Source organism: Cupressus sempervirens, chromosome 2 (genome assembly GCF_028749045.1).
Source record: "Cupressus sempervirens isolate cs-2001-9-10 chromosome 2, ASM2874904v1, whole genome shotgun sequence".
NCBI classification, from domain to species: domain Eukaryota; kingdom Viridiplantae; phylum Streptophyta; class Pinopsida; order Cupressales; family Cupressaceae; genus Cupressus; species Cupressus sempervirens.
This window is the reverse complement of record NC_143119.1, coordinates 721,568,842-721,857,199: the sequence shown is the minus strand read 5'-3', so window position 1 is coordinate 721,857,199 and position 288,358 is coordinate 721,568,842. Positions and strand designations below refer to the sequence as shown.

The 288,358-nt window shown below is 36.5% G+C and overlaps 1 protein-coding gene across 2 annotated transcripts; it reads left to right on the top strand.

Annotated features, from left to right (window-relative positions):
- The first annotated feature begins 107,736 nt into the window (after positions 1-107,736).
- LOC149575414 (kinesin-like protein KIN-7E, chloroplastic) lies at positions 107,737-247,007 on the top strand. 2 transcript variants are annotated; one of them, XM_089815146.1, is made up of 26 exons: positions 107,737-108,719; positions 109,900-109,997; positions 126,495-126,584; positions 144,089-144,141; positions 145,014-145,079; positions 145,167-145,220; positions 146,166-146,225; positions 154,976-155,054; positions 176,610-176,677; positions 181,285-181,347; positions 181,643-181,747; positions 182,796-182,900; positions 183,282-183,389; positions 183,470-183,616; positions 184,857-185,039; positions 185,481-185,648; positions 188,517-188,756; positions 211,913-212,053; positions 212,148-212,273; positions 212,906-212,956; positions 213,125-213,172; positions 213,283-213,549; positions 213,783-214,538; positions 234,981-235,070; positions 245,807-245,948; positions 246,218-247,007. In XM_089815146.1, exons 1-26 carry the CDS (start codon positions 108,415-108,417, stop codon positions 246,301-246,303), a joined length of 3,699 nt encoding a protein of 1,232 aa, XP_089671272.1. In that variant the 5' UTR covers positions 107,737-108,414; the 3' UTR covers positions 246,304-247,007. The 2 variants fall into 2 exon arrangements, with proteins under 2 accessions (XP_089671272.1, XP_089671273.1); XM_089815147.1 differs by having other exon boundaries at positions 108,288-108,719; positions 144,076-144,141.
- The last annotated feature ends 41,351 nt before the right edge of the window (positions 247,008-288,358 follow it).

Here is a 288,358-nt window from a genome sequence, read left to right as displayed (position 1 = left end):
CTTCTGAGATACCCAAGTGACAAACTGGTACTGTTGGAGATCTCCCAGCAAATTGAGTCAACCTATGAGAAGATAAAGAGGCAACGAAGACCTTGGTGGGCATGGCCATTGGTCATTGGACCATATCAGGTGAAGAGGAAATAGGATATTTCATCCTTCAAGTGGGAGTGGGAGAACTATCCTCTTGAAGAATACAACTCTATCCGGCCATATTTTGACAATGTTAGGAAAGTGGAGAGTTTAGCAAGAAGAGACTTCCATCATGAGGATGTTTTTTAAGATCACTGGATGAATGCCACAAATGACTATGATGTTTGCATTAGGGACTATTGTAGGATGACTTTATATCTAGCAGAAAAGGCTCTCTAGTTGAACTTCCCTAATGAGATAAGGAAACAAGATTCTAAGGAGCTATTGGACCCCTTGTTCAAGGCAGATAAAATTGGTGAAAGGCCTATTTTGAATGTTGAGGTTGACAAGGAGGAGGCTGATGATATTAATCATCGAGCGAGGCATGTTATCTAAATGATGAAGGATTGGATCAAGAAACCTTTTCCACTTGATCCAATTCTTAACACAGTGATCTTCCATGCACATGCTCACCTAGAAAGAGGTAAAGGAAGGAAAGTAACAATTCCTACCTTCGTAGTCTCCTATCAGGCCAGAAATAGTGTACCATCTTGATCACCCAGTTGGATATTATCACCCTCCTAAAAGGAAGGGAAAGAAAAAAAGAAAGAGGACCTCTCCTCAGAGGATTCAGACAGAATAGGCCCCTCCCCAGTAGTAGGAACAAAGTCCACAAGGGTCCCAAGATATTGGAGCTACCCAAGTCCAGGATTAACTGTAGTTGCCTCCCATTGTGTCTAGCCAACTAGAAGAGGGAGAGATTCCATAAATATCCATTCCTCCTATGCAAGATGAGCTAGCTTCTCCTTCTATCTCTAAGAAATTGAAGAAAAGACATAAGATTTGGATGAAGAAAAGGAAAAGGATCAATAGAAGATTAGTGCCTAATCCATCTATTCCTAAAAGCATTCTAGAAGGAGAAGAAGAGGAGGAGGAAGAAGAATCAAAAGAGGAAGAGGAACAAGTACCCCTATAGGGAAGAACTTGGCTAGCTAGAGCCATAGAGTTGCAAAGGAGAAAGAGTGTCATGGGTACCCTGCCATCCACTCAGGCAGAACCATTAGAGCTCTCTTCTTTGAAAGATGAAGTACAATAGTGGGTAGATGAGTAGAGCGAAGAGAGTGATAATGTTTTCTCAATGTTAGATTTTGATTTCATGCCTGTAGGTATAGAGTTGATTGGGGATAAGATCAAAGAACACCCCTATAGGTGAACTTCAACAGGAAGACTGGATGCAAATACTGCCAGATACACAGGGTCCTAATCTTACTCCTCCATCTCTACCATGAGTTACAGTGGTAGAACAGGGCTCGGTGACCCCTCCACCTCAGAGTTCAAAGGAAGAGCATGTTCAAAAGGAACTATTATCAAAGGAGAGACTGAAACAAATAGCGATTGGTGAAGTGTCAGAAGGACAAATGGTGGAATATTCTCAACCACTTTTCCAAGACACTGAGGTTCAAGCTACAAGGTCTACTGAGACTGAGGCTACACAAGGAGAGCCCTCCCAATAGGATACAACTCCCAGCAAGAGGAACAAAGGGAAGGAAGTTGCAAAACATACTCCTTTGTCATCAAGAGCCAGGTCTTCAACAAGATGAATATGTAGATGGATTCAAAAGGAAATAATGAGGAGTACTAAGCCTCAATTCCTTGCTTTAGAGGAAGACATTTGTGACGTTGCAGTGATCTTGAACAAACCTAATTCTTCATTACATGATGCAGCACCATTGGCATTTGTCACCACCATATGGAACCAAGATTTATTTGCACAAGTGGTTCTCCCTCCTAAAGGCACAGATGTGAAAAGCCTTAGCCTCAAAGATTATGAGTTTAAGGATGTTATGTTGGGAAGACCCACACGAGATTTTGCCTAACAAATGATGACTATGGGAGTCAAAGAGGTCCTCAAGTACATGGAACAAGAGGAGATTGAACTCCAAGCACTTCAAATGTAGGTTGAGATCCTAAAGGGATATCTAGCTGAGGTTGTTGGTCCTCTTGATCTTGAACACCCTGAGCATACTTTGAACACTGTACTTAGAGAAGGGGGAGGTGTACAATTAGACCCATTTTTGAGAGCTTATCCCATTTTTGAGAGCTTATCCCATTTTTGAGAGCTTTTCAAGAGTGGCGAGAAAGTTTTGAGGAGAAAGGTGTTACCATTATCATAGGGAATTTGAAGTTACTACATGCAACATAGGAGAACATGAATAAGATCGTAGCAATTTTGAAGTAGGACTTCAGTATAATGGATGAGGTATGCACCTAGAGTAAGGATTTGTAGACTCTACAAGCCATAAAGGGCCAAAGATATCAGGTTTTGATTGATGTATATACCAGAGAAGAATTAGACATGATTGATGATTGGATAGAGAAAATAATGGATAGCAAGAAAGTAATGGAGACATTAAAGAAGGAGATTCATCAACTCAAGGACTAAGCCTGAGAGAGAATTTTGGAAGCAAAGAGACAATACAGTGATGCATGCTTGGATATTTTTTAAGATGAGGAACGAGAAAAGTTGTTACCTATAAAGACAGTAGTGGAGAATTTCAGGAAGATTTTTGTGGAGGTTTTTGATGATGGGGACATCCAACAAGCCTTTAGGACAAAAAAAGCCATGTTAGAGCTAGATACCAAACTCAAAGATTTTGCAAAGAGTCTAATTGAGGTGGACGACTACAGATAGAAGGTAAAAGATAAATATAAGGCTTTAGATCTTCTAAATGCAGCTAAGATTACTGAGATGATAGAGAAATTTAAGGGCAAACATCCAAACATAGCTTTGGGATGAAGAAGAACAAAACCCAGATGCCAGAATTTCAATTTTGACACTCAATAAAATTTTGAGATTTTGACCCTATTGAGGTCCACAGCTCCAGAGGTGCACAGGTCCACAAGTACATAGGTCCGCAGCTTTGCAATTCAGAGGTACATTGATAGTTAATTTCTAGTTCCAAAAATAGTGCTTTCCATGTAACAAGAATGCATTCTAATGACAGTTTAACTTTGACATATGCCTAGTGAAGGACCAACTTCTATTTTTGGCACCTTCAGATGCTCCTACTTTTACTAAAGGCTTCCTCCTACTTTCTCTCTCACGCTTTCCTTTTTTTTTGACATGTAAAGGGCTCATGCATCCAATTAATGAATAAAATATGGATGGAGTCCCTCTAAGCACCAGATTAATGGTTAGTTTGTATATATTTAGTTTGTTTAATGTTTTAGAAGCATTTTATTGCATGAATAATATCTCTCGCTCTCAATGCAAATTGAGGAGATGATTTCTTATAAATACCCCATTGTAAAATGTAACAAGGGCCGCCATTATTATGCAATAAAATTATGCTTTTGCTGCTTGTATTTGGAGTGTAGTCATTCTTGCCTGAATGTGTCATTGTTTTATGAATTTTATTCATGAGATTGTGATTGAGCTAAAGGTTTATTGCATTTTTTCTGGTTGTGTGATCTTTTAGTTCTGGTGTTTGCTACAGATTTACGAATTCTGTTGATGTATCAAGCTTTTGAAGAGATCATTAAATTGTGTCTACATAACCTTTTGTCTTGCATGACCGCACTTTCCATGGCCTTGCGATTTGATGAAAGGTGAAATATCATATGATTATTAAAGTTTCTCACTGATGATTGCATCATTGGATTCTAGGAAGCGTTGCTCCTATTTTTATTGGTTTCCTACCCATTTATTCGAAAGCTTAACTCATAGTATGTTGTTTTCTGTAGCATATGTTCATTTAGGATTTCAATTTCAAGTTATATCAATTTCATGTTATTTGCTTTCAGTTTTGTTATTTGTTTTGCTAACCCCTTGCTAGAATAGGAACTCATTTTAGTTGCACTGTTAGAATTGCATTCATTAAAAAACTAGAAAATACAAAAAAATATTGTTCTTTTGTGTGTGATTTTGAGACAGCAAACAGATTTACTTCATCCCAAGATCATAATAGAACCAGCAAAAGCCTCCTCATGAACAATCACATTCATCTTCAACTGAGTGGATTTTGGTACGTGGCAAGACAAATACTAAACCTTGGAGTTGATCCCAAAAGGATTAGCTTTTCAAGAGAGGAATTGCGCAATGGATTCCTACCATTGACCTCATGCAAAATGACCGCCCAACACCTATGCAATAAAAATATAACTAAAGTGCATGTCCAAATAGGCTCCCTCATGGTGCAAAATAATTTTATGGCTCAGCGAAATGTGAAACAAGAGGCCCAAGCTCAAACAAACCAGTCCATTGTCCCAAGTGACCGAGGTATAGTCAATATTGCTCTTATGAATTGGATTGAGGAGGAATTTTGTGAGGCGAACTCAGAACTTGTGAATAATTTGAACAAGACCCTTGTTTTAGCCAATACAAGGTCAAAGAAGAGGGCCCTTAAAGTAAAACAACTAGCTTCTACAAGCCCACAAGCCCCTATTATGGTCTTAAAGTCTAAAAATGTTGAAACTTTTCCTAAGGATCAATGTGTTGGAAATATAAGAGGAGTAACTGAGAGGGGAGGGGTGAATCAGTTACTAAAAAATTAATCCTAGATCCCTTAGATGCTAATGCAAAATAAACTCTAAAAATTGAACTCTGCTGAAGCTCGGTAAACACATAGAAAATGTTGTAACTCAATAAACATTGAAAATGCTCAGCAAACGCTTAACATGAGAATCTTAAGATGTTATTTGAGATTAATATTACTTTAACTTAGTTGCAAACTCATAAGAGAAATAGCAAAAACACATTTAACACCAAGATTTAATGTGGAAACCCAATTTGGGAAAAACCACCAATTGCAACTAGTTACTGATTTTTACTCTTCTAAAGTTAGCCTCGTTAGGAGCTAACCTTGTTAAAGGTCACAAAAACATTGTTAGGTGTGACCCTATTAGAGGATTTAATTAGAGGATTTAATCACCTTGTTAGGAGTGGCCTTGTTAGAGGTCTTTAAACAATTCAATAGAAATGCCACCTTGGTAGAGGATTTACAAAATGGTTGTTATGCCAACTCTGTTAAGAGATTTAGATCATTGCTACAATGGTTAAAGAGTAACAATGAGATGACCTGATTTTGAATGTAACTAATTTTCTAATTACAGATCTAAATTTTGGCTTGTATACTTGATCCTTCTTGATCGAATGTATCTTTTCAGCTTTCTAAGGATATTTTGCTTATCCTTCTTATTCACTTCCTCTTAGCATCATCAAATCTTCAATTATCATCCATGCATTCACTCTTTCTAAATCTCAACTTGACCTTATATATATCTTTCATATTGTCAAGTCAACTAGAATATAACATAGAATAACTAATATTCATCTCCTCAGTTGGCTAGAACCAACAGACAATTCAATTGAACTTAATATGCCAAAACAAGAAAATCCTTTGTCAGTCAACCCTGCTTGGTAGACATTAACTCAGAAACTATTTTTTTATGTTAATCAAGTGAACTCAGTTAACACTGCATATACGCAAAGTTCCTTTGGTAACTAAGTGAGCTCAATTAACACTGGTTCGATCCAAATTTTCCTTTATTAATCGAGTGAGTTCGGTTAACACTCAACTTTTGCAAGCCTTTTCTTTGACACAATAGAGAACTCGATAGATACTATCTTCTAAACTTGGAAAACTCTAGAATGCTCAGCAGACATAGAAAATTGTCTTCAATTCTTGAGTGAGCTCGGCATACACTGACTAAGAGATACAATTATGTTTCTTGCTTGTCCAAGACACTAGTCTTTTACCAAGAAAGAATGCTCCACCATTGGTACTTTTTCTGTCATCAATACTTCCTACCCAATCAGCATCTATGAATACTCTTAAATCCAAATTGCCTCCTATTTTGTACCATAAACCATAGTCTTCAGTACCTTTCAGATATTTCATGATTCTTTTGATTGCCATCATGTGATTTTCTTTGGGATTTTCTAGGAATCTTGCCACCATACCAACTGTTAATGCAATATTAGGCCTTGTGTGCACTACATACTATAATTTTCCAATCATTAATTTCTATTTGATCTGATCTACCTCTTTGGAATCATCATTTTTGGAAAGCTTATGTCCAGTAGACATAGGGATTCCAACTGGTCTTGAATCTTCTATTCCAAATTTCTTTAGTATTTCCTCGATATATTTAGATTGAGTAATTTAGATACCATATTTCTTCTATTGGATCTATAATCCAACAAAGAATTTTATCTCTCCAAACATAGACATCTCAAATTCTTTACTCATTTCTTCTAAAAATGCCTTTCACAAATCATCATTTCCAATGAATAAACTGTCATCCACAAATATTTCTACCAATACAATATTCTTGTCTAGTCCTTCTTTGATATACAGGCTACTATTATCATTTGTTCTTTGAAAACTAATATGTACCAAGTAGTTATGGAGTCTTTCATACCAAGCTTTGGGAGCTTGCTTGAAACCATATAATGCTTTGTGTAATTTGTAGACCATGTCTCTTTTGATAGGATCTACAAAACCTTTAGGTTGTTCAATGTAGACTTCCTCATCAAGAATTCCATTTAAGAATACAAATTTAACATCCATTTGATAAACTTTAAATCCTCTGTGAGCTGCATATGGTAGTAAAGTTCTAACACCTTCTAATCTTGCAATAAGAGGAAAAATTTCACCATAATCAATACCTTCTTCTTGAGAATAGCCTTTACATACCAACCTTGCTTTATTTCTAGAAACTTTTCCATTTTCATCTAGCTTATTCTGAATACCCATTTTGTGCCAATTACAATTTTATTCTTGGGTCTAGGAATAAGAGTCCAAGTCTTATTCTTCTCTATTTTTTCCTATTTCCTCATTCATTGCTTCAATCCAACTTTCATTATTCAAAGAATCTTTAACATTTCTAGGTTAAAATTCAGCAAGTAAACATGTACCTTTCAATTTGTTTATTGTCATTGTTCCATTTGATTTGTCTCCAATGATCTAGTCAAGTGCATGATGCCTTCTGACATATTTTGCTAGCACAGATTCTTTGGATTTAGATTTTGTTTTATTGACTTCTTCATGAACTTTAGTATTAAGCTCGTTTCCCACTGTCTATGACTCGGATCCATCAAACTCAGTTTGCTCTAGTAATAGCTTGATAGCCTCTGATTGTGACTCAGGTCCTTCATACTATGACTCGGGTTGTAGTATCTACAACTTGATAACTGTTGGAGATTTTGGGGACTCAGGAGGTGAACCCTCCTATCTACCAGTTACATTTGGTAGGGCATCAGGTTCATAGTAAACAAATCTTCTATAATCCTCAAGCTCTTTGTTGCTTTCTTCTTCACTCCTTTCTGTAAGCTTATCAATTCTCACATGTGTGCTTTCTATGATTTTATGAGTAGAAAAATTCAAACATTTGTATGCTTTACTTCTATAGGAGTACCCTAGGAATATGCCTTCATCACCTTTGACATCAAATTTACCTTTCCTAGATTCTTTCAATATATAACATTTTTTGCCAAATACTTTCAAGTAACTTACATTAGGTTTTTAGCCACACCATAGTTCATGCGGAGTTTCATTTGAGTATTTCTTCATCTGTACTCTATTCAAGGTATGTATTATAGTGTTAATAGCTTCCTTCCAGTATTTGATTACAACATTTTTTTCTATCATCAATGTTCTTGCACAATCCATGATAGATTAGTTTCTTCTTTCAGCTATACCATTCTACTAAGGTGTACCAGGGGTTGATACTTGTCTTTTAATTCATTTTTCAATGTAGAATTCATTGAATTCATTGGAAATGAATTCACCACCTTTGTCTGATCTCAAACATTTCAAATTCTTTCTGGTTTCTTTTTCTACTCTTGTCAGATACTACTTGAATTTTTGAAAAGCTTATAATTTTTCTTTTAGATACATTACAGTCATCATTCTAAAATAGTCATCAACAAAAAGAATGAAAAACTTATCTCCACTATAACTCTCTATTCCAATAGGTCCACATAAATCTGTATGAACAAGCTCTAAGACTTCTTCACAATGATAGTTCTTGCTTTTGAAACTAGTCTTTCTCATCTTACCAATTTGACATTTTTTGCATGGACCCATATAAAGTTTCCTCAAGCTAGGAATACCTCTTACTCTTTTGTTTTTTCTTATTTTAACCACACTATCAAAGTTCACATGACATAATCTTTTGTGCCATAACCAACTTTCTTCTGCTTGAGTAATAAAACATGAACTTTTACTAAGATCTAGATCGGATAGGTTATCTTTTGTTTGTTTGCCAAATCCAACCAAATTTCCTTTTCCATCCAACAATTTGGCCTTCCCATTCATAAATTCTACCTTGAATCCAATGTTATTCAACTATGCCACACTTAATAGATTGTACTTTAGTCCTTCAACCCAGTAAGCGTTATCACATGTAATTTCATTGTTCAATGAGATACATCTTTTTCCTTTTACGCAACAAGGTTTATTGTTTCCAAATCTCACACTACCACCATCATAATATTCCATGTGTTCAAACTTTGTTTTGTCTCTAGTCATATGATGTGATTATCAATAATCCATATATCATTTTTTCTAACATGAGAGATAAATGTCATCTTATCTTCTTCATCATTAGATTCATCTTTTATATCAATATATACCATTTTATCCTCACTGTTATCAGAATCTTTAGCTATAAAACAAGATTTCTTAGCTTTGTCCTTGTAGTTCTTGTAGTTTTTGAATTCATTTTTGTCTTTGCACTTATTACTTTTCTTTTCATCCTTGTTTTCTCTGTTTGGGCACCTTGCAACAATGTGACCAACTTCTTCACAAGAAAGAACATATTAGAGGAATCTTACCTTTGTACTTTCCTCTTCCTTTGGAATATTTACTTGCAAGTAGGGCTTCAAAAACTTCAAGATCATTGTCTGAGCTTTCTTCTTCTTCTTCACTTCTTGATTGATTGACCTTTGATTTCTTACTCTTTTTCTTGAGTGAGATTTTGGCTTCAAATGCAAACTCAATACCTTTGGAACTAGGAACATAGTTATCATAGTTATCCGACTCAAAAGTTGTCAATCTTCCAACTAGAGCATCCAAAGTTATATTTCTATTTGGACCACCTCTCATTTCTTGAATAGTAGAAATTCTAATTTCATAGAAAGGAAGAAGGGTTTTGAGTACTTTTCTTATAACTGTTTTTTCATCAATGTCTCCTCCAGATGCTTTGATTGCACTCACACTTGCTTTGATTCTCTCCACATATTTTGCAATGTTTTCATCTCTCATTTTCATCTGATCAAATTGTCCTCTGAGACTTTATTCTTTAGCTCTTCTTAAATTTCCATCTCCTCCATAGGATGTCTTTCAATTTAACCCACATATCATAAGTTGTAGTACAGTCTTTGACTTCGTCAAATTTAGCATAATTAAGAGCAAATGCAATGTCGATCATCATGATCTTATGATTTTTCTTTTCAAAAATATCTTCAACTGATAATGTTCCAATAGGAGTCTTGTATTTAGTATCAAGATACTTACAACCCAGATCATTGATAGTTGCCAGATGTAACCTCATAAGTCCTTACCATGCTAGAAAGTTGTCTCGGTTCAACTTGGAAATCTCTCTTCTGTAAGACATCCTAATCTTTAGCTTAGGTCCTTGAAACCTTTTTTGTGAGTACCAAAGGCTCTAATACTAATTGTTGGAAATATAAGAGGATTAACTGAGAGGGGAGGGGAAAATTAGTTACTACAAAATAAATCCTTGATCCCTTAACTATTAGTAGAAAATAAACTCTAAAAATTGAACTCTACTAAATCTCGGTAAACACATAGAAAATGTTGTAACTCGATAAACACTGAAAATGCTCAGCAAATACTTAACATGAAAATCTTAAGATTTTATCTAATATTACTATTATTTTAACTTAGTTTCAAACACATAAGATAAATAACATGAACACATTTGACACCAAGATTTAACGTGGAAACTCAATTTGGGAAAAACCACCAATTGCATTTAGTTATTGATTTTTCACTCTTCTGAAGTGAGCCCTATTAGGAGCCAACCCTGTTAAAGGTTACAAAACATGTTGTTAGGTGTGACCCTATTAGAGGATTCAATCACCCTATTAGGAGTGACCTTGTCAAAGGTCTTTGGACAATTCAATAAAAATATCACCTTGTTAGAGGATTTACAAAATAGTTGCCAAGCCAACTCTATTAAGAGATTTAGATCATTGATACAATGGTTAGAGAGTAACAATGAGATGGCCTAATTTTGAATGCAACTGATTTGCTGATTACAAATCTCAATTCTAGCTTTTATACTTGATCCTTCTTGATCAAATGTATCTTTTCAGCTTCTCAATGATATTCTACTTATCCTTCTGATCGCTTCCTCTTAACATCATCAAATCTTCTATTATCATCCACACATTCACTCTTTCTAAATCTCAACTTGACCTTATGTATATCTTTCATATTGTTAAGTCAGCTAGAATATAACTTAGAATAATTAATATTCATCTCTTCAGTTGGCTAGAACCAATAGGCCACTCAATTGAACTTAATATGCCAAAACAAGAAAATCCTTTGTCAGCCAACCCTACTCGGTAGACACTAACTCAGAAATGATTTTCCTATATTAGCCAAGTGAACTCGGTTAACATTGTATATACGCAAAGTTCCTTTCATAATTGAGTGAGCTCAGTTAACGCTAGTTCCATCCAACATTTCCTTTATTAACCAAGTGAGCTCGATTAACACTCAACTTTTGCAAGTCTTTTCTTTGATGCCCGAGTGAACTCGGTAGATACTATCTTCTAAACGAGGCAAACTCTGGAATGCTTTGCAGACACTAGGAAACTATCTTCAATGCCTGAGTGAGCTTGGCATACACTGACTAGTAATGACATGATATTTTGTGTAACATCAAAGACAATACACAATTAATCAATTTTTCCAACACAACATTTATAATCTAAGGAGCCTGTAAAAACAACAACAATATATTTGCCAACTCAAGCAGATGTTGATGTTAACAAGGGATGGCCAAGGGCGAGTTTGAGTTCTTTCAATATTATGGATCAAATGAAGAAAAATCTTGTAAGGATTTATATGTTGGATACATTAACTATTCCTTGATAAAAGGAGCTAATGATGGATGCATTGTCAAGAGTTTCAATAGCTAGTGTGTCTACCCAAGAGCAATCTAAAGTTTTGGTTGCTAGTGCACCTCAGTCACAAACTAACCCATAGGCCCAAAAGGTGAGACCACTACCCTTCTATTTCACACTAATCAGTGGTAATTTTTTAGTTCATAATTGGATGATAGACTCAGGTGTTAGTAGTTCAATCACGCTTAGGCTAGTAGTTGATAAGCTAGGTTTGTCCTATGATCCTCTTGAAAAGGGCATTATTTAGTTATATAGTTCAATTGTTAGCACTATTGGGATGGTTAAGAATTTGAGTCTTGCCTTGTATTAGTTTCCTAATTTATCAATCCCACAAGATATCAATGTTATTGATTTATCTCCTATCTTTTTCACGTGCCTAAGTAGGAATTTTATGACTAAGTTGGGTGGGTATCTTTATGTAGATTGGTCCCATTTATTTTTTAGAACTATGTATGGCACTAGATTCCAAATCAAATGTGAAGCACTTGCTAAAGACCATCTTGAGCCTAATACATCCAACCCCATCAATGCTAACTTCACATTTCATGAGCAAAATCTCATTGTCCTAAATCCTAATACCTCTACTAAGAATATACCAGAAATTATTTTGGATGAGTGAGTAGTTGAGAGTCTAGAAGAAGACCCCTTTGAGCAGATGGAAGTGGATGGAATTGGTATTTACATCATGCATGAACAACTTGATGTCATTCAAAACTTGGTCAAAGGAGAGATGCAAGAGCCTAAAAACCAACATGGTGGCCTATGACAACTATTCTTTGATGGTGCAATAAGCAAGGTAGGTTCCAGTGGGTGGTACTATGCTAATTTTATTTGAAGGGAAAAGGTATTACTCTATTATTTGCTTTACTTTCAGCTATATGAATGATACCATCAAAGTATGAGTTACTCATTCATGGTTTAGAGTGGGCTAGAAAGAAAGGTATAAAGTGTTTACAAGTTTTGGGGGGATAGTGAGTTGATTTTTAATTAGGTCCATGATAAAAATAGTGGTGAAAATGACATGCTTAAGATGTACAAGCATAGGGTATGGGACTTGATATAGCCTTTTATGCTTTTAACCTTATTCTTGTGCCTATAAATCAAAACAAGCATGTAGATAAGTTGACTATAATGGGATATGTGTTTGAAATCCAAAAGGAGATAAAAAAAATTGTGGAGACACAATATTATGTGAAGGTGGTCTTGAGGCCTTCAATTCTAGACAACCAGGTTAGTTGGCAAGTTTTTAAGAATGATGAGCAAATCCTAAATTTCTTAGTGGAAGAAGTTGAATTTTCTAAAGTAAATTAGAGGAAATTAGAACAACAATATGATGATAAAATTTGCAATTAAAAACTAACAAGTTGTCCAAGAGGTTGGCCATCCTTGATTCTATTTTTAATGATGATGACCAACTTAGGAGAGACAAGGAAAACATGATAGTAAAGTAAGAATCTATCAATTAGTCAAGGTTACTCCAAGACAAGTTTCTGAAGCTTGGCAAGGTATTCTGAAAAGATAAACAACAAGCATTTGTTTCCTTATCCCAAGACTTTGGTGATTGCATGGGAATATCATGATTTGAAAGGGTTTGACCCCTAGTTAACCCAACATAGTATTGAATTATTACCTAATGAAAAACCAATATGGTAGAAGAAAAGACCCATCAATCCTAAGGTGGAAGCACACATCAAGGGTGAACTAAACAAGATGATTGAAGGTAACATTATATTCCCAATCAAGCACACTTCTTGGGTATCTAACTTAGTGTCTGTTAGGAAGAAAATTTCTGAGATAAGGCTTTGTGTATATTTTAGAGACCTTAATAGGACCCCTATTAAGGATCATCATCCAATCCCCTCTATGGAGAAAATTTACAAATAGTTTCAGGATCATATAGGTTTTCTCTACTTGATGGCTTTTATGGGTATTATCATATCCTAGTGAAGAAGGGAGACCGATACAAGACTACATTCACCACTAAGTGGGGAACAATGGCATACAAAAATATGCCTTTTGGGTTGTTCAATGTTGGAACAACTTTCCAAAAGGCAATGGAGATGCCCTTTCATGGTTTGATAACCAAGTTTGCACTTGTTTACTTGGATGACATAATAGTTTTCTTTAAGGATACTAGTGAGAATTTTGTGCATTTGAGGCATATTTTTGAAAGGTGTAGGTATTATGGAGTATATTTAAATCCTAAAATGTGCATTTTTTTTATTCATGAAGGTTGGATATGTCATTTCCAAACATGACTACTATTGACCCTAAAAGGGTAGATGCTATCCTAGCCTTACCGTTTCCATAACACAAGAAAGAATTACAAATTTTACTAGGTAGGATTAATTTTGTCAAAAGGTTCATTCCTAAAGTTGCAACATTACTTAGACCCATGACTCATATGCTCAAGAAGAATGCAACCTTCACTTGGACTAAGGAAGGAAATCATTGTTTTGAAGAGGTAAAAGAAGCTATTACTACAACACCTACTCTTATCAATCCTAATTTTTCTAAGGATTTTATCTTGTATGCCTTTGGAAGCACAAATTCTATTCTTGTAATATTGATATAAAATAATGATGACAATTAGGAGCAGCCACTAGGCTTCTACAACCAAGGCTTGGATGGGTATGACCAAAGGTATACTTTTGTTGAAAAACATGTTTTGGCTATCATTAGCAATCTGAAAAAATATCAGACATTTGATTTTACATAACACCATTCATCTTATGGTTCTACACCCTAGTATTAAATACTTTCTATTGAAAAAGGATCTAAACCATGAGATTTTGGCTAGATCACAAAAATTATTGAGTATGACATTCAAATTAAGATCACTAAACTAGTTAGAGGAAAAGGCTTATATGAACTATTGGAAAAAATTTCAATGCTCCCCTTGAGATTTGTGAAGAGGACTTAACTACCTCCTGTGTACTATAATTTGGGTGGTCGTATCAAGAAATGATAGATTGGTCTTTTGGTGCAATGGTAACCCCATTCTAACAAGTGGTATCAAAGCTTGGTCACATGTTCAAATCCTTAGACCCTCGAGTAAAATTGAGGGGGAGATTGTTGGAAATTTTTTCATCACTCTCCTCGAGATTCGTGACAAGGGCTTAACTGCCTCCTATGTACTATAACTTGGGAAATTCCATTGGATATTGATAGATCGGTCCATTGGTGCAACGGCAACCCCACTCTAACATGAACAACTAATTGGAAAACCATTTGATGTTGAATCAAAAGATGTAGATATTCTCCTAATTAATGATGATGCAAAATAGAGTGAGGAGGAAGCAAATACCTCTAGTTGGGTAGCAGAAATGAAGCATTATCTATTAACTAGTCAATCCCCTGAAGGTTTGAACAATACAAAGAGAAGGTACTACCAATTACAAGTAATTCCATTTGTAGTGATTGACAATTTTTTGTACAGAAAGGATTTTCATGGATTGTTTTTGAGATGTGTAGAACCAAAACAAATTGACAAGATTTTGGAGGAATTCCATGATGGATCAGTCGGTGGGCACTTTTCTCCTATTACCACAACTCTCAAAGTTATAAGAGTTGGATACTATTAACCTAAGAGCTAGATACTAGTAAGAAAAAACTAGAAACCCTTCCCTTGCATCTTATTTGGGTTAAACATGACACAAGGAGGGAATGAATAGCTAGGTCCAAAGGCACACCTAACCATCCAAACACCTTGTTGAGTAAACACAATGGAAGCAAACACACAAAGAGCAACACTAAGGAGAGAGAGGATAAAACACTTTTATTAATTCATCAAATTATTAGCATACATGCCCAGCTATAAGATCTTCTAGGTTATGACAAGATACAAAATACAACTCAAGATCTATGATCCAACTTCAAATTCACAATTCCAAAAACATCTACCCCAAACTCTCTAAATCTTCTAAACTAAAGCAAATACCTCTACTTATACTTTCCAAAATGACTTACAGAAGATTCTAGATTATTACATAATAGAAAGGTCGACATTAAAATGGCATGCACTCATCCCAAGAAAAGATCCTATCATTAGATTCATGATCAAAATTACATATGCAAGTCATCTTGAACTAAGAACCAATCATTGAAAAACTCAATCAAATAAGGAAAGCAAGACACGACTGACTGTCAGAAGGATCAGTCAACTACTCAACACATGAAAGAGCTCAGTAATCAAAGAAACTTGGTTAATACTAAACTTGGTCATAAATACAACTCGACAAACACTTAACTCATCCCAAAATGCAACTCAGTCAAAACTATCACTCAGCCAACATAGTTACTTGGTAACTACTGCAACTTGGTAAGCACTATTAGAACTTAGTTAACATACTGAAACTCGATTAACACTGTTGGAACTTGATTAAAGTTACCAAAATGAAAAAATGAGCAGGATTACAAGGCAACTATCGATGGTCTTCCATCAAACAACCAGTGTTGAAAGTAATGATTCTCCCAAATCATGCAAGTATCACAAACTGACCTAAATCCAACTCAGATTGAGAAATTCATGTAGCATCTTCAACTAGTATATTCTTCCACTTCACCATATACTCATAGTAATACTTTCCTCTTTTTATTTTACCAACTCTCTGATCCAATACCTATTCAACCTCTTCAATCTACTTCTTAGGATAATCATCTAATATAAAAAATTCATCATCTTACTCATGATACTTATTCATATCATCAACATTGAATATAGGAGATATATCCATGTCATCAGGTAACTCAACTTCATTAGCATTACCACTATCAAACTTCCTCAAGATCTCACAAGGTCCAAACTTCTTCATCTTTAGCTTACTATATGTTCCAATAGGAAATATTTCTTTCTTCAAATGAACCATCACCTCATCGTTAACTTCAAAAATATGATGTCTCCTAGACTTAGTAGCATTCTCTTTATACTTTTGATTACTTTGTGACTTCTGAGATTCTTGAGAGTACACAGTTGGCTTTCAAGGAGTCACAGTTTCATTTGGCTAAGGTGACCATGGAGTTAGAGCGACTACAGTCTTCACCTGATTCTATACAGTCACAAGCAGTGGTGTTTGGTGATCCGAGGATGTCCATGGCCGAGATTGTCAGAGACAGTGGAGATGGGGATGCATCCATTCTTGATACTAACATTGGAATATCAGGTTCATTCCCACTAGAGTTAGGTTCAATTGAGTTGGGTGTTGTAGCAGATTGTTGTATGCCTGACATGGTGGTGACCTCTAGTACTAATGGCACGAAGACTAGAGATGTTGTATCAAAGACCATGTGTGACATTGGTGAGCTGATAGTTGGCATGGTTCCTACTAGTAATACTACTCCCTTCGCAATGTCTTCAGAGGTAGTAGTCAGTTCCAATTTGGTTAATGATCGATTGCAGTTAGTTACATCTGGATTGCAGTCTGAGCCACTGACTGAGATTGGTGCATTCTATCGGCATTACACTGTGAGGTATGCTCATCTGTCTACCTTTGATGACCATGTTGATGAGATGATGATACAGAGATGTACTTTGGTTCCTAGTGCTTATCATCAGTTATGGGACAATTTGATGCCTCAAGATGAGAGTTGTGATGGGCATGACATGGCGATAGGTTCTACAGTTGACAGCTTGATAATACATGACTTAGAGCAGGAGTTTCAGAGTGATGCTTCAGCAGGTGTTGTTATTGATTCTACTCCTTTGGCTATGACATCTCTTGACTTAGCTGGTGATCAGTCACAGTGGGTTGTATCACTTCTTCATGGTGAGCTGTTGACTGAGGTTGGTTTTTTTTATCAACATTATATTGCAGGGTATGTACATCAGTTAGCATTTGATCCTTGTGCTGAGGAGTTGATGGTAGACAAATTTGGTTTGGATTCCATTTCTTACTCTTTATCTTGTAATGTCTTTTCACCATCAGCAGTGTATGGGAGTTATGGTTATGAGATAGTGGCCGATGATTTGCAGAGTTGTGTTGACTGCAGGAGTTGTACAGTGTGTGGATTCTCCATACTTGGTACAGTTTCATTCAAGAGGGTTCACCATTGTTTCAGAGTTGGATTGTACATTCCATATAGGCCAGTGGGATGCGTTGATGGTATTTACTGTGTTGGTAGTTTGATTTGTCCACTTTACTTGGGTTCTGATGTTCTAAGAGTTTGTGCCTCATGGGTTTTTGTTTGTGGTAGTGGTGATTTCGGAGTTTGGTTGAGCTATAATTGTCAATTTGATTATGGATTCCTCTTGGTCATATTGCAAAGGATATTGCAGGAGCCTATGTTAATTGGTAGTAGTATAGTTCATGACTACATTTGGGATCCAGGTGGATTGATTGGTTTATTGTTCAGCCATTGCTTGAGGACAAGCAATGATTGGGAGGGGAGGACTTGTCATGTCCCCTTTTCAAATAATTTAAAAAAAAGAAAATCTTTGCTAAGGCAGGCAGGCCCAAGAAAGTGAAGTTTCGGAAAAAGGGAGTTAATCTTTGGAAACCGTTGGACTAATAAATGATAATTATTATTAAAATATGTTTCATTAACCTCTCTTGGATGTGAGTTACAGTTATGCCCTTTTTAAAGAGGTTTGGAGGCATTTTGGGGGGATTCCAGACTTGATTTTCGCTCATTCTTTGTTATTCTTCAGAGGCTGCCAAACCTGTGGAGAAGGAGACCCAAGAACGGGAGTTTGCAGGTTTCCAGGGAGACCCAAGAACGGGAGTTTGCAGGTTTCCAGGAAGGCTAAGGACGGGAGTTTGAAGCCATTCCATGTGCATGCTCATACAGAGTTTGCCTTTGTGCTGAACAGTGCAGATTTGTGAGTTTTCGGGTGTATTTTTGTAAGAGTTTGGTGTTTCCGGTTGAGTATTTCATATCAGTTTTGGTTGCTGCTGTATTTTATACTTTAAGCTGTTAAAATAGATCTAAATATATATATTGGGACGTGATTAAACTTCTGAGATAGATTATTAGTGTTCTTGTGGTGTTTCCGGGCATATTTTGTGCTATTTCGGGAGCCCGATGAGCATAGTTTTGGTCCTACATTTTCGAGCTGTTGTGTAAAGGCTATACGGATCTGGAAATGTCAATTTGTAGGCTGTTATGCTGCTGAAAGTTCTGTAAAAATTTCCATTTTCAGATTTATTAATAATTGGTGAAGCTGTGAAGCTTTTGGCACAATTTCTGGCATACCCGATTTGGGGGTTTCTTGAGAAATTTGGAGGATCTTTGTGATATCAGTTGTTTGATTTTAAAAATCTGATTAGAGGTGTGAAATACCATATCAAATCAGAAAAGGGGACATTTCAGTGGTATCAGAGCCATGATCTTGCCAGCCTGAGGGTTTGTAGAAGTTGCAGGTCAGTTTTGACAACTACCCAGATCTTGCATTTCAGTTTTGAGAACTACCCAAATCTTGCATGTCATAATTTATGATTGCATGTTGCTTCTAATCAGTTGCATGTCAAAATTTATGGTTGCATGCTACTTCTAATCATTTTCATGTTAGTTCTTGGTGAATTTGGTGGTTGTAGAAGTTTGCATTTCAGTTTTGACAAGTACCCAGATCTTGCATATCAGTTTTGACAACTACCCAGATCTTGCATGTCATAATTTGGTGGTTGCATGCTTCTAATCAGTTGCATGTCCAAATCTATAGTTTCATGCTACTTATAATCATTTGCATGTTAGTTCTTGGTGAATTTGGTGGTTGTAGAAGTTTGCATTTCAGTTTTGACAACTACCCAGATCTTGCATGTCATAATTTGGTGGTTGCATGTTGCTTCTAATCAGTTGCATGTCCAAATCTATGGTTGCATGCTACTTCTAATCATTTGCATGTTAGTTCTTGGTATTTGAAGAAGTTATATCCTATTGGGGTTACACTCTACTTTATCCAGAATGGACAGGTATAGTACAGAGTCTCAGAGGGAACAATCTTGGACAATTGATAGCCAGAGTCAAAATAATAGAAAGGATGGTTATTTAGACATTCGAGATAAACTTATGAAAATAAGCCATGACATGTCTAAACAGTTGGTTGAGCACCACCGTATAAATGACATGTTATCTGACCCAGCTAAGGTGGATAAGTTGACTGGATTTCTATTTGGCAGATTTTCTCACAGGACAGATGACACAATTTCCAAGAACTTGCATGAGGAGTTTGAGAAACTAGCTGATAGCCAGGTAGAGGTCTCAGATTCTACTCTGCCACAGGAGGTGGTGGGAAAGGATATTACACAGATTGATAGTAACGGTCAACTTGATACTCAAATTGAGACAATTGTTTACAGGTTGTCAAAGGGTGATGCCACAGGTATTCAGGATGGTATAGTTACAACAGGCAGTGACAACAGTGTAGTGGGTTCAGATGATGATTATGAGGATGTTGTTGTGCAGGATGGTGAGATACCTAGTAGAGATGAGCAGACATTGAGCATTCATGACTTTGCTGAGAAAGAGTACCAGGCACAGTTAGATGCTTCATCACATGAGGTTGAGGCTGGTAGTACTTCACATGATTTGTCCAGCCAGCTGAAGGTGAACCAAGATAGTATTGTGACTTCATTATCTCATCATGACAGGTATGTGGAGTTAGTTGGTATTGGTCATATTACTCAGGTGAGGAGTTTGCTTGAGTTACCAGTTGATTCTAGTTTACGGATATGGACTCGAGATTGTTATATTGGCATTTGGGATTCAGTTGACTGGATATCTTTAACACTTTTTGGTAGCAGTGTTTGTTTGGGTGCTATCATGGATTTGATTAGCAGATTACATGGTGTTGTCTTTTCTTGTGCCAGTATCTTGTCTGATGTTGGTATTAGTTTTTATACACCAATGTTGGGCCTTGTTCATATATCCAGTCGGCCATACTTGTTGGAATGTGTTGATGATATTTCATATTTGGCAGTGTGTATAGATGAGTCCCAGGATCATATTGGCATTGATGACATCCAGAAGGATGCAATGGGCAATTTTGAAGACTTAGTTTCCTTGGGTATAGAGGAGTTGGACAGAAATGCTAATGTTTTTGATACTCTGTATGTTGATATGAGTTTTAGATTTGATTCACAGGATATGGATGGTAATACTCTAGAGACTAGTAACTTTGAGGATACTCCTTTAGACAGTGCATCAGAGGAGGTTTGTAGGAGACAGTCAAGCCAGTGCCATCATGTGTCTAATCAGTTGAGAGTTAGTGACCAAGACATTGCTATCACTTGCCAGCATTTCGATGCTGCTCGTCAGTTGTTAGCAGTTTATGGATGGGGTTCTCCTACTAGTGATGAGCAGGGAGGCAGTTATCTTTCCTTGACAGAGTTCCACTCTTTATGGGAGGCTATCCAGATTCTGAGACAGGATTATATGCAGTTGGTAGCCGACAGAGATTATCTTATGAAGTGGGGCAGTACAGCATATGATGCATTGTTGGCCAAGGAAGATGAGGTGAGTGAGATTACTGAGCAGCTTGTGGTGACTTCTGAGATTCTTGAGAGTACACAGTTGGCTTTCAAGGAGTCACAGTTTCATTTGGCTAAGGTGACCATGGAGTTAGAGCGACTACAGTCTTCACCTGATTCTATACAGTCACAAGCAGTGGTGTTTGGTGATCCGAGGATGTCCATGGCCGAGATTGTCAGAGACAGTGGAGATGGGGATGCATCCATTCTTGATACTAACATTGGAATATCAGGTTCATTCCCACTAGAGTTAGGTTCAATTGAGTTGGGTGTTGTAGCAGATTGTTGTATGCCTGACATGGTGGTGACCTCTAGTACTAATGGCACGAAGACTAGAGATGTTGTATCAAAGACCATGTGTGACATTGGTGAGCTGATAGTTGGCATGGTTCCTACTAGTAATACTACTCCCTTCGCAATGTCTTCAAAGGTAGTAGTCAGTTCCAATTTGGTTAATGATCGATTGCAGTTAGTTACATCTGGATTGCAGTCTGAGCCACTGACTGAGATTGGTGCATTCTATCGGCATTACACTGTGAGGTATGCTCATCTGTCTACCTTTGATGACCATGTTGATGAGATGATGATACAGAGATGTACTTTGGTTCCTAGTGCTTATCATCAGTTATGGGACAATTTGATGCCTCAAGATGAGAGTTGTGATGGGCATGACATGGCGATAGGTTCTACAGTTGACAGCTTGATAATACATGACTTAGAGCAGGAGTTTCAGAGTGATGCTTCAGCAGGTGTTGTTATTGATTCTACTCCTTTGGCTATGACATCTCTTGACTTAGCTGGTGATCAGTCACAGTGGGTTGTATCACTTCTTCATGGTGAGCTGTTGACTGAGGTTGGTTTTTTTTATCAACATTATATTGCAGGGTATGTACATCAGTTAGCATTTGATCCTTGTGCTGAGGAGTTGATGGTAGACAAATTTGGTTTGGATTCCATTTCTTACTCTTTATCTTGTAATGTCTTTTCACCATCAGCAGTGTATGGGAGTTATGGTTATGAGATAGTGGCCGATGATTTGCAGAGTTGTGTTGACTGCAGGAGTTGTACAGTGTGTGGATTCTCCATACTTGGTACAGTTTCATTCAAGAGGGTTCACCATTGTTTCAGAGTTGGATTGTACATTCCATATAGGCCAGTGGGATGCGTTGATGGTATTTACTGTGTTGGTAGTTTGATTTGTCCACTTTACTTGGGTTCTGATGTTCTAAGAGTTTGTGCCTCATGGGTTTTTGTTTGTGGTAGTGGTGATTTCGGAGTTTGGTTGAGCTATAATTGTCAATTTGATTATGGATTCCTCTTGGTCATATTGCAAAGGATATTGCAGGAGCCTATGTTAATTGGTAGTAGTATAGTTCATGACTACATTTGGGATCCAGGTGGATTGATTGGTTTATTGTTCAGCCATTGCTTGAGGACAAGCAATGATTGGGAGGGGAGGACTTGTCATGTCCCCTTTTCAAATAATTTAAAAAAAAGAAAATCTTTGCTAAGGCAGGCAGGCCCAAGAAAGTGAAGTTTCGGAAAAAGGGAGTTAATCTTTGGAAACCGTTGGACTAATAAATGATAATTATTATTAAAATATGTTTCATTAACCTCTCTTGGACGTGAGTTACAGTTATGCCCTTTTTAAAGAGGTTTGGAGGCATTTTGGGGGGATTCCAGACTTGATTTTCGCTCATTCTTTGTTATTCTTCAGAGGCTGCCAAACCTGTGGAGAAGGAGACCCAAGAACGGGAGTTTGCAGGTTTCCAGGGAGACCCAAGAACGAGAGTTTGCAGGTTTCCAGGAAGGCTAAGGATGGGAGTTTGAAGCCATTCCATGTGCATGCTCATACAGAGTTTGCCTTTGTGCTGAACAGTGCAGATTTGTGAGTTTCCGGGTGTATTTTTGTAAGAGTTTGGTGTTTCCGGTTGAGTATTTCATATCAGTTTTGGTTGCTGCTGTATTTTATACTTTAAGCTGTTAAAATAGATCTAAATATATATATTGGGACGTGATTAAACTTCTGAGATAGATTATTAGTGTTCTTGTGGTGTTTCTGGGCATATTTTGTGCTATTTCGGGAGCCCGATGAGCATAGTTTTGGTCCTACATTTTCGAGCTGTTGTGTAAAGGCTATACGGATCTGGAAATGTCAATTTGTAGGATGTTATGCTGCTGAAAGTTCTGTAAAAATTTCCATTTTCAGATTTATTAATAATTGGTGAAGCTGTGAAGCTTTTGGCACAATTTCTGGCATACCCGATTTGGGGGTTTCTTGAGAAATTTGGAGGATCTTTGTGATATCAGTTGTTTGATTTTAAAAATCTGATTAGAGGTGTGAAATACCATATCAAATCAGAAAAGGGGACATTTCAGTTGAGTCACCAATTGCCACATAATCTACTTGAATGTGATGCATTGCTATGTGTCCATTTTGTCTAGCTAGCTTACCTTAGGATCCATGTTAGGTCTCAAAGTGCATGCTAGGTGTCATCTTGCCATTGGCTGCTTGGTATCCACATCTCATGTGCTTATTGTTGGTCAATTTCCACATCATCTATAACTCATCTATACTTGGGTTCAAAATTTCATACTTGTCTACTAAGCCAGTTGGTCATGGGCCCCACACAAGCCTTCTTCCTATGTCTAAAAGCATGTTTCTTTTAACACTTCTTATTTGTTTGGGTATAAATATATTGTAAAGACCTACCACATCATCACCCTCCAACACATAACACAGTCATCACGACATAGTGATGTTGTGACATGTGGCACCTTGATCCACCTCAAAATATGTGATTTGTCACCTACACTACCTCAACACCCCTACCACATGATGGCTTGTCGCAATCTCGCATGTTGAGTCATTGATTGCCACATAATCTACTTGAATGTAGCGCATTTCTATGTGTCCATTTTTTCTAATCACCTTGCCTCAGGATCCATGTCAGGTTTTAAAGTGCATGCTAGGTGTCTTCTTTCCATTGATCGATTGGTATCCACATGTCATGTGCTCATTTATTAGTTAGTTTCCACATCATTTACAACTTGTCTATACTTAGGTTCAAGTCACATTCTTGCATACACAATTATCATTTTTCCACATCATCGTGACATATTTGACATCGTGACATTGGGCACCTTGATCCATCGCATTCTTGCATACACAATTAGCATTTTGCCACGTCATCATGACATAGTTGATTTTGTGACATGGGGCACCTTGATCCACCTCAACACCTAAAAATCTGCGATATGCTACCTATGCTACCTCAACACCCCTGCCACATGGCAGCCTATCACATTCTCACATATTGAGTCACCGATTTCCACATAATCTAATTGAATGTGATGCATTGCTATGTGTCCCTTTTTTCTAGTTAGCTTGCCTCAGGATCCCTGCTAGGTCTTGAAGTGCATGCTAGGTGTCATCTCGCCATTGGTCACTTGGTATCCACATGTCATGTTCTCATTTGTTGGTCAATTTCCACATCATCTACAAATAGTCTATACTAGGGTTCAAAATTTCATACTTGTCCCCTGAGCTAGTTGATTATGAGCCCCATGCAAGCATGCTTCCTATGTCTAAAAGGAAGGCTTTTTTGACACTTCTTATTGGTTTGGGTATAAATATATTGTAAAGACATGCCACATCATCACCCTCTACCATGTAACACATAGTCACATTCTCTCATACATAATTAGCATTTCACCATGTCATCACAACATAGTGTTGTCGTGACATGTGACACCTTGATCTACATCAAAATCTATGATATGTCACCTACGTTACCTACATCAAAATCTATGATATGTCACCTACATTACTTCAACATCATGCAACATGATGACTTGTCGCATTCTCATGTGTTGAGTCACTATTCACCACATACTCTACATGATGACCTTTCGCATTATTGTGTGTTGAGTCACCAGTTGCCACACAAGTCACTGATTGCCACATAATCTATATGATGTCCTTTCACATTATCATGTTTTGAGTCACCAATTGCCACACAATCTACTTGAATGCAACCTTTCACATTATTATGTTTTGAGTCACCGGTTGCCATACAAGTCACCAATTTCCACATAATCTACATGATGTCCTTTCACATTATCGTGTTTTGAGTGACCAATTGCCACACAATCTACTTGAATGTGAGACATCACTATGTGTCCCTTTTGTACAGTCAACTTACCTCGAGATCCATGTCAAGTCTCGAAGTGCATGCTAGGTGTCATCTTTGCCATTGGTCACTTGGTATCCACACGTCATGTGCTCATTTTTTGGCTAGTTTCCACATCATCTAAAACTCTAGGTGTCATCTTGCCATTGGTCACTTGGTACCCACATGTCATGTGCTGATTTTTTGGCCAGTTTCCACATCATCTACAACTTTTCTATACTTGGGTTCGAAGTTATGTACTTGTTTGTTGAGCTAGTTGGTCACGGGCCCTACACAAGCTTGCCTCCTATGTCTTAAAACACATTGCTTTTGACACTTACTTCTTATTTGTTTTCGTATAAATATATTGTAAAGACCTTTGACATGGGAAATATGGAACAAAAGCTCCTATATCCCTCTTTGTTGTCTGCAGCTTCTATGGAAGCAATGAATCTTCAATCTCCAATATTTAAAACTCTCTGCACTTTTCCATTATCATAACTGTGAAATCACATTCAAAGGTTCAGTTGGCTTTGGCAAATCATGTATGGTCCCCAAGGCTCTATTGTTTTTAGATGCAATTCCATTGCACATTTTCAGCCCTATGCAACATTTCCATAGAAGACACATCAAATATCATAGAGGAAGTAAGCAAAATTAAGTTATGGCTATTTGCCTTAGATCCTCAGTAAACATAGTAGAGAACAAAATTAACGATTTCCCTTTGGTTGATAAGCTTCCACTTAATTTCTACTCTCCACACATCTTGTTCACATGCCTCAATTCACCAAATTACAAGTGTTATGCAATTATGGTGAGGCCCAAATTAGAATTTTGGAAGGGGAAGCGATCTCAAAAGAAAAGCCTCCTTGTACACGCACAAGTTGATTGATAGAGAAAATTAAAAAGAAGTTTTCAAAACATCATCATTTTGTCTTGTGCATGGTGAGCAGCTTGGGACTGAATCAATAACATAATTACATAGGACTGAACTCATGGATCAGTAATTTATTGTTGTGCCTTTTCACATATATGTTGCCCTAAAAACAATGTTATGCTCAATTATAATCCACTTGGCATTTGTAAATTGGAAATATCTTTGATTTATCCTCCCTATTGATACTATCCATTGTATTCTCACAAACTTTACAAATGAACATGCAGGCTGCTAGAAGAATTGCATTGGGTTGTCATGGCTCTTGGTTGCAGTCATGAAATGAGTGATACACAATTTCTTCATGGGTTTAGATTTAATCAGCTATTTCTCCCATTTTCTTCAGTCATGATGAGGTCGGTGCAATGGTTGACTCAAAACCTCAAGCTTTGTTTCAGCTCACCGCTAGTCTAGCAACTCTATTTTACATCTATGGATATATCAATATAGCAATGTCTTTCCAAATTACATGGTGTGGACTCCCATCATCAATTTTCTTTTGGAGATCCAAGCACATCATATGCACAAGTTAGATAGAATTTTTTACAAGGCTACTCACTCTATTTGGATCATCTTCTCATTGAAAACTAAAATAGATCAATTTCATGTTCCATAGCTACTTTGGCATACCTTTGAAAGGTTGAAATTCTACAATCATGAAAGAATCATTTGAAGGTTGTCATTTTGATAATTTTTTATTCGAAGAACATATGAAAACAATGCCCTAAATTTTCTCTTGCATAATACTCTTTATGAAACTTCATGGATTTCTGCAAATCTAATATCCAATCACCATTCACATGATCATACTTATTTATAAACTATTGGTGTTCCAACAATGTTTTCTCTATTTTAAATTAAACTCATCTCCAGCTATGTTCCTCTATTTTTCATAGATAACAATCACTTCCATCTATAATTTACTTTTGGTTAGATAAAGTGCTCAGCTAAGAAAAATTTTCATGTTCATAATCACTTTATCGACCCCTTGTTAATATTGATGCTTTCTTTGACCATATATTCACCATGCTAAAAGCAAAATGCCTTTCTATTCATTTATAATCATGAGATGGATATACATTATTGCATCAATTTAGATTCTTCCACTAATGAAGAGTTTCAAACAACATCTTATGGAAAAGGTTAGGAATTAGCTTCATGAGAATGACCACTACCCAAATGGATCCCAATAAATGTGGACATTGGGACTTCTAACAATGTTTAATTCTACACTTGATTGTTTACTTCACATATGATTGGCATATCAAATTGATCCCAAATGAGAATACGTGCATAATGAATGCCATTATTAATGATCAAAATATTATAGCTTCCTTAGACATAACCAACTCCCATGATGTCATGTTAGCCTAAAAAGCTTAGTTGGACCCCAAAGTGGGCTAATTTTTTTTTGCATTTCAAACAACTGGTTGCATGAAATGATTTACTAAGACTATCGCACTGGCTAGATTTGAAATCAAGCACTGACTGATGAACTAAAGCTCACATTCAATGCTTTTGCAGACTATGACCTTTGTGCCAAGAGACCTATAAAACTGGCTTTAAAAACTAACTAAAACATTTGACCAAGCCTTAAAAATTTTGCATTCATACCCTCTATCATCCACACTATCATCTTGCAAATTTATGCCTCATGAAAACAAATAGGTCCAAAGATATTGACTGTCAAAGTTGTTGATTTGAAACTTTCTTGCAAACAACCAAGTTAGAAGCATAAAAATGCATTCGGTTTTGGCTTTGAAAATAGGTCAAATGGACACTTAGGGAAACAAGATCTGGAGCATTGGTTTACTACCACATTAAGAATATAAGTCTATTATTTAGGCTCATGATGAATAACTGGGAAAATTTGGAAAGCGTTCAAAGTTGGGTGCTTGGAACTACATAACTAGGAACACTAGCAGAATAAAGCTTTTTGCAAACATAATGGACCTGGGAAATTGTGCAGACGGATTCGTCAAGACTTGAAAAATAGAATACTTGAAGTATTTTTATAGTATAACACAATGGTATAATCTATTTGGCTCAATATATTATGGTTTCAAAATTATAACATCTGGAATAGGGCTACCAATCAATTTGCACATTCATTTACCAGTAAAACTTTAGAAATTACATTTGGAATCGAATTTGAAAACTAGTAAAATATATTCTTCATAGGCTCAAATCTAGAACATATCATGTCTCTAACCCCTAAAATGTAACTCAAAAAGAAACTTTACATTTTTTTCAAATGGGTCAAAGTTATAACTGGTCAAATAGGGCTTCTCGAAATTCTAAACAATATGCATCAACATGACTACATTAAATAACCAACTTTGAGGGATTCAAAACCTGGTCAAAAAAAATCAAAATGACTTGAAATATGAAATTTAGGTTCTCTAATATGCATACTAAATACTCCCAAAGTGGTAAGTCATGAAACTTAACCGAGTGCAAGATATCCAGTTGCAAACTAGGCTTCCTGGCATTTTTGTTACCTTGTTCATTCTTGCCAAAGGATCTACACTCAAAGGATCTATGCCCTTCTTTACCACATCTAAAATAATTACCATGAACCACCTCTAGAATAAGAACTACCTCTTCCTCGGTAAGAACTAGTACCTCCTCAATAAGAATTACCATCTTTCCATTCAGTCTTGCCTTTGTCATCATTTTCAATTTAGATTTTCCCTTATCTTGCACATAATTTTCAGATTTGCTAACTTATCTAGAAGATCTACCTATGCCTCTCTAAAATCTACCACCTCTACCTCTTTGTCTTTTTTCGTGCTTCTTTGTCAAGATCTTCTCAACTTTCAAGGCATATTGGTATGCTTCTTCCACACTTTCCAATTTCACAAAACTTATCTCATCTTGAATTCCATATCTCAATCCATTTAGATACCTTGCAATTTTCTCAACCTCATCATCCACATGTCTAGATCTGTTGTCCAATCTATAGAATTCCTTGGTATACTCTTTCACAGTCATTTCCTTTTGTCTCAAATTTGGTATCTTTCTCAATAAGCTAACTTGGTAATCGACAGGAAGGAACTTATTCTTCACCTTGTTCACCTTTTTTAGCCAAGGCCTAATTTTCTCCTTGCCTCTCCTTTGTCCATCAATTTAAAAATGCTCCCACCATAGTGAGGCATGACCTTTCAACTTAGTGACTGCAATTTTTACCTTCCTATTATCATGAGTGCCTTCAAACTCAAAGAACTTCTCCATATTAGAGATTCACTCCAACATAATATTAGTGTCTAATTTTCCATCATAAGGAACAACTTCTTCAATAGGCTTTGAATGTGCCCTAGACAACACTCTCAACAATCTTTCCTTGTCTTGATCCTCCTTAGGTTCTGGATTAGGGTTTGGTGTCATTGTTTCATCATCACTTACATCATCAATATGTGCTCCTCTCCTCTATTTTGTCTCCACAACATCTAATCTAACTGCAATTTTTCTCAACATGTTTGTAATAGCAGTGTCAACATTTCCTCTACCATGTCCCATCTTTACAAATGGGTTCCTACAAGAATATAATCCTCTACAAGTTATAAGTCAAATCTATAGATCTACCACCCTAAAACCAAATTCAACTTAGGGTTCTACACAATCCAATACCCACAAGGATAGACCTCAAGATCTGATACCACCTAACACAAGGAGGGTATGAATAGCTAGGGCCAAAGGCACGCCTAACCATCCAAACACATTGTTGAGTAAACACAACAAACACACAGAGAACAACACCAAGGAGAGAGAGGAAAAAATACTTTTATAGATTCATCAAATTATTAGCATACATGCCTAGCTATAAGCTCTTTTGAGTTATGACCAAATAAAAAATACAACTTCAAGATCTACAATCCAGCTTCAAATTTGTAATTCCAGAAACATCTACCTTGAACTCTTTAAGTCTTCTAAACTAAACCAAATACCTCTACTTGCCAAAATTTCTTATAGAAGATTCTAGATCATTACATAATAGAAATGTCAGCCTTAAAATGGTTTTCACTCATCCCAAAACAAGATGTTGTCATTAAATTCATGATCCAAATTAAATATGCAAGTTAGCTTGAACTAAGAACCAATCACAGACAAACTCAGTGAAAGAAGGAAAGCAAGAAATGACTGACCATCAAAAGGATCACCCGACTACTCAACACATGAAAGAGCTTGGTCATCAAAGGAACTTGGTTAATACTAAATTCGGTCATAATTGTAACTTGGTGAACATTGAACTCGACCCAAAATGCAACTTGGTCAAAACTATCACTCAACCAACATAGCCACTCAATAACTATTGCGACTTGGTAAAAATTGTTAGAACTTGGATAACACTGATGGAACTCAATTAACATTGCTAGAACTTGGTTAAAACTACTAGAATGAACAAATGAGTAGGATTACAAGGTAACTCAGGATGCTCCTGCATAAAAACAACCACTCCTTAAATGGGGACTAGATTTAATTGGTCCTATTAACCCTTCTTGCAATTCTGATTATAAATGGATTCTAATATCCACTGATTATTTTAATAAGTGGATAGAAGTTGTACCTATAAAGGATTCTAATGAAACTCCAATCCTAAATTTCTATCATGATATTGTGGCTAGGTTTGGTGTTCCAAATTCTATTATCTCTAATAATGTATTAGCCTTTGTTGGTGTACAGGATGTGAACATGTATTCATAAAACTTTAGTGTAGAATGCAAATGGACTGACGATGAACTATACTAAACCAAAGATATCATCATCAAAATGTAATCTCTACAAGTGTCTAATGGTTCCCTAACTACAACTGCTAAAATAGCTCTCAAACCAGCATCTTAGTGACAGTTCTAGAATGGGATTATGCTAAAAATGCAGATCTACAATGAAAACATGTAAGATTTATGACTAAAATGTAGACTATATGTGAAATACAACTCCTAGAAATGCTCTTGAAATGATCATGCCATGAACTAATATGAAATAAATGATGCTAAATGATACAAAATGATGCTAAAATGCTATGAACGTGCTACAATGGAAATGCTAAAATGATGAGTCTAAATATGCCTATAGTGTAGATGCATAAAAACTTGGGTCCCTTGCCTCTTAGATTTCCCTCCTATTTATAGGATTTTGGAAGGGGTTGGGGTAAGAATCAGGATTTTGACCTTTGATTAGGGGTAAAAGTGAAACTAAAAATATCTCATAAGAGACTAGGAGGAAGAGTTCAACTGACTTGATTTTGAGGATAATTGAGGATATTTATAATTCTTTTTAAATGAAAAAGGGAGATTTTCAATCTTGTGAGGATAAAAGATTTTATTGATTTAATAAATGTCTTATTTATTTTCAACACTTTTGTCTTTTTCCTCCTCCTTTTTTGAATTTCATTTTATGAATTTGAATTGTTTTCTTCCTCTTTTAAAGTTCATTTAGGTCTTGTCGATTTCATGGGTGATTAATGACCTAATGTGATTTTTGATTTGAAAGTTTGTTGTGTTTCTTCTAATTTTCTCTTTAATTCAGACTTGATTGATCAGAATTGCATGATTTAGGTCTTTGCCAATTTTTTGGGTGTCTATAGTTGGTATGAAGATTTTAGAATGGTCTTTGAGCAATAACATCTAACTATTACTCATAGGGTAATGGTCAAGTTGAACTAACTATCAAAAATCTGATTTTGATTATAAGAAGGTGTTGGAATAAGTATATGGGAAACAAGATACTAAGAGGGGGGGTGAATCAGGGTCTTAAATTTTTATCTTCAAAACCAATAACACAAATCCACACCTAATTCATCTCATAGATCTACCACTAAAACTAAAATGTTGAAACATAAATGAAATATATCACATCTATAAATAGTTCAACACATAACACAATGATTTGGTTACCCAAAAATACTTCAAGATGAAGGTAAAACTAGGGTGGGGATGAAAATACAAATCTTCATTATTGCAATAATAAAGTCAACTCGTTAGGGTTACAATGTTTGATCATAAAATATGATCTACCCTGTGAGGGGTCTACTCTGTTAAAAGTTTAAGAGATTATTAAGTCTCACCTTATTAAGGGATTTTACACTCGTAATGAAGTAAGGACTTTGTTAGGAGGTTTACATAGATCTATTAAGACCACTCTATTAAGAGATTTACCCTATCTCGATTAATAATAATTGATTCAATACCTGATCCTCGATTTTCTCTACAAGCTAATCTGGGGTCTCATCCTTGCTATATCTCTAATCTGATCTTCTTATCTGATAACTTAGTTCAGTCCTTCACTACTCTGATTGCTCTTTGTTTTCTTTATCTTCAAACTTCATATTTACTCCTTCACGTGCACATAAAGATACTTGTCCTTCTCTCTTCCTTTTTCTTCATACACACATATGTATGATTCTAGGGTTACAATCCTCCTTAAATAGATGTCTTGTGAAGGTTCTAGATATTGATCGATGACTTACACTTTATCACCTTTTATCGTTTCAATCCCATTTTTTGATTGATTGAGTTGGACTCCTTGGGATCATTACCTTTTGTAATGATGTGTAATCAACTCCTTAGCTGGCTCATCAAATAATAAATATTATAGAAAAGTCGGCCAAAATGGTTTACATATGTGTTTGTCCCATTACAAACTTGTATGTCAAAACCTAACTGCTCTGCACTTGAATTCTCTGACACTCAGTCATGTAAACATTTGCATGTTGTTACTCAACTTCTATAATCTTGTTTTCTTGGCACTTAGTAACTTGTCAAAATGTTCAGTCTCTACTATATTGCTTGGTTTGTTCATCTTCTCAGTCACTATTAAATACTTGACAATTACTATCCTTCTTAGTATAAGCATCGTATGCTCAACCTTTACTAAATAACTCGGTCACAATGATGACCTTGTAATCTTGCCTAGTAAATGACTAAGTGTTTGGACACTAATCGACAACATAGGCTTAGAGATCAACAATCTCCCCCTTTGAAATTAGTGGCAAAAACACTTTGTCATGAAATCATTTCATTCAAAAATGTATACTCCCACTAAGATTTATATCCCCTTTTGTTTCTAATCAACCTCTCTCTCCTTGTCTTTCTTTATTTCATATCCCCTATTACGTTGTCTTATCCCCCTTGTTTTTTCCATAATGAAACTTAGAGTTGCATGGGATAACCGGTACTTATCAAAAAATTGTTGGTGACTTGCCACAATATTGGCATAGCATTTATTCCATTATTCATGTAATTACTCCAAAATATGAAATTAAATCTCTAGCTCAATAGCTAGATCAATGAATCCTGTAATATGTGAGAAATGTCTCTCTTTCTACAAAATGTCCTTAGAAACAGAGACCACCTTTTGTATAATCTCTATATGTGGCACTAGCTAAAGTTGAATTAGCATCAACTTGTGCCTAATCTCTGTGTCTCTAGTCGTGAGCTTGGTTAACCTCCTTTGACTAAATTTTAGTTCACTATAAGAGGATGAGCTTAAACTTGTGTTCTTGCCCAATGTAAGAGCATTTACTCTTATGTTTCCATACAATAGCTCTAATGAGCATGTGGTATCTTCTGTAGTTGTGTAATAGAATTAAAAATCTTAGCTTGTCTCTCTATAAGTTCTTGTGAGACTTTTTGTAATATGTTATGCTCCATTCTTCTCTCAAACCATTGTAATAACTTTTCATTTGTCTCTATGTCATATGTTTGGATCTTATCAACTAAATACACTAGTTGATCCACAATTGTATGATGATTGTTCACATCTATGATTCCAAATGCATCTATAAAAATATCTTTGGCAATATGAAGTACATGTCTTCTCTTCTGCTCTATTCTTAGCTAATCTTTTTTTTATTTACGACTCAACAATATTTGCAATTCTTGCATCTACTCTAGTGTAAGATTTTTCAAATCATACTAAGGTAATGTAATTACCTCATCAAGGCTCACTGACTCATTATCTTCCTCACCTGCATGACTCATATCTTAAGATCGTGAGGGTGTATCACTAAGTAGTGATAATTGAAAATGTTTCCCCTTTTCACTTGATCTTAGCCTTGGTTTTTGTACTTGTGTAGAACTCACATGTTGCATAGGTGTCACATTTGGTTGTTTTGCAGCCTTTTTACTTGATAGTTGAATAAGAGCTTGAGTAGCCTCTTTCTCTTTTTGTGTGACTTCATCCTCTACCGATTTAGTGCAAGAATCATTCTCAAAAATTTCTTCCTTTTTCAAAATTTTCATATAAGTTGGTGGTGTAAATACAATTAATGCCTTGCCAAGTTGCTCAACACTTGTATCCTCTATAGTTGATGTAACTTTAACACCATTAGTCTTCTTATTTTCAAGCTTTGGATATTCAACTATCTATAACAAAATTGGGTTAGTATAGAGTTTGCTTGAATCATTTATAAAGCCTTGAATTGCTTGAATCATTGATAAAGCCTTGAATCATTGATTAAGTTGAGGAGTGTTAGTTTCATATTCAATTATGACTTACTCTTTCTGTTCACAATGATTGACAATTTGTTGAATCTCTTTTATCAGCTTGGTCATTTCTTGTTTGTATTCATCTTCAAATTCTATGGTGTCTCAGCCTTCCCTCACTTCCACAGATCAAGTAAGCACTCCAAATGCTTCCTTCCATATCCTAGTACTATCTTACTCAACTTTATGAGTTTTATTTTTCAAAAATTTATATGCCCTGTCCCTTGACATAAACTTCTTGACAAAATCTTTAAGGGCTATAAACATATGAGTCTTCCCTAAATCTGACATAGCTTGTACCAATGTTGTCTCTCTGATTTGCTTCTCAATGGACAATGCCAATTTCCACTTAGCATCCACTCTTTTGTATAAACCCACTGGGAATCTAGTTTACAATTCTAGGGGTGTGCACCTAAACTTGATCATCATGCCAAGCATTGTGCCTTCAAGCTTATCTTGATCATCAATATCCATAGAATCATACTGAATGTCTTTGAATCCCATAATACTTTCTAATTCTATTAGGTTTGCACATACCTAATGTATAGTAATTGGAGGGAGTCCATTCATAATTTTTAATTTGCTAGGTTCATCAAACTCTGTCTTTTCATCATCTTCGTCCTCCTCTTGTGCAACGATCAACTTTATCTTCAGCTTTCCTTGGACTTCAATTAGATTCCTCTTCTTGGATCGACTTCTAGTCAATAGCTCAGTAGGGGGTTGTGCAATCCTATTTCTAGTGATTATCACCTTTCATTTTGGCCTCTGAGGTGTTACTATTTGTTGCATGTCCTTCTTTAGGTCTTCCTGCACCTTAGTGTAGTGCACCAATATTACAGTCAAAGGAACCAGCAAATATAAACATATTTTTCTTTTTCAATGAAAGCATTTTTATTTTATTTTATTTGTTTATATTTATTTTCCTTGATCTACAATATTGATGTACATTACTACAATACATTTAACTAACTTCACTAACCACTTTAGTTCCTTCCAACCAGAACATTATTTGAAATTCTAACAAAATGTCTTTATAACCAAATGTATCAATTTCAAATGGAGACACACATTTTCTCTTAGAATCATTTTAGAAACAAAAACATAACAACTTTACTCATTTCTATATACTATAGGATAGTGCATGATATATAAATTTCTTTAATCACTGAATGTAGCAACATATCAACAAGTACAGTCCACTTATACAGTCCACTTATACAATTTTCCAGCTTACAAGCTATCATAAAACACAAGATTGGGAGTTACCCAAGGGTGACTCTCCCTAATACAATAAGAATTCACTTGGAAGTATGTTTTTGTTGCACATGAAAATAAGACAACATCCTTCTTCTCTTCAAGTCTTCAATCCATAGATCACAACCTGCAGTACAACACACACAAACAAGCCCATGGTACTCTCCTCCCAACCTTAGGCCTTTTAAAGGCCACCCCCGAGCAGGGAGAACCTTGACTAGGTGGACATACATTACTAACAACCATTTACAACACAATGCTCACATTACAAAACTATTCACACATTTTACAGTTGACAAATAAAACTACAAAAATTCCCAACCAAGGTAGACCACTTAGGATCATGCATGTAGATCCATCTCAAGGGGTAAGGGTGGAAAATGAATGTTGAGGAGACTCCACCTGCAACTATTCCTTCATTAGGCTATACACTTTATACACATGCCTTCACAAGGCAACCCAACACCACATACATGCCCTCACATGGCATCTTTACAATACTTATAACTCTAGCAAGGTGGCATATGGGGCCCATAACACCCATATGGCATCCCTCTCCTACTCTAGGAGAGACTCTCACCCAACACATTCCATATGCACCCCTTACCCTCACAAGGCTCTCTTTCCCTCCCAAGAGATGAGACTCACCTTGTCACACCCAAAACAAAAAACTGCAACAAGAACACATGAATTCACAACACAAAGTAAATCACAATACACACATACACCAAAACTGAAACATGATCCCTCAACCTTACACAACACAACATTACAACACACCATATTACAACTACATTACAGAAAACTCACATGCATAACACAATAAAAATAATCTACTTAACAACAAACTTTCATAGCAAGGGTACATAAGGTTACCAACCTGGATTCCAAGCAAATTTGATCTCCCTCTCTTTTTTTTACCAACAATCCTCCTCCTAAGCTATCTTCTTCTCCTTGTTTTTTTTTCTTTTCCAAAATTTACCCCACTTAGATTCTTTTTCCAAATCTATCCAAAAATTCTCCCCCCAAGAACTCTCCAACCAACTCTCCCTAAAGAATGTTTTCTTTTGATGCTTAAGTTTCCAAATTCGGCCAACTTGGGAATCCACAATTTTTGGTGCTCTTTTCAATGCCTAGGGAAGCTTATAATACTTAAAAATGCCCCTACCCCCTAGGTATATCATATGGGCTTTAAAATAAGACCTCAAACTACCCCTAGGGATGGTGTAAACCTCCTAGAAATTCACAAAAGGTGTGCATTCGACCTAGCATGGAAAGAATACCTCTTGGACCCATAAATACACCTAGGGAAAAAAAATCCTACCAAACCACTCCTTGGTTCACTCAACCACCTACCATCCCACTAAGCATGCTACAAAGGAGAACATGTGTCAAGTGACACCACAATACACACAACACACTTGGCAAGCCATCAAGAAAAACAAATTTACTTTTATAGAATCACAATAATACACACAAATTGGTTTTACAAATAAGATACAAGGGTAAAAAGGTTATACCCTCCTTAGGGTTAACCTTGGTTTTTCCAAACACCTAGCAAGGTTCTCCATAAATCCATGGGCTTCTTTCCTGCACACTTATTGCAAATATCAGTAGTCCAAGAATAAGGTGATAAAATGATAACGTAAATATAAATCACATAGATTCTATCATCAATGAATAACATAACTAATATGAAATATGTATTTCCATTCATATCACATTACACACTTCACATTTGTAGCAATTCTCTAATCTATATAGTAAAACATTATGATCATTTATTCTTACAGAAAATTATGGAATTAATCTACCTTAAGCAATGCATCAAAAATAATATAAGTATACAATTCTAGTTTATTCAAATGATACATGAATTCTTAATGTTACTCTAAATATGCTAAGACATGATAATCTAGCACCATATGGAGACCACAATTCAAAAATCAAACATTCACTTGACTATAACATAAGCTTTAATCATGACATATGGATCATCAAGAAGGTAAGTAAGCATATCTAAATAACATCATAAAAACTACTTAGAATATTAGTGTCCTAGTAACATCATAAGGAATCATCATATAGCCTAATGATATAGGTATCAATGTCCCAATAACATAACATGAAATCAAATAGTCTAAGGATCAAAATATCAATGTCCATAGTGGGTAATAATGTGTCATCTAGAGTCTAACTATCAAAGTCCAAAAGAAACAAAATGTCAATAGTGCTATGATGGTCGGGGCGGGACATGACACTTAGGTTCTACCACAACAACCTTTTTCTATTTAGTGGCCCTTATCTTGACAACTACAAGCTCTTTACCTTTTCCTTCCTCAACCTTTGTGGGTTATCCAAACCCTTCTCCTTGTTCCTTAATACCAACCTTAGCAACTTTTCTCTTTCTTTGCTTTCCTACCTTATGTTTGTGAGTCTCAGCAATCAGCTCAGTAATTATAGTCTCATATGTGCCAAATTTCTTGAAACTAGCATCTATGTCCTCTGCCAAAAGTATAGTAACTATTGTAGTTACCTCATCTACATTTACTTCATAGGGAAATGGCCTTAGACATGATACCCCTGGTAACACTTCCTATACATACACAAAATCTGTGTCTACAATGAAACATACTTCATTATAATATTTACCTACAACTGACTTTGGAATTCTCATTCTATTTTTCATCTTAACTTTGAATTCTTCAAAGTAGTTGTCCATTATTGCTTCAAAATTCTCTTCCAATTTTCTTATTAAATCACTTAGTTACTCCATAGTAGTTCTATTCCTATCCCATACAACTATACCAATGGTAGGGAAATGGTTGTGTACATAGAAAAATATACAAACTTATAATAGAGTTCCAAACTTACAAGAGGTGTTCTTTGCTTTTCTTACTACTTCTAGGTTCTCTATAAGCTGGTGAAGTTATCGCTTGGCAAGATCATATGAGTGATCCTTCTTCAATAATTTGTAGCCCAAATCTACTGCTACACATGGAATGTTTAATCTACTCGATTGATAGAACTTGTGTGTAATTACACAAAAAAAATTCCAATTAATGGGTCTTCAATTCCATCAATTGACATTCCACAACCATTCCACTTTTCCTTGGTCATATTTTTAATTTCATTCTTCGTTCTGCTCCCTATGCTCTTTGGTCGGTCCAATGTAGGGTACCCAGTTACCCTATGAATGATTTTCTTATTGATCTTGATAGAGCCACCTTCTAACCATATTTTCATATCATGTACTCGGCTGAGCACGACCTTAATCCATTTGACTTTAAAAACTTTCAAAAATCCTAGGGCACAAATAAGCCCTTTCTTCGCAATGATCTTATATTCTTCCTTTAGGTTTCCATCAACACATAGCTTCTCATAAGTTGTACTCATCTTGAAATCTCTAATTTCTCCATCTTTGTATTAATAACATGATCTTGAATATTGGATGGTAAAGACTCTAGGTGGAATTGATGATAAAGCTCTGATATCATCAACAGTATTTTCAATATTAACTAAATTTCTGAAATTGGGTGGAGGAATTTGATATTCATTCCTAATGATTTGTGCACAATCATCTTTCATTATTTCACTTCCAGATGCCATCTTCAAACTATGGTTTAAAAAAAAAACTTTTCACAAATATCTTCACTGAATATCTAACTCAACACTGAGAATGATACTTACTACTTTCCATAAATTCACTGATAAAATTTGATGATGTTTTTTCTCTGTTCTTGAATCTCTCTTTTATCACCTTGAAATCTTCTCCTGAGCTCTTTGATCATTTGGTGAATGCAAATAAATCACCAAATTTGATAAACACCTTCAATCTTTTATTTTAGGTTTGTAATTAATGTCTTTGTACTTAGTTGGTGTATGACAACTAGCTCGGTCTTCATTTAGGTCGGTCAAGGTTGGTCATAACCAATTCATTTGGTCAGTGTGATATCTTCATTGATCACTCAGTTTATACTACAAAGCTTGATCAATATAGACTGTACCACTAATGCTTGATACTTTATGAATTATTTTTTCTAACAATTCTTAATGCATCTTTACTTATGTAGATATAAACCTTTATCAGTTTTAAGCTAGGAACTGATGTAAAATAGAACATTGAGTATACAGTTCCTACATACCTTCTTTCTTTATTGAGATGTGGTGTGATCACCTAATCCATTAGATTGGGTGATCATAGTTTCCTCTGCTCTACTACTTCCAACTCTTACTACCTCTATCCATGTTTTCTTTTATTTAGGTTTTTTACTTCTGTTACCTAGTGCTGGTGTTGCTGTTGGTGTTCTAGTTTTGCAATTTCCACTGATGTGTCTAACTTTGAGACAACTGAAACATATTATCTCTCCACTTAACCATTTCTTGTAATTTCCTCTTAAATGTTCTTTGATGCAATTCTCTTGGATGTGCCCATATTCTCCATAATAGTGATAATTGTACCATGTATTTTTCTTAACTCTACACTCATGGGCTCTATGTCCACACTTTTTACAATTGTAGCAATGACCTTGGAATTTATATGTCTTTCTGATTGAGTCATTATTCTTTGATCTACATTCATGTGCTTGATGTCCTACTTTCTTGCAATCAAAACAATAACCACTTGTATTATGTTTAGGAGTTTTCTTATCATTTATGCTCTTGCAAATGTTGGTTGTATGACCAATTTTCCCATAGTAATGACATGTAGGTTTTCCTTTTGATTTTGCATTCCTTTTCTCTCCACGCTTGTATGATTCTCCTTCTTCAATAGATGAAGATTGCTTGTTGTATCCAAGTCTAGAGGAGTCTTTTATTCTAGGTGACTTCATCATGTCTTAAAAGTGCTTGATTGCTTCATTAGATTTGTTCAATCTCTCCATGAGTTCCTTTTCATGCCTTAGCTCACCTTCTAATTGCCCATTTTGTAGTCTTAGATTTGTGATCTTCAAATCTTTTTTGTTTGCTTCCTGATTTGCAATTACTAACTAATTTATCACATCAAGTTGGTTATTTGTAACCTTTTTAACCTTAGATGATCTTTCTTCAAGTCTATTAGCCATCTGTCTTTTGTCTTCTTTAGCCATGAGCTTGTCTTTCATTACTTTCTTCTTTTGTTCAATTTCTTCACAAAGTGTAACTAATTGAATTTCTTGTTATGTCCTGAGGTCTTTTACTTATTTTACCAAGGCACTATTCTTTCCTAGAAATTTTTTCATTTCTTCATCCTTGTTCCCAATCTTTCCACTGTCTAGCATTCCTTCTATGTCAAATTCTTTGATTGAGTGTCATTTAATTGAATAGTTATCTCTTTTCTTCTTTTTAGGGTTTTCCTTAACTCCTCTTTTTTTGCTTATAATTGTTGCAATATGATCTAGATTTCAATCATCTAATTCTCAATAATCTTTCACATCTTATCCACTTCCATCTCCATGATCTTATCCTCTCAAGTTGTTAGCCTTCCTGACAAAATAATTGAGCTCTGATACCAATTATTGGAATAAGTATATGGGAAACAAGATATTGAGAAGAGGGTGAATCACGATCTTAAAATTTTATCTTCAAATCCACACCTAATTCATCTCATAGATCTACCATTAAAACTTAAATTCTAAAACATAAATGAAATACATCACATCCATAAATAGTTCACACATAACACAATGATTTGGATACCCAAAAATACTTTAAGATGAAGGAAAAACTATGGTCGGGATGAAACCCACAAATATTCACTATTGCAATAATAAAGTTAACATGTAGGGCTATAGTGTTTGATCATAAAATATGATCTACCCTATGAGGCGTCTACCCTGTTAAAAACTGAAGACTGCTCACCTTATTAAGAATTTTACACTCACAATAAGTAAGGACTCTGTTAGGAGGTTTACATAGATTTGTTAAGACCACTCTCTTAAGAGATTTACCTTGTCTCAATTAAAAATAACTAATTGAGTACATAACCATTAGTTTTCTCTACAAGATGACATTGGTTCTCCTCCTTATTGTATCTCTGATTTGATCTTATGATTTGATAACTTTGTTTAGTCCTTTACTGTTCTGATTTCTCTTTGATTGCTCTGTCTTCAAACTTTGTCTTTACTCCTTCACATGCGCATTAGGATACTTATCCTTCTCTCTTCCTTCTTCTTCATACACATCCATTGTTAGTTTTTATGACTAATCAGGGAAGTATTACACATACTTAATAAATTATTTGGAGTTCGAGCTACTATTCACCAATGGCTAATATTTGCCAATTGGCTATTATTTATTTGCCAATTTATGGCCGACATGATGTAAATAATTTTAACCCTAAAGCGGAAAAAATACTTGTATAAAAGGGCTTAGGGTTAGGGATTGTTTCATAAGGTGATGCAATAATTGCTTCTTGTAGTAGTATTGAGTTGTAAGGGATTACAGATTGTAATCAGGTTGTAATCATTGGATCATAATAATATTGGACTTGTTGTTTGGTGGACGTAGCACATGGATTGGGTGAACCATGTTAAACCTTGGTTTCTTGTGTTCTCTTCTGTGTGATCTATTATTTTTTGATATTGTTTATATTTGCATGTAATTGTTATTTCTATGTAAGGTTAAATCCTAACACACATACATGATTCTAGCATTAGAATCCTCCTTAAATAGATTCTTGTGATGGTTTTAGATCTTGATTGACGACTTACACTTCATCATATTTTTTCATTTCAATCCCATTTTTTGATTGGTTAAGTTGCACACCTTGGGATCATTACCTTGTGTAATGATGCATAATCAACTCCTTAGCCAACTCGTCAAAAATTAAATATCATTGAAAAGTCAGCCAAAATGGTTTACATATGTGTTTGTGACATTACAAACTTATATGTCAAAACTAAACTACTCAACACTTGAATGCTCTATCACTTGGTCATGTAAACATCTTCATGTTGTTACTCAACTTTTGTAATCCTATTTTCTTGGCACTTAATGACTTTAGCATGCTTGGTCTCTACTATATTACTCAATTCGCTCATCTGCTTGGTTGCTATTGAATACTCGACAATCATTATCCTGCTCGGTATAAGCATTGTATGCTCAGCCTTTACTAGATAACTTGACCATAGTGATGACCTTGTAATATTTCCTAGTAAATGACTAAGTGTTTGGACATTAATCAACAGACATAGGCTTAGATATCAACAGAAGGACCATTGAAGATAATTAGAGGGCTTGACACAACAAGCTGAAGTCTTCTCTTTCAGTTGATGGAATAACCCCTAAGATATCAATATGTAACTCACCTTATACTCTCATGTATGGTAGAGAAGCAAAACTACCTACTTTTAGTTTGATTAAAGACTAATATTAAATAGAGGAAGGACTAATGGATCTTATACTTACTAAGCTAATTAAATTAGAAGAATCCAAAGGACAAAGATTGTAGAATCTTGAAGGTCACCAAGCACAAATAAAGAAAACATTTGACAAAAGGGTAGTACCTAAGACCTTCAATGTGGGTGACTTAATACTCAAGAGGGATGAACTTAAGAGAAGGCCTTGAAAACACACCAAGTTTGACACTATGGAGTAGCCCTTTTGTGATTTTAGCATGTAAAACACATTTTCTTTTCAACTCTCTAATCTAGAAGGAGAGAAGCTACCTATCCCAATTAATGGGATTCACCTCAAACCTTGCTATTAAGGTTAAATTTTCCCCTTGTTCAATAGTAGTTAGTTGTTGTTTTCAATACGTGTGAAGCATTGTTTTAGTTTTTAGTTCATTTCATGGTTTAGTTCAGTTTTCAGTTTTTCCCTAGTGTTAAAGCACACTTTTAGTTAGAGTTATGTTTCAGTTGTTCTTAGTTGGTTAGTAATAAGTTTGGGATTTATTGATTCCATTCTTCAAAACACACCTAAATAAATTCTAGTCATTGGTATTAGTAGGAAGGGTGCCCACTCATACAAATCATTAGCACCTACTTAAGAGGACTCTTCAAATCACGTAAATAAATCTCATATAGTTAGTTGTTTCAGTCTAGTTTGTTGTTATTCTTATTATTTGTTGCCAATTTTAAGGCCTTTCCATTTTAGTCATTTCCAGTAAAGCATTTCTACATCAATCAACATGTTATGATCAAATGAGAATTAGTAAGGCATGGTTCCTATTTTGAGTTTCATTTTTTAAGTTATCAAGACTCCATGCTCAATGGGAAATATAAGGCATATGGTCATGATGTTTAGCACATAATCATTAATTAAAAGTCATTAGAAATATTATCATTTTTCATGTTCATTCAATTGGTGACAATTAGAGGCCCAATTACTAGGTAAATTTGTTGTCTACAATACCCTATTTTGTGGTTATTATGTGGTCATGATTAAGTTTTGTGTTCATTTTACATGAAATGGAAAAGTCAAGGTACATATGTACATATAATCAGCTAAAATAAAGGATCATACTAAAGAGAAAGGAAGAACAATATGTATAACTAGAGCATTGTGTACATATTTAATGGAATATCAAATGTACATAATGAGAAGTGCATGTAATAATGATCGAGAAAAATGTATGGGCTCACATAGACCATGAGAAAAGCTACCGCATACCAAATTCCATGTAAATGAGTACTTTCATACATAATAATAAGAGAAGTGCAAGGTACCAAACATTGCCTGAGAGAAATATGCAGATGTTGGTCCCTTGCTTTGACTCCTACATCCTTCTAGTATCTACCTTATTGTAGAACCTGCATGGGTTTCAAAAGAGAAGAAGGGGGGGGGGGGGGGGGGGGGGTGTGGGGGGGGGGGGGGGGGATTAGATCCATAAAATATCTAAGCAATGCCCTAATATCCTACAAGTTATCTTACAATCATGAGCACATTTATTCATCCCTAAAACATCAAAATATCCAACTAACTATACTCAAGACAAGTGCAAAGAAATCAATGAGCCAAGTAGAAGAAGGAAATAAGTATCATGTTTTATCTAACATTGTTTGTTTTATGTGCAGATATAGATGATGTTGACTATTTATTTCCAAAGAAATAAATTTTCTCAGCCAACAAATCCAAAAATCGTGAAGGGGAGCTCTTTGAGCACCTTTTGGGATAGAGGATCTGCTAGAAAAGAACACCTTTGAGGAAGAAAAAAAAGTCTCTCTTGGTGCTACACATCAGTGTTGTGAGGGAGACTAGTAGCTCCCTCATCAAGAGTTGCCAGGATCACTCCAACACCAAGGAGTTTCACTATTGCAGTTTGGGACAATCATAGTGGAGGCATAACACACCTAAGGTAGAGGATCACACTATAAAACCAAGCAATGGATCAAGCAAGACATTCAGAAAAAACTGCATTACCTAAGCTATGTGCCAAGGATGAATCAGAGATCAATTTGGAATAGGAAATAGAAGGTGACATCAAGAGGGGATGCATCTCACAGACAAGGTACATAATAAAAAAGTGTGAACATTTTACCATATGGCTGAAATGTGTTCTAATAGAAATGGATCAGCCAATATGATGCAACATTTTTCAGCGTAAAATAAGTGGATCGACCACCATGGTGCATAGAAAGCATGAATAGAGTGCATAGTCAAAGATTAGCAATAAATTCATAAATGTATGAAACCATAGCAAGGAGGAAAATGCATGCATGTGCATGTTTAAGAAAAGGCACAACATCAAAGTAAAAGCACATGACTCAATAGGCATGTGAACAAATGAAAACCTCCAAAGCACTATTAGAGAAGGATGTGTCAAGAAGCATAATGCATGGTGTCACCGTGGGTCTTATGGCTTAGAAGAGAAACCCCCCTCCTTTTATGAATTTGAAGAGAAAGAAGTACATGGACAACTTTATACGCTTAAAAATAATCAAGTAAAATAATTAAATAATTTAATATTTAATTAATATTATTCTTTTATTGGCTTTGATAAATTATCCAATTTATTAAGTTAATTCACCTAGATTATTTGCATTATCTTTAGTCCATTAAATAGTCATATTAAGTGATTTATTAAAATTACTTAATTACACATTCATCCAAAAGACTAATAGTCTACCTAGCTAGTCTATGCCATGTGACATATCATCTTTGCACAAATAATTAATTTTAATTAATTAATTAATTAAATTTATTTACCCTAATCTATGTGTCCTATTTTTATGGGTAAAAAATGGGTATGTGTCCTCAAAGAATGAGTTACAGGAACACTTGTCCTCGTGTGTTGGGACACATGTCTCTTTGTGACAAAGTCCTCCCCATATTCCCTATCCAATAGGAGTTAGTCAATCCACCTCATATGGTCAAAGATGACTCATGAGACACTTGTCTAGGAGTCCTCCTTGAGGCTAGGGTTTTCTCAAGGATCTTAGTGAGATGTGTGCCATATGTCTCTCCTTCTCCTAGTATATATATCACATTCTAAATAAGTCCTTTTTTCTCTCAACCTACTTAACTGATTCTATCTCATTCGCCCACTTCTCCCACATTTTCTCTCCATCGTCGGATGTTTCCACCTAGGCTAGGGTCCTCCCAAACTCTATAAAGGGAACCCTCATTCCCTCACACAAGCTACTAATCAATCTTAGTAATAGGCATTCTTAGTATTCAAAAAATTGATATTTATAGCATTTAAGTAATCATCATACATTTCATATTGTAAGAATTTTCCTAAGGGAAAAATTCACCCAAGAACTAAGAACTCAAACACAAGCACACAGTAGACCAAAAATAAAGAGAGCATGACCAGAATAACAAAGTATTCAATAACTTGATACATTAAGAGTACACTAGGAGTGCCTGAAGATAAAGGCCTCAGGAGAGCTTCTAGAATGCATAGAAGTTAGCATCATGATGTGTCATACAACCGAGCACATGTCCACCAGATATGGATTATCCTCCATTAAGCACGAAAGTAAGTGCGGTGATGAGAGGATAAGCCTAGAAGGGTGGGACACACAAAACAGTGTTGTAGACACCATGTGCTCAAATAGAGGTGCGTACTCCTATGTTGTCAACATGACAAATCACAAGGTGTGCAAACTCCGAAGTGTCTCATAAATAAAAATAATAAAATAATGCAATATAATTAAATAATGCATTAACCTAAGTAAACTTAAGTAAGTGTAAATAGTAAAGTACTTATTTACACCAACACCCCCCCTTAAGTGCAAGTTAGGAGAATGTGCTTAAGCTTACAAACTAGGATGAAGATGCATAATGGGTCTCGGCTACTAGGCCATGTTAGGTACCCATGTACATAATGAACATGCAATCTCCCATAAAGCGGGGAAAGAGGGAAAATCTCATGGGAAAAACCCTCCCCCAAAAAGAGAGATAAAAGAGGATGCGTTGATGGATGGAGTAATCAAGACCCCCCCAGTACGACATACATCTAGTATATACAAAAGAGAATAAGAGAAGGAAGAGAGACAAAATAAGCTCCCCCCCCCCCCCCCCAAAAAGAAGAATGCCAACAAGTGAAAACTCCTCCGATGAAGAAGCTGGTCCAAGAATGCAGAATAGTGTTCCTCCCCTTAGGAAGAAACAATGCCCAAGGTACAGTCCTAAAGATGTATGGTGGCCCTGAAACCTACTCAAGTATCCTTGTACTGATGCTGAAGTTCACCCCTTCCAACTGTGCTAAAAAGAATGAATGCAGATCTGTCAAGGATGTCTGGTTAACCTGTTCCACTGAACCATCGGTCTCCTCTACTGACAAAGAGACGTCCACTAATTATTGTTCATAAGGATCCACAATCACGCCAACCTGTTCAAATTGATCATGTAGAGAATGGACATGAGGGTCAGAGTGAGCCCTCGCAACAACTGTAGAAGAATCATCATCAATCTATCTCCACAAGTCTATCTCCCAAGTCAAGTGAAGCTGGAGCTGGAAGACGAGATGTACCATGTTGAAATTAACCTTTCACTGTGGCAATGTAAGCTCGTGGACTGGACTGATGTGACCTCTCACTGCAACTATCGATAGAACCCCACATATCTGAACCTATTGAAGCACTATCACTGGTGTCACTATCAGTTTCCACTGTGTATGAAGTGCAGATAGGAGTAGAGGACAAGCTTGGAGAACTTTCCTCAAAGTGAACATCCTTCTCCACAAAAATCTCATGTGTCTCTGGATCCATCAATCTGTAAGCCTTTGCATTGTCTTCATAACCAATAAAGGTACAAGGCCTACGTGACGGTGCCTTGCAACTCCTGGAAGAAAGGTTTTCCCATGTTGGACAACCAAAGACTCTAAGGTGACTCATAACTGGTTTTCTGCCTCAAAAGGAGTCTTTCCATCTAAGGTTGGATGAGGAGACCTATTAAGTATGTGAGTAGCACTACTAATGGCTTCAACTTCAAGTGTAGGATCGAGAGACTTGGCCTTTATCATGCAACTTGCCATGGTCTTGAGAGTCCTAATCCTCATAGCTGCAACATCTGTCTTGTGCGGACTAAATGCTGGTGAGTTTTGAAGATCAATCCCCTCAATTCTACAAAAGTTCTTAAGTCTCCTATCTACATATCTGTTCTCATTGTCCACTCTTAGTACTTTGATGGCTTTCCTTGACTTGTGTTCAACATGAGCCTTGAAGTATTGAAGCTTGTGAAGTACTTCATTCTTATGATGAAGGAAGAAGACCCAAGTGAATCTTGAAAAGTCATCAACAAATGCAAGTATGTAGTGGCCTTGGCTGACTGAAGTCACTGCAAATGGTCCTGCTAATACCATGTGAACTAGCTGAAGAACAACTGGAGCTCGAGAAGACTTCCCTTTATCATACTTCTCCTTGAGAGTCATATCCACTGAACAAGATGAACACTCCCCCTTAGAAAAGTTGATATTGGTTAGACCTTTGACCATGTGTTTTGAGCAAAGTTGCTAAAGAGAGTAGAAGTCAAGGTGACCAAATCGCTCATGCCATAAGTTGTTGTTTGAATTAGAGTGAGTTAACAAGGCTTGAGAAGAGCTCTTAGGCACAAAATGGGAGAAGGAGTAAAGCCTCCTGTCATCATTGAATTTCCCAATTGCTACCAATGAATCATCTTTGAGACTTCGCACCATTACTGAATCAGGAAGGAACTCAACCTTATGACAATCTCCAAGGTGAGTGATTTGGTAAACTGATAGGAGATTGGAGCTTAGATTTGGAACGTAGAGAACATCTTTGAATTCCCCATCTTCAATTTCTACATGTCCTTTCCCTTCAACTTCCATTTTAGCATCATCTCCCATGAAGATGTATGGTACCTTTGACTGCTTCAATGAAGAAAACTCTTGCTTTGAAGAACCCATGTGGTAAGAGGCACCTGAGTCAATTATCCATTCCGAAGAAGAACTTGAGTTTGTCATAAGTGCTTGACCTTTACCCTTTGAAGAGGTTGGAGTAGAATCCTTGGAAGTACTTGGCACTTGAATCTTATTCTTCTTGAGTAGATTTTCTAACTCATCAATTCGTTTTGTTTTGCAATGATGCTCATCATGATTTGGCTTTTTGCAGTATGCACAAAAGAGTTTGTCCTTCTTTTCATTACTTCCCTACTTGTTTGAAGAAGAACCGCCGTGTTGAGAGGAGTCATGTTGTGTCTCAGATTGTGTTTTCTGCTTCCACTACTTCTTCTTCTTCTTGCTTTTTCCCCCTTGATTAGATTTCTGACCATCACTAGCCACTAAGGCTTTGGTCTTAGATAACTTGAGAAGTCCAAAATCCACCAAGTGAGATTGTTCAACAATCAACATGTCTGCAAATCCATCAAAAGATGGCTTCTGGTAAGCAGATCCCATGGTCAACTTGTGAGTATTAAAACTCGAAACAAAGTTAGCGTACTCTTGAGGTAGCCTCTTCAGGATGTGATGTATCAACCTATCATCCTTAATGGGATTTTCACAATCATTTAGAAGTGCCCTATACTCATTGACTTTGATGATATAATCCTGAATTGTGTCATAATTCTTAGGATCTAAGAGAAGTAGATCATCCTCAATCTGAAATCCCTTTTCTTCATCCACTTTACCATACAACTATTCAAGTTTATCCCAAGCTTCCTTAGATTCTGAACAATTTTTAATGTGAAAGAGAAGATCCCCATGTATACAACTCCTAATTACACCTAAAGCCTGTCGGTCTTGACATCTCCAATCAATGAGTTTTTTAGCATCAGTAGGTTTGGTAATTGTACCATCAACATATAAACTAAATCCTTTTTCCATTAATCTACTCCATGCAATATCTTTCCATGTAGAATAGTTGCGTGAAGTTAGAGGAGGACATTTAAAACCCATGATGTAGAAATGAAAATAGCACAAAATAGAGACACAAGAACACAATGCACACCCCCCCCCCCCCCCACTTTTCACTCAATTAAAAGACCCCCCCAAAAGAGATGCTTTGACACTTTATAAGTAGTGCGTTTACAATGAGCCACTTGTCAAAATGAACAAAGTGAACTTTCTAATTTGGCTTTTACAACTACCTTATAAGGCTGAAATCTATCACTTAAGCACTGTAGCTCATATTTACAACAATTCTAAAAAAGAATCAAAGCATTACAATGCCAAAGAAGGCCTAATTCTAAAAGCGAGAAATTTGTCCACACAACCCTAGAATCTAAATTTAGATCTAGAAAGTAGACGAAAAATTATGTAGTTTCAAAAAAAAGGGAACCTAAAAAGGTGATCAGATGTGCCCGTACAGAGCTTTTGATGTTTCAAAAGGCAGGATTATGCAAGTATAGTAAAAAAATGCAATTTTTGCAAAATTTGTGCACCAAAACCTAAAAAAAAACACCACCACTAAAAAATTCAATAAATTCTACCTGATCTCAAAAAAAATTGCACCTGAATCGGAGTTCGGATGTCCAAGTTAGGAGCTTGCAAAGTCAGGCTGCCAAACTGAAAAGCAATCTGGAGAGGGGTCTGGAGGAGAAATTGCTAGTCTAAATTTGATAATCAAACGGCTATCAACACAGTTTAAAAATGCCTATGAATGACATTCAGATGGGCATCAAATTTACAGATGATGTTAGCAAAAAAACTGTTGTTGGGGCTGACGTGGCAGATGAGTCACATTCGTACTGTACGGAATGATGACGTGGAAAAAGCGTTGTACCAGTTTTCACTAGATTATGTGGTAGTACAAGATTGTCCTATGTGTCTGTGACATGGTAGGCTGAGTTGGAGAGCTGCATGTTCAAAGTTGTTGGCACATGTTAGGCCAGATTTTATTTGTCTGGAAATCGACCACCGCAGCCAGATAACTGCGAACGATGGGAGTTGCTAACCCTACACGGTCGAAAAAACTATAATGCAAGCCATGAATAGACTGCGAGCACGAGAAAATGCAGTTCATCACCGAGATTCTCTTTACATTGCTGGAGTTCACTGATATTTAATCCCACATTTGTGGGGAGGTAGAACTCTGCATTGTTCATATATAGCATTCCGCAATTTGAAAGCAAATGGCGAGCCTCGCCCGCCGGTGATAGCCACACTGAAGGTGGTGGATACTGTCGGCCAGTGAAATATTTGGCTATCGATTTGGAAATAGCTCTTGTCAAAATTAGCAGGGGTTCACAGAGTTAATGATAATACCCTGCAAAAAATAAATATATATCCGCCAAAAATAGCAGGCCAGGGTTGATGGCCCAGTTCTGCAACAAAATTTTCTCTGTCTAACCGAAAAAATAAATTTTGAAAATTGAGAAAATTGACAAAGAATTTAGATTCGAAAATTAACTTATCAAATCAACAAAAATAATCATACCCAATTGCAAATCAATACTTTCAGGTGTCAGTTTGCAAAAAAAAATTGCCTCACGATCGACTATAGGCCAAAGTAGGCGTGCTTATAGTTGATTTTCACCGGTTCAGTGTTCTAGACATAATGGTGAGGTCAGATTTGGTGCTGGATGCTCCCAATTTTTGCAGCACTCTGGATTTGGGCTAAGGTGATGAAGCAACAAGAGGTCTTGAATGACTTGTGAAGAGAAAGTCTCCAAGCTCTGATACCATGTAAGAATTTTCCTAAGGGAAAAATTCACCCAAGAACTAATAACTCAAACACAAGCACACAGTAGACCAAAAATGAAGAGAGTATGATCAGAATAACAATGTATTCAATAACTTGATACATTAAGAGTACACTAGGAGTGCCTGAATATAAAGGCCTCAGGAGAGCTTCTAGAATGCATAGAAGTTAGCATCATGATGTGTCATACAACCAAGCACATGCCCACTAGATATGGATTATCCTCCATTAAGCACGAAAGTAAGTGTGATGATGAGAGGATAAGCCTAGAAGGGTGGGACACGCAAAACAATGTTGTAGACAACATGTGCTCAAATAGAGGTGCGTACTCCTATGTTGTCAACATGACAAATCACAAGGTGTGCAAACTCCTAAGTGTCTCATAAATAAAAATAATAAAATAATGCAATATAATTAAATAATGCATTAACCTAAGTAAACTTAAGTAAGTGTAAATAGTAAAGTACTTATTTACACCAACACATATCATTATCATGGTCTCATTATGATCATAGTTTTCATCCATCTACATCCATCACTTCATCTAGTTCATAGAGAATTCTAGGTTCCTTTTGCATTAGAATTGTATTAGATAATTCTCCACCACCTTGAAGCATCTTGAAGGAAGGAGATGATTCAAATCTGAGAGTTCACAAATCCAAGAACTCAAAGTTTAGGAGGACAATGGAGGCACATTGCAATTGATAAGTAAAGGCAAGAGTCACATTTTTAGCTTAGCTTTGTAATCCTTCATTGGATGTGCATAATTAGATTAGATTAGTTCTTTTATAATTGTTTTTGTATTGTTAGTAGTTTTTGCATACAAAAGCACCCCTGATAATTTCAGATTTCAAGTTCATTTCTAAGTCTAGAGTATGGCATGGAGATTGAAACACAATATGCAGCCTCTATTTCTTCCAACATAGAAGAAGGCAATAATAATGTCATGAATATCATAATCAAATGAATATTGACATGATCCATGTAAATAATGATCATATGCATATTGGACCCATGGCTTGATAAAGTAAGTAGCATAATCATCCATTTTAGTGTTGAAATTTCAATCATGTTTGTTATTAGTGACATACACTTATTCAAATTGTATCTACTGATAATATTGTATAGTTAATAGTGTTAACCAAACATTTTAGTTGCTATCAAGTTCTATAGTTGCTACCAACTCCTTTGGACAGTATTCAGTTTGCGTCAAGTAGTTACTACAAAGTTGTTGATTAGTAGTGTAAACTAAGCATCACAGTGTCTGCCAAGTTTATCAATACTTACAGAGTTCGCAGTTGATCTAATGTGATTCTAGTGTTAATTGAGCTACTAAGTTTTAACCAAGTGACTTAGTTTATACCAAGCTCATAGTGATAGCATTGATCAAGCTATGCAGTGTGAATCAAGTGATTCATCCTATATGTTGAGTTTTACAATATTCACCGAGTCACCAGCGCAAATCGAGTTCAAGACTACTTAGAAGTGATCAATATGGACCGAGCTTCTACGTCTATCAAGTGCATGACAATGTTGAGCATTAACAATGGATGTTGAGTATTAGAACCTCACCGAGCTAGTCCTCAGAACTCAAGTTTCTTCATTATGGCCAACTTCGTGTATTTTGTGTAAACTTGTATTGTGGCCATCTTTGTAGTTTGTATATTAGATTTGTATATATGTAACATATTGTATCACATCTAATATGATGATGAGATGGAATAATGTAATATAAAAATTAGATAAGAGAGAAGAGCGAATTAAGAAGGATATAACATCATAAGGAGCAACAAAGATTTATTTATCACAACAAGGTGATTTCTACACTCAGAGGAATCTCATTTAGCAGACCAAGTTGTAGATCAGAGATCAACTACTATTTCATCCTAGTAGGTGGATCAGTCAAATCCTTTAACAAGGTTGACCTAAAAAATTTATGTAAACCTCTTTACTGAGTGCATACTTCATTGTATATTTGTAAATCCTTTTGCAAGGTGGACCTAGCAATCCTTATTGCTCCTAGCAGGGCAAATCATCAGAAGTATTCATTATAAGCCTTAACAAGCCAACTTTATACTACAATACTAAAGCTTGTGGGTATCATCCCCACTCTAGTTTCACTTTCTATTTGGAAGGTTTTCAAGTCACCAAATTGTGTGTTAAAAGTGTTATGTATGCTTTAATGTTTTCAGTTTCTCATGCATACAATTAGATCAGAATACACATGAAGGATTATCAATTAAGGATTAAGTTTTATAAGTTACTAATTCACCCCTCCACTCTCAGTAACTTAGCATGTCATAGTATTTCCAATAATTGGTATCAGAGCTTTATAGTTCTTAGGAATGAAGTTTAACAGCTTGAGCAAAGATCAAAGGCTATGGAGGTATTTAGACTTGACAAGGCTATTAAAAATGAGAAGCTAGATTTGGAATTGGGTATTGGACAACTCAAGAAAGCAAAAGAGAAACTCTCTCAATCTCTGAAAAGAAGAAAAAAACTTGCAATCTAGATGAATGATCAACTCTACATTGAAGAAAGAATTGAAGACATCCATTCAAGCAATTTAGATGATGTTGATGAAGTAATCAAAGAACTACTTGAAAAGAATTGTACTCTACAAGAAGAGGTAATAAAACTAAGAAGAAAGCAAGAAATTTAGTCAGTAAGATTATGTGAAGTCATGGAAGAGAAAAACAAGATAGAACAAAAGAACAATGAAATTCAACACCTATCCCTTCAGTAGATAGACTTCATTGATTAGCTCACCAATGCAAATAAAGAAATCATGAATCTAAGATCAAAGAATGAAAGATTGTAGAATGATCTAAACACTGAAAGGAAAACCAATGAGAATGATAAAATCTCAAGCACACATGAATCAGTTGAATGAGCAAAGTAATTACAGAAAAAAGGGAAAAGTAAGAATTGAATATATAGAAGAAGGTGAATCATCTAAGCAAGGAGCTCAAAAGAATCAAAGACCTACTTGCAGTCACTATGGTAAGATAGGTTATACATCAAACAAATGTTGGAGTAATGGGAAAGAAAAATTCAATGGAAAATGCTACTATTGTAATCAGCATGGACACAGGGCTAATGAATGCAAAGAGAGACCTAAATTTGAAGGCAAATGTCACAAATGTAAGAAACAAGGGCACAAGTCATTAGAATGCAAAATTAAGATATTGAATCTAGCAAAGTAAATTGTAAAAGCTATATTTGGTTGGGACTATAACATTAGGTGGAGATGTCATTACTGTGGAGAATTTGGATGACACATTGGAATGAATTGTGTAAAACATAATATGAGAACAAGAGATACTACCAAAAGATGTTTCATTTGTACAGAACTTGGTCATCTTGCCAAGAATTGTATGAATACTAGAAGAATTGAAGATGAAAAGAAGGCAAAATTTGACAACATCAAAAAGAAGATGAGATAGCAATGGGTTTCAAAGTCTTTTGAAAATACAAGTTCAAGCACTAATGAAGATGTCACTCAAGAATTGGGTGACTCCACCATTTCCACTTGATCTCGCATGAAGAACTGGAACTAGGATTCTAAAGGAAACATCTTGCAATAGTTCTAGTTAGTAGGTTGAATGATCCAAATCAACATTCAAGATGCAAATGGATCACTGAGTAAAAGATGCTAGTCATTACCAAGTGAGATCGGGTTACTGTCTTATCAAGTGAGGTCGGGTTGCAGACCCTATCAAGCAAGGTTGAGAGTAACTAAGTTATCTGTGGTTTCTAAGCATTCAATACAAGTGTAGTGGATAACAGTGCGTCATTTGAGCTAACAATCGTACCAGGCATTTATGGAAAATTTTGATGAAAAAGGGTAAAATCAAAGTCATTTCTCACCATGAATTTTTGAGAGCTATCTGTGCAGAGCGATTTTAAGAGCATTTAAGCTATTTGAGTGAATTGGTATTAAAGATTCATGTATTCTCTCAAACCCTATCGAGAAAAGATGGCATCCACTAGTAGCAAATCAAAGAAAGGTTCAGACATGTTAGTTCGAGGCATGGAATGGAGGGCACCAAACTTTAAGTTAACTCCTATCATTGCAGAAGCCCTAGATCTTAGCAGAGCACAATCACAAATTCCACCAAAGGTACTGTTAATCAATGATATTCACTCACATTTCAAATGTGCTATTCAAGACATTGGAACATTGGAGATGGATGAATTATTGAAAGATTTATGCATTAATTGTGTGTTGAAACCTAAGCACCAACATCTTGAAACCAAATGTTTGACTCACATTTTGCATATGCCATGGGAATTCCAAGTAAAATGGATAAGACATGTTCTCAATCATGTGCATAATGGTCAGCTATGGTTGGAAAAACTTGTTTTGATAAACAAGAAGATGATCTATAGGAGCACTAGTCTTCTCGTGTTAACAAAAGAAAAAATGACTAAAACCCTAAGTAGGGTTGAATCAGAGAAGAAAGCCCTTGTTGAAAGGGATGGAAGGGGAATGAAGATTCACTATGTTACTGACATGGAACTCAAGTTTGGGATACATGTCATTGCTCACAAGATATATAGTTTGAGCAGATTAAACAGTGTATCATGTGAAGCAGTGGACTTGGCTTACAAGGTAGTCAAGAATAACCTGTCACTTGACCTTGCCGAGTTGATGCTAAGCCAGTTCAACAAGAATATGGAAAGTATAAGAACTTCCAAGAACAATCCATTAACAAAGTATACATTTAGGTAGTAAGACCAAGGATAGTATGGGTAAAACCTCTAGGTTATGAGGTAAACATAGACAAAACCAAGAATATTATTGAGGCATTAATTAATGAACCTATTGACCCTAAAGTTGCATACTTTGGCACTTATGATGAGGCAAAGGCTAGAATTGAATTAGAAATCAAACTCCCTTAGGCAGTCAACAAAGGAAAGAAGAGAATTGCCAAACTAAAAACTAGTTGCACTCTTCTGTTAATTGAAGGCAAAGGAGAAGATTGTAATGTCCCCATTTTAGCAGTTGACCAAATGTGTGTGCGTTAGCCTTGTTCTACATGTTCCTAAGGGCTAACGAAGGGTTTAATGGGATCCTGGAGTGTTTTGGCCTAGTCATTTCCAGTTTGGGCCAAAACGAAGTTGATTTACTCAGTTTCAGGCATACTTACTATTTTTAGTAAGTCGGCAGGACACGGTGCAGGTCAAATTTGGTGATTGGATTCGATACTCCTCGGTGAGAGCTTTCCGATGAGCTACCACTCGCATTATTCGAAGTCCGATTGCTAATACATTTTAATGCCTGAAGTTTTATTAAAGTAACGTCTAATTTAATTGTAAAATATTAAAGTGTTACTTTAATATTTATTTTATAGTGATGTGTACCCAAGGGAGACATAAGGGGTATTTTAATATATGTTTTATATATTACACATCTTTTATCCCACATTGCCCATATGAGTTGAGCGGACCCTTGGAAATAGAATAAAAGGAAGCATTTGTGGCTTCATTAGGCAGGTTGAATATGAGAAGAAATTGGTGTGTGAGTTGCAGCTTTGTTCTTGGCATTTGAGGATGTCTATCCTCTCTTGTAACATTCTAGACGTCATTCCCTTGGGGTTTGGCCTTTGGAATTCTTTGTTATTGGCTTTATTATCAGGCAGTTTGGTTGCATTTCCGGCTACAGGCAGATTTGGTATTTTGCTCATATCTTCTTCACTACTTGTTTGACGCTTATGCCGCTTTGAGGGAATGGTATTATGAAGGTAGTGGACTGATTGAAGGACAAAGTATTGTAGCAGCAAGTTCGAAAGCATGGGATGGAGTATTATGTCAATACTGCTGAAGTAATTAGTGAGTTGATAAATCTACCATGTATTTGGTTTTATGAATTCTGAAAATAACATTTTATTAGCAGCAGTTCATTTCCACTTTGCATATTATTGTAATTTCTTTCTTGTTTATGTTGTATGATACCAATTCCATGCACGAAACACAACAAACAAATAAACATTTGATTTACGGAGTTATAAGGGGTTTAAAACATTAAACGGAAAAATAAGAAGTTGAATGCAAACTATTTGACATAATTCCTTTCAGCAATTTGGTTTAGTTTTTTTGGGACATCCAGGGGTGCCCATTACAGTGGTATCAAAGCTATAAGTCTTTCCATCCTGTGGAGGTCGTATAGGGAATTTGGAACAGCCAGATAGAGGGAAAAAGTGTTTGATGAAATGTCAAAACACTAAAATCAGAAATAAGTAAAAAACACAGGCTAAGCATTTATGTTTGAGCATGCGACAGGGGTCTTATAATTTTCGCGATACCAGAGCAAGACAAAATAGGATTTCAGACTTGCAAAGCAAACAGTCTAGTACATCTGTGCAAGTGGACATTGAATCCAACCATACAGACACAGAGCAGATATTCTTTGATCAGGACAATAATATGGGTGATCGAGATGACAGGAATACAGGATTAGGCAGAGGCAGAAATGCTGGTCCAGATCAGGGGGAGGTACTATTCAGACAGTTACTGGATACATTAGAGTAGGGGCAGCGTATACAATAGGAGCAGAATAGGCGAATGGACATGATGTTGTAGCTCATGGCTAGACAGATGGGTGTCAATATTAATCCAGGTGATGCCAACAACAGAAACAATAACAATGAGGGAAACAATAACAACGGGGGAAACGATAACCACGAAGGCCAAGGCAACAACAATGGTCCTGAGAATAACATTAATGGTAATAATGGACATGGCAACAATGGGAATGAGGCTGATAACTTTAGACACGTTGCACGCCCAGCACGGACTGCGAGCTCGAGACCTCTTCTACCCACTTTCCCACCCAAAGATCCGGTTCAACCAGTAAACGAACCACAGAAAAACTGAGTTACAGGATCAATTCAGGAGGGACTGGGAGGCTAGTGGACCAGAGTTTCAGGCAGATATTTCCCTTAGAGATTATATGGACTTGAGGATGAGACACATGCCTAAAGCAGGAGGGAGGAATCAAAACTTTGAGCTGAGGAAGAAAGTTGGAAAACTTTCTTTACCTTATTATGATGCTTCAGGGAAGATGACTGCACGAGCTTGGGTGCAAAAGGTAGATACATACTTGCAGCTAAATCTTATGCCTAAGGAGGAGGCTATCAAGTATGCGGCTATGCAATTGGATGGCGTTGCACATGACTGGTGGCATCATGGCATGGTGACTTTGGGGCATAATCAGATTACATCCTATGAGGAATTCACTGAAACATTGACTGAGAGATTTGACACTAAGGATCCCGAGTTACATTTCAAGGAGCTGGCACAGTTAAAACAGTCAGGTTCTGTGGATGCTTACATTGCCGAGTTTCAGCGCTTGTCTGTACTTGTTACTGATATCTCTCCTAGGAGATTGGTGGTGTTATTTTGTGATGGTCTTGCTGATCCATTATGAGGTTGGGTGAAGGGACATGATCCACTCACCTTAGCTGAAGCAACTAAAAAGGCACGAGATTTAGCCCCTTCAATATACAAAGGAAAAAACCATTCAACAGATTCTTCCTACCGCAAGGACAAAGACAAAAAACCATTTCAGAAAGAGTATAGCAAACCCAAAGAAGGATCAAAAGGACTAGACAATGAAACCTTGAATGAACTTCGAAAGAAGAAGCTGTGCTTCCATTGTAGAGAGCCTTGGGACTTATCTCATAAATGTTCTCTCAAGGCTAAGGCAAATCAAATGGAGTATTTTTCAGCAGAAGAGTCAGAGTCAGAAGGGGAGGATCAGCACTCCGATTCAGATGAGGGTAACACTATAGAGGAGAGCAACATTCCTAAGGATGATAGATCGTTGGCACGCTTGACAGGGGCCCAAAAGGTAATCACATTTAAGGTCAAGGGTACTATCCAGGGGCAGAAAGTGATATCTCTTATTGACACTGGGGCTACACATAACTTCATAGATGCACAGTTCGTAGCCAGGAGAGGGTTACAGACAGAGGAGCATGATGGGTTTAGAGTCATGGTGGCTAACGGTGATAAGTTATTATGCACTCGAAAGATATCTAATCTTCGCATCAAGTTTGGAGATGGCTACGAGTTGGAGGATGAGTTCTATGTTGTGGACATGGGAGATTATGATGTCATCCTCGGCATGACATGGATGGCTTCACTAGTTGAGTTCACACTCAATCTAGCAAAATTGGAGATGAGATTCCAGCATGAGGGCAGAACTGTGGTACTAAGAGGACTTTCAGATGGAGGTTGCAGAGTAGTGTCCTTCAGGAGAATGCAGAGACTTTTTCATCATGATGACATAGAGTGGGCGGCAAAGTGCTACATTATGCCAACTTCACCAGAGCCACAAGAAAAGAGTCATCCACCAAATATCCAGAAGATACTTGATAGACACGCTAAAGTATTTAGCGATATTCCTCATGGGGTTCCTCCTGACAAAGGGATGGAACATGTTATTGAGCTCGAGGAGGGAGCCAAACCAGTTATGATTACTCCCTATCGTCATCCTAAGAAACACAAGGATGAGATAGAGAAGGCGATTAAGGATTTGTTGGAGATGGGGCATATCAGGCCCAATAAGAGCCCCTTTGCTTCAGCAGTAGTATTGGTAAAGAAGAAGGATGGGATGATGCGCATGTGCATCGATTACAGGGCACTGAATAAGAAAACAACTAAAAATAGGTATCCCATTCCTAGGATTGATGAGCTGATTGATGAGTTGCATGGGGCATGCTTCTTCACCAAAATTGATTTGCGATCCGGATACCATCAGATCAGGATGAGAGCAAAGTACATTGAGAAAACAGCCTTCCGGTGTCACTATGGCCACTTTGAGTTCATGGTTATGCCATTTGGTCTAACCAATGCACCTGCTACATTTCAAAGTTGTATGAACCAGGTATTCAGGAAGCAGCTGAGGAGATTTGTCTTGATCTTCTTTGATGACATCTTGGTCTTCAGTAAGACCTAGGAGGAGCACTTACATCATCTAGAGGAGGTGTTATCTATTCTGGAGAGAGAGTCATTGTATGCCAAGGAATCTAAATGTGAGTTTGGCATGACTGAGCTCCTTTACCTTGGGCATATCATTAGTGCAGATGGCGTTTGGGTTGATCCCGAAAAGATTAGAGCTATTGTAGAGTGGCCTACTCCCACAAACCTTACATAGCTTAAGGGATTCTTTGGTTTATGTGGTTTTTATAGGAGGTTTGTTAAGGGATTCTCACAGATTGCTACACCCTTGACAGATCTTACCAGGAAAGGAGCCTTCATGTGGACAGGGGCAGCACAGAGGTGTTTTGAGCATTTCAAGCAGGTAATGTCTTCATGTCCAGTTCTAGCTCTACCGAATTTCATGAAGCCTTTTGAGCTTCATTGTGATGCATCAGGTGATGGGATTGGAGCAGTATTGATGCAGGAGAAGCATCCCATTGCATTCGAGAGTAGGAAGCTTCGGGGAGTTGAGAAAAGTTATTCTATCTATGACCGGGAGATGTTGGCCATAATGCATGCATTGGCCAAATTTTGATCATATTTGGTAGGTGGATGTTTTGTGATCAAGACTGATCACAATAGTATTAAATACTTCATGAGCCAGTGTGATCTTAATGACCGGCAACAAAAATGGGTGACTAAATTGCAAGCTTATGACTTTGACATAGAGTTTGTCAAAGGTAAGAAAAATGTGGTGGTTGATGCCTTATCTCGGAGACCTCACTTATGTGCTCTGGCAGAGATTTTAGGAGATTGGAGAGATTGGATTATAGCGGAGTATGTCGGAGATGCTTGGGCTTCTGGATTGATTTCAGGTACCATACAGGATGATCGCTATGAAGTGATAGATGGATTGATTAGAGTTCAGGATAGGGTTTATTTGATTCCGTCATCACATTTGAGAGAGGCGATACTGAAGGCATTTGATGATGCACCCACAGCTGGACATTCGGGGGTCTTCAAGATCTACAGGCAGATCCGAGAGTGGTTTTCATGGAAAGGGCTCAAGGATGATGTTCAGAGGTATGTCAGGGAGTGTGTGGTTTGTCAACAGAATAAGGGAGAGCACACATCTCCTGTAGGTTTATTACAGCCCTTGCCCATTCCTGATAGGAAATGGGAAATTATTTCGATGGACTTCATCACTATTTTACCATGAGTGCAGGGAAGGGATTGCATCTATGTGGTGGTGGACCGCTTGATGAAGTTTTCTCACTTCTTTGCTATTCCGTCCACTTACACAGCATCACAGGTGGCAGATCTTTTCTTTAGAGAGATATTCAGGTTACATGGGCTGCCCAGATTCATTGTCAATGATCGGGATAGTAAGTTTATGAGTATTTTTTGGCAAGATTTGTTTAGGTTGTGTGGTACAAATCTTACACCTAGCACTAGTTATCATCCGCAAACAGATGGGCAAACAGAGATTGTGAATAAATGGGTAGAAGGATATTTGAGGAACTATGTAACTACACAACAAAAGGATTGGATCAGATGGTTGCATATGGGAGAGTATTGTTATAACACCACTTATCATATGTCCATCAAGATGACTCCTTTCATGGAACTCTATGGTTATGAAGCACCTAGCTTCATGGATTTAGTTTTGGGGGACAGTAGAGTGCCCAAAGACAAAAACTTAATGTAGGATAGTCAAGACATCCTGAAAGTTCTCAAAGAGAATATACAACATGCCCAGAATCAATAGAAATTGTATGTTGATCAGCACCGAATAGAGCGTAGCTTTGAGGTAGGGGATATGGTTTACTTGAGGCTACAACCATATAGACAGTCATCGCTCAAGAAGAGCAGAGCTGAAAAGTTGAAACCTAGATTTTATGGTCCCTATAGGGTGATTCGCAAAGTGGGCAAAGTCACCTATGAGCTTGAGCTTCCAGAGGGCAATCGAGTGCACAATGTGTTTCATGTTTCTAGGCTTAAGAAAGCCATTGGTCAAAGTGTAGTGCCTTCTGCAGATTTACCCCCTTTGGATGAGGAGGGGAAGCTTGTGTTAGTACCCGAGGCTATTCTAGACACCAGAGAGAGGAAGCTTAGAAACAGGATAGTGAAGGAGTATTTGGTCAGATGGAAAGACCTGCCGGAGGAAGATTCTACATGGGAGAGTGAGCAAGTTATTCAGCAGGCTGGACTGAGATTGCTTTAGGACAAGCAATTTCAAGGGGGGCAGACTGTAATGTCCCCATTTTAGTAGTTGACCAAGTGTGTGTGCGTTAGCCTTGTTCTACATGGTCCCAAGGGCTAAGGAAGGGTTTAATGGGATCCTGGAGTGTTTTGGCCTAGTCATTTCCAGTTTGGGCCAAAACGAAGTTGATTTACTCAGTTTCAAGCATACTTACTATTTTTAGTAAGTCGGCAGGACACAGTGCAGGTCAATTTTGATGATTGGATTTGATACTCCTCGGTGAGAGCTTTCCGATGAGCTATCACTCACATTATTTGGAGTCTGATTGCTAATACATTTTAATGCCTAAAATTTTATTAAAGTAACGTCTAATTTAATTGTAAAATATTAAAGTGTTACTTTAATATTTATTTTATGGTGATGTGTACCCAAGGGAGACATAAGGGGTATTTTAATATATGTTTTATATATTACACATCTTTTATTCCACATTGCCCATATGAGTTGAGCGGACCCTTGGAAATAGAATAAAAGGAAGCATTTGTGGCTTCATTAGGCAGGTTGAATATGAGAAGAAATTGGTGTGTGAGTTGCAGCTCCGTTCTTGGCATTTGAGGATGGCTATCCTCTCTTGTAACATTCTAGATGTCATTCCCTTAGGGTTTGGCCTTTGGAATTCTTTTTTATTCACTTTATTATTAAGCAGTTTAGTTGCATTTTCGGCTACAGGCAGATTTGGTATTTTTCTCATATCTTCTTCACTACTTATCCGACGCTTATGCCGCTTTGAGGGAATGGTATTATGAAGGTAGTGGACTGATTGAAGGACAAAGTATTGTAGCAGCAAGTTCGAAAGCATGGGCTGGAGTATTATGTCAATACTGCTGAAGTAATTAGTGAGTTGATAAATCTACCATGTATTTGGTTTTATGAATTCTGAAAATAACATTTTATTAGCAGTAGTTCATTTCCACTTTGCATATTATTATAGTTTCTTTCTTGTTTATGTTGTATGATACCAATTCCATGCAGGAAACACAAAAAACAAATAAACATTTGATTTACAGAGTTATAAGGGGTTTAAAACATTAAACGAAGAAATAAGAAGTTGAATGCAAACTATTTGACATAATTCCTTTCAACAATTTGGTTTAGTTTTTTTGGGACATCCAGGGGTGCCCATTACAAAGATGAAGAAGTAGGAAGATGAAGAGAAATTAGAGGATGAAGAGCCACTGAAGAAGAAAGGTAAGGTAATTATTACCAAGCCTGCCAAGACAACTGTTGATGTGTTTACCAGAAGGTCATCTAGGAAGAAAGCGGATAAAGAAGGAGGAGATGTAATCTTCAAGAGGCCTCCACCTACTTTTGAGGAAAGGATGAAAGAATTAGAATCAAGATCTAGTATAACAAATTTTAAGGCACTTAAATATGAATTTAGGACTATGGAAGAGAAAAAGAAAATAGAAGATATGTTAATAACTAAAATGGGTAAGTGGAAATACTCCCCAAACTAGCGTGCTTAGTAGATTCTAAACGTTCTAATGGAGAAGGTGAAGCCAAGATGGGAGAATGCTATCAAGACAACAGAGGACATATATGAGCATACCCTGAGGCAACTCATGCCAAATTTAGATGACAAGGAGGTAAAGGAATCTCTAAAGAAAAATGAAGAAAAGCTCACTTTGAGATTTAACACTTGTCTTGTACTATTGAATGACATTGAGCAGTAGTGAAGAATACTACAAACACATAGAAGAATGTTTATCTTCTTCACAAATTGAGTGATTTTGTAGTTAGTGTTAGTGATAAAGAACTAGAAAAGGGTGAAGAGATTGATGCTGAAGAAGTTACATATTTTGATAATGTAGACGATAAGGAAGAGGACCAAAGGCAGGAAGCTACCGAGGAAGATGCACAAGATACTGAGGAGATTGACCCAATGAAAATTGGTATTGTAGTCATAGCATCACTTCTTCATTCTCCAAGAAAAACATTGAAAACATCAAGCTTGGAGAAAGCTTCAATAGGATTGATTGTGACAAACATAGTTCGCACAAGCACTCAATCAATTTCTACACCCATCCAGCTCAGCACCACATTGATAGAAGTGACAAGCACTTCATCTACCGAGTAGCCATCACTTCCCTCTACATCAATTTTTGTAACTCCGGGTGCTTCTACTATTAATATTTCAGTAATAAGTGCAATATCTACATTTTTAGTGAGTCCTACTACTTCTACAATTATTTGCATTCCAAGCATGCAATTAATAAGTGCAAAGACAGTTGAAACCAAGCCTCAACCGAGCATAAGATTTTTGGGTAAAGGAAAACAAAAGGAAGAAGACATAGATCTTGATGAGGATATTGTTATTCCTAATTGGGACATCTCAAATCTCAATCTTGATCAGATGCATATTTTTGGAGAAATTCTTCAGAAGAAAGCCAAGCAACAAAGGCTTAAAGAATAAAGGAATAAGGAATTCCAAATAATTGAGGATGCTAAGAATATCCTAACATAGGCTCTAAGCACGGAGGTTGATACTTCTCAACCAATTTTGAATCAGTTAGCAGAGGCAGTCCAAAAGTTCAATAATGATCTAAATGGACAAGACAAATTGTTGCAAAGAGCTGAGAAGAAGTTTGAGAATAAAGTTTTAGAACTTATCACTCAAAAAATTGTTATTCATCAAGTAGAATCATCTACTATTCTAGGCTCACTAGAGACCTCTTGTAGTAATGTATCTTTACTATTCGGTAAACTATGTGATACGTCAATTTTCACTAAGGAAATAAAGGATAAATTATTAAAGATTGATGAGGATCTAAAGGCAAGTGCACAATAGTTGCAACTTGACCCAAGCTACAACTCTGCCCATTACACCAAGATCAGATTCCTGATTGATATGCAGGTAGAATTGCTGAGAGAAGAGGCAAGAATAAGAGCTACATTGATATATATACAAAATATGATTCTTCCAAACATAGATGCATTGTAGAAACACATTGCACATGCAAAAATGCTCATTCATGACAACAACTTCTCCATTGTAGACCATATGATAGAACTATCAATAGAAGTGTAGATAGTAGTGCACACATCCAAGATCCTGCAAGAAAATTGGGACAAGACTTTGGCACTTATCTTGAAGGTACACTCAGATTTCTTGTCACATTTTGGCATTACTGTGTAATATATATACTATAAATCTTTGGCATTAATGTCAAAAAGGGGGAGAAGATAGAAGATTGTAGAAAAGATGTATATTATATAAAGGGAGAGAAGATGTATATAGATGTATTGTGAAAAGGACAAAATGTATAGAAAGATGTAAATTATACTGTATATTATGTATTGGGGAGCATCACTATATTATTCATATACAGAAATACATCCCTTACAAAACCAATTTTGAAAAATCTCAAAAATAGTATACTCTATCGAGTTGGAGACATAAGGTGATGAATAAAGGTGTTCTTGAACATTCTTGAATTCAATTTTGACTAATAAGTGTTTTTGTCCCTAATGCCAAAGGGGGAGATTGTGACATTTCAGTCATGTTTGTTATTAGTTACATACACTTATTTAGATCGTAAGTATCTACTGAACATATTGTACAATTAATAGTGTTAACCAAGCATTTCAGTTGCTACCAAGTTCTATAGTTTCTACCAAGTCCTTTGGACAGTATTCAGTTTGTGTTGAGCAATTACTACAAAGTTGTTGATTAGTAGTGTAAATCGAGCATCATAATGTATGCTGAGTTTATCAGTGCTTACCGAGTTTGAAGTTGATGTGATGCAAGTCTAGTGTTAACTGAGCTACTCAGTGTTAACCAAGTGACTCAGTTTATATCGAGCTCATAGTGATAGCATTAATCGAGCTTTGCAGTGTGAATCGAGTGATTCAATTTATATGTTGAGCTTCACAGTATTCACCAAGTCACCAGTGCAGAATGAGTTTAAGACTACTTAGAAGTTATCAGTATGGACTGAGCTTCTATATCTACTAAATGCATGACAATGTCAAGCATTGACAGTGGACGTCGAGTATCAAAACTTCACCGAGCTAGTCTTCAAAACCTGAGTTTCTTCATTATGGCCAACTTTGTGTATTTTGTGTAAACTTGTATTGTGGCAAACTTTGTAATTTGTAAATTGGATTGGTATATATGTAACATATTGTATCACATCCAATATGATGATGAGATGGAATAATGTAATATAAAAAGCATATAAGAGAGAAGAGCGAATTACAAAGGCTACAACAGCATAAGGAGCAACTAAGATTTATCTATCACATCAAGGTGATTTCTAGACTTAGAGGAATCTCATTCAGCAAACCAAGTTGTAGATCAGAGATCAACTACTATTTCATCCTATTCAGTGGATCAGTCAAATCCTTTAACAAGGTAGACCTAACAATCTTATGTAAATATTTTTACAGAGTACATACTTCACTGTATCTTTGTAAATCCTTTTGCAAGGCGGACCTAGTAGTCCTTATTGCTCCTAACAGGGTAGATCATCAGAAGTGATCATTGTAAGCCTTAATAGGCCAACTTTATACTGCAATACTAAAGCTTGTGGGTATTATCCCCACTCCAGTTTTACTTTCTATTTGGAAGGTTTTTGGGTCACCAAATTGTGTGTTAAAAGTGCTATGTATGCTTTAATGTTTTCAATTTCTCATGCATACAATTAGATTAGAATACACATGAAGGATTATTTGATAATTAAGGATTAAGTTTTATAAGTTACCGATTCACCCCTCCCCTCTCAATAACTTAGCCTGTCATAATATTTCCAACATTTAGTACATGGATATTCATAGCATCAACAAATCAAATAAATAAATGATGTCACCCAAACCATTCATGCACCACAACCCTACAATCAAGTGACTCTCATGGATGGAAGATACAGGCAATGGCATGGTTAGATACCATGCAATGGAGTTGTAGAAGCACATATAGAAGAGAAAGGAAAAAAACTTGGTCATCCCTTCATAAAGCCACTATATGCTTGGAAGTAAGTAATAGTGTTAAAAGTAAGAGAGATGCATTTTTAAGACATGGATTCATGTAAGAGCAAGCGAAAAATTGGTCATAAAGCTTATGTACAATGTCATTTCTTTGTCAAATTGAATCATTTAGTTTAAATTCAAATGTTGACTAGGGTGTGTACAAGGTTATTTGCTATAAGGATCATTTGACAAGACTCAATGATTGGGGGGGTTTGCACTCAAATTATTGACTGACTTGGTACTTTGAAGTTATCTAGAGCAATCAAATACTCCCTTGATCCAATCTAAACTCTACCAAAACTTCTAAAGATCTTATTTATCCTTAATTCTGACCCTAGAATGGACTTTTACTTACATTCCCTTTAGTTTCAACAATTTAAGAATAAAAGTAAGGATTCTTCGAACTATATCTAAATTAACCTATTTGAAACAAAACTTATTGAAAACTTCGTAATTTAATATGTAAACAAAGAAAAGTACTTCTAATTCTTTAACAAATTCATAAGGGTAATTTGATCTAAATAATATATTTAACATCTAGAATTCAATTCTTAACTACAATTCCAACTCTATAAGTTGTACGAATAAGCATTATTCCTACCTTAACCCATTTAGAATTAACAAGAAGTGAGATAATTCCTATGATATTGAATTGAGATTGATAAACTTCAAGGAATACAGCCATAGAAAGTACCTCAACATCCAAATCCAGATAGGTACACAATATTTCCAATTGTGAATGAATTCATGACACATGAATAAGATCCAAATAATTCCTTCAATTATCCAGGCTTCACTCTTGAAGTCAAAATAACAATTTGTTGATGACAAAATGGACAATAAAAATTACAAACTAATTTCCTAAATTGACGTTACCTAAACTGACATTCTTAACGAGCTTTCTACTGCTAAAAAAAAACTACTACAGTCGCCCCCAGCAACGATGAAATATTTATACTGAATATGTTATAGACAATAGTCCACCAAGATAATTGGGGGGAATCAGTTATCTAACAATTAAAAGATTTATCTTCTTTTAAAAAACTTAAACATTTAACCAAAGTAAATAAAAACCATACAAAGATGCACATAGACAATTACACCAAATTTGTTGACTAGGGAAACCCTTGATCAGAGGGAAAACCTCAATGGGAATAATGCCCACAAGATGATGAACTAATATAAATATTCCTTATTAGAGGATGGACCGCATTGGGAGTCTATTACAACATTTAGTACATAGAGTCCATATTAGGAGACTTTCAATCCTTGTTAGGAGATTCCAACCCTGTTAGGAGTTGTAGTACAATGTATGCAAGATGAGCCCACTTCCCAAACATGCAATTTCAACTAAAAGAAGAGCTCATTGCTCAAACATGAAATTTACTGTTATGTTCTTCTTTCCTTTGTTCTGTCAACCAAACCAATCACTAGCAAACCCTGTAGACCAGGTCACAAACCTTAGATCCAATTATCAAACCTTGGATCTGTTGAGCTATCATTTTACACAATGCTAGATGGCAGGAATTCTTGCGAACTCCTCTCTTGAAAAGCTAATTTTGTGAATCGACTCCAAGGTTTTGAGTGATTTTGTGACCTACTAGAACCCACTCAATTGAAGATAAATGTGAATGTTCATGAGGAGGCCTTTGCTGGTTCATTTTGATTTTAGATGGAATGTAGAATCTGCACATTATTTCAAAAATAACACTAAAAGAAAACTATAGTTTTGTATTTAAATGTTTTTTATGAATGTAATCTAACAATGCAACTAAAATGAATTCCTATTATAACAAGGGGGTTAGCAAAGCAAAAAAACTTTAAAACAAATAACATGGAATTGAAATCCTAACAAACATAAGCTGTAGAAAACAACACCCCTATGAGTTAAGCTTTTGAAGAAATCGGTGCTTAACCAATGAAAACAAGAGCATCGCTTCCTAGATTCTATTGATGCAATCGTCGATGGGAAATTTCAATAACCAAATGGTGTCTCACTCATCATCAAATCGCAAAGCCACAAAAAAGTGGGCTCTTGCAAGACAAAGAGTTATGTAGGCACAATTTAGTCATTTCTTCTCGAGCTCATTATGTCAGCAGAATTCATAAATTTGTAGCAAACACTAGAACTAAAAGATCGCACAACCAGAAACAATGCAATAAACCTTTGGCTCAATCACAATTCCATGAACAAAATTCACAAAAATATGACACATTCAAGCAAGAATCACTACACTCCAAATGTGAGCACCAAAAGCATAATTTTATTGCATAATAACGGTGGCCCTGATTACATATTACAATGGGGTATTTATAAGAAATCGTCTCCTCAATTTGTGTTGAGAGTGAGAGATATCTTCATGCAATAAAATATTTTTAAAATAATAAAACAAACTAATTATATACAAACTTACGATCTAATTGGTGCTTGGTAGGACTTCATCCATATTTTATTCATTAATTAGATGCATGAGCCTTTACATGTCAAAAACAAAGAAATTATGAGAGAAGAAAGAGGAGGAAAGCCTTCATTCGAAGTAGGAGTATCTGGGAGTGCCAAAATTGGAAGTTGGCCCTTTACTAGACATGTGTCAAAGTTAAACTACCATCAGATTGCATTCTCGATGGATGGAAAGTATTATTTTTGGAACTAGCAGCTGACTACCAGCGCACCTCTAAAATTGTGGAGCTGCGAACCTCAACAGGGTCAAAATCTCAAAATTTTACTAAGTGTCCAAATTGCAATTCTGGCATCTAGGTTTTGTTCTTCTTCATCCCAAAGCTATGTTTGGATGTTTTCCCTTGAATTTCTCTATAATCTCAGTAATTTTGGTGGCATCTGGTAAATCTAAAGCCTCATATTTATCTTTGATCTTCTGTCTGTAATTGTCTACATCAATTCGGGTGTTAGCAAAATCCTTGAGTTTGGTATCTAATTCTAACAAGGCTTCTTCTATCCTAAAGGCTTGCCAGATATCTTCATCACTTGATGCTTCCTCAAAAGTCTTCTTAAAATTCTCTACTACTACCTCAATAGACAATAACTTCTCTCGTTCCTCATCTTCAAAAATATCCAAGCATGCATCGTTGTAGTGTCTCTCTACTTCCAAAATTTGTTGTTGGGCTTGGTCCTTGAGCTGATGGATCTCCTCATGTAATGCTTCCATTGCTTTATTGCTATCCACTATCTTTTCTATCCAATCATTGATCATATCTAACTCTTCTCCTGTATATACATCAATCAAAACTCGGTACCTTTACCCCTTTATGGCTTGTAGAGTTTTTAAATCCTTACTCCAGGCGCATACTTCATCCATAATCCTGAGCCCTACTTCAAAATTGCTACGATCTTATTTATGTTCTCCTGCGTAGCATGCAGTAACTTCAAATTCCCTATGATGATTAGAACACCTTTCTCCTCAAAAATTTCCCACCACTGCTAACAGGCTTTCAAAAATGGATCCAGTTGTACACCTCCCCCCTCTCTAAGTATAGTGTTCAAAGTCTGCTCGGGGCGCTCAATATCCAAAGGACTAACTACTTCGGCTAGATATCCCTTTAGGATCTCGACCTACCTTCGAAGTGTTTAGAGTTCGACCTCGTCATGTTCCATGTTCTTGAGGACCTCTTTGACTCCCATGGTCATCATTAATTGGGTCGAATCCCATATAGGCCTCCCCAACATAACACCTTCAATTCATAATCCTTGAGACCAAGGCTTTTCGCATCTATGTCTTCAGGAGGGACAACCACTTGTGCAAACAATTCCTGGTTCTGTGTGTTGGTGACAAATGCCAATGGCATTGACTTAGGTTTATTCAAAATCTTTGCAATGCAACAAATGTCTTCATCTGAAGCACAAAATTGAGGTTTAGTACTCCTCATTATTTCCTTTTGGATCCATCTAGGGATGTGTTCTATTGAGGACCTGGCTCTTGGTGATGAAGGGGTGTGTTCTGCTACCTCCTTCCCCTTATTGCTCCTACTTGGAGTCATCTCCTATTGTGAGGGCTCCCCTTCTATAGCCTCAATCTCCGTGGATTCTGTAGCTTGCACCTCAATGTCTTGGGAAGGTGGTTGAGAATATTCCACCATTTGTCCCCCCTTCGACACTTCATCAGTTGCCATTTGTTCTGGTCTCTCCTCCTATGATATTTCCTTTTGAACCTATTCTTCTTCTAAATTATAAGGTGGAGGAGTAACTGAGCCCTTATCTACCACCATAATTTGTGGTGGAGATGGGGGAATAAGATCAGGACCCTATGTATCTGGTGGCAATTTGTGTCCAGTCTTCTTGTTGAGGTTCACCTATAGGGGTGTCCCTGATCTTATCCCCAATCAACTCTGTACCCATGGGCATAAAATCAATATCTAACATTGGACAAATGTCATCGCCCTCTTCACTCTGCTCATCTGCCCACTATTGTACTTTATCTTCTAAGGAAGAGAGTTCTAAAGGTTCTGATTGGGTGGATGGCGAGGTACCCGTGGCACTCTTTCTCCTTTGTAGCTTAGTGGCTATTGCTAGCCAAGTTCTTCCCTATAGGGGCACTTGTTCCTCTTCCTCTCCTGATTCTTCTTCTTCCTCCTCTTTTTCCCCTTCCAGAATGGTTTTGGGAATAGATGGGGAAGGCACCAATCTTCTATTGATCCTTTGCCTCTTTTTCATTTGGAACTTAATCCTCTTCTCTTGTTTCTTGGAGGCAAAAGGAGAAGCTAGCTCTTCTTGTGTAGGAGGAATGGAGACTTTTGGAATCTCTCCTTCTTCTGGTTGGCTGGGCACAACAGGAGGCAATTGAGGTTCATCCTAGACTTGAGTAGCTTCAATATCTTGGGACCCTTATGCACTCTCTTCCTGTTGCTGGGGAGGCACCTATTCTTCAGCCTATTCTGTTTGAATTCTTTGAGGGGAGGTCCTCTTTCTTTTGTTCTTTCCCTTCCTTTCTAGAGGGTGATAGTATCCAACCAGGCAATCAAGCTAGTATACCATCTCTGGCCTAATAGGAGACTGGGCCGCAAAGGTAGGAATTGTTACTTTGTTCCCTCTACCTCTGTATTGGAGGGCATGAGCATGAAAGATCACTATATCAGTTATTGGATCAAGTGGAAAGGGTTTCTTGATCCAATCCTTCATCATTTTGATGACATGCCTCGCCCAATGATTAATATCATCAGCCTCTTCCCTATCAACCTCAACATTCATAATGGGCCTTTCTCCTATTTTGTCTGAGTTGAACAGGGGGTCCAATAACTCCTTAGAATCCTGTTGCCTTATTTCCTTCAGGATGTTCAACTAGAGAGCCTTATCTGCTAGATAAAAATTCATCCTACAATAATCCCTTGTGTGGACATCATAGTCTTTTGTTGTGTTCATCGAGTGATCTTCAATAGCATCCTCATGGTGAAATTCCTTTCCTGCTAGACTCTCCACTCTCATGATATTATCAAAATAGGGCCGAGGAGAGTTGTACTTCTTAAGGGGATAAGTCTCCCACTCCCACTAGAATGACAAAATATCTTATTTTTATTTCACGTGGTATGGTCCAATGACCAAGGGCCATGCCCAACAAGGTCTCCATTGTCTCTTTATCTTCTCATATGCCAACTCAATTTGCCAGGCAATTTTCAATAGCACCAATTTGTCACTTGGATATCTTGGGAGCTTCTTAGGATTGATGGAGGCACCAGCTACCTACAGATATAATGGAGGCACCAGCTACCTGTAGATACGTGAATGTTTTGAACTGGATGAAGAAGGCTCTGAGAACTATAATCTGTGCTTTGGCTTCATCACATAACCTCTTCCCATAATCTCCCTCAATGAATCGAATGATCACAAAAATGAACGTGTCATTCATGATTCTATATTCTTTCCTCTGTGTCGAGAGCTTCTTCTTTACTACCTGAGGGTAGACGATGTATGGCCAGGCATTAGGATCCTGCATATTGCCTCTCCTGTACAAACCAGTGTAGTTTTTTGCCCTTGCTACAAGTAGGTATACCATGTAAGAATTCATATAGAACTTCTACTTGTATTTTATTGCCCTCAATTGCTCACACAAGTTTTCACTTAGTGTGGTGGCCTAGTCTAGTGGTATCTTCATTGCTCTGATGGTCTCAATGAAGTTGACCGTGAAAGTGCTGAGATGGCCTCCTACAGGTAAGCCCATGACTCTACTCAAAAGGATGATGGAATATCCAATGTTCTCCTTCATGTATCCCCGAGTCATATCCACTTTTCCTATTATGAGGATTGTATGATGTCTATCGCCTCCTATCAGTGCTCCTTGTACCATCTCTCTGTTGCTTCATAGGATAGTCTAATGAATTGATCTGCTCTTGAGAGATGGAAGACCCTCTCAATGTTGTCGGGTCATAGGTCCAACACAACTTCTCCTATGATGCTCTTGACCACTCTCTCTTCAAAAACAAAATGTTACGTTAGTGTCATGATTAGTTCTGCTGATTGGACCGACACTGGATGTGAAGCTGCGCTTACCAACCCATAATGAATTTGTGAGGATACTAATGCAGATCTCTCCATTGGTTTGTTGCAGATTCTAAGGAAGTCACCCAAGTCTATATGTCCCATCTGAGTATCTCTAATTTTTGCATGATCATCATGGAATCTTGCTTTCGAGGGTAAGCCCTAAAACTTGAATGCAACGGACTTGGGTGTCATTCCAGATGTAGATGCCAATTAATCTCCTACACATCATGAGAAAAAAAAATGTTTGTTAGCTCAAGAATAAAAAATAATCGCAAAAGAAAAACATTTAATTTGCGTCTAATTGAGCGTTGAATTTAAAAAATTTGTCCTTTTTAGTTTATTTTAATTTAATTATTTTTTATTATTTTTAAATTTTATTATTTTTTATTTTCCCTTTTATTATTATTATTTTTTAATTTGATTTTTCTTTTTTAATTTTTTTTTTTTAAATTGGGTTTATTAAATTCCTAATCAAAATTTATGCGCGACACGACTTGGTAGCACGTGCGGTAGAGGGCAAAAGTGAGCAGCGTGGGGGTTGTGTGTATGAAGTGGGAGTGGCGTGTGCGAGCATGATGCAAGGCATGATTAGGGTTTCAAATGGTGCATGACACTAGACATTCAAGGACCGTGACAGTCGCGCAAAGCCAATGTTGGAAGCGGGCGCACAGCGCCAAGGTTACATGCGTAGCGCCAAGGTTATATGCGTGTAGGGCGCCAAGGGTATATGCACGATGCCAAGGTTATAGGCACGTGGAGCGCCAAGGGTTTATGCACACAGCGTCACTCATGGGTCATGTGAGCGCAGGGTGACTCATAAAATCTATGGGCGGAATGATTTGAGTGCAACGCGTGATTAGCACGGTCTACTTACCTTGCACAACAAATGAGTGATGGAAATGACCAAAATAGACAATGAGTTTTTAAAAAAATGTGGTGAGGGTTGCCCCCACTCACCCGTGACCTTGCGCGGGTGCACAGGCGCGTGGCATGCACCTCTCGTGGGTGTGCACGTGCAAAATTTTATATTTAATTTTTTTTTTTACTTTTATAATTTATTTATTTATTTTTTCAATTTTTCAATTTTTTTGTCTCTTTGATATTTTTAATTTTTTTTATTTTAAAATTTTCAACTCTAACATTTTCTTGAATCTCAAATTGTGAGTTCGGGAGTCAAAAAATGTAGGGGGGGTTCTACGTACGTTGTGGGACCACAATAGGATCACTCAGCAAAACCTCAGCAATGAAGCTTCCTTCACTTTCGTACTGCCTTGCTTAATTTTGAATTCAACTCTCTCTCTTCTTACAATCACTTCACATCAATATAATTCATGTCATACTTTATAAAGGAAAATTTCCTTCCTTTATACTGAATCCTCAAAACAATTCCCTAAGTCAGCTATTAGACCTTCTCAATTAATTATTATAGGACCACATTAAGAACATGTTATACATAGCGATAACATTAATCTTCCACCTTGCAACTTGAAAACCTTTCCATACAAGCAATATTATGAGAAGAAATCTTAGCCACGCCATCACCAATATGTCTTCTCCATATCCTCAACCTCAATTCTTAGAATAACAACTCTACTAAGAGATGTAACAAGTTTACCAAAACATGCCTCTATAAACTCTATCTCAGAACAGATATCATCGAAAACTTACATAACTTCTTTTAGACTTATCATTTCTTTTTCTAACATTAATTGCATATACTAGATACTCAGAAGTATCTCCCATAACTTCAGATAGTTAGAATACTCAACTAGTCATTCGTACCAACTTGATCTTTCTGTTGTTCTTTTGTCAGATACCACAGAAAACTGCTATGTTGACATCAATGACAAACTCAGTCATGAATGTAACATATCATCATGGTAACGTATCTACAATACTCCCCCATAGGAATATCATCAGTATTCATGCTTCCAATAATCTAGCAACAATCTCCCCCTTTGGCATTGATGGCAACATAGATGAAAAACATCTAGTTTTAAGAATACCAACAAAAAGATTGTTCATCTTATTTTTCAAATCCTCTTTTTCAATCATTCTCCCCCACTGATATACCTCAATGTGCTTTCTGTCAAAGTGTCATTCCATGTTGTGCTTCTCTTGAACATACTGTACTCATGCCAAACATTTCCAATTGTCATGTTGTTTTCCTGTGTTGTTTTTTATGTCGAACATCTCCCCCATTGACATCAATGTTAAAGGTTTCAACAACTAACTTTATTGCATCAAACTCTGCAACAATGGATTCTTACTAGCTCAAGTGTCAAAAGACATTGTTCAAAATAATATCCAACAAGAGTCGTAGATGACTCTATCGATCATAGATCCTCCCTCATACAGGAAGCATCAGCATTGAATCCAAAAAATAATGGTGCTCTGTTACACTAGACTGATGCACTCTTGCATCTTCTACTCTGATGTAGGAAGGGGCATAACCCCAAGCATACCACGTAAATACTCAAAAGTCTCTTTGGGAAGAGGCTTAGTGAATATATCTACAATCTACTCTTTACTTGTCACATACTCCAATCTGATTTCTTTTGCTGCAACTCTCTCTCTCAACATATGATACTTAATAGAAATGTGTTTGGTCTTAGAATGCAACACTGGATTCTTAGACATATTTATTGTGCTTGTGTTGTCACAATGTATAACAACATGTTCATTGATTTCTATCCTTATATTCTTCAACATTTGCTTCGTCCAAACAACTTGATTACAATTGTTTGCTACCACAACATTTTCTACTTCTGCTATACTTTGTGATGTGCAGTCCTACTTCTTGCTTAACCATAAAATCAATCTTCTTCCAATAAAGAAGGCTCCACCATTGGTGCTCTTTTTGTCATCTATACTACCTGCCCAATCAACATCAATATAAGCACTCAGAGTAAAATCATTAGATCTTTCATACCACAATCTAAACTCATATGTTCCCTTCACATATCTAAAAATCCTTTAATTGTTGCATAATGTGCTTCTCTAGGATCATCTTGGAATCTTGCAACAATTCCAACTGCATTCGCTATATCTGGCCTTGTGTGAGTCAGATATTGCAATCCTCCAATCATAGATCTGTACATCTTTTGCTCAATAGTAGGTGTCTCATCTTTTGTAGTTAACTTGTGTCCAATTACCATAAGTGTTCCAATGGGTTTGCATGTTTCCAAACCAAACCTTTTTAGTAAATCCTTCAAGTACTTAGTCTGAGAAATAAAGATTCCTTCTTTATTTTGTACAATCTATAATCCTAGAAAATATTTCATCTCTCCTATCATACTCATTTCAAATTCTTTCTTCATCTCTTCTATAAACTTCTCACTTTCCTCATCATTTCCTCCAAATATGATATCATCAACAAATATTACCAAAATCATCAAACCATCGTTAATTTTTTTCCAATAGAGATTACTATCTATCATACCTTTTCTATATACAAGCTTTGTCAAATGCTTGTCCAACCTTGCATACCAGGTTGTGGGTGCCTGCTTCAAGCCATACAATGCTTTTCTCAATCTGCATACTATGTCCTTGTCATTAGTCAATGGATAACCTTTTGGCTGCTCAATGTACACTTCTTCTTCAATTTCTCCATTAATAAATGTTGACTTGACGTCCATTTGATACACTTTAAATTTCTTATGTGCTGCATAGGCTAAGAATGATCTTATTTCTTCTATTCTAGCCATTGGAGCATAGGTCTCCTCATAGTCTATTCATTCTTGCTGCAAGTGACCTTTACACACCAATCTTGCTTCATTCCTTACAATTTCACCTTGTTCATTCATCTTGTTCCTGAATACTCATTAAGTTCCTATCACATTCTTGTCTGTTGGTTTGGGGGCAATCTCCCATGTCTCATTCTTTACTATCTAACCCAATTCCTTTTTCATAGCTTGTTTCCAATAATCATCTTTACATGCTTCATTTGCATTCTTAAGTTCAACTTAAGATATCAAACATAGTTCTTCATTGACTCTGCTTCTTCTCATCACACGTTTATCTTTGCTTCCAACGATATGCTTAGATGGGTGATTCTTTATCATGTTCTTTCCTAAAGTAGGAGTTGCTATCTCAAATCTCATTTCTATTGAAGGTTTTGAGCTTTGTTCTTGCCTTGTCTCTTCTTCATTCTATAAATCATTGTTAGTCTCAACAAATATATCATCATTCCTTGGCTTAGTAACAACATCATCATTTGAATTGTAATAAACTATTCTCTCTTGTATCCTAAATTTCTTATTAATTCTTACATTTGCACTTTCTATAATAGCCTTAGTTCTCTAATTATAACATCTATAAGCCTTGCTTTTCAACGAATAACCAAGAAACATACCTTCATCACTTCTAGCATCAAACTTACCAATATCATCATCTCTTTTGATATAACACTTACTCTCAAAAAAATTGAAATACTTAATTGTAGGTGAGTGACCAAACCACAGCTCATAAGGTGTCTTGTTTGTGTCTTTCCTGACTTGCACTCTATTCATAGTGTAGACTATTGTATTCATAGCTTCTCTCCAAAAAGTCTTGGATACCTCATTCTTAGCTAACATAGCTCTTGCAGCTTCTATAACTGACTTGTTCCTTCTTTCTGCAACGTCATTCTGTTTATGGGTATTTGGAGTTGATAACAGTCTTTTGATTCCATTTAATTCACAAAACATGTTAAACTCATTTGAAGTAAATTCTCCTCTTCTATCTAATCTTAAACATTTAATCTTCATACCAGATTCATTCTCAACTCTATTCTTGAATATCTTAAACTTATCAAATGCCTCAAATTTCTCTTTAAGAAATGCAACCCACATCATTCTAGAAAAGTCATCAACTAGAATCATAAAATATCTTTCACCATCAAATTCTTTAGTCTTTGTAGAACCACTAAGATCTATGTGTACAATCTCCAACTTTTTTGTAGTAGTAAACTTCTTGTAGGGGAAAGAAGTTCTATTATACTTTGCCAACACACATTTCTTGCAAATTCTATTAGTAGGCTTTACAATCTTTGGCAAATCTCTAACTACAAACATACTACTAGTCTTCACAATAATGTCAAAGTTTATATGACAAAATCTCTTATGCCATAACCAACTGTCATCTACCTTTGCAACCAAACATGTCATTTTAGTAGGATTCAACTAAAATACATTACCTCTAGATCTAGTTCCTATTCCAATTACCTTTCCATCTTTATCTCTGATCATGCATATTTTCTTTGTGAACTACAATTGATAACCTTTTCCCACTAGTTGTTCAACACTCAAAAGATTGTACTTTAAACCATCAACAAAGTATGCATCCTCAATGTTAGTTTTACCATGAAGAGTTATAGATTCAATGCCTTTAACTTGGTATGCTGCATTATTTCCAACTCTGACAATGCCTCCATCTTGACTTTTGAAGTCAACAAACTTTTTTATATCACCAGTCATATGATGTGAAAAACCATTGTCAATTATCCAATCAGATTTCTTCTCAACTTGTGACACCAAATCTACTTTCTTTGGATTTTCTTCTTCAATTGCCACAAATCGTATTTCATCATCACTAGCATTCACTTCTTGTTCATCAGAATCATTTTTTTCATTTGCATACAAACACTCTCTATCTTTCCTAGATTTGAAATTTCCCTGATATCTTTTCTCTCTTTTAGGACACTTAGATGCATTATGACCATATTCATCACAAATCTAACATTTAAGATTTTCTTGCCTCCTTTTTCTCTTTTTACTAGAAGGGATACTCCTTCTTCAATCTTTCTGTCCTCCTCAGATCTATTGCTGCTAGCAAAATATCCTCTAGCACTTGTGCTCCTTGATAAACTAGGTCAAATGTTCAAGGCACTAAAAGTTGTCTCAGTTCTAGTCAACTCTCCAGAGTGTCTAAGTTCATTCTCAACTGCTTCAAGTCTTCCACGCAATGACTCTTTTGTGAAATCTTTGGTACAAGTTATCAAAAACTGTATCATCCAAGCTGCAGACTTAAATAGTGGTGTTAGAGTCTTGAATATCTTCCATATAACCTCATCATCTTCTTTGGTTCCTCCTTGAGATTTAATACTTGCAGTAATTTATGATATCCTACCTACATATATTCTTACAAATTCATCTTCCATCATTTTAGCATCTTGAAATGCACAAATCCAACTTTGTAGCCTCAACTTCTTAGAATGTGCATCACCTTCAAAACTAGTTTCCAAAGCTTTCCAAATCAAATGTGAAGTAGCAAGTGATTTTACCTGATTGTATTCAATTTTAGGAAGTGCAATCAATATTGCTTTTCTAGCTCTCATGTTGCATATAAAAAGATTTCTTTCATCCTCGGTACAATTTTCCAAATCCTTTTCAGCAATGATTGCGTTCGTTGATTTTGTCAAGATCCAATATCTTGAACCCATACACAACATATGTGTCTTCATCTTTTCCTTCCAACTATCATAATTTATTCCATTGAACTTCAGACTATCTTTCCTAAACATGCTTGCCATAGATCTCCCAAAGTTGTTAGACTTTATCTTCAAGGACCTAGCACTCTAATACCTATTGTTAAAAATAATAATCCACCAAGATAATTGAAGGGGGTGGGGGGGGGGGGGGGGGGGGGGGGGGTGAATCAGTTATCCAACAATTAAAACATTTGTCTTCTTTAAACAAACTTAACCATTTAACCAAAGTAAACAACAACCATACAAAGATGCACATAGATAATTACACTAGATTTGTTGACTAGGGAAACAATTGATCAGAGGGCAAACCCTAGTGGGAATGATGCCCACAAGATGGTGTAATAATATAAATATTTCTTGTTAGAGCATGGACCCTATTAGAAGTCTATTACAACATTTATTACATAGAGTCCCTATTAGGAGACTTTTAATCCCTGTTAGGAGTTGAAGTACAATGTATGCAAGATGAGCCCACTGCTCAAACATGCAATTTAACTACAAGAAGAGCTCACTACTCAAACATGCAATTTATTGTTATGTTTTTCTTTCCTTTGTTTTGTACACTGAACCAATCACTGTCATACCTTATAGACCAGGTCACATACCTTAGATCCAAATATCAAACCTTAGATCACTTAGCAAAACCTTGGCAATGAAGTTTCCTTCACTTCTGCACTATTATGCTCAACTTCGCATTCAAATCTCTCTCTTCTTACAATCACTTCGCATCAATACAATTCACGTCATACTTGATAAAGGAAAATATCCTTCCTGTATACTAAGTCCTCAAAACAATTCCTTGAGTCAACTATTAGACCTTCTCAATTAATCATTAAAGGACCACATTAAGAACACGTTGCACATAGCGATAACATTAATCTTCCGCCTTGCAACTTGAATAATTTTCTGTACACATAATATTATAATGAGCGATCTTAGCCACATCATCACCAATATGTCTTCTTCATATCCTCAACCTCTATTCTCAGAATAACAACTCTGCTAAGAGATATAACAAGTTTACCAGAACATGCGTCTGTAAACTCTATCTCATAACAAACATCACCAAAAACTTACATAACTTCTTCCATACTTATCATTTCTTCTTTCGACATTGACTACATATACTAGATACTTAGAAGTATCTTCCATAACCTTGGATAGTTAGAATACTCAACTAGTCGTCTGTACCAACTTGATCTTTCTATTGTTCTTCTATCAACTACCACAAAAAATTGCTATGTTGACATCAATGACAAACTCAGTCATGAATGTAACATATCATCACATTCAATTATCAACATTAATTCATTAGTTCAAAATCAACTTAAAATATCAATAATCTATTTATAAGTGCATATAAGTCTTATCAATTACACATTAACATTCAAAAGATGTCTTTTAGGTGATTAAAAAGAAAAATAAAAGATGTATTAATTAATTCTCATCAAAAGCATCATAAAGTGTGCGAACATTCAAATCCTACTACATGTGTTTGTAATATAAAGTATTATACATACAAGATGAAATGATAAAAACCCTCTCAATGCCAAATAACAAGAGATCATATGTAACACCCTGCCAGGGAACCCAAAAGAAATTAACCTAATTATGTCACGAAGTTTTTTAAACATTTTTTTAAAAGATTAAACAACAAGTGATACAATAGTGGAAGCAATAACACACATACATACATAAGCAATACAATAATAATTACATCTCTCAAGGGTTCGATGATGTTGAATCACATACATAAGTTTTATCAAGATTAAATATGATACATAACAAAGTCCACATCATAGAATAAATATAAGTCCAAAATCAAATGAATTAATGTACAAGTACATAAGATGCCACAAGACATAACCAAAATGCATAATCATCCTCTGTACAAGTCACAAGGTATGAAATGCTAAAAGAATATACATCATGATAAGACAGAATATCTCAAATGATCTCAAAATTGAAGTACGATAAATCAGAATATGATCATAGAAAATAATCACAAGATCAAAAGGGTAGAACAACTGCAAAGAATATATAGTAGAATGACATCTAGTTGTCATAATCTCAATGGTATAAGAAACACTACCACCTGGCCTCATGGACCCTAAATGACCCACTCCCATTGTGTTGAGGAGATAATCCCAAGTCCCAAATGGATAACAATCCAAAAGTCAAACAAGAATCTACATCAAGGAATCCTAATAGCAATCTATCTCAAAGGTACCAAGTACACAAGTAACATCTAAGCCCAGAGGCAACAAAGACATGTAGGAAGCCTAATATGCATGTGGGCAAGTGTCATCACATAAGTCAACTCTAAGATTACCCTAACAGTCTCTCTGGACTCCAACCCCTTAGTGACTCTATGTGGCATTAATATCCTTTCTTACAAAGTATACTAACAAGACAAGGTCACAACCAAGTATCCTTTCTACTCCCATCTTAGCCTGTACTAGCACTCAAGGCATGGACGAGATAAAACATTAACTCTTGTTAATTCATATTAATCCATTTAATGAAATGTTATCACTTATTAATACAACTTACAATGGGTTACCCAAGAAACCTCTTTAGGGTTTCGATCTCTATTGCAAGCCACTTCCTAGCATACACAAATAACCTACCCTAAGCTCATTGAAGTATATCTCGATAAAATCACAATATTTACCTTAGTCTTTTACAAGAAAATAAAAAACACCAATAGATAAATCACAATATTCACCTCAAACCTATACAAGCAACTGGAAAGCACCAATAGATAACTGTTTGAAACCCTCATATGTTACACCAAGAAAATCACAATACACGAGCTTACAAAAAAGAACTTGACCTCATCACAGAAACACATTAATATAGCACATTGGCTAGAAATGAAATAATCTTGACAAAATAACATTACATAGCAGCATCATAAAACCATCACTTCCCAAGCCTTTGGTAAACAATCCTATTTGGCTTAACTACTAGGTTTCCCCAAAAAAACTGATCACAAGATAAAACACAAAACCTTAATAGGTATATAAAACAAGTGTATAAATAGAATAGGTATATTTAGTCATTTTAGTTTTTTTTTTAAATTGTTCTTTTTTTTTTAATTTTAAAAAAATAAAATAAATATATAATTCCATAAAAATTGATTTACGACAAATTCAATTTTTCATTTCATAATTGTATATAGTTGGATAAAGGCTATCAATCATGTAATATTATCATGTTATTAATTTAAATAATCTTAAATCATGAATGACTTAAATAATAACATAAATGTATATTATTAGATTAAATCTTAATATCAATTTCATTTCTAAAATATTAATTTTTCTATTTAAGTTACTATTAATATTTACATTTCTTTTAATTCATAATGCAAATTGAGATAACTCAAATTTGGAATTATAATTATAATTAAACTATTTACAATTTCTCTCATAATATTTTAATATTCATTACTAGATGATTATAAAGTTAACTCAACTATAACTCTTCTTAAAATATTACTATGTCAAAAAAATATTATACATGGTGGAATCGCATATTCATGAGACCTTAGTGCAGAGCGCAATCAAAATAACAATGAACTAATCTAGACCCAAGAAATCATTGTTAAATAAAGACTTCACAAACATCTCATGTTTCCCTAACTACAACTGCTAAAATTGCTCTCAGACCAGCATCTTAGTGACAATTCTAGAACGAGAATATGCTATGAATACAGATCTACAAAAGTCTATGCAAGATCTATATGAAAATGCAGATTATATGAAGATAATAACACTAAAATGCTAGAATATGTTCATGCATAAGACTAAAAAATGCTAAATGATGCTAGATAGATGTTGTAATGGTGCTAAAATGAGACTAAAATGACATCAATTCTCTATACTAACGATGCTAGATAAATGCTAAATGGTGTTAAAATGACACTAAAATGACATCAATTCTCTATTATAATGATACTAGATAAATGATAGCTCTATATATGTCTATGGTGCATATGCATAAAACTTGGGTCCCTTTGCTCTTGATTTTTCCTCCTATTTATAGGATTTTAGGAGGGGGTTGGCGTAAGGATAGGATTTTACTTTTCACTAGAGGGTAGTGGTGAAATTGGAAATATCTCATAAGGCACCAAGAGGAAAAGCCCAAGAGACTTAGTTTGTGAGGATAAAAGAGGATTTTTCAATTCTTCTAATTTCAAAAAGGAAGATTTTTACTTTTGAGAGGATAAATGAGTTTTGTTGATTTATTAAATGTTGCATTTACTTTCAACTTTTGTCTTTACCTTTTTCCTTTTTTCATTTCATTTTATGAATTGTTTTTACTCTTTTTAAAGTGATTTTGGTCATTTTAGATTTGATAGGTGATTGATTGATTTAATCACTCGAATGATTTGATGTTACCATTGATTTGAAAGTATGTTATTTTCCTCCTTAATTTTCATTGCTTGATCGAAATTCTCATTGCTTCAAGTCTTGCCAATTTTAGAGTGTCTACATATATATATATATTAACTTATAACTCCACTTGCATTAATAAATGTCTAACAAGTTATAACTCACTCTGATTTTTTTTTTAAGAATTAATATTAAAATCCACTTATAACAAAATAAGTAGTATTTATTTATTTAATTTTTAAAATAAAAAATATTATATATATTTTTAATAAATAAATTTTCAAAAAAAACTATTTATTTATTTATTTTAATATTTTTTAATTAAATAAATCTAAAAACTAAATTATTATTTTATTTTTAAAAAAACATTCAATTAGTATTTTTGCATGCCTTTCATATATCAAATCATGCAACCATAATATATTTAGTATGTTTGTTTTCACATGCATGTATAAGTTTAGCTACAACATGCTTTTTCTCTCCATTAGTCTTTTGCTTTTCCAATAAATTTTGCAATTAAATTATTTTAGATATAAAAAGAATATTTATCTTTATTCAGAAAACTCTTGATAATTGCATAACAAATTTAAAGTTCAAACCCTAGTTGTTCAATTTGTTATTTTTTTCTAATTTTTTGTAATCGAATTAGAAAGGGTTTTAAGAGAATACAATCATAATAATTTTCAAAAAAAATCTACAATTTTCCTCAGTCACGTTTTCTTGATTAATAAGTTTTCCTTTTCAAAATCTACAACATAATTCTTTATCCAAAAGATAATACAATAAAATAATAAGCATTATGCAAGCACTCACGAAGACACTAAGTAGATAGATCTTTCAATAAAATTCTACAATGGGTTTTCAAACACTACCTCAAAACAATAGCTAAAATCTGAGACAACACATGAATGCATGCAAATCTAAACCCTTTAAAACTTTCAAAAATCTTTTTGCTCCAATTCCAAATATTGCTCCCCAAAACCTATGTGTGGAGAAATGAGCTCCAATATCTTAAAAAAGAGTTTAACTCTACCTAGGGTTTCCGATTTTCAAACATGCAAAGGCCTCTCCTTAAAATAAACTTTTATTATTTTAATTAATTTAATTCTTTGGCCATACTTTTTGCATTTTAATTATAATAAAATTTATTTAAATTATTCTCATTTGTTGTTATTAAATAATAAGACGTATTTAGAAAGTATATTTATTAAATTTAACTAATAATATTATTTAGAGGTCGTTATTAAAATAAAACTTCTAAATTAATTATTATTAAATTATATTAATATAATATCATTCAATAAACTGCAAATATAATATTGAAAAAAAAATGGCGAATCATAGCTTCCAAGCGAAAAAAGCAGAGCAAGCTATCAGAAAACAAAACAATAACCCTAGATCATGGCAAGGCATAGGCAGAAACCCTTCGATGAAGCCAAATAATCACAGAAAATCAAGGTTCTCAGGCAAACAATGGAGGAATTTCAACTGCAGAATCCAAACTAAGAACAACTTCGCAATTTTAGAGAGGCTAGAGGATCCCGAAGAACACGTTCGACCAAGATCTTCGGGCAACGACCAAGCCAAAACACATCTCAGAAGTCTAGGCAGTGTGCGAGGTCAGAATGATTTCACGGTTGAAAAATTAGACAACCAATATAAGGTCTTTTATCTAACAAAGTATGCTCAACCATCTAAATTTCAAACACCTCCCTCGATAACAAGATCAGAACTGGTAGCGACTCTCATGCCTCGACACTCCAGTAGGGATAAATAATTTGAATCCCCTGTGAAATCAATTAAGAGATCTTATGTTCCCCCCCCACCAGCGATCTGTGGCCAAAACTGCCAAAATCCCGTTAAACCCTGATGATGCCCTAGGTCCACAAGAGAGCCCCATAATTGTTGAGTCACCCACCTACATTTCCAATAGGGAAATTGAAGAATTATGAGATAAATGCCAAAAAGTTAGAATTCTTGCGATTTGGAATGGCCCAAAGGAAGACATTGCTCTAATTGCTTATTGGTTGGAAGACATTTACGAAGAACAGGTAAGTATTTATAGCTTTTCTGATGGAATCTTTTACTTGAAATGTTTGGATGAATCCATTAAAGAAGAGTTCGTATCTATTTTTGAATGTTTTTTCAATGGGTTTGTGGTTAACTTTGTTAAACAGAGTCCAAATTTTAGTTTAGAAGGGTTAGATATTACAAGTCCCAGGTGGTATAGTTTTCAATCCTTAACACCAGAGCTGGTTCAAATTGAGATCCTTAGGTCTATAGGGTATGCAATGGGAGATTTGATAGGCATTGATTCATCATATCATTACTGTAATAGTGTGAAAATGCTCATCAGAACCAAGCTTAACCAACCAGTTCAATCTCATAAGAAGTTCATAACCAACAAAGCATCCTATGATATAAATCTACAAATTTATGAAGGAGAAATATCAAAAATCATCAAATTTGATGATATTAGGAAAATTAGATTCAAAACACTGCCACTTACATCTGATTTCCTCAACATATTCCCGTGGATCAGAATTAAGAAAAAGAAATTGAGGTTAAGTTTGGCTATTCAAGAGACTTTGCTATAGCATTTTCAGGAAGACGAAAATTTAAATGAGCATCTGCAGAATGAAAGGAATAGCATGGAAAATTTTAAGATGAATCCAACAGCTAAATCAAGACTCAAGTCAATTATAGTGGGAGAATCTAATAAGAATTTGGATAGGACCCAAAAGCATAAGTCAAAAGCAAAACATAGGTCAAAAAGTAGAAGAGAGGATAAAAAGAATAATACAACACAGAATAGTTCTCCAAAAGAGACTAATTGTCTAGAAGGATATGATATGCTAAAGGCTTCAAATCCATCTGAAGCGGGCAAGAGGGAAGAAAATGGGGCTAAACTGAAGTAACAAGACTTAGAAAGTCTCATATGCAGGTCATCAATGGATAATGTACCTAAGGATACAAACAAGGGAACCTCAAAATCTATGGAAACATCTATTCATCATTTTATAGAAATAGAGAGGAGTGGTCAAAAGAATATAGAAGAAGTTGAGAATTCTTTATTATTTTAACCAAACCCAAATAATGGAGAGACTCTCAAGGATACAGAGATAGATCTCAAAGGGGAGCAATGTCAGGATATAGATCTAAAAGAAAGAGACATAACCCTAGTCAAAGAAACATGCAAGAGATCTAAGTTTTGGCAGACCCCAACAGAAGATGGTCGATCTCCTTTTACCCCAACGGTCAATCAAAATGAGAAGGATTATAGCTCAAAGACAAAAGTTAGATCCTTGGCAAATGAGCTCCAAAACTTCCTAAACAAGAATAGTGCCTTGGACCTAGAACTGGCAATTCAAAGATCTGAAGATGAGTTTCTTGAGCAGCTTACTAAGGAACTAGTTCAAGTTTTTTGTCCTGAGAACACAAACTACAACATGGAGGCTTAGAAGGAGGAATTGTTACAGAGGATACTTAAAATTGGAGGCAACAACTATACTTATGAAGATCTAAAGCAGGATTTAAAGAAGATTGAGGATGAGGATTACAAGCAAGGGACGATCTAGTCAAAAGAAGATATAAGGGATGCAGAACAAGAAGGCAAAGGTACTATTAAGATTAATAAAAAAGAATTGTATTTAGAAGAAGAAGATCAACCAAGCATAATAGACCAAATAATTAAAGAACTAGAAGGTGAGGAAATAGAAAGAAAGGCATGTGAGGAAAATTCTAGTGCTTAGAAGTACTTGGAACATTTAGGGATACAGATGAACCAAGTAGGACTAAGTTCACCAAAATATGGGAGAGCGAAAGGGAAGAGAGGTAGAAAGTCCTTGAAGGAACTCAAGGAAGTAGATGGACTCAGTAGGGAACAACAAAAGATATATCAGTTAATTAATAATGGGAAGGGGAAGAGCCTTCCCAATGAGCCATGAGGATCACCACATGGAATGCTAGGGGCTTAAATTCCCCTAGCAAGAAAAGGTTACTAAAGAAAAATCTTAAATTATTTGATTCAAATATTATTTTAGTACAGGAAACAAAATTAAGTGAGGTAGAGGGATTGAACTTTAAAAATAAGCTTGGTTTCTAGAGCTCCACATTTCGTGAATCAATAGGAGCCTCTGGGGGTCTAGGAATTTTGTGGAACCCTAGGAAAGTGTCTATAGATCTCCTCAACTACAGTAATAATTGGATCAATATAAAGGTACAGAGCCTAAACTCTAACCTTCATTTTATGTTAATTAATGTGTATGGACCAATAAGTACTCTAGGAAAGAAGAGATTCTGGGATGAAATTAGTATGGTTATGTATAATCATTTAGATGATCCATGTTTAGTAGGTGGTGACTTTAATACTATCTTAGATTTATCTGAGAAAGATGGTGGCATCTGCTAGCTTTCACAATCCTCCCTATTCTTCAAAGAATGGTGTGATGAGCATAATTTGATTGATATCCCAATCAATAATGGGAAATATACTTGGAACAACAGGAGGAAAGATTTTACATATATAGCAGAAAAGCTAGATAGGTTTTTCCTAAAAGGCGATTTGGATGGAAATAATTTTGACATTTATTCCACCATTCTACTAATTATTGGGTCAGACCACTACCCAGTTAGGCTGGAACTCGCAGAACTGTTAAAACCATCAAGGAACTCATTTAAATGCAAAAAAAATGTGGTTTCTAGATCCAACATTCATCAAAATATTCAAGAATGGTGGGATCAAGATAACTTCGAAGGATCCAAGATGTTCGTTTTTTTTTCAACAATGAAGATGTTAAAGAATAGAATCCTTAAATGGAACAAAGAACATTTTAATAATATTTTCAAAGAAAAATTAGACATAGAAGAAAAACTAAAAGAACTAAATATGGTAGCAATTAAGGAAGGCATGAATAATGAACGATATATGTTAGAAAAAGAATTACTCGCCAAATAGAAGGATATATTAACCAAAGAAGAAATATTCTAGAGATAGAAATCTAGGGAGAATTGGTTAGATGAAGGGGATCGGAATACGAAATTCTTTCACAATTCTACCAAATAACTAGTATTAGAAATAAGATGGGATCCATTACTGAGAATCCAGGTGAAATAGCAAGCACCTTTGTTGATCATTTTTAGGAGATCCTAAATAACCTTGAAGGATCCAATAGGGAAGCACAAGCTAAATTACTCAAATTTGTCCCAAAAGTAATTACTCCCGAGGATAACAAACTCATCAATAAACCAATTACTTTGGAAGAAGTTAGAGAGGTGGTTTTTAATATGAACCCTGAAAAATTGCCAAGTTCGGATAGTTTTTAGGCCTTTTTCTATCAAAAATTTTGGGACATTATTGGAGAAGACTTATAGAGAGCCATTGAAGCCTCAAGGAATGGTGGAGCTCTATTGTTAGAAATTAATTACTCCTTCCTAACCTTGATCCCCAAAAAATTTGATCCTGAATCAGCTGGGGACTATAGGCCCATTGCTCTTTGCAATGCTATTTATAAGATATTCTCTAAAATTTTAGCAAATAGACTCAAGGTATTGCTTCCAAAGATTATCTTAGAGGAGCAAACAAGTTTTGTTCCAGGCAGGTCTATTCTGGATGGTATCCTCACTATTCAAGAAACTATCCATTTTGCTTCCAAGAGTAAAGAGCCGAGTATGTTCATGAATTTCGATATTCAAAAGGCTTATGACATGATGGATTGGAGATTCTTGTGTAAGGTGCTTGAAATGTTTGGTTTCTCGCATCAATGGATCAACCTCATTTTTAAATTCATCTCGACTCCCAAAATTTGTGTCCTCATTAATGGAACGCCTGAGGGGTTCTTCAAAATTTCTAGTGGCATCAAACAAGGGGATCCTCTATCCCACTCCCTCTTCATTATTAGGATAGAAGCATTTGGAAGAGTGGTAATAGATGCATATAATAATTAGGTAATCTTCGGTATCATGGTGGCAAGCAATATGCCTAATATTACACATCAACAATATGTTGATGATACTATTCTGCCTGATAAAAGTACTATCAAAGAAGCCTTAAATTTAAATTCCATAATTAATTCATACATGGCAACATCTGGATAGAAAGTAAATAAGGAAAAATCAGAGATATTTTTCTTAAACACTAATAAAGAAGTTGAAGATCAGATTGCAAGGCGATGGGATTCATAAAAGGTTAGTTTCCTTGTAAATATTTGGGCATAGCGCTAGAAAAGGGTTCTAAATCTAGCAAGGTCTGGTAAAATACCATTGAAAAAGTTGACGCCAGGATTGGAAGCTGGAAAAATAAATGGCTCTCTAAGGCCAGGAAGAGTACTAAAATTAAATTGGTTCTATCAGCCATTCCTACTCTTCCTCTTTCATGTCTACCCCTCTCTAAGAGTTCTTTAGGCAAACTGGAATCAAAGCTTAGAAACTTCCTATGGAAGGATTGCGAAGGGGATAAGAGACTAGCACTTGTTAAGTGGGAGAGCATTTGCAAACCTAAGGAGTTGGGTGGTCTTGGGATAAAGAATTTACAATGGCAAAATGAAGCCTTCGGTGCTAAACTGATTTGGCATTTGTATAAAGAAAGAAACCAAAAATGGGCCAAGATATTATATAATAAATACCTTAACACGGATGATCCTCTTTCAATTTTTAGAATGAGGAATCTCCCTAAGGGATCTGAAAGTTGGAATTTTATGACAAAGTGTCGCCACATTATCAACAATTTTCTATCATGGGATGTGGGATTGGGGGATGAGGCCTTATTTTGGGAGGATTCTTCGGATGGTCTCCCCCCAATTGTGTCCAGACCCTTCCCCTTGACCCTCAAAGAGAAATTAGTATCTACTTGGGGTGATAAAGTTAAGGACGATAAGTTGAAAATCTCTTTTGAAGGTTTGGTCAAATGGGTGTGGAAATCTTTGGATGGAGTTGGATTTGACCTCGAAGAAAGACAGGCTTATGAAAAGATTCTTTTTGACATAAGAGTTAAGCAATCTGAGAAGAAAGATGAACTCATTTGGGCAGCCTTGAAGGATAGAAAATACAATGTTATGAGTGGATATAACTTCTTGATTCACTCACAAAGATGGGAACAAATAGAAATTCCACTCAATCTATGTTGGGATGCAACTTACGTGTCCAAGTTTGGTTTCTTTCTATGGTTGGCCTCCCAAAATAGGATCCTTCTAGAAGATAGGCTGCATAGATTTGGCTTCTAAGGCCCATGTGTGCTTTGTAAACATTATGTAGAGGATGTAGAGCATTTATTATATAGCTGCCCATTCTCCCAATCTTGTTGGGAATGGCTTAGGCTAAAGTTGGGATGGTCATCCCCCTTACCGAGATCCTTCTCTCAGCTCCTAAAAGGATGGCCTGTTAAAATGATTAAGGGGATCTATAGCAAATTATGGAACATTTTCTCAAGGATTATGTCTTGGGAGATCTAGAAGGAGAGAAATAGATGTATATTCTAAAATACAAAAATGGAGTTGGAAGGTTTACTGCATAAGATAGAAGCTAGCATAGTGGAAGTCACTAAATCTCACCTTAGGAAGGTTCAGAAAGAGTAAGGTTCCTTTTTTGCGTGGGATGGTCTCATGAAGAAGAACTAGAGTAAGTTGATCAACCTGCCCCTAGTATATACCAAGAGCAGTAAGAAGGCTAGGGAGGATTGTAAATGGTGTCCTTCCCTGTATGGATGGCATAAACTCAATTTCGATGGAGTAGCTAGAGGCAACCCTGGAATGGCAGGTATTGGTTGCATTATAAATGATGTACAGGCAATTGGATTGCCAAAAAGGCATTGTCGATTTGACCTACAACCAACCTAGCAGAGTTAGAAGCCTTGGAAAAAGGCCTCCTACTTTATCTCGAACTAGATTTGTCAAAAGTCATTATAGAGGGTGATTCTCAAATCATCCTCAATGCAATCAGGAAACAAGCTACACCGAATTGGGTTCTAAACTCTAGACTTAGTGATGTCCTTATACTAATTGATCAGTTAGTTGATTCTAGGATTTGTCATATATTCTAAGAAGGGAATAAGAAGGTAGATACTTTAGCAAACAAAGGAGAACCCCGTATAAATCTTCAAATTATTAAAGGTTCATTGAGTATGTTCATTATAGCTTCATTGGTCTTAAGATAATTGTTTCCCCTCCTCAATTGGTTAACTTATATATTATAGATTTATTTCTCTGAGATTATAATATAGAGATCCACCTTCACTCGGGAAGTGGCCCTTCGTTTGTCATTAGTAGCCTTAGACCACCCTTAGTTTTTGATTGTCTGCCACCTTGGATAATCATTGAAATAGATGGGAACTTGCCTATCAGATATCTAGGTGGATGATCGTTATTTTTTGGACTAACTCCCTACCTCATCTAATGCATTCAACCCATGCTTTGAGATGTTGGTGTCACCATAGCATGAGGTCAGGTTTGGAGGTTTCTAGATCTTGTGATCTAGTTATTTATAAACTGTCGTTGTCGATGCCCTAGGGTAGCCCTGCCTTTTTAGTAATAGATTTAAATATTTATGTCTTCTACACGTCAGAGGTTCGCACCATGGCTTTCTGCAGAAATGTCAAGCCAGAGTGGTGGAGTAGAATACTGAACCCACTGGATGACATGGCTAGGATAGCCGTGAGTAGGGCCATTGGAGAATGTGTTTTCGACTATAGCTATATGTGGAGGACAAACAACAACAATATTGACTTTATAGGATGCATGGCCAAAGCAAGAATTGAACCAAGAACAATTATCCAACTCTGCAGCAACATCTTCAACCCTACAATAGGCAGTTAGAAGCATTGGTGGAAAATTATGAATTTCGCTGCCCAAAAGATACATGGAGCTTCTACCTAGTTCTCCAGAGCTGGAGGTTGCTTTTTGTCACCCCTCACTGGTTGTCCGGGAAAATTATGCTTTCTACAAAGAATGGCCTAGGATGGAGGCCAACATCCATTTCCTACTTGGATGGATGGGAATAGTGGCAGATGAGGACAAAATATGGTTGACGAATTATCTCAATGCCTAAAATGTATACATTGAACCAGGGGTTACCTTTGAGGATTTGGATGCCCTCAACTTCATTACACCCAACATGGAGAAGTCAAGCAAGGCAAAGTTCAACTTTGAATTTCCCCCAATTTTTTAAGCAAAAAACCCCAATGAAGTCACTGAAGTCATTATGGTACATTGAAGATAAGTGGTCTCATGTCAGTTTATACATATTATGGATAGGGTAGGGCAGGCTGTTTATATTAGTAATAGGTTCTGGTTTAGCAATTATAGTTATGCATTTTGTGTACTCAGGACTATGAGTAGTATATTTTGTTATGTAAAGCTATACAACTTTTTTGGTGTATGTATACGTTTTTGTCATTTAAGGAGATTTTACAGCTCCTTTATTTTGTATCTGCCATCAGAAAGCATGTCAATAATATAATGATATATCGTTTCTATAGATATTTCTCCAATGTCTACTAGTTTTAAATTTCTATGTATTAAGGTTTGAGAATTTGCATGAATTTTTTTGGCTTATGGTTCACCTCCATGAAGTGCCATATGGTTTAAATGGTAAATAGATTAACTTGATTAGCGAGACTCGGATAGCTTCAAACTAATTAGATTATGAGAATATAGATATGGTTAATTTCACGCGGCTTTGTTTCAGTTTGAAGTGAGCCGAAGGTAGGTCTAGATTGGAGAATTTTTTTGGCTCTTCGACACTCCTTGTGTATTTTTAGACATGGATGTTAGGACTAGATAGATTATTAAAGGAATGGGTGTCCCTTCCCTTTCGGGGCATGAATTTTATTAATTGTATATGGATTGCAAAAGACTCTGACAGTGTTGGCTCTGCCTTTTGGGTACTACCCATAGTATATAATGATACATGTTTTGCAGTAATTTTTCCTCACCCATTTAGCATTTTCATTACTAATATGATAAGTGTCAGATGTGCTAAATAGTGTAGAATCATCATTTTAGTCGAAGGGTAGCTTCAGAGGTGGAAAGTCACTCTGAATAAGTATTTATGTTATCGTTGATGATCATTTTGGTTCAAGAGATCAAGCTTTTATTGAAGACATGTTCCTGGTATCTAAGTTTATAGAATGTTGTTTTATTAAATTTTGAACATAGCTTTCTTTTTATATAAGTATATTTTGTTAACCTTCTATCTTTCCTTCTATGATTATGATTGTGCTAATGTTTGAAGGATAGAATGATTCTATTTTTGGATTCTTCCTTAATGTCCCATAAAGGATTCTGCCAACATTATTTAGAACTTAAAGGTTTTTTAATATGTTGTAGGTTTGTTAACGGTTTATTGGAGTGTTAAGACATGGACACTATTCAGATTCTAGATTGATAAGAGAAACTCTAATACCTCGTGAAGAGGTGAAAAAGAATATTAAGGACTATAATCTTCGTAATGTTCATCATCACTTGATTTTATTTGTATTGTAATTTGGATATTTGGATTGGGGTATGCCCCTTTTAGTTTGTAATAATAAAGGACTATGGTCTCGGGCTAGACTGGAATTTTTCTTTCCCTGTTCTTTCCTACCAGTGCCCGTTTGAATGGTGGAATGCTATTGTATCTTATTAATTATAATTGATTATTATGGGCTTAGCCATTTACCGATCAATTTTTTTTTATATTAACATAATTATGCCAAATTTGAAATTTTATTAAGTCTTTTAAATTTAATTCCTCTACCTAATTAATTTCTCAATTAATTAAATATAATAATAAAAAATATTCTTCATAAGTTTTTTGTTTAATTAAATCATTAAATATATCTTTGTTTGATTTAATAAAAATAAAAAATCACAGTAGATCCATAGACTGAAACATGAAAACTCATCTAAAAGATGAAGTACGAATTCAAAATTAAGGGTCAAAATCTCAAATTCACATCACTTGATGAATCTAAAAGGGTAAATAAATTAGATACTTGTTCTATACTTTAGGACAATTGGCCCAAGTTTAGGATTTGGACTGGAGAACTATCTCCCCTCATTACCATTAAGATACTGTGATAAGGCACGTTCATCCTGGCAATTCAGGAAAGTCAATGCCTGGTACTTGCAATTTGCATAAAATTCAAACATGTACATATGCATATATATCTAAACTAAATAGGAAATGGTGGGGAGTGGTACATCATGTAGATCCCGACTACTATGTGACCATGACTCCCTCCCTCAACCACATCAAAAACATCAAACATAAAGTAAAACATATGTGTACACCATACACATGCAAGTATGGGGTAAGTAACCATAAAAATCATATATATATCATTTATCTATTTGTCATCATGAAACAACTGAAATCACTATATGAAACATACAAAGCATCATCATTGAAAAGACCACCATGAACACATGAAATAATCAAGTATCAAGTAGCTCATTAAATAAATAAGTATGAAATAACATTAATCAATTAGGTAACCAAGTATCACTAAATCATAACACATAACCATAAAAGTTGGTCCAAAAGAATTCGACAATATAATAAAAAGAAAACTTGGGGTAGGCACTACATCATATCCATGCATTTCAATAAACAATAGAATCAAGTCATGTGCATGGATCAATAATGAGCACATGCCACACATATGTGAATGGAAGGAAGCATCATATAGATATAAGCAAACAATGGATCACCATGTAGCCTGCGGTTAGCAAGGAGATTGATCATCCAATACAATGATGCTAAAAGTAAACATTAAATGATCATGATATAAGTGCAAAGGTACAAAGCAAAGAGAGTCATCCAAGAAAAGAGAATGAAGCATCTAATCAAAGGCACAAGCTATGGGTATCACTCCTTGTTTCCAACACAAAAGAGTTTGCACAATGTTATAGATACTTAAGTGAAAAGATAGGTTTTAACATGTATGAAAACAAGATACAGTACTGATATCTTTTCACATGTATGAAAACAAGATACAATACTGAAAGTAATGGATTTTCATTAAACATGGAACCATACATGAAGCAAGCTGAAAATGTAACCTTATGAAGCTGCAACTCTATTCTCAGCCATGGAGACTTTGAAATCAAAGAAACAACATCAGATGGAACATGAAGAATGATCTCCAAATACAATCAAGAAAACATGTTATAACCATTATTCTCAAACAACAATGACATGATTTGGAGCCTTGGAGCATATAAAATCAATGCGAGAGAGTGTCAGATGGATACATAGAAACAAGGAGGAAGCCCATGACCTTTCACTCTTTCAAACATCATGTGAGAAAACCCTCATACATACAAAGGAAAAATAAAACAACCATCATAGTTTCTAGCAAAGAAAAGAAATCCTACAATGCATATTAAAATAATAAAACATGTCTATCTATAGAGCCAAGATTCATGTCAAGGCATAAAAAGCAAACAAGCTAGCAATATAAACATCAAATACATAAACCTAGCAATATGTCCACGGCTGTAAAAATAGTCCATGAGCTCATATATGTATTGGAGTCATGGATAAATGTAAATACATATTGAAATACAGTAGCAAGCAACAACCTTAAGGCCATGATCATTCCCAATAAAAACCATCATAATGGAGGCAAAATTAGGTAAACTTACCTTATATATATTGTCATCTTGTTTTTTCCCAATCCATTTCCATAGAAAGGTAGATTATCTCCTCTTCTTGATAGCAACTTTCCCAAAAGTAAACCAGGTCTTCATTCATCTCCAAGTTTAAGCTTGAGCCATGTTAGAGCATGACTTTTGCCCAAAATTTTGATTTTCAAAACAAAAGGCTTCTTATATCTCATGAATTGGATTTTGGTTTGAAAAGTCTTAATATTTGGGCGGGGGGGTTTAATAAAGTGAGGTTTATTTTTGAGAGGAGGAATTAATGTGTCAAGTGGGATGTTTTTGTAATACATAAGGAAAGTGCATTAATATATTATAAGGGGGAAATATTTTAAAATTATCGAATACCTAAGTTGTTAGGTGGGGTTGTGCCACCTTCATGGAATTATAGGTTTTAGTAATTCAAATGTAATTGAAATATGTATGCATAAATCCCTAAAGAGGGGAAGTTTTTATTTTTGCATCTCTTTAAATGTATTTTTTGAAACACAAATGAGGGGATGGTGATATTTGATTATGCCAAATTCATGGGTTTGGTATATGATAGATGGAAAGTTTTCAAAAGGTAAATTATATGCTTCTTTATTGTCCACACTTACCAACAATTTTTAAGAAGGTTGTCAGCATTCAACATGATCCTTGGAGCCAAGATTCCATGTGCAAACTTCCATATTTCAATAGATGTGAGTTGCCTTTTCCATTCCTAGATTTGATGGAGGTCATGGATATGTTCCCAGTTTGAGAGAAAAATGCAGATTTGGGGTTGGAATCTATTTATACCATTATTCTTGGCACTGTTTTAGTTAGTTCTTGTATTCTACCTCCTTGAAGTTGGTTCTTTTCCTCCTTGTAAAGTTAGTAGTATTTGTAGTTATGGTTCTACTTTGTGATGCAGTTTTGAGCATTTTCTCCTTCTAAATATATTATGATAGTGATCCTCTTTGGTCATACTTTGACTTGTAACTATTTTCAATTCTAAGTTAGTATGATTTTTGTGATCCTTGGCGTAAATTTTAAGGTTTAAGAAAGCATGTGTGAGTTAGTTTCATGAAATAAGATATGGTGATTTGTGTCTAACCAAGTTGAAAAGTTGTGAACAAGTTTCCTTATTTTAAACCTTTTACCTTATTACATTTTATGCATCTAAATTTATTAGGATCATCCCATGTTCAAGCTATTGTGTTCATTAGAGTTGTGGGTTTTCCCTTCAAAGCTGCACCATCTTCATAATTTTGGTGAATCACCTTTCTTTCAAATTAAGTTTACATTATTTGTTTTCTCTCTTTCCCTTTTCATACAAAGTTTAAGTCTATTTTCAATAGGTGGTTCAAGAGAGGTTGACCCTTTATACCGAAGGATGATCCTTAAAATGACATATTAGTAAGAGTTACTATGAAGAAGTAAGAGTTAAAATCAAGAATTCAGAAGGCATTGTAGAATGTTTTAGGAGTGATATTGGGGTCAAGCAGAGTTGCCCACTTTCACCAACTCTGTTCAACATATACATTGATAAACTTAGAGAATGGTTAGACACGTAAAGTGGTGAGTGTATCCAATTAGGCTAGTTTGTGATAAGGTTGCTCTTTTATGCAGACGATCACATTTTGGTTGCCAATTTTGTATGTGGTTTGCAAGTGTATGCACCCTAAAATGGTCACCTAGACTATGGGCCCCCAATATTGAATTTATCAATTTCCATTCTTCAATTTATCAATTTCCTAAATCAATGGTTTGCAATATTTTATTAAATCAATTCAAATCAATTTATTTGATCAAATTGTAATCAATTCAACATTTCCTAAGGTTTGATCATTTTATCTTAAGTCTTATTTAATTAAAAGAAAACCTCTCTTTTAATAAAAAAATTAATCCACATTTAATTAATTCAGAGAAAACCCCCTCTTTTAATTTAATTAAATATTTTCTATTTAATTAAAATTACTTGCTCCCTTTTAATTAAATAAAATCCCACTTAAAAAAAGGAAATAAAATAAATAAAATTTATATAATTTTTTTTTCCCTCTACACTTAAATGCACATATCTCTAAGTGGGATTCCTCTTTTTCCTCTTTCCACTTTCTTCTCAAACACTCCTCTTTTCTCATTGGTGAAATTTTATCTCACATGGATCAAACTCTATTATCCCATATTGGTTGTGAGAAGTCTCCCACCTCCACATTTTCTTTTATAAGGAGCCCCCTCCTTCTCATTTTGATATAGAGAGAGACATAGAGAGAAATATAGAGAGGCATATAGAGAAATATATAGAGAGAGATATAGAGAAAATAGTTTGTTGCTATAATATTGTCATGTTACAGGTTTAGAGAGTAATTTTGGAGAAGGAGTTTGAGCCTTAGGGTTTGGACATTGGAGCTTCATTGCAACTTCTCTCTTCTTGTCTTATTCTTTCTTGCATATATGGCTTCCATCATGAGGTTTCATCCTTGCATTTTTATATTATCTTAGAGTCATATTTGTTTTCATAAATTAATATTGCATCATTATTTCCTTTCATAGATTAGATTTCCTTTCTTGCATTGTTATCATTTAGATTAACTTGCATCTTCATTTGCATTCATATTTTAATCCTTAAATCTCTCGTTCTATGGTGTACTTGCATGGGTACAAATTAGGTCAAATTGAGTGCCTCCCTTACAAACCCTTGCACTCCATGAATAGAGAGCTCTAAGTCGTCATTTGAGACCTCATTCTTGAGCAATTTTGGATATAATGACTCATAGAAGTGTGTCAACATTTTAGCACACAACAAGAACATTTACTTTTTCTTCAGCAATTTTGCAAAATGGTTGCTATGCAAGTCGATATCAATAAAACTAAAGTTATGATCTTTTCTAAAAGAAAAAAACAACATCAGCAATTTTTTTTTTGAGGGCAGCATTCTTGAGGAGCTAATAGAGTAAAAATACTTTGGGATTGACTTCAACAAAAATCTAAGTTGGGATGGTCGTAGAAAGAAAAGGGTTTTGGGAGGTTGGAAGGAAATTTATGCTTTGTAAAATAGGTGTCGTAATGCTAAGGTTTGGGATTGGAAAACCAATCAAACTTTGTTCGGGCTTCTTGTGCTACTAATTGTTCTTTATGGCTGTAAAATATGGACCAACAACATTTTAGCTTTACAATGGAGACAAATCGAGATGATTCAAAATCAATATATTACTGGAAAGTTTAAAATCAAAAGCACGATCCCTTATGAATCATGCTTTGTAAAGTGGGAGCTATATCTATTGAGGCTCATTCTATGGCCTACGTCATTAGCTATCTTAAGAAAATTGAAAAGATGAAGACAAGTAGATGGCCTAGAGTGGTCTTTAATGATGTTTTTTGTAAAAGTAAAAAGACTTGGATGCAACAAAACATCAAGTAGACAACCCAATGGGATATCCATTTCAATAGGTGTCCCACCAGCAATAAAGAAATAAAAGTGTTTGTTATGGAGAAATGTCATAAGAGAAATTGGGGAAAGGGGCTTGGTAGGAAAAAGACTTATTACATCAGTCAGTTCAACCCCACATGTGATCAATGCCAAAAGGAGTATATAGAGGCTAACATACCTTGGAGAGATAAAGCTCTTATTGCAAAGCTAAGGACCAACTCTCATCAACTCTGATTGTGAGACCAAATGGTGGAAGGGACTGAAAGAGCTTTGGGAAGAGAGAATTTGCTCGTTTTGTAATTATGATAAGGTAGAAATCGAGCAACACTTTATTTTGAAATGTGAGGCATACAAGGACAACATGGTCAAATTCACGAATATCCTATTCAATAACTCATGGTACCATGTATTCAATAAGGAGAACATTGAGAAGTTTGGGGAACTCATCATTAGCCTTCACAAAAAGTGATCTGAATTAACTATGTCGGTATAGTGGGGATAATGTCCCATAGCATAGACCAACCTCTTGGATATTAAAATCTTATCTATCTATCTGCCCACAAGCTGATGATCATCCCATATTTCACTAAATTATTGAAAGTTCATTTCAACATAAGGGTGCAATCTAAGCGACAACAATATGCATTTGTTCTATTTATTTTTTACTAAAAGTTTCATCTTCCATATAATATTCAAAGTTCATGATCTGATTTCTAAAATTACCAATAAAATAAATTATTTGGATTTTAGTAACCTTTGATAAGGTCATTAGTTAATACATGAAGTTTTATTACATTCATATTGTATTTCAACTTGAACAATTATATAAGTTTAAATTTAGCTTCTCAAGTGAGTAACATATCAATTTTTCCACTAATAGACAAAAGACACATAATAAAAACTTAAAACTAACAAAAAATCAACTTCACAACTTCAGTTGCAATTTTTGCTAGAGTTGTGTGTTGTAGTGCGAGGTTTTGAAAATTTGCACTAGAGAGATTGCAACCATAATCTCTCAACTAAAATTCATAAGCCAATTTTGAATATGAACCTAATAAGACAAGTGAATGAAGAGATCAAAAAGAGTTTACCTATGAACAAGACGAGCTTAAACCAGTTAGGCAGGTTGACAAATTTTTTCAAAATAAATAATAAAATCATTTTTGTATTACGGTTGTTACCTGTGCTTGTTGAACGGTGGAGATTGCTCTTGTCACTATTTTTAATTTATCTCCATCATTTTAAAAGAAACAAGGCTTTAGGAATAAATAATTTTGTAGGAACTATCTACCTAAGAAAACTCATCAGTCAATTGTCGCAAAAGGGAATAGGGAAAGATAAGACAAATCTTTTTATTGCCCACCCGCTATTACTCTCCAAGTTCTGCCTAGTAAGAAGATTAAACAATGTTCTAGATGCATGGTGCTTTAGTAGCACAATGCCATAACTTGCCATTGACCTAGAAGAAGTAGATCAATTTACATAATTGTCAAAGGGCCCTTGGTCTACTGGTGAAATTTAAAGGTTCACAAAGAGCCCACTAGGGATCAAGTCTTGTTGAGTGCAAGGCCCCCGACATCTAAAAGGGATGACATCAAGATCGTGCCCTGGGTAAGTTTGGTAGAATGGATATCCCTTAGTCCTTGGTTCTTAACCAAAGAGGCTAGAATCAACTAAGACCAATAAAAAAAGATTGCTAAGAGAAAATCAACACCCAAACTCTTAGAGTACTGAATCTGTATTGGCAATTCAAACCCCAAAAATGAAAAACAAGTAAAATCCTATAAGCAAGTTTGACAAAAAGAAATACACAATCTCTTCTTGACATAAAACAAAGAACCATTTTTTTCGCATAAAATAAGGATTCAATTGAAAATGCATCAAGAAGACCAAGAAGGAAATAAAACAAATCACCCACCTAAAACACATATTTTAGTGGTATTATTTCTAGAAAGGAAAGTCATAGTACAACACATGTTTGCAAAAAGATATACATACCTAAAGTACATGAACATATATATAACACTCTCTCAACCTAATGAATAAAAAAATTCACAACCTTCATGGAATAGAAAGAGGCATGACAAATGGTGGAAGGTGAGGTTAAAAACATGCATGGTGCATTGCACAATGTCACGTGGCCATCCATCTTTAAGAAATTGACAACACAACATCTGCATATTTTTCTTCCATAATTTTTTGAAGAAAAACTGAAAAGTACCATAGTAAAAAATGAGAACATCCAATAAGAAAAAAGAAACAAAAATATTGAAAATTTATTTTAATAGGAAAACTCCTAAACATTATAGATTAAGTATAGTTTGCACAATCTCCAAAATCTAATTTCATTATAAAGAGAGGTGAAAACTATAAGACAAGGACTAATAATAAAAGTAAAAACATTATATTTATTTACTATTTAACTTAATAAAATTATTTATTTACTATTTAATTTAATAAATTATTTATTTCATATTTAATTTAGTAAAATTATAATTAACATTTTATTTGCTACCTTTTATACTAGAATACTTCACTTCTACATTAACAATCACTTTAAAAATAAAATAATAAAAATAAATCTAAAATAAAAATAAAATATCAATTTTACTACTATACAATTGCAATCACTATCACTAATTATTAAGTATTTACATAAAATAAAACAAATGATCAAGAATAAATTAAAACAAACAAGAGCTTTGAGAGAGCTTCAGTTCCTGTCTTGTGGTAATTAATACTTAGATAAAGAATTTTTGTGAAAAACCATATATTGAACTTGATGGACAAGTTTAAAATAATTTGATTAACTAATTCTTGTGTAATTATAAAATTTAATAAATAAATAATTTTTAATTTTATAAGAAAATAACAATGCTAACTAAAATTCTCTAGACTATGTTTTAGTAACTAAAAGTTGTTGAAATATAACCATCAACCCAAAAAATGTTTTCTCTTTGTTGTTATTAATCGATATAGTTTATGAGGTTGTTATCTAGAATATTTTATGATTATATAAAAATTAATATTTTATAAATCTTTTGTCGTTGTATATTTATGGAAATTAAAAATTTAATCCTATATATTATGAAAATTTGAAGACATTGTCTACTAGTTCCAAATTTAAAGAGACTTAATGAAAATTTAATTACATTGAGAATATCTATATTTCTAAACCTATTTTTTAAAAATTTAATTATAAAAAATCTTTTACATTAAATAAAATCTTTATTACAATCAAGAAATATCATGCTTCAAATTAAATTTTATATTTCAAAAATAAAAATAAAATAATTTAATCTTTTTTAATAATACTTTTAAGTGAAAAATAATATTTTTTAAAAAAATAATAAAATTTAAAATTATTTTCAAATATTTCATTTAAAACCTAACATAAAAAATCAAGCAACAATGCAAGTTTTTTTGAAGTCCTATGGAAACTTTGCATAGTTGGATTACACATTGATTACAAAAACCTTTCATAGCTGACTTTAATGAAGAAAAAATTGTTAAAGAAAAACAAAAAGAGCTTTCTCCATTTGTGGGAAATTGTTGTGCTAAGATTTCATTTCTTTATTTTTTGGCCTTTAAATAAGAGATTAGTTCTCAAATAGCAAGGTCCATAGCTTATTGATTTGTTGAATGAAATTGAATTAGAAGTTCACCAAGCATTCAGAAAAATTTACAAATAAAAGTAAACACAAGAATAAGAAGTGATAGAATCATTTACTTCCCAAAACACTTTTTAGAAAGTAAAGCAATGATAAGTCAAAATAAATTAAACAAATGTATGGAGACGCATCTAAAAGGTTTTTTTTTCACCTTAAGCTCAAAGCTATTAAGCCATCAAGCATCTATGAAATAGGTTTGAGACTCAAAAGAAAAGAGACCATTAATCTTAATAACAGAAAACATGAAATTTAGTTCAAATTATCTATTCTCTGACTCAAAAGAAAAGAGACCATTAATCTTAATAACAGAAAACATGAAATTTAGTTCAAATTATCTATTCTCTAGTAACATTCTAATTGAGACAATTATACTAAAAAAATTGTTTGATTAATACATATACCTCGTCCACACAAATTAAATAAAGAAAGAAAGAAACAAGACATGAATATGTTATTATGTACTCATAATATGGTAATGTTGAAGAGGATATTTGCAGTAGCAGAAAGTATTGCTGATTCTTTTCCTCGAATGTGAATCTTATGGCTGTTGAACTCTGTATTTTTAGAAAAAAAATAGTAAAGAAAAAGGTATAAGGAGGATTCATGGATTGAAATGCAAACAAGATGAAAAAATAGATGTAGAACTTAATATTATAGAGGAATTTGAAGAATTTGTAAATTGCAATAGAGAAAAACTGAAATAAAGATGAAGCATTTGATAAAAACTCTAAATAAAAACTAAGATTTACTCAAACAAGATGGAAATAATTGAGGTGTTAAATATATTGAAACAACTTTTTTTTGGTAAAGTGAATGGATTAATTGCTTATGGTAGTAGACGTTTTAACACTTATTTCATCACCCATTTCAATAACATCCCTTCTTGCTGGAAAAGCAACATAACCCCGCTCAATATCTCTAGGCCAAGTAGATCCAATCCAAGGAAAAATACTCATTTACCCTAAACCTGTTCCACTTGCATCTACGAAGCTATTTGATCAAAATTGAGTATATTCAGATACAATTGAACTAGAATAGGACGTCCATTTCTAGTTATTGTACATGCACAGGTAGGCTCTCTATTATTTCCACGTGTGTCTCTTATGTGCCAAAAGTGGAAGCACAATCTATCCATGTGAATTGTTTTTACAATGCCATCTAAAACATCATACAATATTCATTTGATTTTTTGATAGATAAAATGAAAGGACCATTGGAAAAAATAGCTTCCACCAATCATAAATTAAAAATAATATTAATTTTTTTACTTAATATCATTAACTGAACAAGACTATATGGTAAATGCTTTTAGTGCACTATTTTTGAAGTAGATTAATTAGAAAGAAGAAGATGAAAACTATAGTCTCCCCTTAAAGGCAAGGACTAACAATCTTTAATTAGTACGATCATTTGTTTCTTTCTTCCTAAAAATGAGATAAAGATCATGTATCCCTTAGAAATAAAATAAGGAAAATTTGCCTTTTAAGTAATTAATAGAATAATAAATATAAAAACTAATTATTATTATTTTTTAAATAACTTTTGCAATGCAATTTTTTTAAAAATGTTTCTACATTCTTGGAAAAATATAATAGAGATAAAATCTTCTCAAATCTATTTAATATAGGTAAATGCATTTTTGAAATAACTGTCTAAGAGATAGTGATTTGAAAATGATGATAAAAAATATTTATATAAAAATATTATATATATATATATATATATATATATATATATATATATATAATATTGTGTAGTTTTTGTAGAGTCAAATTTATTCATATATGTTCGTGTTTGTATTTGTACTGTTTCTATTGAACGTTTCTCTCGTAAGAATATATAGAACACTTAATACTTATAACATATCGAGGCAAACCCATAATAACTATTCATCCTTAGGAAAGAGATGTTCATTTGAACCACTATTCCTTAGGTGTAAGCCGAAGGTGGGCCCATATCGGGTTCCTAAATCATTTTTGTGGGCCTTCACTTGTTGGTAGCTCACGAGCCTTGTGCCTTTGTTGGTCGATTCCTAGGTCTAAACCCTCCATAAAAAAATAAATAAAAAAATGATGAAACATTTTGTTTAAATGCATCTAAATGATGTTTATAAAAAGTGAAACACTTAGACTTCTCAAAGAGACCCACTCCCTATTTATTTCTTCAAAGCCCTTACCATCATACACTTAGCATTCCAATTATTATATTTTCGTTGTGGAGTTTTTTTGGAGTCAAACTTATTGATATATGTTCATATGTAGTGGCTCTAATGAATGTTTCTCTCATAAGAATAAATGGAACACTTAATACTTATAGAGGTGATGCTCATAAAAGTGAAGCATTAGAAATGTAACCCATCATTTCTCTACTACTTCACGTTGAATAAACCCATAATAACCCACAACTTATTTCTTAAGACCTCTTGTCATCATACACTTATCATTGCAATTATTAAAATACTCAAACACTGGTAGAAAGAAATCTAACTCTAGTTAGACTTATAGACATATATTTATGATAGTGGTTCAAATGAATGTCTCTCTCCTAAGAATGAATGGAACACTTCGTTTGGATGTGTCTAAATAAAATTTATTAAAATGAACACCTAGACCATTCAACCAGATCCAAATGAAACACCTAGACTTCTCAAATAGACCCACTCCCTATTTATTTCTTCCTTACCATCATACACATATCATTTCAATTATTCAAAAAATTCTAATATGGTCAGAAATTAATCCAAATATAGTTTGAACAGAAAAGGAAATAAAACATCTAATAGGAAGTTAGTAAGATGTCTTGTCGTAACAGAAAACACAAGCATACGTTATAAAAAACAGAGCGCGAATAACAAATTACAAATATAGAGAACAGAAAACGCATCCGACGTTGCAAGAGGCCAATGACAAGAGGCATCGCATCGATGAAGTAAGCATAATTGGTTTTAACTTCCAGTCCACATGGAATCCATCGTGCGCAGACAGAGACGGTGGACGTACGAGAATGATAGCATAATTCTTTGGGGTCCCCAAATGTTTGCCTTGATATTGACGGTAAATGTAGCTCAAAGCATTTAGGTTAAACTGTCTGGGCATTTGACCTCAAAAACCTCTTTAGCGCTTCTTCACGGGAAGGACGTTTGCGTTAGAGGTGATTTTGCGTGTTTAACACGGGCGTAGGTAAAAGAGGGCCATCGTTTTGTGAATAGGCGGATTAGGTGGAGAAGAGTGGCAGTCGCTACAGTTGGGCGGGACAAAGGAGCATACGCCATTAAAGCTTATGGGAAGTTTAGGCGGTCAATTGGCGTAGCATAGAGAGTAATGTGACCGATTGGGGTAAAGGGGTGAGATGGGACAGTTTTGTAGTTGTTGAGGAGCAGTCGCGGGTTACGGTTAGGATTTCACATCCGCAGCTCAAATGGAAGACGGATCGGGCCCAATCTCTGTCCCTCTTTCGCATTTTTCATGCCGCATTGGTGCCCATCTTTTCCATCTTCTAAGCTAAGCAAACCAATGCCTTTCCATTTATCCCCATTTTTCAGCCTGGGTTCAGTCTGTTCTGTGAGTGCGCAATGGCGTCCAAGGGGAATAATGGCAGTAAGTACAGGAAGGCGTCGCCCCTGATTCCCAAGTCGCCCACATCGCCGGCTTCTTCGATAGCGTCGTCTTATTTGTCGAGCAGCATGGGCTTTGGCTCCACGTCCAAGTCGGCCGGGCGGAGCACGCCCACAACGCCAGGGAGCGCACGGAACTTGCCGTCATTTGCGATACAGAGCAAGTCCCTTCAGCCGTATGCTTATGCCGATAGCCTCGCCTCGGCAGACTTTCAGAAGTCCAAGGAGAATGTTACGGTTACTGTCAGATTTCGTCCTCTCAAGTAATTTAGTCTTCCTCACAGTTTTCTTGTTAATGCCTAGCTTAAGTATGATGTGTTTTTCTCAGTAATGTCTGTTGTTATTGATCAATTGCTCAGAATTTAAAACTAACAGACAATCAAGACGAATTGAAGCGGGACAAAGTGTCTGAAATGTAAGGCAAATTTGTCTTACCTTTCGGATCACATTACACATCGAAATAAATTTGTACTTGTTCAAGTTAAATCTTGAATTCGAAGGAATTTTGTTTTTTCCTTCTTCCCTTTTTAAATGGCGAGAGTCATTATCAAAGTCCCAGCTCATCATCCTACAGAATTGAATATCTTGTAAATATGGTATGAATAACACGTACACGATCAGATCTGGAACAACCACAAGCTAAGATTGGATCGCAGTGGAAATTTAAAGTCTAAGCATGACAATCTACTTGGAAAAATTAAATGAGGATTGATTTTTGGGTGCAAGTACCCAGGCTGATGTTTTAGCATTCTTTTCTCTGGTACCTTCATTTTTGCTCGTGTCTTTTGTGGAACCGCTACTTTTGATAATGCCAATGAGAGTATTCTAAAACTTCCAAACTCTTTTCCCAAACAAGGTGGCATAGACCTCTAGTCGAGGATTTTGTTTCCCCGTAATATGTAACGGAAACTCAGAGATTTGCACTTCAAAGCGCTGCTTTCAAATGTCAAAGTTCCACATGATATTTACGTATTGATCATGTTTGTTTTTTTCTATGCGCTTAACCTTAATTTTTAAATGCTTGCTGATCCAAATGTTTATGTTTACCATATTTTTAAATGCACGTCTACCCAAATAATATTATGTACACCATTTTCTATCTTTTTCAGAATGCAAATTCACCAATTATAGAAGTATAGATGTTTTTGCGTTTTGAAAATTTATATCTCGACTATCATCAGTATGCTGAATTAACACATCAGTTGATGTTTAGTACATAAAGATGTTTGTAGCACATTTACAATCCGCAACTGCTGTTTCTGAATCGTGTCAATGGCTAATTTAACCTATTTAGGGTGTTTTATCTAACACAATCTTCTTCGTCTCGTATTTTGAAATGGTGGCTAAGTGCACACTGTGATGAGATTTAACGGTTTTGGTTTTGGATAGTAATTTGAACCATGATTTTATTAAATTGTGAATATCTAAATTAATGTGGCGCAGTTCACGAGAAATTCAGAAGGGAGATGAAATAGCGTGGTATGCAGATGGAGATACAACTGTTCGAAATGAATACAATCCAATGACAGCTTATGCATTTGGTAAACAGTTCCTTCCATATGATAATAATTATACTGCATCGTAAGTTCTGCATTTATTTGCTATCTTCTTTTATTTTAACAAAGAAATCCAAAACTTACAAGACATCTTCGAACCATGTGAACCCATTGTTTCCTTTCATCATTTACAACGTAGAGAACAAATTACTGATATATTTAAAAAAAAAATGAACTGGTATATAAAGCAGAGGAAAAGGCATTTCATACATGATTTCTATAATGAGTTTCTGCCAGTTAACAGAAAGTTAAATTTGGTTGCTTTTGTGTTAAGAGGATGTGAATGTTAATAATTTAGTTGAAACCCTACATGAATGCAGAATTTATCAACTGCAAGAAGCAGAGATGCCGGATGAGAACATTTATGGGATGCATTTTGTTATTTCAAAATTGTAGTTCTGTAATTAGGCTCTATGTCAATTTGATACTGGTATTGGGCTCCTATTCAAGCTACGAATGTTTAAGAGGAAAAAAATAGTGACTTTTTAAATTTGGATCACATAAAATAACAAATTTTGCATAGCCATTAACCCCCAAGACCATCAACAAACAAATTCAACAACGAAGTGTTTTAATGCAGCAACAACCAAGGGTTTTAATGCAGCAACAAACAAGGGTCTTGAGTTTTCATGTGACAACATGTTTGCAGGCATGAAGTGTTTTGAGTAACAAGAAATGTTGGAAGGATTTGTTGAACTTGTTGCTTTTTTTTCTCTGATAGCTACTTTAAAAAAAAAAAGTATATCTGAATTAATATTCTGTTACAAACTTCAATTACACTTGCACAAACCTCTTCTTCATTGTTATGTGACCATCATCCTGATGATGATTTAATCTGATTATTGAAACAGAATAAGATTCTCTTCTCAAGTCTGTGGGAACCCTTAGGAAAATCCATCGTGAATATTCTGAGAATCAGCTAGAATCTAGGGAAGTGAAATCTAAGGTTGATATTTCTTTCTAAATTTATGTGAAATCATCCTTCTTTCTATTAGTGATATCTAAATTTTGGTACTTTTACTTAGGAACTTAAGACTCTTTTTATTTTTAATTTTTTAAACTTTTAAATGTTACAAATTTTATATTATTTTTATTAATGATCTTTAACCTTTTAATGTTTTTTTCATGGTAAAAGTAGACTAAGTAGTCTGCACCCATTTTATTAAGGTCGGAATTTTGGACTTGTCCAATCTTAAATATTGCAAATTTATATTATTTTTATTAATAAGTGTAACCTTTTAATATTTTTTATGGTAAAAGTAGACTAAACTAAGTGGTCTGCACACATTTTATTAAGGTCAGGATTTTGGACGTGGCTCAAACTTGGAGTGGCTGTAGGCAGAGAGCCAACTCCCTAAATAAGCAATGCACCCAAGTGCAAACACCCATTAATGGGTTGATGTCAAGCATTCCTCTTTTCTGCCATCTTGTATCTGTGGCTGGAGGAGCATTTGGAAAGTTTCTTCCTTCTTTGTTCTTTTATCTTTTTTCCCTTTCACCACTCTCCATCCTTCCTCCATCACTACAACCTCTTGCTGCTTCTTTGTAGAATCAATAGAAGGCCTTACACCCTCATCCATGCATGTGAACCCCCCATGCCATCCTTTTTTTTCCTGACAAAACAATACCCAATATTAACATTGTTTGTTCAAAGAAAACCTTTTTCCGTGACCTTTGAAGTTGAAAGATCCTTTTCTTGCAACTCCTTCACAACTTCCTCATTTTTTACTTTGGGATGTCATTCTGAGCTCCTTGTGAGATATCTTCCTGGCCTTTTCGGCCAAGTAATGTTATGATGAAACCTCCTTCCACCATGTTGCCTGTTTGATCAATCTTTGTTTAGCAAGACTCCGTGTTTGAAAACATCTTCAACATTTGAATGGGATTCCTTCATAATCTTAAAATTGCAGCCAATATCCGTTTGTAGATTCAGCAATAAATCCATGGGAAGACCTTTGTTCATGTCAATTTCAACCAGTATACGGGCTTAGGTGGTGTTGAAAAAGCCTAAAGAACCCTCATCCACCCCTAGGATTCCTTCCGATGAATTCCCAACAGATTTAAGACAAGATTAAAAAGTATTTAAACTTTTAAAAATACGAAACCACATAAAACATAGAGAGAGCAAACTTCCAGAAGCAAACACCAAACGTGGGAAAGAAAACCCTTTCGGGTAAATACTAAAAACCCATGGTACACAATAGCTTTCATTGACACCATGGGAACCAATCCTGATTACATAAGTGAGTTGAAATATCCTGAACTAGGATATTGTCTCAAATCTGATTTGGATATTTCGATTTCTGACAGGATTTACTTCATTTCATTACAAGATAGCAACATGCAAAGCAAACGATATAGATTTCCCTAGAAATAGGTGATTACAAAGACAAATCTATTGGAAATGATTTTGATATAAAATATGCATAACTGAACATCAAATATACTAATATTACAATGCTAAAACATGCCTGAAATTTACATGCAGCATACCCATATGATTTCTCTGCAATATTATTAAGCCCCTGTCAATATCATCTTTTAATCACAACCATGAGTGGGATAGCCGTCCACAAACTGAGTGATGTAATACACCTGTGAATATTGAAGCAAATCAACCAAGGGGGCTGATCTGGGTTGTCATGGTTATTGTTGGGTTATCATGGTTATTGTTTAAAATTTTAAATCATCAAACCATCTAGGGTTTTCATGCAGGGTTTTGTTCGACCTTCAAGCAAAGCTTTAAGCTCACACAGAAAAAATTCAAAATAAAAATAACAATCTCCAGATTGCTTTCACAATTTTGTTTTCCCTCCTTTTATAATAGCCTTTCCCCTAATTTGTGAGAAATACTTCGTTTACTTTGCCTCCAAAATGCAGCTTTGTGTTATAATTTAAAGCTGACAGTAATATAATTCTAATTCATTTCATTTATGGGCTCGAGTAATCCCATTGATGACCAAAAGTTTGCTAAATATTGTGCTTTCTTTTCACTTCCAATATCTTGCTTAAACCTGCTGTGATACCATGTTAATTTTTATACCAAAAATGAAATGATCAGCAAAAAACAAAATAATTAACAGAAGACACAACAAATACCTTGGGAAAGCCCGCCAACTTGAGGGAGGAAAATCCAGCCACAAATCTATACGTATATACATAATGAAAGAGCAGAAAACTAGGTTACAACTTAGCCAAACACTAGGCCAAACTGAATCAAACTAATAGCACCTCTCTCTCAATGTGAATCTGCAGATTATAATCAATTCTCCTTGAGATCGATCTCTCTAAAGCAATATCTCAATCCATCTCACTGTGCGAATACATCCTTGAAGAATGTTAACCATGTCTTGACCCTTTGTTTTCTTGACAACGAAGGCTTGGCCTTCTTACACAACCGATGGTGTTAGAGAAAATGAAGCGAACTTTATGAGTTGAAATGACTTTAGTAGAATATAGATAATTATTTATTATTGATCATGATATGAATTGGATTCGGTAGAATATGATTCAGAAACACATCATAGAGATGGTGAATCAGCAATACATCACAGAGATGACTATATCAGTTATTTATTTAATTTGAATTTTGGGGACTAAGATAATTTCTGCAGCTATAACATGAACACAATGCAAGGAGGAAAAGGCATTATTTGTATTGTACGGCTGGGAGGATCAACTTGAGAGAGGCATACGAGATAAAATGACAAAGCTTAAGGTTAAAAACAACATATATCTTAGGTGGATTAAATTGTATGATAGTCCTTTTCAGGCTAACATAAGATGTGAGGGAAAAAATGATGGTTAGAATTTTTCTAAGATACTGGTGCGTGCATGTTTTACCCGGATGCTGGTGCGGATGCATGGGGGAGGTGGGCAGGAAGCATGGAGTCTGCCTGCGGGTTCTCGTAGGATGCTTGGGAAAGCATCCATGAAGCATCCACGAGAATCCATGGACCATTCGCGATTTTTAGGTGCCAAGTCACTTAAGTGACACAATATAACATGTGTTTTTTAGTTCTTTAAAATTATATTTTGTCTCCTTTTTGCCCCAAATTGTCTCCTTTGATATTGTAATTTGAATTGCATTGGAATCTTGAACTTGAGTAATTTACTAATTAGACATTATTGTTATTTTAATTTGAATATGCTAATTGCTACGGAATGGTTTATTTTTGTATATTTCTTGCATTTCTTTGCATACATAAATTATTGTATATATATATTTAAAAAAAAAAAAACAAAAAAAATTTATATATGGACGCACCCAAATGCATTCAAAATCCTCCCCCACCAAAAAAATCCGCGCTGTTAGTTCTGTAACTCTAAAATATACTGATCTGATGAAGCAGATTGTACAGATCCGATTATAGTTATGATGCCTTTGAAAGGCCTATAAATATGATATACTGTCCTCTAGATAACCGGCGTCTATCTTAGGTTAAGTCTTGTTTGTTTAAACACTAACAAGATTAGTTAACTTAATTGTTATTTTGTCTAACTCGTAAACGGGTCATGTTCCTTAGTTGCCATATGTATAGAGGTATGTTTGTGGATAAAGAGCACACAAAACATTTCAAGTCTGCCTCTTTATCATTCATTCCCTTAGCGATTTATATCAGGATATAAAATATTACTTGCAGAACTGTTATCAGCAAAGGAAGATCTCATATTCAATAAGAAATTGAACAAGACAATCTCCATCAAGGAAAAGGTATTAGATCAGAGATAGTTGCATAATATTACTAAATATTTTCCATCAGAATTTGCAGAAACTTTACATCGTATCAGAGTTCTGGTAGTCAAACCTAGGCTCTGCAAAATTCAGTAATCAGATTTTAATTTATCTAACATCTATCTCCTATCTTCAAATGGCATACACAATTAGACTCGAGGACAGATTTGATGGGAAAGAACACTTTGATGCCTGGAAATTCAGAATCATGATGATTCTTGAAGAGAATGATGTAAAACAATTTGTTGATAAAGCATCCAAATCTCCAGTTGAACCTCATAAATCTATCTGGACCAAAGGAAATAGGAAAGCAATTCAAATCATATTAGATGGAGTAAAAAATGATATTGTACCCATGCTTACAAAACATCAGACAACATTTGATATGATGAATGCATTACTAAATGCATGAGGTAAATAATGCAACTAGGGTTCTTGCATTGAAAAAACAACTAAGTCACATTCAAATAAAGAAAGGAGAATAACTATAATTATAATTGTCAGCGATTCAATGAAAATAACTATAATGTCTGGAAAGAGAGAATGATGACTGTTGTCTTGCATTTTGTCACCACAAAATGTTGGTAATAACATGAAACTTTTTCAAGCTAGTTTCGCATTTCTCTAAGCTTAAATTTGATATTCAATTGTTTAATGTTGATCAATCAATCAATTTCAATTCGTATATCAAATTGTTTTATTAAAAGCTTTCGTCAAATCTTTTTTGTTTTGCATTTTGTCGAGCCTTCACTTGATTTTTGAGGCCTTGATCGTTTGTTTTTTGCTTTTGAGTTTGTGTTTGTTGGTTTTTAGTCTTTTGGTTATGCTCATGTCATGGCTTTCATTTTTCCCTTCGATTTGGTCTAACCTAGAGCTCAATCGGAGTTGTCAGTCAAGAGATATGCCCATTTTAGTGCTCCAAAAGTGGACCTTTTTGATACAACAGCACAAATTAAAAATATGATGTTATATTTCTAATTTTGACTTTCACTTTTTGATAAATATGACTTAATTCACTTTTTGTTATGTTTTTAAGTTAAAGTGACTATAGTGCACTATACTTTTTGTTATCTTTAAATTTTTAACTTAAAGTGACTATAGTGCACTTTACGTTATAATTTTAAGTTACTTTTTAATTTTTCACTTAAAGTGACTATATAGCTATATAGTTTCAATTTAATTTTTGATTTTAAAAACAAATGCTCATTTAAATGTTACTTTTTAAATGATATTTATGTATTGTATTTTCTAACATTGAAAATGGATTTATCTCGCTAAAAAACAATTTTTCAAACTCCTTCAAGGGCACGCTTTGGAAAAATCTTCAAATAAATCCATTTTGAGTGATTTAAATCACGTTTTTGCAAGAAAAAGAGGAGTTTTGGCATCTTCAATCATTTGCAATATATCTTGGTTCACATTTTTGCACTTAAAAGCCAAAAACGAATTAATTTCATGCTTTTTATGAATCATGCTTTTGCTAAAAACCGAAAATTGGGGGTTTTTATCCACTTTTTTGGCATTTTGGAGTCATGTTTTTGCATTTTGATCCATGTATATGCATTTGGGGAAGTTGTTTTTGCATTCAAAAATCAAAGATGACTCAAAAAATGCATTTTTTGGCTACGTCTTTGCAAAAATGGCCCAAATTTTTGCATAAAAAAGTCATGTTTTTGTTCAAAAAACTCAAAAAAGAGGCATTTCAGCCCATACATTTGGATCGAGTGGGATCGTTTTTGAGTTTAAATGTGTGCTCTTGTCTTTGGAGACCACGTTTTTGGCCATCTCATGTCAAATTCAACTATTGAATGCCCATTACATGCAAGTGCGGAAAAAGTCAAAAAGTTGTTTGAAAATCCGGATTTTAGGGAGAATTGGTCTTCAAGTAAACTTGCTATTTTGGCTCCGTAATCTTTATGTAAGTGGACTCTTTCTTTTTTGTTATTTAATTTGTGCTTATCTTGCTGATTTTATGCACATTATTGCTTGATGATTCCACTTGTTGATTTTGTTGCCATGGAAAGTGCATTTTTCCTTTAAAAATGAAGAATTTGTTCTTTTTTATGTTTTTAGTTTGAAATAACCCCGACAGGATGATTGCTTCTTTATAACCAAAAATACTAAAACTTCAATGATTAGGCATTTCGTCAAACAGTTAGCACCCAAGGTTGCTTAACGAACTAGTTACAAACTGATGTCAAGTTCTATTCTTGTAATCAGAGTTGCACTAATACACTATGAGATTTGTCATGAATGGAGTAATTCCTCACATAATTCACCAAGACATTTCAAATGCAAAATATAATCATACCTTCATTGTTCAGGGAGAAATTCCTATTACAATCAAATGTTTCATTGCTTAGCCATGATTCAATAATGGACCTGGACCGTAGCATCATTGTACCTTGCTCCAGAATTTAGCAATTGTTGACATTTCTCAAGCTGCGTTGTCAACTCATTTACCTTATTACAATATCATTTGAAAACTCTCATAGCCAGTATTGTTTGTGGTATTACATAAGGCCCCTCATGATACCATGTCACATCAACCACTGAGCTTATTCCCAGTCAAGAACAGCATATCTGAATGTTGATCTCGAACTCCCCCTTCCACTGCATCTGCCAAGTTCTCAATCAGATGAAGCAGGAGTTGATTCAAAGCCGTCACAGACTGGACGGAATGGGTGCCGACTCTCCTTTAGTGCAATCTGCCGCAGGAAGATCGGAATACGGGTTTCCTCCAGCTATTCAATGGATTATTGTCTCTACCGCCTGGTCAACTTGTGGTGTGGTTGGAACTCGACTAAATCCATTCAAATCGCTACTTACTGCCATTTATATTATTCATGTCCTCTGTTTGCGGTAATACTGAGTCGGAATTCGGAAAGCAGACCCTACAAATATTTCGACCCAGAGTAATCACAATAGTTTCTTCAAATATCAATGTGCAAAAGAAGTCGGAACCTGGATCACCAAGAGTCGCCAAACTATTGCTGAGTAGATAGTAGATATTGGCTCCAAACAACGCTCAGTCTCTACCACAGAATTAACAGACGCATTTCAAATGCGTATGCTTGTTGTTGGGAACGTCAGGACTGGAGTGGGCGGCTAAAACTCTGTAAGCGAGCAGTTGCAACTCGATTATAATATCATCTAAGACTAACTCGGAGCTTGGAAGTCCGCCCCTCGCTAGAATGCCCTCTGATACCCGTCGGTAAAGTCCCAACTGTGGTTGGAAAGAATGATGGCGGGAATGTCGGCTTAAACAATCCAATCGCATAAGTTATTACTCAAGTCGCGTGACAGGTTAATTCTCGTTCTGGCCCTAAATCTCCTTTGATCCTCCGCAAGGAACGATACATACACTTTTTTTTAATCCCTGCAATAGTCTCTGACCTTCGATCAATGACTGAAGTGTATGAGAAGTAAGGCGCCTGAATTATACATGGCAAGAATGCTCTTCCGCCCGTTTTCTCTCAATCTCGTGTGATGCAGATTGATGGATACGAGTTACCTCTATCTGCTCCCTTTCCCAAGACCGCCCTCTAGCGTTGATACCTGTTGCCGACTGTAGGAGATAACTTAATTCAAGTCTGCTGTAGTCAGAGCCGTCTAGGTTCAGGAATGACCTTGCAACAAATTGGCTGCCACTCCAACCGGATATGGAAATTAGTGATCACCAACGTATTCCTAATTCCCTTCGAGTTTTTCCCCAATTCGACGATAGTTAGCTGCCTCCTCCAATGTGAACAAATCATATAATTCGGCTTTAAGCCACAGATCGCCCCGGATGAAATGACTGAATGTCACCTCCAATCAGCAATAATTCAGATGATATTTCACACCCTCAAAATTGTGTACCTATTGAGAGTTATTGTTCTCAATGGCCAACTGTGACAATTGCGAAAACCCTAGGTTCCACAATGCACCTATGATTGAATCACAATCTGAAATCAAAAGGAAGATTAACTAACTGCCTCCTTCGAATGGAGCCCCGGGGTGCCTATTTATTCTTTTCTCTCCATCTTCTCCAGAGACTTCTAGAACATTTTTGATCTTATCTCTTAAGTGACTTTATTAAATATTTTATAATCCAAGTCACTTTATTAAATTAATTAAATATAAAGTTATCTTTTAATATTTATTTATTTGATAACTTTATAAGTAATTAACTTAATATCATTTATTTATTTAATTAAAATGATTAATTAGTCGTCCTCATAAAATATTCATTATTTTGGACAACCAAGTTAATCAAATTAATTAATCAGACTGCCACCGAAAATTGGGGACATGACAGTCCGCCCTTCCTGAAATTGCTTGTCCCCAAGCAATGGCTGAACCATGAACCAATCAGTCTGCCTGGATCCCAAATGTAAATCTGTGTATCATCCCAATCTGCACCATACTCTCGTGGAGAAAACATTATTACCAACAACTGAAAAACTGTACTCAATCCCCAAACAACTGACAATTCTGATGAAATCATCTGAGAACCAACTGTAGATGTCGGTAGAAGAAACCATTCTGCGGAACTCAAGCCAACTGAAACATCAACTCTATCAAAACTCAAGCCCCTGTCAAAATGACTCCTGCACCCAACTGCACTGTAGATATGACAACAGCCATAGGTGCCTGAATCACTGCCATCAAATCCAACCTCTGAAAAATTGCCCTGGGTGTGTCGACGCTGCAGGCTGAGTAACTTGCTACTACCAATTTTATTTTCAAAAGATGGTGCCAATCCATCCCATAATGGATGGTAAGAAACTGGAGCCAAACTGCACCTGTGTGAAAACAAATCTTCCAACTCTAGGTCAATAGAAAAATGATGAGCGTACCTCACCGTATAATGCCGGTAAGAACCCCCAAACTCTGCTACTGGCTCTCCATCGCTGGACTGAGAATCAATGGATGGTTCCAATTTCAGACTCCGAGTAGCTGTAGGCTCATTAGGATCCTGTGCACTTTTCTCAACAAACCTCTCCTCGAGATCCCTGTGAGGTAGCATAGTAGAGTGGACCATTATAATCTTCTCAACCAATCTGCAAATAATACTAATGTCTTGGATGAGAACACCTTCTGTCACTTTATGCGAATCCCAATGAACACGTGCACTATCCAGCAAATATCCCATGAATGATTCAATGCAGTAAAAATTATACGAGGAAGCATCAACATACTCCCCTGCACACCACAACTGATCTTCCTGTAAGGATGGCATACTCAACTGGACCATACTGTCGTCTATCTGAGAAGAATTAATCTGGAGTCTCGATTCTACTGGTGTCTCAAACTCATTAAGACCAGCTACTTCTAAATCCTGAACATGTGTGTCAGTTCCAACCTTATGCTCCTTAGTAGCAATTGTAGGAGTGTACTCACCACCACATACCTCAATAGACAAATGAGCTGGGTCTAGGGCTGGTTTTGACCACAAATGCTCCAACTCCACGGTCACCTCCTTCAACTGAAACTGCGACTTCTGTAGATCCCGCCGTGTGTCCTCTAAAGCTTCAGTAGTCGCTATGAGCTCCTGGGAAAGCTCACTCACCTCCTCTTCACGATCCAAGAGTGCCTCATATGCTGTACTTCCCCACTCAACCAGGTGATCACGGTCGGCTACCAATCGTAAATAATCTTGCTTCAAAATCCGAACAACTTCACGCAAGGCAAGAATCTCTGCCAAAGAAAAGTAACCACCGCTGGACTCATCTGTCATAGAAGAACCCCAACCAGTAACAGCCAACAACTGACGAGCAGTATCAAAATGCTCACAAGCGATAGCAATGTCTCGCTCACTAACTTTCAACTGGCTAATCACATGATGGCTCTGGCTGAACTGTCTCCTACAAGCCTCTTCTAGTGCCCTGTCTAAAAAAGTATCCTCAAGGTTACTGGTTTCTAGACTATTACCATCCATAACTAGCGAATCATCTCCAAGATCCATATCAACATCCAGGGTGTCAAAATCTGTAGTACTGCTGTCTAATTCCTCTGTACCCAAAGAATTTGTCAAAGAAGCTGAATCTTCAAAATTGTCCATTTCATCCTCCTGGATGTCAGCAAGGCCAAAATGATCCTGGGACTCATCTGTACATTCTGCCAAATATGAAAAATCTTCAACACCTTCCAGCAAGAACGGTCGTCTGCATATATGAACCAAACCCAACAACGGTGCATAAAAACTAATACCAATATCGGATGAGCTGCTGGCACAAGGAAAAACAACACTGTGTATTTTGCTAATCAAATCCATGATAATACTCAAACAATCATGGCTATCATAAAGTGCTAAAGATCTTCGGTTGACTGAATCCCAAATGCTGCTCAAACATTCCCGAATCCATATACAAGAAACAGCTGGTAACTCAAGCAAACTACTTACCTGAGTAATGTGACCAATACCAGCTAACTTCTCATATTTGTCTGACATTGTCCTTGTATCCTGGATGTGAATGCAAGATGAACTCGTATCATTATCAGGGACCACATATGAACAGCCTAATGCAGAAAACTGAGTGCCAGATGAAACTAAGCTTAGCTCCATGCCATGCTCACTCCCATGTTTCTCCCAGTCCAGTAATGCCAAAGTTGTTCGAGTGTCCTCAAGCTCGCAAGAAAGCTTGACAACTTCCTCCGCCTTCCTCCTCAAGGCATCTGAATAGTCTTTGGCAAGGCTTAGAAGATGGTCACGATTTGATAGAAGATGTAAATAGCTTGACTTCAAGGTTCCCATTCCTTCACTAATTGCCTGTAAGTCAAACCAAGAAGATTTTGCTTGGACTCCCTTATGTCTTCCTTGTAACTGAATCATTCGGATGTGCTCTTCTATCATCTCCCGCATCCTGTCATGATGAGATAAAGAAGTCACAACACTATCTTTGCTCACCTTCAGCTGGCTGGACCAATTATGTGAAGTACTACCAATTTCATCCTCATGTGACGAAGCATCTAACTGAGCCTGGTACTCTCTCTCAGCAAAATCATGAATACTCAGTGTTTGCTCATCTCTACCTGGTATCTTATCATCAACATCCCTATCATCATCTGAACTCACTTCACTGTAATCATTGACTGTCGGAACCAAACCACCTTGAGTATCTGAGACATCACCCTTGGGAAACCTGTATACAACTGTCTCAATTGAAGTATCAAGTTGACAGTTACTATCCATCAGCGTAATATCCTTCACCACTTCTTCCTGTGACCGAACTGAAGCCTCTGACCGGTTGCACACTTGTTTCTCGAACTCCTCATTAAGGTTCCTAGTAACATCGCCCACTGTATCAGCTAGTGCTTTGCGAGAAGATTTTCCGAATCGAAAACCAGTTGACTTATTCACCTTAGTTGGGTCGGACAGCCTGTCAATCATACGGTGGTGCTTAACCATCAGTTCAGACATGTTATGTCTGATTTTTCTGAGCTCATCCTGAATGCCTGAATAGTCCTCCTTTCCACAATTCCGACTCTGAATACTATGTCTATTACTGGTCCAAGATTGTGTCCTTGGAGACTTTGTGTTGTACCTGTCCATCTTGGTTGAAGTAGAGTGCTGATCACTCATGTAATTTGGTTCTCACCCCACAGGATGGCAAGAAAACCGCTCTGATACCACTGAAATAACCTCGACAGGATGATTGCTTCTTTAAAACCAAAAATACTAAAACTTCAATGATTAGGCATTTCGTCAAACAGTTAGCACCCAAGGTTGCTTAACGAACTAGTTACAAACTGATGTCAAGTTCTATTCTTGTAATCAGAGTTGCACTAATACACTATGAGATTTGTCATGAATGGAGTAATTCCTCACATAATTCACCAAGACATTTCAAATGCAAAATATAATCATACCTTCATTGTTCAGGGAGAAATTCCTATTACAATCAAATGTTTCATTGCTTAGCCATGATTCAATAATGGACCTGGACCGTAGCATCATTGTACCTTGCTCCAGAAAATTAATTAATCAGACTGCCACCGAAAATTGGGGACATGACATAGTTCTTCCCCAAGTTACAACTTCAAATTTGTGTGTTGCTTTTGTGTTGCATGCTTTGTGCTTGTTTGTCGGTTTTCTCCACTTGAAGAAATTGCAAGTTCTTTCCCAAGAACTTGTTTTTGCTCCACTTCATGTGAAAGCATCATCACATTCCACATTCTGTTTCCATGTCATGACATCTCACATTTCCCCCTCCGACAAATGCGATTACATTTTTTTTCTCATTCACCATACGCACATGCATGTAATCCCATTTTTCGCTTCCATTTTCACCCATCTCACTTTCTGCATCCACTCGCACAATATGATTACACGAAAGGCATCCAAAAGGTCCAATTTTGATTACAAGTCATTTTTTGAAAAGTCAAAAAGATGTCATTTTCATCTTCCATGTACTTTGACTTCTCATTTTCACCAAAGATGACTATAAAGTTCATCATCCCTTTTCTATTTTCCATTTCCATCCCTCCATATGCATTCGCGCCTTCATGAGCAATTATATGTTTTTGAAGCTTTCTATGATGCTTTGCATCTCATCCTCCATTCGCATATACATGTAAAGTGCATCCACCATCCCCATTCGCAATCCATCTCACTTTTCATTCCTCATTACATGTTGCATATGCATGTAATCCATTTTCCATGTAATGACGTCTTGAAGATCCTAAGTCACGTTTGAGAATCAACAATCTTCATTCGCACACATTCTCATACGCTAAGCACTTTACTTCAAAAAAAGAAGATTTAAAGATGCTGATGGAAAGTTATTCCGAGTTTACATTTAGACATCGTCAAGAAGGCTTTCAAAGTGTCAGAGAATCCAGAATGTGTCAATATACAAAAGGAGAATTTACTGGAACTTGAGCTAGAAAAGTTTGATCACATCAAGCTATCAAAAGACGCAACAGTGTGATTATTGAGGTGAATGTAATGGCACAAAGTACAAGAACTTCTGATCATGTGATCATTTGAGATCGCATTGTCAAGTACAAGGGCCTTTAGAACAATCCTTAGGATTGTTTCCTTCTTTTCTGTCTTCTTCTTCTTTCATGTTTGTAATTGAAGAGGATGTATTACATGAAGATGTGTAATTACATGTAATGCGAGTTGCATGTACATGAAAAGATGTAATGTGAGTTGCATGTGCAATTGCATGTAGCCCTTTATTTTCTTTTGTAGTTAGACTAGGTCAAAGTTGGTTGAGTTGCTCATACTTTTTTCTCCATCTTTTTCTCAACTCTTGTGCCTATATAAAGGAGTGCCCTCTCATTGTAAAAATCATCTTTTGTTGTATGCAAGAAAGCTCTGTCACATTTGTGCGAGGATAACTTTGATTGTGTAGTATGAATTTGGGAGAAAAGTGAATAAAAGAAGCAATTGGATTCGAATCTTTGACTGAAAGCAATTGTGATAGAGCAAATTAGAAGCTTTGACTATAATTTGTGCCTATTTTCTTGATTCATGTTATTATTGTGTGTTTAATAAAAGAGCATAGTGATTTAAGAAGCAATCAGAGCCGAAGTTTTGATTGGGAGTGGTTGTGGAAATATATAGCTAGAAGCTTTGTCTGTAGCTCATACTTCTTTCTTAATTCGCAAAATAGTTAAGTATTCTTACTTTTAGGAGTCTATGTGCCCTAATTGTAAAGCTTGTCATATAGAAGTATGATCGGACTTAGAGCCAAACCGGTACATTTTCAGCTAGCCTTTGAGTTAGTGAAGGTTTATCAGTATCACTATTTCCAGCTCTTGATAGAAGTGTAGTTAGAGATTCACCTTGGCCATTACTCGCTCCATGAGTAAGTGGATTCTTTCTTGAAAGTTTAAAAGAAAGGATATTGGTAACACCCATTTTATAAAATCTCTCAATTTCTTGCTTACCTTGAGTTGATCCAAGGAACGGTGAGAAGTGGGAGCCTTCCCTTTAAGGTAGGAGAGATTTTGTCTCACACATTGTGGCTGGTCATCCTATTTTGCGATTGGAATTTTACCCAAAATTATCGGTTGCAAAATATCCACCCAACAATAACAAACTTCGAGTACTGTCCTCTTGAGGCACTTGTTCTGGGTAGCGACGCTTGTCCTACCACAAACTAATATTGCAGAACATATAGATTGGATTCCCTTGTAATATTTTTTTGTTGTTTTAAAGTTAGATTGACCATTAAGGGAGGGTATTAGAGTTGAATCTCTCTATTTTTGTTTCTCTCTCTTTCATAGATTTACTTCTATTTCTAATGGTCACTCTTCTTGTATATTTCCATTTTCTCCCTATGTTCAATATGGAGACTTTCTCTTTCTCTCTTAAGAATGTTTCTATTTCTCTCTCTTTGTTTGTTGTAAAAACATTCTTGTGTATACTTATATATATATAGATCATTTATGATCTCTGTTTAATAACACACTCATTATTTTACCATATTTATCAATTGCATGTTTTCTGTGTACAAAATCAATTGAAATGCCATATTAAATTACTTTCCTTGCACTATTTTTTGACTTTGTTATTTTAAGACTAGTATGCAACATAATTTATCATGCAGGGCTACAGTACAAAATCAAATTTTCGTAGAAATCAACTAATAATACAATGTGCAATGCAATCAAGTTCTTTTAGGCATCAATGGTCTAGCTGGTTTGGTCAGTCAATCAGCCTCAGTAGCTACCAGAATACCAGAGTCTAACAACCAATCCAAGGCTTATTTATCTGCTTGTGTTACAGCATTTCAGCACCTCTGTCTCTGCTATTACAATGTCACCAACACTCTCTATTTGATTTTTTCATATTTGCTCATGTTGAAAATTTTGAAATCCCAGCTGATGAAAGGATTCTTTTGTGTTTGATATTCTTTTTTATTTCCTGAAATGCTCCATTGATCCTTTTCTTTTGTTAACCTCTTTCATGCCAAACTCTTCAAGATATGCTTCTGGAAATTCTCTTTTGGGTTGATGGTACTTTCTGTATCATATCTGAGCAACTTTTTTGTTTGCTACTTCTTGTCCTCAACTGTCTGGTTCTGCTTTTTGTCATTTGATAACTTCTGGTTTTCTGTAACTTGTGGTAACTGTAAGTATTATTGACCTTCTTTCGGCATTCATTAATGTTTATAATAAATATGACTCTGTCCTTTTAGTTTTCTTTTATACATTAACTAAATGTGGGTTAAAACACACACTAGGGTTGTTTAGAATTTACTGCAGTTTATGAGGAGAAACAAATAATTTGCATGTTCTTCTGATGGACACTATGCTTCATACATATGTGCAGTATAAAATAAACTGATTCCTTAACTCTCCTTAGATTCAGAGTGTTCTCGTGTTGTTTTGTATTGAATTTGTTATCCAGGATGCTCAATTCTTGAAACGCTACCAAGATTTCAAAATGTTGTAAGGAGAATCATGTGTCAGAAAGATTTGTGCTTGTAGTATAATGTAGCAAGTATAAGTGTGAGGATATATTTCCTTCTGTTTTTAATAAGCTTAGATTTAAGTATTAATTTTGTAAAATATGATCAGTTTAAAGCAACTTAGATCAAAAAGCTTTTGAATCATCTGATCAAGCTAAATAACATGTCCAGAATTTAACAAATGAGAATTTCACATATTCTTCTTGGGAATTGAAATTCTATGATCTGTGAAAGGCATAAGATAGAGTTACTGTCATGTTTACGCTAGCTTTCTTCTTGACTTTTTATTGAAATAAATTGTGTTGGACAGCTATTTAACTGTGTATTTGATGTTTTCAGATAGAGTGTTTGGGCCTGCAACTACCACACGGCATGTCTATGATGTAGCTGCACAACATGTAGTTGGTGGTGCAATGGAGGGTGTAAATGGTAAGGGACAATGCGTTCTCTTTTTATTAGCATCCAAAATTTTGAAAGCAAACTCTAAAAGCTTCTAAAAAATTTATAACGTTGAGTGTCTTGCACATTAAGTGCATATAACTTGATCTAACTATATACTAAAATAAATGAAAGTTAAGTATTTTGTACATGACAATACAATTGCATTTAGTATGCGACAAGAAATCATTATAATTATTTCAAAAAAGAAAGAAGGAGATTATATTGCTGTTCTTGGATTACCAAAAATAGGTCAATGAGATTTTTTTTAGAAGTAACAATAATAGCTGTGAAAGGATAAGGGTTTTCTTTCTTTCTTTGGTTGCGTCACTAGTTGAGTCTCATTTTTTTCTACCTGATTGATTTATGCCCCAAGTTTTGAACTGAATCTAATAAATTGCATCCAATTGTTAATGGAGGGCATTAATCACTTGTCTTATCTAGTGTATTCACGATTCTTACTCCCCTGAATGATTTTGTTTGAACTTTATCCTGAGAACAATGCTCTCTAACAGATCCAAAGGTCACTTTGGCATTTATCATTCAAGTATTCCATTGTAGCTTGTCATCTGATTTTGTATTACAAATGATCAAACTTACTATATTTTTTTTACAATGATTAAACACATCTTACTCAGACCTGCCTCTTCCCATTACTCAATAGGGACTTTTGCAACTTGGGTTCCTACCTCACAAAAATTAATGTTTGTCATTCAACTTTATGATGTCATTACACAAGTTAGGATACAGACATAATCATTGGCGACTTTGTGAAATCTGGGTATTATACTGCAGAATTTTGTGCAAGTAGAGTTTCTATTTAATATGAATAAAAAATTTACCAAGTACGAGAAAATAGGTATAACAAGAACTCTCGTAAGTGCTAGAGATGTTTCTGAAAAAATTACGAAATAAAATTATAAATGAATAAAGCTGTGATATCCCCTTCTCCGCGCTAGACCTAATGGCACCTAGTTGGTCTATTTTTTCATCCGGATAGGCTAACTACATTTGTTTTAGGATACCAACCAGTCACAAAAGTCTTTTGGTTTCAGTAGAGGAGATGTTTAAGTGGGAAATTCTAAAGTTACATTGCTTTATTAAGTTGATTTATAAAGTACTTTATTATTTAAAGTCACTTTATGACAAAATGACTTAAGTGACTAAAAGACAAAACATGATTTTATCCCACATTGCTAAGTTGTGTGCATCTCCCCACTTCGAGGTTATAAAAGAAAGCAGTTGCATTGGAATTGACACCATGAATATATGTTAGTTTCTCAAATCCCAAGAGTTGCATAAATGTGATTGGATATTTCTTAAGGACGAAACCCCTTAAGGAAAATAGTGAGGCTGGATACAAACCTAGTGCTCACATTGCACTTTCAGAACTGAGGTTCGAATTGATACATTGATTTACAGGAAGTTGGAGCTTCATGGTAGAAAGAAGAATTGGTGATTGAAATCAATATAGAGTATTGGCACGTACAGGTTATTATCTCGTAGATTGGTGCTTGAACGATAGACAGAGTGGATAGTCTTTCCATAGCCAAGATAGTGTTGGAGAACCTTGCGTGAGTCGAGTTCCATGCTATACAAGACCTTACACTATCAGCGTTCCTCCTAGCATTGAGTCGACAGTAGCAGAGCTCATGTGAGAGTGGGAAGTAGCTGGCTGACACCCCAAACTATTCCATGAGGTACACTCTGCGCGGGGTCACCTTCATTGCAGTGGTAATGGATAGGAGTTGACGGTGAGAATAGTAGGTAGGATTGATGGAGATTGCAGGGGACATATAAGGGTCTAAACAATGATTCCATACGAAAGCTGCATGGGTAGTCCATCCTCCAACTGTTGGTAAATCTACAACCATTGGAAGTCGGGTATGTATTTCCTTATCTAACTGCATGTGCAGTGTTGTTTGTCTATGTAAATCTTCGCATATTGGAGTCCAATCAATGGTGTTTTACGCACAAAACTTAATTTGTTGTTATTTTCATGAATTGATATTACATTTTGTGTTATTGTGCCATTATTGATGTCTATCTTGAAGTCACCGTTTCATTGATAATATAATTATTCTCTGGTGTACAAGTTCAAAATAAGTAAAGTGATATTAAAATAGTTCTTGCTTAAGATTTTTTGATTATACACCAACTGTATAACAAAAAGTCAGTTAGTTCAGTTTAAGTTTTGCTGATTAAACCAAGCAAGGATTATTACAGTGGTATTAGAGCTATAGATCTTGCCAACTTTTGGGGAAAATTTATTACGTAACAGGCTAGATTAATCAGGAAAAATGACAGCCAGGTATGAGGAGGAAACCTTATAAATTTAGTTACCTCCAACCTGAACAGGCAGAATCTTCAGATCGGATTGACATTGAGGATAGTTATTTGGTTGACAAGGAGTTAACTTTTGGGACAGGTGAATAGGTTGAATAGATTGAGCAGATTGAATAGGTTGAACAGGTTGAATAGGGTGAACAAGTACAGGACACTCGCATGGCTCGTGTTGAGAATGAACAAGAATAGGAAGTGAGGGAAGCCTTGAGGGCTATTAGAGATGGACAAAACAATATAGCTTTTGCACTTCAGTAGCTTGCAGGTGCTATGCAGTAGTTAGCTCTGCCTCATAGGGTAGCCCCAAGTCATCACAGTGGAGGTGGTAGTGTAGCAGCATCACTTTGAGCTGCTAGGGCCTCCACATGGAACACAGACAGGCCTTTGATGCCTGTTTTTAATGCAGAGGAAGAGGTAGCACCACTTGCAACACCAAACTTACTAGCGGATAACGTTATGGCAATGTACAATGAATGAGATTTATTCCTTGATCCGATTAAGCAGAATTTGTCTTTTGTTCAATACTTAAATCAAAGAAGGGACAAAAAGAGACCACAATAGGATAGGAGACCTAGAGCACAGAACAGGGACTTGAAGAATGCCATGAACAAACTATCTCTCTCTACTTTTTGATGGTAGCAGTAAGACATCCGCGAGAGCTTGGATTCACAAGCTAGATACATACTTGACACTTAAGCCCATGTTAGAGACAAAAGCCATCAGATTCGTGACGATGCATTTAGCGGAAGCGACATATGATTGGTGGCATCATGGGCTGGTCACCCAAGATCATGGTCTCATTACGTCTTATGAGACTTTTAGCTCTAAGTTGATCACTCGCTTTGACGGGAAGGATGTAGAGTTCTATTACAGGGATTTGGCGTAGTTGCGACAGGTTGGATCTTTAGATGATTTCATTGATGAGTTTCAGCAGATTTCGGTGATGGTTTCGAATATGTTAGAACAACGTAAGGTAATGTTGTTTACTGAGAGTCTACAAGACATATATAGAGGTTTGGTTAAGGTGCTTAAGCCAAACACCTTGGATGATGCTATTAAGATCGCACATGATCTAGATTCACCCTCTTCGATATTACAACCTCCTAAGAAACCTTACAAGGGGTCCACTTTGTTCCAAAAGAACAAGAACCAACATAAGGCTACACCTAACAAGATGGACTTTGAGACATGAAATGAACTTAGGAGGAAGAAGATATGTTTCACTTGCAGAGAGCCATGGACACTGGATCATAGATGCCTTGGCAAAGGCAAAATACATTATGTCGAGGTACTTTCAGAGGAGGAGGATGAGCAGCAGAAGGGCAACGATGAGGAGAAGGTGAGGAATGACCACCTAAAGAGAGAAAGAAGGAATCCATTCAGGGACAGCCTGCTATCATAGCTTCCCTTTCCAACGATTCCATAGGGCATCCCTTTCATTTGAAGGGAATAGCTAGGGGATAGTGTATCGTGTGTCTGCTAGATACAAGGGCATCGCATAACTTCATAAGCACATGCTGTGTTGCAAAGAGGAAGTTATAGATTGATGACATACCTGAGTTTGAGATTAGACTGGTAGGAGGTGAGAGATTGAGATGCACAGGGAGAGTGTCAGAACTTTTGATTCATTTTGATGATTTCCTTCTTGAGGCAGATTTTTATGTGGTCGATTTGGATGGACTAGATGCCATGTTGGGAAGACAGTGGTTACAGACTATTGGCAGATACATAGTTGATCATGATAAGATGCAGCTGGAGTTCTTACAAGATGGTCGACATGTGACCCTCAAGGCTGTGTCAGAGGGTGAACCCAGGTTGATTTCAGCCCATAGGATGGAGGCTATTATGAGGCATGATGACATGGAGTGGGTAGCACGTTGTTTCATTTCCTCTAAGGCTACCTTAGACTCAGGACAATAGTTTCATATCGACATTCAACCAGTGCTTGATAAGAACAAGAGGAAGCACAAGAGGGTTTTTGAGGACATACCTTTGGGCATTCCCCTAGATAGGGTTTGAGCATATCATTGAGTTAGAGGAGGACGCGAAACTTGTCATTACTACACCTTGTCGTCATCCCAAGCACTATAAAGAGGAGATAGAAAAGACGATTAAGGAACTTTTAGACATAGGACACATTAGACCTAGCTCCAGTCCCTTCGCTTCTTCAGTCGTATTGGTGAAGAAGAAGTATGACACTCTTTGCATGTGTATTGATTAATGTGCTCTCAACAAGAGGACCATCAAGAACAGGTACCCTATCCCTTGCATTGATGAGTTATTGGATGAGCTACATGGGGCAGTTTACTTCTCGAAGATTGACCTCAGATCGGGATACTATCAGATACGGGTTCGCGAGGTGGATGTGCATAAAACAACTTCCCGATGTCACTATGGACACTACGAGTTCCTGGTTATGCCATTTGGACTCACTAATGCGCTAACTACATTTCGGTCATGCATGAATCATATTTTTAGAAAACAACTGTGAAAGAGCGTGTTAGTATTTTTTGATTACATCTTGGTTTTCAACAGAACTTGGGAGGAACACTTGCAACATTTAGATGAGGTACTTAGTATTATGGAGGAGCACTCATTATTTGCGAAGGAGTCGAAATGTTAGTTCGGATTAGCCGAGATTTTGTACCTAGGTCACATGATTGGTGTAGACAGGGTGAAGGTACACCATAAAAGATTCAGGCAATCGTAGATTGGTCACTATCGAGGAACGTATTAGATTTGAGGGGTTTCCTAGGTCTTTGCTCTTATTATAGGAGGTTCACTAGAGGTTTTTCATAGACAACAACTCACCTCATTGATCTCACATGGAAAGGGGCTTTCAGGTGGACAGTTGATGCAAAGGAAACCTTTGATAAGCTCAAGTAGGTGATGAGCACATGCCCAGTCTTGGCATTGCCCGATTTCTCTCAACCGTTTGTACTAGAGTGTGATGCTTTAGGGAGCAGGATTGACATAGTTCTAATGTAGGACAAGCATCCGATCGCTTATGAGAGTAGGAAGCTCAAGGATGGTGAGAGATTGTACTCTACAGACGACAAGGAAATGTTGGCCATTATGCATGCTTTCGCCAAGTTTAGACAGTACTTGGTGGGTGGTAGATTCACAATTAGGAGGGATCACAACAGTTTGCGCTACTTCTTAGAACAAAAGGATCTAAATGAAAGGCAACAAAAGTGGGCTAGCAAGATTCAGGCCTATTATTTTGACATCGAATATGTCAAGGGTAAGAACAATGTAGTGGCTTATGTGCTTTCCAACAGACCTTTAGTGGTAGAATGTTGTGCTATTTCCGAGATATCAACAGATTGGAACTCCCAGTTGTTGGTTGAGTATTCTAAGCATACTCAAGCATGTCAGATTATGGATAGACAACTTTAGGACAACAGGTACAAGGTAATCGATGATGTGATTTTTTATAAAGATAGGTTCTACCTTGTACTAGGATCTAGACTCAAGGGTAAGATTATGGAAACTCTTCATGATGCACCATCAGCAAGACACCTAGGTTTTTTCAAAACCTATAGACAAATCAGGGAAGGGTTTTCATGGAAGGGCCTCAAGGATGATGTCCTCAAGCATATCAGAGGCTGCCAGACTTGTCAGTAGAACAAGTCAGAGCATGAGTTTTCAGCCGGGTAATTACAGCCTCTTCCTATTCCAACGTAGAAATGGGAGAGTATCTCCATGGACTTTACACATAATTGCCAAGGGTGCAGGGCAAAGATTCCTTTTTTGTGGTGGTGGACAGATTGAGAAATTCGCTCATTTCTTTGCCATAGCAGCAGATTGGTTGGTCTCTCGGGTAGCTGAGTTATTCTTTCGAGAGGTTTTTCGTCTACATGGTCTTCCTCGCACCATTGTGAGCGACAGGGATAGCAAGTTCCTCAACACTTTTTGGCAGGAATTATTCAGATTGATAGGTATGGAATTGACACCCAACACGAGTTACCATCCTCAGACGGATGGGTAGACAAAGATAGTAAACAAATGGGTGGAGGCTTATCTCCGGACCTATGTAGCAGGGTAGCAGAGGGCTTGGGTTGAGTGATTATACCTAGAGGAGTATTGCTACAACTCTTCCTACCACATGTCCATCCAGATGACTCCATTTCGAGCTCTCTATGGTAGTGAACCTCTATCATCCGTAGGTTTGGTGTTGGAGGACAATAGGGCACCTCTAGTCGGGGATTGGATATAGGATCAACAGGACATTCTCAGATCCCTTCGGGAGAACATTCTACAGGCTCAGAATTAGCAGAAGATGTACGTTGATCATTGTCGAACAAATAAGATTTTTGAGTTGGGTGACATGGTTTATCTTCGACTCCAACCGTACAGACAGTTCCTAGAAGCAAAGTGGGTCTCAAAAGCTCCAACCTAAATTTTTTTGTCCCTATTGCATTACTCAGAGAGTTGGGGAGGTTGCTTATGAGCTGGACTTGCCAGATGATAGTAGAATTCATAATGTTTTCCACATTTCTTGCCTCAAGAAAGCGATTGGTCAACATGTAGCACCCTCCATTGGATTGCCTCCACTTGACGAGGAAGGGAAGCTAGTATTAGTTCCAGTAGAGGTGATAGAGGTTTGAGAAAGGAAGCTGCGTAACAGGTCCATCAAGGAATATATGATTTGTTGGAAGGATTTGCCATATGAAGATGCCACTTGGGAAAGCTAGTCAATCCTACAGCATCAAGCATTGACATTGCTTGAGGGCAAGTAATCTCGAGAAGGGAGGACTATAATGTCCCCTTCTCTGCACTAGACCTAATGGTGCCTAGTTGGTCTATCTTCCCATCCGGATAGGCTAATGACATTTGTTTTAGGATGCCAGCCAATCACAGAAGTCTTTTGGTTTCAATATAGGAGATATTTAAGTGGGAAATTCTAAGGTTAAAGTCACATTGCTTTATTAAGCTGATTTATAAAGTACTTTATTATTTAAAGTCACTTTATGACAAAATGACTTAAGTGACTAAAAGACAAAACATGCTTTTATCTCACATTGTTAAGTTGTACGCATCTCCCCTCACTTCAAGGTTATAAAAGAAAGCAGTTGCATTGGGATTGACACCACGAATATATGTTATTTTGTCAAATCCTAAGAGTTGCTTAAATTTGACTGCATATTTCTTAAGGACGAATCCCCTTAAGGAAAATAGTGAGGTTGGATGCAAACCTAGTACTCACATTGCACTTTCAGAACTGAGGTTCGAATTGATACATTGATTTACAGTAAGTTAGAGCTTCACGATAGAAAGAAGAATAGGTGATTGAAATCAGTATAGAGTATTGGCACATACAGGTCATTATCTGTCAAATTGGTGCTTGGACGACAGATAGAGCGGACAGTCTTTCCATAGTCGAGATAGTGTTGGAGAACCTTGTGCGAGTTGAGTTCCATGCTATATGAGACCTTACACTGTCAGTGTTCCTCCTAGCATTGAGCCAATAGTAGCAGAGCTCACGTGAGAGTGGGAAGTAGCTGGCCAACACCCCAAGCTATTCCACGAGGTACACTCCGCATGGGGTCACCTTCATTGCAGTGGTAACGGATAGGAGTTGATGGTGAGAACAACAGGTGACATTGATGGAGATTGCATGGGACATATAAGGGTCTAAATAGTGACTCCATACGGAAGCCGCACGGGTAGTCCATCCTCCAACCGTTGGTAAATCTGCAACCATTTGAAGTCGGCTCTGTATTCCCTTATCTAACTGCATGTGCAGTGTTGTTTGTCTATATAAATCTTCACATATTGGAGTCCAGTCAATAGTGTTTTACACACACAACTTAATTTGCTGTTACTTTCATGAACCGATATTACACTGAGTTATTGTGCCATTATTGATGTCTATCTTGAAGTCACTGTTTCATTGATAATATAATTATTCTCTGGTATACAAGTTCAAAATCAGTAAAGTGATATTAAAATAGTTCTTGCTTAAGATCCATTGATTACACGCCAACTGTTTGACAAAAAGTCAATTAGTTCAGTTTATGTTTTGGCAATCAAACCAAGCAGGGATTATTACAAAAGCTATAATTAATAAGGTTGGTGGAATATACTATTTCATAACATAAAAATAATTAGCTCAGAACTTAAAGGCTTTTGCTCTGTTGGCCTATGTCTCTGAAAAAATTACAAAATAAAATTATAAATGAATACAAGTATAATTTATGAGGTGGGTGGAATATACTATTTCATAACATAAAAATAATTAGCTCAGGACTTAAAGGCTTTTTCTCCGTTGGCCTATGTTGTATGCTTGGCAGACCATTTTCTAATTTTTATCAATGAAATAAAACGTCAATGTTGGAATAGTTAGTGGTAAAGATGTTTCATCATTGTTGAATGTTGGCATGGTCATGTTTGAACTTTCGCATGATGAGGATTTAAAGGATATGTATTGTTTGAAAAAATATCTGTTTATGGATGTTGTTCATTTCAATGGTTTTATTTCTTCTTGGATCACACTCTTGTGTTGTTATGCAGTAAAGCAGAAGTAAATTGGATGCGACATTTTTGTAGTTTAATCTCCTACACTTAAATGTACTGAGCATTTCTAGAAAATGATTTGTGCTGCTGCTACAGTCTCTCTTTAGACAAAGATATTCAGGTGAAGATGGTGGTAGATACACATCAAATATATTAGTTTGATGAATGACTGAGTAAGATACCCATCTGAAAAGAAACATAGTATTTTATTTAATTTGTAGAAGGTGATGTGTACTTATTTCAACTACCATGCCAACTTGAGCTAAAATAAATGGATAAAGTAGGAAAGCAAATGTTGGAACTTTTGGAGCATACACTTGCTCAATCTTTCAGATTTTCTATTGTATCTCTAATTTTTCGAGAGCATAACAAGATTACTGAGAATGCTTCATCAAAGAAACACTTGATTCTGTGATCATGAAGTAGACAGATCCTATTCCTTGGATTAGTGGCCTTTATATCCTGAATGGTGGCACTGACTTCTTGGAATTAGATTTAAGGGGGCTATTAGATATTCATATATTGTAGAACTTGTGATAGTTATGTTTAGCTCTGTAGTAATGATGAGGACATGAACATGCATTCTAACCATGTTTTTTTTGAAAATTATGAATAACATGTTCAACTTTCATCTCGGTGAGGCTCTCCTGAAAAAATATGGTTGATTTTTAATTTTAAACTATAATGGAAAGGGTGACAGTAAATGACATTAATGAACCTCAGATGACAGAAACTATATTCAAATGATTAAAATACCACTTCAAGGAGGTAGATTTTTTTTACATATTTCTAATAAAATTAAGGGACAAAATTATATACTACTTGGTATTTAAAATCTTCTAGTGAAAGTTGTTTTATTTATTTATAGGATTGCAGATTATTTTCTAGTGTGTGTGTGTGTTCTTATCCAAGAGATTGGAAGTGAAAGAAAACACAATATTGGGTAAACCTTTGGTCGTCAATGGGATAAATTGAGCCCATAAATGAAATGAATTAAAATTTAATATTAATGTCCACAAATGACCAAAAGTAGGTCTAGAGGATACAATACTTTATAATTGAAATATCTATGAAAAGAGAACAGTAGAAGCAAAATAATAAAAGTTCAATTGACAAAATAAACTATTTTGCTACTGACAAATAGTGATGGAGGGTGAAAGATAGCCTCAAAAGCATGTGCATATGATGGTTGCAAAGGAATGTAATTGAAAATCTTTCTCTATGCCTATGTATGAAGTTTTAGAGTTTGTTTGATAATTTTCCTTGAGCATCTAAGGTTAGAGAGGCCAAGTTGGTGGGAGGTTCTAGGTGGAAGCAAAGCTCATCATGTAGAAACATCCCTAACATCCAAGGTTGGTGTAGCTCATGTAGTAGAAATCAAATTCACATGTGTCCTTTTTGTTTGGGGTTGCAAATGTTCTCTATGATAGCTTTACTGATTTCATCCTTTGTGGGAAGTTGGAGGGGCTGGCATCTAGAATGCACATGAAACAGGTGCCTACAAATGTTAATGCCAATAGAAAGCGGTAACCTTTCTTGGTGTACCGACATTGTTGGCATCTAGCGAGGACAAATAATGCAATCCTTTTTGAAGAGAACATGGCTAAGTATTGATATCTCCCATGACTAGAAGCTGAGGTCCCCATGAATCCGAGTCTATGAATGTAGAAATTAAGCTTGAAGATAGACCAAATGTGTATCAGTTGGGTTGCAAATTCAGCTTGTATGATGCTGAAAGATATATTTGTCATGTAAAAGCATAAGGAATTTTCTTGAAATAGAACACTTCCTTGAAGAATTAAAGGAAGTTTGTCATGGAGGTAAGCGAGAACCACAATCTCTAATTTTAGGTTTTGTGTTGAGTGTATGATAATCCTTTGCAAGGTCATCTTGGATGGAGCCACATTTACAATTAAACAAATTGTCTATTGGATTGACATGAGGTTTTGAATGGCCAAATATATGGAGTCTTGTGAAGGTTGTTAAGTGAATAAACCAATGTATTTAGGGGTACTTAGGAATGTCGAAAGGGGTTCTTAGTTTAATAATTTATAAAATTATCATTACATTGAACTTTCAACGAAAGGACAATGATAAAGTTGAATGTTAACTATAAATTTTATTTGCACAAATGATAAATGCCATAATTTCAAAGAGTTCACAATGTACATAACATATTTGATATATATATTTGATTGGTAAAAGGTTTTTTATTGTATTTATTTTCAAAAAGACGATATTGTCTAATTGTGGCTTGACCGTTGATACTTGCATTGCAACAATTTACACCTTATATTGCATTATTTAAAAAAATGATCATTCAACATATTCTATCTCTGAAAATACACCTTATAATACATTAAGGTTTTCAATATTATTGCTTTATCCTTTCTTCATATCAAACTCATAGTTGAAATTGCTATCAAAAGATAGAAAAATACTGAAAGGCAATATAGAGTTTTAGACAAAATTTACCAAAAAAACCTGTAAACTCATTTTTTCCCACTTCCATTTGTTGCTGCTGTTCCCATTAATCTTCTTTTCAAAACTACCATTTCTTTTTGCTCTAAATCTGCTCATGAGATCCCCTAATATGATGCGCTTGTTCCCATTCTTGTACATAAGTTTCGATGAATTCCCAACCTTATTGTGTTTGAGCCCGTCTTTGTTTCTTCTCCTTGTCTTTGCTACACAAGAGAAGACAAGGTGAACTATATGGATGTAAACCAGGCTCTCTTCTTTTTTTTGATCCTAATCGTTTCCTCTTTAGTGAATGAATACAATTACAAGTATTTGAATTTATCTCAGAAGATGAACAGATCGCTCTTGTGAGAGCAATCTTATTGCATATTCTGCCACCACTGTATAGCGTCTTCCTTTTTCTACATATCATATATCATCACAAAAGAAATATTATCATGCCTACATGTAAAACATTCCATTGACTTCTTATAATTCAAGCATTGTCACCTCGACCATAAATCTTTTTTATTGCAGTCCAAAATACCTTCATGTAATGTCCCCTCTTTAGTTCGACATGGCATTGATCATGGATTTGCCTATTCCAGACTCTCGTAGGCAAATGGTGTGGAAAGAGAGTCAATTCTGCGGATCAAATAGTCATATCTTGCTCTTGAAGAAGTGTTAAGAGGTTATATTTTATCATTATGTGATATTGGGGCCCACATGTTATAATTTTAATTTGAGTTGCACTTTTTATTTTATAAAATTACTTTATTATAAAAAAGTGCATTATAATGAGAAATTATAAAGGATGTTTCTAGAAGTTCTAGCAACTTCTTAGAAAAGTGAATAAATAGAGGGCTGGGCCTCTCATTTGGACATGCTTGGATTGGAGAACTCTTCTACTTCTTTATTGTGAAGACATTTGTGGACTTTGGATCTGCAAATTATTCGATCTTTGGGAACGAATCACTCCCTTGGATTGGCGACTTTGAGGGTGTGAAATATCACCTGAATTGTTGCATAATTGGAGTTGGTATTCAGCCATCTCATTGGAGCTTATTGAGAATTCGTTGTTAGGGTTTGTTTTTGGTTGGAATAAGGATTTCAGATTTGCCCTATCATTGGAGAAGCATTTGACAAGAGTTTGAAGACAGAATAAGTGCATTTTCAGAATTGGCAAAGCAGGGTTCGGAACCACATAATTGCTCATATCTCCTCAACCCCTTGGAGTTATTGTTTATGGTTTTACAGGGTTACTACCTAACCCTAGGCGCCCATTTTCCTTGCATTTGGGGGTCCCAAAACCCTAATATTATTTTATTTCAGCAGCCGTACAGGTACGGCCTGGTACGGCCCTGCTAGTTTGGACAGCAGCAGCAAATTAAAGACAGTTTGGGGGTGCGGTTGGAGGTCTTCATCAACGATCTGCAGCAAAACGTGGTGTTCTTCCATAGTTCTTCAAACTAGGTTCTTGCATTCTGAAATATATGTCAATTTTTGGGTAAATTTGCTGTCATACAGACATTGTAATAATCAGTCCAGAATTGGTAATAAAATAATTTCAGAATTTATTGCATTGTAATTGAAATATCGTTCAAAGGCTTTATATATATTGTAATTCTGCGATTATATTCTGAAAGTATCAAATCTGAAATAGCCATATTCAGAATATTGTTACTGTTATTATTCATTACATGCCAAGTGTTTGACAAAATTCCTAAGTTCAGTTTGAGGGTTTCAGTGGCCTTTATAGAGAGGGTCATTACACTTCATTATTTCTCTCATAGTTGGAAAACTTGCCAAATCCAAAAACTCGTCGAGCCCCCCAAAAGTTTAATCGGGAAAAACTCGGCCATTTAAAAAAAAAAAACTCGGGAAAACTCGAGAACCTAAAAAAACCGCTAAAATTTAATTCAAAATACACTTTTTTGCAAATTTCAATGAGAAGATGCATCTAATGAGTTCATTATAGAGAACACGAAAGAAAGAAGCAGGAGTTTAGATATATATAAATGCATAGTGGGTACAAAATCACATTCTCATGCTGAATGCTGATGGTGAGAAGCATAATAGTAAATAATTTGTGTCAAACTAGAAGTAAAAACATCATTACAATCACATTTTCCTCTTCCTAGCTCTACTAGCATATTGTAACTCTCTATCTTACATAATATATATAGGCTTTTTGCCTTTTGTTTTTAACAATTATTATTATTATTTTTAAATTAAAAAAAAAAAATTAAAAACAAAAATTTAAAAAAGAGTTTTTCTGAAAAACTCGCTGATTTTTTGCAAAAACTCGGCGATTAGTCGGTGATTTTTTCACAAAAACTCGGCGATTTTTTCTTGCAATTAAATTTGGGAAAAACTCGCCAGTCCCAAAAACTCGGCGATTAGTAGAAACTCGCTGATTATTTGGCGATTATGCCAACTATGATTTCTCTATCCTCATTTGGAGCCCTTTTGTTGGTCATTGTATATCAGACATTTTCGGATTTAAGGCATAGGCAACACAATGTAGGAGTATGTGAAGTATGTTCTTATTCCACGTAACTTTTCTTCTATCAAAGGTTACAAAGAAATATGTTTTGAATCTGTTATTTTCCTAATTCCTTTGACATGTGTAATCTATTAAACATGGCTTGTCTGAATCTGAAAATTGGATCACATCATATATGGGCTTAATAAGTCCACAACAAATGTAGCATCAGCCTAATAAAGATCATCAAGTACCATATCTCTCACCTTAAGTGAAGCATTTGATGTACATTATCAACAAGTTGCCCATCCATCGCTAACTTCTGTGGAACACAAAGTTCCTTTGACTTAACAAATATAGGCAAAAATAATAAAATAAGAAGCAAGTCTTGTATCAACAGATTTAAGAAGTTCCACCTTAGCAAAATTTTCGATGAATGACTGTGTTGGATGATAGTTACATATAAACATCCGTATTTTTCTATTTTTTCTTTAAGATTTGAAACCGAAAAGAACTTGCCAATATCTATAAGTGCACGGTTCAATGAAAGCTGGTGTCCGAAATATATACTTGTACTTATTTTGCACTAACATGTCCACTGCTTTAAAAACAATAGGCAACATATGTAACAACTTGAACGACATGTGATGCCCCCATTTCGTTTTAATGCTGTCTTAGAGCTGGCTATGAAGGAATTGTGCATATTTTGGTACCGAAGTTACGTTTTGGTGTTGAGATGAAAATTAGGGTGTCGACAACGAGTTTCTTAGTAATGTTAGACCAAACAAAAAAGAGATATGCCAACTATAATTCAAAAGTTATTGATAGTTCCGCGTGGAAAAGAGTAAAGTATTTCTATGGACTAAACACATTTATTTTTCCAAGATAAATTTTTGACATTTAGCATTGATTGTAATTTAGTATTATGTCCTACTACGAGACTATTATAGTTAGGCACGCTTTTTCAAAGCTGTTTGCTTCAATCTTGGATAGCATCCTCTCCTACGAGTTGGATCGATGACAGACAGGATTCTGATAGGATTATCAGACCAAGGACCACATTTTGACTCCCAGGGTTGTGATTAAGGAGGCTCGACATCACTCCTCAAAGGTTTATTGCTGCTTTGTAGATTTGTGCAAGGCCCTTGACTTTGTTCCTAGGTGAGCACTCTTTCATAAACTTCACATTATTGATTTTTTTGATACTTAAGGAGGCTCGACATCACTCCTGAAAGGTTTATTGCTGCTTTGTAGATTTGTGCAAGGCCCTTGACTTTGTTCCTAGGTGAGCACTCTTTCATAAACTTCACAACATTGATTTTTTTGATACTCTTTTGATGACCATCATGAGACCCTATGAGACAATTATTAGCTGCAATATCACCCCTTATAGGTTGTCGACTCCACTTGGGGCATTTTTGGGCTGAAACAGGGCTGCACCTTATCTCCTACCCTGTTTGGGCTTTACATTGATGAGTTGTAGGGTTTTCTTGAGGCGCACTCACTTCTCGAGGAGAAGTGCTACTTACACTAGGTCTTGATATCTATTTTGCTCTTTGCAGATGATACGGTCCTCATGGCGTCCCCTCTAGAGGGCTAACATAGACTTTTGGATGACCATGCTTCCTTTTGCAACTCTCAATAGGTGATAGTTAACCTAGGGAAGACAAATATGATTGTCTCCAATTGCCTCAAGACCGTATCACCTCTACTTCTTCTTTCAAGGTATGGAGGTGGGAATCTCTTCTTTATAGTATATACACTTATTTGGGGGTGAAGTTCTCTGGTCCTCACTTCAATATGAGACTTGCCATGTTGCTATGTAGCTCCGCATCAACAATGGGTATGGCTTTGTAGCCCTTGTTGAGACAATGTTTTTGACATCACTTTTGGGACACCTCGTTCATGTTGACCATCTTGGATACTTTGATCAGGCCAACTACGCTCTATGGTTTTGTGTTGTTGGGGCTACCTTTGCTAGAGTCTGACTGGGCCTTTGTTGAGCAGGTTCAAACTCTTCTCCAGCACATCATCAGATGTAAGTAGTCTACACTTCGCAATATATTACTTGTAAAGTTTTGGGCCCACCCTTTTAGATTGGGTACTATTTTGAGCTTGTGTCGTTCTTGCATCGGCTTAGGGACTTAGTTGACTCTTCAGAGGATCGACACAGAGACTCCCATCTTGGCCATCGTTCCTCAAAGGCCATTTTGAGCTCCAATATCTTTTGTGGGCCTAGTATTGGTTTGCTTAGGCCTCATTCCTCATGTATTCAGTCGGGATTGACATTGATTACCTTCCTCTCTTCCAGCACTCTTTAGATACCCTAGCTCATCTCTTGCCTTTCTGGTAGAAGCTGAACACACATGTCAGGATGGACATTTATAGACAATATATCTTGACCACTTGGGTGAGTCCCATTGGTGGACTCCACCCAAGGATAGCTTTCTATGCTGAGCACTTTCTTGGTATACAGGATGGGATCATTGTTTGCCCCATGTACATATCTCATAGCTGGTCGCAGCACTCCGCATTGTAAGAGGTGAGGAAAAATCAGCTCTACAACTCCCAAGGATTACCTGCATGCAAACTTTTCACAGAAGGAGAGAAGCAAAAAAACTATGGAGGTTAGAAGTTAATGATCCATAAAAGAGGAGTCATATTGATTGTGCAAAAATCATGCAATTCAATTACATAATTACAACGAGAGAAATTTTGTAAAAGGATACTAGGAAACCCTAAAGGAGAAAACCCTAAAGAATTATAAGATTCCTAAGTTTAGCTTAAGCATATAGTATAATAGACTAATAGTAATAATTAAATAATTATTAGTCACAACATGTTAACCCAAACACTCCCCCTTAAGATGAACTTAGGGAGAAGCTAAAACAACTAAGGACGAAAAATGCATGAAAGTAACAATGGGTCCTCATAATTAGGCCTGATATGGTACCCAAGTACAAAAGAAGATGAAGACTAGAAAAAGCCTCCAAACTAGAGAATGTCCCAGAAAATAAGATCAAAGGAATGATCATGAAGTACACCATTCAGGCATGAAAAGTTGCACTGTTGAAGAGTAAGTGCTGATCTGAAGAACCTCCACTGAAATAAAGTAAGTTGCAAACAATTATTCAAAATGAAATCGATAGTCTCTTTTCTAGCACAGTGAAGCTGCAGATGTTCTTCACCATTTGCGCAAACAGACACAACTGGATTCATGGGAATGGAAGTGGGCTGGAGGAGTAAGTTTTAACTCATATTTATTGCAGCAGTATCTATTTGTCAATGCATGGGCATAAACATGCCATTATATTTGAAGTTGATTTCTTTTAAAGATTTTTCAACTAAATTCATATAGAGTAGCAACAGTACTTATTCACTGTGAATTGTTGGAGAATTACATCATTTATGCTTGAAATCTAGATTTAAATTATTTTGCTAATCTTAAATTTCTGCATCAATGTATGATAATCTAATATTTGAATATTTATCAATATTTATATCATTTTCTGTTAGAGTGATGGAACGCGCATTAAAGAAAACTTTAACATTTATTTTTTTGTTTAAAAAAAAAAAAATCAATAAGGGGATAAATATTCTTACACTTCATGTTTGTGTGACTAATGCACCTCATAATTCTAATTCCTAAAAAAGCTCATACTGATGGTTTTCCAGGGCTCTTTTGCAGGCACAGTGTTCGCATATGGTGTGACAAGTAGTGGCAAGACCCATACAATGCATGTAAGAATAAGCTTGTGCTCTTGGTAGTTTGGTTATAGATATTTATTGTTTTTCTATGATTTTGGTAGCAGAACTGGCAAGCTCTTTGCTTTTTCTGTTTTTCCCTGGTTAAAATCTGTAATACTTTGGATGGGACTGCTTAATATTTGTTACAAAATAATGCTGACATTTTCTTGTGATATTCTCAAATTCATCAGTCATAATAAACATAATTTTCTTTAGTTCTGAATATTTGCAACACCAGCTAAGTTCTTTCTGACTAGATCTTTCTCATGTTTATTATAGAATTTTACCGCAAAATTGCATGACATACTGGGTTGATGCATCTCATTCTGAGCTCTCTTTGATTAGGTTCACAGTCCTTTAAATGTCCATTACTGTATTTTTGTCATTCTTTCTAGGTGTGTTCTTTATACCACAGAAATACCACAATGACTCGAGCTGATATTCAATGATAATTATACACATCTCTAGTTCCACTTTATTATCTCCAGGTTGTACAAATGTTAGAGAGGTTAAAGCCACATGCTTCTTTTCATCTTATTTCTAGGTATCTATACAGGTCTGTCTGTGGATGTATCTTTTAAATTGTTTTGATTTTGTGGATGCTCTTCTACGAGGTGCATCCTCTGAGAAATCTTAACTTCTCCATTACAGAATATTTTCTTGGAACAGTCACTCACTTCCAGCAAGAAGTTTTTGTGACGGTTTGTCCTGAATGTGGTTGTAGAATGGAATATTCATTGCTTTATCACGTGCAAATAATTTCATTTAAGCACATCCTTTTGCTTATTCTGATCATTGCTATTGAATAGGAAAAATGAATGGATACCGTTTCTTAAACTAACCTGTATGTCTTCCTACTGTTGCAGGGTGATCAAAAATCTCCTGGAATAATTCCTCTTGCAGTGAAAGATGTATTTAGCATTATACAGGATGTAAGATCAATGATATGAAACTTATGCATTGCATGTTTTTTCTGAGACTATTCTATAATTGTTCTAAACATCATTTGAACACTGCAGACACCTGGTCGAGAGTTTCTTCTTCATGTCTCATATTTAGAAATATATAATGAGGTTAGCATTTTTGTCTTTTTATATTTTGACACATTCATACAAGTTAATCTAGATAACGTTGAATGGATCTCATCCATATGACTGTGAATGAGGTGAATATACAAGCTCTTTGAAAAACTATACGACAATATTGGGTGTGGCAGTACATATTGGATAGAAAGAGATGCTGTTTGTAACATATTGATAGATTTCGGAAAATAATTCATTATTAGAAGTTTGTTTTGGTTTGGTAAGCATGGAAATGTTTTATAATTGGAACATATTTTACAAGTAAAGAATTTTTGCAAGACTTTGTAGAATGGCTCGCAATCTATTAAGTCATGCAATTCTATTCATTTTAGGCATATGTATTATGTGATCTTTTTCAAGGAAAGACACAAGATTTACAATTTCAAATTTTAAAAGTATATTTGTAATTGTAGTGAATTTACATTAAGTTTTGTTTAAGTGAATTTGTTAATTGCTGAATGCAATTTTTGAAAAACTCATGAAAAGTAGCCAATTTGTGAGTCCACGAAGATACCTGGTCGTAGATGCTTTTAAACTTTTGTATGAGTTTTGCTGAAAGCTTATAAAGTCATATGTATGTACAATCTGTCTTTACCAGGAAGATATCACCAGTAATTTTGTTTTAATGATTTGCAGCTTGCTATGGTCCAGTGTATGATAGGTTTTTGCCTTTTATTTGAGTTCCTAGATGTTCTAGCAAAAAATTATGTGGTTGCTATAGATAGCAGGAGAAATTTCGTCAAACAAACTTAGAGTCAGTTCCAAATGTTAAATATAATGTCGGAGTATCATTAGATTTCTAGACTAAAAGAATGGTCATTTCTACCTCAATAACAATAATATTTGCTAGCATGTTGCTTTCATGGATAACAGTACTTCAAGTTTATATCATGGATTAAGTCAAGTTCAGTTTCTTACACTTCAATTTTTTTGCAGGTCATAAATGACCTGTTAGACCCTGCAGGGCAAAACTTAAGAATAAGGGAAGATGCTCAGGTACAACTTTAAGCACACTCTGTTTCCTCAACAATATGCCTCCAAGATGTTAGTGTGTGGCTGTATTTTATTTCATATGCGTAGCAGCCTCCAAGTACCTAGGGTTCTTTCTATGCTCTAATTGAAGGTGGACTGTGGCTCAGTTTAAAGAAACAACAATGCATTATATCTTTTTGTTTTCTAGTGACTCCATTGATATGTCATCTGTTCTGAATTTCTTGCATGGATGTCTTAGTACTAAAATTTAGTATTTTGCCTAGAGAAATTTCACAAATTGGACAATAATGAAAGATGTATTAGTGAAAATTGATGAACTATATCAAATAGTTCTTGTTACTAACTGGATTTGAAATAAAAAGGAAACTCAGAAGTTTTGAAATAATAGAATCGATGGACTTTATATCTAATGTGTCAATCCTGTTTCAATTGACGACTAGTTAATTTCATATAGGTTTTCCACATCCAATCTAGTAATAAGTCCAGATTGAAATGGTTCATAATAAATGATAACCTATTTCGTTAGCTTTTTGTGAAGAACCTCCTGATAGCAATATCGTGAGAATGCTCGAAATAACAGAATACAAAGTGATAGCAGAACTCAGAATGAATCTACTGATCGCAGGCCACTTCGAGGGGGTAACCTCCTTTGAGCAAGCTCAATACAATAAATTCGTCCGTGCCCATCAAGGGCCTCAACCTATTCTTATATACTAGGTATGATCTAGAAAAGTAATACTACCTATGCATGTGGGATAATAAAATATACTCACGGGACGACTTACAAAGCATATGCGTCCAACAACACTACTCTAACAAAATAAACAGAAGGAACACACAGGTTCCTAACATCCCCTCTCCCTTAGAAAAAAGCTTTGTCCTCAAAGCTTAAGGTGTGGAAATTGTTGTTGAATCTGAAGAAGGGGTTCCCAGGTAGCATCCTCTGGTTGCATGCCATGCCACTGAATCAAGACCTCAGAGATGGAGCGAGAGCGAAGCTGGCGAGTGCGCTGGTCAATGATTGCCACCGGCTCCAGGATAATGGATCCTTCCGTATCCATTTCAGGGAGAGTAGTTTGTGCTCTGACAGTGGTACCCAGAACTTTCTTTAGACAAGAAACATGAAAGACTGGATGAATGCGGGAAGAAGGAGGAAGTTCCAGTTTATAAGCAACTGAACCAATCTTCTGCAGAACCTTATAAGGCCCATAAAATTTTGGGGCCAGCTTATGACGCCCTTTCAGCTTTAGGGAGGATTGTTTGTATGGCTGTAGACGAAGAAAAACCATATCCCCAACTTGAAATGAGCGCTCAGAACGGTGTTGATCTGCTTGCTGTTTCATCCGATTACGGGCCATGTGAAGATTATCCTGTAAGGTACGAAGAATCTGATCCCTGCTGCGGAGAACTATGTCAACTGCCTGGACTGGTGAGCTGTTGGGAGTGTAGGGAAGGAGCACTGGAGGTGCCTGACCATAGACTGCTTCATATGGAGTCATTTTAGAGGCAGTGTGGTAAGAGGTATTGTACCACCATTCAGCTAAAGGGAGCCACTTGGCCCACTGATGTTGCTGTTCGGAAGTGAAGCAACGAAGATAAGTTTCCAAGCATTTATTGACAATTTCAGTTTGACCATCAGTTTGTGGGTGATAGCCCGAACTCATCTTCAGTTTGGTGCCAGTTTTCTGAAACAGTTCAGTCCAAAAATGACTGGTAAAAGTTGCATCACGATCAGAGACAATGGAAGAAGGGAGTCCATGAAGACGAAATATCTGGTCCATGAAGATTTGTGCAACAGAGGAGGCAGTATAGGGGTGGCTGAGGGCACAAAAATGACTATATTTCGAGAGACGATCAACCACAACCAAGATCACTGTCTTGCCACCGGATTTAGGAAGCCCTTCAATGAAATCCATAGAAATATCAGTCCAAATCCGTGTAGGGATGGGCAATGGTTCGAGCAAGCCAGGAAGGAGGGTCGTTTCACCCTTGTGGCGTTGGCAAGTATCACATTCAGCCACCATCTGTTGAATCGTCTGTTTCATCCCTTTCCAAAAGAAGTTTCTCCTTGCTCGCTCATAAGTTTTGAGGAAGCCTGAGTGCCCTGCTGAAGGAGAAGCATGGAGTTCATAAAAAATAGCCTGATGTAGAGCTGGGTTCTGAGGAAGCACTAGCCGACCCTTGTATCGAAGAGAAGCACCATCCCAAGAGTAATGTGGTATAGCAGAAGGATTATTGGCTAGCTGGTGAATGATTTGAGATAAAGAAGAGTCACTGTCATAGCCTTGCTGAACAGACGCTAACCAATTGGGAATGGGCATAGAAATAGCGGAAAGGGAAGCTTGATTATCAAATGTGCGAGAAAGAGCATCTGCCACAATATTCTCCTTACCCTTCTTGTAGGTGATCTCATAATCATACCCCATGAGTTTGCTGACCCATTTCTGTTGTGTAGGAGAGGATACCCGTTGTTCCAGGAAGTATTTCAGACTTTGGTGATCGGTTCTGATGCAAAAATGACTCCCTAAGAGGTATGGTCGCCACTTCTGTACAGCATGCAAAATAGCCATCATTTCTTTTTCATAAGTAGAGAGGGCTAGATTCTTACCAGAGAGGGCTTTGCTAGTGAACGCAATAGGATGGTCATCTTGCAGGAGAACAGCACCCAATCCATTGCCGCAAGCATCACTCTCAATAGTGAAGGGTTTGGAAAAATCTGGCATCGCGAGAACAGGTGTACTGCACATAGCCTGTTTCAGTTGTTCAAATGCAGTCTCAGCAACAGGGGTCCAGGAGAAGGCATCCTTTTTTAACAGAGCTGTCAATGGTGCTGCAATTTTCCCGTAATCTTTGACAAACTTGCGGTAGTAGCCAGTCAACCCCAAAAAACCTCGAAGGCTCTTGAGAGTTTTAGGATGCGGCCAAGTTTTCATGGCATCTATTTTTGTAGGATCCACCCGCACTCCATGGTGTGCAACAATATGCCCGAGATACTCCACTTCCTCCTGGCCAAACACACATTTAGATAGTTTTGCACAGAGTTGATGATCAGAGAGAAGTTGCAAGACAAGCTCCAGATGATGGAGATGCTCAGCCCAAGTTTTGCTATATATGAGGATATCATCAAAGAAGACCAGAATGAATTTCCGGAGGTATGGTCGAAATATGTTATTCATCACTGCCTGAAATGTTGAAGGAGCATTCGTGAGGCCAAAGGACATGACTAAAAATTCATAGTGACCATCATGTGTGCGGAAGGCAGTTTTAGGTATATCCTCCTCATTAACCCGAATTTGATGATACCCAGAACGAAGATCTAACTTGGAGAAAAAATGAGCCCCATGAAGTTCATCAAGAAGTTCATCAACAACTGGAATGGGAAACTTGTCCTTTATAGTGAGATGATTAAGTGCTCGGAAATCAATGCAGAGTCGCCATGACCCATCTTTTTTGCGAACAAGCAGAACTGGAGAAGAAAAGGAACTGGTACTAGGGCGAATAATTCCTTGCTTCAGTAAGTCACGGACAAGTATCTCGATTTCGGTCTTCTGATGAAATGGGTAGCGGTAGGGCCTGATGTTGGGCGGAACACTGCCAGGAAGGAGCTGAATACGGTGGTCCTCTGGACGAGAAGGAGGTAATCCCACAGGTTCAACAAATATACCAGAATACTTGTCCAAAATGTGTTGGAGATCGGCAGGAGTGCTAGAGACTGCTGATGGCTGCATCTGAATGGAATGGAGCTGAGCGATGACACCATGTGAATTCTTCTTAAGAAGTTTTTCCATACGGGGTGAACTGATGATGCTGAGAGACCCTGGTTGTAAGCTTTTCAAAGTGTGTTGGTGCCCCTCGGCTGAAAACTGCATCCAAAGTTCAGCAAAATTCCAGAGAATGGGGCCAAGAGTGCGTAACCATTGGGCACCCAAAACCACATCACAGCCACCTAAGGGTAAGGCAAACATGTCAGAGCGCATGTTATAATCTCCAATAGAGAGACGCACATTGCGACATTTCCCTTTACAAGGTAAAGTACCCCCATTGGCAATCATGACTTCAAAGCTAGAGCAGGGATGGATAAAGCAATCAGCCTGTTTGGCTATTCGTGGATCAATGAAGTTATGAGTGCTACCAGAATCAATGAGTATAGTAAGAGGGATCTTCTTGAAGAAACCCTGGACCCGCATGGTTTGTGGAGTAGTGACTCCTGCCAAAGCATGGACAGATATCTCTGGTGGAGCTTCTGGTGAAGGAGGTTCAGGCTGGTGAGGCTCAACCTCATCATCCACTGTTTCCTGAGCATCTACATATTCTTCCAGTTCCGGTGGAGAATCCACATCCAAGAGATAGAGCTTTTGCTGAACACAACTATGGCCCCGAGACCATTTCTCATTACAATTATAACAAAGCCCTTTGTCTCGCCTGACTCGCATCTCTGTTTCAGACAAGTGCTTGATCGGAGTAGTTCTGGGAGCTGGTATGACTGGAGGGTTGTGAGAACCTGTATTTCTGAATGGAACAAAATTAGATCTGGAGCGTTGCAGAGCACTAATCTTGTCTTCCGCTAACTTAGCCAACCCAAGGGCTTCCATCATTGTAGTAGGTCGAAACATTTTGACTTCTGAGCGAAGTGCATCCTTCAGACCACTGACAAAACAACTACGGAAGAATTCATCAGACAAGCCCTCTGTGTAATTAGCTAATTTTTCAAACTCTGTCTGGTATTCTCTTACAGTGCCTGTTTGACGCAGTTTAGTTAGTGCTCCTGTGAAATCATCAAAGGAACTAGGGCCAAAGCGCTCCAAAATGAGGGTGCACAATTCTCTCCACGTTGGGCCTACATTAGCCTTGATGTACCAACGGAACCATTGAAGAGCTTCATGTTCCAAATGAAAAGATGCAAGGGGGACTTTGTGGTTATCCAAAGTATTATGCAAGCTGAAATACTGCTCTGCCCTATAGATCCATCCAGTCGGATCAGAACCATCGAAGCGTGGAAAATCAAGCTTTGGTCCACGGAAATTGCCAGAAGAGGACCCAGTATCTCCTGAATGGTTTCGGCTCATGGCTGACTGCTGAAAGTTAAGACCCAGAATTTTGTCATCCAGATCTTGAAGTTTGGTTTTGAGGGATGCAATTTCCTCTTCCATGATTTTTGCTCCTGTACGCGTAACAACCATAAAACAAGGTTTTTTTTTTTTTTTTTTTTTTTTTTTTTATTAAATTTGGAATGGGTAGAAGATGAGAAACAAAAACTTTTTTAGTTACGGCAAACTTGGATTTGGGTAAAACTCATATAGGAAATGGGTGTTCGACGGGTGGTGGGAGACTATCTGGGGACAAGGGAAAAAGAAAAATGAGGGTTTCAAGGGTAGGGAGGCGAAATGAGGCGAACAGTCCAAGAGGGATAAGGGAGCAAAATGAGGAATTGAATCTTGTGGCTCAGTTTGGTGGCGATTGGATGAGAGGTGAAAAAGATAGGGCAAACCCTAAAATTAGATAAATGAGGGATTTAGGGCTTTGATATGTAAAATTTGGGGTTGGGTCGCCAAGGAAGGAAGTATGCGAAATGATATTGCAGACGTTCTGCGGAAGTATGAGCAGAAACAGAAAGCAAACAAGGAAGCTACGACTAAAAAACAGAAAAATTTTTACTCTTTTTTTTGAACAGTCGACTTAGAAAAATTCTTTTTTTTTTTTTTTTTTTGAACAGTCGACTTAGAAAAATTCACTCACAGACAGAACAACTGAAAAGAGTTATTGCAATAACAAGAGATATTAGAAGTGAGAGGAACCTGAAGGCCACGACAGAAAAAAAAATTTGATGTAATTTCCACCCAGCGAGCCCAAGAGAGTGCTCTGATACCAGATGTGAAGAACCTCCTGATAGCAATATCGTGAGAATGCTCGAAATAACAGAATACAAAGTGATAGCAGAACTCAGAATGAATCTACTGATCGCAGGCCACTTCGAGGGGGTAACCTCCTTTGAGCAAGCTCAATACAATAAATTCGTCCATGCCCATCAAGGGCCTCAACCTATTCTTATATACTGGGTACGATCTAGAAAAGTAATACTACCTATGCATGTGGGATAATAAAATATACTCACGGGACGACTTACAAAGCATATGCGTCCAACAACACTACTCTAACAAAATAAACAGAAGGAACACACAGGTTCCTAACACTTTTTAATTTCATCTGTTAACTTCATGTTATGTTAAGGAATATCTTATACTATTCAATACCTCTTCTTATGTATGCATTTTGACAGAGTTTTGAAGCTATGCACTTTTGCTGTGCGGAGAATTAGTTAAACTTCCCCTTTCATTTTACTTCATTGTTTTGGATAGATCACAAAGCCAATCTTGTGTTTGATGACCTATCATAGACCCCAATTGTGGTATTAGCACTTGAATATAGTGCATATGACTATTCATCTATGAAGCCAAGCTATTCACAAGAATTTTTTTGTTTGAATGTAGTGGTGGTTTGATCTTAGTAATCTTGTGCCCAACTGCGGGCTTGTGTAAGAATACTAGGTTACTCTCTTAAGGGCACCTTGTATTGGTCATTTCTTCTGCTTCTGACTGTAATGCACATCCCTCTAGTCCCACCAGCACCTTATTCCTGGTCTTTTACAAAAGGATTCCCTTCACATGATTGCTGTATCTCCTATCGCTTCTGTTACCTCTATGATCCTGTAATCTCTGTTCCTAGGGTTTCCTTGTTTGTGTTTTATCCTCTTGGATTTTGTTCTATTAGTTCCTGGATATGTTTCAGATGCTTAATTTCGTCACTATTTATTAGCTCTAGTTTGCTATATATTTGATCTCTGCAAACCTACTCTATCATTCATAGTCTTTAATATAAATCATTTCTTTTGTTCTTGTTTAATTTCTACCATGGATTCATTTTTAAAAAATCTATCTACATAGTAACAAGGAAATTATATTGATGTTCATATTTGTCAAGAGTTGATCACTGGGAATTAAACTTTCAACAAGTTACCAGAAATAAACATGATTGCTAGAAGGATAGTCTTGAACTAAATGTAGATGTAGATCTGGGAAGCAAAAAGTAGTAACAGAGATGTAATTCCCAATGGGAAAAACCCTTGATAAATCATTATATGCAGACAAACATTATAAATATGCTAGTAAAGGAAAGAATCTACGGTAAAATGAAATCTGTCTAGAAAAGATAGAGAAGAGTGCTGATGTAGAACAAGGACTCAGTCTGCATTAAAGTTGGTGGCAAAACAGTGATCAGTATCTTTGTTTATTATTTAAAAAAGGGTTGTTTCGATCTAACAGTGAATTGAATGAACTGGGCTATGAGGGCCTGGCAGAACAAGCTTGAGAAGAAGCAAGGTACTCCTTGCATTGCACCTCCAAACATAGATGATCAATAATCCTCAAAATGCAGTAGAAGATTATTGTTGTAGGTTTGTACCTATGGTCTCAACTGAACCTTAACATCAGGAGTGAGAGTAAGAGTTTGAGGTACCCTGGTGGCTGCTCGTGGGGATGACCACCATCCATGAGCTTCTCATCATCTCAATATGTGGCTACTGTAGCTAATGGATGCATGACTCTTCTACGTGCTTATGAAAGAGGAAAAAGTGAATTTGGTCGCTTCAAGAGTCCCATAAATGGTCCAATTTCAAATCAACTGATTCTTGAAGTTCAAGGATTGCACACCCATGGCTTGCAATCTGAGAAAAGGTAACAAGAGACATTGCTGTATCGTTGGATACTAATATCATAATGATTGGTTTGCAATTTGTCATCAACGTAATGTTGTTTAAATTTTCTTTTAAGGAAAATTATTAGTGAATACCTTCCAAGTAAATGTTTTTGTGTTGTGTCATATGCAAGCCTTGACTAGAGGAATGGGGCCTTAAATTGAACGAGCTGCATATAGCCAGGATGCATACATATTTGTGTAAATGAGGAGCAAATTGGTAATGCATATAATTGCTGTACATGGATATGAACTCTACCTTGTTAAGTTCTCAACATAGCCGTTAAATTACAAGGCTCACAATACATTCTTTTATCCACAGTTGTTGACATTTCTTTTTCAAATTAGTTACAAAGCAGAGTTTGGCAATCAAGAGTCTTCAGATTCTAGCTTCCGACTTATTTTAGACATGGTTAATTCAAGTTTGTGGCGTGTGGTTGGTTTATGGAAGAAGGTCAATGGGGTGAAAACAATTCAATTTATAAAATCATTCAATGTGTGACCTTATTCAGTATTCTTAGGAAAACCAACTTTTTAATCTTTTGAAGGCAATCTAAACCTTTAGTTGGCAAATATTCTAAAACGTTCAGAGAAGCTCAATTATCTATCTGTGATATTTTGTTGAATTGCATGGGATCAGAGGGAGTGAATTTGTTTATTCTGACTTCGTGGTCAGGACTTGTTTAGTGCAGGCAAGTGAAAATTCTTGTTTGTTAAGAAGAATTTTGTTGTAATCCTCTAATGTTTTCATGTTTTACAAAATTGGGTATTGTAGAAATGCAATTGCTTCTTTTTGTCAGCTGATAAAATGCTTAAGTTTGTAAAATATTCACTCCATAAAAGGTTATGGACTACTACATTTTATCTGGTTATTGAAAATGAGTTATTGGCAAATGATATACCAAGTAACACGATTGCTCTATGGCTCTTGTCGTGTATATAGTATCAATATATGATAGACATTTGTTTCATAGTTGTATGATTGTGAATTGCTTTTATTCCAGGGAACATATGTTGAAGGTATTAAAGAGGAGGTGGTTTTATCTCCAGCTCACGCTTTGTCTCTTATAGCTGCTGGAGAAGGTAATGCTCCCAAATCTAATTTTAGTCCTGCAGAGTATGCTCCTTTTTCCATTTCTTTTGGGGAGGTGCTTGTTGGTTACTGTTATGAAAAGTGTTGTAGACACTCAAGACAAGAACTTCTGCTTGGTATCTAATTTTTAATGTATAGAATCTAGATAAATCTATTTTCACTGTTGGGTGGTATTGACAACATTATAAATGCATTTTTGGATGCTATTTGTGCATTTTACTATGAGCAAGTGTATCCATTGGTTTCTGTTCTTGATGCCTTTAAAAAGGGGGTTTATATATTGAGACTTAATGCATCACAATTTTAACGAGGGGCTTGAAACTGAGAACAAATATATGACCTGTACTGCCTGCTATACTACAGTTGTTTTATTCTACATTCTGTAGGTGTCTTGCAGTGTAGGAGATTTAAACGTATGAAAAATATTTGTTCTCTGGAAATCCTAGTTTATTCTTACTAGAATATTTCTAGTATCTTAGGTTCTTGCTATATTTAGCTTGTTATTCTAGAACCTTATTTAATGGTCATTTAGGCTTTATTTTTAGTTTTCTTATTCTGGTCTATTTTTAGACATTTTCTTTATTTAGACAACTTTGATTTTTAGTTACCTCTTTTTATAGCATTTGTAAACTCTATTTATTTGTGTGTCTTATTAATAACTTAATACAATGCATTCCGTTATTTAAAGTTTCATGGTAGTAGGGCAGTGAAATTTTCTGTGCAAATTTTTTTGCAGTCTGCTTCAAACTCGAGCTATGTTTTACTGTAAAATTCAGATCTAGTGATTTGTCAGTAATATTTTGGGTGAGGGTTTTCTGTATTATGTGGGCAGGAGATTTTTTTTCACTGTTTTCTTTGGGCCCATAACCCCAAATCCGAGAATTCGGGGTTTGGCAATTGTTTTATTTTTTGTATTTTTTTAGGAGTTCAGTTTTTCAACCGTTAAACCTGGCTAGGATTTTCTGAAAATTTCCACAAAAGAATTTTTTCTGACAATTTTTTTTAGGTTTACCAAGTTTGAATTTTTTTCCCAGTTTAGCCTTTTCCAATGTGTTTTGTTTTGCAAATTGTGCAACATCTGTTTTTATTTTCATGCCTTTATAGGGTTGACCAATAATGTTAGTTTCAGTGATGGTATCTTTGACCAACATTATTTTGGAAGGGAATCAATAGATCAATGGCTGCAATCACCAATAAGCAGCATATGATGACAATATTTGTATATCGTTGTCTCAATAAGATAGTTTTGGATGCGGAATCCCACCTTACTCAAACTTGGATAGATTAAGACAAATGTGATGAACATAATCAAGAAGTTGTCATGCTGATTAAACTCTCAACTATAGATGATCATCTCCCTCAGGTGTCTTTCGACAAAACAACTAAAGAGATCTAAGACATCTAGGACATCTTGAAGGATCTTCATGAGACATATCAGAAGAGCTGCACTTTCTTTCTGAAGAATATGTTGTTTTTATCATGATGGATTATGAGACATATCTTTAGGCACATCTTACAAAAATCAAGGACATCAGTGGCCAACTTTAGGCTATTGGCCTCAATATGGAGGAAGAAGATATGGTAGTGATCACGTTGAAAAGCCTACCCCAATCCTACAATGATTTCATAGACACACTTAATATCAATTCTACTAGTGTTGTACTGATGTTCTCTGATCTATGCAACAAGCTTCTGCAATAGGATAAATGGAAGCAACAGTTTGGAAGTCATGCAAGTGCCTCATCTTCTAAATAGGTGGCCTTCCTAGCGCAAGCCTTAGACTAGAACACATGTACGCCTCAATTCTCCCAACAAAATGGATTAGGTGAACCTCTAACATCTTCAAAGAAGAAGAGTTTAGTGCAATTATTGTCACAAGTTTGGTCACATGAAGAAAGATTGCAAGAAATGGCTGACAAACACAAAATCTTTACATGAAGGGTCCTAGTAGAAGGCTCTAGCTTTTCTGCATTCAAATGAGAATGAGTGCCTCCTATACATTCTAATCAGACCATCTTTGGGGAGGGTTTTAATAATTGTTCCTCAAAAATTATTTGTTGGGTTTTAATAATTGTTTCCTCAAAAAATGTGTTTCAAATTCTTCTATTTGTGTCTAGGATTTTGTGCTCGGTTATGATCATTTTTGACCTCGAAAATTATTTGTGATTTTCGTAATTCGTGAAGTTTGTGTGGAATTCGCTCTTAGGGTCTATTATAAAGTTTTTTTACTGATTTTTTTCTAAAAAAATGATGCTTTGTTAACTTCAAAACATAGTACCTTGCAGTCTATTTTGGGACATCCTACTCATTTACAATGTGAGATGACCCTTACTATAAAGGTCAATAAGAAACAATGCTGAATAGTGACAATTCGCAAACTCTTGCCTTGCACTATGAATTTTTATCAAAACTAAGCATGCAACTGTTCAATGGTAAAGTGTAATGTCTCAAATAATTCACCAAATTGATTGACATAAACCAATGAAACAGGAGATAACAACAGTACCAAAAATTTAGGGAAAACTGATTATACTGATCTGTTACACTTATTACAATTGCAACAGTGTCTGATATATATATATATATAAACACTTTTGCCCTTTAATTGTTATTTCAATGATATCCAAATTAATGTTAAATAAACCTGAAGTCGACGCTTCAACCGGTAGTCTCAAATATGAGTCGGATTAACACCCCGTACCTTGTCTGTTCTTCAGCTTCTCCCCGATTTTGACAAATAACTGAAACGGAATGATCTCTGATTGAATCTGCAGCTTGTCACCGTGTCCCGACTTCAACAGCTCGTGTTCCAGCGGAATTCGTCCTCACACTCGATACTGATGCCTGCGGCTACAACAGCCCCCTTCAGTCGTTTTTGTGAAATTTCCTTCGTTTGAGACAAGTGACGGAAATATGTATGAATGGCAGTGCTCGAATTGCCCAAAAATACTGTCCAAATAATTAATTCCGATTCCACATTTGGGGTCTAACGGGACATTCTGAAAATCCTAACAGAGTGCATGTCGCCTTTATTCGAATTTGCTTGTTTGGGATATATTTAAAGCTGGATGAAACTTCTTATTCCTTTGCACGTTTGAACCCTTTAAAAATCAATCTCCAGATTAATCCATCATGAAATAGCTGAACGCCATCTCCAATGAGCAACCCTTTGGAAGATATCTCACCTCCTCAGTTATGCAGATCTGAGAGAGTTATCGTTCTCAAAGACCTATGGAAATTTGCAGACCGAAGGCCACAAATTGCTCCAATATGATAAATAATTGAATCCACAAAATCGCTTGTCCAAATGGGTGCCTCTTGTCCTCTATTTATTCACTTTTTTGAGAAGTCACTAGAAGCTTCCGGAATCGTCTTTTATAATATCTTATTATAATGCACTTTTATTATCAAATAACTTTATAAAACAAATTAAATAACTTTATTAAATTAAAAGTGCAACCTTAATTCATCATTAGAACATGTAGGCCCCATTTACTGGATGTAGCAAAATGCAACCTTCTGGCGAGATGACTCTCTCTCCAAAATCATTTGCCTACGAGAGTCGATGATAGGCAAATCTACTGTAGGAATTGTGTTGCTAAAAAGGGGACATGACAGTCCGCCCTTCTTGAAATTGCTTGCCCTCAAGCAATCTCAAAGCTGGATGCCGCAAAATTGTTTCATTTTCCCAAGTGGCATTTTCAACTGGTAGATCTCTCCATTTAACCAAATATTCTCTGATTACCCTTCTGCGGAGCTGTTTTTCCTTGCTTTCCAAAATGAATTCCGGTACTAAGATCAATTTTTCTTCATCATCCAAGGGAGGTAACACCGTGGAAGGCACCGCATTCTGTCCCAACGCCTTTTTGAGACGCGACACATGGAACACATTGTACACTTTGCTATCTGCGGGAAGCTCAAGCTCATAAGCCAATTCCCCTATTCGCCTGGTGATCCTGAAAGGCCCATAATACCTAGGCTTGAGCTTCTCTGACCCACTCTTTTTGAGAGTAGATTGTCAAAATGGTTGAAGCATGAGGTAGACCATGTCACCCACCTCAAAGCTTCTCTCTGTCCTCTTGTGATTTGCATACTGCTTATATTGATTCTGTGCCCGAGCTATGTTATCCCGAAGAGTGCTAATAATGTCTTTACTCTCTTGAATCAAATTCCTGGCACGTGGAACCCGAACATCACCCATCAGCAAGTCGATAAAGCTCGGTGCATCATACCCATATAACGCTCGGAAAGGTGTCATTTGAATAGACATGTGAAAAGTGGTATTGTAACAATATTCACACAAGTAAATCCATCTTACCCATGCCTTCTGTTGATCAGCCACGTAATTTCTCAAGTAGCCTTCCACCCACTTGTTCACTATTTCCGTCTGTCCATCAGTTTGCGGGTGATAACTAGTACTGGGTGTGAGCTCAGTGCTACATAATCGGAACACCTCTCGCCAAAAATGACTCAAGAATCTACTATCCCTGTCACTGACAACACTGCGGGGTATCCCATGTAATTTGAAAACCTCTTTGAAGAATACCTCAGCTACCTATACTGCTGTGTAAGTAGTGGTGATAGGAAAGAAGTGAGCATATTTCGTTAGTCTATCCACCACCACATAAATGCAATCGCGTCCCTGAGCCTTGGGCAACCCTGTAATGAAATCCATGGATGTGCATTCCCACTTTTGATCTGGAATGGGAAGTGGCTGTAGGAGTCTTGCTGGGAAAGTGTGTTCTTGTTTATTCTGCTGACAAACAGGACACTCACGAACATGCTGCAACACATCCGTCTTGAGTCCTTTCCATGTAAACCGTTCTCGCCCCTGTCTATATGTTTTAAAGTACTCGGGATGACCAGCTATTGGTGAATGATGAAGAGCCCTCATAATAGTCCGCTTCATCTTGGATCCTGGGACTAAAAAATCCTATTCTTGTAAATAATCAATTCATCCACAAGTGTATACCTGATATCAACAATGGTCCCGTCAACTATCCCAGATGCCCAAGAGTCTCTAGCGTATTCTGCAACAATTAAATGCTTCCAATCTTTAGAGATCTCAACCATCGCACTAAGATGTGGCCTGCGTGACAAGGCGTCTGCTACAACATTCTGAGTGCCCTTAACGTATGATATATCAAAGTTGTATGCCTGCAGCTTACTCACCCATTTTTGCTGTCTATCATTGAGATCTCTCTATCCAAGGAAATGTCTCAAACTGTTGTGGTCAGTTTTTATACAAAACTTACCTCCTATTAGATACTGCCTGAATTTAGCTAATGCGTGCATGATAGCTAAACATCTCCTTATCGTAAATGCTCAATGATCTTTCTGGCCCACGGAGTTTCCTGCTCTCATATGCAATAGGGTGTTTGTCCTGCATCAAAACAGCCCCAATACCATCTCCTGAGGCGTCGCACTGAAGTTCAAATGGCTTTGAGAAATCGGGCAATGCTAGTACCGGGCATGAAGTCATGATCTCCTTAAATCTGTCAAAACAAGCCTGTGCCTTTGCTGTCGAAACAAAAGCTCCTTTTTTGAGCAAATCTGTCATAGGAGCCGCATGTCGCGAATATCCGCAAACAAATCTGCGATAGAAGCCACATAAATCGAGGAATCCTCTCAGCTGGGTCAGGTTCTCAGGAATAGGCCACTCCACAATAGCACGAATCTTATCAGGATCCATCCGTACTCCTTCTCTACTGATAATATGACCTAAGTATAATAACTCGGTCATTGCCCAAATCACATTTGGACTCTTTGGCATACAAGGACTCTGCCTGCAAAGTATTCAGTACTGTTTCTAAATGCTCCATATGCTCACGCCATGTCCGACTGTATACCAAGATATTATCAAAGAAAACCAACACAAACTTCCTCAGCTGATGATGGAAGACCTTATTCATGGTGGACTGGAAAGTAGCTGGTGCATTGGTCAACCCGAATGGCATTACTACAAACTCAAAGTGTCCACAATGACATCTGAAGGCAGTCTTCTCTATGTCTTGTTCTCTGACTCTAATTTGGTGGTAACCGGATCTCAAGTCTATCTTACTAAAGTAGCATGCCCCATGTAGTTCATCTATCAGCTCATCAATCCGTGGAATAGGATATCTATTCTTAATGGTCTTCTTATTCAGCATTTTGTAATCAATGCACATCCGAAGAGAACCATCTTTCTTCTTTACCAAAACTACTGAAGAAGCAAAAGGAGACTTACTAGGTCTAATGTGTCCCATTGTGAGAAGCTCCTTGATGGTTTTCTCTATTTCATCCTTAAGCCTTTTTGGATGTTTGTATGGAGTAATCATAACTGGTTTAGCCCCCTCTTCTAATTCGATGATGCGCTCAATCCCTCTATCAGGTGGTGTACCAGGTGGAATATCGCTGAATACCTTACTATACTTTTCCCTCAATATCTGGATGTCTGGATGATATTCTGTCTTTTGTTGTTCCTCCTTTGTGGGCATGAGAGTACACATGGCTGCCCATTCAATATCATTATGCCTCACCAATCTTTCCAATCTCCTGAGAGAAATGGTTCGGATGTCACTATTCCTAATAGCTCTCAACACATGCTGCTTCCCATCTACCTCAAACTTGATCTCCATGTCCTTGAGGCGGAAAGTGACTTCACCCAATAAACGTAACCATGTCATACCCAAAACGATATCCAAGTCGCCCATATTGACCACATGGTAATATGCTTTAAACTCATAATTATTCAGGCTTAAAGGCATGTCTCTAACCACTTAAGAGTGTATCCATCAGCAACCTGTACTCGGAGACCCTCAAACTCCTCTGTCTTAATACCACGGCGCTCAACCAGACATGCATCAATGAAGTTGTGCGTAGCACCTGTATCAACCAATGTGATCACCTTCTGTCCTGCTAGAACACCACGTAACCTAAAAGATCCCTCTTGCTGAATACTAGACAAATGCCTCTGCTGTAAATGTAACTCAATTTCTTCCTTTTGCTCTGAATTTCTTGTTTCTTCTTCAGGTTCTGAACTACTGTGATCATCCTCATTTGCCGTACTGTCAGAATCTGATCCTTCATAATATGCCCACATAACTCTATTGGCCTTTCCCTTAGGTCTCAAAGGACAATCATGGTCCTTGTCATATGGGCCTTTGCAATAAAAACATAGTTTCTTCTTGCGCAAGTCGTTTAATGCTTCTGCATCTAGGGGTGTAGTAGATTTTCCTTTGGTTTCAATACTCTTCCCTTTATTTTTATCAAACTCCTTATTGTTTTTGAAAGAAGTAGTACTCCTGGAAGTGAACCTACTAGAAGGTGCTGTAAGCTCCATACTCCGTGCTTTCCTCATGGCCTCTTGAAGTGTTGGTGAATCAAATGCCTTAATCCACCCCTTAAGGGGTTCGGACAATCTTTCTGTGAATAAGATAACCAACCGTTTCTCAGACACATCCTGTAACATAACTGACAACCTCTGAAATTCACTAATATAAATCTCCAAATTGCCTAACTGTCTTAACTGTGCGAGGTCGCAAAAATAAATCTCCGGATCCTTTTTATCAAAACGCTCAACCAGTCTATCCACAAAGTCCTGGTAAGATGTTATCTGATTGTGCTGCAAAGTGACCATCCCATGCGACCACCAATCATGAGCTGCGCCTTCCAAATGCAAAGTGGCGTACCTGATGGCATCTATCTTAGACATAGGCCTTAAGGCTAGGAAGGTGTCCAACTTATGAATCCATGCCTGTGCTGTCATCTGACCACTTCCATCGAAAGATGGTAAAGTGAGTTTGCTAGCAGCTCGCTGCAACTCACTATCATGACCTCCTCTAGACCTCCTATTCTGACGGCTACTACTCATATGCTCTCTCCTTTGGTTCAGATAGCGATCAAAGTTCAATAGTTCACGCACATGTGGTGGTAATGCCTGCCACTCTGCAGTAGCAGCTTTGAGATCATCCTGAAAATCATCCGGCAAATTATCTTCTCCTATCTCCTGAGCCTCCTCTCTTAGGAAGGTGGGACGAGTAGGCCTATTTGCTGTCCATGATCTGCGCCTAGGAGCACCTTGTGAGCCTGCCACACTTCTATTATCATGATCAGGTGTACCTCTACCTTGTTCCTGAATCCTGGGCTGAACAACTCTTTCCATTATGGTAGTCAAAGCTTGTAGTGATTGGGCTATTTCTTGCTGTCCGGTAGTCATGATTCTGTAAAACTCTCTGGTTTCATCATCATCAATTCTGGGAAATCTAGGTGGACTCTGTGACTATCTCTCACCCATATCTCTGAATTTTTGTTCGCCCTTAAGTGTTGCTCTTCTGCGGATATAATATCGGAAATAAGGTTGCATAAGATGTTCTACCCAACAGGATGGCAGGAAAACTGCTCTGATACCATTGAGATGACCCTTACTATAAAGGTCAATAAGAAACAATGCTGAATAGTGACAATTCGTAAACTCTTGCCTTGCATTATGAATTTTTATCAAAACTAAGCATGCAACTGTTCAATGGTAAAGTGTAATGTCTCAAATAATTCACCAAATTGATTGACATAAACCAATGAAACAGGAGATAACAACAGTACCAAAAATTTAGGGAAAACTGATTATACTGATTTGTTACACTTATTACAATTGCAACAACGTTTGATATATATATATATATATATATATAAACACTTTTGCCCTTTAATTGTTATTTCGATGATATCCAAATTAATGTTAAATAAACCTGAAGTCGACGCTTCAACCGACAGTCTCAAATATGAGTCAGATTAACACCTCGTACCTTGTCTGTTCTTCAGCTTCTCCCTGATTTTGACAGATAACTGAAACAGAATGATCTCTGACTAAATCCGCAGCTTGTCACCGTGTCCCGACTTCAACAGCTCGCGTTCCAGTGGAATTCGTCCTCACACTCGATACTGATGCCTGCGGCTAGAACGGCCCCCTTCAGTCGTTTTTGCGTAATTTCCTTCGTCTCAGACAAGTGACGGAAATATGTATGAATGGCAGTGCTCGAATTGCCCAAAAATACTGTCCAAATAATTAATTCCGATTCCACATTTGGGGTCTAGCGGGACATTCTGAAAATCCTAACAGAGTGCATGTCGCCTTTATTCGAATTTGCTTGTTTGGGATATATTTAAAGCTGGATGAAACTTCTTATTCCTTTGCACGTTTGAACCCTTTAAAAATCAATCTCCAGATTAATCCATCATGAAATAGCTGAACGCCATCTCCAATGAGCAACCCTTCGGAAGATATCTCACCTCCTCAGTTATGCAGATCTGAGAGTTTTCGTTCTCAAAGACCTATGGAAATTTGCAGATCAAAGGCCACAAATTGCTCCAATATGATAAATAATTGAATCCACAAAATCGCTTGTCCAAATGGGTGCCTCTTGTCCTCTATTTATTCACTTTTTTGAGAAGTCACTGGAAGCTTCCGAAATCGTCTTTTATAATATCTTATTATAATGCACTTTTATTATCAAATAACTTTATAAAACAAATTAAATAACTTTATTAAATTAAAAGTGCAATCTTAATTCATCATTAGAACATGTAGGCCCCATTTACTGGATGTAGCAAAATGCAACCTTCTGGCGAGATGATTCTCTCTCCAAAATCATTTGCCTACGAGAGTCGATGATAGGCAAATCTACTGTAGGAATTGTGTCGCTAAAAAGGGGACATGACACAATGGTTTGGAGGGTTTGCCGAGTTTGCTTGAAAATCTTGGTGGTTGTTCTCAGTAAGTGTCTCTATTTATGGGGAAGGATAGTTATGTTAGCCACCATCAAGTTGGACATTTTTTGATAATTTTTAGTCAAAAGTTTTGCAGAATTTGGGAGGTTTAGTGGCACACTCATCAATGTCAGAGGTAATTCCAGACTCTTGTCTCTTGTTGCAAACTATTTGAAGAAGGGGACAACCTTCTCTGTTTTTTTCTAGGCTACTCTTTGTCATTGCCATTCTGCAGATCCAGGGAGGGTCTTAGCACCAGCAAAATGTTCTGAAAGATTTATGATCACAAGACATATATAGTCTTCAGCAGGCTAGTTAATAGAATGACCATTAAGGGATGGTATTAGAATATTTTCTAGTATCTTAGGTTCTTCCTATATTTAGCTCGTTACTGTAGAACCTTAGTTAATGATCATTTAGGCTTTATATTTAGTTCGTTTAAATCTGGTCTATTCTTATACATCTTTATTTAGACAACTTTGCTTTTTAGTTAACTCTTTTTTATATCATTTATAAACTCTGTTTATTTGTGTGTATTGTTAATACAATTCATTCCGATTTTTTTAGTTTCAATTCTGTGCCAAAGTACACTTACAAAGATTCAACAATTAACATGACTAAAGTGCCTAAACATTGTGCTTCTACAATGATATGCTGCTAGTTGCTTTAATACTGTAAAGCATGCCCTTATAAGAAAAGGTGGGAGGGATTATTGCAGAAGACATTTAATTATTATGTTTTATATTATTATTCTCGTTGACTCTTTAGCACTAACAAGATGGTCCTATTGTATGCTATGTGGTTATTCTAGTGGATTATACAACCACTATATATGTATTGTTTACTTCTTTTATTTTATTTTGATTAGAGTTTTATATTATTAGTTGAGTTTTAAGCTAAATGGCCATTTGGTATCGCAAATGCTGAAGCATTCAGGCTTTTGCTTTCTATTACTTTTTGATTCAGCTGAAATAACACATCGAATCATTTCAAACATCTTTCTGTATTATATTAATGAATTTGCCAGAGTTACCGGAAACACCACCCCCCAACCCTAGACACACGTATTGCCATATCTGATACGGATATGGATACAAAACGGCACAAATACGGAGGGAAATTCGTTTCCACCTGTATTTTGAAAGTCGTCTTTTCCAGACCCATGCTAGAAACGTTGATTGCAACTTGCTAATTTTTTAGAGCCGAATTTAGGGTAAAAAACGAGTTACTTGTAGTTTTAAACGGCAATAACTTTGGCAAACAGAAGGACTGCCGTTTTTCAAAGAAATTAAATGCTGTATTTGGAAACAAGGAATACAAATTCTAAAAATAAATGAATCAAACTGGAAAATCTTCAGTTAACTATAGATTTAACGGGAAAAATCAAGGAACAAGTTGTTATAAATGAATGCGATTGTTCTTGTTCTGTTTTGTATCAATTTCTCTGGTGATTGAATAATGAATTGCGTTTGATTGTTCTTGTTCTAGCAATTTGTGTTTGATTGTTCCTATTCTGGCAATTTGCGTTTGATTGTTCCTGTTTTGTGTTTTCGTCTTTCTGCGTTTGCGTCTGTGTCTGCGTCCGTCGTTTTCTCGTCGCAGCTCACAGGTAATGTTATTGTTTTTAAAATTTGGTTCGATTTTTCATTGTCCCTAATGTTTGTGTAAGTTTTATAAATTATTTTCAATTTTTTTTAATACGATTCTAGTTTAAATTTTATTTTATTTTTCAATCTTATAATAGTATTGATAATTAGTCAATTAAATTATTATATTAATATGTAGTTTAGAAAAGTGAATAAATAAATATAAAGTATAATAGTTTAATTTTAATATTATTTAGTTTTTAAATTAAGTTAAATTTAAAATTAAAATTAGAATTTTACAATTACTAAATTTTAAATCAAATTTATCTATATGTTTTTGTTAAGATTTAATTATTTAAACTTTATAAAAATCATTAAATAACATTAATAACTATATAGATATTTTGACGAAATTAATTAATATTATAAGTATATTTAATTATTATTAAATTATAAAATAATTTAGATTCAAGTTTTAAAGTTATATTCTTGTAAAATTAAATTTGAAATAAGAATTATTTGACTTATATTTAAGCTAATTATTTTATAAATTATAATTTTAAATTTGTACTTTATAAAATCAATGTAAATTTGTTTTTATTTCATAATATTACTAGTTTTAAAATTTTTTTCAGGACCATAATCATGGCATCATCGTTAGGGGATGTCAGAGCATCAAAAAATGACAAGTGTATCAAACCAAATTCTAAATATCCATTATGGAAATATGTAACCATCATCGAAAAATTTCAAGGGGGCGGAGGTTTTAAATGGAGGTGTCATGAGTGTCTGATTGATTATAATGGTTCTTATACGAGGGTTCGTGGACACCTTTGTCACATAAAAGGTACAGGATGTGAAGTGTGCCCTGGTCCAAAGGTTGATGGGCAACCAGGGAAGGGGTTGTCATGCGAAAAGATTGCAAAGTATCAAAAAGAAGAGGACGAAGCTAATAGCCAAGTTCAAAAGTCAACACAAAGGTCAAGTCTCAATAGACCTCCTTTGCATCCAACTTCAGGAACATCTACTGGTGACAAGAGGCGCAATTTAGGACCTCTTGAAAAGGCGTTTAATTTGCAAAGTCGAGAGGATACGGATCAAAGTATTGCATGTTGTCTATATGCGAATGGAATTTCATTTAATGTGGTTCACTCCCCATATTGGCAAGAGATGGTTAGGTCTATTAATGAAGCTCCAAAAGGATACAAAAGCCCAGGGTGCGAGAAGGTTTGTACTTTTGATTAAAGAAAAAGATATTATTGATAGACAGTTGCAAGTGATCTGAGATTCATGGAAAATTTCAGGGGTTTCCATCATTTGTGATGGATGGAAGGATGCTAGAAACAAGCCACTAATCAATGTGGTTGCAATGAGCCCAAAGGGGGCAATGTTTTTGAGAGCAGTGGAATGCAAGGCTGAAGAGAAAGATACACAGTTTATTGCTAACATTCTAATTGAAGCAATTGAATTTGTGGGGCTAGAAAATGTTGTTCAAATGATCATAGATAATGCAAAAGTATGTAGAGCAGCCAGGTTGGTCGTGGAAGAAGGATATCCAAAAATTTGGTGGACTCCTTGTGTAGTTCATTCTTTGAATTTGATGCTACAAAAAATTGGCAAAATTCAATGGATACAAAAGATTTATGAAGAAGCCAAATAAATTCAAATGTTTATTTGTAATCATCAATGTCACTGGCCATTAATAGACAATTCGCCAAGCTGGAGTTATTAAAGGTAAATTTCTTGTCTTAAAAATTAAAAATATTCAAATGTATTTATGATCTATACGTTTTTAAAAATAATTATTTTTTGATTGAAGGTGGTTGAAACACGCTTTGCCACACATTACATTGTTCTCAAAAGGCTTGTTGATGTCAAACAAGCTTTGAAAAGAATGGTAATTAGTGACATTTGGGTAGTGTGGAGACAATCACAAATAGATAGAGCAAATAATGTAAGGACATTAATTCTTGATGAGGATTGGTGGGCTCAAATAGATTATTTACTATCTTTCACTGAGCCAATATACGCCCTCATTCGTCGGTGTGATACTGATAAGCCAATATTAGATGACATCTATGATTGCATAGATACAATGGTGGAGAAAGTTAGAGATATTATTATAGCAAAAGAGTCAGATCCCTCTGAATTTTTTTATAAGCAAATATATGAGGGAATAAAAAAGAGATGTGATAAAATGACAACTCCTTTGCAATTTTTGGCATATGCTTTAAACCCTAAGTACTATCATGCTGATATGATAGCATTGCCAAATAGGACAGCACCAAATAGGGATGTTGAGGATGTTGAAGGATATAAACAAGCTTTCAATAAAATGTTTATAGATCCTAGAGTTGTTGCAGAGATTTGAGATGAGTTTGGGACATTTGCTTTCTTTTGATGGAACTTATGCAGATGTGGATGCAATGGCAGATTAAAAATAAATGGATCCTATAACGTGGTGGAATTTCCACGGTGCCTTGACTACACATTTGCAAAAGCTAGCCATCAAACTTCCATCACAGGTCTGATTTTATACTAATTATTCTAATAAGAATTATTTCTTATCTCAACTTTATTTGATTGTTTGTCTTTGTAACTTATAATATAAACACTTTTATTGTAGGTTTCTAGTTCTTCTACATCTGAGAGGAATTGGAGTACATATGGCTTTATCCATTATGTGAAACGAAATAGGTTGGCAGCCAGCAAAGTAGAGGACCTTGTTTATGTGCATTCCAATCTTCGTCTATTGTCACATTCCTCCACAGACTACATCAAAGGACCCAATAGACTTTGGGATGTAGAATCAGAGATAAGTGACATTGATGTATCCATAAATGCATTGACACATCTCAACCTCAATTTTGAGAATTCTGACAAAGTCGGAGGCTCCTTAGGTGAATCGTCAACGGGTTTTGAGAATCTAGGTGGTGGTCGCACACGATCCAACTATCCTAGCTCTTTAGATAATCTTGATGATCTAGATCTCGAGTTTCAAGAGAACAGTGATCATATTTTTGATAGCATGTGATTCTGCCAAACTATTAGTATTTATGTATTTGAATCTCGTTTTAATAATAAAACTATAACTAACTATAGCGTTTTGGAACATGTCGCAATTATGTGTTCATAATGCTTTGATTATAATGAAAATCTTCTTTAATGCCTCAGAAAATTTGTTTTATATATATATATATATATAATAAAGTGTTTTATGAATGTTTTATCTTGTTGTTCCCAAATGAGAGATCCCAAAAAATAGCCGTACTCGTACCCGATACTGTACCCGTATCCGATACCGTATCCATGTCCATGCAACCTTGGAATTTGCTAACAAGAACAATAATTTACCAAGGAAACACATAAAACTATCCTTACTATTGAATGACAAAATTTATGTTATGAATGGAGAGTTTTCAAAAGAAGTAAATACAAATGCAATAAAATAACTTTTGTAAAATTCATTCTAGTTATAGTAATATGCCAAATAGAAATTGTTGTATGCAATTATATTTTCATATTAGTAGCTAATACTTGGTATAGTTGGGACACATTTCGTCTTATCTCTTCATCTTGTCATATCTTTTCTTTTCAACAAGAAGAGTATGTTCTTTTGTCCTTGTTTCATTAGTACCCAAGCATTTCTTTGCCAAAAAGAGTATTCAATACTTTTTCCAAACAATGAAATGATACCTCGAGGTGCAAGCAAAGTAATTGTATTTTTGGGGTAAGTTGTTCAATGCTACTGCTTTGACATCTTTCTCAACCTCAACTGCTAGTTCTACAATCTTTTTTAGTAAAGAGGTATTTGTTTATGTGCTCTGTCTTTTATGTCACCATTCCTCATCTTCATCAATCGACCCCAATTTGTATATTGAATCCTTTTACTGAAGGCTTTCGTCAAGTCCTTTTTGTTTTTCATTTTAGTAAGTCTATGCTTGGTTTTTGAAGCTTTCAACGTCCTTTTTTGCATTTTTGAGTGTGTGTTTGTTTGCTTTTGGTGTTTTGGTTTTGTTCAATCCCTTGCTTTTGGTTTTCCCTTCAATTTAGTATATCTTAGGGCTTAATCGAAATTGGCAGTCAAAATATATGACCATTTAAGTGCCCAAAAGGTGGACTCTCCATATGCAATTGCATAAATTTAAAATATCATGTTATAATTTTAACGTTGACATTCACTTATTGAAAAATATAACATAAATTCACTTTTTGTTATGTTTTTAAATTACGTTATCATTTAAGTTTATCACTAAGTGACTATAGAGCACTTTATGTTATATTTTCATGGCAAGTTGCTTTTTAATATTTCACCTTAGTGACTTTATTAACTATATAGTTTGATTTATTTTTGACTTACTTTATGCTTTATTTCAAAACTTCTAAGTAAAATTTTGTTTTTTGAATAATATTTGCACATGATATATAAACTATATAGTGTAAATATTTTTTTTGACCCAATTAAGTAATATTTCCTCAAAAATGAATTAAACATGTGCTTAATTCATCAGTTAAGTTGTGCAAATGCACCTTTCAACCTATTTACATGTAAAGGGCCTACAAGAGTGCGATTTGCACTAAAAAGACACTTTTAAACACTTAAAACCATAGTAATATGAGGATGTGTCCCACCCTTTTTGCCTCACGCACCAGGGACGACGACGCACTGGGGACTTGGGGACTCCATTCCCTCGTCCCTAGCGCTGCCACCAAATTCCACCATCTTCGCCGAGGATGAGGAAACATCCCGGTGTTAACTATTTGCTGATTTGACTATTTATGTGCAATGTTCGATGTTCCAATTCCATGTAATGTTCAAGTATTTACTCTTTTACATCTTTATATCTTATATTGCAATACATCTTTTCATAACTAGCATTTTAAGTACCGTATGTATAGTGTATACAACCCCTCTGGTCCCTCGCTTTCGTCCCCACGCCGTCCCTGTGCCGTCCCGAAATTAAGGCCTCTCTATGTTCCCGTCCTGGAAACTTGCCCCCTTGTTCCCTTGACCCCCTATTCCCTAGGGCTGTGTAACTATGCTTAAAACATGTAATATACCTCCAAGATGCAATTGCACGGACATGGTCTTTTATATGTTAAAGTGTTGTATGTAAATGCATTTAGAGTCCACGATTTTGCCTTGCAAGGCCAAAGTTGCTCAATGCATATTACATATTGCATATTTTAAAACATGCAAAAAGGCATAGAGAGTGCATTTTGTTCTCTCAACCTCTAAAGGCAAGTTTTTAAAACATGGGAAAGCACATTGAGAGTGCGATTTGCATAGAAGACCAAAAGGCATGTATTTTAAACGTGCAAACTCTCCAATAGAGCACGATTTGGCATTTGTAAAACATGTAATTGCATCCCAAGTTCACGGTTTTGCTTTCTAAGGCCAAAAACTTCCAATACATATTACATGATACATATTTTTAATATATGTAATAGAGGATGGAGAGTGCGATTTGCATTCTTTATCATATTACAAGTTTTTAAAATATGCAATATCACAAGTAGAGTGCGATTTGCATTATTGGCCAAATACAAGCAATTTAATACATGCGTTTGGGCATGGAGAATGCGATTTGCCTTCTCAACCTCCAAATGCATATATTTAAAACATGTAATGGCTCCTTTGGAGTGTGATTTGCACTTCCAGCCATCATATGAATACATTTGAAACATGTAAATGCATCCATAGACCCCGATTTTGCATTCCAACACATGCAAATGCATTTGAGGAACCTGTTTTTGCTTTCCTAAGTCAAAATACTTCAAATACCTCCATTTTTTGGCCACATTTTTGCTAAAAATGCCCATAAAATTGGGTCTTCATCCACAAATTTGCATTTGGATCCTTGTTTAATCATTTGGGGAAGACATTTTTGCATTCACAAGTCAAACAAAATCAATATATATGCATTTTGGAGCCACCTTTTTGTTAAATACGCTCAGAAAATTGCATTTTCAGCCCATGCATTTGCATTTGGAGGTTACAATTTGGCATTTGAATGCATGTATATGCATTAAGAGACCATATTTTTCATCATTTTCAGCAAAAATGTTTCATGTATTTGCATTTCTCTAATGTGCCCAAGTTTTAATAAAATACTTTTAATAATTAATGGTCCCCAAATTTATTTAAATAATATTATTTGGACCTCTAATTATTTAATATATTAATAAATTTATTTGGGGTTCCGATTGATTTATGTATATCTCAGGCCCATCTTTAATTTTTTTGTAGGTGTTGCCATCGGCTCTCTTTGTAAACTCTTAGAAGTCCCTCTGAAGGGTATTTAAGTACGACATGTAGTGATATGTGATTTGGATTATTTTCTTGTATTGCAAATTCTTGTTGGAATTTTGTATTGTTCGCCATTTCAGAAGTGGAAGATCTTCCCTACTTGGCTATTCCGGTTTCGGTAGGACTCAACCCTCACCCTATTCCATCTTGTATTACTTTCCTTCGAATTTGGCACATCTAGAGCACCATCTTTGTTTTGCAAATATAATATTTTGGGTTTCGACAATAACTTGTTACATCTCTGTGTTAGCGTACGCTTCCGTGTCGAACTATTGTTTGGTGCATTTAGTGAATTATATCTTGCCCTTGACATCTCCAACTCACTCCCTTCGACACATTCCTCAGACAGTACCATGGCATCAGAACCCTCGGGTATGTTCCCTCGGGTACTTTCCCTTAGGAACTTTTCCTCAGGCACTTTTCCCTCGGCATCTCCAACTCACTCCCTTTGGCACATTCCTCAAACAGTACTGTGACATCAAAACTTTCCTTTAGGCACTTCCCCTTAGAAAGTATCCCTCGAGCACTTTCCCTCGGGTGTTTCCCTTGGGTACTTTCCCTCGGGTATGTTTCCTTAGGTACTTTCCCTCGGCACTTTCCCTTGGGTGTTCCACTCGAGCACTTTCCCTTAGGAACTTTCCCTTGGGTACGTTCCTTTAGGAACTTTCCCTCGGGTATGTTCCTTGGGAAAAAATTCCTGCGGGCACTTTCCTCGGTTACTTTCCCTCGGGCACAATTCTCCTTCGGGTCAAGGTTCCCTTCGAATCGAGATCCCTTTTGGATTGAGATTGCCTTCGGACTAAGATCGCATACGACCAAGATCATCTTGGTAACATTACAATTTCTAGGGCATATTTTATTTGAAAACGCTTAGAAATTTGCACTTCCAGCCCATATGTTTGCAAATGGAGATTACGTTTTGGAGTTTTGTTGCAAGATTTGGCATATGAGAATCACGTTTTTTACGGAGGGCATAAAAAACGACCCATACTTGTGCATTTGGAGGGCATGTTTTTGCCCAAAAACATCCTTCTACATGCATTACATCAAAAACCGTTTTTGTATTACATGAGTTTTTTAACTTGCATTTTGCCTTCTACATGCGAAAACACCCAAGTATTTGAGAATGGAGATCATAATTTGCAAGTTTTGAAAAGGTCAAGAAGTTGTTTGAAGATTCGAATTTGAAGGAGGAACATTCTTTCAAACCTATTAATCTTCCACATTTGGCTCTTTGATCACCAAGTAAGTTGAAATTTTCAATCCTTTTCTATTTCATTGCATATTTTGGTTCATCATTGTACATTTGTCCAAAGATATGCCATGTATTTTGCAAATCTTTTTAAAATAAGATGAAATATTTCATTTTCAAGTGCTTGGAATTTTCCCAAAATTCAATTGCGAATTTGCATAGGATAACAACTTGGTATTTGTCATTTCTGAGTCAAAAACCAAAGGCATGTTTTTGTTTTGTGCTTACTTTGGTTTTGTTGTTTGCTTGCTTGATTTTCTTCTTTCAAAAAGCTAAGGTTCTTTCCCCAAGAATGCAAGAGCGTTCTTCACCATTCCACTTTCTATCTTTTCATGCAATTGCATCATATCATATTCCACTAATGCTTGCTAAAGCACATTGCATCCATTTTCAAATATACACAAATACATTCATTTCATTTACATGTAATCTCATTCTCCATCCACATTCACATGTGATTCCATCGTCTGAACCTAATTACATGTTTACTTTAAGTCACGATTACATGTAAATCACTTTACATATAATTGAATTTAGAGAATCTGATTTTGGTAGAAGGTCAGTCTTTAAGCACCAAAGTCACCATTTGTACACATCCATATGCATAGCAACTTGCATTCTTGTCCATACCCACAAAAGCCCATCTTTGCACACATGCAATCCATCCTTGAGAGGCCAATTTTGGCCCTTTTTGGCCAAATACATATGCTTTCTAGTTTGTTTCCAGCCATCATATGTGTTTCATAAGTATCTAATCGATACTTCAAACACTCATTCCTCATGGATTCATCATTGTAACTCAAATCCCAAAGTTTTCATGGATCTAGTCTTATTGGAAGATGTTTTCATCTTCATGTTACAACACACTTTTCAAGATATGTTAGAACTTCTTCAAAGAATGAAGACATCCAGTAAAGAAGGCGGGCTTTGAATCTAAAGGAGTAATTCATTTGATTTCCATTTTCCAAATGGCTGTTTGAGAATCTGAGTTTGTGTGGAAGTGCGCCAAGCACTTTGCAAAAAAAAAAAAAAAGAGAGTTAAAGGTGCTGATGGAAAGTTGTTTTGAGCTTACATTTGGACAACATCGAGAAGGTTTTCAAAGTGTCAGAGGTTCCAAAATGTGTCAATCTACAAAGGAGAATTCATGACAACTCGAACGAGAAAAAGCTTGAGTTTTCAAATGACAACTAAAGATTCATCAAAGGGGATACATTGGTGCAAAATACATGAATCTCCAATCCCGCAAGCATCGCCAAGTGCAAGGCCCTTGAGAACAATCCCTAGGATTGTTTCAACTCTCTTTCGTTTTCTTCCTTCTTTAGTTTTCATGTTTGTATTTTTTGGAGAGAATGAATTGCATGAAAATATGTAATTACATGTAATTCGATTGCATATCCTTATAACATGTAATTCAATAATTTCTCTCACCTAGTTTGACCAAGTCAAAGTTGGTTGAGTCGCTCCCACTTTTTCCTCCCTCTTTTTCTCACTTCTTTTTCTATATAAGGATTGCCCCTCTCATTGTAAAAATTATCTTTTGGTTGTATGTAAGAAAGCTCTGCCAAGCAAGCATAACTTTGACTGTGTAGTACCAATTTGGGAGAAAAGTGAATAAAGGAAGCAATTGAATTCGAGACTTTGACTTGAAGCAATTGTGATAGAGCAAATTAGAAGCTTTGATTGTAATTTGTGCCTATTGTCTTTGATTTATGTTATTATTGTGTGTTTAATCGTAGATCATATTGAGTTGAGAAGTAATCGGAGCGAAAGCTTTGACTGGGAGCGGTTGTGGTCATACATAGACTAGATGCTTTGACTATAGCTTGTATTGCCTTCTCAATTCACAAAAATAGTTAGAATTCCCTACTTCTGGAAGTCTTTGTGTCCCAATGGTAGAGATTATTCTTATAGAATAGATTAAAATAGGACTTAGAGCCAAATTGGTATGCTTTCAATCAGCCTTTGTGTTTGTGTTGGTTTATCGGTATCATCGTTTCCAGCTATTAGATAGAAGTGTAGTTAGAGATTTCATCTTGCCCATTACTCGGTCTACGGGGAAGTGGATTCTTTTCTAAAAGTTAAGAGGAAAGAGTATTGGTAATACTCTTTCAAAATCTCTCAACTTCTTGCTTACCTTGAGTTGATCCAACGAACGGTGAGAAGGGGGAGCCTTCCCTTTAAGGTAGGAGAGACTTTGTCTCATACGCTGTGGCTGATATACCTATTTTACGACTGAATTTTAACAAAAACTGTCAGTTGTAAAATATCCACCCAACACACTGACTTGAAACTATGGTCTATGTTGAAGGTGAACAATCATGTTCTTTGAGACTCTTTGCAATACCTTTTAGCATAAGATTTTTTGCAATCTTTTAGCATTCATCTCTGTTTTGAGAATATTCTTATTATGTTTTTATTTGTTCATAGCTTGAGATGTAACCTCTTTATAAATGGTACACTAACTTCATCTTTAGCTTTCAAGCACATTTATTTTAGTTCAAAGAAGAGGATTATATTTGAATGGATATATGAAGATCTGTTAATATTCAAATCCATTGTTTATTTTCTTCTTGGTATTGCTATAAATGCTTGCTTTCTACCTTGGCTCTTATTAGTTTTGATAACATCTATATTTGTTTCCTCCAATTACAGAGCACAGACATGTGGGATCCAATAATTTTAACTTGCTGAGTAGTCGAAGTCATACAATTTTTACGTTGGTATGGGTCTTTACCTCTGTTAATTTTATATATTTTTCTTTTGAAGAAAGTTTAAATTCAGATTTCTGGAGGACTCACTATTGATTTTAAGGATTGAAATCAGTGGAAATGAGCAAATTTTGATTATTTTTTCTTTCAGAAGATTATTGTATGCTCGGTTAGAAATCCATGTATGCCTTTGTTGTTGATGAGACATATGATGATTATATATTTGGTGGTTCAAGGTGTAAATACAATTCAAATTGATTTTTTTGCAGGATTTACCAATACCGCCATTTTGTTTAAAGGAAACATATGTATTTGTTAGAGGTGAAATCTTACAAAACTATTAGTATGTGTAACTTAATATTGTGAGTATAGATCAACAATCCAGACCTGGCATACTATCAGCAAATGGGCTTAAATTGATAGGATATTAGACAACCATAATAATCGATGTTACAATAAGACATTGTATTGTTACATTTGTAAATGTAACAAGGATTATTGATTACGTGGAATCCTAATTAACCTCATTTTTTCTATTAAACCAGACTGTAGGGATCATGCCAAGGCAAAGCATAATCATATGATTAGGAAATATCTACAGTTTCAACTCACACGATTTGTTTTGTGAGAATATAATTACTTTACTCCTAATAAAGCCAAAATTGTGACGATATGAAATCTTATGCATAAGATTGTCTACGCCAATACCACAATGTCTAGATGAAGTCAAGTAATGTTCTTAATTGCGGTGACAATCAAACTAAACAACAAACATCTATTGTGGTGAAAAATATTGCTTTAAATTTCATAAAGAAAACTTTGGTATTAAAATATATTTGCATTTTGTTTAATTCTATTAATGCACTAAAAAGACTTAGAACTCAAAGCTAATAGTTTATTTTCTCTTCTTGTCATGTGCACAGCACCTCTCTCCTCTAGTTTGTGTTGTTATGTTGAGCTTGACGTTAACAGATAACTAAATCACAAACCTTTTTTGTTGTTGCTATTGGTCACACATGCCTTTTCACACAGCTGCTCTCACGTTTCATTTCTAGATAAGGTGTATCTTACTCAAATAATATTATATTAATGATAAAAACATAAAAATGATAAAAGAAAACTCAATTATAAATATAAAGATAACATGCAAAAAATGAAAGATCCCCTCTGGTCCTGTGACTACAAGTTCTGATTTTTTGAGTTTTATTGATTTTTCTATTTTCTTGAAACTTTGCAATATTCTGATTATTTGTACTTCTTGTGTTTTTTTCCAAGTTTTTTGCTTTTCTTGATATTTGCAATATGAAAATAAATTACAAAGAAGTACAAGCTGAAAATGCAAGTGCAGATTGAAAGGTACAGCTAAAGCAATAATTTACTGAATTCTCAATTAACTCAAAACTCCATGAATGGACCCATACAAGTCTGGTACAGATCTGAAAATTCTTGAGATGTCCTACTGGCATATAAAAGTATGCTTTCATGCACAAATTCCGTTCATTAAGTCTGATCTGTAATGGTGGGCCTGAGAAACTCCCAAAAAAACTTGGAAATGGCTTCCAAAAGCTTGTGCCCAGCTAGCTACTTGCTGCTACCAATCTGCAAGAGGTATCACTGGTTTGCTGTGCTGCTGGAACCAATTTAATTAAATCCCTTGTAGAGAATTTCACTGGTCAATTGCCAAATTGATCTCCTGGCAGCATTTATTGTTATTGAATTCAAGTGATCTGAATGCGCCAAATCCTAGATGCTTTATTGCTGTAAGAAATCTCCTAAATCTGCCTAAAAATTCATCCAATGAAGCACAAAATTTGAAACCCTGTATAGATTCCCATCAACGATGAACTGGGACTTCATCCAATTCACAATTCTCCTAGGGTTTTCCTCTGAAAGTACCTGGCATGAGCTGGACTGTAAAAGAATTCTGAGATTTATCTCCACATAATGAGAAAATATGTGAAATAAAATGTTTTTTTAAAATCTCGTTTACCCTAGAGTCCAATGCTTCATTATAATTTTCTTCAATTTGCTTTTTTCCAAATCCTAAATGTGGTATCCAAGTCTACAGAGCATTATAATTGCACTTTATATATTGTTTCATTAACTTTATTGTGCAATGCAATTTTATAGTGAAATACTTAGTTACTCAGTTCTCCCCCTTGCCTTTTGAACTAGGCGAATTTTGAACTATTCCTTGGTCTTGGTCCCTGTTCCCTTTTGGGTTCCACTTGGGTTCGAACCCAGGCGGGTTGGCTCCTAAAGGCCAATCCCAGGTTTAACCATGGTCGAATCAAGATAGACCCAGGCAAATTGAGTGCGAACCAGGTACAGTTGCACTGAGAAACATTCTATAATTTAGTGCAGAAAATGATTATCACAGAAATTGAATATATTTTTTTAACATTACAAAACAAAATTTGCTGAAGCTCAGATATGTTTTATATCCAATTGCTGATAATGAACGCTGTTGGATCAATTGGAAGCTCTGTATAGTGATAAATCTTATTCTAAATATTAAGCAATATCTTCAATAGGGGAAGAGAGTTGCTAGATACTTATAACATTTTTCAAGGAGGATGTCAATCAAAAACAAACAAGTTCTTTGTACAATGAAAAAGTAACGAGTGTTTGATAACTTGTAAAGAAGGAATGTTATTAATGAAGCTTATCCCATTGACATTGACACTGTTTGTGAATCAACTAGTGCGAACCAGTTACAGTTGCACTGAGAAACTTCCTGTAATTTAGTGCAGAAAACGATTATTACAGAAATTGAATAATTTTTTTTAACATTACAAAACAAAATTTGCTGAAGCTCAGATATTTATTACTTCAAATTGAACTAGCCCTTGAGATTTCTTCCAATAAACTGTTTATATCCAATTGCTGATAATGAACGCTGTTGGATTAATTGGAAGCTCTGTATAGTGATAAATCATATTTTAAACATTAAGCAATATCTGCAATAGGTGAAGGGACTTGCAAGATACTTATATAACATTTTTCAAGTAGGATGTCAATCACAAAAGAACAAGTTCTTTGTACAATGAAAAAGTAATAAGTGTTTGATAACTTGGAAATAAGGAATGTTATTAGTGCAGCTGATCCCATTGACATTGGCACTGTTTGTGAATCAACTAATGCCTTTGAAGAAGAAGAAGAAGGGGAAGAAGAAGATAATCCTTTAAATGCTTGAAACTTAGTATGAAGTTCTAAGTATTGAAAGTCAAATTGATGATACTTGAACTCAATATTACTTTAATATTTTGGTTTTGATAATCGATATGATCCCAAGATTACAAGTTTATAGTGTTTTTGTTGTTTTTAATATTTTATGATACTATGTGGCATAGTTTAAAAAATCTGCAATCGATCGCTAATATCACGAGATATTGTGAGCAAAACTGCCAGCCGATATAATCGCCAAATAAATTGCCGACGATATTTTGGGAAAATCGCATCGCATTTGGGTGAAAAAATCACGGTTTTTACAATTTTTGGGTCAGAAAACCGCTGATTAAGTCAACTTGAAAAACAATAAAGTATTCTAAAAAACATTTAGAGTTTTTTCATTTTCCCGTAGGCTGCATTTTGTCAATGTCATCCAAGAAACTGATGTTTACACAAGGCTGCCGAGTATGCTTTGCTTCCAATAATAATGCTCATCTAACTCAGGGCTTCAAAACCATAAGGTCTTGGAGATTAAGAAGGGCTTTAATGCCATGGTGCTTTTATCTTCCTGGGAGAGGTTAATCAGTAATCATCAGAGCACTACACTAATGGGATATCCAACTAGACAGTTATTAAGATGCAAGCAATTGGCAGAAAAATAAAATACATAACTTTTATTAAATTGCATTATTATGCATTACACTTATATTTTTAATTATTTAATATTATGTAGGTTGAGTCATATGATGAAGGGCAAATTATATCAAGCATTCACATTATTTCAAAGAGGTTTCTTGTGGTTTTATTTTGTCCAGTGCTCTTGTACATAGGTCACAGGAATGCATGGTGTATGTTCTTAAATATCTTTTCAATCTTTTAGTAGTTACATGTCAATATTTTATTCTATTTTTCTCTCTCTATGTTGATGGGTTTATATAAGATCCCTGTGGTTGGAACTATGTTATCTTCGTGTGGATGCTGTGATGTTATATTAAAAATGCTTTAACCATTTTCTCTGGGGATGCATGTCCATTAATTGATTCTTTCCAGAGCAATACACAAATTTTGCATTGTGTAAAGGTTGTCATATGAGTTTTAAACCTTTATAGGTCATTCTCAATATTGTTTCCATTAATTCAATATTTTCAAAACATGTTAGCAAACCTTGTATAGTAAAAGTTAAAATATGACCTATACAGGTTATTTTGAAGTTTGAACAAGTATTTATACCATGATTGCTATTTGAACAGACAAATTAAAAGCAGTCCCTATAGTTGATTCTTTTGGTCATTTATTATAATCAAAATGCTTTAAGATTTTTTAGAGTGGAATGTTTATCCATTGCTTAATTGTTTTCAGAGCAAGTTAGGCAAATCTTGTATAGCATACAGGTAAAATAAAGCTTGTAGAGCTCATTTTGACTACATATTCGTATGGAGCTTGAACAGACAATTGAAAGCAGCCCCTGTGGTGAGAATACAGGGGATGAAGATGTCACCCTTTCTCAGCTGGTAAGTTGTAGGCTTGGTGCTTTTTTTTATGGCTTTCATATTTTTTCAGTTCCTTTGCTGTGTGCTGTAATAGATTGAACTTCACATATGCATTTTATGCTTCTTAAGCCTGTGTTGAACAATCTCTAAATAGGGCTTATCTACCATTTTAAATAATAAAATGTGAAACTGTGAAATATCTCAGTATTGACTTCAAATTCTGTTTTCTTTAGTGTGATGTTTTCTAATTATTGCATATTGTCTATTTCTAGAGAAGACTTAAGAAGTCTTTAATGCATTATTGTGTCTTTTGTAGAACCTCATTGATCTTGCAGGCTCTGAAAGCTCAAAAACAGAAACCACAGGGCTGCGAAGGAAGGAAGGTTCCTATATTAACAAGAGTCTTTTGACACTTGGAACTGTAAGTATATATCTTTGACATTGATTTGTGTTTACGATTTTACTGGATCTGTTTCCTATCAAGCATTACTGCTTCAGTCCCATTCCTTAGTAATTTACCTGTCTTGGTTAATAGTGTTCTGTACAATGATTGTAATTTCTTCCATTACTTTTAATCTCATATTTGAGTATTATGACATCTAAAACCCTAGTATAAAATATTTTGATATGGTCAATTCATTGCTTGACAAGATCTTGTGGTCTTTGCGAATGTGGATCTCCTTTAGTCATTATCCCTTGAGGATCTTCAACTTTTATTTGTGTGTGTAAGAAAGCAATGGTATATAATTTGTAATTTATTATAAGAGTTCTGTAGTAATGAAACATGGTTGTAGGACTAGTGATGTTCATCTAGTTGGGTTAACCTTTACCTCAGTAGCCAACACTTCATAGGCCTGAGCAGTTCCTTTTTACATGCACACAAACCAAAATATTCAGGATGTAAAATGTCTTTATGTTTCTTTTATTTAAATGCCTGTCTGTCCCTCATTTTGGCACTGCTGTGGACGTTCATCTTTCAATGCATTTTGTGCACAAATAAAATCATAGTTTAAAAAATTAAAACTGAATTGTCCAGCCAGATAGTCAACTAAGATCATATATTCTTGTTTTCTGTGAGACAAAATAAAATTTAATCATTGTATTTTCAAGCCATCGTGGTAGCATTTAATTGGATTAAACTATTCAATTTATGTTTTCAAAAATTTGGTAATAATAGATCTGAAAGACATGTCAATCTGTCAGTGTTTCCTTCCATGCTAGAAGGCATGAGGGACAAACTAATAACATGTCTCAGTCTGTGTGGCAGGCTGACAAGCTCTCCAAGTAGAAAAATTAGATTTTTTCCTTAAATTGACGAGTCATATTCTTCTCTTTAGTTTTCATGAGTTATATCCTTCTCTTATGCAAATGTCAATACTACTCTTCATGTTATATTTTAAATGATAAATTTTTCTGTGGTGTATTCGTAAACTTAATTGTATTCATTCATTTCAATTTTCTTCTTACAGGTAATTTCAAAGTTGACAGATGGGAAGGCGACACATGTACCGTACAGGGACTCAAAACTCACTCGTCTGCTGCAATCTTCATTGAGTGGCCATGGACGTGTATCGGTATGTGATTGGAATCCATGACCTTTAGCTTTGTTCTTTCTTCACTCATTTCATTTATGATTTATGAAAAGAATGCAATCTATACATATGAGTTCATAAGATGAATCTATGACATGCATGACATTGCTGTCTGCGCTGTAAACGCGACTCATGAGACCTTATTTTCTCTGTTATAAATAGGAAAGCTGTACCCCTCTGTCTTGTTGTGTCAGTCAGAAATTAGAATAAAATCAAACTTAATGAGAGGATATCATCTAGTTTCTTTTATTGATTAATCGTCCTCAATTTAATCACTTGTGTGATTAAAACATATCTTCCCGATTGCAAAAATTTACATGTAAGACGAAATATTTATTGCATTTTGTTTTTGGGGAAATACAGCTTATTTGCACTGTTACCCCTGCATCAAGCAGTACTGAGGAGACACATAACACATTGAAGTTTGCTCATCGAACAAAGCGTGTGGAGATTCAGGCAGCTCAGAATAAGGTAAGCACAACACAATCACCTCTGGACTGTTTGCTGAACTAGTATGAATGGAATGTGGTATTGATATTTCCACTTTACAGATTATGGATGAGAAGTCATTGATTAAGAAGTACCAGAAAGAGATCCACAACTTGAAGCAGGAGTTGGATCAGTTAAAGAGAGGTATGACGGACAAGCACTTCTTGGTAGCTCCTGGTCAAGACGATCTTGTAACACTAAAACAACAGGTAGCACCCATATGCAGAAATACTTCAGTTATTAATTCTTATATGTACTAATAATGTGGATTGCATCAGTTTAAACTTTAATTTCTTTCTTGACCTGAATGTACTGAATAGATTTAATGGTATCTTTGCTGATTTCTGTATTGTTGCATGTAGATTTATTTTTTCCTGTGAAAGTATGCCCACAGACAGAATTTGTTTTCTCTCTGCATATTAATGCCTAACATGAAGCAGATTGAGTGTCAGTTGTAAAATCTGACTTTTTTTCTATAATATTTCTGCTCATCTCACATGCATCTGCCTGAATGTCAATGTTTAAAATGACTGCTGATGACACGTAATCACTGTGAAACTACATTATTTCCTTTTGTACTGTGAAATGTTTCAGATCATCTGAGATATTTTTCCCAATGTCATCTTTCAGTCACATTGGTATCAGAATATTACGTTTAAAATTACACCACAAAAGAAAGAAAATGCATATAATTATATTCTTGATTAGCTACAAATGGCAAATGGAATGGGGTTTACGACTTTGTAAGCTGCAGGAGAAAATTTGAAATTTTTTCTACATAAATTTCTCAAAAGAAGCATATAGGGTTTGAAAAATATCATTGCAAGAATGTTGGGCATGCTTTTCGTGAATTAGTTCCTTTTTATTAAGGGTTGAAGAAAATATGTGGATGATTATCAATTATAATTACTTTGCTTTGTTCTGTGTCTTTGAACCAATGAACTGCATAACAAAAAGAAACTATTCATCTGGTCAGACCATTGTTTGAGTGACTTTGATACTTAATGAAGATCTTACACAAGGTAGTACAAATATGGTTTTGGGGAGGGTGTGTGAATTCCTATGAGGAAAAAAATTAATCATCTTTAAGTGTAATGTAATGGTTATGTTAATTTAAATGTAATTTGACTTTAAAAAAAATATTATTGACATTAACTCAAATATAGCTAGACTTGAATTCTCTGTTGTAAGGGATGGAGTGAACATCTTACTTCCCATTGAGTATTTTCTTTATCATGGAAAACTGTTGTTTTTAGTTGGCTTAAAATAAATATTAATCATCCCCAATTTAATTTTCGCATTTTAATTATTTAATACCAGCATATGTTTCTTTCACCTATAAAAGATATTGTGTGCATTTTTCTTTTAAGAATTTTATCTGTCACCTTGACAAGTAGTACAACTTTTTTTTGGATTCTGATGCCATCTCATACTGTATTATTTGCAAAGTTGAAAGCTGGCCAGGTAAAGCTACAGTCTAGATTGGAGGAAGAAGAAGAAGAAAAAGCAGCCTTGATGGGAAGAATCCAAAGGCTAACAAAGCTCATCTTAGTATCTACAAAAAACACAATCCCCTCAAACTTTCCAGAAAGGTCTGGTCATCGACGCAGACATTCTTTTGGAGAAGAGGAGGTATGCAGATGCAGGTCTGCAATCTAAGATGGCAAAGTTTATGTGGCTTAGACTTTTAAAATAAGTTAGTTATCATTATTTGTTTTAAGAGAAGGTACATGTTCACTTTTTTCTCACAATTTAGTCGTGCACCTTCTACGGTGCTTACACCCAGTATAGCATTATTGTAATCTGATGAAATAAGAGAGCTTTTTTTCAGATTCCCTTTACAAGACATTTTCATCCCATTCTGTTTAATTGGATTTCAATTCAGTAATTTGTATATATTGTAGGGAACCTGACACCTTTTTGTGAACCTAAAGCTGTTAGCATTTACTAAATCAGAGTGTCCAAGTTTAGAGAATTATAGAACTTGGGGCAAGCTCTTTGTAGGGGAAAGGCTTAAAAGCTGTTATCTTTTTCCTGTTAGCTTGACATGATTTTATGGTTGATTTATCGCAGTTAGCATATCTACCGGATAGAAGACGTGATCTCATGATTGATGATGAAGACAGCCATGATTCAGAATTTTCCATGGAAGGGAAGGGTGATAGCAATCTCATGGAGGAGACAATCAAGGACAAGAAGAAAAACAGAAAGCATGGCATGCTCAACTGGTTTAAGTCACGGGTATAATTTTTTGTGGAACACTGTAAACAATGTATCAATCTGTATATTCATGTTTGATATTGGATCTGTTGTGCTGTTTTCTGTTTTTGTTGTTTTCTGATATTAACTTGTTAGATGCACAAGTGACCTCTCACAATTTAACACATTCAATTTTTTAATTTTTTATTATCAAAGATCAGACACAAGATAATAATATCTTTAAATCAACCTGAATATTGTTCACTGCCAACGTCAATTTGTAGATTATGCTAGTTAAACTTAAAGAATTTATCTAGGAGGTATCCATGAAAAAAGACCTTGCATTTAAATGAATAAACAAAAAGATGATGGGTTAACAATTATGACAACTCTAGTCAAACGAAGAATGCAGATAGTGCTGATAGTCATTGAATTATACACAATTACATTGTATGCATTACAACAGAAATAATCTTTAGGGATATGGAAAATAATCAAAAGATGCATAGGTCCTAGATATGACCAAGACAACTAACACTCCCCGCTAAGATTAACTTTTGGACTCTAGGGAAGAAAGATAAATGGCAGACTACCTCCCAGTGACAGCTTCCTTACACTCGAGAAAACAATCTAATGGTTGAAATCTCAGATGCCAATGCAAAGGATTTTATGGCTAATGCAATTGCAAAAGCAGCTTTTTGTCAATAATGTTACAATAATGCAATTATAAAAGGAAGGGAAAGACAGGTTATGTGATGTTGGATCTGTCAAATTGACTCCAGTGTACTCGGGTACTCATCCCCAGGACTTTTGTACTGTTTTGGGGATATGGGGGGCAGTAGGATGGAGACAGCTAAAAATGCAGCCAATACATGATGTAATGTATATCCATCAAAAATTAACATGGTATTGAAGTGGATAATCTGACATCCTCCAAGGTTTTTGTGGGTGTGATGCTAGATCTTCAGAACTTCAAGCCAACTTGTGCTTGTGGAGGCCCAAGAATCCACAATAGGTTTTGGCAGTGATGTTGAGGATCTTCTTAACTGGAAGGCCACCTGAGATAGCTGGCTAATTTATTTTAGTGGATGTGCCGCCAAAGATTCTTGAATGATTGGAGAGATCCAGTTGGTGAGAGGACTCAGGGTGGAACACCCTAAGTACTCTTTGTTTGGAGTGTCGATTTACACCTTGTCAGGCTCCTGTTCTGATTGCTTTTAGCATGCAACTCAAAGTGATATAGTGTGGACTACCTAGAGGTGCTTCCAACTTTACACCTGGGAAATTTTGATTCGGTTGAAGTTTAGCGTTTTATGGAGACAAAGGCTGCACGTTATGCCAATCCTATTCAGCTGGTCAAAGCAAAGTTGTTCATCCTAGATTCAATGAAGGACAATTTGGTCCCTCACATTGTAGAGAAAATAAACTTATATGATGTCTTGATCCTTTTTTATCAGGGTCTGATTTCCCCCAAGATGTATGAGCTTTGGGATCAGCTTGTTTCTATTGGGGTGAACATGGAGGATGGCGAGCTGGTGTGCATAGCTATCTTTCTTTCTGCACAATACTCCATTGATATCTCTACTTGTAGACATGCTCCATCTCAAGCTACAAAAGCTTGTAGCTCATGTAATTGACTTCTCAAGCTTTGTCCAAGATTGTGTTTGCTATGGATTTAAAATACTTAAAGATCTGCAATCACACTAAACAAAATGTTCCCTTTGCATCACAAAAAATCCTCAACAGTCCTCGAAAGGTGTTCCCGTCTCATACTAATAAGTAACACAGATACTAAATATGGAAATGTAGGGTAAACAAAATTAGTAAGCACACATTAGTGCTCAAATGTTTATTTTCCAATTAAAGATTCATATTGTATGGTATTGAGTGCAGATAAAATCAATGGACTCCAAATAAACACAATTTAAAAATTACAACTAGAAACCCTTCAAGAAAAGAACTCGATGACCAAAAAGACCCATCAAGCTTGTACTAACTAACAACAATGTGGTACAATAATACAATATACATTAGACTTTGTTCACAATCCTATGGTCAACTTAATCAATGGGATTTTGTACATACTCCTTTTCATTGAACAAAATTTGGGATTTCAACTTCCAAATACATTGTACCCTTCAAGAAAAGAGCTCCACGACCAAAAAGACCTGTCAAGCTTGTACTAACTTGCAACAATGTGGTACAATAATACAATATACATTAGACTTTGTTCACAATCCAATGGTCAACTTAATCAATGGGATTTTGTATGTACTCCTTTTCTTTGAACAAAATTTGGGATTTCAAATTCCAAATACATTGTGGCTTTGTAATTTTTTTTAGGGAAACACTGTTGTCTCTAGTTGTTATAATTTTTCCCTCGGGTGTGCAACAAATTTTGATGTCTACCCTACTTTAACAACACATGTATCCTTTATGTTGATCAAGAAGGTTTAGGACCACTCTCTACAGTAGTGCAGAGAGTTGCCCAATTTCTCCTTACGTTAATGAGTAGTTCTTCTTCATTAATCTGGACTATATAAGATAATAATATTTTTTAGACAACAATAATAAGAATCAATACCAAGTAAATAGAATCTTCTGCATTGTTTCCTTTAGGGACATAAAACTAAATGGTTGCCAGGTCAAAATTTCTACTTAAGCTCTTTAATTAAGATGGAATACTCTGTACAATTTTAAAGCTATCTCAATTGTATCTGCATATTTTTAAGTGCCAACTTAATATTTACAAATGTCTTATCAGCAGAGAAACTTATCTTTCAATATGAATATAATTGTGAATAAGTGTTTCTTAAGGATGAGCTTGGGTTGATTCATTTTTTAGTTTACACTTAATGTTTTTTTTTTTATGGCGGATTTGCTCAAACTTTTCTCTACTCCTTTACATAGAAGCAAGAGATCGGTGGAACTTCCACAAATATTGATAACGAAAGCTCCCCATCAGCATCATCTGTATCTGGTACCACTTCATCCTTAAATGCAGACTCTCCAGTAGATTCTAAGACAGGGCGGAGAAAATCAGTCAGTCTTAGGGTGGATGATGTGGCACCTGCAATTGATTCCTTTAATGAACGAACTCAGGCTGGAGATCTATTCAGTGCAACAGTTCGTGGGCGACGACCACCTCCAGTAAGTCAGGCAACATATTGTTTTTCTATTTCATAAAATCTTATTCGAATTGTTTTACGGCTATTTAAAATTTAGAAGGGACAAAATGAGATCATAATAAATCTCAAACCTGCAGGCTACTTTAGAAAATGCTAGTCATGACTGGACTGTGTTGATTTCAGTGCTTTGCATTATTGTTTGTTTAAAATTCATATGGAAAATGTCACATACTAGTTATTTTATTCTGCAAAGAATGCAATCAATTGCACTCTTGACAGGTTACCAATTTGAAAAAGAAAGATTATAATGTTATATGCCAATTGGCGTCAATGCGGTAAACAGACTTCAAAGTGCAAGCATGAGCGCGAATAAACTGCTTACAGTTTATGGCCTTTATTATGCAGCCTATATATATATGCAGCCTCCTAGGATACCTGCTCACTTAAGTTAGAGTGTGAAGTTATCGTTAGTTGGCCATCTTTTCTTCTCTTATGCGACATTGCCAAAAGTGATGAATGTGGTATTTATCTCTGGAGGCAGTTAAGTAGTATTGTTTCAAGTTTTTCATTGATGAACATGCATGTATGCATGGCTGTTGTTGTAGCAATAAAAATAATTTATAGCAGAAACATAAGTGGCATGCTTTTTTGATTTGCTCTTGGCTTAAAACCTGTGGGCCAGTATAAATGCCATATGGAATATATGAGTTAATATGCCCATGTGACTAGTGGTAGTACTTCAGTTGAAGAAGTTCACAATATTGACTGTAAGAATTCACTTTTTTTTTGGAGAACAGTAACCTATTTTTCTGCAACTCTGTATGATTTCTGCAATATTTGCAATATCTCTGTTTATGATCGTTTTTCTTTTCAATGTGGTTTGTTTTATACGAAAGGAGTTTGTTCTTAGTCTAGCAAGGGTATACATACTAGTTTTGAATTTACTTTTAATTTTTCTTTGGAGCTTTCTAAATTGGTATATTTTGAAACAATGTGTATTTAGAGGATCAATGGGATGGAATGTTACATGTAATAAACATAAAATTATAGGGGATGTCTCTGATTATAGAAACACTGAAATCAAACTCGTGAGTGTGAGGTCTAAACTGGCAAGGAACTTTATCTTCTGAAAACGGCCAAACGTCACTTGAAATTTACAGGAGATGTATTTCCTTCTAGAAACTTTGAAATCGAGCTCGTGAGTCTGAGCTCCAATGGGTAAGGAGCTTTATCTTCCGAAAAAGAGTCAGCTTTGCAAATTTATACACACACACACAATGAATCTATATATCTATATATATAACTAAGCACATGCAAGACACACACTAATTAGGGACATAAATCAATAAATGATTCTATATATAAAAAAACCACATAAGCGCCAACAAATCTTAGAAAAAAGGAAATGAGAAATTAATATACAAGAAAAAGAAGGAACCCAATACGAAGTGAGGAAAAGGAAAAGAACCCAAAATAATGACCAACACAATATTTATGTGTGCGTGTGTGTGTATATATCCATTGTATGTGTATATATAAATAAATATATATACAATGTATAATATATATCTAAATATATACAATGTGTATATATATGTATATATTTGATGTCCCGCTCTAGTTAGAAGTAAATCTGGAAGAATATTTTAAATGCTCTTTTAGTCCTCTTTTCTTGCATTTAATAAAATAGAAATGAACATATATATACATATATACATATATATTTGTGAAATTACTCAAAGTAAATGCCAAATTCACAAAAATATATATTCAATAGTGGGGACAAATGGAAAATTTAGCAAAGAGACAAGAAAAAGAGGAACTGTCAGTTGTTTTGGCAACGTGGCTTTGGTGACCCAAGATAGCAATTGAGGATTTCTTTGGTAGAAGTTTTTATTGGGATGGCATGCTCAATCAAGACCAGGAAAATTGGAAGATTGGAAATCAGGGATTGACAGAGAATACTGGAAGGTATTCATTGAAGGGCTATTGTCAGAGCTGAAAGATGCTCTTGGACTGGTCCAGAAAATAACGTGCAATTCATTGGTCGGGCTACTGTGTGTGTAGGGTCTCACTAATGGTATTGTACTATCTTTGGTTAGCATTTGCTACCCAAGATAGTCTTTTCGGGAAATCCTATAGCAGGGTGTGAATGATGAGTAAGAAGCCAATTTCTCAAACAACTAAGTTCCCACCCAATAAGTTTGGAAGCACAAAGCGGTATTGAAAATAAATGCATTGTAACTTAGTATAAGTTTCATGTGCAACCAAGAGGCGAGAGAACTGGATGGTTAATGGCAACAAGGTTGTTTGAAGGTGCTAGTATTACATTGAGAAGCAAGGGGAAACATGAATGCGCTAAGCACACTACAGGAGTATGAATTCTTAGCGAATGACTATAGTGAAATAACATCTGTGAGTGAAAGAGGGATCGTGTGTAGAGACATTGTCCAGGGACAGTGGAAAGGAATTGATAGTGATGGGAGGAAGCATGGACAATCCCTTAGCCTGATTGCAAATAGTAGCGGATGCATCGTGGAAGATTCTTGCATACTCTAAATTACCAAGAAGTGGGCAAAAAAAGCTATAGCAAGTAAAGATGAGTCGTTGCTTGGAAGCCAAGGTGTAGTAACATTCAGTGATCACTGCATAATAGGAAAAAGCTATTCAAACTGGGTTTGAAATGAGCAACTTAGAAAGGGGTCAACTCTTGGACGGCTTGTAATCTCTATTGACAAATCCCACAAGCAATTCTTGTGCTTAGGAGGCAAGAACAAAGTATATGTACTTGTTATTGAAAAATTGTATTTCATGCATCTCAAGATTTTGTGAAGAATCTAGACTTAGTATCTTGTTCTTAAAAATTATAAGTATTTTGAATCCGCATTATCACGTGATCTTTTTACTAGTTAATAAGAAGCTGGAAAAAGAAAAAATTTGGCCCATGAAATTGGGTGCTAAATAGCCCTTATAGTGGTATCAGAGTTTTGGTAAGCTCTTGGGAAATTTTTCTAGTTATGCGTCCATTACAACACTACATTCGCAGGAATAAGTCTAACACCAATTTGGACCAGCAGCCTGAGGTTGGGAAGTCTACCTTTCAAATAGAAATAACGGACAAAGATGCAAATGCTAGTAGGATTGAGAACACTTTTGGTGAATTGGCAAAGACACAACGAGATATGATGAATCTGCTGGTTCAATCACAACAACAAATGACTCAAATGCTCACACAGTTGGTTCAACAGTTTGCAGATAATGGAAAATCATGACAACACCACAAACCAAGGGAATAATGAAAATAGGGGACAAAGCTCTACTTCAAATGTGCAAGGGAACAATGGCTCAACAATTCACTCTAGGTCACTATTGCCTACCTTCAATCAAGATAACAATACACCAGTATCAAATGAGCCACCAAACCAAGAATTCCATACTCAAGTATGGGCTGATTGGCAAGCACAAGGAGCAGATTTCCTGGATGAAATGCCCTTTCTATATTATATTGCATTTAGGGAAAAGAATAGGCCATGAAGGGGAAATGATGATGGATACCAAAATCAAAATTTGCAGTGAAGAGTGGGTATCCATACCATACTTTGATGGGTCAGGAAATATGACAGCGGAATCATGGGTTCAAAAGTTGGATACTTTTTTGAGCTTAAATCTATGGCTGAAGGTGAAGCAATCAAATATGCAATCTTGCATTTGGAGGGGGGTTCTCACAATTGGTGGTATCATGGTTTGATCACCTTGGGCCATTATCAAATTGTCACCTATGCTGAATTTACTGAAAGGATGATTTATTGTTTTGATAAGAAAGATCCCGAGCTGAACTTCAAAGAGTTGGCACAAGTAAAACAATGGGGAATTGTGGAGAATTATATTTCAGATTTCCAAAAGATTTCCGTTTCAATGACATATTTCAGAGAGGAGGGTGGTTCTTTTCAGAGACGAATTAATGGAGCCATTAAGGGGTTAGGTTGAGGCTTTAAACCCAACTAATTTGCAGGATGCCATTAAAAAGGCAAGGGAAATGGAAACTTCTACTTCAAGAAGCAATCACTTCCCAAAGAAAATTCCATCACAGAAGGTACAAAGACAAAAACCACTCTCACAAGGATATTGATTAGTCCAAGAAAGCGCATATTGGATTGCATGATGGACAATTGAATGAGTTGAAAAAGAAGAAATTATGTTTCCAATGTAAGGAACCTTGGGACCCAACTCATAAGTGTCCATTGAAGGCAAAGGTGAAACAAATAGAGTATTTTACAGCCCCTGAATCAAGCTCTCAAAAACGGTCCAAATCAAGCTTAAGTGAACAAGATTTTACATCAGATGACTCAACAGGTAAACACAAGGGAAAGAGTTGCATAGCCCAATTAACAAGTTTGCAGAAAATTGGGTCATTTAGAGTTAGAGGGGTGTTGTGTGGTCAGCTAATAATCACATTAATAGATATCAGTGCAACCTGGAGTAGTTGCACGAAGAGGTTTGAGGATGGAAGAATGTGAAGGACGTAGAGTAATGGTTGCTGATGGATTCACGAATCACAATCACCTGCACACGTAAGATATCAAACTTATGCATTTCGCTCAGAGAGTATAAATTGAGGGATGACATCTATGTGGTTAGCATTGGAGACAGGAATGTGGTGCTTGGCATCCAATGGCTACGGTCACTTGGTGAATTTAGAATGAACTTGAAAACCATGGAAATGAAACTTGAAGGGAAGATGTTTCTTCTTAGAGGGATGACAAGCGATGTTCTTAAGTTTGTTTCCTTCTAAAGAATGGAAAGGTTAATGAGGCATGATCAAGTGGAGTGAGTAGCAGACTCTGTTTTCTCACCAAATGATTTAGGACAGCATAATAAGAATTTTCATCTTGAGATTAAGGTGTTGTTGGATATGTACAATATGGTATTTAGTGACATCGCACATGGTATCCCACTGGATAGAGGCATTGAACACATAATAGAGTTGGAGGAAGGTGCCAAACCAGTCATGACTCATAACCAAACCTTATAGGCACTCAAAAAGACATAAAGATGAGATAGAGAAGGCAATCAGAGAGCTATTGGAAATGGGTCATATTAGACCGAGTAAATGTCCTTTTGCTTCATCCGCAGTCTTAGTGAAAAAGAAAGATGGAACCATACATGTGTATTGATTATAGGGCCTTAAACAAAAGAACAATCAAGAATCGTTACCCCATTCCATGCATTGATGAGTTGATTGATGAGCTGCATGGAGCTTGCTTTTAATCCAAGATAGATTTGAGATCTGGGTACCACCAAGTTAGAGTAAGGGAAGATTACATGGAGAAGACAACTTTTAGGTGTCATTATGGGCGCTATGACTTTCTAGTCATGCCCTTTGGGCTGACTAATGCACTAGCCACCTTCCAATCTTGTATGAACCAGATTTTTATCAAGTTGCTCCGTAAGTTTGTTTTGATATTTTTTGATGACATTTTAATATATAGCAAGACATGGGATGAGCACTTGAAACATTTAGAGAAGGTGCTTAGTATTTTGGAGAAGGAATCTTTGTTTTTTAAGGAGTCTAAATGTGAATTTGGTTCATCGGAATCGCTCTACCTTGGTCACATTATCAGCTCTAAAGGAGTTAGTGTTGACCTTGAGAAAATCAAGGCAATCATGGATTGGCCCTTGCCTACAAATTTATCACATCTGAAAGGTTTCTTTGGGTTGTGTGGATTTTATAGGAGATTTGTTAAAGGTTTTTCATAGGTGGCAGCTCCACTGACTGGTTTGACAAAAAAGGGAGCATTTGCATGGACAAATGAAGCACAAAAATGCTCTAACCAGTTTAAGGAACTTGAGTACATGCCTAGTGTTAGCAATACTTGAGTTACTAAACCATTTGAGCTGGAATGTGATGCATTAGGTGAAGAGATAGGTGTTGTTCTAACACAAAATAAACACCCTATTGCCTTTGAAACTAGGAAGTTGAGAGGTGCTGAAAAGAGCTATTCAATTTATGACAAAGAGATGCTGGCAATAATGCACGCTCTTGCCAAGTTTAGACAATATTTAGTGGGGAGTAAATTCACTGTTAAAACAAATCACAATAGCCTCAAATGTTTCCAAACCAGCAAGACTTGAGTGAAACACATAAAAAATGGGTGAGTAAATTGCAGGCCTATGAGTTTAACATTGTCTATGTGAAGGGGAAAAGAAACATTGTGGCTGATGCCTTATCTAGAAGACCACAATTATGCTCCATAGTAAAGATAACTGATTGGAAGAAAAATATTACAGTGGAGTATGTTAAAGATGATTGGGCCTCAAACTTCTTCAAGGTAAAATTCATGATGAAAGTTATAAGGTGCAAGATGAGTTGATACTCTATAAGGATAGGATTTTCTTATTGCCAAATTCCAATTCAAATTGGAGGTTTTGAAGTCTTTTCATAACTCTCCTATGGCTGGTCATCCAGGTTTCTTTAAAACATACAAACAGATTAGAGAAAGATTCAGCTGGAAAGGATTAGAAATTGAAGTTTAGAGATTTGTATAAGAGTGCCCAACATGGCAACAAAACAAACATGAAAATACTTACCCAGCTAGTCTATTACAGCCCTTGCTCATTCCAAACCAAAAGTGGGAAAGTATTTCAATGGATTTTATAACTGACTTACCAACAATTCAAGGTAAAAATTGCATCTATGTTGTAGTTGATAGATTGACTAAATTTGCACTTTTTTTTGCTAGATCAGCTACACATTCAGCAGTACAAGTAGCAGATATTTTCCTCAAAGAAATTTTCAGAGTTCACTGGTTGGCTAGGAACATAGTAAGTAACAGGGATAGAAAATTCATGAGTTTGTTTTGGCAAGAATTATTCAAGTTATGTGGACCCAAGCTCACTCCCAGCACTAGTTATCATCCAGAAACGGATATGGTCAAACTGAAATTGTTAACAAGTGGCTGGAAGGGTACTTAAGAAACTTTGTTTCAGGACAGCATGGATTAAGTGGTTGCACATGAGTGAGTATTGTTATAATTAAACCTATCACATGTCCACCAAGATGTCACTGTACATGGCACTCTATGTTAATGAACCACCTCGTGTTTTAGATTTGGTTTTGATGAATAACAGAGTGCCCAAAGCTTCAGATTTATTACAGCAGAGTAAGGACATAGTAAAAGCGTTCCAGGAGAACATCTAGGAGGCTCAAAACCAACAGAAGCAATATGCAGACCAGCACAGGGTTGAGAGGCATTTTGAGGATGGAGACAATATATTTGAGGTTGCAGCCTTACTGACAATCTTCTCTCAAGAAAAGTGGAGCTGAGAAATTGAAACCAAGGTTTTATGGACCATACAGGTTGCTCTGGCGGATCGGGGAGGTAGCTTATGAGCTAGAACTACCTCCAAACAACAAGGTGCATAATGTCTTTCATGTATCCAGGCTCAAAAGAGCTTTGGGATAGAAGGCGATCCCTTCAATAGTATTGCCACCATTGGACGAAGAAGGAAGGTTGGTGTTAGTTCCTGAAGCGATCATTGAGACAAGGGAAAGAAACATCTGCAAGCACGTGATCAGGGATTACTTAGTGAAATTGAAAGACTTGCCAATGGAAGACAAAACTTGGGAAAATGAGCAAATCTGGTCACACCCAACCTTGAAAATGCTTGAGCGTAAGCAATTCTTTGGGAGGGAGGACTGTAATGTCCCCTTGTAGTTCGAAGTAAATTAAGAACTTATTAAATGGTCTTTTAGTCCTCTTTTGTTGGGTTTAGTAAATTAGAAATGAACATATATGTATTGTTTACCATATAGGGTAAAGGGATACTTATCGCATGCAATACAGTAAGATATAACTCAAAACAAATACTTTATTCATATACGCAATATCCACTCCAATGCTTACAATATGATTATGTTGATTCTCCAAAGTCCTCTCCGGACGATGTACATGTACTTTCTCGAAGGAGTGACTCAACTGTCACGCGCCCTTTTGGATACAATTCTACCCGTCAGCTACAATATAGAATTTACCGACAACATCATCCCCCCCAAAAAGTAAAGTCGTCTTCGGACGACACTTACAAAATGTTCGAGACAGATTAACAAAATGGAATACATTAACCGTGACTAACTATAATAGGATAGATTTTTTTCCGTCACATCACATTCACATTCCTCCAGTGCCTGTAGCAAACTGGTCTTCAAAAACACATTACATCTGTAGCCTTTGCTAACACAATACTGTCTCTCTAGCCAATCTGACCTTGATAGCCACCTGGGCCGCCTTCTTTGCTTCCAACTCCTGGGTACGCTGAGCCAAGTGTCACTCTACTGCCTCCAATTGGATGGTTAGCTCCTCTTGAGCTCTCTATGCATCCACCAAGACAGCATCACGTGCAATACCTACTCTGAGTGCCTCAAAGCGTAGCATCCCTCTTGAAAGGCTTGCTCTAGTGCTCTCTCCACCGCTGGTATACAAACACTCCATGCCTACAACAGCTCCAGGTGTCATCAACTAGTCACACTTCCCAAGACTGATAGTTGAATTGACTGGTGGTCTAGGGGTCAATGCCTTTAGTGGGGTCCGTGGGGTCTTGGGGCAAAGCCCCAAACGCGCTCCTTGTCGCAATATAGGGCGGGGTCCTGCCAAGAGCAAATGAGCATCCACAAACTCACACAAAAGTCCATGGAACACACCATTTTTGTGATTTTCGTCTGATCCCATACTCTTTTTGCCAACCGCTTATGTTTTCTTCACTACTTGTTTATGTCTTTTCCTTCAGTACCATATGTTATTCATTCTGAACTGTTTTGATTTGTCGTCGTTTTTTTTTTTGGAACCTCCTATCACTTTTCTTTTGTGTCGCCTTGTGTCCATACAGTATCCACTTTGCACTCTTCTTAATGTTGTTGCCTATTTGTGGGAGGGTCATACGACACTCCGTACGGTGCACTTCCACTTGAGTTTTGTCACGCCCTATGGATTTGTGTTGCCTCCTCAAGCTTGGCCGTACAACACTTTTTGTCCCTTTATATCAAAAGACTGTACGATGGCGGCATCCTCTTTCCCTTTGCTATGCAGTGGTCACTTTCCCTACCTCCGTACGGTGCAAAATGTGCTCCCTTTCTACACTTCCTTGCTTTGTGATTGTATGGTGCTTTTAAAACAACTAGATGACTGTATGGTATCTACAACATTCCTGCCTACTATCAATGGCAGTACGGTGATTATGCTCTTTGTATGCTTCCTCATTACCGTATGACGCTTTTCTTTTGCTCTCTGGCGGCCATACTTTCCTTAGGCCGTACAGCTACCTCAACTGGCTATACGGTAGATTTTATATAGCCTTCTAACAGCTCCTTCCAAGGCCGTACGATCTACTAAATTGGTCATACAGTGATCTTTATACACTCCCCAAATCCATACGCATGTACAATACATATACTTTTGTTTTATGTTTTCTAGTTGTCCATATGGCAATACAAAATCTCTAGCTGTACGGGTTTGCTTTGTTTTCTCTCTGTACGACCATACTGTGTTTGCTATGTACGTCGTATGCTTAGTGAACCACTAAGCCATACGGTCATCTTCTTTAGACCACACGAATGGTGTCCCCTTTATCGTACACTTGTTAGAAACAATAGTCCACCAAGATAACTGAGAGGAGGGGGGGGTGAATTAGTTATCCAATAATTAAAACACTTATCTTCTTTAAACAAACTTAACCATTCAATTGTGTTGACTAGGGAAACCTTTGATCAGAGGGAAAACTCTGGTGGGAGTGATGCCCATAAGATGATGTACTAATATAAATATTCCTTGTTAGAGGATAGACCTTGTTAGGAGTCTGTTACATCATTTAGTACAATGAGTCCCTGTTAGGAGACTTTGAATCCCTGTTAGGAGTTGTGGTACAATGTATGCAAGAAAAGCCCACTACCCAAACATGCAATTTCAACTACAAGAAGAGCTCACTGCTCAAACAAGTAATTTACTGGTATCTTCTTCTTTTCTCTGTCCTGTCAACCGGACCAATCATTGTTAGACCTTGTAGATGAGGTCATGAACCTCAGATCCAAATATCAAACCTCGGATCACTTAGAAAAACCTCGGCAATGAAGTTTCCTTCACTTCCGCGCTACTCTGCTCAACTTCGCATTCCGCACTCCTTGCTGCTTATCGAACATTCACAATTTGCATTCATCCATGCTATGATAAAGGAAAATGTCCTTCATTTATACCGAGTCCCTAAAACAATTCCCGAGTTGGCTGTTAGTCCTTCTCAATTAATTATTATAGGACCTCAGTAAGAACACGTTACACTTAGCGATAACCTTAATCTTCCGCTTTGCAACTTGAATAACTTTCTGTACACGCAATATTATGAAAAGCGAGCTTAGCTACGTCATCCTCAACATGTCTTCTTTATGTTCTCAACCTCGATATTCAAGATATCAACTCTGCTAGGAGATATAACAAGTTTACCTGAACATGCCTCTATAAACTCTATCTCAGAACAGACATCACCAAAACTTACATAACTTCTTCTAGACTTGTCCTTTTTGCTTCCAACGTTAACTGCATATGCCAGATACTTAGAAGTATCTCCTATAACCTTGGGTGGTTATCATGCTCAACTAGCGGTTCGTACCAACTTAATCTTTCTGTTGTTCTTCTGTCAGATACCACAGAAGACATCAAACATGCTATGTTGACATCAATGACAAACTCAATCATGAATGTAACATATCATCATCAAACCAATCTTCCAATCTTGCCAATCTTCCAACAATCTTCCTCTTTGGCATTGATGGCAACATAAATGAAAAACATCTAGTTCCAAGAATACCAACAAAATACAGGCAGTCTTCAAATCCTCTTCATCAATCATGCTCCCCCATTGATATGCCTCAGTGTGCTGAGTACCAAAACTTCTCCTTTAGTATAATACTTTCTTGCAATACTTCTCCCCCATGGTATAATGCTTTTCATGCCACACCTCTCCCCCATTGACATCAATGTCAAAGGTTTCTGCAAGCAACATCTTTGCATCAAACTCTGCAACAACTGTTACTTACTCAGCTCGAGTGTCGAAAGACACTATTCAACAACGTCAATAAGAGTCCTGAATGACTTTGTCCATCACAGATACTCCCCCATACAGGAAGCATCAGCATTCGGTCCAGACAAACAATGGTGCCCTGTTACCCTGTACTGATGCACTCTTGCATCTTCTACTCTGATGTAGGAAGGGGCATAACCCCAAGCATACTTCGCAAATACTCAAAAGTCTCTTTGGGAAGAGGCTTAGTTAATATATCTGCAATTTGCTCTTTAGTCCTCACATACTCCAATCTAATGTCCTTTTTTGCAACTTTTTCCCTCGACATATGATACTTAATACAAATGTGCTTTGTCCTTGAATGCAATACTGGATTCTTAGACATATTTATCATGCTTCTGTTGTCACAATGTATAACAACAGTTTTACTAATTTCTATCCTGATATCCTTCAACATTTGCTTCATCTAGATAACATGATTGCAATTATTTGTTGCTGCAACATACTCTGCTTCTATTGTACTTTGAGATGTACAATCTTGCTTTTTGCTTAACCAAGAAACCAATCTTCCTCCAAGAAAGAAAGCTCCTCCACTAGTGTTCTTTTTGTCATCCATATTGCTTGCCCAATCTGCATTAATATAAGCATTTAGAGTAAAATCATTAGATTTGTCATACCATAATCCAAATTCTGAAGTTCCTTCCAGATATTTAAATATCCTTTTCACTGCTGCATAATGTGCTTCTCTGGGATCAGCTTGGAATCTTGCAACAATTCCAACTGCATTTGCTATATCTGGCCTTGTGTGAGTCAAATTTTGCAAACCTCCGATCATAGATTTGTACTTGTCTTGCTCAACAGTAGGTGTCTCATCCTTAGTAGATAACTTGTGTCCAATTACCATAGGTGTTCCAACTGGTTTACACGTTTCCAAACCAAACCTTTTCAGTAAATCCTTCAAGTACTTAGTCTGAGAAATAAAGATTCCTTCTTTATTATGTACTATCTGCAATCTTAGGAAATCTTTCATCTCTCCTATCATACTCATTTGAAATTCTTTCTTCATTTCTTTTGCAAACTTCTTACTTTCTTCATCATTTCCTCCAAATATGATGTCATCAATCTATACAGTGCTTTCCTCAGTCTGCATACTATGTCCTTGTCATCTGTTAAAGGGCATCCTTCAGGCTGCTCAATATATACTTCTTCAAGTTCTCCATTCAAAAATGCCGAATTGACATCCATCTGATATACTTTGAATTTCTTCTGTGCTGCATAGGCTAAGAATAATCTTACTACTTCTATTTTAGTCACTGAAGCATAGGTCCCATCATAGTCTATTCCTTCTTGCTATGAGTAACCTTTACATACCAATCTTGCTTTGTTTCTTACAACTTCTCCTTGCTCATTCATCTTGTTCCTGAATACCCATTTAGTTCCTATTACATTCTTATCCACTGGTTTGGGGACCAATTCCCATGTCTCATTCTTTACTATCTGATCCAATTCCTCTTTCATAGCTTGCTTCCAATAGTCATCTTTACATGCTTCATTTGCATTCTTCGGCTCAACTTGAGATATCAAGCATAGTTCTTCATTAACTTTGCTTCTTTCATCACACCTTTGTCGTTGCTCCAAATGATTTGTTCAGATGGGTGATTCTTTATCATGTTCTTTTTTGAAGTAGGAGTTGTTATCTCAACTCTTGGCTGTACTAAAGGTTCTGAGCTTTGTTCTTGCCTTTGCTCTCCTTCATTCTGCCAATCATTCTTAGTCTTAAGAAATACCTCATCATTTCTTGGCTTAGTAACAACAACATCATCATTTGAATTGTAATCAACCATTCTCTCTTGTACTTTGAATTTCTCATCAATTCTCATATTAACACTTTCCATAATAGTCTTAGTTCTCTGATTATAACATCTATATGGCTTGCTTTTTAATGAATAACCAAGAAACTTACCTTCATCACTTCTAGCATCGAACTTACCCATGTCATCATCTCTCTTAATGTAACACTTCCTTCCAAATATTCTGAATTACTTAACTGTAGGTGAGTGACCAAACCATAGTTCGTAAGGTGTCTTGTTTGTATCCTTCCTGACTTGAACTTTGTTCATAATGTAGATTGTTGTATTCACTGCATCTTTGCAAAATGTCTTGGATACATAATTTTTTGCTAACATAGCTCTAGCTGCTTCTGTTACAGACTTGTTTCTTCTCTCTACAATGACATTCTGTTCAGGGGTTCTCGGAGCTGATAGCTGTCTCTTAATTCCATTTTCCTCACAAAACATGTTAAACTCATTTGAAGTAAAGTATCCTCCTCTATCTGATCTTAAACATTTAATCTTTACACCAAATTTATTCTCAACTCTATTCTTGAATATTTGAAACTTGTCAAATGCCTTAGATTTCTCTTTAAGAAATGCAACCCACATCATTCTAGAAAAATCGTCAACAAGAATCATAAAATACCTTTCACCATAGAATCCTCTAGTCTTTGTAGGACTGCTGATCTCTGTGTGTACAATCTCCAACTTCGCTGTATTAATAAACTTCTTGCTGCGAAAAGAAGTTTTGTTATGCTTTGCCAAAACACACTCCTTGCAAATTGTGTTAGTAGGTTTTACAATCTTTGGCAAATCTCTAACAACAAACATTTTACTAGTCCTCACAATACTATCAAAGTTTATATGACAAAATCTCTTATGCCATAACCAACTGTCATCTACCTTTGCAACTAAACATGTCATTTCAGTGGGATTCAACTAAAATACATTACCTCTAGATTTGGTTCTTGTTCCAATTACCTTTCCATCTTTGTCTCTGATCATGCATGTCTTTTCTGTGAACTGCAATTGATAACCTTTCTCTACTCGTTTTCCAACACTCAAAAGATTGTGCTTTAAACCATCAACAAAGTATACATCCTCAGTATTAGTTTTACCATTAAGAGTTATAGATCCAATACCTTTTACTTGACATGTTGCATTGTTTCCCACTCTGACAATTCCTCCATCCTGACTTTTGAAGTCAACTAACTTGTTCATATCACCAGTCATATGATGTGAACAACCGCTATCAATTATCCAATTAGATTTCTTCTCAACCGGTGATACCAAAGCTACCTTCTTTGGAATTTCCTCTTTAATTGCCACAAATCCAATTTCATCACTAGCAGTTGATGCTTGATCATCAAAATCATTATCTTCATTTGCATACAAACAATCTCTATCTTTTCTAGACTTATGATTTCCCTTATACTTTTTCTCCCTTTTAGGACACTTAGATGCATAATGACCATACTCATCACAAGTCCAACACTTAAAGATTTTCTTACCTCCTTTATCTCTTCTTACCAGAAGGGCTACTGCTTCATCAATCTTTCTGTCTTCTTCGGATCTGTTGCTGCTAGCAAAATCTCCTCTAGCACTTGTGCTCCTAGATAGGTTAGGTCAAATATTCAAGGCACTGAAGGCTGTCTCTATTCTGATTAATTCTCCGGACTATCTAAGTTCATTCTCAACTGTTTCAAGTCTTCCAAGCAATGTCTCCTTTGTGAAATCCTTGGTACAAGAGATCAACAATTGTATCATCTGAACTGTTGGCTTGAATGGTGGTGTTAGAGTCTTCAATATCTTCCATATAACCTCATCATCTTCTTTGTTTCCTCCTTGAGCTTTAATACCTGCAATAATTTTTGATATTCTGCCTATATATGTTTTGACATATTCATTTTCCATCATCTTAGCATCTTGAAACACACAAATCCAACTTTGTAGCCTCAACTTCTTAGAGTGTGCATCACCTTCAAAACTATTTTCCAAAGCTTTTCAAATCAAATGTGAAGTAGGAAGTGATTTTACGTTATTGTATTGAATCTCAGGAAGTGGAGTCAATAAGGCTTCCCTAATTCTCATGTCACACATGAAGAGATCTCTTTTTTCTTCAAAGCAACTTTCCAACTCATTTTCTTTGATGATTGTTTTCGTTGATTTTGTCAAGATTCAATACCCAGACCCATACACAACAAATGTGTCTTCATCTTTTCTTTCTAGCTGTCATAGTTTGTTCTATGAAACTTCGGATTATCTTTCTTGAACATGTTCGCTATGGATTTCCCAAAGCTGTAAACTTTCTCTTCAAGTACCTGATGCTCTGATACCAATTGTTAGAAACAATAGTCCACCAAGATAATTCAGAGGGGGGGGGGGGGGGGGGTGGGTGAATTAGTTATCAAATAATTAAAACACTTATCTTCTTTAAACAAACTTAAACATTCAACCAAAGTAAACAACAACCATATAAAAATGCACATAGACAATTACACCAAATATGTTGACTAGGGAGACCCTTGATTAGACTGAAAACTTCGGTGGGAATGAAGCACACAAGATGATGTACTAATATAAATATTCCTTGTTAGAGGATAGACCCTGTTAGGAGTCTGTTACAACATTTAGTACAATGAGTCCTTGTTAGGAGACTTTGAATTCCTGTTAGGAGATTTCAACTTTGTTAGGAGTTGTGCCAACCTTGTTAAGAGTTGTGCCAACCCTGTTAGGAGTTGTGGTACAATGTATACAAGAAGAGCCCACTACGCAAACATGCAATTTCAACTACAAGAAGATCTCATTGCTCAAACAAGTAATTTACTGGTATCTTCTTCTTTCCTCTGTCCTGTCAACCAGATCAATCATTGTCAGACCTTGTAGACCAGGTCATGAATCTCGGATTCAAATATCAAACCTCGGATCACTTAGAAAAACCTCGGCAATGAAGTTTCCTTCACGTCCACATTGCTTTGCTCAACTTCGCATTCCACACTCTCTGCTGCTTATCAAACATTCACAATTCACATTCATCCATGCTATGATAAAGGAAAATGTCCTTCCTTTATACCAAGTCCCTCAAACAATTCCTGAGTCGGTTGTTAATCCTTCTCAATTAATTATTATAGGACCTCACATAGTGATAACCTTAATCTTCTGCTTTGCGACTTGAATAACCTTCCGCTTTGCAACTTGAGCAATATTATGACGAGTGAGCTTAACCACATTATCGTCAACATGTCTTCTTGATGTCCTCAATGCTGATCCTCAAGATATCAACTCTGGTAGGAGATATAACAAGTTTGCCATAACACGCCTCTGTAAACTCTATCTCAGGACAGACATCACCAAAACTTACATAACTTCTTCTAGACATGTCCTTTCTGCTTCCGACGTTAACTGCATATACCAGACACTCAGAAGTATCTCCCATAACCTTGGGTGGTTATCATGCTCAAGTAGTCGTTCTTACCAACTTAATCTTTCCGCTTTTCTTTTGTTAGATACCACAGAAGACATTAAACATGCTATGTTGACTTCAATTATAAACTCAGTCATGAATGTAACATATCATCATCAAACCAATCTTCCAACAACACTGCCCTCGTTTAGCTTGTACGGGCCGTATGGTGGTCTATTCCTTCCAATTCGTAGCCGTATAGTGTGATCTTCTCCTGCACTCAATACATGTGATTTATTGAAGCCGTATGATACTGTTATCTCCTACAGACAAGTCTTTTGTCCATACAATGCATTATATGACCTTCAGTCTACTCTTTTATCAGTGCTCTACTAACATATTACAATTTCACATTCTTTATTATTATTTACATTTACTTTACATATATGCATTATTTATCTATTAATTATATTCTCTCTAGTTGTTCGTCTGCATAGGCACGCTCTTTCTTTCAGGATAGATTTTCAACTTTGACCCGTTCATTGCATCAGCTACTTCTTGTCGAGCGTCCATAATTTGATTGCTCCGTTATCCCCCATTTCGTAGATTTTATATAATCCTTCCTATTTCACTTTGAACTTTCTCAATTTGATTACATTACGCCTATTATACTTTAAAACTAATTGGCCGGGTTGAAATTTGTTCAATTTTAAATGCTTATCATGCCATGCCTTATGCTTGTTCTAAGTAAACTCCGTTGCCCATTGTGCCTGCAATTGTTGTTCATCAAGTTTATTTAAATTATACAATCTCTCCCTCAGACTTTCCATATCTCTAAGCTTGTTTTCGATTGCAATCCTTAAACTGGCATTGGCCGCCACTCTTTGCCGTCAATAATTGTATTCTTGATTCTAGAACCCTCACTCCGTATTGCTGAAGTTTTTGTTAAGCCCTTTTCGTGTGTAAACCGTATAATGTGTTTTCCTTGCTGTCGATACCTGTCTACGAAATCCGTGGTGCGGTGTAATGTTTTCTTTCTGCGCGGTCTGTTCATTGTGTATTGTACAGTGGACTCTTTCCTTTTGTTGGGTTCGTACGGTATGTTCTTTCCTTTAGCTTCAGCCGTAACCGCCTTTCCTTCTTTCGCTTCTCTATATTTGTTCGGACATTCATTTTCCTCTCCTTTATTACCTTCGTCGACCCTTAACATATTATAGCTCGAAAAGAGCTCGCAGTCCTCCATCTGCCAATGGATTAGGCCGTTCATCGAATTCAAGTGCTCATCGTTAGATCCTCCTTCCAGTCTCAATACTCCCTCTTCATCAAATTCCATTCTCTTCTTTCCCTCATTGTCACCTTCACCATCGCCTTTGGAATTTGACGACGCTGCCTCCTCACCTACCATCTATGTGTGCAGGTTGATTGTAAATCTCTGACCTCTGCCTTGCATGGATAGGGTATTCCACTTCCAATCATGCTTCACCTTTGCCTGCACCAGCCAACCTTGTCCGAGGATGGCGTCATACGGAGTAACCACGAAATCTAATAAGAATGGTTGCGTTTCAATGGTTACAGGCTGCAACATCAGTGTCCCTAAAAGCTTAATCCCGTGTTGATCTGCAGTGAGTAATTAAAACGTAGGTGGGCACAATGTAGGTTGTCCCAACTTTCTCCATATATCCTCTGGTAGTACGTTTACTCAAGACCGTCAATCGACGATTGTGTCCATGAGTACTGTTCCCAAGATACCCATTTCTACTACTGCCGGATGTCTACCCGTAGCGAGTGTCAGTAGCATTGGGTTTGTTGTAGTCGCTCTGCTACCATTCTTTCTTGTCTCTTTCGTTGCTTTTGGGAGTGGTGTCATGTTTAGTATCACCGTCCGCAACTGAGGCATTGTAAGGTCATTTAATTTTATAGGAACTTCTATTTGCATTACCTGCCTTTTCATGTTTTGTTTTGCCTGGTTCCTTTTCGAGCTGTTGGCAACGTCTTTTGTTTGTAGCTTTTCCATTTCCATTTGTTTTTCCAACTCTGTTCGTGCTTGCTGCAACCTCTTCTTTTCTTCCTCTGCATCTAGGTATATTGCCTTCTTTGCCCGTTCGCGAGTGATGGCTAGTACCCTCTCATCACATGTTTTAATGCTTAATAGGTTCACCCCCTACTTCGGGCATTTCGAATCCTCGTGGTCTCCCGGACCACACCATCTACATAACAACTGTGGCGTTTCCTTTGTGGTACTGTCTCTAGCGAGGTGCCCCCAGAGGTTGCACTCACGACACTGTATCATCGGCTGTCCACTCGAGTTGTATTGTATCCGACTTCGGCCTCTATTGTCATTGTTATTATTATTACCACCTTGTCTGCGCCGGTTATTGTTTATAACTTCCCGAGGTTGCGTCATTGTTTTTCTTCATTCTTGCTCCTGCAGTGGACACTTCCTGTGTCAGTAACAGTTGCTGGTGTCCCTTTGTCTTCATATTGATTGGGCATTCCTTTGTGGAATGTCCCGTAATCTGGCAGATATCGCAAAATTATTCTTTCAGGTAGGAGCCCTTTGTGTGGCCCTCCTCCTTACTGTCCGTACACCACAATTCTCCCTTCACCGAATCAGGATTCTTTTTTAGATTTTTAAATTCCTTCATCATCCGTAACATATCTTTCTGCAAAGCTCAAACTTTCTTACTTGATTCTTCGTCGCTGCTGCTACTTTCGGAAGATGAATTGTCTGGGTCCGATAATTTGTGCCTCTTCTTTTTGCTTGTCTTCTGCTCACTCTCTAGATCCATCAGCCAATTATATGCATTTGTGCATGATGCTGGAGGTACAATCTTAATTTTTTTCTTTAGTGCCGGACGTAGCCCTTCAACAAACCATCGATTCTTTAATCCATGGGAGAAAAAAGCTATAGCAAGTAAAGGTGAGTCATTACTTGGAAGCCAAGGCATAGTAACATTTAGGAATCATTGCATAACAGGTAAAAGCTATCTAAATTGGGTTTGAAGTGAGCAACTTAGAAAGGGGTCAACTCTTGGATGGGTGGTAATCTTTGTCGATGAATCCCACAAGCAATTCGTGCGTATAGGAGGCAAGAACAAACTGTATGTACTTGTTATTGAAAAATTGTATTTCATGCATCTTGAGATTTTGTGAAGAATCTAGACTTAGTATCTTGTTGTTCTTAAAAATCACAAGTATCTTGAATCTACACTGTCACGTGATCTTTTTATTGGTTAATAAGAAGCTGGTAGAAAAAGAAAAAATTTGGCCTAGGAAACTAGTTGCTAAATAGGGGTGGGTTATAATATATGTATAAGAACTTATAATTATAAAGAACTTAGAACACTAAATCAAGAACTAAGGATTATGTATAATACTGGCAAATTTTGACCACTCGGATGGAATCTCACTAGTAGCGTCACTTTCATGCATCTTGGCAATGCACTGAAAAAACCCAACCTTCATCTCATCAACCTAAAGTGGGGTGACTCTACTAGACCTAGGCATGTACCACTTCGGGTTCAATGCACAGGCAACCATGTGCAAAGGAGTGTTCATCTTCTCCCACCTACGGTGAATGATAGGATGAATGCATTCGACATGGAATGCTAGAGTGGGGTCCTGACACACAACCCTCATGTGCCCAAGCATGGAATCAATGCACTCATAAACTTCTCCAAGGTTAGGTGTATTCGTATCTCCATATCTAATTACCTGGAACATTGGAGTAATGATGGAGATTATGTATTTTGCATCAGTCCAAAATTGATTGCTCTTTGCTGTGTCCTTCAGCCTCTTCCCCTGCATTGTTTTGGACCCAGACCATCGATTCAATTGTTGTGTAATAACCATGAGTAGCAATGGCTCTTGCAACTTAATCATTCTCTCCTAGAGAATGTCATATGAGGTGTGTATCTGGTCTCAATTGGTTTCAGGAATTGCTTCTTTGCAAAGCCCCTGAAAAGTGCATGTGATGTATGGTGATTGGAGTTAAACATCTCCACCTCTCTTCCATCATTAACCACCCGTCTAATCCAGTCAATTTTTCCCATGTCTTTGAGTGCATTGTTTATTGCATGCACACAACACAAAGTCCATCAAATATGCCTATAGGCTGCATCAACAAACCTCCTTGCAGCTTTGCACACGTGTTAAATTTGTCACACCTTTGACCATGGCCAACCCTCCTCAATGGCATCCCTAAGCACATGAAACTGAAATCAGCATGTTTACAATGCATTGGACAATCAACTTCCCTCTTAAAGTATGGTACCTTAGTGCATGTGACCATAATGTTGATGAGTGGGTGATGACTAATGTTTGTCCACCCATCCATGATAATGCTGCAACCTGACTCAATCCAACATGCCTTCATCTGTTCCATCATGACCCTAACCTTGCCATAGGTCCTATCCAACATCACGGTCCTCAACTTGTGCTCACTTGGTGGCACAAATGATAGGCCTCCATCTTTTGCCACTACCATGGACATCACCTTCACAAAATAGGGAGATTGAGCCACATGTGTTGGGATGCCATTGGAAAAGAAGAAATCACCAATGACATCACCTAATTGCTCCCTTGTGCATGTTAAATGACTGAGCAATGGTGTTGCTACCACTAGGACTTGCACTCGCTTTCCTTTTCCCCTTGCTGCTATTCCCTACTAAATTGTGTGTAGATGAAGGAATGGATGATGTAGGTGACATAGCCCCTTCTCTCTAATGCAAGATATGTGAAGATGTATCTCTCTGCCCCTGTAACTACTGTATATTTTGTACTTGTTGCCTAGCAGCCAAAGATTCAGGCTTTGGGACTGCAGTATGATCAGGAATGTCCCATAGTTTGTTCACTTCTATTTTGTATTTCACATTCCTAGGATCTACCAAGAATTGGCATGAGCTCACACCATGCCCAACCCAAAAAAGGTGTGCATTAACTCTCCTTATGTTGCCGTACCATTCTATGTCACATATATTACACTTCAATTTCCTTGTGCCAGCACCTGCAGTTGTAGGGTGTGTAATTTTGATAGCAAATTGTTTAGAGGGGACTTTGGATCATAAGGACCCTTAGTAAACTGTGCCAAAATATCTGAAGGGCAATCAATAGAAGGCAACATAATGAGGCTTTGAATCAGATTGGGCATCTAGATCAGCCCCATGATCACTTCCCTTAGGCTCATATTCAGATGCACTTCCCTCATTAATTTCCATGTCTCGTACACTTCGATTGGATGCCCTTTGGAAAGTAGAAACTGCATTTCACAAAATGAAAATGATTGTGATACATTCCAGCCTAATTAATTATTTTTAATTTAGTTTTTTTACTATGTTCCTCGAGGACGCGTCCCCCCAAAAAAGCCAATGTTTCAAGGATGGGGACGTCCCCATATGGGGGACTTGCATCCGTCCCCGATGTTTTAACACACAAAAAATTAAAAAAAAGACCCTAATGTCACTTTTGCCATCCCCGTTTGCTGTCCCCCCCGTCCCCAAAATGGGCAAAAAAAATTGATGTACCGGAAACCTGTCCCGCTGTCCCCTCCCGTCCTCGTCCGGAAACTCGGGGGAACATAGTTTTTTTATAAAACCATTAAAATAAACTTGTTTCAGCCTACTTAAAAATTTAGAAATTTAAGAAATAGTAATTAAATACGTTTCTGCTTATTTTAATAACAAAAAAAAAAAAATCGTAGAACAATAATAAAATTAAAGAAACAATGACTTAAAACTATCTAGTATCAACAAGATTTAAGAATCAAGAATGAAACATTGAAAAATTAAATGCAAAGCTGAAAGTAATAAATTCTAGAATCTTAAACCAAAAAAAAGTTAAAAAATGTACCTTGAGCTTGATGAATCACTTGCAAAATCAAATCTTTTTGCTCCTCTTGATCTTGTAATCCCTTGCAAAATCACTCACTAAGCTCTTCCAAACTCCCGCAATCTCCTTTTCTCATTTTGTTCCTTTCTGCTTCAAAACAGTGAAATGCAAATGTGAAATGAAAATGAGGTGTATAAGACTTATTAGGGCTTGACAGAGACCTCATGGGACCCATACCCAATTATGGTTCCCATGTAAAAAACAGCAAGTAAAACATAATATTAAAAAACTTTAATATTTTTAGCTTTCTAACTTGGGCGTTAGACACACTCCATGTGTCCCCTAGGTGCACACACTGGTGTACGCATTGGGGTACCCGCGCACTCGGGATGAATCTGTGGCCTGACCGGGTGTGCCGAGTGGCCCAACGTTGTCCGGGTGGCAGCGGCAGAGTGCGGGTGTGCAATGTCTCTGTGCCTGCAACATACGCACCCCTAGTGCGTCTGGGTTTTACTTCTGGTGCACCCACCTGTGTTTAATTGGCTTGCTCACCTAGTTCACGACGAACAAAGAAGCCTTTGCCCCTGCCATATTATTAGTGCCCTCTTCTAATTTTTGAGCTCCTAGTGCCAAAATGTTCCTCTTCTCATCTCTAGTTACACTTTCAGCTCTAGATGGTCGTGGATTGTGTTTAGTGGTACCTTCAAAGTTAATTTTTATCCATCCTTCATCTGTCTTGACTCATTCTACAGTCTTCTGGAAAGACGGAGATGGACGAACTCATGAAAGCCAAATTTTTATCACTATTTACATTCAATGATGTGACAAATTTCATAGTAAGACAATTGAGCTTGCATTGAATAGGTTGTACCTTGAGACAATGGGGATATTAATGATTGTTAGTTTGTAATCTATGCTTATTCTGAAACAAAAGTTGGATTCTTCTACTAAATAATCCATTGGTAATTTGGTTGTAACCTCTGCATTTGCAAATTATTTGTTGCTAGAAGTCTGAAATAAACTTTAAAATTTCCCATTCCTATTTGGTTGCAGACGGGAACTACAATGGCGGATCAGATGGATCTTCTTAGGGAACAGGTGAAGATGTTGGCTGGGGAGGTTGCTCTCTGTACAAGTTCCCTTAAGCGCATTTCTGAGCAGGCTGCTGGCAATCCAGATGACGTACAACTTCAAGTAAATGGATACGATTTCTATGTGATTAAATTGTTTATTGGTAACTTTGCAATCTTACAAATCATTGGCTGATTCGCATTTGTTTGTTTAAAAGGTTCAAATGCAAAACATGAAGGATGAGATTCAGGAAAAGAAACGACAGATGCAGGTTCTTGAAAAGCGTATGCTAGGCTCTATTGAGTCTTCGCCAAACACTGCTAACATTTTTGAAATGTCACAGGTAACATATTCAATGCTGGACAAGATTGATTTTTAAATTGTTGATAAACTGCTTCTAATTTTAGTTTATGTAGCGAGGTTTGGCAATTGGGTCCCTACCCCTCACGATTAGGAGGGGTACTGCTTTCTGATACTCACCCAGCAGGGATACTGCTTGACTTTAAATTGTGCTACCTGTGCTCCTATGGATTGAACACCTCACCCATTTCCCACTGGCTTTCTTCTTTTAGAGAGAATCCAAATTCATTTTCTATATGCTTTGTAAATATAACTTGAACACTTATATCTCGTACTACATGGCAACTCCCTATTCGTCATTAGTCTTCTCTATTGCCTGTGGGCCTGCTGTACGCTACCACTAGTGCAGGAGCATTGCTTCACTACTGGTGCTATGATGTCCTTGGGGAGAATTAAATCTTTATCTACAACATGAGAACCAAGTGGTCCTACCAATTGACCAAACCCCATTTGAGAATTACTTCTTTACTTTAATTTTGCAATAAATTATACTTTGAAATTTCTGTGCTTGCTTGGCTGTTATTTGTTTGTCAGGTTAATATTGTGCTGAGATGCAATTTTTCTCCCAGAACATGGAACCATATCTACAACTAATCTGCTTGTTTACTTTTCCAGTGTATCTCAAAACTTACGGCTCAGTTGAATGAGAAAACTTTTGAGCTTGAGGTAATTTTAAATTTTGAGAATGTCAAAAGTATGAGTATTATTCTTTAGTGTAGTTGCATTTGATCTTAGTGAATTAGTTTGCTAGATGTAATTAATCTTTATTTTTTTTGGTTATTTTATGTGCCAACTTGTGGCTATCTCATTGCACAATTTGTATTTCATTTGTAGATCAAAACTGCAGATAACAGAGTACTTCAAGAGCAGCTACAAACAAGGGTTAGATCATTTCTTTTAGTTTGCTCCACTGCATGCATTTTTGTAAGTGAGATTACTTGACACTATATCGATTCTTATGTGATTAATAGTTTTTCCTAATCATGTTTCAGGTGTCTGAGTTGAATGAGATGCAAGAGACGGTTCTTTTGCTCCGACAGCAACTTGCTGCTGCAATGGAGAAGAAGTCTCTCGATGAATTAGAGTCTGCTACTGCTTACAACACAGGTGGTTGGCTTAATCCCTCCAACTTGTCTGGAGAGCTTAGGCATGTTGAAAACAGCTTAGATGCTGAAAGGTCAGATTTGACCAATCAATTGCAACGAGGATCTTCAACTATTGAAGGGGATATTTCATTGCAGTCACAAGTTCTAATGCAGGCAGGTTCTGATTGTATAATGCAACTGTATAGTCTTTTGATCTTCTAGAATGTGTTATTGCTGTCTCTTCAATATTTTTGTTCTATTACAAATTTACAAATTTTGTAATAAATATTCCTTGCTTCTGATTAAGATGGTACACTTTTTGTAATTGCCCATCTTATATAAAGAGAGAATATTTATTCTTTTTTATTTATTTATGGTCATTGACCCATCTGTTTTGTGCATGCCAGGCTGCTGAGATTGAGAACCTAAAACAAGATAAAGTTCGTTTGGTTGAAGAAAAAGATGGACTTGAAGTTCACAGCCAGAAGTTGGCTGAAGAATCAGCTTATGCTAAAGAACTGGCCTCAGCTGCAGCAGTGGAACTAAAAGCTTTAGCAGAGGAAGTAACAAAGTTGTCATACCAGAATGCTAAATTAACATCTGATTTAGAAGCGGCACAAGAGTCAACCTTTCGAAGAGCTTCCAATGGCTCTAAGTATGGTCAAAATGATGAAACCCTAGACATGCACACAGGTGGCAGGAGAGAAGGACACACGAGAAAATATGATCAAGGTACAGTTTTGAGTGATATTAGGAGGGACCTAATAGCTTCTCGTGAAAGGGAAGCAGCTTTGGAAGCTGCATTGATAGAGAAGGAACAAAAGGAAACAGAGCTTCAAAAAAAAATTGAGGAAGCAAAACAAAGAGAAGCAGACCTAGAAAATGACCTTGCAAACATGTGGGTGGTTGTTGCTAAACTGAAGAAAGGTCGAGAGATTCCCGATGAAGCTACTTTGGGATTGAATGCAGGTGAAGGCATCACACCTAGAAGTATTGGAAATGACAACATTGTGGCCAATTCTGTTGAGAGAAGCAACAATTATGACGATAAAAGGCTGGATCAAACCATGGAGGATAGTATTACTGCAGAAGAGCTAAAACAATCTCTTGATAATGAGAGGCAAAAACGTGTGGAGCTGGAATCTCTAATATCTCAGCTTAAGGTAAATTGTTAGAAACTATCATTTCAATTTACGCACATTTATAAACTTATAGTAGAATACATATAGAATTCAGAATGACTTTGTTGATTTGGTTCAAATCTTCAGGTCTGGATATTATTGTGTTATTCTGATATTGTGTTAGTGCTAGGAAAGAAAATTAGTCTTTGTTATTTGAAAATTCTTTTCCTATATAATTTGTTTAAAAAATGGCTAATCAATATCTTGTCTAAAGCTTAGTTTTTATTATATGTAAAAGTTTTTATCTATTTTATGTCTGATGTTTGAATTCACTAGGTCTTTATAAATAAAATCTAGACCATTGTTGTAGGATTTGGACTTGGCAATTACTTGGTAAGTGCATAAATTTTTAAAAAAAAATTGGGCTGTGTATGCATGGAACCCATCAATGATGGCTTGCCAACTTTGTTTTTTGCCTCCTGATATGCTGCTTTCTTATTCAGTTGTCCCCCTCATTAAATTGTTCGCGCTAAATCACTGATGGAGTGTTAAATCGCTTGTTTGGCTGATTTTTTCTGTTGTAGAACAAAAAAGAGATTTGATAGCAGTGTAGGATAGATTTTCCTGAAAAATGTTTAGTTTTTATGGGATAACTTGTTGCAAGTTGTTGAAAACTATGGTCAGATTTTGGACAAGTTATTTGTCAACCATTTTGGCTTGCAAATTCTCGAGATTGTATGATAAGTGTTAGGATTAGCTTTTGACTTCAGGCAGAATATCAGCTTGAAATAAAGTAACTTTTCATGCAAACCTGCTCAAATGTAGGGGGGTACATGACTCTCATGTGATACTTTAGACATTTTCTTCACATCTCAGTGTTAGATAAAACATTAAAACATTCCAAACTTTCCACAACACTGCCACTGCTGTAGTCCACATGGCATACATACTTCATTTACTGTTCACTATTTGGTGTTGGACTTGTTCAGGCTTTGGGCAGTTGAACAGAGATTTTCCACATACCATCCTCAAGCGAATAGATTAGTGCTAGGCTTAGTTTAGTTGTTATCTAAATAAAAATAGTTTACAAGCAGGGATCAGAGATCACATTCACATAATCAGAATAAAACTAAACACAATAGATTAGTGCTAGGCTTAGTTTAGTTGTTGCTTGTAAATTATCTCTTATTGCTCCCATTGGGAAGAGGGAACAGCATGGATGATGAATCTGTTTATGTCTTCTATGATTTAACCACGTTTCCTACACATGCGAAAGAAACCTTGAACTGACAACTTTTTTGTGCAATTCTAGTGGTATGATTTTTCAATTGGGTATCAAACTTCAATTAATTTTGAATTACCAGTCTCTTGAGATTATTGGCTGTTTCCATACAGTAATAAATGTCCAACCATTCAGAGTATGAAGCAACCTAGATACCGATTTTCTTTGTTGCTGTGTCTTTTTCCAATTAAAATATATTTCCAAGTCTTTTTCCCCTACAAATTTAGTCAGAAATTACAGATTTTTAATGCACACTATGTTAATACAAGGATTAAATGTATGATTGCCTATTAATCGATTTCAAGGATTTAATGTTGATTTATATCTGAATCATGTTATTATAATATTTAAACAGGGCTTAGTGTGGTGTTTTTTTTAAGACCTTCTCATATTCACTTATCATGTGTAATCTTAGTTGAAACCTGAGTTAGAAACGAAATTTTCAATTATTACCTATGATAACTATTGTGTATTGTATGTCATTATTGACTGACACTCCTGGGTCATTATCAGACTTAGTTTTTGTAATTTTCCTAGTCTGGTTCTATGGGATCTGGGACTGATTTCATCAAATTCAATTGTAGGAGACTTCCCCACTGATCTGATCAATATCCCTTGTATATTTAATAATCTCCTATTTGATGATCCAAATGCTGGTCTTCAATGTCCTTATACATATATTAACACCAAATGGTTGAATCGTTGAGAAACATATTGTAATGTATCCGGTTAAAATAACACAAGAAGGCAACAAGAGATAGTTTACAAGCAGGGGTCAGAGATCACATTCACATAATCAGAATAAAACTAAACACAATTTAAAGGGTACTCTCACAGTATGTATATGTATGTTTTGGGAAGCACAGATGATATTCAATTCAGTATGATTTCAGAATAATATAATTCTGCTAATGTTGGTCTAAAGCTATTTCTGGATATGATCGTCTCTCACTATTTGTTGTGCAATCTGCAATCAAGTACCAATGAGCTGATTGGTATATAGTTTCTTGTCAATTCCCAAGTTCGGTGGCATGTGCAATGAGTGGGTTGAGAAGATAGTAAAAATGTTTCCTGTTCTTGCTGCCATCTGTTATAACTGATCTGCTCTATATGCCTAGAAAAATAATGATTCTGCAATGGCTCATAACATTCTGATCGTAAATGTATTGCAGCCTCTGTAGATTCCCGGATGGCAATACTGAAAATATATGGTATTGTAAATATCACTTCTGCAATCAGGCTGACTCTCCAAATTCATGGTGAATGGTATGCCTGTGATCTACAAATGTTGATTGAGAGATCACAAACCAATATAGCAGCAATCTGTGATTGCAACAAAGAAGGTGCAATGGGGGTTGGGTTTGAATGTTTCAAGTATGATGGAAGGTGATGTGAACAGATAGAGCCTGACTGTGATGATGAGTGACCTGATTGGTATAAGGCGTTGAAGTCTTTTGTCTATTTTGGATGATGTGAATGCGGTTTGTGTGTAGGCAGAAATGGAAGATCACAGGAGAGCGTAATTTGATGCTTGTGGTCATGGTTGATTTTCCAAGGTGCACTGGGTCTCAATGATTGGCATTGTTGTCTGATGTCTTTTCCTAGCATGTGTTGCCTTAGTGTTGTTTTGTAATATGATTGGAGTTTTAAAGGATATTGCAAGCATATAGAAATTGTGTGATTCCCCTGTTATTTGCAGTGATCCATTTGTATTCTCTTTTATTTGATAATATTCAGTCTGTACTTTTCCATGGCTTCTAGTTCTATACTTGCATTTTTTTTAATGTAGTCTTTTTCTGTTCCCCTCCCTTAGACTTCCCTTCAATCAAACAATTTATATCTGTGCTATCAACGAGTTGTGTCTTTTACCAATGACATTGTGTCCTCTCGCACTAATATATTGTATCATTAATTATGCATTATATTATTATATATTTTTTTGGTCGGTAATAAGATACTTTATTAATAAACTAAAAGATTTAATAGAGAGGCCATATAAAACATAACCACCAAAAAACTTGCCCCTAACACGTATACTTCATTTACAATCTTCATTACTAAGCAAAGTTACTCCTCCTATCCTTAATATATGAGGATCTTACAAAAACAAATTAGGATTTCAAATTTACTACCACTGTGATCCGACATCATTAGCCAAACCCTCGTTTCGCCCTGAAAAAGAACAAACTGCATTATCCCTGCTGATTTCGGGGAATTAGTTTCGCCTTGTTCGTGCCGCCATTAATCTTTCCTAACACTAGGGTGTTATCTTTTGCATGTTACTTGCCTTGTTCCTTTCACAAAAACTCCTTAGCTTATTAGAGGTCGCTCATGGCTGTCGACTCGTGCTTCAATTCCTCTGTCAATTATGCCCGCTAATTTTCTTCATCCATTGTTTTCTTTACCGAAAACTTCACACATTAAAATTTGATGTTGTCCACCTTGGAAATCTGTAAGCCAATTTCCAATGAAGCAAAAAGCAAAATTTCAGTCACTTTTTCTTCCCCCTTTACACCCTCACTAGAAAGACCACCTTCACCACTATTCGTCTTTTTTGGTAACCTGCAGTGCGACAACGTCGAGAATGAGAAACATGAAATCCTTTGACCCTCCTTGCCCTCTCCTAGAACGAGTGGATTTCCTCCACCAACTTGAGCCACTCTACCCCAATTTTTCCCTTGTAAGCTTCCCTATTTACATTATTTGGCCACTAGAGGAGACCAAATTTCCCTCTGCTTCAATATCAAACCATTCTCTGTAATTGAAACCCATCCCTGACCATTCCCACTCTAACAAAGAGTCCACACTTGCAATCAAGTCTTTTGGAAACAATGATGTCAATACCCACTTGACCTCCTCCACATTAATTTTCCAGTGATGGGTCGAACTTTGAAACAACTCCCCTACAATTCCCTTCACTACCTCCATCACGTCTGGTGCTGGGCAAAGAAGAACCAGGCGAAGGCAATGGTTTTAGACAGGGCCATAAAGCGTTTTTTGCTGTTGAGCCATTTGAAATGTAAAGGTAGCCTTCATTTCTTACTCTCTATTGCTATCCTTACCTGTTGCTTTCAGAAAGGTTATGCACTTTATGATTAACACCTTTACCCCTATCATTTTTTATAACAAAAACGCCTACCAACTTGCTCAGAACACAGACTTTGATTTGACACCTCAATCTATCACACTTCACCTCTCCGTCCTTTAAAGTTAAAACATCACTTTTCATAATGAGAACACTCATTACATATTTCCTATTTCTCCTCATCATTTCACAAGTTTGACATTTCACCTCAGTCGTCACCCTTCATTTAATTTATATTTGCACCACTTTCCTTGCAATGACACTTAAAGGACATATTACCTTTTAGATAAATCAACTAAACAACTTTTGTCAATCAAAACGACCTTTTCCTACCTCCAAAGAATTTGCCGCTTATTTTGAAAGTTGATCCGCTTCTCCATTTGACTCTTTGAAAACATGACATATTTTGAAATCTTCCAAAGATTCCAGTACCTTATTTACAACAATATATTTTTTTCTAGATGCCATGCATAGATGTGATTTCTTCTAATTGCCTCCACTACTACTAATGAATCCCCTTCCACAATCACTTTAGAACCTCCCAATTTCTTTGCACACTGAATTGCTAATAAAGCTGTTTGGAACTTCGTTTCATTATTGGTCCCATCTAGTAGGAATTGCCCTTGTAATGTTTCGACCCACGCAACTACTCTTATCAATCTCTTTGTTGAAATGGTGATTAGGTGACAGAACCCGCACATGATTTTGGAGGGCAATGTGGTAAGATTGGAGTGATGTACGGATGGCAATTTGAGGCCGTACGGTATGTGTGAAAGTACGGTGTGTTGGAGTGGTGAGGCGGCCGTACACTATGGTTGTGAAGGCCATACGGTGTATGTACGGTGGACAAAGGAGATCATTTGGTGGATAGGCCGTATAGGGAAGAGGCACAAGAGTTGTACAGTAGAGGGATGAGAGGCACACTGGTCGTATGATGGTCACTGGGAGATGGAGGGGTGGTGTACGGAGTCAAAGCCTGGTAGGCCGTATGGTAAGCTGTACGATGAGGAGATGGAGGGTGCAAGGGAGGTACGGGGGTTTGATGAATGGCAGGTGGAAGAATGAAGGTTGTATGGGCAGTGAGGGGGCTGTACAGAAAATGCCTAGATACCACACGTATAGGTGTTTGAGCCACAACAATGAATGCAAACTTGTTCATACTAAACACAAGTAGTTTAGACCCAATAATAGAAACTCGAATATAAATAATTCCTTCAAGAAATATATATGCCGAAAAATGATGCTTCAATTTGCTAGATCCGAGTGAAGTATTACAGGCGACGAAATAGGGTGAGGGTTGAATCCCACCGAAACCAAAAAGACCAGATAGGGAGGATCTTTCACTTCCCAAATGGTAATCAATAGAGAATCCCAAGAAGAATTCGCAGTACAGAGAAAATAATCGAAATTGCATACCTAAAGATTGCCTACAAGTTGTGCTTAAATACCCGTCGGGAAACTTTCTGAGGGTGTACAAAGATAGCCGACGGCGAGATAAAGTACGGAAACAAAATAAAAATGGGTCCAAGATATATTAAATTAATTGGCCCATTAAAAATAGTTTGATAAATGATTTATTTTATAATGGGAATATTACAGTCCTCCCGTCCCAAATTTTGCTTGTCCTCAAGCAAATGCAATGCCGGGTGTTGGAGAATGCGCTCGCCTTCCCACGTCGTGCCGTCCAATGGAAAGTCTTTCCAATGCACCAAATATTCCTTCACCATGGGGTTCCATAGAGTCTTCTCACACACCTTTATGATCTCGGTTGGTTCCAATATGAGCTTTCCTTCTTCATTGAGTGGTGGAAGGTCTGTGTTTACCGTGACGTTTTGCCCTATGGCCTTCTTCAGGAATGAGACATGAAAGACGTTATGAATACGGCTTCCCTCTGGAAGTTCCAGTTTGTAAGCGACTTCACCAATGCATCGGACTACGCGATAGGGGCCATAAAATCGTGGCTTCAATTTTTCTTTTGCCTTTTCCTTCAATGAGGACTGTCGATATGGCTAGAGCCTAAGATAAACCAAGTCTCCTACTTCAAAACTCCTCTCCATTCGGTGTCTGTTGACATACATCTTTTGTTGATTTTGTGCTCGTTGTAAGTTTTCATTCAAGTATCGTAGGATGTCTTGTCCCTCCTGAAGCCAGTCCCTCGCCCTTGGTGCATGACTGTCTCTTAGCACTATGTCGATGAAGAAGAGGGGTTCGTACCCGTACAAAGCTTTGAATGGTGCCATCCTGATGGACATGTGATACGTGGTATTGTAACAATATTCTCCTAAATTTATCCACTTGACCCACGCTCGTTGTTGTGCCGAAACATAGTTTCGAAGGTAACCTTCGAGCCACTTGTTCACAATCTCCGTTTGTCCGTTAGTCTGAGGGTGGTAATTGGTACTTGGTGACAATTCTGTCCCTACTAGTCGAAACAGTTTTGTCCAGAAGATATTGATGAATCGCCCATCCCGATCACTGACAATGTTTCAGGGTAACCCATGCAGACGAAAGACTTATTTGAAAAATAGATCGGCAACTTGTGTAGCCTGAAAATCTGAGGGGATGGCAAAGAAATGTGTGTACTTTGTCAAACTGTCAACCACCACGAAAATACAATCCTTTCCGTTCACCTTGGGAAGCCTTGTTATGAAATCCATCGAGATACTTTTCCACTTATGTTTTGGAATTGGCAAAGGTTGTAGTAACCCGATAGGTAGAGTATGTTTGGATTTATTCTGCTTGTAGATCACATATTCTCTTACATATTGCGACACATCCCTTTTGAGTCCTTTTCATTAAAACCTCTCCCTATAAGTTTTGAGGAAACTCGGGTGACCTGCCCAGGGTGAGTCGTGTACTTCCTTCAAGATTTTTTGCTTCAATTTGGATTCCGACACTAAAAATATCCAATTCTTATAGGAGATGATGTCATCCAACACTCTGTACCAATCATCCTAGGTGTTGCCATCCATTAGCTCACAGGCAAATGTGTTTTTGGAATATTCTACCAACAGATGTGCCTTCCAATCAGCTGAAATCTGGTTTAGTGAGCAGATGGTGGGTTTCCTGGACAAAGGCATTTGCAACCACATTGTTCTTCCCTTTCACATATTCAATATCAAAATCAAAAGCCTGAACCTTGTTTACCCATTTTTGTTGCCTCTCGTTCAAATCTCGTTGCTCCAGAAAATATCTCAAACTGTTGTGATTTATATAGATGACAAACTTGGCACCCACCAAATACTGCCAAAACTTGGTTAGTGCATGTACGATGGCCAACATTAGTTTTTCGTAGATAGAATATAAGTGTTCCGTTTGTGTAAGCTTCCTGCTCTCATAAGCTATGGGGTATCAATCTTGCATTAGTACCGTGCTAGTGCCTTCTCTAGATGTGTCGCACTCTAGAATGAATGGTCGAGTGAAATCAGGTAATGCAAGTATGGGACAAGTGCTCATTGCCTTCTTCAGTTTATCAAAAGTGAGTTGTACCTTTTCGATCCACTAGAAAGACCCCTTGTCAGATCCGTTAAGGGTGCACTGAGCTGAGAGAATTCTTTAACGAACCTTCGGTAATAACTGCATAGTTCAAAAAACCCTCGCAAATCCGTGAGTGATTTTGGGGGAGGCCAATCACGGATGGCCTGAATCTTTTCCTGATGAATTTGAACTCCGTATTTATTGACAATATGCCCCAGGTACAATATTTTTGTCATATTGAATTCACTCTTGGACTGCTTGGTAAACAAAGACTGCTCCTCCATGATCCTTAGGTCTTCATCCAGATGCTTCAAGTGCTCCCCCCATGTCTTGCTATAAATAAGATCATCAAAAAATACCAATAAGTACTTACACAATTGTTTGTTGAAGATGCAAAGCATGCATGATTGGAATGTAGTAGGTGCATTTGTCAATCCGAACGGCATGACCAAGAATTCATAATGCCCATAGTGACAACAAAAGGTCGTCTTTTCTATGTCTTCCTCCCTCATGTGGATCTGATAGTATCCGAAACGAAGATTTATTTTTGAAAAATAGATTGTGCCATGTAATTCATCCAACAACTCATCTATCCTTGGAATGGGATATCTATTCTTTATTGTTTTTTGTTCAACACACGGCAGCCCACACACATGCGCATCGTCCTGTCCTTCTTCTTGACCAAAACTACTGATGATGCGAAGGGGCTAGAACTGGGACGGATCCATCCTTTCTTCAGCAGTTCTTGAATACTGTTTTCAATCTCATCTTTGAATTTTTTGGGATGACGATAGGGTGTGGTTATGACTAGCTTGGCTCCAGCTTCCAACTCAATAGTATGCTCAAATCCTTGATGAGGCAGTATGTCAGGAGGAATTCCAATGAAAACTTTATCATGTTTACTCAAAAAATCTTGGAGATCATCATCTTGGGGAGGTGTCCATTGTCCTTTTATAGGTTCCGCCAAGATAAAACAATGTATAGCCCACGCAATGTCATCACGCCGAAAAATTGCTTCCATCCGATTTGCAGAAATTTCCTTTGGACCCTCGTTTGCCATTCCGTGAAGAACAACCTTCTTTCCATCAACAACAAAAGTAAAGTCCATCTGTTTGAAACTCTGAGTGTATTCATCAAGTGTCTCCATCCACTGTATTCCTAGAATAACCTCCATATCATCAAGGTCCACCATGAAGAAATCCTCGGTCACCGTGTGATTTGCCATTGTGATACTTAGATGTGGAACAAGTGTGCAAGGTAGGAGAGTCCCTCTAGCAACCTTGACTTGAAATCTTGCGTGCATCTCCGTAGGTAGACCTCTTCCTTTCACCAAAGAGGAGTTTATGAAGTTTAGCGTAGCTTTGCTATTGAGCATCAGAATAACCCTTTGTCCTTGAAGGGTTCCTTGTACTCGAAACACTGTGCACCTCAGGCTATTGGCTAGGGCGATAGTTCCTCTGCGTCGTACTAATGCTGCAATCCTTCCTGTACAGTTCAAACTATGTTGGTGTTGTCGTGATGTTGGTTGTTTTTGGCGAGTGTTTTTTCCTATTCATCCTCATCATCAGATGCAACCTCAATGTAGTGTATTTTTCCTTTTTCGAGGCATCTGTGGTCAGGTTCCCAAGCTCCCTTGCAGTTGAAACATAATTTCTTCCTTCGAAGTTCTTGTCTGGTAGCTTCGTCTAGTGACGACTTCCTTGGTGGAGGTTTATTATCTTTGTCCGTTAGAAATGCCGGCGGTTTGGGGTTGTGAGTAACTTTGAGAGGATGACGTCGATGATGATGCCATGCTCCGTGCCTTCTTAATAGCTTCCGACAGGATGGCAGGATTGAACCCTTTTACCCAACCTTTCAGTGGTTCTGTCAATCCATCCATGAAGAGCACTATCTGTCTTCTTTCATAAATGGCCGTGACCAAAACAAAGAGTTTTTGAAATTCCGCAATGTATTGGTTGACTGATCCAATTTGCCTCAGCTGTGCCAAATTTTTGAAATTAAGTTTCAGATCTTTACTATCAAATCGAACTATAAAACTCTTAGTGAATTCTGCATAAGTATTTATTTGATCATGCCCTAGTGTGATGGTGCCGTGATGCCACCATTCATGCGCAACTCCCTCCAAGTGCAGTGTTGCAAATTTGATTGCTTCTTCTTCTGGCATAGGATTCAGTTGGAAGTAAGTATCAACCTTCATTACCCACGTTTGCGCAAATATGGATCCGGATCCATCAAATGGAGACATATTTACTTTACTCAACTTTCTTCTGAGATCATCATTAAAATATCCTTGGTTTCCACCTCCCGAATATCTCATTCTCAGATCCGTGTAATCTTTGTAGGATATATCTTCCTTAAAATTAGCATTCTTCCAATCTTCTCTCAGTTATTCTTGCATTTCTTCAAAGGTTGGTTGTTTCCCTCTGTGTGGTGCCTCCGTCCGTGGGGGAAAAAAATGGCATGGAAGGTTGAGAGCGTGCTGGATGAGGGTTTGATTTACCTGACATCAAGTCTGCGTTGTGACCATTTTGTTCTCTGGATATTTTATTGTCTGCCAACTTCTTGAGAGTGTCTTCCATGAGTCGCTGAGTATCAGTGATCTGTGCCTGATTCCTGGCAAGTTCTCTTAGTAGTGCCACGTGTTCGACAGCTGTAGGTTTCGGTTTGGCAACCATTATATCAATGGAATGGGTTCTTTGTCTCTTCTGGCTATAAACTCTCATTCACTGTTCACAGGCTGGTAGGATCGAAGTGTTTTGATACCACTGTAATGTTCCGACCCACGTAACTATTCTTATCAATTTTTTTGTTGAAATAGTGATCAGGTGATAGAACCCGTACATGATTTTGGAGGGCAATGTGGTAAGATTGGAGTGATGTATGGATGCCAACTGGAGGCTGTACGATATCTGTGTGAACATACGGTGTGCTGGATGGTGAGGCGGCCGTACACTATGGTTGTGAAGGTCGTACGATGGACAAAGGAGATCGTACGGTGGACAAGCCATATAGGGAAGAGGCACAAGAGCTGTATGGTGGAGGGAGGAGAGGCACAGTGGCCGTATGGTGGTCACTAGGAGATGAAGGCCATATGGGTAATGAGGGGGCTGTACGAAAATGCTCGGATACCACACAGTTAGGTGTTTGAGCCACAACAATGAATGCAAACTCGTTCATGCAAAACAAAAGTAGATTAGACACAATAATAGAAACTCAGATACAAATAATTCCTTCAAGAAATATATATGCTGAAAGATAATGCTCCGATTTGCCAGATTTGAGCGAAGTATTACAGGGGACAGAATAGGTGAGGGTTGAATCCCACCGAAACCGAAAAGACCAAATAGGGAAGATCTTTCACTTCTGAAATGGCAATCAACAGAGAATCCCAACAGGAATTCGCAGTATAGAGAAAATAATTCAAACCTAAAGACTACCTACAAGCTGTGCTTAAATACCTTTTGGGAAACTTTCAGAGGGTGTACAAAGATAGCTGACGGCGACACAAACGATGGAGACAAAATAAAAATGGGTTCGAGATATATTAAATCAATCGGCCCATTAACAATAGTTTGATAAATAATTTATTTTATAATGGGATCATTACAACCCCATAGGCAAGAGTTTCCCCATTCTGATCCTGAACTATAAAACCAGCCCCTGATCTACTAGGATTTCCCAACACAACCCCATCGAAGTTAGCCTTAATCCATCCCTCCTCTAGTGCTGTCCACACTGACGTTATTATCTGTTCTTCTTTAGATTTATCATTTCTTAAAACTCTAGCTTGTCTAATTTTGATCCTTGCCCATTCTTTTTGAATAGCTCTATCATATTTAGTAAAGACACATTTCCTCTGTTCCTTTCTAAACACAACAACACTTACACTTCTTCTATGGAATGGTCAATCCTTCTCAAGAGTTTTTCCACTGGTTCCGAAATCTCTTGAAAAATTCTCCAAGTTCTCTCCTTCCACACTATTCAAATTACAAAAATGGACTGACCATCCACACACTTTCAAGCATGTTTCTCTCTCTCACCCGTGGCCATGATGAGAAGAAATCCATTAGAGAATTTCTCTAGGGCCCCTTCCAACCCATCTTAACTTGCACTTGTCTCCAACATTCCATTGCTACTTCACAATGTAAAAGCATATGATCTACTGATTCTTCCTCCCTTAAACACGTCACACATTGCGATAGGTCCTGAAAACCTAATCTCTTCCTTCTTTCCTTGTCAGAATATGACGTTGAACTGCTAACCATGAAAATGTTCTTGCTTTTGGCAAAATCTCCTTATTCCAGCATAAGTCTCCAGCTCCAAAACCAACTTCCATCCTTTGTGATAATAAGTCATAACGTAACTTAACAGAATACTCGCCTGAAGATGAAGCACACCATCTAATATTGCCATTTCTTTTTATCAAGAAGACTTTTCTCTTAGAGAACACACCGTTTAAATATTGTTGTTATTGAAGGGATAGACCATCCACCGTCCAATCCTTCCAAACCCAAATTTTACCCAACAAACCTTTTGACTCTATCATATAGTCTCTGATGTTACAACCCCATAAATCAAACAAACTTTGTTTTTGCTCTCTATCCTAACACTCCTCATCAAGAACCTCATAGCCATTCCAAGAATCCTCCCAAAAGTTTGCTTGATGCCCATCACCAACCTTCCATGAAATGTGATCAATGATAACATGTCAACAGGAGATAATGAAGTTGCATATAGCCGAACCTCCTAAAGGATTTTGAATTGTCAGTATCCTTGTCCCATCATTAGAATCTAGATATTTGACTCTTACATATTTCGTCCATAAGTGTTATGAATCTGTAACCATTTGCCACACCAATTTTGCACCTAAAGCCACATTCATTAGATTCCCGTCTCTCAAGGTTGCTCCTCCAAAGGTTTTTGGTCGACAAATCTTATCCCATCTCAACAAAGTGATTTTATCACTTTCCCCTATTCCACTCCAAAAAAAACTTCGCATTTGTTTTTCTACATTGCTAATCACCTTCTTTGGAATATTAAGACACATACATTGAAAAAATGGGGACAATAGAGACCATCGATTTTAACATCAAAATCCTCCATGCCGAGGATAGCCACCTTCCTTTCCATCCCTCCATCTTCTTAAAGCACTTCTCTACTAAACATTTCCAAACCTCCCCTTTATTTCTTCCTTGAAACAATGGGATCCCTAGATATCTACTTGGGAGCAAACCCTGCTTGATGTTTGAAATTTCTTAAAGACAATTTTTAACTTACAGGGGTGTCAAAGATCTCAGATTTTTGCCAATTAATGAAATGTCGAGATACTTTCCCTTAAAGCTCTAACTTCTTCTTCATCAGTTTGGCTTCAATCTCTGAAGCATCCCCAGCTAGGAATGTATCATCTACAAGCTAAAGGTGTGAGACAACATCCACTCTAATTGCTACCTTAACTCCTTTCCAATGCTTGTCATCTCTTTTAACCCCAATCAGCCTTCCCAACACCTCAACTAAAATGATAAAAAGAAAGGGAGATAATTGGTCTCCTTGTCTAATACCTTTCTCCATTTCAAAAAATCCTTGGGGACTTTCATTAATAAGAACAGAGAACCAGCTAGGAATGTATCATCTACAAACTGAAGGTGTGACACAACATCCACCCCAGTTGCTAACTTAACTCCTTTCTAATGCCAGTCATCTCTTTTAATCCCAATCAACCTTCCCAACACCTTAGCTAAAATGATAAAAAGAAAGGGGGATAATGGGTCTCCTTGTCTAATACCTTTCCATTTCAAAAAATCCTTGCGGACTTCCATTAATAAGAACAGAGAACCTCGCTGAACCAATACAACCATTGACCCAACTACTCCATCTTGAATTAAAACCAAATTTTGCCAAGACTCTCAATAGAAAATCCCTATTAACTTCACCGTAGGCTCTCCTTATGTTTAACTTTACCATCATTTTACTAAGATTTTTGACTCTAATAGAGCAAATCATTTCACGAGCTATTATAACACGTTAAAAAATGGATCTTCTTGGAGCAAATCCACTTTGTTCCTTAGATATCATAGCGTTTAACACCTTCTTAAGTCTATTTGCTATGAAGGTGTTGTTTAAGTCTTTCAACATCAACCTCCCTTGCCTAGATTCCTCAACTACTTCCCAAACCTCATTCTCCAAATAGTCGCAGAAAAACCTGAAAAACCATCGGGCCCAAGACTTTTGTCCTTTCCTAACCCCTATAAAGCACACTTCACTTCTTCCTTTGTCACTTTTGCAAACAACATCCTATGCTGTTCTTTTGTTACACAATTAGGAATGCATTCTAAAACATCACCCTCTTCCTCGCCCTCATTTTCTCCCAACCTACCTTTATTTTGGAAAAAAGAGACAACCTCTTGCTTGAACATCTTTGGATCCTTCACCAAATCCCCTTCCGAATTTACAATGGAGAAAATTCTATTATGAGCTCTTCTAACTTTCACTGAACTATGGAAGACTTTTGTGTTTCTATCACCTTCATTTAGCCATGTCTCTCTAGTTTTCTGTCTCTAGAACACCTGCTCTCTTGACAAAATCTCCTCATATTCCTTTTTTAACCTTTTCTCTTCTTCAAAATCCTCCTCCTCCATACCCTGTAAAATCACTCTGTCATTTAATTCCTTTAAAGAGAGTTCTAACTCAACCTTCTTTCTAAAAATGTTCTGGAAGGATTCCCTATTCCAGACCTTCAACTTCTCGTTTATGAATTGTAAGTTTTTAAAAACAATAAAGGCCTTATTCCCTAAAAAAAAGGAGCTTTTCACCACCTGTGCTGGATCAAATCTTTAAAACCATCCCCTTGTAGCCACATTGCTTCAAATTTGAAGGGGCATTGATTCGGCGAGGATTCTTCTTGTATTCCAAGCCCAATTAGGAAGTGGTCCGAACCATGTATAGGCAAAATTTCTACTTCTACCATCCATTCAACCTTCGTCTAGTCACCTCCAATCAGAAATCTATCCAGTTTTTCAACAATATTTACAAACCCTGGTCTCCTATTAGTCCATGTAAACTTACCTTGTTTAAAGGGAATATCCACTAGACCATTTTTTGTCACAAAGGCTGAGAAATCTTCCTGATTTACCGATCTCCAACCTCTTCCTCCCTTTTTTTTTCCTCTGGGTAGAGAATAACATTAAAATCACCTCCCAACATTGGTATCTCATCTTGATGGGCCTCCATTACACTTGTTAGAGATTTCCACAATCTCGTCCCTACTCTGCACATGACCATAAACATTTATCACATTAAATTCCACTTCAACCTGTTTAGATCTTAACTCTAACCATTGCCAATTGCTTTCCTGTTGCATTACAACAGCATTAACCGAGCCCTCCTTCCATAACACACTTACAGCCCCAACAATTCCTTTTGTCGCAACCCATTCACTATACAATATCCAGTCTCACTTGATCAAGGCCTCTCTTGATCAAACGAACTTTATCAGGGGCATTGTAGCCCTTGACATTCCAGGATAGGAGCTTCATCTTCTTCGGGAAGGGGTCTTTCCCCTTCCCATTTTCAGTTTACTTTGACCTCTTGCAGTTCTAGCTATCTGGATTAATGCATTTATAGTTTGTCTCTCTCTTTTTTGACTTCCCCCAACCTGAATTTTATGATTCTTTTGTTCAGTTTTAGCTAGAGTTCTCTTTTCTTTTAGAGTACTCTCATCATCCAACCCTAAGAAATCCTCCTACCTTTATTGTCGATCCTCCATATCCAGATCTTCCTCCTCGAAACTCTCTTCCATGAAAGAATCTTTAGTTAAACACCCCTTCAAGTTTCTTATATGGGAAATCTCTATATCTTTAAAACCTTCTTCATCACATCCTACTCACTCTTCTAAGAACACCCTATTGTCTTCCACCTCAAAACAAGACATAAATCCTTCTTTAGTTCATACCCCTTCTTCACCCGTGCATTCTTCCATCCCCTGAACTTGATCTACCTTCTTGATTAACGCTTGAGAATTGATCCTACTTTTCGAAGAGCTTTCATCATAAGTTGTTTCCCCTTCTGCACACAAACATTCCGATTCTTTTTTGCCCCTTTCTACTCCTGAGAATTGGACCTCTCTTTCTACCTTCATATGATCTTGTTGACACTCTTTCTCACTTAGAATTTTCCTCTTTTCTTGACAATCCTCCTCCTCTATCATAACGTCCCCATCCCCTTCACTTTTTCTCTCTTGCAAGTTATTCTCTCTTGTTTTCAAAATCAAAACACTTTCTGTAACAAACAAATTTTCATAACCAATTTAAATCACCTAATAATCTGATTTAATAAGTAACTGATTCCATTCCACATGACAATGACTTCCATTAACTAACTACGATGAAAGTAATTGTTTCTATTTTAACTGTATTTCATGCTCAGCTGATATAACGAGATCAAATGAAATAAATAAATAAATAAATAAATACATTACTAACATTTTAACCTTTTCTAATTGATAAGACATTCAGCTGAAAATAATATAACAGCTAACTTCTATATCAACTAAACATTCATTCAAATTATGCTATTAGAAAACTAATCTATCTATTATTCTTCTAAGGATTAAAAGTAACAGTGCAAAAGAAACATAAAGAGATATCAGAAGAATCCCTTTATCTTGTTGTTCAAGCCTTGGCATTGGTTAGAGGAGAAGCATTGACAAGGCTTAACCTCCCAACCTCAGGCCATACTTATCCCCACACATCTTAACTTAATAAAACGGCCCTCCCTACCTCGAGATCGGGCTTGGGATGTTCTTTAGCCTAGCCATCCGAGCTACTCGGTGATTTGAGTGCCCCATCAGTTATACCTATATAACTGATATCTATGGACAAACAAGTGATCTCAAAATCGGCACATATGTCTATAACTACCTTGGCCATGGATTTTAGTTGGGTTCATGAACCCGATCACCACCACTCGACTTGACAACAGATTCTATTACCAGGACATGCATAAGCTATTAATTATTTATTATTCCAATCTGATTTCATTATTTGTTTCTACCGGTTTATTTCCACCTCCTCACCATTCAATAGCTTATCTGTCGGGTGAATTCCTCGGTGTCCGCAAGATTATGAGCATTCTGATATTGTTTTACACCTCTTCACCAATTCCTTGGCATCTTGCCGGTGAATTCCTTGGTGTTAAAAATGTTCTGAATATGTTTGGAAAATTTTTAAAGCATGTGCATTGATGTGGATTTATGTAATCAATCAAGTTTGATACAACTACCAAATGAATTCATAAATGATATTTACTCAGGGATTACTCGGTGAATGATCTCATATACACTTCAGAATACAAGCAACTAGTATTATAAATTGATCTCTATTTAACATGTCTACCCAGTTGTGGATGGATACTCAAATCAGAGAGAAAAGGATTTGGAAAACATATTTAATTTATTCTTAACCCTATCATTATATATTGGCTGAAGATAGATATTAAACTCAGTAAAATCGATTCATGATTTACATTGTTTCTATGGTATTCAATCTTGAAAATAGGAAGACCCGTTTCCAGTGGGCTTATCTTTGAAAAAATAAATAAAAGTAAATCAGGAGTCATGACCTGCGATTTGATTGTATTTCCCTTGCTCTAGCCGTGTCTCTTGTCCACCTGCTAACTTGAGACTAATCCTAGACTCCGGTCGTCGGTATTATTATGAAGAAAATAAAACAAGGAATCGAGGTGTGAATGAGGAAGGGTATTCTGCTGTAACTCAATATGAAAATGCAGCAGTATGGAGATAGGAGGGAATAGGAGATGAAGGAGGTATGCTCTGCCTAATTCGATCATGGCTTCTTAAGACTTAGTCGAGACTCCTCGGCTTCCATCAGTTTCCAAGATGACTATTCGAGTACAACATGAATTTGATTTTGAAAAGAATTAAAGAGGGAAAAGAAATAAGGAGGAATTGAAGAGTTTAAACTTTATTTTATTATTATTATATGCTCTTATGTATATGTACGTATATTGATGAGGTGACATCATTAGATTATATTATTATAATTTATTAGTGCCATTTCATTTTTATATTTATTTGTTTGTATTTAAGTGTTTATTATAATGATAAAATAAGAAGATTTAATATTAAATCTCTAAAGGTATGAATTATATTTGTCTTCGTATCCTTTCCAAGGGAGTCTTAGGTCATAGTTGCTGGTCCGTAATGCTTCCCCTCTCTTCAGTCTTCTCCTGTAATCACCCAAGCAAAACATTCTCGCCAAAACATTAATTCCAAAATATATTGATTGTTAATTCAAACCAAATGACTGCTAATCATCTAATAACAGTTATACGTTACTGGTTATTTCATCAACGTCTATAATAACTAACTCATTTCACATGATCATGAAAAGAAATAATTCATTAACAGTTGGTACAACGTATATAGATAACTAACTCGTTTCACATGGTCAAGAAGAGAAATAATTTGTTAACAGTTGATACAATGTCTATAAATAACTAATTCATTTCACATGGTCAGGGAAAGAAATAATTCGTTAAACCAATAGTTATGATCAAATTAAAAATTAGGGCAAAATTTGGGATGTAACACTTTCCAGATCTGCCGCCATATCTAGAGAGTCTCTCTCTTTTAGCCTTTGCTCCACCTTCCATACTCCAGACATCTCTATTGCCCTATTCAAAAGACTTTCCTCCTTTCCTTTCAAGCGCCTTGCTTGCCCACATTTTTTAGAACCATGGTCTTCACTAAGGCAATGTTCACACACCATTAACTCTTCCTCTATTGATAGAGGTTGTCTCCACACTTCCACCTTCGAATAGAGCTCAATCATTTTTGGTAAAGGGTGGCAATCATTCTATATAATACAGATCTTGGGGAACATTTGAAAAGTTACCTTATCCACCATCTCCACTACTTTCACAAAGGTTCCCAACTTATTTCCTATCATCTGATAACAATAATCATTCTAGTATTCCCGTGGGAGATTTTGTAGACCCACCCAAATAGGAAAATGTTTAATAACTTCCTTTGTTGGGTCAAAGTTTGGAACCCATGGTTTCATATAAAAACCAAAGCCTTGCATAAAATATGGGCCTCCATTCATAATCCAATCCCTGTCCTGGGCAATGTCCATCGTTACCATGCAAAAACCATTTTCCAAAGTTTTAAAATCCTTTACCTGCCCCCATTTTAGAAAGAAAGCATTACTCTCTAAAAAACTCACCTTCTCCTTCCATGAGCTTTGCTCTATTATAATTTATAACCTTATCCATTGTGCATCTTTCCTGCTCTGGTTCTTTAATCCTTTGTTGTTCCTAGTATTCCATTGCTTGTGGTCTTAGCATGCATTGAGCAATCTTGCTAAAATCCACTTTTCCCCCTAGGTTATCATTATTTTAATTTTTTAATAGTAATATTTGATTTAATTATCATTAATTATTTATATTGTAATCAGAATTATATCTTATTATTATTTATTTATTTAAATATTATTATCATAAACTATATTATTTAATTATTAAAACAAATGGGCACATCACAGCTTTACTATAAAACGGGAATTTAATGAATTTAAGATTGATTCATAACATTTCTTCTTGGCCAGCCTAGCTATATTGTGGCTATTGCAATTGTTAAAATAGCCTTTTGTCATCTCAAGGAGCATTTTACTCGAATCTCTTTTACTATGAGGATTAAGAGAAAAGAAGCATGCTCTGTTTAGCATTTTCTTCTCAATCGTATGATATTGGCATTCCAGAATGCTTCTAGGTTAGTTTCCATTTAAAGCAATATGAATGACCATTATTGATGACCTTTTAAAGAAAAATCTATATTGAATGCTATTCTCTCTGTTGGCTATAGCAATGTCCATTATGACTTGGGCTTTGGTGTCCACTATATGCTGTTTTTGTTTCATTTGAAATTAGGAGGTCAAATTCTATAAATCAAGATTGGACAAAGATATGTTTGAAATTAATGTGCACTGCACACTGTAATTTGGAGCAATTAACACCTGAAGTTATTTAGGCTATTCATGCATTCTGAAGGCATTTTAGGTAGTCTAGATGCTATATCATATTGTGTATGAGAATTTATACTTTTCATAGATTGTTCTCACTAGACTATTTCATTTTATTCATGTTTATTATCAAATATTTTGTTGAGGTTTGGTTAGGCAATTTTTCTGCGTTATTTTCAAGTGTGTGTTGCAAGGGACGTGGAGACAATATGCTGTGTTGGTTAAATGTTCTTGTCTTATATTTTCTTGGATACAGTTGACACTCGACTGTAACACTTAATGCTGTATCTTTTAGTAATAGGATGACTGAAATAACTTTATGTAGGGCATTCATACATCCATCTAAGATAGTGGATGATTACATATAATCTCCTAATATATACTTATGATTGAATTGAGGATGGTGCATTTTTGGTTTGTCTAGATAATGTTCTGCATGATACTTTACACATTTTAATGAGGACTTGTCGATTTTTGATAGAACAGCAGAAGAAGATTGTATGTATGTTGTTATGATCAAATAGTTTTGTTTACTTTTTCCTAAAAAGAAAGTAGCATGTGTCTGTTTTTTGCGCATTTTCTCATATTCTTTATTGTCATTCAAGAGTGAGGACATTGATGGTTTGGACCTTGCAACTCTTGATGATCTGCAAAGTCTTCATGTGGATGCAATTACCAAGCTTTGCCATGCAAAGGTACTTGTCTTTCTATAAGATACTTTTTCTTTTATTTATACTTCCATTGTGCTTAACACACATGAATGGAGAAATACACATGCAAAGTTACCAACAGTTTGTTTTAAGTTTACTTTCTCTCTTGTACACTTTAAATTTAAAATCATTTAGTGTAGTGTCTGTAATTAGTAGTGTTGGGGATAATTTAGATGTTAGCTATCTGATAACAAATATTTTCCTAATCAATCTCATTCATGATAAATGTTGCTTGCGTATTGAAGCAGTGAGTGATTCTAGCTCACTTCTAACATAAGTTTTTTGATTGAAGCAATGCATTTTCTTTTCCATTTGTTTATTCTAAGATATGAAGTTTTTTGATATATCCTTCATCTGGAATCCTCTTTTCATTCCTTTTTGCATGTTTTTGACAACCCATGTAGCTTTGTTTAGGTTGTTATTCCCCTCATATTGTTTGTAGCCAATGAGATAAATGACAATTTTTTGCATAAATTGTCAACAATGTAAATTTTAACACAATCCAGGGAATTCTTTGACTGTTTATGAGTATAAGAGAGCTATCATTCTGCATATAGCTAGCACATTGCTGCCAGGCTTAAAAATAGACAAGTAGCTGATGGACTAAACTACTTTTCTGTGATAACCCTGGCTAAATCAAGCTACCAAATTCATATGACATTACTGAATTTCAATTGCTATATACAAAGTGCATGTGACGCTCAAAATCAGTTGTCAATGAACATAAATTATATGTATAAATCCATCAGCTGGACATTGCAGATTTATTAACTCACTCACTAAGATTATATACTCCAGCAAGGGGAACTGGTGAGCAATTCCAATTATCAGCTAATGATTTAATGTCGTAAACTTTCTATACAGTTTTGATGTTCAATAAAACAATATGCATCTCAAACCAGAAGTTCACTGACAGCTTATGGCATTCTACATAACTGCTACAGCAGATGAATTGACTACAACTTAATGTGTGAAATCTAGAGTGCACCTGTAACTGCTCATACCCAGCTGATCACACAGGAATGTGCCAAGACTAAGACCACCTTCTTCACTCCAAGTATATGCAGAATTAATTCCCAACCCAAATCTGATTGCAGCCTTCTTGCATGCCTGAGATGGTTGAATGTGAATTTTACCAGAAACTCCAGCTATAGATAATGTAGGCCTGCTGTAGAATGCAGTCCCTCAAAATTTAAATGCAGGTACTGAAATCACGACCAACAACGCAACTTGCAACATAACACTCATAACCTGTGCTGATGGTGTAGGAAGGAGGATATCACTAGAAGACAACTCCATAGGAAATCATCATACTCTTCTTCTCGGTCACCACCCACATAATATATACTGGGTTGGAATCCTGATCATCGACCCCCACAAAAGATGTAGCTATAAGAGAACCTGGTGCAACAAGGGGTTCTCTATCAATGTCAACAAATATGCTCATCCCAACAATACCTGTAATTGCAATGGATGTATCTACATCCTCATCAAGGTCCATGGCTACAAGAACATCACCAACTGTGGCTATAGGAAACTGAACCGCGTATGCAGATGGTGAAAACTAAACCCAACTCCACTCAAGTGAGTGATCAACATCAATCTCAAAAAGGGAATTGTCATAGGACAATGCTGCATCCATGTCGAGTATATGATTGTCCGCAAAGTGAACTTCAACATTGTGTTGATCAGTAGTATAACATAACTCTGTCTCTACATCAGTCACCTTATCATCAATAACATGCATAATATCATCAGAGCACACATCTACAATCGCTTGCATACCACTAAACTCCTTGGTTAATGGCTCAACTGACACAGAAGTGGCTATTGATATGATAGTATCCTCACATTCTCCTACCTCCACCATCACTGCATCATCATCAAACACACAATCCTGGGGGCTCATGTCAACAGCTATATCATCTGACTCAATCTGACATGAATTCCCATCATACTCCACATCCACCATATCCAACTCATGTGGTGTCTCATAAGAAATGTCTGGCACATCTATAGCCACCATTGTATCATCACATTTCACTCTTCAAAAAAGTGATATCACGCTTTGCTCAAATCTCGGATTTGAAATCAGTTGGGTCATCCATTTGTGATTTTGGTTCAATTCATTTACTAACATATTCAATTGGTTTAGAATTCCAGACTGTATCACATGTTCTTCATCTCCAGTTGGTGAAGTACGCCCTCTGCAGGTATAATGTCTACTTGGAATGAATCTCTTGTCACCATCCATAACTACTGAATGACAAATCAAACAAATGCTATCAACTCTTGAACAAATTACTGATCAAATAATTCTGAGCCCAATTCCTGTAGAGTGGCAAGAATCCACTCTGATATCACTGTAATTACCCTAGCTAACTCAAACTACCAAATTCATATGACATTACTGAATTTCAATTGCTATATAGAAAATGAGTGTGATGCTTAAAGTCGGTAATGTCAATGAACATAATTTATATGTATAAATCCATCAGCTGGACATTGCAGATCTATTAATTCACTGGCTAAGATTATATACTCCAGCAAGGGGAACTGGTGAACAATTCTGATTATCGGCTAATGATTTAATGTTGTAGACTTTCAATACAATTTTGATGTTGAATAAAATAATATGCATCTCAAACCAGAAGTTCATCAACAGCTTATGACATTCTACATAACTGCTACAGCAGATGAATTGACTACAATTTAATGTGTGAAATCTAGAGTGCAACTACTCATACCCAGCTGATCGCACAGGAATGTGCTAAGACTTGGACCACCTTTTTCACTCCAAGTATATGCAGAATTAATTCCCAATGCAAGTCTGATTGCAGCCTTCTTGCATGCCTGAGATGGTCGAATGTGAATGTAACCAGAAACTCCAGCTATAGGTAATGCAGGCCTGCTGTAGAATGCAGTCCCTCAAAATGTAAATACAGGTACTGAAATTTGGTGACCAGCCTCCCAGTTTTGACGTCACAACCCCAGCATTAATTGCAGACGTCTATAAATTCAAAACATGTCTTCCCAAATAGTAACAATGTACTGAATTGTACAGATCTAACCTCCAGAATGCAACTTTAGAATGATGAAAGGAAACATTAATAAATCCCTTAACAAAAACAAAGTAGTCACCAGCAATAATCTTCTCCTCAATTACAGTAAATACAGTAGCAGAGAATGGCAAATTGTTTACCTCAGCACAATTTGCAACACAACTTCAGAATAATTTCCAGAACTCAAACCCTTGTACTTCAGCAAGGGCAACAAAATTCAGAACCTTAGAAAATCTAAAGGCAACAAAAGCAAATAAATATTCAAGCGTATGCCTTTTTACTTCACAATGAGCTCATATTTATAATCTCCAAATGGCCTTTTGTTTCCAAAATGTAACTCCATTTATGAAGCTTCTCCAACACAACATCACCTTATAACATTTAATACTTGGCTTAGGCATACAATTAATTCTCAGTTACCAGGTACTGCTGTTTAGGCCCGGGTCCTGGTACTGGTACAGTTTTGGTATTGTTTCTTCCGGAGTACTTCATGTGTTCTTTGTGGGTCCTTCATAGAAGGACACACAATAAACATGGGCACCTAGGAAGTACCCCAAATCATAGGACAGTTTATATATGTATTTCTGATTTGTTCATCAGCATGCTCTTTGTATCAGCTTTAGATAGTGTCTTGCAACAGCTTGCTAATATTATCCAAGTTAAAATTGGTCTATGTAATGCCCTTAGTTTATGACAGTAGTGAACAACAACCTGTTTCGATTCATTTGAAGTCCAGGAATTGATTTTTTAAATTTGAAGATCTCAGTATGTTACTGTTGATAGATTTGTATAACCCAACCCATAGTTATGTTTGTTGATCATGATTGGATATATGTCAATTTGTAATGCATGTAATCTAAAACTGTATTAGTAATACAATTATTTATTTATAATTTTGTGGAGAATATGGATTTGAGTATAAGTCTTCTTTTTCTATTTGTAACTTTGATGTTTGAACATAAATACATACATATATGGACAAACTCGAATCTGCAAGGGGGGGGGGGGGGGTGTGGGGAAATATAATGGATGGGAATACACCTCAGATTTGTTTAAAAGGTTTTGTAAAGAAACAAGAATTAAGAGGGAGTATACCGTTCCTTATAACCCGCAACAAAACGAGGTAGCAGAAAGAAAGAATAGAACAATTATAGAAGCTGCAAGAGCTATGATATTTGATCAAAATCTAGAATATTATCTTTGGGTAGAAGCCTCTTGTACTGCTGTCTATATTCAAAACAGATGTCCTCACTCCTACCTTAGAGATAAAACTCCTGAAGAAGTCTTTACTAAGTTTAAACCCAATATAAGTCATCTTAGGATTTTTGGGTGCCCAGTATATATACATGTTCCAAAAGAAAAGAGAACCAAGTTAGAACCCTTCAGGAGGAAAGGTATTTTTGTAGGGTATAGTGAAACATCTAAAGCATATAGGATTTTCATACGTGGTCAGAAAAATATTGAACTCAGCAGGGATGTAATTTTTGAAGAAGATTTAGCATTCAAAAGAGCCCAATGTTTTGAAGAACCTTTTCCATTACCTAGTTTTGAAGAAATACTGAATCTGAGTCTCAGAGGAAGAACGTTGAAGAAATTGAAGATGAAATTCAAAATCTTAATCCTAAAGAAACTCAAAATTCTAAGAAAAGACCACTTTGGGCCATTAAGACAGTAGAGGAAGCACAAGACTCCGCTGCACCATCTGGGATAGTCAGAGAAAGCAAAAGACCCAAAAGATTTTCTTCCTATACAACAAAAATGAATGATTTGTCTAAATTAGAACCCACCAATGTTTCAGATACTATTAAACATATAGCTTGGAAAGATGCTATGACAAAAGAATACCAATCCATTATGAAGAATGAGGTTTGGGAAATTGTTCCAGGACTTGAAGGAAAATTTGTTGTTTCTTCCAAGTGGATATCAAAAAGAAAGCATGCTACTAACGGTAGCATTAAAAAATATAAAGCCAGATTTGTAGCCAGGGGATTCTCTCAGAAAGAGGGGATTGATTATGAAGAAACCTTTGCTCCTGTTGTTAGATACACCTTTGTAAGAGCAGTCATAGCAATTGGAGCATTGAAGGGATGGAAAGTACATCAGATGGATGTAAAAACAACATTTTTGAATGAAAAGATTATAGAAGAGGTATATTTGGAGCAACCTGAAGGATTTGAAACTCATGACCCTAAAGTTTTTGTTTGCAGGCTCAAGAAAGCTCTCTATGGGCTTAAATAGGCTCCAAGGGCTTGGTACGAAAGAATTGATAAGTATCTCACTAGCTTAGGATTCTCCAAGAATGAAGTTGATCCAAATCTATACTATAAAAGGGATAAAGATGATATGGTAATTTTGATATTGTATGTTGATGATTTACTAATAATAGGTGATGATCATCTCATAGATCAATGCAAGAAAGATCGAATTAGAGAATTTGAGATGAAAGATTTGGGACTCCTTCATTGCTTCCTAGGACTGGAAGTACGACAAAATTCTGACAAAATTATACTTAATGAAGGAAAGTATATGTTAGATATCTTGAAGAGATTTGGAATGTGGAACTGCAAGTCTATGTCTTCTCCAGTGGAGACTAATCTACATAAACTTAAAGAAGCAGCAACAAAATCACCTTCCATAGATTCTACTCTCTACAGACAGATGATTGGGTCTCTTATGTACTTGGTAAATACAAGCCCTGATATTTGTTATGTTGTTAATGCCTTAAGTCAGTTTATGTGTGAGCTAAAGGAGATTCACCTAGTTGTAGTTGAACACATTATGTGATACTTACAAGGCACTCTTAACCTTGGGCTCAAATATGAGAAAGTTAACTTGGATTTACATGGATTCACAGACTCAGATTGGGGTGGAAGTATTAAGGATAGAAAAAGTACTTCAAGATGTTGTTTCAGCATAAGATCAACAATGATATCATGGATATGTAGAAAGCAGTCTTCTGTAGCTCAAAGTTCCACAAAAGCCGGAAACATTGCAGATGCGATGGCCTCTTGGGAAGCAGTTTGGCTTAGAAAGTTACTTGTGGCATTATTTGGTCAAGCCATGAATTCTACGATTATTCATTGTGATAATCAGAGTTCCATCAAGCTTTTTGTGAATCCGGTTTTCCATGACAGGTTCAAGCATATTGAAATTCCTTACCACTATGTAATAAGAGATATGGTAGACAGGAATACTGTAAAACTAGAATACATTTTTACTGCAGATCAGACAACATATATTCTTACCAAACCTCTCTCTCTCGAGTGAAGATAGATCACTTCAGAAATAGACTTGGTATGGTTGAATTATAAATTTTTTGTATTCTTTAAATTATTAATAAAATTATTTTATTGTCAGGCTATTGACTATTATGGGCTCCACCATTTGTATTCATTATTTAAGAGGTGACAATCTCTAAGATAATGAATACTTATATGAAAGACATTATAAGAGATAACGATCTGTTAGATAATGTGCTGAACAATAGAGATCTACTGTCAAATCTAGATGAGTTCAAGATTACATTGTGATATAAACATTGTTATGTGTATAAGTCACAATTTGGATAAAGGGAGAATTTTATTATTCTCCGGAGTTTATCCCGTGTTGTAGTAGTTCTTAACTCAGGATCATGTTGTGATATAGGAATACTAGTACCTATGAGTCACAACTTGGATAAAGGAAGGATTTTCCAGTTTTATCCTGTATATTGCATTCCATGCAATATCATTATCACTAGTATGAGTGATAAGTCATTTCATAGGTATAGTAATATGAATCAGTATCATGTGTTCAATGATACCACATGCTAAAAAGTTTCAGATAGATATAGAGTATCAATCTATGCTTATTCATCTTAATTGATGATGCTAGATATGTTATCTCTCAGTATGATTGTCAAGTTAAGAGGGAATGTTAATTCCGTAACTTTGATAGATCACACTAATCTGATTACAGATTGAATAAACCTGTTCTTGCATGATTTAGAGGCCTATATTTAATGGCGCTTATTCAATTAGTAATCGGCTTTCCTAGAAGCATTATCGAGAGTTATATCATTGTCACTTTAGTTAGTTTGTTAACTAATTAAAGTCCTCTCCTTAGTCACTGATTTTTAGAATTAGTCAGAGGCTGACCTAGGAAGGTGCATATTAATATAGGGTATATTTGTGGATAAAGAACACGCAATGAATATATAGTCTGCTCCTTAGCAAATCTGCCCTATATGAATCATTGCAGAGACAAACAAGTTTTCAGAATAGCAGTTAATATTCTGAAGATTAACTATTACATTCTGAAGAAGAAGAAGATCAGAACAGCAACAATAAAGAAAGGTATTATCTCAGATCTGAAACTTAGAATTTGCAGAAACTTTACATATACCTTGTGTGGCTATTTCTTCACCCTTTACTATAGTCATCTGCCTCTCCTCTTTTCCACTCGTGTAGATATCTTAAATAAATCTATCTAAAGAAATGCTGAGAAATATCAATTATAAAATACTTTAAATTCAATTTACTACTTTCTTTTGGTATTGACTTATGTTTTTAAGTTTAATTTCAATTTAAAAAAAATTATTTATATCTAAAACTTATAATTTAAAAATGTTTTTAAAAGTATATTATGTTTTTATAAATATTGAAATTTTGAGATGTAGATGGTTGTCAGGTTTAAGCGAAAAAGATAATTGTTAACATTGACACATGCCATTATACTTCACCTTTTCTGCCATTATAGAATGCCTGTCAGCATTAATTAACATTACATTACAATGAAACAAAGCCACTCCAGAAGAAAAGTTTCAAGAGTTTTTTACTTTTTGGTCAATATAGACAAAAATTACTTTGTTGCTGAATCAGGATATTTCCCTCACTATTCTGTGTATGAAATATCTTGAAATTGGAATTGGACTGAAGCACCTACAGATCTGTCCAGGCTTTGGTATGCTTTTTGCTGAAAGAAATCCTTTGAATGTCACTTGTACATGTAGGACTTGAGAAGTGACATGGGATTTCTTGGCCGTTTAAGGAAACCAAATCCCTAAATGAAGCATTTCATGTACTCCTTTGATGACCTTATATTTTCCCTGCACAAGATGCCAGAAACTGGGTTTCTGTAATTGTGCAGTAAAACAAAAGTTGTGTTTCATGTGTTTGCATGCAGCCAATGATTGACAACAATGAGGTTCATCCCACTAGGGTTACTATAGATTGCAACAGTAGATCTCTGTTTATTTTTAATATTAATTTTATAATGGTTTAATATTATTTACGTCTTAAATTTTTATGGAGAATCAATTGCAACTATAAATGACTACTTATTTTTAATATTAATTTAATATTACAAACGGGCATCTTGTCCTGATACGGGTCCCTACGCAGTAGACCAATCATTTCAATAGCCATCTGTAGCATAGGTATAGGCACAGGTAAAGGCTCAAGCTCACTACTTATATTACTTTGATATTATAAGAAGGCATCTTGTCCAGATACGGATCCCTATGCAGTAGACCCATCGTCTCAAAAGCCATCAGTAGCGCAGGCATAGGCGGAGGTTAAGGCAGAAACGACTCCCAACCTTTTTTGTTGAACAATTTTTTTAAAATTAGAAGTGGACTATATAGTAGCATAATTAGCTTTCTAAAGATGTGGGCAACTTAAAGTGGTGCGAGTCTCTATAAAATGTGCCTACAGAGGTAGCAACTGTAGGTTTGCAAAAAATACCCAGTCTACAGTTTTACTTCTTGTCTTTGGTCTTTCACTTGCCAATAAAATTTGAAATGATCAAACGAATATGTAGTGGCTTGTTTTGTGATTTTATGGTTAAATAAAGGATGTGGGAAGGTTTGTGGGACCCTCATCCGGTATTAAAACAGTTTTTTAAACATTACCATGGATTTGTTTTGAACATCATAAAAGGTAAGAATGCCATCTGGAACGTTTGGCCATCCTTGTGATGGTAGAGGGACAGTTTAGCCATTGTCGTCTGTCTCAGAAATGATCAATTGTACTGATGGCATTTCGTGTCCATGCTTTGTGTTTCTGAAATATTCCACCATCTTAAAGATTATTGGGGATAACTAGGTGACCATGGCCATCCTCTCCCATCTCACCAATTTCAAAATGCCATTGAGGGTTGGGATGTTCTTCCCTATGGAGCACAAGTTTTGATGGTAGCACATTTGACTTTGTTGGTAGTGCATAGCCAATTTATTCCAAGGCTTGCTGCCTTTGCAGTCCTTGAGCAAGTTCAAGGTTGCTGACAAGTAACTTGTTAGGGTGCCCCACTAGGAACTTGTGCTCAAACAAGCTTGTTCCATCCAAAACAAAACAGAGGCATACATAATTTCTTGTGCCAAGGGTAGAAATCTTTAGAGGTTGCCAAGGGTAGACATATTTAGATGTTTTGGATAAATTAACTTCTAAACATTTTTCAATACAAACAACTTATAAAACACACTTAAATGTTTTTTAATACAATCTTACCAAAGCACAAAAAACAATACACATTCAATGGCAAAGCCAATATGCACTTCCAATAGCAAAGCCAATCTGATTTGCACACTCTGGATTCTAATGGATCTTATTTATGAATTGGACATATTGAATTTCACGAACCCCTTTATCCAGTGCAGTAGCACCATCCATTTCTCTTAAAGAAGAACCTTGCTTTTTCATTTAACAAATTCCTGCCTAGTCTGAAAGATAGAACTTGATAATTGCTAGCACCTTTCCGATGACTGTTGAGCTCTCAGGTTTAGCATCAGAAGGCACAAACATTATTTTTGCCCATGGCTCAAACCTCTGAGATTTGTTTACTATGACGAAAGCTTCTTATCCATAAGTTTCAAATGGCAAATTTACAAGGCCTTCAGAATTTTCTGAACATGATTATGATTTGTATATGTTAATGCTGAATAGTTAGGTGCCTGTCTATCATTGAATTAACTTAAGCACATATAAGTTTATATGTTAGTTAGGATTGCATGTTTACAATAATTACTCTAGAATATTTTAAGTTTTTTTTTTTGGAACTCGAGGAGGGCCACTATAAGTCTATAACTATGCTAGTGTTTTTGCTTACGACCTTCCTCAATATATTTTTCAATTTTTCTTTACAGTTGAACTTTATTGAATTTGCACAGTATATTTCTTGACCTACAATTGAAGCACTCTGCATGTTCAAGTTATTCTGTTATTGAGGTTGATCCATGTATGTTCTGAGTTTCCACTTTTACCAGATTAGCTATTGCTATGTTAAATAAACACTAGCAAATAGCATTTTCTTGATAATTTAAAAGGTCAGTTTTATTGACAATGTGAGTACTGTGAGTTCACAACTTCCCAGAGGCAGGCGTGACATCTAATTATAGCTTGTATATTCATTTTGTAATTTGATATGCGGTTCTGTTGCTTTGCAATGGTGAATGTGCCAGCCACATCTTTGCACTTCACTAGAATAAAGCCTATGATGAATGTTTAACTGTACCTTTTAAATTACATGCCAGTTTTACCAATTTGTCTCATATTTTCTCATAACAGTTACTTAAGGCCTGGGGCAAACAATGATTTTCATGGTTATCATTCTTCTTGTAGAGGAAAGAGAAGTTTCTTGACATATATTAGTTTGTTTATATGTTCAACTGTGGTGTTATTTTAGGTTCGAATGCAAGAAAAGAGTGAGAAAGAGGGATTCAGAGCTAGCAAGGTTGAATCATATGATGAATCAAACACGAGCTTCTGTAAAGTTTGCTTTGCTGCACAAACTGCAGCTGTTATCCTTCCTTGTCGGCATTTATGTTGTAAGACTATCCTGATGCTTTGAACTCAGAATTTTATTAATTGATTTTTCGTTTTAAAAACATAAGTGCTTGTTTGTCTGATCTGAACACATCTAAGTTATTTGTCTGCAAATGCTAATTTTATCTTGATCTGACATTTTATAGTTGTGTTACAATTTAATATTTATTATATGCATTACAAGACTTATTTATATAGTAGATTTAGAGGGTTCTGCCTTACTTCATTAAGGTTTAATTATAGCATTTTTTTACTTTTGATTTGGTTGCAGTGTGCAAGACATGTGCTGTAGCCTGCACAGAATGTCCGCTTTGTAATAGTGTTATTACTGACAGAGTCATTACATACAAGTCTTGAGGTGATACTAAGATTTTTCCTTTCTGATTATTGTTACATTGATGAGCTTTATTTCTTATTGTTTGATGAAACGGGGTATATCGTTGAGGAGGCAAGCTCAGGTTTCAGCACAATTCGTGCATTTTAAAGGAATTATAACCTCATGATCTGCATTTGGCATAGAGTGCCCATCACAATTGCGTCTTGGATTACAATCCTTTTCAGTCTTTTCTATCTTCTCTATGTTTGTCTTGGCCCCTCAGAAAAAAATAATCTGAGGCATCATTCACTCCGAGCTCAATGCAGATTTTTGTTCTTGTCAATTATATGACTAAACACATTACAATCTCCAAGCATATTCTGGCTGGCCCCTGCATCCAGAACACTGATATGTTGTATTTTTTAGACAAGAATTGTATTTTGAGAAGAGCTGAAAATACAAAGGGCAGAAAAGCATTTCAGCTATTATAGCATACAATGATTCTGTACAATGTGATGTATTCTAAGAAAAGTGCATGAGAGACATTGACATTGGGAAGATCATTTTGACGGTTGTTTCTTCTCAACCAGTGTTATATTGTTGGTCAAATTTCGTTTTCTTTGGACCCGTAGATTATCCAAATATTGCCTTAGCAAGAACAATATGCTTATTGTGACATTTGACATTTATTATAGGACTGTGGCTCCGATTGTTGTATCCATCTTGGTGGCCATTTTTGTGGGAAGTAACTTGCCGCCAGTTACAGAGGAATGTCTTTGTGTTTTGGGATTTTCTAAAGCTAATTTCCTTGAGGAAATATGCAATAACCAATCGCCAAAATCATGTATTAACGTCTTGGAAATGGTGAAAGTATTGCCGTCTCTGAGTTAAAAATGTAGTTGCTTTTTCCGCGAGGAAATTTGCAATATCTAATTTCCAAAATCATTTACGAACATCTCCTTTCTATGTGAGTTATAAAATGTGGTTTCTATATCCTCAATTGAAAGAGATCTTCACCACATCACAATAGATTATTAGATTTCTAGTGAAATCTTACTAGTCCCTGTTTAATAGTAAGCACTATGAGATTTATAATGCAGTAATAAACAAGATACATAAAAGAACGGGGTTTACAGAACAAAATGGTTAAATTTAAAGACTTTATGATAACCCACTGTTTTTAAGATCACGAGGAAGAAAATGGTGCATTTTTATGCTTTCACTAAACTTGTCAGTAAGCCAGATCGTGGTATGAAGGTTTTTTTTTTCCAAATTCCAATACAAACCCAGCTATACAATTGGACAGTGATATGGCTTAATGGCAAGTTGAATTCAATCAAATTTTTTTTTTTGATGACAACTTGAAATCAATCATAAAAATCTACAGATTAAATAGTACTAATTTAAGTGCATTTTTACAAATATTATTTTATTATCTTTCAACTGCAGGATTACCACGTGATTTGTATTTACTAAATATTACGCATGACAATATGTGAGCTCATGAATACCTATAATGGGAATAAATACGATGGATATCACGGGGTTGAAGCCAAGAATTAATAATCCCCGATCCCTTTAAGATGTCACAGGATGACAACAGATGTCGCCTAGTTCCTGTCAAGGATTACCACAGGCTCGCCAAATCTCCAGTAGTCTAATCCTCACGGTTGAGAGGGACAACGCTGTCGTTTGTACCTGGTGACGCTTGAATAGAATAAACATAGCCTAATATATATGTATGGTTAATATGGCCGAGATGGCAAATATTTCTTCTAAGACAATCTTCCTTCCACGCAAACTTGCAAACTTGGCGCTACCCTGAAGTTTTAAGTCAAATTCTATATTTGGTCACTAGGAATTAGTTTTAAACTGGTATTAAATGGGTTGGATATCTATTTTTAAAGCTACATTGATATATTAACTTGTTTACCAACTGTAAAATTATTGAAGCTAAATGGAAATAATTCGAGATATGTTATGATGTTGAATACAAGTAATGCGAGCACAAATATGGTAACATATTATGATAACGAATAATGTCATATATGAACAAACATATAATATATTATGATAACTACTAATGTCATACATGAACAAATATATCATATATTATGATTACCAATAATGTCATATATCAAATATGTCATACATCAAATATAAAATGTCATATATACATCAAATGTATGTAATATGTTCACTAATGTAAAATTTAAGAGATATGTCCACTAATGCCTATACATGTGTGTCTATCCCTATATCTTGTCTTTTCCCACAAGGGGAAGGAAACAAATCTCGAGGTCTTTGGTTGTTGCGTGGAGGGAGATGATGGGGTCTTCTTCACATGCTCCTTTGTCTTTTTGTTTAGGCTCCTCTCTAATTAGAGTTGATACAAACAAAGTAGATATGAATCAATAATTATTATACATTGAAATCAAATATATGTACATACAAAATTAATTTTTTTTTACCGTCATCAAATAGTCACTCTGTAGATCCACCTTAAAGGCTTGCGGATGATTAAGAGTAACAAGGCTGTTGAGGGGTCTCTTGCTTTTGATGGTTTAGGGGATAATACTTCTGATGTTTTGGATCACAACCTGTTTTGGAGGAGGCTTTTGCTTCCTAGAGTGTTGGTCTTGTTGTCCTGAATGTTGATCCTTTTCAGTCTGCTGTCTCTGGACTTCTTGTTGTTTTTGAACTTGCAGTACAAAATGTTTTGGATTTGGGGAGTGTTTTGTTGGATGATATTTCTTCTTTGGTTTGCCATGTGGATTCCATCGTTTCTTCAGGGGACTAGCAGAACGATGTGACTAAGCTTGAGGATGGATGGACAACGACAAAAGGAAAGAATTCTAAGTACTCCATGTAACATCCAATTTTCCTGGGTATTAATTAACATCTAACAACTCAAAGAATACAGTTATTACTTCGTTTCACAGGAAGACAATTATATCATTCATGTTCATGTGAATAAGATTTATTGTTAAAATTAGTTAGACAAAATTTCTTAACTAAAAACTTGAAATACCATTAAATGAAATTACTACATAAATTGAAAACCACATACTTCGGAAAAATGAGATCGAAATCAAACTAGGGATGCTTTTGCAACCACTTGGGTTAGTCCACAAATACACTATAACAATTACACATGACGACTATCATCTAAAAGTTGCTATATTAAAACCAAATGATGATCACAATTAAATACCACTATATTTAAAATTAGGGCATCATATACCACTGTAATAATTAGGGCATTGTTTACCATCGGTTTATTTAGGGTTTCTGATACCACTGATTCAAATAGGGCTTCGGCTACCACAGATTCAATTTAGGGCTTCTGATACCATTGATTCGAATTAGGGCTTTCACTACCATGGTTTCAATTTAGGGCTTCCAATTCCATTGATTTGAGTTAGGGCTTCCGCTACAACGGATTCAATTAAGGCTTCCGCTACAACGGATTCAATTAGGGCTTCAGATTCCTTTCCTTTCATTTACTTAATTGTGACAGTAACTCAAGATTAGAAACTATAATTATATTTGTTATTCATATAAATGAAAAACAATCCATAAATCTATTTTTTGCATCAAGGTGTAAAATAATGGTAACAATGAAATAACTCAATTTAATCTTACCTCTTTCTAAATAAAAGCGATAATACCTGTTTTCGATAAACAATTGAATGCATAGCTTATCTCTGTCAGACGCACGATTGACATCTTAGGGAGAGGTGAAACATTGTCAGGGGCTTAACCACCTAACCTCGGACACCAAATCTTATCCCCTCATGATCTCCAACGAGAAAGGCCCTCCCTACTTGGAACAGATAGAGGGGTCATCTTGCCATCCACTGGGCTTCTTGGTATTTTAACATGCAACTTGGTAGCAGAAGATCACAATTTATGCATGAGTTATTAATTCATATTAAAAATGATAAACACCATTTTGTCATAACTGATACTGACTCGTGTTATTGATGATTCCTTTCTCTCACCTCATCACCCATCTCCTTGGCCACACAGTTGGGTGAGTCCCAGGTATTTGGAATTTTCAAAGCAGACGACTTTGTTAATTATTCAAGAAGATTACATACATCCATCATTTCACATTCTATAATTACATAATTATGTTCCCATCATTTCACATTCTGTGATTACATAATTATGTTCTTTAAAGATTTCAAATTTGAATATTAAATTAATCATAACTGATTTCCCTTTAACTCCACGTCTTCACCATTGATGGCATTCTTGCCAGTGAATTCCTCGGTGTCAATATGTTCTAATTCATGCTTGGTAATATGTTTAAGCTTTGTAACATTTGGGTACCTTCCAATATACATGATTATCTTTGTTCCAAGGGTTGATTTATTGATGAGATCTCAGAGTATTATTGTTAAGTTGAAAAAAAATTATACATACTTACATATATCAATAGATGGCATAACAGATTAATCTTAACACTTCAGCCTTAGAGTATTATTGTTAAGTTGAAAAGAAATTATACATACTTACATATATCAACAGATGGCATAACAGATTAATCTTAACACTTCAGCCTTAACCATCTAAGAAGATTAATTCATATTAGATAGAGGAAGAAAAACTAAAAGGTATTAGTTGGATTATGCATGAGATTAAATAATGATTTATTGATCAATCAGAATCTCAATATTTCGTATTTAGGTTCTTTGATTTATCATTGTAAGATAAGAATACAACTTTCAAATTTGACTATACTTTCCATTACTCATCCGGCTCAATAACTTGTACAACTTTCAAGGTTTTTTAGAATGGCAAAAGCGAATTCTATATGACTTTGATAGTTTTTCAGATTGGGAGTATATCAAAATAAAAAGCTGACTAAAAATAAAACAAGATATGCATAACTTGATTCCCAATTCGGATTTCTCTCTCCGCCAATTGGTGTACTTGATTCCCTGCCAAGTAAAACTTGATACAACTCTGGTATGTGCAAAACGGAATGCAATGGCTCGGTTGGAAAAATGTGAGTCACGGCTCAGTATGATTGCCATGGCTTAAAAGAAAAACATATCAATCCAAGAGAGAAAGAAGTTGCTTGGCTTAAGATGAGAACGTTTCAGATTAAGAAAAGAAGAGAAGAAATTCGAAAAAAGTGTAAAGAATGAATAATTAGTCTGGCTCCTCTCACGACTTCTTTTAAAAGAAGAGCAAACATGACTCCTAGGCTCCCACCGGTTACAAGAAGATTAATTGCCCATTCTAATGCATCACAATTATAAAAATATATGAAAAAGAAACAAGGAGGAAAAAGAATAAAGAATTGAATAGAAGTTGGAAAGACAATTCGAATTGCCAAATATTAATCGATTAATCATGCCAAATGTTATCATTTAAAAGCAAAGAATATTAAATTGAAAAGAATAAAGTCGGAAGGTTGTAATTCGAATATTATAATAATTCTGATGTTACTATAATTGGAATGTTATTCAAATCTTATATGTACTTATAAACATCACTTTATTAAATTATTAAGATATAAAGTTGCTAGATTATTTAAAAAAAAAATTGCATGTATATAAATATTTATTAAAATAATATAATGAAAGATAAATTAAAATCTTTTAAAATACGTTTTATATTTTAACTCAATTATTTTAATTAAAGTAATTAACTCATGTAGTTCCACAGATGTATCCTGTTTCAAATCGCTAGGTCCTCTACCTGTCTATCCAGTGATGGTGATGCTCTTGCCTAATTCTTTTCTGACAATGCTTCCACCCCCTTTGACATGTTCCCTGCAAGGAAATTCCTTGCTGTTAAATTATATTATCACGATAAATTATTTTATCATAATTAATCATAATGGTTAACCATCTTCTCAATTCCATGAATTCGTGATTACGATCAACTAGCATCTTACCTTCACTTGAAATCATAACGACTATCTTACCATTTTGCTAGATTATAACAAATTAAACTACCAATTGACTTCATGCGAACCTCAACGACTATATTTCAAGTTAGGTAAAAAATTGGGATATAACACTCCATCCCTTCTCTAGATAAGAATTTGCGGTCCTACAAGGGAGGTTCTAAATTTAAATCTAAATCTTAAGCTCCCTTGTTGAGGATTGATATCCATTGTGGTGGGAATTTGTTGGTTGTTCCCTATCTTTGTTTGGTGACTCACATTGTTGTATTTGGGCCTTATATTGTTATATCTTTAGATTTGATGTACAAGGTTTTGGGTCCTTTCAAAATCTGTTTTTACCTAATCAGAACAAGACCCTACAACAATTCAATCAATATAATCACTCAATCAAACTTTTAAATACCATTTGAAATTTCAATACTTGCTATTATAAATAACAACTAAAACTATGAAAACTCTTTCATACCTCGGTCAATGTCTCTAAACTAGCCATTGCGACAACAACTCCACGATGAATGGACTGGCAAAGATGAAAAGTCTTAGACGTCAACAATTGCAAATCATATAATGTAATTTATATGTAACATGAAATATGAAACAAATATAATCAAATGAATTAAATTGACTTGAAACAAATGTATCTTTATGAAACTCATATCATGCCTAGGCTTAGAGTCCCTTGTGAATGTCGATGGTCAAGTAGATAACTAATGCACATGGATAATTTTTTATTATCAATTCTTTATATGATTACTTAATACATATATGTATTAATTTAAATGATTAAATCAATACATACTTTTCGACTCGTTGACATGATGTAAAATGGGGCTGGGGGAAATCTATACTAGGGCCATCAACACTCTTACCCTAGATTTTGAACAATGTCAAGACATGCTAATTAATTAGTCATTCACTGAACATATGAAATGTGATCAAATTAGTTTATTATAGTTGTAATTTACTTGTGTGTCAATGCCAAATGTGTGACTTAGGAACTCATTAGTGACTAGCCCATCATCCATAGTGTCTCCAACATGATTGCCAAACGTGCATAAGAATCCACATGATGTGCACATGTGACCGCGACGCAAAGAAGGCTCCTCCTCAACTAATAGATTGACACAATGAATGAGGGTCTGCGTCAAAGCATTGATAGTCCCTAGAGTACTAGTCTCTACATCTTCCTTCACAACTGAAAGAATAATCACATGTTCACCCTGTGGCTTGGCAACAGGTGCCCTAACTACATTAGGGTCATGTTGATAAACAAATTTGTCTTCACACAAAACTTCCAAAATAACCCTTATTTGCCCAACAACGAAGATAAAAAAAGCTACCAACAGTTGGGTCCCTTTGCCATTGGATTGTGCAAGCGCCCTCTGAATTTTACAGGGTACAACTCCTTGATTTAGATATACAAAGAATAAGATTTAAGAAATGCTTTTAACCTGAAAGCAAAGGCTGCCCTCACTATTCTTGGATAGGAAGCGAATAACTTATGATTGTCATAAAAAAGAAAAGATTCTATATACGATAATGGAGATAGCTCTTCAACCCGCACATGCACTTAGAAAGACTGAGAAAAGATTAATTGAACAGGAACAAACTCTGCAACAAATGAATTCAGTAATATAATACAATTTCACAACTCGGCCTTAATCCACACATAGATCAACGAAAAAGATCAATTCAAAGCACACCATCTTCGAAACAATGGAACTTCATTCAGTTAGAAATTATACAAATTCTAAATATTATTGACAATTCAAACATCTTGCATAAAACTGGAAAAAGAAACAAAGCTAAAACGAACATTCTGATTACAATCAGAAATTACCCCCTTTACACAATTTGAATATCCCCAAATATGTGGCGCATAGTCTACAAAAATAGTGGACCCTTCAGGACTCTCCACCCCTGGAAAGAAGCACACCATCTGCCTCCTTTAGGAAAAGAAGAATCCTCGTATTGACTACTTTTAGTATATTTAACTTGATCAATCCCGTGTAGCCTTTCAATTGCAAAACTGATTCTTGGCAAGATCTTCATTTTCTTTCCTTTTAACTTTTCACTCTTTACCGGTGGTTATGTCCCTAGACTTTGTCAACTTTTAAAAACATAGTTTATAGTGTGGCATTCTCCTTTTACAACATTATAGACATAATCGGCAATGGTATAGGCAAAACATTCTCATGACATCGTTTTTATACGCAGGCACACGACATGTGGGTAATACAACTGCATAACACCGGCCACGGTGATCGAGCGCTAGACGTCAGCATATGTTTCTCCAACACATACTTGAAACACTCGCATGATATATGCCATTACACATAAGAATCATGACACGTTCCCTTTTAAAAAAACATTAAAACAAAGAAAAAGAATCTTCAATCTCTTGGGCGATGTGATGGATCTGCCACTATTTACTCCTTTGCTAAAATTGGATATGCCGAGCCATGCATTCACACAAACCTGCATTTTTATCAGTGAGGCATTCCGTCAAACAATTTGCATGTTCATCGGGATGAAGCCGCAAGTTACATCAGAGATATGGTCGGGAGTCGACTACGAACAGGGTGTTGGGTACATTTGGCTTTGTTGTTGGTGATTTCCAATCAACATCGACTGTTTCCCAACCATTAGATGCGAGTTTCTCCAACTTTTATTGGATTAGGGAAGTGACATGGCGACATATTGCTAATGATCTCCACATCTTACAAATTTTTTCTCTAATTTCATCATACTTTAACTATCCATCCACGTGCGTGGGATCATTATTCCAAGGCAATACCAAACTTTGTGACTTCAAAGATTGGTGATGCTTCCATATTGCAGTTGGGCCTCTTCTTAATATGAAGGAGCTGTTCTAATTTCCAATTGCACAACGATGAACTAGTTTAGTTTATGATGTGAATGCAAAGAGAGCGTCCGTGTCTTCTAATGGAGTTCAAGAAGTTGATCAAGTGATTCACGGGCGATGTTCCATCTCCAATATGACGTCTCAAACTTAATCCCTTGCATACCTAAGCATCTTCATGTTCGCCACTGGATCCCGCGGGCTCATTTCTTATGGTGCATATATAGCCTGCCAACTATTCAAGCACAGCCATGGCCACCAAACTTTTCTACTATCCCGAATCACACAGATTGAGGGCAGCTGCCAATGACGTGCCTATCAAAAGTATGGATGACCACGTGAAGTTACAATGAGTTCCTTACCCACGACTTCTAGGTGACAGCAAGGAGGCTTCTTTGACATCCAACTTTGATGCCATTTTGCATTCTAGAATTCTATCCAAAGGTTCTCCTTGGGCCAAGACTTTTCCTCCTTAGCTTTGTGCACGACAACACACATTTGACCAAATAGTTTGTCAACACCTACTGTACCTTTTCCATTTTAAGCATAAATTTAGGAAAATTGCCTCTCTGTTAACAATCAACAAATTTTACAATGCAAAGAGTAGATTTTGGAACAAACAAGCTTGAAGTTTGAATTTTAACCAATGAATTTTCTTTTTGAATCTTCTTCTAAAAATTGTACTGTGGCAAAGTGGAGCATCAAGACTACTAAATGCATTTTTGAATTGATGAAACAAAACCTTGAACTTGGATCTCAAACTTAGAACCTAATTTTGGATATTGAGATTTTATATGTAATCATGAGTAGTATGATTGGTTATGTCCTAATTTTGGATATTGAGATTTTATATGTAATCATGAGTGGTATGATTGGTTATGTTCCTAACATAACTAATATTGAGGCTTTAACAACCAATTGACCTAGAGGATATTGATATCTTTAGAATTACTGCATGTTACTTGACTTGACTAGTAGGACTACAAACATATGTATCATGCATCTCTCAACATAAGAGGATACATTTGGGATCAGATTAATGGGATTTAAAAAAATGAAGGGAGCATAATTTACACCTTCACATATGTCAAGTCCATATCTTAATGAAATCATTGTCTTCATTTGAACTGGAAAATCTTTGAATCCGCATTCTGATAACTTGGACCCGATTTGAATTAGCGGACTTATGTACCTTTTTATAGAAGGCAATTCATATGTAAGGCATAGGATCAAGGTTTTGCTTCAAAGTTTCTTTCAATCGGTAAGTTCTCAGTCCGAACCATACAGGGAGAAAACTTTCAAGTATGTTCCACTCATACTCTCTTCTCGCATTCTAATAGACCATGTAATTTTAACATAATGAGTGACCTTTTCTTAGGAAAGCATGGGGCTACCTAAACTTATAGCCATTTAACTTGCGGTCTTCGTGTTCTCTGAATTTGAATTCTAAGCATTTGAGCTCTAGAACGTGTATTAATGAGCTTCAAACCCCAAAATCTGCACATTGAAATATGGGCTTGAAATTGAAAACTAAATCTGCATTTTGAATTGATAGTTTGAGTTTGATAGTGGTACATTTGAAATTAAATTTTGACATTTGGCTCTGCAAACTCGAATTCTGAATTTGAAGTTGAACTTCAAACTAGGGTACTTGAATCTGCCTATCAACATCTGACTTGGATCTGCATTATGACTTCGAATTGCACTTCTGCACTAATGGAATTTTGAATCATGCACATGAGGATCTGACCATCGTCTTGCACATTTTGGAAACAATCATCTGAACACACATGTTGTGCCATATCGAACCAATGAACCCATTTGAAATGCAAATTGAGCCTTCGTAACCATCGAACCATTTGAATCATTGAACCTTTGAACCTTGTTCCTTGTTCAATTGGTTCCAAATTTACGAAGGAAAGTCTCGAACTTGTGCATTTGAGCATTTTGATTCATTATCATGAAACTTCATCTGAAACATGCTTTACACAACATTTTCAACACAGACTAAAGGATATTTCAAGAGAACCAAGGAAAAGATCATCAGGAGGATGAAATTTTGAAGTTCAAAATTAGGGTTCAGAACATTGACTAATAGGTCACGAGGTGCCCCTGACCTTTCAAATGATGACTCCCCACCTCTACTTGAAGAATCTAACATATCAAAATAATTGGGAATCTTTCTAAGGACAAATTCACAATACAATTTCTTTAAGAAATACATTGGAACCTCATGATTATTGCAGGGAGGGGCATCAAATACCATCCACCATCTATCCCAAAAGTTATTTCTAATATCATCATGTATGCACTAATGGATGGGGAACCTCTTAGTTAAATGTTTAGCAATGTCTTGTGCTCTAGTCTTTTTAAACAATGCAGATATGCATAATATCTTCTTTGTGCTTCTCTCTTAACATGCTAAATATCCAATTGACCACTAATAGAAGCTACATGACTAATAATGGACTCAGAGAGGATGCCAATTATGTTCTCATAGGATTAATATTCCCGCAAGAATTCAACCTAACAATGATTGCTTGTAATTCAATTTTCCCTCTTTTTATTTCATTGATTATTGTAATAATTTGGTATAGCTTTCATACCATGTAAGAATTTGCTTTAGGAAAAAATCACCTAAGATCAAGGAACTCAAGCACAAGCACAACAACAGATTAAAAGAGTATTATTAGAATAATAATATAATATTCGATTCAATGTATTGTAAAAGTACACTATGAGTGCTTGTATATAAAGGCCTCTGGGATGCTTCTAGAATGCCTAGGAGTTAGCAACATGATAAGTCATACAACCAGGCACATGTCCACCAGGAGTGGATAATCCTCCATTAACCACAAGAGTAAGTGCGATGATGAGAGGATAAGACTACAAAGGTGTAGCATGAAAAATAATGTTGTAGACACCATGTGCTTGATTAAGAATGCAAATATCTATTTGTCTACATGACAACTTAGTTAATTATGCAAACTCTAGTGTTGTATACACCATGTGCTGAATTAGAGTTGCTTACTCTAGTGTTGTCAATATGACAACTCGTAAGAGTATGCAAACTCCCAAGTGTCTCACCTAAGAAATAATAAAATAATGCATTAACCTAAGTAAACTTAAGTAAAGTGTAATAAGTAAATACTTATTTACACCAACACCCCCCCTTAAGTGCAACTTAGGGGAATGCACTTAAGCTTACGAAAGCTAGGATGAAATGCAAGATGGGTCCTGACTACTAGGCCATGTTAGGTACCCATGTATAAAATTGCAATGCAATCTCTCATAAAGTAGGGAAAGAGGGAAAACCTCGTGGGAAAAACCCTCCCCCAAAAAGAGAGATGAAAAATCAAGATGCATGGATGAATGGAGTAATCAAGACCCCCCCCATTATGACATACATTAAGTATATACAAAAGAGAAGTATGAGAAAGATAAAACCCCATAAGAGGAAAAACTTCCCCCCATAAAAGAGAAGAAGGAGACAAGGTAGTCCCCCCCCCCAAATGTAGAGTGCCGATCAGTGATAGCTACTCCAATGTAGAAGCTGATCCATGACCGTTGAATAATGTTCCAACCCTTTGGAAGAAACAATGGTAGAACTACGAATGAGATGCTTTCCCTATGTGTAGAAAGAATCCCAATGATGAATGGTGTCTTTGAAACCTGCTCAACTGTCCCTATGTCGATGTTGATGGTCACCCCTTCTAACATTGTGGAAAAGAACATGTGTAGATCAAGTAAGGATGTATGTAGAACATGTCCCAAAGAACCAACTATCTCCTCAAATGATAAAGAGATCTCTTGCAATTGTTGTACATAGGGATCCACAATCACATCAACTTGTGAAGACTGATCATGTAGAGAATGGACAAGAGGGTCAAAGTGAGCCCTCGCAACAACTGAAGAAGGATTTTTTTCATGAAAGAGAAGATGTATATCATCAATGATGTCTCCCAATTTTTATACTCCGCCGGAATGCTGGAGTTGAGGTCGTCCCAAGGGGTGATGAAATCCCCAAGCAGGCCTCCTAAAAAGTGTAAAACAAGACCACATACATGATCTTGGGCTTTAAAAGACACGCATTCATTCCAATTGATGATTTAGATTTTGTAAGCTATGATTGAAGACACTTGTGATTATGGCATACAATGTTCATTCCAATTTGACAGCGTCGTCAGCATAATGAAAGTCGAGAGATCGTCAACATAAGAAATGCGAGTGTCATTGAAAATGCATCCAAACCATGCAATGTTCATTGATTGTTAGGCATTCAAGATTGAGATTTGTTGTTTTAATCATGCATTCAAGAAAAATTTGATTTTAATCCATGGCATTCAAGAGTGATTTTAGCAACATGCATTCAAAGACAAGTGATTAAACATTCAAGTTTTTTTCCTTTGAGCATTCAAGATTGAGATTTTGTGTGTTGTTTTAAGAACTTTGAAGTGCTTTGTATTAACCTTAGATCATTCAAGATTGTTTTTGGACTCAAAAGTGAAAATGACTCTTTCGACTTTGGTTTTCATTCAAAATTTTGTGTTCTAGTTTGCATATTTTAAGCCCAAAAAAGATATTCCTAGATTGTTTTGATGCATAAAAAACCTAAGAAACATTCAAGATTTTGCAACAAGACATTTGTTTGGAACAAATAACAAAGCTTTTTAGGACAATTTTGGCAACCATTTAGGACTCTTAGTTTTCATGAGATTTTTGAAAGAACTTTAACATATTTGCAAATGAGGTTCATTTTATCTTTGATTGATGCTTTGAGTTTGATTTAGATTTTAGTGTGCACTTAGTGTTGATTTTGAACCTTTTGAAATGGAAACTTGAAGTTCTTTTTAAATTCTCAAAAATAAAGTGTTCCTAATTTTGCATGAATGCATCTAAAACCTTGATGTTGCAAGGATGCAAATGATTAGATTGGTTTAGTTTCACTTATTAAAAGATTTTTTCTTTCTTGCAAATTTTTAATTTTTCAATGGATTTAAGTATGATTTGGGGGTTCATTTTAAGCACTAAAAAGAAGTGTGTATGATTTTGCTTCCTTAAAAAAAAATGGCCAAGATCTCCCACAAGAAGAAGAAGAAGAAGTAGATGGAATAAGAAGAATATAGACAAGAAGAGGAAGAAGAATTCCAAGTGCTTTGTCCACCTATAAGCTTGAAAAATCTGCAAATACTATGAGATAGACTATGAGTTCCTTTGTCTTCTTCATGCTCATGTGGACCTACAAAACCAATTTATACAATCCTACCAATCACAAAAACAAGCAAAATTAGCCAAAATCAGCAAATGACATATAAAAATTGACTAAAAAAGCTAATGAAGATGACCCATGCGGGGTCCCACCGGGCGTGCCAAAATGTATATGAGCAATGTTAGTATGCTAATAGAAACCAAATTTAAATAAAGCTTCTACAAACTAAACAAAATTCATAAACTTCAAGATAGACTAAGATGAGATCTTAATTGAGAATATGAGCCATTAATGGGCTCTCTCAATAAGAAGCTCTCTTGTTGAGTAGCTTTGTCTAAATAGATAGGATGTATGCTCAAGCTTTATGCTTCAAAAAGGGCTTCAATGGATGATTGTGGATTTTTGGTGTGGATAGATGGCTTTAGTATGGATTTGGCTCTCAAAATAGCATTATAACTTTACTTCATGGATTGTGTTAAAATGACTTGGGAGAGGATTCCTTAAATAGGCAAAGGGCTTGAGGGATCAAGGGCTAGGATGCAAGGATGTGAAAAAGCTTATAGAAGGCTCAGATTGCATGAGAGGAGAGCACATGGATTGTGCTTCCTTATAGCCAATCAAGGAGTGACACATGTCACATGGTGAGAGGATGGAGGAAAGGGGAAGGATGAGTCAACAAATGAGGCTCAAGGGATAAAATCTTCATAAAGACCCTCATAATGACTTGTAAGAGCAATAAAAGGGCTTGTAAGAGTCATTTATGACCTAGTGGACTTCATAAAGTTTTATGGTTGAGATATTTTGAGGGTGATGAGAGCAAATTCGACTTGGAATTGATTAGGAAGGTTTTAAGCTTGCTTAGGCTTGTGCAAATGATTAGAGGATGGATTAGGATGGTTTAGGATTAGCTTAGGGATAGGCAAGTGGATGACATTTAATGAGAGTGGGTGAAGGAAGAGATATTTGTTAACTTTGGCTTGGGTTAGTAAGTTTTAACCCATGTTTAGGGAATGTGACAAGGTTAGGAGGGGATTAGGATTAGGTTTAAAGACATCTTCTAGAAGAGTCTAGATTTTGGATGAGGATAAAGACTTTCTAGAATAGTCTAGAATTTCCTAGGATGAGGATGAAGACTTTCTAGAAGAGTCTAGAACTTCTTAGGATGAGGATAAATTAGATTTTTAGGAAATAAATAAAGTTTTATTTATTTCAAGGGTTTGGGTTGAGGAGATATTTATTAAAACTTTTTTAATAAACATGAGGATTAATATTTAATTTTAATTAAATATTTTGAGTTGGGGTTAGGGGTAGGAAATGATGAGATTAGCCTTTAATCGAAATTAAAGAAGGATTAGAAGATTTTGGAAGAGGTTATTGGTCATAAGGAAATTGGCAAAGTTTTGGGCAAAAAATAAATTTTTTATTTATTTTAGGATTTTTGGTCAATTTATTAATTAAATAATTAATAAATAAGGAAATAATGTTTAAATAAGATTTAAACATTTTTGGGAGGGATTCCTTAATTAAATATTTTTAATTAAGATAAAGGGATTTAATGGCATAAAAATTAATTAATTAATTAAATAATTAATTAATTAATAAATGATGATGTCATCAGGACTTTTTCATAAAAATACTTTATTTTCTAAAGATTTTTAGGTGTCTACATTTTGCCCCTCTTTGATGTGATGCCGCAAGTGGCATGGCATCAAAGATAAGAAAATAAGATGCCCAAGGCTAGAGCAGAAGAGGAGAGAATGGACTGTGAGATGCCCCCTCAAGAAGGCAGCGGGGAGAGAAAGCGAGGCTCGATGGCTTCTTGAAAAGTACAAGAATCTGGGATGAGCAAGGAGACTCAGATTGGCAAAGAGAAGGAGCTGAATTAGCTCAAACTCTCACTATGGGAGAATGATAAAGGAAAATCAGATGCACAAGAGGAAGCAAGCTTAAGACTTTAGGGAAGGTGGAGGATGAAGGAGCAGAGCGCTATAAAAAGGAATCCAAGATAGGGAGATGGATGAGGGGATTAAAAAGCTGATGCAATAGGATTTCAAAGAGTTAGATTGGCGAAAGATGGGTTTCGGAGATCCCTAGGACTAGGATTGTGGATCTCGAAAGATGAGGCTTGGTGGGTTGATTTGGATTGGTGGATCCCTAAGACTAGGATTGTAGATCCCTAAAGCTAAGAGTGATGAGTGATTCAAAGAGATACTGATGCATAAGCTGGGGTAGGAGAGACGGATGCTGGATATGGATGGGGGATAATGGAGATGAAGGAAAACCATTGAAGCTTTTTGAGCGAGGGGATACTTCAAAGAGAAGTACCACCATGTAGTTGAGCACTAGATTTGCTATAGGACTGTTGGTTAATTGCCAAGGTTACCAAGAACATCAAGGCCTTTTCACCAACCGTCCAAAGGACTAACAAACTAACTCAAAACAAACACACAAGGATTGCCCCAGCATCACACATGAATCCTAGAGGAAGCAGCGTGGAAACGACACTGGAGAACCCACAAGCAGAAAAGAAAAACAAACGAAAGACCTGATCAAGACCTTACACTCTAATTGCCCCATTCGCAGCATACCATGATATGGAAGATCGTGGCAACCTTGAGGAGGGAACAAGGAGATTGCTTGGAAAAGATACTTCAAGACCCAAAAGGGGAGATTCCAAATCAAAAGAAAGTGAAAATCCAAAAGAGAGCCGTTTGCCAACGAGATGGGTAGGACGAGGTACTAACGGACCAAGATCAGACATGAGGAAAGCTATATCCTACAAGGACCTATCGGAGAGCACCTAAGCTGGTGGATTTGGATGAGTGATGCGTCTGGCAAGCTGAACTAAGAAAGATAACACTTTGGTGACAGGAAATCTAGCTAAAGGATGCATTGGAATAGCTAACCAAGGGTTGTGCGATGTGTGCAAGATGCTAATCAAGGAGGAACAAGCACGAAAGTTGGATAGATATAACGGTACTAAGCTAAAGAGGATGTACAAGCTGACAGACCAAGATATTTACAAGCGGGCTAATCAAGATATGGTACAAGCTAACAAACCAATGATAGGTATGATACAGATGGATAAAAAGCTCAGGATGAGAGGATAGCGGGATGGTTCGATGTTGTGCAAGATGCGAAAGCTAAGGGTGGGGTGATAGCGAAAGATATGGATTTGGTAGGATGCATCCAATGATGATGAGAGATTTTGTGACCAAGGATAGCTAGAGGAGCAGGATGAGATGGCTGGATAGGATGGTAGATAGCTAGGATTATGATGGATATAAAGAGATGACATTGGGTTTGCATGAGGATAGCCTAGAGCTAGATACCAATGGCAAGGGAGGATGGACAAGACAAGATCTCCAAGGAATATAGTGCCCCCAATCAGAAGATAACATGTGGAAGGAGGTCTTATGATGGATGTGATAGGATTGAAGCTAGGATGGAAAAAGCTGAAGGGGCTAGGGAGATGGATGATAGCTGAGATGATTGGCTGAAGCTGCATAAGATTAGTGGATGGTGTGATATGGAAGCTGGAGGATGGAGGATAGGTGGATAGATTGGAAGATGGAGTTGGAAGTCAAGAGATGACCAAAAGCATGAGGGTGATAGGCTAAGCTGGGGATGGCAGGATTACGCATGACGCTTGTTTGCCAAGTTTTCATCATGGTACTTGTCCAAGGCGCTTGAATTGCCAAGTTTTCACCAGTGGACGCTTTATTTATTTATTTTATTTTTTTTGACTTTTATACTTTGGACTTAGCTAGAATGATTTTGGCTTTCTTCAGCTATTTTGGCTTTTTTGGGATTTTTCACTGGCTGTTGGAATGTTCAATTTTGTTGCTAGCTGTTGGTACACCAGATGTGTGATTTATGCAATAGATCGGATTAGATGGGATTGATGGTAGGAGATGGAGGGATGAAAATGCTGGAAGGGAGCATGAGATGGGGATGCTTTCAAGAGCAACATTGGCACATGTTGGGACGGGTGTGAAAAGAGCATATGGGGGATAGATGGTAGATGCGGGCGTGATGGAGGATTTGTGAAAGCGTGCTTGGGGATATAGGCACCCAAGATGGAGCTAGGAGATGGGGGACATGAGTCACTGGATGGGGGATTAGCAATGGTGGATGCCATTATGCATTGGGTTTCAACTTTTTTCTTTGGGATCCACATGGTTTTGGTTTTTCTTTTCATAGGCTTTTGCATTGTTTTGCATTCTTTGATTGGATTTTGCCTTTTTGGAGTATGTCTTTTAGAATAGACATATGATTGCCTAGGATGTGGATTTTTAGCTTTATGCATTTTGAAGTTGGCATTCACATTTCTGTGGTAAGCTTTGGGAAGATGGTTAGGAGAAGCTTTGTGAGATGGAGAGGATATGAAAGAGCATGTAGGGGGATGATGATGGATGATGTGCCCTGATATGTGCCTTTGTTGATCTTGCATAGAAATGGATGGAATAGGATTTTTATGATGGCTAATAGGAGGATGGAGGATGGTAGATTTTGGGACATAGGGACCCAAAATGGATTTAGCGGATGAAGGGGGGATATGGTAGGTTGTTTTGGGTTGCAAAGATGGTGGAGGGGGGATGACATAAGATTTCTTGAAGGAGTGATGGGAGGCTGGCATGGTAGGCTTGGAGATAGGCTTGGTTTGGGGGTGTGGTGTACCAACACCTTTAGATGGTGAGCCTTTGGATACATATCCAAGACCATGAAATCCTAGATTTTTTTGTGCAATAATAGGCTCTCTGATTCCTTGCTCTTGTGGTCCTAAACCTTGACCTTGATAATGCCATCGATTGAGCATTTGAACAAGCTGAGGAAACTTTTTGCTTGCAGAAAATGGTAGAAGTGATTTATTAGGTGTATTGCAATGGGGAGATACTGTTCTTAATTCTTCTGCTGAGAGAGGACCACCATGGATGAATGTAAGTGAACCAAGAGGGTAGATTATAGATGGTGGAATAGCTTGGATAGGTGGTAAGATGGAAGCATGGAGCGGGGGAGATGGAAGGATAGGATCTTGATGTAGCTGTTGGGATGACAAGATATCTTGTAGTGGAGGAGATATGGCTCGAGGTTTTGGAGATGGAGGAGATGGTGACTGCACTATGGATGGAAGACATGGTACGATGATATCTTCATTTATGCTTTGGGGGATGTCAACATGCTTTTGGGTAGGATCTTTATAGGATTGGTTTGGAGTGGATGGTGCGATAGGAGGTGAAGGGATGGATTCTTCAAAGGCAACGGATGGATAGATGGGAGATTCAGTAGTGGAGATGGGTGAATAGAAGATGGATGCATAAGGGTCATTATGAGAGATTTGGGAAATGCTTGGAGGCGATGTGGATAGGATTTGGAGGGATTTGATAGGTGGTGGGATTTTGATGCTTGCAAGAAGTGGAAGGATTTTAAGCAATTTGATGGATGGTATGGGGATGATAGCTATGGGAGATGGAGGTGATATTATAGATGGGGAAGCTTCATCACTGACTACTTCACATGGTTGGATTAGATGACATGGCTTATCGATTATTGGAGATGACTTTTCTTGTATTTCCTCTAGGAGATTCCTTGGAGACTCGTGTGTCGAAGGTGGAGGTGGATTGACAAGAATAGCTAGTGTGATGGGGGTGGAAGATTGGAAGCTTGGTTGATGGGGTGATGGAGGGGAAGCTGGAATATTAGATGGCATGACTAGATAGTTTGGAATAACTCTTGGATTTTGGGGGATGCTTGGGGGAATGTTTCTAAGGCTTTCAATATACCCATCATAGTCAACAAGATTTTCATCATCATTGGAATAGGAGGTGGCGGGAGCAAGGACAATGCGACCAAACACATCATGATAGGATTGGTACTTAATGCTTTGATGATGAGTTTGATGGGGATGGGGTCTTGCGTATGGATGAACACGGAAGCTCATGGTTGGATTTGGGTTAAGCACAGATTTTGGATTGGCTGATGAAAGATTTCCTAGGGAGAGTCAAAGTTGTATGACAGACCTAAGGAGGATTGGCTAGAGATTTTTGGCTTTCCTGCGGATGGAAGACTTCAAGGGCATGCTATCAAAAAGTGAGAGTTTTCCTTTCCTATGCGCTGGATTGGTGGAGATTGTGTCAACTTAAGGATAGACTAATGATCCTATGGGCATGACACGAGATTGACCACTTGTGGATCCCAACCTTTAGCTCAAGGTGATGAGGGATAACAAGGGACAAAGCTAGATTACCCTAGACAAAGCTCTATCAAAGGGATAACCTTGGTGAGGCTGGTGGATTGGTCGGATTGATTGGATAGCAAATTCTAGCAGAATGACAACAACTCTTTAAAGGCTTGGGTGATTTTGGATTGGGTTGCTAGCTGGCTGGGGGGATGATTTGGATGGACTTTGGGTTTGGGATTGTTCTAAGGCAAAGAACTAGATAGATTCGGTTGCATCAGGGGAGCTTGGATGATTTTCTGATAAGGCAGTGACTACACTAAGTATGCCTTGAGTTGGGAGATTTTTGCTTTTCTGGGATTTCGGCCAAAATTGGCAAACATTCATTCAAAAGCTATGAACAAACAAGCAGAAAAAAGTGTTCAGCAAGCACGTCAAACACACCAACATCCTAGGAAGCTTTCTACAAGGATGAAATTTGGTTTAGCTAGGGAGTCTTCGATATACACAAGGTACGTGAGGCCCAAATCCGTAGATGGAACCAAAAAGATGTCACACAGCCGAGAGGAGCGGTAACCCACTTCTCCTCTTTCACTTCTCAAGGGTATAAAGTTCCTTGAGGCTTAGCCTGAGTGACAAAAATTTGATCCCAAGAGAGGTGTCTTTGGATTCACCTCCCAATTTTTATACTCCGCCGGAATGCTGGAGTTGAGGTCGTCCCAAGGGGTGATGAAATCCCCAAGCAGGCCTCCTAAAAAGTGTAAAACAAGACCACATACATGATCTTGGGCTTTAAAAGACACGCATTCATTCCAATTGATGATTTAGATTTTGTAAGCTATGATTGAAGACACTTGTGATTATGGCATACAATGTTCATTCCAATTTGACAGCGTCGTCAGCATAATGAAAGTCGAGAGATCGTCAACATAAGAAATGCGAGTGTCATTGAAAATGCATCCAAACCATGCAATGTTCATTGATTGTTAGGCATTCAAGATTGAGATTTGTTGTTTTAATCATGCATTCAAGAAAAATTTGATTTTAATCCATGGCATTCAAGAGTGATTTTAGCAACATGCATTCAAAGACAAGTGATTAAACATTCAAGTTTTTTTCCTTTGAGCATTCAAGATTGAGATTTTGTGTGTTGTTTTAAGAACTTTGAAGTGCTTTGTTTTAACCTTAGATCATTCAAGATTGTTTTTGGACTCAAAAGTGAAAATGACTCTTTCGACTTTGGTTTTCATTCAAAATTTTGTGTTCTAGTTTGCATATTTTAAGCCCAAAAAAGATATTCCTAGATTGTTTTGATGCATAAAAAACCTAAGAAACATTCAAGATTTTGCAACAAGACATTTGTTTGGAACAAATAACAAAGCTTTTTAGGACAATTTTGGCAACCATTTAGGACTCTTAGTTTTCATGAGATTTTTGAAAGAACTTTAACATATTTGCAAATGAGGTTCATTTTATCTTTGATTGATGCTTTGAGTTTGATTTAGATTTTAGTGTGCACTTAGTGTTGATTTTGAACCTTTTGAAATGGAAACTTGAAGTTCTTTTTAAATTCTCAAAAATAAAGTGTTCCTAATTTTGCATGAATGCATCTAAAACCTTGATGTTGCAAGGATGCAAATGATTAGATTGGTTTAGTTTCACTTGTTAAAAGATTTTTTCTTTCTTGCAAATTTTTAATTTTTCAATGGATTTAAGTATGATTTGGGGGTTCATTTTAAGCACTAAAAAGAAGTGTGTATGATTTTGCTTCCTTAAAAAAAAATGGCCAAGATCTCCCACAAGAAGAAGAAGAAGAAGTAGATGGAATAAGAAGAATATAGACAAGAAGAGGAAGACGAATTCCAAGTGCTTTGTCCACCTATAAGCTTGAAAAATCTGCAAATACTATGAGATAGACTATGAGTTCCTTTGTCTTCTTCATGCTCATGTGGACCTACAAAACCAATTTATACAATCCTACCAATCACAAAAACAAGCAAAATTAGCCAAAATCAGCAAATGACATATAAAAATTGACTAAAAAAGCTAATGAAGATGACCCATGCGGGGTCCCACCGGGCGTGCCAAAATGTATATGAGCAATGTTAGTATGCTAATAGAAACCAAATTTAAATAAAGCTTCTACAAACTAAACAAAATTCATAAACTTCAAGATAGACTAAGATGAGATCTTAATTGAGAATATGAGCCATTAATGGGCTCTCTCAATAAGAAGCTCTCTTGTTGAGTAGCTTTGTCTAAATAGATAGGATGTATGCTCAAGCTTTATGCTTCAAAAAGGGCTTCAATGGATGATTGTGGATTTTTGGTGTGGATAGATGGCTTTAGTATGGATTTGGCTCTCAAAATAGCATTATAACTTTACTTCATGGATTGTGTTAAAATGACTTGGGAGAGGATTCCTTAAATAGGCAAAGGGCTTGAGGGATCAAGGGCTAGGATGCAAGGATGTGAAAAAGCTTATAGAAGGCTCAGATTGCATGAGAGGAGAGCACATGGATTGTGCTTCCTTATAGCCAATCAAGGAGTGACACATGTCACATGGTGAGAGGATGGAGGAAAGGGGAAGGATGAGTCAACAAATGAGGCTCAAGGGATAAAATCTTCATAAAGACCCTCATAATGACTTGTAAGAGCAATAAAAGGGCTTGTAAGAGTCATTTATGACCTAGTGGACTTCATAAAGTTTTATGGTTGAGATATTTTGAGGGTGATGAGAGCAAATTCGACTTGGAATTGATTAGGAAGGTTTTAAGCTTGCTTAGGCTTGTGCAAATGATTAGAGGATGGATTAGGATGGTTTAGGATTAGCTTAGGGATAGGCAAGTGGATGACATTTAATGAGAGTGGGTGAAGGAAGAGATATTTGTTAACTTTGGCTTGGGTTAGTAAGTTTTAACCCATGTTTAGGGAATGTGACAAGGTTAGGAGGGGATTAGTATTAGGTTTAAAGACATCTTCTAGAAGAGTCTAGATTTTGGATGAGGATAAAGACTTTCTAGAATAGTCTAGAATTTCCTAGGATGAGGATGAAGACTTTCTAGAAGAGTCTAGAACTTCTTAGGATGAGGATAAATTAGATTTTTAGGAAATAAATAAAGTTTTATTTATTTCAAGGGTTTGGGTTGAGGAGATATTTATTAAAACTTTTTTTAATAAACATGAGGATTAATATTTAATTTTAATTAAATATTTTGAGTTGGGGTTAGGGGTAGGAAATGATGAGATTAGCCTTTAATCGAAATTAAAGAAGGATTAGAAGATTTTGGAAGAGGTTATTGGTCATAAGGAAATTGGCAAAGTTTTGGGCAAAAAATAAATTTTTTATTTATTTTAGGATTTTTGGTCAATTTATTAATTAAATAATTAATAAATAAGGAAATAATTTTTAAATAAGATTTAAACATTTTTGGGAGGGATTCCTTAATTAAATATTTTTAATTAAGATAAAGGGATTTAATGGCATAAAAATTAATTAATTAATTAAATAATTAATTAATTAATAAATGATGATGTCATCAGGACTTTTTCATAAAAATACTTTATTTTCTAAAGATTTTTAGGTGTCTACACTAATCAGCCGAAAAAACAAGTAAACTTGATACCAACACTGTTCACGCCGTACTGTAGCAAAATACTGTTCATGCCGACTGTAGCAAAATACTGTTCATGTGGCACTATAGCAATAACTAACTTCAGATCTGCATCTCAAACCCTTGTAAATTTCTTTATGCGAATGCCCCAAATGAAACCCAGTGTGTTTCCTGAAGTGAAAACACCCTTGATCCTCCTGACTGTGTCTTCCAACAATGAAGAGAATGCTAGCAAAGAGGGATTCCGTCCTTCAAGCCCGATAATCAGATATCCAGCAACATAACATTAATCTTCATCCAAGCATACAAAAAAAAAAGCTCTTCCATTTCTTTTATAGTGTTCTCACAAGAGCTCAATCCTTCATTTTCTCAATGTGGGATAAAACATAACTCCCTCTATGTACCTTATGTCTCCAATGTGTTATAAAAATAAAGGGAACTCTTTTAATTTAAATATTTCCCACAAACTATAGTCTATGCATTAATAAAGTTAAATATTTAAATTTAACTTTATAAAATGGCTTTATCAATGCATAACAAATCTTATCAATGATAAATAAGTTTTCCTGTCGATTTTAAACAATTACCATCGACATACCATTGTGACTGAATGTTCGGCCATGTCCAAGATGACATACTTTTAATAGTAAGTATGCCCAAAGTTGCCCCAGAACCCCTCAGAAAGACTTGCAACTGAAACTGTCTAGGCCAAATGGCCTCTAAGCCCCTTTAATGTCCTAGTTAGCCTACGAGACTGTGGGGAAATAGGCTAACAACAACATCATGCTATGAATGCTAGAAAGGGGACATTACAGTCCGCCCTTCCCAAAATTGCTTGTCCTCAAGCAATTTCAGCTTTGGATGCTGCAATATCTGCTCATTTTCCCAAGTAGTATCCTCGACAGATAGGTTCCTCCACTTCACTAGATACTCCCTGATAGTCCTCCTGCGAAGCACCCTCTCCCTGGAGTCAAGTATGGCGTCGGGAACCAAGATAAGCTTTTCCTCATCATCAAGAGGTGGCAATACTACTGAAGGCACCACATTGTGACCCAATGCCTTCTTAAGGCGTGACACATGGAACACATTATGCACTTTACTGTCTGCAGGCAACTCCAACTCATAAGCTACTTCGCCCACTCTCCTGATTACTTTGAACGGTCCATAGTAGCGTGGTTTCAATTTCTCTGCTCCACTCTTCTTGAGAGAGGACTGTCTATATGGCTGTAACATGAGGTACACCATATCTCCCACCTCAAAAGACCTCTCAACCTTGTGCTGAACAGCATATTGCTTATGCTGATTTTGTGCTTTTTGCAAATTTTCCTTCAAGGATCGCATAATGTCCTGACACTCCTGCAAAGTATCCTTGGCCTTAGGCACCCTGCTATCCCCAAATAAAAAATCCAAAAAATTAGGAGCATCATACCCGTACAGTGCCATAAAAGGGGATATTTGAATAGACATATGGAAAGAGGTATTATAGCAGTACTCCCCTAGATGTATCCACTTCACCCAAGCCTTCTGCTCTCCTGAAATGTAGTTTCGAAGGTACCCCTCAACCCATCTGTTCACTATCTTTGTTTGCCCATCAGTTTGGGGGTGGTAGCTGGTACTCAGAGTGAGCTCTGTTCCACATAACCTGAACAACTCCTGCCAAAAGTGGCTCATAAATTTGCTGTCTCTGTCACTGACTATGCTCCGTGGTATCCCATGTAGTCTGAATACCTCTCGAAAAAATAGTTCTGCTGTTTGTGCTGTTGAATATGTAGACGAAATTGCAAAGAAATGTGCAAATTTTGTCAATCTGTCTACCACAACAAAGATACAATCCCGACCCTGTGCCTTGGTGAGGCCTGTGATAAAATCCATGGAAATGCTATCCCACTTCTTCTCTGGTATGGGTAGGGGCTGTAGTAAACCACCTGGAAAAGAATGTTCCTGTTTGTTCTGCTGACACACAGGGCATTCCCTCACAAACTGAAGCACCTCTGATTTGAGTCCTTTCCAAGTGAAGCACTCTCTCACCTGCCGATATGTCTTAAAGAATTCGGGATGTCCTGCCATTGGTGAATCATGAAATGCCCTCAAAATCTTCTGCTTCATAGCAGACTCGGGTACTAAATCAATCCTTTCCTTGTAGATGATCAGATCATTTACGACAGTGTATCGACTATCTTGAATAGCTCCCTCAATAATGCTAGATGCCCAACTATCCTTAGCATATTCTGCCAAGATCATCTCTCTCCAATCATCCATGACTATCCCAACAACAAGCAAATGAGGCCTTCTAGATAAAGCATCTGCAACAATATTTTTCTTCCCTTTGACATAGGCTATGTCGAAATCATAGGCCTATAATTTACTCACCCATTTCTGTTGCCTATCATTAAAGTCCTTCTGTCCAAGGAAATGTTTCAAGCTATTATGATATGTTTTGACTGTGAACCGGCTTCCCACTAAGTACTGCCTGAACTTAGCTAGCGCTTGCATGATTGCTAGCATCTCTTTGTCGTAGATGCTGTAGGTTCTCTCCACACCTCGTAATTTTCTACTCTCATATGCGATGGGATGTTTGTCTTGCACGAGAATAGCTCCTATGCCCCCTCCCGAGGCATCACACTGCAGCTCAAAGGGCCTGGTGAAATCTGGAATGGCTAAAACAGGACATGTACTCATCAGCTCCTTAAACCTGTCAAAACAATCGTGAGCCCTCTCTGACCACTTGAAACTATCTTTCCGTGTCAAATCTGTAAGTGGTGCTGCTATCTGTGAAAATCCCTTCACAAATCTGCGGCAGAACCCACAAAGCCCGAGAAATCCCTTGAGTTGTGAAGTGTTCCTCGGTGGTGGCCAATCCAGAATGGCCCTGATCTTGTCTGGGTCAACCCGAACACTTCCTGCACTAATAATATGCCCTAGATAGAGCAACTCTGTCATCCCAAACTCACATTTACTCATCTTGGCATATAATGACCCCCTCTCTAGAATACTGAGCACTGTATCAATATGCTTCAAATGTTCCTCCCAAGTACGGCTGTATATCAGTATATCATCAAAAAATATCAACACGAACTTCCTCAACTGATCTTTGAACACTCTATTCATACAGGACTGGAAAGTGGTAGGGGCATTTGTCAACCCAAAGGGCATGACTAAGAACTCAAAATGTCCATAGTGGCATCTAAAAGCTGTCTTCTCCACATCCACCTCTCTAACCCGTATCTAATGGTAGCCAGATCTCAAATCAATCTTGGAGAAGTAGCATGCACCATGCAATTCATCAATAAGCTCATCGATGCGCGGGATAGGGTATCGTTTCTTGATTGTCTTCTTGTTTAGCTCCCTATAATCAATGCACATCCTCATTGTATCATCCTTCTTCTTCACCAATACTACTGAAGAAGCGAAAGGACTTTTGCTTGGCTGTATGTGCCCCATGTCAATCAACTCCTTAATTGCCTTTTCTATTTCATCCTTACATCTCTTCGGATGGCAGTAAGGTGTGATGATAATTGGCTTAGCCCCTTCTTCTAATTCAATAACATGCTCGATTCCCCTATCCGGGGGTCTCCCTGGAGGTATCTCACCAAACACCTTAGTATGTTTGGTTATTATTTTTTGTAAATCAGGTGGATACTCTTGTTTATGCTGCTCTGTCATCTCAGGCATTGCTCTAAACTCTGCTGCCCACTGCACCTGATCATGTCTAAAGAAACTCTGCATTCGCTTGAGTGAAACCACTCGAAGTCTCCCATCTGACAAACCTCTGAGCACTATCTTCTTACCATTTGCCTCAAACCTCATTTCCATTTTCTCAAGCTTAAATGTAAACTCTGCCAGAGACTTCATCCAGTTCATCCCAAGCACCCTATCCTGATCACTAATGTTGACCACAAAGAAATCTCCTGTCATGTCATAATCTCCCAAACAAAGCTGCAAGTTGGAGATTTTCTTGGTACATTCAATTTTGAAGCCATCGACAACCATCACCTTAAATCCCATATGCTCCTCTGTATGTAGCCCTCTGCGTGTCACAAACTTCTCATTAATGAAGTTATGTGTCGCCCCTGTATCAATGAGTGCCACAACTCTCTGTCCATCCAAGGTTCCCCTAACTCTGAAAGTGACAGCCTCCTGTATACTTGACAACTGAGCTATCGTGCTATCACCACGTGCTTCCTCATGTGAAGAACTATCATCATCTCCATCTGATTCGGATGACTGCTCTGAATCTCCATCTATTGACTCTTCGGCTGAAAAGTACTCCATCTGCTTAGCTTTTGCTTTCAATGGACACTTATGTGACAAATCCCAAGGCTCCCTACAATGAAAACAAAGCTTCTTCTTCCTGAGATCATTAAGTGTCTCATTGTCCAACCTCTTACTTTCCTCCTTAGCTGGCTGAACCTATTTATGAAAAGGTTTCCTGTCCTTATCTTTCCTTGAAGGGAAACTCTTTGCCTGGAATTTATTTTTTGAAGATGAAGAGGAATCCATGTCACGAGCTTTCTTAATGGCTTCCTACAAAGTGGGAGGGTTGAGAGCTTTAATCCACCCTCTCAACGGATCAGGTAACCCATCCATAAATAGAACTCGTATCCTCTGTTCATATACATCTGTTACTAATACTGCAAGTTTCTGAAACTCTGAAATGTATGTTTCTAATGATCCCCACTGTTTAAGCTGAGCTAACTCCTTGAAATGGAGTTCTGGATCCTTCCTATCAAAACGTTCAATCAGCCTCTCTGTAAACTCCACATATGAGGTAATGTGTGCATGTCCCATAGTGACCATACCATGATGCCACCACTCGTGTGCTAACCCATCCAGATGAATTGCTGCGTACTTAATAGCTTCTTCCTCGGGCATAGGGTTCAATTGAAAGTATGTGCCAAGCTTTTGAACCCAAGCTCTTGCTATAGACTTTCCTGAGCCATCATAATACGGTAACTCAAGTCTCCCTACTTTCTTCCATAGCTCATAGCTCTGGTTCCTGTCATGTCCACGTGGCATATGTTTCATCCGCACATCCATATACTCCCTAAAGGTAATTGCAGCAGTAAAATCTGGCCCTCCGACTTCCCAATCTCTCCTCAACTGGTCCTTTATATCAGTAATCTGGGGCTCTGGTATGAGCTGCTCTGGAGCTCTAGGAGGAAATGTAGGAATCATGGGCCTTGAACTCACTGTCCTAGCTCGTTGGGGTGCATGACCGAAATTGTTCCCAACTTGTTCATCTCCATTATGTGTCCCATCCTGATCATTTCCATTTTGATTGTTACCATTCTGATTATTTCCTCCACCCATGTTAGCATTCAACCCCATTTGACGAGCCATCATCTGCATCATAAGATCCAATCTCTGATTCTGTTCCTGTGCCCTTTGTTCTGCTACTCGCTGACCCTGTACCAAGGTCTCTAATAACTATAAGAATCTTTCCTCTCCAGGCTCTGGACCGGCATTCCCGCCTCCACCTAATCTTGTATTCCTGTTATCTCAGTCACCCATATTGTTGTCTTGATCAAAGAATACCTCCGCTGTGTCTGTATGACTGGATTCTATACCCCCCTCTACGGATGAACTAGACTGTTTGCTTTGCAGGTCTAAACTCCTACTTTGTCTTGCTCTGGTATTGCGGAAATTATAAGGCCCCTGTCGCATGCTCAAACATAAATGCTCTGATTTTAGTGTTTTGACATTTCATCAAACACTTTCCCCTTTATCCGCTAGTTCCAAATTTCCTATGAGACCTCCACAGGATTGTATGACTTATAGCTCTGATACCGCTGTAGTATCCTCCCCTGATTTGAACTTTGACTTGTAGAAATTTAACTTAAGGAATATTGTTAAACACTTTGTATGCAAACTCATAAAGCAAATTTCCTCAATAAATTGCTTTCCAATGAGTAGATTTACGAACAACTATGAAGTGACATTAAAATGCATAATACACATCATAACATTTTCACAAACACTTGGCACACATTCAACAGTATATGAAAAATTTGGAAACTCTTTCAATTTGCTGATAAAGGGTGATTTTTAAATGTAGATGTGCACTTACAGCTGCCTTAAAGGCTGCAACAACTATTCAGACTTGTATTCAACAATTATTATACAAAGTATCAAAATTTGACAGAAGAAACCTGGAATTAGTTGCCGTAGTATTTTGCAGATGTAGTCGGCAGCCCTCCAAACTTCTAATCAGCCGGAAAAACAAGTAAACTTGATACCAACACTGTTCACGCCGTACTGTAGCAAAATACTGTTCATGCCGATTGTAGCAAAATACTGTTCATGCGGCACTATAGCAATAATTAACTTCAGATCTGCATCTCAAACCCTTGTAAATTTCTTTATGCGAATGCCCCAAATGAAACCCAGTGTGTTTCCTGAAGTGAAAACACCCTTGATCCTCTTGACTGTGTCTTCCAACAGCGAAGAGAATGCTAGCAAAGAGGGATTCCGTCCTCCAAGCCCGATAATCAGATATCCAGCAACATAACATTAATCTTCATCCAAGCATAAAAAAAAAAGAGCTCTTCCATTTCTTTTATAGTGTTCTCTCAAGAGCTCAATCCTTCGTTTTCTCAATGTGGGATAAAACATAACTCCCTTTATGTACCTTATGTCTCCAATGTGTTATAAAAATAAAGGGAACTCTTTTAATTTAAATATTTCCCACAAACTATAGTCTATGCATTAATAAAGTTAAATATTTAAATTTAACTTTATAAAATGGCTTTATCAATGCATAACAAATCTTATCAATGATAAATAAGTTTTCCTGTCGATTTTAAACAATTACCATCGACATACCACTGTGACTGAATTTTCGGCCATGTCCAAGATGACTTACTTTTAATAGTAAGTATGCCCAAAGTTGCCCCAGAGCCCCTCAGAAAGACCTGCAACTGAAACTGTCTAGGCCAAATGGCCTCTAAGCCCTTTTAATGTCCTAGTTAGCCTACGGGACTGTGGGGAAATAGGCTAACGACAACATCATGCTATGAATGCTAGAAAGGGGACATTACATGAAGTAGGAAGACAGAGTGTTTCCTGCTGCATTGAATTAGAAGCATCTATAGCTGGGACTGGATCAGTACTAGCAATAGGAGCATCAGGAGGTGTGATCTCATTTGGAGGTGAAGGAACCATAGTTGAAGTGACTAATGATAGAATGTCTTCTGGAAAAGGAGGAATTGTTGGATCTCCATATTCTTTCCAAAGAGCCATCCACATATCATAAGAGTGAATGAGCTTTTTAATGACATGCCAACAATCTGAACTGATATTCAATATAATGATATCCAAGAGTTGGTTAATAGGTGGCTATTCCTCAGCGTTAGAGATCAGTTTGTTGGAACATAAATAAGGAAATACTTCCTTATGCTCGCTTCGTAGATGATCAATGATTAAAGCACTCTATTTGTGATAGTTCCTTTTTGTCAACAAGGATCTAATTCGCCGACATGTGTGACAAAAATCCTCCATGAGATCAATGAATGCATGCACCCCAGAAAATTCAAGAGAGAATTAACCCACCCCCCCCCAAATGGATGATTCAAACTTTTTATAGCCACTTGCCAATTTAGGGCCCATTTTTGAAAATAGCATTTCTATCTACACAAGCATATAATCTAATTGCAGATTTGGAAAGTAGACAAAAAATTATGCACTTAAAAAAAAAAAAAAACTTGATTATGTGTCTAGATGAGTCCGTACTAAGCATTTGAAGTGGCAAAAATCGAGATTCGCGAGTTGTAGAAATATTCAGGAACAAAGATCTCAAACCACCTGCACCAATGTGTAGATCACGAAATTTTACCCCAAAACAAAAAAAATTGTTTGAAAAACGAAGTCCATATGAAGGAGATATTGCTATTTGAACATCACCTCTGTTATTGTTTTTCCTGAATCACTGCCATCGCACCTCCAAAAATCAATTGACTCTAATTTTCACCTCAGATGTCTGATTTTGATGAAACAAAAGTAAATTTGGGGGTTTTCTGGCCTTTTGAATATGATGCCAATATTTGATTAACACCAACAAGCTCCAATCTTCTACAAAAAATCTCTCCTACTGGCTTGATGGCCAAAATTTTTCTGGACAAAATATGTAGATCCGAAAATAATGCAAAGAAATTGCAAAGATTCAAATGATAAAATATGTAGATTTGAAACTTAAATTCAGATATCTAAAATGATCATTCCAATTCTGCAAATTGGGCCTCTAGGTGTCAGTTTGCAAAAAAAAATTGCCTCAAATTTGACTATGGCCTGATATAGGCGAATTTATAGTTAATTTTTACCGAATCGACGTTCTAGATACAATGGTGAGGTCCATTTTGGCTCTAGACACTCCCAATATTTGTGGATTCTCTAGATTTGGGTCAAGGTGCTGAAGCAAGAATGGTCTTAAATGACTATGTGAAGAGAATCTCCTTCATTTCTGATACCATATAAGAATTTGGTATAGCTCTGATACCATGTAAGAATTTTCCTTAGGAAAAAATCACCCAAGATCAAGGAACTCAAGCATAAGCACAATAGTAGATCAAAACAATATGATTAGAATAACAATATAGTATTCAATTCAATGTATTGTAAAAGTACACTAGGAGTGCCTGTATATAAAGGCCTCTGGAATGCTTCTAGAATGCCTAAGAGTTAGCAACAGGATAAGTCATACAACCAAGCACATGTCCACCAGGAGTGGATTATCCTCCATTAAGCACATGAGTAAGTGGAATGATGAGAGGATAAGCCTACAAAGGTGTAGTATGAAAAATAATGTTTTAGAAACCATGTGCTTAATTAAGAGTGCAAATAACCATGTTGTCTACATGACAACTCAGTTAATTATGCAAACTCCAGTGTTGTAGACACCATGTGTTAAATTAGATTTGCTTACTCTAGTGTTGTCAACATGACACCTCATAAGAGTACACAAACTCCTAAGTGTCTCACTTAAGAAATAATAAAATAATGCATTAACTTAAGTAAACTTAAGTAAAGTGTAATAAGTAAATACTTATTTACACTAACACCCCTCCTTAAGTGCGACTTAGGGGAATGCACTTAAGCTTATGAAAGCTAGGATGAAATACAAGATGGGTCCCAACTACTAGGCCATGTTAGGTACCCATGTACAAAAGTGCAATACAATCTCTCATAAAGCGGAGAAAGAGGAAAAACCTCGTGGAAAAAACCCTCCCCCAAAAAGAGAGATGAAAAATCAAGATGCATGGATGGAGTAATCAAGACCCCCCCATTATGACATACATCAAGTATATACAAAAGAGAAGTATAAGAAGGATAAAACCCCATAAGAGGAAAAACTTTCCCCCATAAAAGAGAAGAAGAAGGAGACAAGGTAGGCCCCTCTCCAAATGTAGTGTGCCGACCAGTGATAGCTGCTCTAATGTAGAAGCTGATCCATGACCGCTAAATAATGTTTCTCCCCTTTGGAAGAAACAATGGCAGAGCTACAAATGATATGCTTCCCCTATGTGTAGAAAGAATCCTAATGATGAATGGTGTCTTTGAAACCTGCTCAACTATCCTTGTGTCAATGCGGATGTTCGCCCCTTCCAACACTGTGGAAAAGAACATGTGTACAAGTAAGGATGGATGGACAACATGTCCCAAAGAACCAATTGCCTCCTCAAATGATAAATAGACCTCCTGCAATTGCTGTACATAGGAATCCACAATCACATTAACCTGTGAAGACTGATCATGTAGAGAATGGACATTAGGGTCAGAGTGAGCCCTCGCAACAACTGAAGAAGGATATTTTTCATCAAAGAGAAGATGTATATCATCAATGATGTCTCCAAATCTGCTATGTGTGACTCCACAAACAAACCTGAAATATTTGTCAAGAAGTCATCCACTGATGTTGGAGCTGGAAGACAAGGTGTACCTTGTTGTTTTGAACCTATCACTATGGCTATGGATGAAGTATTTGCCTCAACAAAGAGAAGACGAATATAATTGATGATGTCTCACACATCTTCAATGTGAGACTCCACGAACAAACTTGTAATATCTGAAAGGAAGTCATCCCATGAAGCTAAAGTAGGAAGACATAGTTTTTCCTGCTGCACTGAATTAGAAGCATCTATAGCTGGAACTAGATTAGTAGTAGCAACAGGAGCATCAGGAGCTGTGATCTCATTTGGAGGTGAAGGAACCATAGTTGAAGTGACTAATGATAGAATGTCTTCTAGAAAAGGAGGAATTGTTGGATCTCCATATTCTTTCCAAAGAGCCATCCACATATCATAAGGGTGAATGATCTTTTTAATGACATGCCAACAATCTGAACTGATATTCAATATAATGATATCCAAGAGTTTGTTAATAGGTGACTATTCTTCAGTGTCAAAGATTAGTTTGTTGGAACATAAATAAGGAAATACTTATGCCCACTTCGTAGATGATCAATGATTATTTGTGATAGTTCCTTTTTGTCATTGGGAGTCTAATTTGTCGACATGTGCGACAAAACTCCTCCATGTTATCAATGAATGCATGCACCTCCAAAAATGCAAGAGAGAATCAAAGAACCCCCCCAATGGATGATTTAGGAATTTTATAGCCACTTGCCAATTTAGGGCCTATTTCTGAAAATAGTATTTCTATCCACACAAGCCTACAATCTAATTGCAGATTTGGAAAGTAGACAAAAAATTATGCACTTTCAAAAAAATTGGAAGTTGATTAATGTTGGGTAGTCATTACGCACAAGGTCAACGGTAAGAATCAATTACACAATTCCTCTCTTGAAAAGCTAATCTTTTGGGATCAACTCCAAGGTTCAGTACTTGTCTTGTGACGTACCTAAATATGCTTAGTTGAAGATAAATGTGATTGTTCATGAGGAGGCCTTTGCTGGTTCTATTATGATCTCAAAATGAAGTAAACCTGTTCGCTATCTCAAAATAATACAAAAAAGAACAATATTTTTTGTATTTTCTGGTTTTTCAATAAATGCAATTCTAACAGTGCAACTAAAATGAATTCCTATTCTAGCAAGGGGTTAGCAAAGCAAATAAAAAAACTGAAAGCAAATAACATGAAATTTAAATCCTAAACGGACATAAGCTACAGAAAACAACATGCTGCGAGTTAAGATTTTGAATAAATCGGCAGGAAACCAATGAAAACAGGAGCAGTGCTTACTAGAATCCATTGATGCAATCGTCGGTGAGAAACTTTAACAATCGTATGATATTTCACCTTTCATCAAATCGCAAGGCCACGAAAAGTGCGCTCATGCGAGACAAAAGGCTATGCAGGCACAATTCAATGATCTCTTCTCAAGCTCATTACATTAGCAGAATTCGTAAATTTGTAGGAAACACTAGAATTAAAAGATCGCACAACCGGAAACAACGCAATAAACCTTTGGCTCAATCACAATTTTATGAACAAAATCCACAAAACAAAGACACATTCAGGCAAGAATCACTACACTCCAAATGCAAGCACCAAAAGCATAATTTTATTGCATAATAACTGTGCCCCTTTTTACATTTTACAATGGGTTATTTATAAGAAATCGTCTCCTCAATTTGTGTTGAGAGTGAGAGATATCTTCATGCAATAAAATGCTTTAAAAACATTAAAACAAACTAAATATATACAGACTAACAATTAATCTAGTGCTTAGAGAGACTCCATCCATATTTTATTCATTAATTAGATGCATGAGCACTTTACATGTCAAAAATAGAAAAAATATGAGAGAGAAAGTAGGAGGAAGCCTTTAGTCGAAGTAGGAGCATTTGGAGGTGCCAAAAATATAAGCTTGTCCTTTACTAAGCATATGTCGAAGTTAAACTACCGTCAGAATGTGTTCCCGATGCATGGGAAGCACTATTTTTGGAATTGGTAGTTAATTGTCGGCACACCTTTGAATTGCGGAGCTACGAACTTGCATACTTGTGGACCTATGCACCTGCGGAGCTGCGGACCTCAACAGGGTCAAAATCTCAAAATTTTACTGAGTGTCAAAATTGAAATTTTGACATTTAGGTTTTGTTCTTCTTCATCCCAAAGCTATGTTTGGATGTTTGCGCTTGAATTTCTCTATCATCTCAATTATCTTAGCCGTATTTGGAATATCTAAAGCCTCATATTCATCCTTGACCTTTTGTCTGTAGTTGTCCACCTCAATTCGTGTCTCTGCAAAATCTATAAGTTTGGTATCTAACTCTAATAGGGCTTCTTCTGTCCTAAAAGATTATCAGATGTCCTCATCATCATAAACCTCCATAAAAATCTTCCTGAAATTCTCCACTATTTGTGTCTACAGGTAAAAAAATTTCACATTCCTCATCTTCAAAAATATCCAAGCATGCATCATTGTAGTGTCTCTCTACTTCCAAAATCTGCTCTCGGGCTTGGTCCTTGAGCCGATGGATCTCCTCATGTAATGTCTCCATTAGTTTATTGCTATCCGCTATTTTCTCTATCCAATCATCAATCATGTCTAATTCTTCTCCGATATATACATCAATCAAAACCCAATATCTTTGGCCCTTTATGACTTATAGAGTCTACAAATCCTTACTCCAGGCACGTACCTCATCCATAATATTGAAGTCTTGCTTCAAAATTGCTACGATCTTATTCACGTTCTCTTGCATAGCATGCAGTAACTTCAAATTCCCTGTGATAATAGTAACACCTTTCTCCTCAAAACTTCCTCACCATTCCTGACAAGCCTTCAAAAATGGGTCAGGTTGTACACCTTCCACTTCTCTAAGTATAGTGTTTAGAGTTTGCTTAGGGTGTTCAGGATCAAGAGGACCAATGACTTTGGCTAAATATCCTTTTAAGATCTCAACTTGCCTTCGAACATGGAGTTCAATCTCCTCTTGTTCCATGTACTTGAGGACCTCTTTGACTCCCATAGTCATCATTTGTTGGGCTAAACCCATGTAGGCCTTCCCAACATAACATCCTTTAATTCATAATCCTTGAGGCTAAGGCCTTCTGCATCTGTGCCTTCAGGAGGGAGAGCCACTTGTGCAAATAAATCCTAGTTTCGTATGTTGGTGACAGATGCTAGTGGTGCTACATCATGTGATGAAGACTTAGGTTTGTTCAAGATCTTTGCAATGTCACAAATGTCTTCCTCTGAAGCACGAAATTGAGGCTTAGTAGTCCTCATTATCTCCTTTCAAATCCATCTAGCGATGCGTCTTGTTGAGGACTTGGCTCTTGATGATGAAGAGGTGTGTTTTGCACCTTCCTTCCCTTTGTCGCTGCTACTGGGAGTTATATCCTGTTGGGAGGGCTTTCCTTGTGTAGCCTCTGTCTCAGTAGACCTTGTAGCCTGAACCTCAGTGTCTTGGGAAAGTGGTTGAGAATATTTGACCATTTGTCCTTTTGACACTTCACCGGTTGCCATTTCTTCCAGTTGCTCCTCTGATGATTGCTCCTTCTGAACTTGTTCTTCCTCATAACTCTAAGGTGGAGGATTGTTCTACCACTAGAATTCGTGGTGGAGATGGAGGAGTAAGATCAGGACCTTGTGTATTTGGTGACATTTGCGTCCAGTCTTCCTATTGAGGTTCACTTGCAGGGGTGTCCTTGATCTTATCCCCAATCAACTTTGTACCTATGGGCATGAAATCAAAATCTGACATTGAGAAAACATCATCACTTTCTTCACTCTACTCATCCACCCACTGCTATACTTCATCTTCCAAAAAAGAGAGCTCTAAGGGTTTTGCTTGAGTGGATGGCAGGGTACCCGTGGCATTCTTTCTTCTTTGCAAATTTGTGCCTCTAGATAGCTGAGTTCTTCCCTGTAGGGGCACTTTTTCCTCTTCCTCTTCTTCTTCTTCTTCCTCCTCCTCCTCGTCTCCTTCCAGAATGCTTTCAGGAATAGATGGATTAGGCACTAATCTTCTACTAATCCTTTTCCTTTTCTTCATTCGAATCTTAATCCTCTTCTGTTTCTTGGAGGTAGAAGGAGAAGCTGGGTCATCTTGCGTAGGAGGAATGAAGACTTGCGAAATCTCTCCCTCTTCTGGTTGGCTAGGTACAATAGGAGGCAACTGCGGTTCATCTTGGACTTGTGTAGCTCCAGTATCTTGGGACCCTTGTGGACTCTATTCCTACTGCTGGGGAGGCGTCTGTTTTGTCTGAATCCTTTGGGGAGAGGTCCTCTTTGTTTTTTTCTTTCCCTTCCTTTTAGGAGGGTGACAATATCCAACTGAGCGATCAAGTTGGTACACTGTTTCTGGCTTAATAGGAGACTGAGCTGTGAAGGTAGGAATTGTTACTTTCCTTCCTCTACCTCTTTCTGGGCAAGCATGTGTGTGGAAGATCACTGTGTTAGGAATTGGATCAAGTGGAAATTGATAAAGGGCCACACCACCCTACCAACTCATAACCAAGAGTGCAACAATATGGAGACCAAAAAAAAAAATGCTTCACAAGAAATTTTATTATACTTGAAGATCCTTACAACACCCACAAGATGATATCAAGCTTCTCCTTGAGCTTCTCCTTCCACAACTACTACTTCTCAAGTTTCTACTCGTCGAGCTTTCACCTTCTTTTCAAGCTTGATTTGAAATGCTCATATGCCCTGCTTAAATAGGCACTTACCACCCCATGCATGGCTTATCCACAACCTTCTAGAATTCCTCCACAACCTTCTACAACTTCCATAACCTTCTACAATATCCACAACTTTCTACAATATTCATAATTTTCTAGAATTCTACCCACACACCTCGATAAATGAAATGACAACCATTTATTATTTTTTTATTTTTTCTATTATGCCACCTATGCACCTCGAAAATAGAAATCCTCTTTTCCTTTCTTTTCTCCTTTTTCCCTTTTTTAAATTTTTATTATTATTTCTCCTCTAATTTTTGTCACTTTCTCTCTCCTCCAATTTTTTTTTTAAATTTTTTTTTTTTCCAATAATTTTCCCATGCAAGATGCTCCTGCATCAGAAATGGTTTCTTGTTCCAATCCTTTGTCATTTTGATGACATGCCTCGCTCGATGATATTATGCGAAGGTAGGAATTGTTACTTTCCTTCCTCTACCTCTTTCTGGGTGAGCATCTGTGTGGAAGATCACTGTGTCAGGAATTGGATCAAGTGGAAATGGTTTCTTGTTCCAATCCTTTTTCATTCTGATGACATGCCTCGCTCGATGATTAATATCATCAACCTCTTCCCTGTCAACCTCAACATTCATAATAGGCCTTTTGCCAATTTTATCTGCATTGAACAAGGGGTCCAGTAACTCCTTAGAATCTTGTTGCCTTATCTCCTCTGGGATATTCAACTGGAGAGCCTTTTCTGCTAGATACAAAGTCATCCTACAATAGTCCCTAATGTGGACATTGTAGTCATTTGTGGCATTCATCCAGTGATCCTCAACAACATCCTCATGATGAAAGTCTCTTCCTGCTAGACTCTCCACTTTCCAAACATTGTCAAAATATGGTCGAGAGAGTTGTATTCTTCAAGAGGATAGTTTTTCCACTCCCATTCGTAGGACGAAATGTCTTGTTTCCTCTTCACCTGATATGGTCCAATGATTAATGGCCATGCCCAACAAGGTCTTTGTTGTCTCTTTATCATCTCATAGGACGACTCAATTTGCTTGGATATCTCCAACAACACCAGTTTGTCACTTGGTTATCTCGGGAGCTTCTTAGGATTGATAGAGGCACTGGCTTCCCGCAGATATGTGAACGTTTTGAACTGGATGAAGTAGGTTCCGAGAGCTGTGACTTGTGCTTTGGCTTCATCAAATAACCTCTTCCCAGAGTCTCCCTCAATGAATCAAATGATCACAAAGATGAACGCATCATTCATGATTCTGTATTCCTTACTCTGCACTGAGAGTTTCTTCTTCACCAACTGAGAGTAGACTATGTATGGCCAGGCATTGGGATCCTGCATATTGCCTCTCCTATACAAATTGGGATAGTTTGTCACCCTTGCTACAAGTAGGTACACCATGTAAGAAGTCATGTAAAACTTCTTCTTATCCTTCACTGTCCTCAGTTGTTCACACAAGTTTTCACTTCGTGTGGTAGCCCAATCCAATGGTATCTTTGCCTGTTTGATGGTCTCAATGAAGTTGACCATGAATGTACTGAGGTGACCTATTGCAGGTAAGCCCATGACTCTGCTTAGAAGAATGATAGAGTATCCAATGTCTTCCTTCATGTATCCTCGAGTCATATCCACTTATTCCTGTTATCCTTCCCCAAGGAGGCTTCTCAATGAGGTAGGAGGATTGTATTATGTCAATGGCCTCTTGCTGATGCTCCTTGTACCATCTTTCAACTATTTCATAGGAAAATCAGATGAACTGGTCTGCTCTAGGAAGATGAAAGACCCTCTCAATGTTGTTGGGCCATAGATCCAACACCACTTCTCCGGTGACACTCTTGACTACTCTTTCATTAGGAATGAAATGCTGTGACAGGGACATGATCAATTCAGTTGATTGTATGGACACAGGATGTGACACTGCGTTCACCAATCCAAAACGGATCAATGCGGACATCATGGTTGATCTCTCTATTGGCTTGTTGCAAATTCTCAGGAATTCTCCTAAGTCTGTGTGTTTGAGGTCAGTATCTCTAATCTCAGCGTAATCATCGTGGAATCTTCACTTTGAAGGTACACCTTGCAACTTGAACATGACAGGTTTGGGTGCTACTCCAGATGTGGACTCCATTTGATCACCTGCACATTGTGAGAAAAAAACAATGTTAGTCAGGTCAATGATAATGTAAAAGCTAATGAATTAAAATGAACATAAAAAAGGTCCCCTTTGGGCATTTTATTTACTTTTATTTTTTTATTATTTGAAATTTTATTTTATTTTAATTTTTTTTGAAATTATATATATATATATATTAGTTTTTAAAGAATTAAAAATAATAATAATAATAATTTTTTTTAGGTGCGTGGCACAAAGGTCAACCCACGACACAAAGGAGTGCAGGCAATGGAACGTAGCGCCAAGGCACGCAACTAGGGTTTTGGGTGAGCACGGTCAACTAGTGGGGCACGGGCACGAAGGTGCAGTGCACTGCGTGTGCTTGGTGTGGTTGCAACACAACATGGGCGTCGCTGCTTGCACGAGTGCAACAACATGGGTGCCGTTGCCTTAGTGTGGGTGCGATACATGGGCTCCATTGCCTTAGCGCGGGCGCAACACAAAATGGGTGCCGCTACATTAGCGTGGGTGCAACAACATGGGTGTCATTGCCTGAGCATGGTCACAACACAAAATGGGTACCATTGCCTTAGTGCGGGTGCGATACATGGGTACCGCTACCTTAGCGCGGGCACAACACAAAATGGGCACCGCTGCCTTAGCACAGGGGCATCAACATGGGCGTTGCTGCCTTAGTGCGGGTGCGATACATGGGCACCACTGCCTTAGTGCGGGTGCAACACAAAATGGGGTGTCACAACGCTTGTTGCCTCACCTTAGCGCATGCGCAATCCCAAAGACACCAAACTTGTCAAAAATAATGGTGCGTGAAACATTTTGGGGGGTTTTATAACCCCACACCAGGCCGGGTGTGCGACACGCACTCCACTCACGTTGGCGTGCGCATGCATGTGAATATCATAATTTAAAAAATAAATTATTTTTTCAAATTTTTTGTGTTTTTTTCAATTTTCAAATGTTTTTGTGTTTTTCAAATTTTCAATTTTCTCCCGACTCTCAAACTGTGAGTCCAAGAGTTTGAATAAAAGTAGGGGGTCCCCATTCCTCACTAGGAATGGGGCATGTGTTGTAGACACCACAACAATTATGTGTCCAGATGAGCCCGTACTAAGGATTTGAAGTGGCAAAAATCGAGATTTGTGAGTTGCAGAAATATTTAGGAACAAAGATCTCAAACCACTTGCACCAATGTGTAGATTACGAAATTCTACCCCAAAACAAAAAAAAATTGCTCGAAAAAAGGAGTCCGTATGAGGGAGATATCGCTATTTGAACATCACCTCTGTTATTGTTTTTCCTGAATTGCCATCGTCGCGCTTCCAAAAATCAATTGACTCTAATTTTCACCTCAGATGTCCGATTTTGATGAAACAAAAGTCAATGTGGGGGTTTTCTGACCTTCTGAATATGATGCCAATATCTGATTAACACTAGTAAGCTCCAATCTACTCCTACAAAAAATCTCTCCTACTGGCCTGATGGCCAAAAAAATTTCGGACAATATGTAGATCCAAAAATAATGTAGAGAAATTGCAAAGGTTCAAATGATAAAATATGT

What these genes read in the sequence shown, in the direction of transcription:
- LOC149575414 (XM_089815146.1), top strand. Translation starts at nt 108,415, where the DNA reads ATGGCGTCCAAGGGGAATAATGGCAGTAAGTACAGGAAGGCGTCGCCC. An exon ending in ATTTAGAAATATATAATGAG is followed by an intron (nt 145,221 to 146,165) that starts GTTAGCATTTTT and finishes ATTTTTTTGCAG; the next exon opens with GTCATAAATGACCTGTTAGA. An exon ending in CCAAGCTTTGCCATGCAAAG is followed by an intron (nt 235,071 to 245,806) that starts GTACTTGTCTTT and finishes GTGTTATTTTAG; the next exon opens with GTTCGAATGCAAGAAAAGAG.